General features: G+C 49.7%; 12 protein-coding genes and 1 long non-coding RNA gene across 35 annotated transcripts; 4 read left to right on the top strand and 9 right to left on the bottom strand.

Annotated features, from left to right (window-relative positions):
• Positions 1-4,286: 4,286 nt before the first annotated feature.
• Positions 4,287-14,887, bottom strand: IRF5 (interferon regulatory factor 5). Of its 5 annotated transcripts, none has more exons than XM_060156723.1 (9): positions 14,757-14,887; positions 9,887-10,092; positions 7,729-7,918; positions 7,241-7,305; positions 6,721-6,754; positions 6,301-6,543; positions 5,682-6,074; positions 5,475-5,593; positions 4,287-5,167 (listed from the first exon to the last, which is right to left on the bottom strand). In XM_060156723.1, the coding sequence occupies exons 2-9, from the start codon at positions 10,079-10,081 to the stop codon at positions 4,922-4,924; spliced, it is 1,485 nt and encodes a 494-aa protein (XP_060012706.1). In that variant the 5' UTR covers positions 10,082-10,092; positions 14,757-14,887; the 3' UTR covers positions 4,287-4,921. The 5 variants fall into 5 exon arrangements, with proteins under 5 accessions (XP_060012706.1, XP_060012707.1, XP_060012704.1 ...); XM_060156724.1 differs by lacking the exon at positions 14,757-14,887 and adding an exon at positions 14,631-14,744; XM_060156721.1 differs by lacking the exon at positions 14,757-14,887 and adding an exon at positions 12,922-14,552.
• Positions 14,652-30,785, top strand: LOC132524584 (uncharacterized). The gene is made up of 5 exons (XR_009541928.1): positions 14,652-15,063; positions 17,384-17,514; positions 19,908-20,045; positions 29,100-29,173; positions 30,363-30,785. It is a non-coding gene; the product is annotated as an uncharacterized LOC132524584 (long non-coding RNA).
• A 2,957-nt stretch (positions 30,786-33,742) lies between these two features.
• KCP (kielin cysteine rich BMP regulator) lies at positions 33,743-58,694 on the top strand. Of its 2 annotated transcripts, XM_060156716.1 has the most exons (42): positions 33,743-33,838; positions 36,144-36,310; positions 37,204-37,393; positions 37,482-37,558; positions 38,167-38,251; positions 40,607-40,674; positions 40,890-40,986; positions 41,128-41,210; positions 41,416-41,509; positions 42,318-42,406; positions 44,568-44,661; positions 44,793-44,872; positions 44,949-45,042; positions 45,389-45,474; positions 45,549-45,630; positions 45,879-46,031; positions 46,121-46,227; positions 46,305-46,398; positions 47,096-47,269; positions 47,402-47,484; positions 47,634-47,727; positions 47,818-48,006; positions 48,271-48,441; positions 49,057-49,233; positions 49,979-50,064; positions 50,319-50,409; positions 50,515-50,597; positions 50,680-50,773; positions 51,758-51,931; positions 52,158-52,240; positions 52,809-52,929; positions 54,029-54,108; positions 54,312-54,411; positions 54,917-55,005; positions 55,276-55,378; positions 55,481-55,623; positions 55,881-56,053; positions 56,135-56,246; positions 56,341-56,442; positions 57,223-57,387; positions 57,831-58,137; positions 58,276-58,694. In XM_060156716.1, exons 1-42 carry the CDS (start codon positions 33,760-33,762, stop codon positions 58,545-58,547), a joined length of 5,085 nt encoding a protein of 1,694 aa, XP_060012699.1. In that variant the 5' UTR covers positions 33,743-33,759; the 3' UTR covers positions 58,548-58,694. The 2 variants fall into 2 exon arrangements, with proteins under 2 accessions (XP_060012699.1, XP_060012698.1); XM_060156715.1 differs by lacking the exon at positions 47,096-47,269 and having other exon boundaries at positions 40,890-41,210; positions 57,831-58,694.
• A 107-nt stretch (positions 58,695-58,801) lies between these two features.
• Positions 58,802-66,665, top strand: LOC132524578 (collagen alpha-1(I) chain-like). Of its 5 annotated transcripts, none has more exons than XR_009541926.1 (7): positions 58,802-62,025; positions 62,401-62,507; positions 64,127-64,194; positions 64,495-65,697; positions 65,769-66,164; positions 66,250-66,410; positions 66,533-66,657. XR_009541926.1 is itself a non-coding variant. In XM_060156720.1 (7 exons), the coding sequence occupies exons 2-7, from the start codon at positions 62,483-62,485 to the stop codon at positions 66,350-66,352; spliced, it is 1,581 nt and encodes a 526-aa protein (XP_060012703.1). In that variant the 5' UTR covers positions 58,802-62,025; positions 62,401-62,482; the 3' UTR covers positions 66,353-66,665. The 5 variants fall into 5 exon arrangements, 4 of the variants coding, with proteins under 4 accessions (XP_060012703.1, XP_060012702.1, XP_060012701.1 ...); XM_060156720.1 differs by having other exon boundaries at positions 65,769-65,858; positions 66,073-66,164; positions 66,250-66,665; XM_060156719.1 differs by having other exon boundaries at positions 65,769-65,858; positions 66,073-66,164; positions 66,260-66,665.
• SPMIP1 (sperm microtubule inner protein 1) lies at positions 63,082-68,644 on the bottom strand. The gene is made up of 2 exons (XM_060156726.1): positions 68,224-68,644; positions 63,082-66,661 (listed from the first exon to the last, which is right to left on the bottom strand). Exons 1-2 carry the CDS (start codon positions 68,642-68,644, stop codon positions 66,552-66,554), a joined length of 531 nt encoding a protein of 176 aa, XP_060012709.1. The 3' UTR covers positions 63,082-66,551.
• A 540-nt stretch (positions 68,645-69,184) lies between these two features.
• On the bottom strand, positions 69,185-71,810 carry ATP6V1F (ATPase H+ transporting V1 subunit F). The gene is made up of 2 exons (XM_060156727.1): positions 71,559-71,810; positions 69,185-69,653 (listed from the first exon to the last, which is right to left on the bottom strand). The coding sequence occupies exons 1-2, from the start codon at positions 71,714-71,716 to the stop codon at positions 69,452-69,454; spliced, it is 360 nt and encodes a 119-aa protein (XP_060012710.1). The 5' UTR covers positions 71,717-71,810; the 3' UTR covers positions 69,185-69,451.
• Positions 71,811-75,133: 3,323 nt separating this feature from the next.
• On the bottom strand, positions 75,134-103,177 carry FLNC (filamin C). Of its 4 annotated transcripts, none has more exons than XM_060156731.1 (48): positions 102,618-103,177; positions 98,043-98,291; positions 96,365-96,462; positions 96,063-96,213; positions 95,850-95,968; positions 95,596-95,673; positions 95,222-95,384; positions 94,872-95,072; positions 93,325-93,462; positions 92,850-92,976; positions 92,560-92,696; positions 92,164-92,357; positions 91,960-92,073; positions 91,183-91,326; positions 90,831-90,954; positions 90,518-90,678; positions 90,207-90,297; positions 89,949-90,118; positions 89,605-89,722; positions 89,247-89,509; positions 87,886-88,483; positions 87,045-87,218; positions 86,771-86,933; positions 86,374-86,534; positions 85,420-85,587; positions 85,217-85,340; positions 84,512-84,668; positions 84,247-84,436; positions 84,132-84,155; positions 83,758-84,005; positions 83,223-83,303; positions 82,812-82,911; positions 82,350-82,490; positions 81,949-82,077; positions 81,697-81,870; positions 80,947-81,108; positions 80,622-80,825; positions 80,025-80,177; positions 79,816-79,938; positions 79,440-79,682; positions 78,998-79,267; positions 78,762-78,899; positions 78,371-78,486; positions 77,583-77,715; positions 77,319-77,495; positions 76,946-77,164; positions 76,120-76,329; positions 75,134-76,013 (listed from the first exon to the last, which is right to left on the bottom strand). In XM_060156731.1, the coding sequence occupies exons 1-48, from the start codon at positions 102,970-102,972 to the stop codon at positions 75,826-75,828; spliced, it is 8,163 nt and encodes a 2,720-aa protein (XP_060012714.1). In that variant the 5' UTR covers positions 102,973-103,177; the 3' UTR covers positions 75,134-75,825. The 4 variants fall into 4 exon arrangements, with proteins under 4 accessions (XP_060012714.1, XP_060012712.1, XP_060012713.1 ...); XM_060156729.1 differs by lacking the exon at positions 83,223-83,303 and adding an exon at positions 94,440-94,502; XM_060156730.1 differs by lacking the exon at positions 83,223-83,303.
• Positions 103,178-109,021: 5,844 nt separating this feature from the next.
• CCDC136 (coiled-coil domain containing 136) lies at positions 109,022-135,662 on the bottom strand. Of its 9 annotated transcripts, XM_060156733.1 has the most exons (18): positions 135,573-135,662; positions 134,682-134,789; positions 132,899-133,153; positions 132,741-132,815; positions 126,620-126,943; positions 124,284-124,395; positions 123,534-123,702; positions 123,144-123,284; positions 122,665-122,823; positions 122,215-122,385; positions 121,619-121,804; positions 119,790-119,984; positions 119,098-119,325; positions 117,103-117,603; positions 116,507-116,728; positions 115,149-115,430; positions 114,169-114,483; positions 109,022-109,363 (listed from the first exon to the last, which is right to left on the bottom strand). In XM_060156733.1, exons 1-18 carry the CDS (start codon positions 135,628-135,630, stop codon positions 109,253-109,255), a joined length of 3,612 nt encoding a protein of 1,203 aa, XP_060012716.1. In that variant the 5' UTR covers positions 135,631-135,662; the 3' UTR covers positions 109,022-109,252. The 9 variants fall into 9 exon arrangements, with proteins under 9 accessions (XP_060012716.1, XP_060012718.1, XP_060012719.1 ...); XM_060156735.1 differs by lacking the exons at positions 116,507-116,728; positions 117,103-117,603; XM_060156734.1 differs by lacking the exons at positions 109,022-109,363; positions 114,169-114,483 and having other exon boundaries at positions 115,293-115,507.
• Positions 135,663-145,467: 9,805 nt separating this feature from the next.
• Positions 145,468-148,535, top strand: OPN1SW (opsin 1, short wave sensitive). The gene is made up of 5 exons (XM_060157567.1): positions 145,468-145,819; positions 146,120-146,288; positions 146,596-146,746; positions 147,157-147,396; positions 148,383-148,535. The coding sequence occupies exons 1-5, from the start codon at positions 145,468-145,470 to the stop codon at positions 148,533-148,535; spliced, it is 1,065 nt and encodes a 354-aa protein (XP_060013550.1).
• Positions 148,536-150,165: 1,630 nt separating this feature from the next.
• CALU (calumenin) lies at positions 150,166-178,494 on the bottom strand. 3 transcript variants are annotated; one of them, XM_060156744.1, is made up of 8 exons: positions 178,384-178,432; positions 169,243-169,371; positions 168,827-169,058; positions 163,799-163,992; positions 159,972-160,138; positions 159,239-159,299; positions 154,217-154,416; positions 150,166-152,555 (listed from the first exon to the last, which is right to left on the bottom strand). In XM_060156744.1, the coding sequence occupies exons 2-8, from the start codon at positions 169,304-169,306 to the stop codon at positions 152,451-152,453; spliced, it is 1,023 nt and encodes a 340-aa protein (XP_060012727.1). In that variant the 5' UTR covers positions 169,307-169,371; positions 178,384-178,432; the 3' UTR covers positions 150,166-152,450. The 3 variants fall into 3 exon arrangements, with proteins under 3 accessions (XP_060012727.1, XP_060012726.1, XP_060012728.1); XM_060156743.1 differs by lacking the exon at positions 163,799-163,992 and adding an exon at positions 164,066-164,259 and having other exon boundaries at positions 178,384-178,429; XM_060156745.1 differs by lacking the exons at positions 163,799-163,992; positions 169,243-169,371 and adding an exon at positions 164,066-164,259 and having other exon boundaries at positions 178,384-178,494.
• An 8,217-nt stretch (positions 178,495-186,711) lies between these two features.
• On the bottom strand, positions 186,712-199,651 carry GARIN1B (golgi associated RAB2 interactor 1B). Its single transcript, XM_060157568.1, has 6 exons — positions 199,403-199,651; positions 198,114-198,298; positions 196,899-197,151; positions 192,461-192,582; positions 189,792-189,838; positions 186,712-186,878 (listed from the first exon to the last, which is right to left on the bottom strand). Exons 1-6 carry the CDS (start codon positions 199,649-199,651, stop codon positions 186,712-186,714), a joined length of 1,023 nt encoding a protein of 340 aa, XP_060013551.1.
• A 19,029-nt stretch (positions 199,652-218,680) lies between these two features.
• Positions 218,681-229,377, bottom strand: GARIN1A (golgi associated RAB2 interactor 1A). Its single transcript, XM_060157569.1, is given in 7 exon segments — positions 218,681-218,885; positions 223,325-223,366; positions 223,368-223,393; positions 223,395-223,445; positions 224,989-225,235; positions 226,189-226,373; positions 229,225-229,377. Coding segments are annotated over 7 exon segments (909 nt in total).
• A 12,767-nt stretch (positions 229,378-242,144) lies between these two features.
• Positions 242,145-244,337, bottom strand: HILPDA (hypoxia inducible lipid droplet associated). The gene is given in 3 exon segments (XM_060155974.1): positions 242,145-242,866; positions 242,869-243,084; positions 244,155-244,337. Coding segments are annotated over 2 exon segments (189 nt in total). The 5' UTR covers positions 243,017-243,084; positions 244,155-244,337; the 3' UTR covers positions 242,145-242,825.
• Positions 244,338-279,510: the final 35,173 nt, after the last annotated feature.

The raw sequence follows: 279,510 nt of genomic DNA on the forward strand, positions 1-279,510 counted from the left end.
TGGGAAGGAGGTTGGGTGACTTGGCATATTAAACAAAATGTAGCATATTCTTTTCACAGTGGGCACCCAAGTAGATTGTTTCCTAACCTACTGAGTACTTATCTGATCTTAAAAAAAACAACCCCGTAATGAAGTATCATTGACATGCAATAAGCTGTACATGTTTAAGGTTTACATGTTTAAGGTATACAGTTGATAAGCTTTGACATAGGATACACCTGTGTATGTATGTATGTAAAAAATTATTTTTTTAATTAATTAATTTTATTTATTTATTTTTGGCTGTGTTGGGTAATAGCCTTCCCTGGTGGTGCAGTGGTTAAGAATCCGCCTGCCAATACAGGGGACACGGGTTCGAGCCCTGGTCCGGGAAGATCCCACATGCCGCGGAGCAAGTAAGCCCGTGTGCCACAACTACTGAGCCTGCGCTATAGAGCCCGCGAGCCACAACTACTGAGCCCGTGTGCCACAAGTACTGAAGCCCACGCGCCTAGAGCCCATGCTCCACAACAAGAGAAAAGATAGTGAACATACCCTTTACTCCCAAAAGTTTCTTCGTGCCTCTTCCCACCCTTTCCCATGCCCAAGTAGCCACTGATCTGCCTTCCATCACTGTGAATTAGTTTGCGTTTTCTTGAGTTTTATATAAATGAGATCACACAGTATATTATAGTAATTGGGCTTTGAGCTAATAACCTTGACCACAGAGTTGCATCTAGTATTTGGAATCCATGAAACAAACCTCCCTGCATAACATCAATGGTACTCAGAGTTTGATTCTCTAAAAAGGCAATATTGGAAGGGGAGAAAAAAACTTGAATATGGAACGGTGTTTGGAGTAAGATTATCAAATTCTGGGGATCAGCACATTGCCCTCACCATCCTGCTCATTTTCTGGTTAGACAGTAAAACTTTGACGCCTAGTCCAACCGTAGGTCCTTGCAATGACCAATTGACTTTTCTCTGTTTAAGGATTTTGGCTTTTATCACCAAAAGCTGTATCTAGGACTGGAAAACATGTGGAAGGGTTAATATAACTCTCCCCAGCCACTAAAAAGTAGCCTTTGGAATACATATCCTAGTGTATGTCAAGAACATCCTCTCCACAGCTGTAGCTTTGAAATCCAGAACTCTTATTAATGGTTCTCACTGCTTACCCTTCAGTGTTAACAGATTGATTCAGACTAATTCTTACAAATAGTCTTGTTACTTTTGGGCATAGCAAGGATACCCACCTAAATTTCAATTTAACAGGGAACTGTTGGGGATCAGGTACCCTAATGTAGATATTGTGTTCCTGCTTGACATTGTCTAGTGGGAGTAGAATGAGAGTCTTACCTAAGTAAGCACCTGAACTTACCTAAGTCAGAAAGTTCCCATGGATCTGTTCCCTTATTTCCGTGATTGACTTAGCCAAGAAGTTTTAGTCATGATTATGTGAAACACAAATCACCCGTTGGGGCTATTCCCAGCAAGATTGTACTAAACTAAAGTAACTTGTAATTTTTATGTACGTGTTCTATAAAGATCAATAACTGAGAATGTAAGATAAATAAGACAGGAACTTTTGAATGGCATCAAGACCTCATGAATGCAAAGTATGTGTCCATCTTGTGTAGCCTGGGTACTAAATCGTTTTACAGGGATGAAAGCCAAAATCCAGAAAAGTTAAACATTCAAGATTATGCAACAAGGTATGCCTGATTTTTGTGAGATGTATTACTAGCAAATGAGAAAGTTGCCTGTGAGAACATTCCTCTGACAAAAAATGGGGAAAAGCTGTCAATATTTCTCTCCTACTCGACAAAGACTGAAAAGTTCTTTAGGTCAGTGAAAAGCTGAATAAGGGGAAGGAGTCTTGAATTAAAAGGGAATATTTTGTTGGGTACAAGGATGAACTTGGTGGGGATGAGGGGCCTGCAGGAAGGATGTAAGGTAAACTGCAGGGTGCTAGAGGGGTGTATTCATCCCCAGGGCCATGAGCATCAGTACTCTGTGGATTCCAACTTAAACACTAGCAGAGGCCACTACCAACCAGAACTTTAGCGTAGCTAGGGAGCAGTGCATAGCAACGCGTTGTCCTGCCTTTAAGCTCTGGAACTTACAGTATCTGTTATTTTGGGTGGGGAGGGGTAGTGTTCATCCACCACTGGCTACAACACACAGATCTACAAGAAATGATGGCCAGGTATGCTGTTTTTTTGTTTCTGCTTTCATTGTTGTTTTATTTTTAAGAAATCAAAATATAAGTAGAAGCCCAAGGAAGATTTTCAGCAGCCACTGAGCTTCCTGCAGTGTTGCAGAAGTCAGTCAGATGTTCCTGCCAAGCTTTGTAATTCATCAACTCGATATGACTGGTGAGAATGACACTTAACCTCAGTGTCTCCCTTACAAAAACCATGAGAAACACATCAGATAAATCCCAAATGAGGGACATTCTAAAATGTACCCTCAAAGCCATCTAAGTCATCAAAAACAAGGGAAGTCTGAGAAACCGTCAGACCAGTGGTGGCTAGGGAGACATAATGACTAAATGTATTGTGATCATTTGGATGGGATGCTAGAGCAGAAAAAGAGTATGCGATAAAAACTAATGAAATCTGAATAAAGAATGGAATTTAGTTAATAATGATGTATTCATTTTGTTTCATTAGTTGTGACAAATGTTCCATAGTAATGTAAGGTATAATGTAAGATGTTAACAACTGGGGAAACTGGCTGTGGGTTATATAGGCACTCTATTAGCAACTTTCCTGTAAATCTGAGACTATTCTAAATTTGTTTATTTAAAAAAAAATCACTGGGCTTCCCTGGTGGCGCAGTGGTTGAGAGTCCGCCTGCCCATGCAGGGGACACAGGTTCGTGCCCCGGTCCGGGAAGATCCCACATGCCGCAGAGCGGCTGGGCCCGTGAGCCATGGCCCCTGAGCCTGCACGTCCGGAGCCTGTGCTCCGCAACGGGAGAGGCCACAACAGTGAGAGGCCTGCGTACTGCAAAAAAAAAAAAAAAAAAAAAACACTAAAATCTGCACAGGGCACTTAACCATATAAAGATGCTAAACCTTGTTCATAATGAGAAATGGTAGAGATACTATTTCTCACCTATCAGGTTGGCAAAAATCCAAAAAGTTGACACTATAACCTGTTGAGACAGTGGGGAAACAGCCACGCTCAGAGATTTATCAGAATTCTGCCAATATCTAGCAAAGTTAGACACATATTTATCCTTTGGCCCAGAAATCCCATTTCTGTGGAGCCATCCTAAAGATATACAGGCAAAAATATGAAAATACATAAATATGCACAAGCCTATCCACTACAGCGTTATGTATAATAACTAAAGATCGGAAACAATTCCAATACCCACAAGTCAAAGGTAGTCGAAACAAAAACCTGTATCCAATTAAGCCTCTAGAATCCAGGGTCCAGATCAAAGTACCAATTTACAGGAAACACAGGAGACAAAATATGTTACAACAGATGCAGTCAGGAGCATCTAGGCAAAAACAAAATGCAGAACAAAAAATGCAATTTCTTCCACAATTAAATAGCAAGGGAATAAAATTTCTCTAGTTGTCTTAAATTTTTAAATGCTAGATATTTGATAAAAATTAATTAGGTGCGATATTACAGTTTTTTTAGGATGTGCTTGTCTTTTAGAGATATATACTGTTTATACCTGAAATATGTCTAGGATTTGCTTCAAAATAATCTCAGGGTGGGGGTGTGGTTGGGAGTTTAGATGAGAAAGACTATGAATTGATTATTGTTGGAGCTACTACATGGGAATTTCATACCATTCTCCCTACTTTCACAAACATTTAAAACATTCCCTAATAAAAAGATAAGAGCAGAATTGTTCAGATCGTAAAATTAACATCTATGAGCCAGATTCAAACAGTGAGCTACCAATTTGTATGCATTGTCCTAATATGTTTAATAGCATATGTGTATACATGAGGGTAACAGATTGTAATGGTCCCTAGTTGAAATCCAGCCCTTCCTTTTTCACCATTTCTTACGGGAATTGATTTGGACAGGATTTTAGATTCTGCACACATTTAAAAGTCCACGCCCTTGCTTCAGCCGGCTTCCTCCTGGAAAGCAAAGCCAGCCAGCTGAGTGCTTATGAAGGCCCTGCTGACTCATCAGCCTGGAAGGCAAGCCCTCCCTGTGTCGGCGGCCCCAGAGCAGGGGGGCAGGTGCTGGGGGAAAGAGGGCCAGCTGGTATGAGACATACGGTCTAGTAGAATAGCATGGGAACAACCGGTACTGGAAAATAATAGCTGAGTCTCTTTTTTAATATTTATTAATCCAAAAATACGTAAAATTCCACTTTCTACCCCAGGATCTTAGACTCTGAAGGGAGGTAGCTGCCAGCCTTAAGTATCTGGTGTAATACGTAAGTGCTCATCTCTGTCTCTGGAGGAAGAAAGATGAGGAAGTGGGGCTCAAGCTAGGGAACCCCAATATCCGCTCCATGCCCTGCAGAGGACCTGCCAGGGAGACCTGAGCCACAGCACTTGGCTCTTTTTGCCAGAAGAAATGGGGGCAACCACAAGTATGGGTCACTCTGGGGCAACTCCCTCTGTACAACTAGGCCCCCTGGAGCCAGGAGGAGTTCTTTCCCTCCTCACTGGTGCCGATGGCTCAGTTCCCCCAGTTCCCCCACCCAGCCCAGGAGAGGCATATCCAGGAAGACAGAGTCCTCAAAGCAAAATTGGCTTCCAGTTTCCGTCAGCTTCTAAGGAGAACCTGGAACTCGGGCCTCTTTTCCCTCTTCTTCGTGACCCAGATCCACTTCCAGAGAACCCAGAGATAGGACCCTGCTGCCCACCAGGTGCCCACTGAGGCCATCGCACCTCCACATCAGTCTGCACAGCCACCCTGGAAGCCTGGGCCACTCACTGTCTGCAGCCGCATTACTGCATGCCGACTGGGTGCATGGGCCAGGGCCCCTGGCCAGCACTGAGGCCTGCCACAGGAGGGGCTTGGGCCACAGGCTGCAGCTGCTGCTGGGACTGCCAGATGTGATGGAGCTCCTTGAACTGTTCTACCATGCGGTCTTTGAGGTCTGGGTTTGAGATCTGTAGCCGGATGCTATCAGCCGACCAAGAAAGCTCCCCTGAGAACATCTCCAGCAGCAGCCGAGCTGCTACAGGCACCACCTGGGGGGCAAAGAGGAGAAAGGACAGGGAGAACCTTGGCAGGGCTGTCCAACCCAGCTGTGCATGAAGGCGTCCTCCAGGGGTCAGGTGGTGGGCTGCATCCACCAGGAAGACGGGGCACCAACTTCTACTTCATAAAAAGGCTGCTTATGTGTGGGCAGCACTGATCCTTGATTAACTCTGACCACTGAGTTCACACCACCCAGAGGGCCCTGCGCCTCCACCCTGGGTGGGGCAAGGGCCTAGCCCCAGGATTCCCCAATATTCAAACCAAAGCAGAGGTGGGGGGTGGGGGGTGGGAGTATACCTGTACAGTGATGAGCTTCTTCTCTCGGGGTTTGCGATCAGGCCACTCCTCCCCAAAGCAGAAGAAGATCTCAAACGGTGGTGGGGTGTTGGTCTGGCCCTTCTGGAACAGGATGAGCTCTGCATTGAGATTGAGACCCTTAATCAGAGGCTGGCCCATGCCCCTGGATGAAAGGAGACCAAGAGGAACACGACATGGGGCCCTCACCATTGAGAAAATGCTCCAGGCTGAAGAGCTTGGTCTTGACCTCCCGCTGGATGGGGTTGGGGTGTGAGCCATGGGCTGAGGCGCAGGGCCCGCTCCAGAACACCTTGCACTGGCACAGGCGGATGGCATACAGATCCTGGCCTTGTAGCTGGAGGATGAGCCCGCGGTCCAGGACATCCAGCAGCTGGTTGGTATAAAAGCGCTGCTTGTCGCTGGGGATGTCCTCGGGGCTGGGGAAGCGCACTTGTTCTAGACTCACAGGGCCAAAGAGCTCCACCTGCTCCTGGGTGGCCTCCAGCTGGCTGTAGAAGAGCCGGCAGCCATGGGGGTTGCTGATGGTGAGGGCCCGGGGTGGCCTCCCCCGGTACTGGAACTTGATCTCCAGGTCGGTCACTGTAGGGCAGAGGGGCGGCCCCGCCCCACCCGTGAGCCCCACGCCTCCCCATTCCACAGCCCACTGACTTTCTCTGCCCTCTCTGCCCCATGGCCAGGCCATCTTCAGCTCTCCCACTTCCTTCCTCCACCCAAGCAGGGACTGGTGTGAGCGTTTTTGTTCTCCTCGTCATCCTCCACATTCCCAGCGCTGCTTTTCCCGGCCCAGCCCCCCCAGGGTCCTTACGAGGCAGCATGTGAGGGCTGATCAGCAGGTCGGGCAGGAGTTGTTCGCCTGTGGGGGGCAGGCTGGCAGCCAGGGTCCCAGGCTGTGGGTTTGGCAGGACCTCAGAAAGCAGCTCCCCATAGTCAGCAGGGTTGCCAGGGGCAGGGGGACCCAGCACCACAGGCGGCTGGAGAATGGATGGCCACTTGACATCCTCTTTGGATAAAGAATAGGGTGCCATGGGGGGACCGGGCTGCACTGCTTCTACGGAAGGTGGCGGCGGACAAAGCTTCAATGCCATTTCCAGGAGCTGCCTCCCAGGCCCACCTACTCCCAGCCCTGGGCCGCCCCCAGCCTCCCTTCAGCCCCCTCCCAGGTACCCGTGGTACCTGCAGCTCCTCCTTATACTAAACCCCCAACCACACCGCCTCCCAGCCCCACCTGTGAGGCTCAGGCTTGGTAACATCCTCTGGAGCTGAAAGGAAGACACAGGCAAAGGAGGGAGGAGGTCAGAGAGAGAGAAGGGAGGACAGGTTATTAAATTGATCTGATGCTAAAGAATGAGACCCACAAGGCAATTCCCTGGTCTTCCGCTTAGGCGAGGCCAGAACCTGCCTCCAGGCCCAGCTCGGCCATCCCAGGCACGTCAGTAGGCTCTCAGTGCCCCAGTTTCTGCCTTCTGCAGGTGGTAATAACTACTAAGCCCCAACTGCTGAGGGCAAGACCATATGTGAGCATGCTTTATACCAACAAAGTCCCAGGGAGGTTCAAGGTGGTGACTTTGTTCCTGTCTCCAGAATCCCGAGAGAAGAAACTCAGAGAAGAGCTGCAGAAACAGCAGCAGGGCTCCAGAGGAATGGAACTGCTCCATCCTACAGCAGAGTAGGACAGCAGAAACGCCCTAGCAAGGCCCACTGCTTCAGCACAGGCAGACGCTGCGAAGAGCGGCCCCGGAGCTCACCTCTTCCTCTTCCTCCTCCTCCTCCTCTCCTGTACCGAGAGTGTAATCCTCACTGGGCTGTGACTCTGCAGAGTGAGGGAGAGAAAAGAAGGAGTTCAGTGGGGGAGGAGGAGGAAGGCCACCAGGGTTCCATGTGGCAGCTCCTGCTGTGGCTTCTCCCCCTGCCCAGAGCTGCCCAAACAGAGTGAGTGAAGGGCCGCACAGCCACCAGCAATCACTAGGGATGCCCCTGACCCCACGGCACTCTGCTCCCTGGGCCACCCGACCTACATTCACTGGAGCCAAGAGCCAAGAACCAGGATGGGTTGAGGAAGACAAACCTGGGGGCCTGGTCCATGCCAAGCCATTCCTGGCCTCACAAATGATCCACTCCTGGGAGCCCTGGATGTTATGACCTAGCAGCATGCCCCGACCACTGCTCGTTGGAGGGGCCCCTGGCCCTTCCTGCATAGCCTCCCAGGTGTCCCACACAGGGCCAGACAGGATACCTGCAGGAGTGGGGCCATTGGAGCAGACCTCATAGATCTTGTAGGGCTGAGGCGGCATGTCCCGGGGCCCATCATAGATGAGGCGAAAGTCACGGCTCTTGTTAAGGGCACAGCGCAGGTTGGCCTTCCACTTGGCCGGATCGGCCTCGTCCACCCCCTCGGTGTACTTTCCTGTCTCCTTGGCCCAGGCCTAGGTCAGGAAGACAAGACAGGCGACCACAGAGAACCTCACCCCTCACAAAAGCCCCTCCTGGCCAGTGGGAGTCGCTGCTGTGCGGTGAAACCTTCAGCGACACACTGGTGGAGCCCAAGTGTCCGTTTGCAAGGTGGGAGATAGGACGCCAGTCCCTTGGGGCTCCAACAAGCGAAAGGAAATCTAGGTGCTTTGAAGGGCATTGTACTCACTGGTCCTAAGGTGGCAAATAGGTACAGTCTCTGAGGAGGATGGGGTAACATGGTGGATAAGAGCATGGGATCTGGAGCAGAACTGAATCCGGAATCTGCCACCGCCCGCTGTGTGCCAGGGCGGGTTACTTGGCCTCTCTTTGCTTTGATCTCCCCAACACAGTGCCTACCTTGCAGTGTGGCGGTGAAGACTCAGGGCTAATGCACATAAACTCTCTGAATTGTGTCTGCACTTGGGATGGACTCCGTACACTTCAGCTGTTGGTATTATTATAATTATCATAATTATTATTATTTTTTGGCCCCGCTGCACGGCTTGTGGGATCTCAGTTCCCTGACCAGGGATTGAACCCGGGCGGTGGCAGTGAAAGTACCAAATCCTAACCACTACAGACCACCAGGGAACTCCTGGTATTATTATTTTGGAGGGCAGTTTGGTTGATATCAAGATTACAAATGTTTCTGCCCTTTAACCCAGCAATTTGGCTTCTGGGAATTTATCCTACGGATGCAGAAGCATCCGCACAAAAGTTTGCACGTACGAGGTTATTCACTGCGGCTCTGTTTACAAAAGAAAAAGACCCCAAATAATCTAAATGTCCATTAATGGGAGCTGGTTAAATTATGGCCAATCCATAGAATGGAATACTGGGCAGCAAGAAAAACAAAACAAAAACAGGGAAGTTTTGATACACTAACATGTTGTAATCTTCAAGAAATGAGGTACAGAAGAGTATGTAAACATCTACCATTTTTGTCAAAAGTTGGGGAAAGCATAGGTATACATTTGCTTGTATATGCACAAAAATCTCTCAGGAAGGATAAACAAGAAACTGATAATACTAATTGCCCCAAAGGAGGGGGTTGGGTGCCTCAGGGACAGTCTCCCATAAGGGAGACATTTTGCACTTCTTAAATGTTGAATTGTATGACCGTGTTACCTATTCAAAAATAAGAAATGGATTTGAAAGGAACCTTGAAAAGGTAAATACCAAAGGCAAAGACTAAGAAATACATAGCCAAAGCTTTAAAACGAAGCATTCCCTTTGACCCAGAAACGTTTAATGAGGAACTAACCCCAAAGAAAATCATTTAAGATGTACCATGGGTAAGAGTTTAGAGGGCGTCCATGGCAATGTGGTCTTCAACACAAGAGACCCTGAAAGCCACCTGAGGCGTCCAAAGACTGGGACTGGGTGACTAAAGTGTGCTGACCCCTCCAGTGGAACATTCAGTGGTCACTAAAGGTGCTGTGGCATTTGTTGGAGAGGAAAGCTAGTCCTGATGTTGGGTGAAAAATACAGGTTATAAAATAGAATCTATGGTTTGATTCCATGTTTGCACTTCATATACACACACATGCAGAAAACTGGAAATGTAAGCAAAAAATATTCACAGTAGTTACCTCCTAGTATTAAGATTAAGGGGGAATTCTGTGGTGTTCTTTTAGCGTCTGTGTACACCAAACGTGCACCCTGGACAGGCACTCACGTGTGATGAAAATGACACAAGAACAAGGAGGAAGAGAAAGAGTTACTGAAAGGTCTCCTGGGGGGTCCCTCAGTCCTCACCTTGCTCTGGGGATCAGGTTAGAAAGATGTGCACTGTGATGATGCCTGCGGCCCCTTAGCCCAGGCCTGGGGTCACCCGCAGCAAGGCAGCTAGGAGAGTGGCCAGTCTGAGATGTAGAGGGAGTTCTCTTCTAGGGAGGGGGGCCTCAGAGGTCCAGGCGGTACGCCTGTCCAGGGCTTACCTTGAAGATGGTGTTATCTCCATCCTGGCTGGGGCCGTGCCGCGTGGCATGGCGCCAGGGGATATAGAAGCATTTCTTTTCCCCATTGACCCACTGAAGCCCCGGGTACTGGCAGCTGTTCACCTGGGCCACCAGCCAGGGCTTCAGCCGTACGCGGCGGGGCGGAGGAAGGGCAGCGGGGGCAGGCTGGTTCATGGCAAAGGCGTCTGCCAGAGAGAGCAGAGGGGGAGCACATCGGCACGTCAGCTGGCCGTTCCCTGCAGCAGGGGACGTGTGGGTGCTTGGGGGGGGGGGCCGAGGCATGGGCTGGGCCGTTAGGGCTTTCCCTTCCTCCAGCACGGGCGGCCGGAGTCACTGCCGTCCATCCAGGTGCTCAAGTCAGTTCTCCTCTCCAGCCACCAGCTTTCCTGTCACAGGGTCCCTGCATGTGGGCTTTGTGTTTGGGGGGAAGGAAGGAGGGGGTGTACAGCTCTAGTGGATGCTGTGGGTGCCCCACCGGGACGCCCCGTGCCAGGCAGGGCATCAATTCCCCTGCTGCTGTGAGGCCGGCACAGCACAGAGCCACCCTCGCTACCTCAGTCCCAGGCCGGGCCCACACCTCCACTCTGGGGGGACAGCCCGCAGCCAGTGGGTGACTGACACACGGGAACGGAAGGCTGGTGGCCTGGCTTCAGGTGGAGCAAATGTGTGCTCCAGGCTCCTCAAGGGCTCGGGCTGAAGCCAGGCTCCAGCTGAGGCCACATCCTTGCTTAGATTTCTTCCTGCCTCACCCCTGCTCCCTCCCTCTCCTCCAGAGAACCCCTCACCAAACCACCTTCTAGGAAACCCGGCTAAGACAAAGGTGGAACCTGTGAGCCAGGGTCAGAGACAGAAAGGACCAAGCCATCATAGACCCCCGTCCTGAGACTCAGAGGGGACTCTGTCTCTGGTCACGGAAGGAACAAAGAGCTGAGCCACGATGAGAAATCAGGCTGCCTCCCACCCGGGGCTCTAGTTTCTGAGCACATGTGAGTTAGATGGGTGTGCAAGCGTGTGTGTAAGAGGGCACACACTGCCCCGGCACCATGCTCCTCTCCTACTTCCTTGGTACCACTGTCCCTCGCAGAAGATGCTCCACAAGTAATGGAGAGGGAGTGGTAGCGATGAGGATGGGGTGGGCCAGGGTCTTTTCCAGAAGCCGTGCTTCCTGGAACAAGGGTGCCCACACTTGGCCTCTGGGGTGGGCCCCCCAGCACTCACATGCCCCTCTCCAGAGTGCCATGGGCGGTCCTGAACTCTTCTCCATTGAGATGAGTGGTTTGGGGCTCTTACTCAGCCTCGCACTGCCTCTTCCCCATCTCGTTCACCTTCCAGGTGGGGGGGGCAAAACCTCTTCGAGGCCAGGAGTGCCTCCTGCTCTTCTTCCTCACCACTCGCCCCCCTCCCGGACACCCGGCCATTCAGTGGACCAAAATAGGACTTAAGAAATACCAACCAGATGTTGGAAGCATCTGTCCTCCAGCTGTTTATTCCCCCCACCCCCGCCCCACAACCAGCCCTGCTCTCCCCAGGATCCTCCTCTGACTCAAGGGTGAGACCAGACCCGAGAGGAAGGCTGCAGGGGCTGTGTTGCAGGTGAGGGTCTCAGGGAGGCAGGCCTGTCAGGGAAGGAATGACTGAAGGAAATGGGATATCTGGGTAGGTGAAGTGAACACGCAGTGGGGTGGGAATGAGAGGTACCACCATGTGACAAAGAGACTAGGGTTGAAGTCAACACCCGGACAGCCTCCACTGAGACAGACTAGACCCAGGTTGAAGAACTTCCTAACAGCTAAAGCCACCCAACCACAAGCCGGACTGCTGCTGGGAGCAACGGCTTCTGGGAGTACACAAGCCCTGGCGGGCTTCCTGGCCTGCACTGGGACACACACACACACACACACACCCCCCATCCTCCCAGGCCTGCCCCAGTACCTTGTTGGGTTGTGGCAGCTAAGTGCCACCTCGACGTCGCTAAGGGGTCTCAGCTGCAGGCCTCTCCTCAGAGCAGTGCCCAGCGCTGGGCCGGGACAGGGAAGGCAGGAGAGCGTCCAGCCCTGCCCCCAGGCTTCAGAAGATGGGTGGCTCGGTTCCCTTTTCTGCACTAGCCTCCACCCAGCCCCAAGGGAAATGAAAGTGGCCAGACCGGACAACTCGGAAACCTGACTCACTGTGAGCTGGGGGAGGGAAGGGATGCGGAGAGAATCACATTTGGGTCCCCCAGACCAAATTCTCAATCTCTCACCTTGTAGCCCATCCCCCAACCCCCAAGCCCACTGGCAGTCATTGTACATTGTGTGGTTCACAGCACTGGAGAGCTTCACCCAATATGTATTTGTAGCATCCCCACCCTCCCAAAGGCCAGGGTCCTAGAATAGAAGGGTGGCAGTCACCAGTAGCAGGCCATTCTGGCTAAGAGAAGGTAGACAGAGGAAAGCTCTGTTGACACAGAGGACAAGGGAAGCTTTCCTGATGACCCACACACATGGTCAGCCCGCAGCTGTGCCATAGGTGGTGGTGCAGCTGGGAGGCCAGAAAGGTCGAGTCCTCTGCCCAGGGCAAGGAGGAAATCAGGGCGAGGAACACTGCCTGGCCTGGAACAACACTGCTTTTCAACACAAAGATGTTGAAATTATAACACTGACCTCTTGACAGTAAGGTGCAACCCCTTCAAGCAGTACAGGGAGGGGCTGTGGAGAGAGCCTCCCATGACAAGTCTGACCAGGGCCAAGAGAGGGTCTGTCCAGCATGCCACAGAAGGGTCTTCAGCCACAGGGGGTTTGCCTGCCTCCAGGTGCACCAGGACCAGGCTCAGCATCAGCTCCCCAAGGTGGCTTCCTCCCATAGGGAGACAGGCTTAGATCTGATTCAGACTATCCCAATGCCAGGAGTTCCGAATTTCGGTGCCTTTGTGCTCCATCCCTACTTTCCCTCCACATAGAAGCAGCCACCCAGATTCCCAGGGTGTCCCAGAAGCTATAGCACAGCCCTGAGAAATTCCATCCTACACCCCCTACCTGCTGCTGGGAAGAGGACTTGATTTTCCATCAGAGGGCAGGCTAGTCAGGGGGTCTGCCCTGATCCTTGACAGCTGAGCCGGTCTGCAGCCCTCAGACCTAGCCTTGTGGATTTGAGCACCGGAAGAGGGGAAAGGCGGAAGTGCATGCATCAGCTTCCATGGGAACATCAAAGGAGGTGTGGCCTGCTGAGGACCCGAGGAAGCCCCCAGAGGTGAAGGGGCAGCCCAGGAGCTCCTCCTGAGGGGGCGAGGCCCCACATCTCCTGAAGTCCCAGGAGCCAGCCACCAGAGGAGCCTGGAACATTGTGGGCACCAGGGACCCCCTAGGGGAGGAAGCTCTGCAGCCCCCAACAGTGGGCAGATCAGAAAGCCCTTGCACCTCCTGAGTTTATCTGATTCAGACGTCTCCCCACAAACTCCACACCAAGCTCCTGGAGAAGGCAAGGGGTTCCCTGCCCCGGCAAGACCTTAAGCCGCGCCCTCTCATGGTGAGTTGACCACACCCTGAGAATAGCTGAGGCTCTGGGGCAGCTGATGCGGTGAAGGAAGCTTCTCTCGGCTTCATTTGGGGCGCACGGTGGGGTAAGACCAAGGCGCAGGGGGAAAACCCCAAGATGGGGCCTTTAGGTAAAAAAGGGTGGTTTCCCATGGCTTCTCTTGACTTGCTGGAAGCCCCAGCGCCCTAGCCCGATAGCTCTGCTCTGGCCCAGCTGCCCCTCCCGAGGGGCTCTAGCTTCCTGCATCGGCCCCGCCCTCGTCCTTACTGGTCCTGGTCACTCGTCCCAGCTCTGGGCGCTCGTGGAACCCAGGCCCGGCCCTGCCCTCTGGACCGCCCCCGCAGGTGCTGCTCCCCGGGTGGCTTGCCCGCGCCTCCTGGGCCAGCCCACAGAACCACCACCCCCCTACCCCGCCCGGGGCGCTGGCTTAGGGTCTGCCTCTCGGACCGCTTCTCCGGCTGGTGGCGCCCCCGCCGTCGTCCCCGCTCTGATGTGCCCAGGGTGGCGGCGTGGGCGGGAAAGTCCCCCTCGCCCCTGATCCCGAGTGCCGGATCCGGCGGCTCTGGGGTCGCGGAGACAACCCCGGCGCAGGTGTTCACCATCTCCTATCCCGCATCACGGTCACGCTGGTCTCACTTTCCTTCCACTTTTAGACTCTTAACTGTTTCGTTTCTAAGTTCGGGGGAACTAGTCTAAGAAGTATCACGCCCGTGGTTCCTCTCTGTTAGAGGAGGGTCAGCGCCTTCTTTTCTCGGGCACGAGTCGAAGGACGGCCGGCGCCTCTGCCTGACACCATCTTACTACACACTCTCTGCCCGAATTCTTGACATTGGCCTTAAGATCCAGGGAGGATGAACCTTTTTAAACCTCATTCTCTTACTCGAAAGGATGAGAGGTGCCAGGGGAAGAGGGATTGGAGTGCACAGAAAGGGGGAATCGGGGCTTGCCCCTCCCATGGCCCAAGCCGGGAGCCCAGGCGCTGCCCATCCTTGGCGGTGGCGAGACGAAGGGAGAGAAGCAGCAGAGCTGGCGCCCCTGGCAGCAGTGCCTACTCCGCTGCCCGCGCCTCCGGGCTCCCCGGGCGCCTTCGGGACGAAGGCTGCTGGTGCGGGGCACCCCACGCTAATCAGGACGTAGGAGGCATCTTGGAGGCCGCCAGAACGGCGGGGCGCGCCCTGCCTTACGCGACTCCCCCGCGTCCCCTCCTTACCGAGCTCCGACGCCAGGAGAAGCCGGCGCTGACCCCTCCCGCGCGCCCGCCCCGCTCCGGTCCCCCTCCCGCCGCCAGCGGGTGCTCCGCGGGCGCGGAGAGGAGCGCGCGGCAGCCGGGACCTACCTGTCTGCGGTGCGCCCGCTTGGCTGCGCCCGGGAGCACGGGCCAGGCGGTGGGGCCGAGCTGCGCCCTCCCGGAGCCGCGCTTGTCTGTCCGCCCGCCCTCCCGGCACTTCCGCATCACCGCCCCCGCCCCTGGGCCGAGGCCGCCGAGCCTGGGTGCGCGGGCAGCGCCCCGCCCTGCCCCGCGAAGCCACCGTGGGGTCCCCGCGCAGACCCAGCGACCGAGGGGCCGGGCTGAGCCTCGGGCCAGGCTGGTCCCCCTGCAGCCCAGGGCCTGGGGGAGACGCCAGGCGGCGAGGTAGCCTTGAGTGAGTACTGGGCTCCTTCAGCCATCGGGAAGCGCGAAATAGTCGTTCGACACCCCTAGCCCCCCACCCCACCCTGCCGCGGTGCTCGGCTGGGCCCGGGAGCTTCCCAGCCTGTCCCTCCGGGAGCTCAAGATCGGTGCGGACATTGGCGATCAACCGAGCCACGTACCAGCGCGGTGGGGCGGACTGTTAGACAGCCCCCGGCCCTCGCCCGCCAGCCTGCGAACTCTACCGAGGGTCGCTGGCGCCCAGACTCAGACAACCCCTCCACGACGTGCCTGCAGACAGGGATTCTCAGGCTACTCTGTTCCTTTCTAATTCTCAACCTTCGCACCTGCCTTCCCCAGGTCCCCTCCCTGATCACCTTCCGGGTCTCTCAGGGTCAGCTCCTTGGTCGCATGTCCCACCCCTTCACTCACCGCTATCTTGACCACACCCGTCTGCCGTTCTGAACGCTTTTCGGTTCCACACGTGGGCCTCCTCGCTGGCCTCAACCTTCACACAACCTGTTCCCTCTTCAGGCGCATTCTTCGTTTGGGAACACCTGCTCGTCTTCAAATGTTGCCTCAGCATCACCTCCTTTGGAAAGCTTACCTTGACTTCCCTTGCTAGGTCGGGTTCCCAGCCTCTGAGACTCGTCCTCGCTGGTTTTCACTTAGGATTTTAATGTCTGATTCCCACTGGAATCAGCTTACTCAGGGACCACTCCTGTCTTTTTGTCTTCTATTTTCTATAGTAATTTTTAATTAAAATATTTTTAAACGAAGGAAATTTACATCAGTTGATTAAATTTTAGGTAGAAACTAAAATACATAAGTTCTAAAAAACACTATTTGCACTTTAAAGTTTAGAGCCTGTATTTTTTAACAAATACAGCCATATTAGTTAGTTGATGAATCAGAACTTTGACCTTCCCCTCCCCTCTCCATCTCTGCAGGAATACCGAGGTTGGTCTTTACCCCTGATCTGTAATCATGACTCTTCATGTGTTGTCTGTTTTTCTTCTCTCCTGCATCTCTCTCCCTCTCCCCCACTCTTGCATAGCCCTAATATAAAAGAGAATATAATTATATGTATTTTATTATTTGTATCTGCTGAATCTTTCACTATTTTATATTTTTAAAATTTAAAGTGTGGATGCAGAAAATGAGGATAGAGAGATTGTTTTTTATTTCTTTCTTTAAATGTGAAACTGCTATTTACTTGAAAATGGTTGCCCCCAAAATACGAACCTTTTTCATCGGAGGTCAGTTGTGCTTAATAGAAAGTATTCTATGTTGGACTAGAAAATATATCTGGAGCAATAGTCAAGAGGAGGCTTCTTTTATTGTTAGATGCACCACACACAGCTTAAGGGAGCGTGAGACTAGGATTCTGCACTCTGCCTCCCCACGATCCCATGTCCTCAGGTGAGGCCTCCCCCCCTTAGGGTCTCTGATCTTTGTCAAGAACCATTCGGGGGCTGTGTGTAGAAGAAGGGGCACTGCCCTTGAGCTTGCATCCAACTCTGCTGCATTCAAGCTCAGCGACCTTAGGCAGGTCCTGTGACTCTCCTTCCCTGTGGTACAAGGGAGGTGATGTTATCGAGATCGCAACATTGCGTGGTGCTCCAAGGATAGGGGCTATGCAGGGGCTCCACTCGGCTTGGCTCCTGCCTTCCCCAGACCAGGGGAACCTGAACCGAGAACCACTCTGGGCCATAGACATGGCATAAGGATGCAGGGGTGAGGACAGAGAGCACCACTCAGGCTCTTCCAAAATCGAAGGGTCCCCTTGCTTCTGGATGCTGTCTTATGGTGAAGTACAAGCAGAGGGGAAGTGAGACTACGCTGGTGACCCCCATGGGATCCCTCCCGGCTCCCCGCAGTGGGGCCGGGGTACACGGGGAACGAGGAGACTCGGCCTCCACAGCCCCAGGAGCCTCAGCAGAGACGTGTATCCAGGCCTCTTATTCCCAGTGGTGAGACGGCCCCTGCCCCGACTTCCCCTGGCCGGGGCATCAGACTGAGGGTGTGGTGAGAGGCCTGATTCCTGTAGAAGCCACCACGCGTGTGCATCTGTGTATGGGGATGGGGCAGCCACATCACCAAAGGGAACCGAAAGAAGCTCAGGGTGACTGGTGGGGAGAGAAGGTGGAGATCCAGCAGGCAGCTGGACAAGACCCCCTCCCAACTCTGGACCTGCCCCCCTCAGCACAGACCTGGGCAGATGACAGCTGGCTTTGCCCCCAGTACCTCCCATCCAGGAGACCCATCCCCTCAGTCTGGGCTGTCGGGCTTCCCCAGGCTGGCCTGGTCCTCAGATGTCCTTCTGTTTCTAGGAACTTGCTGGCGAGACACTGGGCTCTGGACTCCAACAGGGCTGAGTCACACCCTGGCTCTACCACTCGGGAATTGTGTGACTTTGAGCAAACCTCGGACTCTCTTGGAAACCCCATTTTCTGCCTGTAAGGTGAGAATGATAACATCACGGTCACAGTTGGACTGTGAGGCCTAAATTTAACAAATGCTCAGTGAGCACCTCCTACGTACCAGGAGAAAGCGGCAAACCAAAGTCTACTTTGTCTAAACACCCTGCCTTCCTGGAGCTCCCATTCTATGGAGTGAGCTAGACAATAAATGCTTCAGTAACAAAACTGGGGGGGGCGGGGCGCTTCGTGGGTTGTTGCACAGTCAGAGCAGAGGCGCCACACGATCTGACTTAGGGTTTTACACGGCCACTCCGGCTCCTGCCCGTAAAGCACATGATATGACACGCGAAAGTGGCAGCTTCACTGCTGCCGATGCCCAGGACACCACAGCTGGGGCTTCCTTCCCCTTTCTTACTAAATGCTGCCTCCTCAGAGCATTCTGAGGTGTGAACTGGAAGTCCCCCGCTTGGCCAGCACTGTCACGCAGACGCCTCTAGACCTCATATCCCACCCCACCCCCTTCCAAATCTGCACTCTATCTCTTCAAATGGCCTGTGTCCCAGGAAGCTACACAGCCACCCTTGTCCATCCCAGGTCCTGGCTCTGTGCTCCCTCAACCCTGTTGAGAACAAATGCTACTTCCCCTTTCCTTCGTGGTCAGCCCCTCTCCTCTCCCTAATCCTCTGCAATCTGGCTCCCACCCCCTTTCCCACGGATTCTGCTCTGGACCTTGGACCCAGAGCTCCAGCCGTCCCTGAGACCCTCAGGTACACCTCAGAAACTCCAGTCTCTGCATGTCTTCTTTACTTAAACTCTCAGATCCTGCGGTTTCACTGTTGCCTGGGTTTCTCACCATCCACTGTAAATAAATGCCCTGGGATTTCGCTCCTAGCTCATGCCTTAGCATCCTCCTGCACCCCGCGCTGCCCCGCCCCTGCCCTGCCTCTCAGTGCAGTCGTCATTGGTCCTTCTGCTGATTCTTCCCCCACTTGTATCTTCCACCACGACACCAGGATGCCTCTTGCCCAGATCGTCATCTCCCCACTCTGCCCCCGCAACTACCCTTGGTCTGATTCAGACACTCCTAAAATCTACTTAGCTCAGTGTTTTGCTCAAACCACTTCCCTCCCCAGTACTGGGCTTTATCAAGGAAGGGGCTGGGGCCAGAGCCTCCATCCTTCCTGCCTGTCTGGAGGACTCGCTTGAGAGCATGCAGCACTTGGACAAGGAGGAAAAGGAAGAGGAGGAAGTCCAACCTGGAAACCACAGTCTTCCAGGGCTCCTGCAATGGGAATGACTGAGCCCCTGCTTTGTGGGGACAGAGGCCACCCCAGTCCTGCAAGAACCAGCTGTGGACTTCAGTGTCCTCTCTTGTCCCAAACAGACTTGGTTGAAGCCCAGAGTCCATAGGTGCCCCCACCGGGGAGAGGATCCCATCCAGATGCACGAGGACCACCCGTCATTGATGTGGGATGCAGGGGGTCCCATGGCTTATCAGCCCAATTCATCTCAAGCCCCTGCAACTTAGAACCAGGGCTCGGGATCCCCCCAGGGCAGGACTGTTGTGCCTCTAAGGTGGGAAACGAGGAGAGACTCAGTTGTGTCCAGGATGGCAGGGTCAGCCCAATGGCATGGGGGGGGGGCTCTTCTCAGCTCACATCTGGACTTCAGGATGGTGGAAAGATGACAGAACCACCCTGGATGGGAGGGGACTCTGGGGATGGCTCTGGGAGTCCAGAGGAGGCACTCTCTGGCCTGGAGTGAGGTGTGAGGTTATGGGAGGGGGCAGGGGGCATGATATTCGTCCCACATGGCCTCTCAACACTTCACCATGGGAGGGGGATGTCCCAGCTGCCCCTCTCTGGCCTCCTAAGGGGTGGGCTGGCTGGGGGTTGTGGCCTGAGGACATCACGTATGTGGTAGAGGTAGGAGAAGGAGCTCTTGGGGGCCAGGAGCCAACAGAGCTGTGGGAACAGGTGTTTGGTTCTTGCCAGCCAGGTACCCCTGGGCCAGGGCTACCACCCTGTAAGAGTCAGACCTGGGGGCCCGAGATGGGGCTCCCCCAGGCTGCTCTGCTGCTTCTGTGGCCTCTGATGCTGGGCGCAGAAAGTCAAGAAAGCAGAGAGCCCTGAGGGCTGAAGGACCCCGGGGGGCTCCTAGAGTAAGACCACTCTGCTCTCTTGGGTCCTCCTAGAGAAGGAGGGTGTCAGGACTCGCTAGAGGGGAGTCCAGTGGGAGTTCTGACCAGGCCAGTGTCCTGGAATCTCTGTGTTTCACAGTTTTTCAAGTCAGGAGCCAGCTGGAGCTCTGATGCCCACCCAGGCCCCCTGTGCCAGGCCGACTGGGGCCATAAGGGTGCTGGTGGGCATGCAGGACCCAAGAGTCCCCACCGATCTGTGCCAGTCTGAGGACCAGTCTCCCCGATTTCTTTCAGACTATTCTCCTCCCTTTCTCCTGGAGCAGCACTTCCAAAGCTGCAGGGAGGCTGACGTGACCTGACAGCTTGTCCAGGGGCCATCACCGGCGGTGGAGGTTGGGGTGAGATGGGAAGAAGAAAGGGACACCTGCTCAGGTAGGAAAGAACTTATGGGGGCTTCCTCGTCACCCCCCGACTCACTTCAAAAGCTGTGCTTTGCAGTAGCAGGTCACGGGAGTGCCTGAGAGGACTGGGCAAGAGGGTGGTGAGCCCAGGGATCCTGGGTCCACCTGGAACTCGGCCGTCTAGAGAGCAAGTGTGCTCAATCCTGCGTCCTCCTGCAGTTCAGGGACCATGGGGGTCAGGAAAGAGAGTAGGCCATGGGCCTCTTGCAGAGGGACAGCCCATCCCAAGCTATGGAGAAGAGCCAGGAGAAGCACCGCCAGGCTGGTGAAGGCCCTGTTGGAACGGGGCGTGGTGTTCTGGAGAGGGCAGGCCACAGGCTGGGCTGGCTGGAGGCGCAAATACAACCAGGTGATATTGATGAGCCCCTAAGACATGCAGGATCTCGCTGAACACTTTTCATACATTATTGCATTTAACTGTCACAAGCAGCCACCGTGACGTGGGCATCATTCGTACACATCCCCGTTTACAAAGAAGCGAGCTGAGTTACTTCCTAACCTTGCAAACTTGAGTGAGTTATCATCTTACTTCTTTGTACTCTTAGCATTATCTCTGGTGCTCCTTGGCTTGAAGAAGCATCACCCTGATCTCTGTCTTCATCTTCACACATTGCTGTCCTCGTGTGCACGTCACTGTGTCCAAATTCCCTTTTTTCATAAGGACATCAGTCATACTGGATTAGGGCCCACCTAATGACCTCATCTTAACTAATTACATCTGCAAAGACCCTATTTCTAAATAAGGTCACATTCAGAGGTACTGGGGTTAGTACTTTAACACATGAATCTGGGGGAGGGGGGGACACAATTCAACCCATGACAGAATTTATCATGTAACCTACTCTCCACCAAACACCAGAGTCACATTTGATTCTCCCATCAACTGTACAAGGTAGGGATGTGTGTTATCTTCATTTTATAGATGAAAACACTGAAGTTCAGAAAGGTTGGGCAATTTACCCAAAGGCACACAGCAATTAGTAAAATAAGGCACTGGGATTTGAACCTGACCATGAGTGATATTTGATCACTTTATTTATTTATTTATTTATTTTTTATCACTTTAGAGTCAGACAGACCTGGGTTCATGTCCCAGCTGTGTGACCTTGTGTAAGGCATTCGGCCTCTCTGAGTCTCAGTATCCTTGTTTACACAAGGGGTTAACACTGTACTGTCAGCAGTGAAGAACTGCTGCTCAGCAGTGGCGGGGGTGGGGTGAGGTCTAGCCCAGTGCCTGGCACACAGTAGAAGAAGTGATTTTAATTTAAACATAGCAGTAGCCCCCACCACCACCAGAGCACATCCTGTGTTCTGGTGGTTCTGGGTGGCAGCCTCACTATGGCCAGCTGTCCTCACTGAGTCCCTGGGGCAGGTAGAGCCAGGGAAGCATGCAGATCCCACACTCTCCAGCCCAGAGCTCCCTGGGGCTATCCCCCCACCTCCAGCTTCCCACCTGACATGCTCTCCACTGGGAGAGGAGAGGGAGCTGGCTGCTAGGGGCCTTAATCTTCATGCTCAGGCCCCGGGATGTTGTCTGTATAGAAAATGTGGCCCGTGTATGAGTCAGGGAATGATCGTGGCCCCTGAGAGAGGCTGCCCGCTCCCCAGCTGTCTCCCCCTCAGGAACAGGCCCAGGAGAAAGCATAGGGTCAGAGAACAGAGCTGGGTGGGTGGATGTGGGACTGCGGGGAGGGGCTGACCACAAAGCGGCAGCATGAAGTGATGGCAAGTGTTCTGCATCTTGATTTGATTGTGGTGATAGTCACACAACTCTCTGCATTTGCCAAAATTCACAGCTGTACACTAAAAAGAGTGAATTTCATTGTATGTGAATTAAAAATAAATAAAAATTTTAAACAATAAATGCTGGAGAGGGTGTGGAGAAAAGGGAATCCTCTTGCACTGTTGGTGGGAATGTAAATTTATACAGCCACTATGGAGAACAGTATGGAGGTTCCTTAAAAAACTAAAAATAGAACTACCATACAGCCCAGCAATGCCACTCCTGGGCATATACCCTGAGAAAACCATAATTCAAAAAGAGTCATGTACCACAATGTTCATTACAGCACTATTTACAATAGCCAGGACACGGAAGCAACCTCAGTGTCCGTCGACAGATGAATGGATAAAGAAGATGTGGCACATATATACAATGGAATATTACTCAGCCATAAAAAGAAACGAAATTGAGTTATTTGTAGTGAGGTGGATGGACCTAGAGTAGAGACTGTCATACAAAGTGAAGTAAGTCAGAAAGAGAAAAACAAATACTGTATGCTAACACATATGTATGGAATCTAAAAAAAAAAGTTCTGAAGAACCTAGGGTAAGGACAGGAATAAAGACGCAGATGTAGAGAATGGACTTGAGGACATGGGGAGGGGGAAGGGTAAACTGGGACAAAGTGAGATAGTCACGTGAACATGTATACATTACCAAATGTAAAATAGCTAGTGGGAAGCAGCCGCATAGCAAAGGGAGATCAGCTCCTGCTTTGTGACCACCTAGAGGGGTGGGACAGGGAGTGTGGGAGGGAGATGCAAGAGGGAGGAGATATGGGGATATATGTATATGTATAGCTGATTCACTCTGTTATAAAGCAGAAACTAACACACCATTGTAAGCAATTATACTCCAATGAAGATGTTTAAAATAAATAAATTAAATAAATAAATTAATAAAAATTTTAAAAGCCATTCAGAAGATCCAAATTCTAAATGTCAAGACATTTTAGGAATGACTTAACAAATGTATTTAGCTTGTAGTTTCCTTTTAATGCAAGCAAAAGACCGATATAATATAAATATGCCTTAAAGATCTCTAAGTAAGTTTTAAATAAAAATTCTAAATAATTTAAAAAAGAAAAGCAAAAGAGCGGGTTCATCACAGAGAGACAGGGGTGGCACCTGGCCCCTACCCTCTCCGTTTCTCCCTCCCTCCAGCCTGGATCTTCTGGGCTCTTCCCCTGGTCGTCCTGCTATACCTCTGCTGACCTCCTCCCACTCGCAGGAGGTTGAGTATTGTCTCTGGGGTTTGATGACTTCTATCAGGCTCCCTGACTGCCCCAGGGACACAGAAAAAGGAGCTACCCTCAGTGTGGGTGGCTCTAGGTAAGAGGCGTGTGAGGCAAGGTTGTGGCAGGACACAGGTGGAGCTAATCGGAGGCAAGTTTAGAACATTTGCAGAGATGTGAACAGGATTACGAAAGCCACTGTGAAACTTCCAGGCACCCAAGGCCTAGCATCAGCAGGGAACTGTCACCACCCACAGAGTAGCTGTCCTCCAGGACCTGTGGCTGTGCAAGATTGGGGGCTCTATGGCTTCCACTCTCCCACCCTCCTATTTCTTGCCAGTGCCTCCCCTTAGCCAAATCCACCCAGAATCCAGAGATCAAGGGAGCCTGTGTCATGCAGGTCCAGCTCAGCCGCTTTGAGGCATGAAGTAGGGCAGAAAAAAGCAGAGGGTGGTGGGGACAGGGGGCAAGAGGAGAGAAAGCAGAGCCACTGGGAAGGGAGGACTCTCATGGGGAAATTGGGAGCATACCCTGGGCCCATGGTTACCTCAGGCTTCTACCCAGGGACAGCCAGGCGTCCCAGCTATTCCAGGGTGGGAGTTCCTAGATGAATGAATGAATGAATGATAAATTTGAAAATGGATGAGTGACAGAAGGAATGGGAATGGGCCTGTTCCTATTGGCACTAAGAAGGAGGTGGATCCTTTTTCCCAGGATCCCCACCCTTGCAGGCCTTTAAGGACTATTTCCAGAATACCCACTTTGGGGCCCTACACAGGACCCTGAGCAAGAGAAGCAGAGGCCATGGGCTGGGCAGGACAGGGCAAGGTGGGCCATCAGGTACTGGGGAGCCTGCAGGTCCTGTAGGATGAAAGGCTTTGCTCCTCCTCCCTCACACTGGAAACCTACTCCCGGGCTGCCTCCCGTCCTGCCCCACCCTGCTCCCCAGGCCCCGCCTTCTCCAGCTGGGCCACTCAGGGACATAGGCTGGGTTCAAAGGGCTCAGTCAGGCGTTGGTGCTGCAGGGGAGGGGAGGCACAGCCGGGTAGAAACCAAGGGACCTGTCACCCTGATTCGTACAGTGTGCGCGTCTGCAGAGCAGCAGCCAGGATCCCCAGAGCGGGCCTCCTGGTGGGAGGAGCAGAGCCTGGCCTCGGACCCGTGCGTGCTCTCAGAGTACCCTGGGAGGTAAGGCAGGTGGTAGCTGATGGGGAAAAGGAGGGTAGCCACCATTCCCACTGAGACTTGCCCCGACAACTTGTTGGTCCCTGGGGGCTGAGGGGAATTGTGGACCAGCTCCGGGGTCTACACCGAGAGGTATTCCAGGTGCAGGATGAAGCAGCAGGGGCAATTACCAGGGGAGCCTGACCACAGGACCACCAATAAGCCACGCCCAGACCTTAGAACACGCGTTTTCCTGGATCTGGACATCTGTCCTGACTCATAAAATCTGAGGTGACCCTGAGGACTGTGCAGCCCCACAAAGCTCCATCAAAGCTGCAGCCTCGGGGCTTCCCTGGTGGCGCAGTGGTTGAGAGTCCGCCTGCCGATGCAGGGGACACGGGTTCGTGCCCCGGTCCGGGAAGATCCCACATGCTGCGGAGCGGCTGGGCCCGTGAGCCATGGCCGCTGAGCCTGCGTGTCCGGAGCCCGTGCTCTGCAACGGGAGAGGCCACAACAGTGAGAGGCCCGCGTACCGCAAAAAAAAAAAAAAAAAAAAAAAGCTGCAGCCTGTCTATCACTGGGGCTGCCACCCTGTGGCTATCTCAGTGCCTCAGTCCTCCCTCCTGTGCCCCATCGTCCAAGGCCATCCTTCTTCAGGCAACTTTCCTGCCCACACGCTCTGCCCAGGACCTTTCCTGGGGACAACTTACCCGGATGGGACAGGAAGACAGTATAGTAAACTGTCCAGAGGTAAGCCCTAGAGTAGCCACTAAGAAAATAGAAAAAGAAATACAGTTTAAAAAAAAACTCATTAAAGGAATAATAAAAATGTTATACTAGAAAATATTCACTTAATGCAAAATAAAGCAGTCTAGGCAAAATAGAGGAACAAAAAGGAAATGATATATTTAGAAAGCAAGTAAAATGGCAAATGCAAATACAACTATATTAGTAACGTGAATGGATTAAAACAAAATCCAACAAGATACTGTCTATAAGAGACATACTTTAGATTTTTTAAAAAAATATTTATTTATGTATTTTTATTCGGTGGCTGCATCACGTCTTAGTTGCGGTGCGTGGGCTTCTCTCTAGTTTTGCAGTGCGGGCTTAGTTGCCCCGCGGCATGTGGGATCTCAGTTCCCTGACCAGGGATCAAACTGGCATCCCCTGCATTGCAAGACGAATGCTTAACCACTGGACCACCAGGGAAGTCCCACAGACATACTTTAGATTTACAGATACAAAAAGATTTAAACTAAAAGAATAGAAAAAAGTTTTATCATGCAAACAGCAACCATAAGAAAACTGGAGGGCTATACTGTCATCAGACAAAATAGGTTTAAAACAAAAAAAGTAACTCAAGATAAAGAGGGACATTTTATAATGATAAAAGTGCAATGCATCAGAAAGATGACAATTGTAAACATAAGTGCACCTAACAACAGATCCATACCTCATTCCGTATACAAAAGGTAACTCAAAATGGATCAAAGATCTTATATGTAAGAGCTAACACTGTAAAACTCTTATAAGAAAACACAGGGTTAAATTTTTCTAAACATAGACTAGGCAATGATTCCTTAAATATGTTGCCGAAAGTACAAGCAACAACAACAAAAAAAAACAGATTGGACTTTATCAAAACTAAAAACTTCTGTGCTGCAAAAAAAAAAACCATAAAAAATTAAAATAACCCACAGTATGGGAAAAAATATTGACTGGTCATATACCTGATAAGTGACTTGAATCTAGAATATATAAAGAACACTTACAACAAAATAATAAAAAGACAAATAACTCAATTTTTTAAATGGGCAAAGGACTTGAATAGACATTTCTCCAGAGAAGACACATAAATGACTAATAAGCTTGTGTAAAGATTTTCAACATCATGAGTCATTAGGGAAATGCAAATCAAACCACAATGAAATACCACTAGGATGGCTGTAATCAAAAAAATCAGATAATAATAAGTGTTATCAAGGAAGTAGAGAAATTGGAACCCTCATATGTTGCTGGTGGGAATGTGAAGTGGTACAGCCACTTTGGAAAACAATTTGACAGTTCTTCAAAAGGTTAAAGGTAGAATTACCATATGATGTAGCAATTCCACTTCCAGTAATATACCCGAGAGAAATTACAGCATATGTCCTCACAAAAACTTGCCCATGAATCTTCACAGCAGCATTATTCATAATAGCCAAAAAGTGGAAACAAGCCAAATTCTATCAGCTGATGAATGGATAAAGTAAGGTACATACTTTGGTACATACACATTACTTGGCAACAAGGAATGAAGCATGGATACATGGTAAAACATGGATAAACCTTGAAAACATTATGCCAAGTGAAAAGCCAGACACAAAGGATTACTTATATGAAATGTCCAGAACGGGCAAATCCATAGAGAAGAAATGTGGATGGGTGGTCGCCTAGGGCTGGGGTACGGATGGTGGTGGGAAAGAGGGGGCGAATGCTGAAGGGTATGGGGTTTATTTTTGGATGATAAAATGTTTTAAAATTGATTGCAGTGATGATTGCACAACTCTATGAATATACTAAACTATTAAATTATACTCTTTAAACAGGTGAATTTATGGTATGTGAATTATATCTCAATAAAGCTGTTACCAAAAAAAAAAAAGCCAAACATATAGGAATTTGAGGTCACTACTCTGTGCCAGGACATCCAGTGCCTCATTATGGCCCCAGCTGTGGCTTTGACCCACTGGCCTCTACTCCCTTGCCATCTGACCCCCTCTCTTCATACTACCTGGAAGGAACAGCTGCCACTTCCCCTCCCTCAGCCCCTGTCTAAGATGTTGCTTGTCTCAAAACTGTGGAGTGGGGCTATGGTGCTGAGTGAGATCAGGTCCTTGACCAGAGGCCCCATGGCAAGTCTTGGCCCAAACTCCTGCAAGACTGTCTCTTCTGTCTCTAGGGGGCCTCATTCACATCATAGCCAATGTGGCTCTATTACGAAACTTTCCCAGCCAATGGAAGGGAGCATTCTGTCTTGAGAAGCTGCACTTTTCACTAATTTGCACAAAGTTGCCTTACAGTCTGAATATGCGCTGTTCTATACAGTAGCTACTAGCTACATAGGGCTGTTTCTATTAAAGTGAATTAGAATTAAATAAAAAGTAAAAATTCAGGGGAGTTCCCTGGCAGTCCAGTGGTTAGGACTCCACGCTTTCACTGCCAAGGGCGCAGGTTCAATCCCTGGTCGGGGAACTAAGATCCTGCAAGCCGTGTGGCACGGCCAAAAAATAAAAATAAATAAAAATTCAGATCCTCAAGTGCACTAGCCGTATTACAGGGGCTCAGTAGCCTCATGGGGCCATCGTATTGGACAGTGCAGACATAGACATTTCCATCATCGCAGACAGTTCTGTTGGACTGTGCTGCTCAGAACCACTGGAAGAGGCTTTGTGGGATCTTGAGAGTAGGACCGTGAGGGATGGGAAGAAGCAAAATGGGTGGAAGAAGAGGAAATTGCAGGCAGGAAGCCACACATATCTCCTCCCCTCTTTGCCCCACCCTCTTAGCTTCTCCAAGCCCTAATGGGATCCCCAGGGAGCGGTCTTTGAGAAAAAAGATAGTCAGAAAAGAGATTGGGGAAGCCCCAGGTTCTCCAGTGGGCCCAAGGTTGATTGGCAAGCTTCCCTCCAGGCTGGAGAGCCTCGTGGCTTGGAGGTCCCTGTGTGGCGCCTGGAAACATTCTGCCAATACCCCCCTCCAGGTCCTGACTCTGCTGCGAGGTTCAGATATGCACTCTGATTGCCCTGGTCTTTCTTTGCCAAAACAGAAAAATGCACAAACCCTCCTAAGATCCCAGCAGGTTCCATCTGACAAGGAAGTACTGCGTTCCGACTGTGATATTAACCTGTGAGTGGTGTTGGTCTAGTGTGTGAGCTGACACTGGTACTTGAGTAGGCATGCTGCAGCTTGGCACAGTCCCTGGAACACAGTGAGGTGGACCCCTGAAGGCCTTTTAAGGGGCAAAGGAAGTCCTTCCTGGAAGGGGGCTGGCGGCCTAGTTATTCTGAATTGTGGGGAGAGGTGGCCAGCTGTGGGGTACAGCTGTGGAATTAGAATCTCAGATCGGGGCTTCCCTGGTGGCACAGTGGTTGAGAGTCCGCCTGCCAATGCAGGGGACGCAGGTTCATGCCCCGGTCCAGGCGGATCCCACATGCTGCGGAGCGGCTGGGCCCGTGAGCCATGGCCGCTGAGCCTGCACATCCGGAGCCTGTGCTCCACAATGGGAGGGGCCCCAGCAGTGAGAGGCCCGCGTACCGCAAAAAAAAAAAAAAAAAAAGAATATCTGATCTGTGATAAACAGCACATCCCCGCCCCCTGTCCCCCTGCTGCAGCTGCTCAGCTGGTCAGGTCAGCCGGGGTAACCTTCTCCTGGGGTGGACATGATGTTGTGAGCAGGGAGAGAGGGTCCTAGGGGAGTAGGGAGCTGGAGACAGGAGCCACTGAGGGAGGTGACTTGGGGGCAAGTTGGTGACTTGCAGGGGCAGATGGGGATGGGGGTTGGGATGCTGCACAGCCTGTTCCCACATACCACGTCCAAACAACATCATGCGGTGCACACACGCTTGCACGCGGTTGTGTGGGCCACGTGAAGGGTGTGGAAGAACAGACCTTGTTACCATTGGTTACACCGGATGTGAGTGATGGGCAAGGAAGGGCTGGAGCAGGTGTAATGATGGGCTTTGCCTTTATTCCTTTGTGGTAGCTTATTTCATTTGTTACAACTGGTGTGACTTGAAAGGTCAAAATTTAAGTACAAAATTTAATCATTTACTAACCCCTTCTCTCCCTCCCTCTTTACAGCAAACTTTTGCTTCCAGCCACCAAAGGCAGAGGGAAAACCAAGCTGCTGCTATTGACAGTACAACCTGAAGGAGGTAAGGAACAGAAAGTAACTATGTCGGGATCGTCTGTGTACCAGGTGCTGCACATGCGTCAAGCACACATCACATGCTTGTTGCCTTATTAGACTCTCCCAGCCTACGGTAGCGGTTATTACTTCCTTTTCCAGATGAAAGATTTTGGCTTAGGGAGGTAGAGTAACTTAGTAGAATATGTGGTAAGGTTAGCATATCAGCTAAGGGCCCAGGAGAAAAGAGAATTCCCCTCAAAAGGGTTTAGCTAAAGAGAACTTAAAGGAGGGACCATTTACCGATCTGTAGACACGGTATTAGAGAATCACCAGGGGGCTTCCCTGGTGGTGGTCCCCCAGTGCAGGGGACACGGGTTCGAGCCCTGGTCCGGGAAGATCCCACATGCCGTGGAGCAACTAAGCCCATGTGCCGCAACTACTGAGCCTGTGCTCTAGAGCCCGCGAGCCACACCTACTGAGCCCGCGTACCACAACTACTGAAGCCCGCGTGCCACAACTACTGAAGCCTGCGTGCCACAACTACTGAAGCCCACGCGCCTAGAGCCCGTGCTCCACAAGAGAAGCCACCGCAATGAGAAGCCCGCGCACTGCAACGAAGAGTAGCCCCCGCTCACCGCAGCTAGAGAAAAGCCTGTGCGCAGCAACAAAGACCCAACGCAGCCAAAAAAAAACCCAAAGAGCAGCAGCCAACCCACAGCTGCAGCCAGTTTAAAAAAAAAAAAGAGAGAGAGAATCACCAGGGAACTAACAATAGTAGGGAGGCATTGCCACTCCCTGGGCTGAGCGGATAAGGGGAAGGACTAGTGGTACCATGGGAGCTGTGCTGAGCAGAAGGAGGCCAAGAAGAAATACCCCAACCGCTCTCCTCCCCTGCCCTTCAGGCCCCACCTGCACCTCTCATTGGCTGACCCAACAGGAAGCCAGAGGGCACGAAAGTCTGTAGGGGGTGGAGAGGGAGAATGAATGGAAGAGGTAGAAAGGGAGATCAACCAACACAGACAGTCAGTGGTGGAGCAGGATTTGAACTCAGGACTCACTGACTCTAAACCCTGGAGCCCTTGTGCTGCCCTACGGAGCCACGCACGCTACTGTGCCCACACACCCGGCTGGGTCCCAAACACCACTCCATTCATGGGGACATCCTGTCAAATAAGGACTCAAGCCTGGGCCTGAGATATTCCTTCTTTCTCTAGCCAGAATGTTCCTGTTCTAAAGAAAGTACTGGATTTTGGTGAGGATGGTGGCATCTGGTTCCACTAGCCCAGCAGAGAAATGTGAGCCCTTTATTCCAAGCCTGACGTTTGAGTGCACCTGCGGTCGGTCGTGTGCTCATGCCCCTCCCTCTGCCAGCATCCACATTCCCCTTCCCTTGGTCTGGGCCGGGCATTCTGGCCATCGCTATTCCTGATTCATTCATCCCTGTATTCCTGTATCTGGCTCAATACCTGGCAGCAAAGAGGCTCACGGTGGAAACTCAGCTGCTCTCCAAATAACACCCTTTCCTCTGGGCTCTGGGATTTTATTTCACAGAGCGAGTTTTCCAGACGCTTCTGTACCTTCTGTTGCAGATAAAGAATGTGAATATTGCCTTTTCAGGTTGGGCCTCAGCGGGAGATGACGATGATGTCAATAAAAATAATAATATATTTTGGGTGTTTAAAATGTGCCAGACACTGTAAAAAGATTTTTATACTCATTGTCTCATTCGTCAGACACCACGTATGCAAATTCTCTCAGCTGCACCTTATTCCAGTTCTCCACAGTCTGCAAGCGGCTCTGCACAGGTGCATCCCCGTGGCGTCTTGCCTCAGGCCCTGGCTATAAATCTCTCCTGTTGGGCTTTGGAATTTCCCTGTTGCACCCTCGTAGCCCACTTGAGCACTCATTCACACCTAACTGGGAGCAGCTAATGCCCTCCGGTGCTACCCTAGACCAGCGGGGCACTGATGTCAATGGATAAGTGCTTCCACTTTCTGGCTGAGCTGCTTTCGTACAGATGGTCCTGTGGAATTGGACACACACATGCCCACAGCAGCGACCAGCTACTCCATAAGGCAGTCTTGTATTGGCTTTTCATCCTTCCCCGTCTTGCTCTCCCCACCCCTCATTTCTGCTCCCTGTAATCATATTCCAAAACTTGCATGTAAGCCTTTGTCTCGACAATCCTCATAACAATCAGGATGGAGGTACTATTATTATCCCCACTTCACAGGGGAGGAACCTGAGACTTAGCAAAGTTTAGTAACCTGCCAAAATCATACAGCGGGTAAGGGCAGGGCCACTGAAACGTTTAGGAAGGAAGGAGAGGGTGTGAAATGCTCCTCTCAGGAGAGGGAGATTGGATTTACCAGGGAATTGTAATAGAATTTCTGGCAGTCTTGTGTGTCTGTTGAGGCTTGTGGCCATGAATTTGAAGCAAATCCGGTCACCCAAGGACTGGGATGTTCTCCAGCGATACTCAGGTGCTCCGACAGAGGCACTGTGGGAGGGCAAGGGTGAGGGGTTGGGCAGAGCAGTAAGCAGCTGGGAGCCAGGGTGACCAGGGGTGTCGGGGGGCTTGGGCTCCTGGCGATGATAAGGCATGTGGGCCCTGGGACCCCAAGGACCTGGCATTGAACCCAGGCTCTGTGGTTTACTCCCAGCATGACTCTGAACAGCTCACCTGACTCTTCAGATTCCTCATCTGTAGAATGGGAATAAAGGCACCCTCGCCCGCATGGCTGGGGGGACAGTTAGAGATCCCGTAAGAGAAGTAATAAGAGCTAATGCCTACATGCCCAGCCCCGTGCTGAGTGCACTTTCCAGCGTTAAAGCGGGTGCTGTTAGAGCCACAGGTCACAGAGAAGAAAAATTAGCCACTGTAAGTTGAATGACTTGCCTGAGGCCACAGAGCAGAAAGCCTGAGACTCAGGATTTGACCTGGTAGCCCTCACCAGAGTCTGCTCTTAGCCTCTCCTCCACCCAGCCTCCCAGGAGACCTGCCTCCTAACAGGCACATCTTCCTTAACCCTGGTGGGAACAGAGCTGCCACTTCCTAGCTCCTTTTCCAGCAGCCGGCTGGCCCTGGCTTTCCTCTGCTCCTGTGAGCCTAGCTCCAGGCCAACTGAGGCCAGGTCTCAGCACTGGCTCACATTCTCCCCGTCCCCTGCTGCCAACTGCTCAGGGCCTATTAGGGGCCCACACTTCTGAGGAGAGACACTGCTTTCCCTTAAGGTACTTGGAGAGTGGGCTCGAGGGGCCTTTAGCCCTGACGTGGGCTGGGGGGTGGGAGCAGGGAGCAGGGTGGCTCTGATTTGCTGGCCTTTGTGGGGAGGGAGACTGCTCTGGCGGGCTTCACGGCTCCACCCTCCATGTCCCTTTGCCTGTGAGCTTGGGGCCCATCCCCACCTCCCCTGCTTCCAGCTGCACTGAGGAGTTTCCCAGCCTGGTGGCCCACGTGACCAGCTTCTCTCACTTCCTCCCTTTGGTCCCCTCCGCCTGCTGAGCCCAAGGCCCAGCCCTGCCCCCGGCCCAGACTCACCCCCCTACACACACACACAGGCCAAGCCTGAGCCCAAGAGCTGGAAAATGGGCTGGAGAAGAAAGGCCTTGGCATTTGGGGCCAAGCCTGGGGCTGCCGGGGTAGATAGGGATGGTGAGTAGAGTCCAGGAAAGAAATGTAGAGGTGGAGAGAGGAGACCGGAAGCGCCCTTGACTTCGGAGACCTGGAGCAGCACCTCTTTTTTGTTTGTTTGTTTTGTTTTGTGTGTTTTTTTTTAAACCCATTTATTTATTTATTTCTTGCGGTACGCGGGCCTCTGACTGTTGTGGCCTCTCCCGTTGCAGAGCACAGGCTCTGGACGCGCAGGCTCAGCGGCCATGGCTCACGGGCCCAGCCACTCCGCGGCATGTGGGATCTTCCCAGACCGGGGCACGAACCCGCGTCCCCTGCGTCGGCAGGCGGACTCTCAACCACTGCGCCACCAGGGAAGCCCTGCACCTCTTGTTTTTATTTATTTACTGAGCACTTAGTCTGTGCCGACCACTACCCTACCCTAAATTCCTTATCTATCTAGTCTCTCTTAATCCTCACTGTAAGTTTATAAAGTAGCTGTTATGATCCCCAGTTTACAAACAGGGAAACTGAGGCAACTAGAAGTTAGAGGCCCAGTGGAATTGGCCGAGCAGGGATTTGAACCCAGCTCAGTTTGCTTCTCCTGTAAACAGGTGAGGAAGGGAACCCCAGGGTGGCGAAGTAGGCCAAGGGGCTCGGAGACCAGCTGTCCCAGAGCCCAAGGGTGATGAGTTTGTGGGGCTTTTAGAGCCTGCTCTTGGATCACGTGCAGGAGAAGTCGCCCCCAACCCCTCCCAGCTTCCTGCTCTCCCGGGGGCTCCCCTGCACCTCTGAGCCAGGTCTGGGGTCAGGATGGGGCTGGGCCCCGGGGTCGGGTCGAGGTGCCCATCAGGAAGGCAGGCGCCATGGGGCGGGGTGACAGACACCAGAAGCCCTCCCTGAACAAAGGCTGGGTGGGAGGCGGCCTGGTGTTTCCACACCCCGCCTCTCCCAGCGCCTGCTGAGCCACGACCCGTAGTCAGCAAGGCGGGGCAAGCATGGCCAGGGCCGAGGCCGCTCTGCTGCCCCTCGTCCTGCAGCTCACGGGCCTGGCACTGGCCCCGGGGACCGGCAGAGGTAGGTCGGGGCGCCGAGGGCTTGGGGGCAGCCAGGCAGGACGTCACCTCTTGCTCAGCCCAGTCTGAGGGAACGGCTGGGGCCGGGGGCCGCCTCCCTGGGCCCTGCCTCGGGGTGCGTGCGCCTCCCAGGCCAGCCTGAGTCCTCCCCGTCGGTGGAGGAGCCAGCATGGTCGGGGCAGCACGGAGACTGTGGCATGGGGTCCCGGAGCAGGACGGGGCTTCCTGCTCTGGCCTCGGGAGGAATTCCTGCAGGCAGCGGTGGGGGAGAGTCCGCCCTGGAATCTGGGAGTCTGAAGTTAATTATTTGTCTTGAGAAAGGGGGAAAAAAAAGAAGGCCCGCCATGGGAGCTGACTTTGAGTCTCTGTGTCTGGCTTTCATCCAGAAGGACAGGCAGGAACAGAGAGGTCAGGGCTGGGACTGTGCAGGGGGGAAGGGAGGGGAGCAGGTCCACGGGGAGCAATCAGGCTTTGTGCAACAGGAGCTCTTTCTGCAGGTCTCTCCAGGCAAAGGACCGGCCCGATCTTCCCTGAGGGTCCCAGAGGACCCTCAGCTTCTCCCCGACCCCTTTCTTGTGCCTGCTTAAGCAGGCCTGGAGGGGGTGGCCTGAAAGGAGGAATCATGGTGGGGGGGGGGTGTCGTGCTGGGGTGGAGGGTTTAAGATACTGGGACCCCATCCTTGGCCGCCCTTCATGGGGCTGGGAAGGAAGCGAGGTACAGGGGCCATACCAAGACAGAGAGCCATTCCAAGTGACAACACCCTGCCCAAGGTAGGGGTGTGGGCGGGGGGCGGGGGGGGGTTGCTGGGTGGGCTGAAAAGATGAATGGCACTTGGGAAAGCTCACATTTGGACTTGCTGCTGGGAGCCTGCAGATGTGTGATTTAGAAAGGCTGTGAAAGGAAAAGAGGAGCACGTGGAGGCAGGGAGCCTTCAGCCTCCTGAGTGGCCACAGAGGGGAGAGGAGAGGAGCTGCGGGGGTGTTGGGGGATGACCGGCTGAGACCAGAGACTGATGGACTTTGGGAGGGGTACAAAAGAGAGAAGCTGAGCCCCAGATTTCTGGGTAGGTGGGGATGGCATTAACCAAGCCGAGGAACTCAGGACAAAGCAGGTTTGGACAAAAGAAGACAATTTAGGTCTTGGACGAGAATCTTCAACCCCCTTTGGGCGGGGGAGTGAGCAGTATTGTTCCCCTGCTTCACGGGGCTAGTGTGCACGAGAAGCCCTTTTAGCCACCCCCAGGCCCAGCCTCACTAATGAACTGCCTCGGTGGAAAGACCCTTCCTTCTCCCTCCACCCCTTCCTTGTGCTCACTCACTTCCTGCTCCAGACCCTCTGCTGCCCCGCCCACCTCTGCTGGGAGGAGGGATGATGTTTGTGGGAAGGACACCTGGAGTCAGACAATGACCCCCACCGCCTTTGTTTTCCCCACAGCAGGAGGGGGATCAGAGTCAGGTGAAAGTGGCCGTCCCCAACCCCAGGCCTGAACTCAGAGGTGCCCCCTCTTAGGACCCAGTGTCCTCTAGAACCCGGGACAACCTGTCTTCATTCTCATGGTGCCTTGAAATCTAGATGGGGGCCCTACCAGCACCCTCCCCGAACCCTTCACGAAATGCAGCCGAGTCCCGCTTTCTGGAGCCCACTCTGCCCTGGGTGGAGTTCCCAGGCCCCTCTGCCACAGGCCCGGAAAACAGTGGCAAGGCTTGGGATTGGCAGCAGAGGGAAGAGTTGCCCCTCCCTGTGCACGGAAGTGCTGCCCTTTCTGAAGGTGAAGACAAGCAGTGGGGTTTGCCCACAGACCCTGGGTACCTGAAAGCAGCCCCACCTTTCACTCTTCTGTTTCCCTCTCCTGCACTTCAGCCTGTGCTGGCTTGTGGGCCCTCCCAGCATGACACATCAGCTCCCCAGGCTGCCCCTGGCCAAGTCCATGGCCTGAGTGAGGCTGGATGACCCTGGCACAGCCCCCGTGGCTGAGGACCCCTGCAGAGTCAGGGCAGCCTACAGAGAGGCCCTGATCTAGATCCTCCCCCCAGGTTCCCAGTGAGGCGGGGTCCCTGGGGCTTATACCTGCCTGAGGCTCTTACTACTTGGGAAAGCTGGTCTAGGTCACTTCCGTGCACCCAGGGCTCTCTCCTCCTCCTCCCATGCTTTCACTCCAGCCCCTCACAGACCACCTCTCCTTCCCTAGATGGTGGGTGACAGGTGGACAAGGGTGGGCACAGGATAGACATCATTGGGAAGACAAACCCAGGAAGCCTTGCTAGCCCCTCACCGATAGGCCCTCCCTGGATCCTTGTGCTTTCAGGTGGAGCCGTCCCCAGGGAGCCTCTGGGGCTTGCTGACATCCACGACTACCAGCTGCAGGCGCCAGCCCACTCCTCAGCCCCTGCTGGGGCCCCCCAGGAGCGGTGGCGCCCCCTGGAGGAGCGACTGGGAAGGCTGGAGGCTGAGGTCACGGAGCTCAGAGAACAGGTACCACTGGAGGCAGTGGGTGTGCGTGAGGTAGGGCAGGCCTCATGTAGTGGGAGGGAAGGAGAGAAGGGGGGCCCGTGGGACGCTGAAATAGAGTTTTGTTTTAAATGCACATAGAAAGATTCTTATCTGAATGGTTCTTTTTTTAATAAATTTTATTTATTTATTTTTGGTTGCCTTGGGTCTTCGTTGCTGCGGGTGGGCTTTCTCTTGTTGCAGCGAGTGGGAGTTACTCTTCGTTGCGGTGCGAGGGCTTCTCATTGCGGTGGCTTCTCTTGTTGCGGAGCACGGGCTCTAGGCACACGGGCTTCAGTAGTTGTGGCGCACGGGCTCAGTAGTTGTGGCTCACGGGCTCTAGAGCGCAGGCTCAGTAGTTGTGGCGCACAGGCTTAGTTGCTCTGCAGCATGTGGGATCTTCCCGGACCAGGGCTCGGACCCGTGTCCCCTGCATTGGCAGGCGGATTCTTAACCACTGTGCCACCAGGGAAGCCCTGAGCAGTTCTTAACATCGGTTCTTTCATACCAGGGAAGAACCTCCGGGTATTTGTTTTGTCAGATTTTCATATTCTTTCATGTATTTGGCAAACATTATGGAGTATCATCAGGAAAGATTTCGGATAGATAAAGGTCTTTAACTGTTGGGTCACAGGGACTGAGTCCCCTTTTGTCTAAAGGAGAGGACTGGGGGCCCGTGTTCCCCTGGGAGCCTATCCAGACCCCAGGCTATGAGAACTGGGACTGTTTGAGCTGGATGCTGCCTGGAGGGGGACCCACCTTGCTCTGGAACTGTCACGTTTCCTTCTCATCCTGCCTTGGCTTTCACACCCCACAAATCTGTGGGAGTTGGTGGGGGAAGCTGAGCCAGTGCCTCTTACCCCCACCTCTCTCCCCAGAACAAAGACCTGCAGGGGAGGGTGAGGCAGCTGGAGTCCTGTGAATGCCACGCGGCTTCGCCCCAGTGCTGGGGGCTGGGTCGGGCCTGGCCCGAGGGGGCTCGCTGGGAGCCTGATGCCTGCACAGCCTGTGTCTGCCGGGACGGGGCTACACACTGTGTCCCCCAGCCTGGGCTGCCCCATTGCCATGGTGAGTGCCATCCGCCTGCCCACTGGCACCGCCTCAGGGCCCGAAAATGGCCCTGAGTGCCTGAGCGACAGCACCATCTCCTCCTCAGGCTGCAGCCACAATGGTCAGGCCTATGGCAATGGGGAGACCTTCGCCACAGATGCCTGTACCACCTGCCGCTGCCTGGTGAGCTCCTGTGACCCACCCTGGATATCCCATACCTGTTCCCCTCACCTGTCTGCCTCACCTCAGCTACCTGTCGCTGCAGCCTGGTGTGCTGAATGTTTAGAAGTGGGGTCTCCCTGCCCATCCCCCCAAGCCTTGCCACTGGCCGCCTTCAGCTGATTCCGAAGAGTTCTGCTTTCTGGAGCTCAATCCCCACGCACACAGTGGGGTTCTTGTCTTCCTATACCTGCCCCCTCGCCTGCGGACCCTCAGTGTCCCCAGTCATCCATCTGCCCCTGGCATCTACCTGCCTCTGCTCCCTCACTTGGCTTCACACCCACCTATTTCTTTCCTCACCCTTCCACTGAGGAAGCCCTTGGTTCCCTTCCTAGGATCTCTCCACGCTGGGGAATTTGCTGGTACCTGGAAGAAATGGTTTCCCGAGGGTCCAGAGTGGCAGGAGATGATGGGGGAGGGGGAAGGATGTCTCTTTTCTGCCCTTGGGCCAAGGGTAGCCCACGTAGTCTGAGCCAACTCAGCCTCTTGCGCCTCTGGTGGGTCCCAGCCTGGGGAGAGGTCTCGGTTCTGGAGGCCCTATCCTCCAGGGTTCTGATGCCTGCTTTCCACAGGAAGGAGCCGTAACCTGCACCCAGAAGCCATGCCCAAGAGGACCCTGCCCGGAGCCGGGAGCGTGCTGCCCGCACTGCGAGCCCGGTCAGCCTTCTGCCGGCCCCAGACCCACCTCCTGCACTCGTTCTGGGGCCCCAGAGCCTGGCCTGCCACCTGCCATGTGTCCAGAGGGCGTCTGCCCACTCGCTCTGGCAGTGGCTGGGGGTGTTCAGAAGCGAAGCCCAAGTCAGCAAATGCTGCTTCTGACCTGGGACTGAGCCAAAGGCTGTACGTCAGTGGTCCCCAACCTTTCTGACACCAGGGACCAGTTTCATGGAAGACAGTCTTTCCATGGACCGGGGTGGTGGTGGGGGAAGGTTTCGGGATGATTCAAGCTCATTACATTTATGGTACATTCTATTTCTATTACATTGTAATATATAATGAAATAGTTATACAACTCACCGTAATGCAGAATCAGTGGGGGCCCTGAGCTTGTTTTCCTGCAACTAGATGGTCCCTTCTGGGGGCGATGGGAGACAGTGACACCAAAAGTGTGTTGTTTATGTCCAGTTTATTCCATAAGATGCAGCTTAACTGTCACTTGTCACCCACCGATAGGGTTTTGATATGAGTCTGCAAGTCACTGATTTGTTATGGTCTCTGTGCAGTCAAACCTCTCTGCTGATGATAACCTGTATTTGCAGCCGCTCCCCAGCGCTAGCATCACCGCCTCAGCTCCACCTCAGATCATCAGGCATTAGACTCTCACAAGCAGCGCACAACCTAGATCCCTCGCATGCGCAGTTCACAGTAGGGTTCGCGCTCCTATGAGAATCTAATACCACCGCTGATCTGACAGGAGGCGGAGCTCAGGAGGTAATGCAAGCGATGGGGAGCGGCTGTAAATACAGATGAAGCTTTGCTCACTCGCCGCTGCTCACCTCCTGCTGTGCGGCCCGGTTCCTAACAGGCCACGAACCATTACCTGTCCGTGGCCTGGAGGTTGGGGACCCGTGCTCTACCTGATCTTTTTCCTTTCCTCAGGCAGCTTCTAATCTAGTGAGAAGATAAACATATATAGCTAGTATAATACAAGATTGAAGAGCCAATGAACAGATTAAGAGGAGGTGGAGAAAGGTCTTAAGTGGTCAGTCGCCAGAGGAGAGGGCAGGAAGGCAGGGGAAGCCCACCCAGACTAGGTGATCGGGGAGGGCCTTACATACAACAGGTCATCTGAGCTGGATCTTCAAGGGAAAGTGGGGTTTCACCAGAAGGAAAGGGTGTACTTGAAGGCCCTCTAGGCACACAGAGTGGGGAAAGGTGTGTTGCAGGAAATCAGACTGGGAAAGCCAGTGGGAACACACTGCTGTAAGCCTTACGGTTTGGACTTTCTTCTGTGGACAATGGGGAACCACTGAAGGCTGAAAAGCAAGAGTGTGGCATGTTCAAAGAGGCATTTTTGGAATTTTCACGTGGTATATGGGCTAGATGCAGAGAGACCAGTTAGGGGGCTATTACTGTAGTTGCCTAGGCATGGAGCCAGGGATGGCAGTGTGCTGCAGAAGGAGGGGTGTCTCCAAAGAACGTAGTTGGATCCCATGGAACAGTGGACTCTGAGCTTGGGAAACTAGTGGTGCCAGTGACATGAAGACAGCGGCTGTTACTGGTTCATAGTCAGGAAGATAATGTTGCCGGGTGCCGGGTTTAGCAACTAAACGTATAGGATACCTGGGACTTCCCTGGTGGTCCGGTGGTTAGGACTCCATGCTTTCACTGCTGAGGACCCGGGTTCAGTCCCTGGTTGGGGAACTAAGATCCTGCAAGCAGCACTGCCAAAAAACAAAAAAAAAATAGGATGTCCTGTTAAATTTGAATTTTGTATAAATAACATATTTTTAAATACAAGTATGTCCCGTGCAATATTTGGGACATACTTATACTGCAATAGTATGTGTTGTTCATCTGAAATTCACATTTAACTGGGCATCCTATGTTGTCTTTGGCAACCCTGCCCCGGGAAGAATGGCAGCTGCAAGTTTGAAAGGTGGGACAGAGGCTTAGGGACTGGTGGGTTCTGGAAATGTAGCCTGAGAGTCTTGGCCAGAGATGAGGAGTAAAGTCTTGGGAGTTGTTGGATCTCCCAACAAAGAAAAGGGACACACACACACATCGCTTGTAGGACACGTGGTGTCTCAGGGCCACTGCTAGCACATACAATGTCTTTGGTGAAAGTTTTAAAAAGGCACGCTTTCCTCAATGCTTCCATGTGTTGTAAAATAATGGGAATCTGGTGATTATTCGAGGCAGACACTATACTGCCATCTGCTGGAAAGTTGCAGTAAGTATACAATCTCTGAGAATCGCCTGAATGGTGCCCCTTTGATGTGGCGCCCTTGGCCCTGCTTTCGCCCCAGTTCTCTGGGTCTCTTACTTGCGGGCTTGGCCCTGGTTTTGCAGGCTGTACTGGAGGCCACAGGAGTGGGGAAACGTGGCAACTGGAGCCCTGTGTCATCTGTACCTGTCAGGTAAGGGAATCAGAGCCTTGTCCCATCTACCACCCACATCCCCACCGCCCGGCTTAACCCCAGGCCTGGCAGCGCCAAGCCCAATCTGGGGTCCTGGCAGGACTGCTGCCGCCACCCCGGCATTGAGGCCTGGAGCCTGCTAGGCCTGCTAGGCCAGCAGAGTAACTCGGCTTGGGCAGTAGAGGAGGAAGGAGGGCTCAGTGTCTACCCTGCAGGCAGGGACGGTGCAGTGCCAGGGGCCCTCATGCTCAGAGCTCAACTGCCTGGAGAGTTACACCCCACCTGGGGAGTGCTGCCCCATCTGCCGGCCAGGTGACCTCCCCCCCACCCTGCCCCGTCGTCCCCTCGGCCCCAGAGGGTTCCGTACCTACTTGGGGTCCTGCCTTCCCTCGGGTAATGTCCACCCACCCTGCTCTCTGCTGACCAGTCCGTCACGCTGGCAACCCTCCCCAGGCTGTGAGTATGAGGGACAGCTTTATGAGGAGGGGGCCAGCTTCCTGTCCAGCTCCAACCCTTGTCTCCAATGCTCCTGCCTGGTGAGTCCCCCGCACCTTTGCCCAGACCCTGATCTTCCGGGGACACCCCCGCCTACCCTGGGTCACACTTGCCACTCTTTCAGCCCCTCACATACTTTCCGAGGCCTGGTGCCAGAGAGATTCTCCCTCCATCCCCACTCTGTGGCCCATCCTGCTGTCTCTGGGAGCCAGACCCAGGGGCAGTACAGCTATGGGTGCATTACAGAGGAACCTGGTTCGCTGTGTGCCCATGAAGTGCCCGTCCACCCCCTGCCCTGGACCAGTCCTGAGGCCCGGGCACTGCTGCCCGACCTGCCAAGGTGAGAGCCCTGCCCCTTCCCTGGCAGAGCTCCAGGGAGGGCTGTTATTGCCACTTCCTCAACCCAAAGCCCACTCTGCTGGCCTCTGACCTGCGGCTGCCGTCAGTGGGGGGACCCAGGCCTGGCCAACCCTGCTCCGGAGCTGGAAGGCCTGGGCTCAGATTCTGCCCTTGTCAGTGGTTATGTACCTCTGAGGGAGTTACTCCGTGCCTCAGTTCCCCATTTGTAAGATGTGTGTAATGATATGTACGTCAATAAACATTGACTATTACCTGCTTTGCGCACAGAAGACACGGGGTGGGCCCTCGAGGCAGACCACTAGAGGGTGACACTAGATCCATGAGGAAGGAGACCTAATCCAGCCTGGGCACAGAAAGGAAAGCCTCCTGGAGGTGGCGTGTCTGGAGCCAACCTCAAGGTTAAAGAGCAGTTAGCAAGGCGATGGGCGGAACACGGTGGCGGGCATTCCAGGAAGAGAGGGCAGCTTGGGACTGACACTCAGTGTGAGGTGGGTGTGTGTTAGTCGGGAAGGTGCAGGCAGGCATGAATGGCCAAAGCTTACACTGGGACGTGGGGAGGGGCCAGAGACACGTGGGTGTGGCCATGCTGGCCCTGGAAGGCCTGGAAGGGCAGGCTAAGGAACTTGGGCCTTACCCTGCCTGGGGTGCTGGGAGGCTGAGGCGAGGGGTCCAGGCAGAGGTAGGATCTGGTCTGGTTTAGGCTCAGAGGAGAGCCCTCAGAGGGCACGTGAAGGAGGGGGTTCTGGCTGAAGCTCCCACCAGGCCTCCTCTCTGCCCATCGCCCCCAGCCCAAGGCTGCACAGAAGGTGGTTCTCACTGGGAGCATGGCCAAGAGTGGACCACACCTGGGGACCCCTGCCAGATCTGCCAGTGCCTGGTGAGTCCCTGTGCTGCTCCTGGGCTGCCCCCACCCCTCCCCGACCCCAGGCCCACCAGATTCATTCCTTCATTCCACTGAACACATCCCAAAAGGCACTGTGAGGGGACAGAGATGGAGGAGACCTAACCCTGAACACCATGAGGGTGGGGAAGGGGTTGCGCCCTCAGTATGTCCAGTTCTGAGCACAGTAGGTGAGCAGGATGTCTGTGAACCAAACTCGAGGAGCTTCAGGTTACAGGAGGAGTGAGGCTGGGCAGGATATGACAGGCAGCACAAGCTCCAGGGAGGGAGAAACACAACTGACCTGAGGCATCTAGAACTCTGCTGTCTCATCAGGAGCCACTATATGTGGACACTGAGCCCTTGAAACGTGGCCGTCTGGTTTGAGACGGGCTCTAAGTGTAGAATATACATTGGCTTTCAAAGACTTAGTACGAAAGAAAGGAATGTAAAATATCTCATTAACACTTCATGTTGATTACATGTTGAAATAACTTTTTGGATATTTTGGTTTGAGTGGAACATAATATTAAAATTTAGGTCCATCTGTTTCTTTTTATTTTTTGAAATTTGACAACTAGAGAATTTAAAATGACATATGTGGTTTGTGTTATATTTCTATTGGGCAGAACAGATCTAGAATATCTTCATGGGGGGGGGTGTTTATTTAGGTCTTAACGGGTGAGTAGGATTTGAGCAGGGAGAAATGGTGCTATAGACTGAATGTTTGTGTCCCGCCCCAAATTCATATGTTGAAATTCTAACCCCCAAAGTGATGGTATTAGGGGGTGGGGCCTTTGGGAGGTGATTAGGTCATGAGGGTGGAACCCTCATGAATGGGATTAGTGCCCGTATAAAAAAGACCCCAGAGAGCTCTCTCGTCCCTTCCACCATGTGGAGACACAAGCAATTAGACAGCCATCTATGAACCAGGAAGGAGACTCTCACCAGACACTGAAACTCCTGGCAACTTGACTTTGGACTCCCCAGCCTCCAAAACTGTGAGAACTAAATTTTTGTTGTTTATGAGCCACCCAGACTATGGAATTTTTTATTACAGTGGCCTGAATGGGCTAAGACACCAGGCATAAGGGAAGAGTCAGGGCAAAGTCTGGGGGAGGAAGGGGGGCACACGGAGGCCTAATGTCCAGGCAGGGTGCACGCCAAGGAGGGCTGTGGTTCGTGGGGGCTGAAGCCAGAGTCACAAAGCTTCCTGACAGCTTGCCAAGGGCTAAGGACTCCACTGTGAAGGCTGTGGGGCACCCAACCCCTTGGCAACCATATGCTTCCCCTCCCTGTTCGCACTGACACCCCGCCGCCCCACCCCCACCTGTGAGGAGAGTCACTGGCAGCCCAGACACTTATGGGGCTAAGGCAGTGAGCCCAGGTACAGGTGTGAACTCCAGCGATGGGGTCTGTCTGGGAAAGACCATGGGGAGTAGCAGCAGCTACTGCATGTTAACTGTCAGCTTCCAGAGGTGGATGCCCTACCGCACACTTATCTTATCCCCATAACAAGGCTATGAAGGCAGGTCTATTATTGTCTTTTTTTTGTTTTTTTAGATGAGTAAACTGAGGCACAGAGAACTTAAGTGGCATGCTAGGTTATACATCTATATTAGTTACTTGGGCTGCTGTAACAAAGTACCACGGCTTAAAACGGAGCGGCTTAAAACAACAGAAATCGATTATCTCATGGTTCTGGAGGCAGAAGTCCGAGACCGAGGTGTCTGCAGGGTCGGTTCCCTCTGAGGGCTGTCAGGGAGAATCTGTTCCAGGCCCCTCTCCACCTCTGGCCGTTGGCTGGAGATCCTTGGCATCCCGTGGCTTCAGTCCTCATCTTCACATGCTTCTCTCCCTGTGTGAGTGTGTGTCTGTGTCCAAATTTCCCCTGTATATAAGGACACCAGTCAATGGATCAGGGGCCACCCCACTCCAGTCTGACCTCATCCCAACTTAAGTGATTACATCTGCTACGACTCTATTTCCAAATAAGTCACATTCTGAGGGGGTTAGGACTGCAACATAAGAGTTTGAAGGGGGACACAATTTACTCATAGCAGTATCTAATAAATGGATAGCTGGGATTCGAATGCTGTTTCTGCCACTTGGATGAGCTCTGACGGCCCATTCCTCTGCCTACTCTGCCCCCTACCAGGAGGGCCACATCCGGTGTCACCAGCGAGAATGTTCCAGCCTGTGCCCATACCCTGCCCGGCCCCTCCCGGGCACCTGCTGCCCTGTGTGCGATGGTGAGTCAGCAGGCGGATCCTGGAGCGGCTCGGAAAGCTGATGGACGGCCCAGCTCGAGCCTCCCATGAAAGCCAGGACACTGAATGGCGTGGGGCCCTGAGGAGGGTCTAAGGCACCCTCTTCCCAACAGGCTGTTTCCTAAATGGGCAAGAGTACCGCAGCGGGGAGCCCGTGGGCTCTGTGGACCCCTGCTCCCACTGCCGTTGTGCCGTGAGTGTGTCTGCCCGGCAGGGAGGGGCTGGCTTCTGGGCCTGCCTCTCACCTGCTGACCAGGTCCTTTTGGCAGAATGGGAGTGTCCACTGTGAGCCTCTGCCCTGCCCACCAACGCCCTGCAGACACCCAGGCAGGATCCCTGGGAAGTGCTGCCCAGTCTGTGACAGTGAGTGGGGGGCTCGAGTCACCAGGGAGGGGTGGGCACTGCCCCAAGAGAGGCTCTGGGTCTCGGCGTGGGGTGGTTGCTTCCGGTGGACTAACAGGAAGCCCCCTTGAGCTAAAGTACAGGGGAAGTCCTTTCTAAAGCTAAGCTCTGTCACCACGGGTGAGGGATGAGTTCTCACCTCGCCTCATGGCACCCTGGGCACGTGTGGGCTGGGGGAGGCTGGCAGGGCCTCCTGGAGGACAGGGGTGGCTGTCCTTGTCAGGGTGGGGGGTGGATGCCTCAGGTGCTCTGAGGCTTCCCCATCAGCCCCAGCCCTGTGCCCCAGTCCCTCTGTCATCCTAGCCAGGCTGTGAGTACCAGGGACACCAGTATCAGAGCCAGGAGACCTTCAGACTCCAAGAGAGTGGCCGCTGTGTCCGCTGCTCCTGCCAGGTAGGCGGTGCCGCTGTCTCACGCCCCGGATCTGTCTTGTCCCTTGAGGGCCACTCACCCAGCCTCCCTCCTAGGCCGGCGAGGTCTCCTGTGAGGAGCAGGAGTGCCCGGGCGCCCCCTGCACCCTGTCTGACTCTGGCCCCCAGCTCTGCCCAGGTGTGTGTGTTGGGGGGCAACCACGAAAGGGTGCTTCTCCCAGCAGCTAGAGATGGAGGAGTGTTCCTTCACCGTAAGGGGAAGGCATTCCTAAGTCCACCAGGCATTCCAGAGTGTGTTCAGAGGCTGCTGTGGGGAGGGCTAAGCCAGGGTCTTGGGAAGGGTCCTATGGTCTGGGAAGGGCAGGGATGGGTGGATGTGTCCAGGTTGCCATGGTGACAGCCCCCCTCCCCTGCCCCTTGCTGTAGCCTGCGTGCTTGGTGGAGAGGAGTTTGCTGAGGGGGTCCAGTGGGAGCCTGATGGTCAGCCCTGCACAACCTGTTCCTGTCAAGCTGGGGTGCCCGTGTGCAGGGCTTTGCTCTGCTCCCCAGCCCCCTGCCAGCACCCCACCAAGCCCCCCGGTGAGTGCCCCGCTCCAATCTAGCTTTCTTCCCCTGCCTTGCCTGGCCCACCCTGATCGGCTGGGCTGTGATCACCCTGCTCTACCCAGGTGCCTGCTGCCCCAGCTGTGAGAGCTGCACCTACCACGGCCAAGTGTACGCCAACGGGCAGAACTTCACAGATGCAGACAGCCCTTGCCACACCTGCCACTGCGAGGTACCTCCCCAGGCTTGCTGCTGCCCTGCTGAGCCCCTCCCGGGGCCCACCCCCATTGCCTTCTCACCTGCTCCCAGGATGGGACCGTGACATGCTCCTTGGTCAACTGCCCTCCCACAACCTGTGCCAGGCCCCAGAGTGGACCCGGCCAGTGCTGCCCCAGGTGCCCAGGTATGTGCTTACTGTACCTGTCTGGCTTGGTGAACCCTTGACCCTGCCACTCCATGGCCCCGTGGGCCCAACGGATACCTTAGAAAGCAATGGCCTTCCGAATTTTTCAGTCTGACACAGCTTGGGACTCTCTGGAACTCACAGGGTATGGGTGGGAGAGAAGAGTAGACATTCGTTTGTCCCTTCATGTTACAACACCACCCTTCCCTCCTTTCCTACACTTCCTCTTCCAGTACCCCCACCACGCACATCTATTCATATATCTACCTGTATAAGCCTGGTTCATGCAACAAATGTTCAGGTTTCCTATGCAAGAGACTGGGAGCTGGGATGCTGTGTGCCCTGATCCCCGCCCACACGGAGAGTGTGCAGGGCGCGTATCACAAACACAGGCATGCACATGCATGAGCCCTTCGGCTCTTCACCCTCAGAGACACACACAGCTGCCTGCAGGTAAAGGAACTAAACACACACACACACACACACACGCACACACACACACACGCACAAGTGTGTGCTTGGGGAGATATGCTTGTCCGCATACACAGCCCCTCCTCCTCCTCCTCTCCCTCCATGGGGACAGCTTCCAAGTGGCACCTCTGCAGTGGCTCTGAACTCAAGGGTAGAGGGACTGTCAGCCTGCTCCTTGCACTGTCAGTCTTTGTCTCCACTCCTGCCCACCCGCCCCACCGCCCAGACTGCATCCTGGAGAAGCAAGTGTTTATGGATGGCGAGAGCTTCTCCCACCCCCGAGACCCCTGTCAGGAATGCCAGTGCCGGGAAGGCCATGCCCACTGCCAACCTCGGGCCTGCCCCAGGGCCTCCTGTGCCCACCCGTTGCCTGGTCCCTGTTGCCAGAACAACTGCAATGGTGAGGTGGGCGGGTTGGGGGGTGGTGCCTCGGGATGGCTTGGCCCCATCTATAGGCCTTTAGGGCTGGGAGGGCAGCATGCCCTGGGGGAAGGGGGGCCTCTCCCCGGCCCATAGCTCCCCCCTCCCCCAGGCTGTGCCTTTGCTGGGAAAGAGTACCCCAACGGAGCAGACTTCCCCCACCCCTCCGACCCCTGCCGCCTGTGTCACTGTCTGGTGAGTCTGCCACCCGGATGGGAAGGAAGAGTGGGTGGGTGGGGGGGCACATGGGGAGACCAGGAGAAGTCCGCCAAGGTGAGGGTGAGAAGGGGAGGGGTCTCCTCCACCTTCTACCACTGACTTGGCCTGGCCTCGTCCATCCGCAGAGCGGCCACGTGCAGTGCCCGGCCCGCCGCTGCCCGCCCTTGCCCTGTCCAGAGCCACTCCTGTTGCCAGAAGAGTGCTGCCCGCAGTGCCCGGGTAGGAGCCGCACCCCTCGCCGCTTTTCCGAGGAACCCCCTCAGCAGCCCCCCCACCCCCGCCTCGCTGACGCTTGCTCTCTGGCTGCAGCCACCCCCTCTGGCTGCCCTCGGCCCGGGGGCGGGGTCCCCGTCCGCCACCAGGAGCACTTCTCCCAGCCCGACGACCCCTGCCGCCGCTGCCTCTGCCTCGACGGCTCCGTGTCCTGCCAGCGGCTGCCCTGCCCACCGGCGCCCTGCGCCCACCCGCGCCAGGGGCCCTGCTGCCCCGCCTGTGACGGTAACGCCCCGGCTGCACCTGCCCGCACTCCTTCCAGCTCCACCCCGGAACCTCACCTGCTCGGTCCCCCTCTTACTCTGCGTCCCTCTTTACCTCCAGGCAGGGCGCCACCCCTTCTCCCCCTTCCTCCTGGCCCGCTCCTCCGGGGGCGGGGTTCTCACTAAGAAAGTGCGGGAACGGTGCCCACCCAGCCCGCAGGGCCCGGGAGGTAGTGCGCCTGGTGCGCCGCCTCCATGGCCCCCCAGCCCCTCGCCTGCCCCGCAGGCTGCCTGTACCAGGGGAAGGAGTTCGCCAGCGGCGAGCGCTTCCCTTCGCCCACTGCCCGGTGCCACATCTGCCTCTGCTGGGAGGGCAGCGTCAGCTGTGAGCCCAGGGCCTGTGCCCCAGCACAGTGCCCCTTCCCTGCCAGGGGTGACTGCTGCCCTACCTGTGATGGTGAGGGGACGGGAACTGTACGGGTGGGGGGACAGGAGGGCGGGGTCAAAGTCATCTTTACTGCCCTAGAGTGGGTCAAAAATATTTATTACCGTAAGACAAAAGCCCTGGACCGAATTCTGCGTGGGTTTTCCCTGTGGATTGGACAGGGAGCTTTTTTCTTTTTTGTAATATTTATTTAATTATTGGCTGTGTTGGGTCTTAGTTGCAGCACATGGGATCTTTCGTTGCGGCACATTGTGGCACACGGGCTCAGTAGTTGCAGGCGCGAGGGCTTAGTTGCCCCGCGGCATGTGGGATCTTAGTTCCCCGACCAGGGATCCAACTGGCGTCCCCTGCATTGCAAGATCGATTCTTAACCACTGGACCACAGGGAAGGCCCTGGACAGGGAGCTTCTTTGCAGGCTGAAGGGGAGAAAGTTTGCCCTTTGGCCAATCCAACTGCCACCCCCCAGACCCCTTTACCCACCGGCCAAGACTGAGCCCTTCCCTCCCCACCAGGTCTTTGAGGCCTTGGCCTCAGGCCCGGCCCAGGCTCGGAGCTCAGAGCTGGATGACTGGTCCCCTCTCCCTGATTTCTGCCCCTCCCCCCACCCTCCCTGTCCTCTCTCCGAGGCTGCGAGTACCTATGGGAGTCCTACCTGAGCAGCCAGGAGTTTCCGGATCCCCGAGAGCCCTGCAATCTGTGTACCTGTCTCCGAGGCTTCGTGAACTGTAGCCGCCGGCCCTGTGAGCCTCTGGGCTGCAGCCACCCGCTCACCCCGTCTGGGCACTGCTGCCCGACCTGCCAGGGTACACCTGCCCTCCCACTGCCCCTCTCAACTCCCGGCCTCCCTTCGGCTGCGAGTCCCCTGGTCTGGTCACTGTCACCCCTCCCCCGAGACAGCCACGCAGCAAGCCCACAGACTGGGTTTTCCTGGGGTTCCTCACCCCATACTCGCGCCCTCCTCTCCGTCCCTGCTGTCACCTTGCGCCAACTGTGAGGGGCACCACACAACCACCCCTATGCTGCCAGACCTTCCCGCTCTTCAGCTGTCTCCCTGCCTTCCCAAAATATCACGTCACCAGACTCCAAGCCATTCAGTGGCTTCCACTGCCCTTGAGTCACCCAACCACATTTGGGCAACTTCCTTCCCCCGTGGCTTCTAGAGAAGCCACCCTCCCGAGCCAGCCCACCTCTCACCTTCATTTCCGGTGTGCCCGTCGTCCCCCTCATCTTCCTCCCACGAGGGCCTGTGCTCTGTGATCCCGCCCTCAGTCCCCCCCGCCGCGCTTCACGCATGCAAGTCTCACCACCGTGGTCTGGCTGAAGTCTTTCCTCCCGCCCCTCACCTTCCCAGCCACCATCTCTCTTTCTGACTCTTAGCTAAGCTTTGGTAGAGGACCCCAGGCCCGGCTGTGTGTGTGTGTGTGTGTGTGTGTGTGTCTGTGTGTGTGTGTGTGTCTGTGTGTGTCTGTGTGTGTGTCTGTGTGTGTGCCTGTGTCGGCAGAGGGATCCGCTGATTGCGGCTCTGCCTTGTATTCCCCCCTCTGCCAGGATGCCTCTATCATGGGGTCACCGCTGCCCCCGGAGAGACCCTTCCTGACCCGCTCGACCCCACCTGCTCCATCTGCACCTGCCAGGTGAGGCGGCCCTTTGGGGGCTTGGAGCCCTTCATCCCTTGATCCTCCTCTCTGGCCAGAAAGAGGTCGTCTCCTCCTCCCAGGGTACACGCTGCCTGTGACATCCATCAGGACAGATTGGGCTCAGGCCTCCTGGGCTGAGGGAGGGGGTCTGGGCCGGGCAGGTCAGTAGGGGCACACCCCCATGAGGCCGCGTGTGGCCTGGTTGAGGGTGTGATGACATGGGAAGTGGCAGCGTGGCCTCTCTCCCCCAGGAAGGCTCCATGCGCTGCCAGAAGAAGCCGTGTGCTCCAGCTCTGTGCCCCCATCCCTCCCCAGGGCCTTGCTTCTGCCCTGTTTGCCACAGTGAGCACACATGCCCCGCCCCCCCCGCGCCGCCCCCTCCCGCTCTGCTAGACCTGATGCTGGACTGGTAGCACAGCCCCCGCCCAGGACACATGTCACCCGCAGGCTGCCTCTCTCAGGGCCGGGAGCACCAGGACGGGGAGGAGTTTGAGGGGCCCGCAGGCAGCTGTGAGCGCTGTCGCTGTCAGGTGTGGTAGGGAGGTGGCAGAGGGGGCAGGGGTGGGGTCAGCTGGCCTGGAGAGCAAGTCACTGACCAGACATCTCCTGCAGGCTGGCCAGGTCAGCTGTGAGCGGCTGCAGTGCCCACCTCTGCCCTGCCCACTCCAGGTCACAGAGCCCGGGAGCTGCTGCCCTCGCTGCAGAGGTATGCCTGGCCAGTGGGGCTGCTCCCTTGTTTCCGTCCCTCCATCGGCCCCACCTCCCCCGCCTCAGCTCTCCTCCAGACTTCCCACCTCCCTGTCCACCCGTCTGTCCCTCCCACACCTCAGCCCTTGAGCTCTCACCACATTCACCTTCAGCTCTTCCTCCCTATCCCCGCCCCTGGCCTATCCAGACCGTCTCCCCTTCTAGGTGCTTATTAGAATCTCCTCGAAGCTGCCCATTCCTAACCATGCCCCATTCATAATGATAATAATGATAATTAACATTTATTGAGCATATACCATGTGCTAAGCGCTTTACACGTACCTCATTTGAGGCACACAACGATCTCAACAAGTAAGGTATTATTATTAACTTTTCCATTTTATAGATGAGATAACTGAGGTAACATAACTTACCTGTGGTCACTTAGCCAGTAGATGGCAGAGTCAAGATTTGCATCTAGGCCGTCTGGTTCTAGAGTAGGGGCCTTTTTTAGCCTGTGTGGGCCCTCGCCCCGTACACTGCCCAGCATGGTATAGGAACTGTCAGCGTCTCCTTGCCCTGAGATGAAATCCCCATTTAACGGATGGGGAGACTGAGACTTGTAGAGATTGAGTTACCTTGGGTGCACGGTCACTGATGGAGCCTCTCATTCATCCCACGTCCATTTATTACACACTTGCTGCAGGCCAGGTCTGTTGCTGGCGCTGGGCTATAACAGACAGTGCCTACTGCCTGGCACTGGGTCTAGCAAGCAAGCAGACGAGGAATGGGATTAGAGTCCAGGTGTTCTGACCCCGACCCAGTGTCTTTCCCCTCCATCACAGGCAGGAGTTCTGTCCCAGGACACCTTTCCACTATATCCCTGCAGAAACCCCTCCTGGCACCCACATACCCTACTGAGCACCCAGGGTGAGGGGGCTGGGTCAGGGGCAGACATGCAGAACCCAGACTCAGAGCTCATCCCTGCCCACCTCGGACACAGGCTGCCTGGTTCATGGGGAGGAGCACCCTGAAGGCAGTAGCTGGGAGCCCCCCGACAGCCCCTGTTCCTCCTGCATGTGTCATGAGGGTGTCATCACCTGTGCCCGCGTCCAGTGTGTCACCTCCTGTGCCCAGCCTCACCTGGGGCCCCGTGACTGCTGCCCTCCATGCTCTGGTACTGGGAGCCTGGGGTGGGGGGGCGTGGGCAGGGAGGCAGTGCCCTGTCAGCATCTCCCTGCCATTGCCCTGGGCTGGGCGGCAGAGATGCGTCGTTCCAGGAGAAGTGGCCCCCATTCTTATGCACACCCCATTCTCTGAGGCTGGGGGGCCTGGCATTGCTGCCAGCCTGAAAGCTCCCTGATTCTGTTCTGCTCTTAACCCCCCACCCGACCCCTGCCAAGCCTGTGAGCATGAGGGTCGGAAGTATGAGCCCGGGGAGAGCTTCCAGCCTGGCGCAGACCCCTGTGAAGTGTGCACCTGTGAGGTAGGGGAGCTCAAGGCTGAGGGGCAGCCTGGACCCTGCGGGGAGCAGGCATTGTGGGGAGTCAGGAGTGTGTCCCTGTGGCCAGGGCGTGAGGGAGGGGCTTGGGGTGAAGAGAAGGCAGGGCCAGCAAGTCTGGGGGGGCAGGCAGTGGGCGGGCCCTCCTGGCTGGAGTGTGGGGTGGTGTGGGTAGAAGGTTGCGGGGAGATGCCTGGGAATTGGTTGGGGGCCATACTGGGGAACTTCTATTTGAAAGGTAAGGGTGAGCCAATGAAAGGGTTTTGAGCAGGCGACGACATCATAGATCAGGAGATTAGGCAATGGGATTGGGGAGGGGGATGGCATGGGAGTGCAGAAGGGTCAAAGGCCACATGAAGGTTCAGGCCCCAGTGACTGCAGCAGCAGGCACTGTCCTCTCTGGGGACTGGGGCATGGGGTGAGGAGATGCTCAGTCTCTCTGCACACTGTCGTCTGATCTGCCCAAGGCAGATGGAGGAGACTGGCATCCAGAGGAAAGAGGGTGGCTCTCAGCTTCCATGGCCTGGGACCCACCCCCTGCTCGCTCATTCAGCTGCAGCCTGAGGGAACTCCCAGCCTTCGCTGTCACCGGCGGCAGTGTCCCAGCCTGGTGGGCTGTCCCACCAGCCAGCTCCTGCCCCCTGGGCCCCAGCATTGCTGCCCCACCTGTGCCCGTGAGTCCCCGGACTGGGGGGGAAAGAGGGCAGAGCTGCCACCCCCAGAGTGACACTGGAAGGGCCAGCCAGCCCTCCTCCACAATCCCAGCCCCAGACCTTTCCTGAGTCCAGTGGATTGTTCTGGAAACCTGTACCCTGGAGGGTGAGACCTGTAATACCCTAAGGGGAAACGGGAAGCTAGCAGGACCCCTTGACTCTGAAGCCCCAGAGTGACACTGGAAGGGCCAGCCAGCCCTCCTCCACAATCCCAGCCCCAGACCTTTCCTGAGTCCAGTGGATTGTTCTGGAAACCTGTACCCTGGAGGGTGAGACCTGTAATACCCTAAGGGGAAACGGGAAGCTAGCAGGACCCCTTGACTCTGAAGCCTGGTGCATCTTGTCCAGCAGGTGGCGCTGCAGGGTTGCAGCTGTGCCGGCTGCTGGCTTCTTGAGGGCAGGGATATTAGGACCAGAGGGGCAGTGAGTCGCCCAGCTACAGAGGTGGGGAGAGGTGTTCTTGTCAACACTTGTTCGGATGTGCTGCTGCAGGGAAAGAGGAAAGGCACAGTATTTACTAAGCACCTACTGCATGCCACGCACTGTACTTGTACTTTTAATAAACAGCATCCCATTTAATTCTCAGAGTTACCCAGTGAGGAGGTGTTATTACTCCTTTTGTTAACAGATGAAGAAATTGAGGTTCAGAGAAGTTGATTAATTTGCCCAAAATGGCACAGGCACTGAGTGCTGGAGCCAGGATTGGAACCTGGGGTACCTGGCTCATTGTGCTTCCTTTCAGACGATAAAGTGGGAGGGCGAGCAGGGCGGGCAGCCCAGTTGTCCTTAGTGACCTCAGGCTGAGGAAGCCACGCTTTGTCCGTTTTCAGGCCCTCCATGCTAGCAGCCTAGCAAAGTTCCTTTTCAAAAGTCCAAACTTTTCTTTGCTGGAACAAAAGGAAAAGGGATCTGTCATTCTTGGAATCAAGGTGTTAGGGCCATAAGTATGCCCTGGGCCCAAAAACCCCGGGGTCGCAGTAGGGGGATAAGGGGTCAGTTAGGCTTTGTCCCCCACCCCCATCCCGGCAGCATCTCCCATACTGCGTTCTTGTCTTCACAGAGCCGCTGAGTCCCTGCACGGAGCACCTGCAGGGGTCTAAGCTGGCCTCGCCAGACCCCTGCTACACCTGCCAGTGCCAGGTGAGCCCTCCTGCCTTGGGGACTCCTCAAGCCCCCTCTTCCTCCTCCTCTGTGGGCTGTGGCTGCGACTCCTCTCCCGCAGCAGCTCTGGGCTTCCTACTCACCCCCGACATTTGCCCACTTGTCCTGAATGTCGCATCCTGCCTAGGCCCTGCTCCCTCCCTGCTGTTCTCTACCTGTCGTGTTCCTGTGCCCTTCCACAGGACCTGACTTGGCTCTGCATTCACCGGGCCTGTCCTGAGCCCAGCTGTCCCCTGTTGGAGCGCCATACCCCCCCTGGGAGCTGCTGTCCCGTGTGCCAGGGTTCATGCCCAATTTTGTTCTGCATCCTCAGAGCCGGAGCCAGGAGGGAGACAGGAGGGGTGGCATCCATGGGCCAAGTGGGCAACCTGGGGTGTGCACTCAGAATGCAGGCTTTGTTCTTTTGTAGAAAGGGAGGGCTGTTCGTTGGGGTGGAGGAGGGACCCATGAGGTAGAGGGAGGCAGGGAATGAAGCCTGGATTCTCAAGGCCTAGCCTGAGGCTTGGCTCAAGGACCCAAGGCCCACTAGCAGGGCATCACACAGCTGAGCTGGCAGCCGGCCCAGAGGAAAGTTCCAGCTTCTGGCTTTTGTGGCTTCCGGGACACTCTGGACATCCCGAGCACTGGTGCCGGGTCTGCCATCTAGTAGGCCATGGTGCTGGTTGAAGAAATCAACACCATCAGGGTGCTAATTGGATGGGGTGGGCACCGCCCTGCCCTGGCCTTCAGGGTGAGCTCATGCAGGCGGAATGACAGTGCTCTCCCATCCCCATTTCTTCCTCCTCAGAATGTGTGGTGGAAGCTGAGGGCCGGAGAGTGGCAGATGGAGAGAGCTGGCGGGACCCCAGCGACGACTGTATCACTTGCACCTGCCGTGTGAGCTGGGGGTGGGAGGGTGAGGGTGGAGGACCTGAGAGATGGATAAAGGGAGGAGCTTCTGGTCACTGGACCAGAGAATATGGGGTCTTCGAGGTAATCAGAAAAAGGCGCCCCCTCTGGGCATCCCTGTGTGAGGGCAGGTAGCTGAAGGTGCAGAGAGAGAGGGGGCTCCCGCCCCAGTCCCTGATCCAGAAGGGCTCCAAGAGTGTGAGACCAGGGACTCCAGACCCTGCCGGAAGTCCCTAGAGCCATGGCATCTGTCCTCAGCGGGGCCGAGTGGAGTGCCACCTGGAAGAGTGCCAGGCCCTCTCCTGCCCCCACGGCTGGGCGAAGGTGCGGGACGCTGGCAGGTGCTGTGAGAGATGCCAAGGTGCGGGCTAGGGAGATGGGGGGGGTCGGGGAGGGGGGAGGTGGGAGCGAGACCCAGTGTGAGGGATGGGCAACGGACCCTCGCCCCTTACTGTCCCCTCAGCCCCCGCCCAGTCGTGCGTGCACCAGGGCCGGCAGGTGGCCTCCGGGGAGCGCTGGGCCGTGGACGCCTGCACCAGCTGCTCCTGCGTAGCCGGCGCCGTGAGCTGCCAGAGCCAGCGCTGCCCGCCGCTCTCCTGCGGGCCCGTGAGTGCTGCTGTCTGAGGCGATGGGATGGGTGGCCACTTGGCACCGCCCCCCTGGGTGCCCCGGGGAAGGAGGCGGCTGGACTTGCCCGGGTCGTGCAGCTCCCGAAGTAGCCACGAGGTGGCGCTCTGACCCCCCGCCAGGAGTAAGCCCAGGAGCCCTGGAGCCTCCCCAGCGATCCTCCGTGCCCCGGGAGGCTCTGCGTGGGGCACGGCAGGGAGCGCAGCGTGTCTGACGGTGTCTGGGGCGGAGGCCAGGACGAGGCCCCCGCCCTGCGTCCCGGCAGCTGCTGCCCCCGCTGCCTGACCCGGCCCGCTTCCTGCATGGCCTTCGGAGACCCTCATTACCGCACCTTCGACGGCCGCCTGTTGCACTTCCAGGGCAGCTGCAGCTACGTGCTGGCCAAGGACTGCCGTGGAGGCGACTTTAGGTGCGCAACTCCCTCTGCCTTCTCCCTGCCCCCTTACACCCGTCCCTGCTGACCACTGCATCTGGGCCTCCCACGCCACAGCGTGCACGTGACCAACGATGACCGGGGCCGGAGCGGCGTGTCCTGGACCCACGAGGTGGCCGTGCTGCTGGGAGACGTGGCCGTGCGGCTGCTGCAGGGCGGGGCGGTCACGGTGAGTAAAGCCAAGGACCCGGGGAAAGTCGGTCCTGCGCTTTCCTCTCCGCTGTCCCGACATCGCTCCTCCTCCCGCCTCCCTTCTCCTCCAGGTGGACGGGCGCCCCGTCGCCTTGCCCTTCTTGCAGGAGCCTCTGATGTATGTGGAGCTGCGGGGACGCACGGTGATGCTACACGCCCAGCCGGGGCTCCAGGTGCGGCCGCGGCGAGTGGGGTGCAGGGGAGCCTCGGGCCTGTTCAGGTGTCTGTATCTGTAGAGGGAGTGGGGATACCAGCTACCTCCCAGGCCAAATGAGGCCACAGAGGTGAGAGAGTTCTGCTGGATTCTGAAGGGAGAAGAGGAATCAGGGTTAGAGACCTCCACGTGTGATGAAAGGAGTTCTGAGCCTGGTTTGCGATCTTGGCTCAGCCACCCACACACTGGGGCTCTTAGGCCATTACCTTAAGCCCATCCTCTCTGGGCCTCAGCTTTCCCATCAGTCAAATGGGGGAAGGGTTGGGAGGGTGGGCAATGTCAACTGCCATCTCCTGGGTGGCTTCAGAGATTTCCTCCAATTCCCATGTCAAAGAGTAGTTCACTCCCTGGCCTCCAGCAACAAGCACATTTGTAAATTCATAAAATAAGTCTTGCTACTCTTATGATACTAATTCTGCTTTGTTCTCGGTAAGGCCTGAATGCCCATGAGAGAGTGACTCTCTGGAAGAGGGTTGCATTTCATGGGGGCGCCGAGTTCATGGAGGATGAGGGGAGAAGGTGCCCTTTTGAGGGAGCTGTGGGTGGCTCTTCATGTCTTCTGTGTTTGCCCAGGGCTGACAGGGCAGGTACCTACTTGTATCCTCCCTTCCAGGAGACACCTCCACCTGTCCATTCTCCTCCCCTACAGCAGGGGGCGTGCTGACGCCACCAGGATCGGCACTGGGCTTCCTGGGGCCCCTGCCTTTCCCCACTCTCCAGTCCCAGCCTCTCTGCACAGGTGCTGTGGGATGGGCAGTCCCAGGTGGAGGTGAGAGTGCCTGGCTCCTACCGGGGTCAGATTTGTGGGCTCTGTGGCAACTTCAATGGCTTTGCCCAGGATGATCTGCAGGGCCCTGAGGGGCTGCTCCTGTCCACTGAGGCTGAGTTTGGGAATAGTTGGCAGGTGAGTCACACAGGAGCTGGGGGGCAGGGGGGAGGCACAGTTGAGCATGAATCTCAGAGCAGCCTTCTGGTATGGAAAGGGAAGTTTGCACACAAGGTGGGCTCTGGGGCTTTCAAGGAGGTTTGGGGACTTCTTGCCTGCTATGGTGCTGGGGGAGGCAGGATGGCCTGTTGAAAGCGGTCTCATCATCTGAATCCCCAAGCCCTGCGTTGCCGCTCACAAACTGTGTGACCTTGGACAAGTCACTTACCTGCTCTGCGCCTTGGTTTGTCCATCTGTAAAATGGGAACAAAGGAAAAGTAGCTGATGCTTCCTTTGCTGTTCTTATAGGGAGGTTTATGAGGCTAAAACAAAATATTTGGTGCAAAGTGCTTTGAAGAACATAGCACACAAAGGTCGGCTGCCAGTGGGTGCTGCCATATAGAGCCGCTTTCCCCACCTAGGTCCCAGAGGGGCCAGGACCTGGTCGGCCCTGTTCCAAGGGCCGTGAGGTGGATCCATGCCGGGCAGCAGGGTACCGTGCCAGGCGTGAGGCCAACGCCCGGTGCAGGGTGCTGAAGTCGTCCCCGTTCAGTCGCTGCCATACCGTGGTGCCACCAGAGCCCTTCTTTGCCGCCTGCGTGTATGACCTCTGTGCTTGTGGTCCTGGCTTCTTGGCTGACACCTGCCTCTGTGACGCCCTGGAAGCCTATGCCAGCCACTGTCGCCAAGCAGGGGTGACTCCTGCCTGGCGGGGCCCCACGCTCTGCGGTGAGGGGGCAATGCCCAGTGCGAGTTGGGGGAGGGGTGACACGGAGGGCTCAGGTCTGGACAGCGTAGGTACAGGGAGGGTCACAGGGGGTGGGCCTGGTGACTGCAAAGTGACTCTGCTTTCCACTCCACCTGCAGTGGTGGGCTGCCTCCTGGACCGTGGCTTCGTGTTTGATGAGTGTGGCCCACCCTGTCCCCGCACCTGCTTCAACCAGCATGTCCCCCTGGGGGAGCTGGCGGCCCACTGCGTAAGGCCCTGTGTTCCCGCCTGCCGGTGCCCCGCAGGCCTGGTGGAGCACGAGGCCCACTGTATCTCACCCGAGGCCTGCCCCCCAGTCCTACTCACTGGGGACCAGCCACCCAGCACTCTGCCCAACCCCAGCCAGAAGCCCCAGGGCCAGGAACCCTGAGCCAGGACGACACCGACCAGGATTCATCAGGCTAGAAGTGTCCCCTCGGAGAGAAGCTCCCACACTGCCCGGGCATCGGGAGCCTGGGTCTGGGCCCCGCAAAGACCCCAGCGTGTGGAGTCAGAAGCAGTAAACTCGGGAACTGCCCTAAGGTTTCTCTGTGTGAATGTGTGCTGCCTCTGGGCGCTGCGCTGGTGGTGTGGGGTCTTTGGAACATGGGGTCCAGAGGTCAGTGTCCCCAGACTCAGGGTGGTAGCAGCTGTGGGGTGGACCTTGCCCACTCTCTGCGCCTGCATCTCTGGGCTGCCCCTACCTGCCACACCCTGGTGCTGCCTGGGAAACCCTGCGATGGGCAGAAGGAGGACCCAGGTGTCCTGGTCCCAGCCCTGTGTTTACATGTAGCAGGCACGGCCTGTGGCCCCCGTGTGCGGCCCTCTGTGGGGCTCTCTGTGGATCCAGGTGGAATCCTGCAGGGGCTGAGGAACACTGGGAAGGGGCTCAGTGCCCACATGGCATCCCCCTTTCCTTGGGGATATTGAGCGCTCAGGCACCTCCCGGGCCACCCTAAGAGCTGGTGACACAAGGACCCCACGCCTGGGTGGGGAACAGGAGAGACAATGTTTCTGTGATGACATACAGACACATGTGATGAAATACACACACACACACCCCTCAAAAACCCAGATAAACACATGCATGTATCCCTCGTGTGTTCGCAGCTACACCCACCCCTGACGGACATGTGGGCAGGGGACACACATGTGACTTTCAAAGACATCCTTATAGGGGAAAGAACGTGGGTTTTGAAATAGGAAAAAAAAATCTCTTTCTTTGACAAGAAAAGTCTCTTTTCAAAGAGAACTGTATTTTGAGTTCTCTCTGCTACCTACCAGCTATGTGACCTTGGTTTTCTTAGGGACCTTAGCTAAAGATTGGGGTTGGGGGGACCCTGGTATTCCAACAGGGAGTGAAGGGAGGGCGTTGGGCTGAACCAACCCCCCCCCGCCCCCACCCCAGCCTGCTTCCTCAGCCTGCTTCTGCTGGGGCCCCTTTCATGGAGCGGTTACAAAGCGGCAGGCAGGCCAGGCTGCTCATGATGGCAGGGGATGCGAAGACTACAGACCATCACGTATGCCTGTTCCCTCCCCTTGTCGTTACTTCTACAAACTGTGTCCTCATCTGCTGTATCTCGTGTGTTGCGGAGAATAAACAGAGCGTGGACAGCTTGGAGCAAGCACTAGGGAAGCGCGTTACTACTCACACTCGGGACCACATTTTCCCAGAGCCTGTTTCTCGTGCTGTCTGTCCCCAGATGAGGGAGGCAGTGCCATGTGTTAGGTAGGACAGCTTACTCTCTGGGGCCCGGTTTTCTTTTCTGTGAAATGGGGATGAAAACGATACCACCTACTTCATAGAGTTGCTTCAAGGAAGGATTACGTGTACGTAGCATTTTGTGTCCTGGCATACAGTTAGTTGTTGGGAGCTGCTGCCTGTATTGGGCATATATCACATACCATATAATGCAGTTGCAAGCTTCAGATATACATTTGACATTTGAACAACACGGGTTTGAACTGCACGGGCCCACTTATGCTCAGATTTTTTTCAATGGTAAATACCACAGCACTACACCATCCCAGGTAGGTTGAATCCTCGGATATGGAGGGCAGACTATAAGTTATATGTGGATTTTTGACTGCAAGGAGGGTTGGGCCCCTAACCCCCGCGTTGCTTAAGGGCTAACCGCATGTATAAAATAGATGCTCATTTGGGACTGCAAACACATGCGCACACGTCGCTCTCTATCAGGGCCACAGTCCTCACCTCACACTGCCACCCACGTGGCCGAGAAACCTGCATCAGAGTCAGGTTTCTCTGAGACTTGGCTGAGGCCCAGGCCCTGGCTCAGATGTCAGGGCCCCACGTTACTGAGCCCAGGAGCCTTTGTCTCCTCCTTGCGCCTGTCCGCAGCTCCTCATCTTCCTCCTCTCTCCAGGAGCAGCTGGGGGAGGGGAGGGGGGTGGACGTCCTCCCTGGCCCCCTGCCCCATGGAGCAGGCAGCCACACCTGGGGGCCTAGGGCTCCCCTGTAGCCCCAAGCAGGCCTTGGCCCTGTACCAGCACCTCTTCCGGTGCCCTGCAGGCCTGGGCCAGCTCTGGGCTGCCCTGCAACAGGTGAGGGTGACAGGGCACCATCTACGAGGGGGCAGGCTCTCCGTGGGGTCTGACTCCACCTTGCCTCCCCATGTGGGAGACGGCCGGACCTGTCCCTCAGGCCTCGAACTGCCCACCGTGCTGCTGCAGATGGAGCAGAGCCGGCGGGCCCAGGAGCAGGTAGGCGGTCGTCGGCCAGGGAGGGTGGCAGAGCGCAGGGTGCGTGCCCGCTCACATCCTGGCACCCCACCTTCCTGCAGCTCCTGTGGGATTTGGAGCTGCTGACCGGGGCGAGGCTGGGCGTCTCCTGGCCCCCCTGGGCCCAGTTCTGCGGTCTGAGGGACCGGGCCCAGTGTGCGTGGAGCCAGTGCAGCAAGCCCCGTGGTAGGACGGATGGGGGCTCTGAGCGGCGGACGAGTGGGGTGAGCTGGGGTGTGGCTGAGGGCGGGGGTGTCAGTGAAACACTGGGGCACTTGTAGTGGTTGAGAAGTGGAAGGAATGTGGGCTCTGGAGACAGATGGATCTGGGTTCAAATCTCTGCTCTGACGCTCCCTGTGGACCGTAAGCCTGTTTCCTCAGCTACAAGATGGGGAAGATAATAGCTCTTTTTCAGAGCACTGCTGGGAGGATTGTGAACTCATCTGTGTAAAGGATTTAGCACCATGCCTGGCATACAGGACCATTCTGGCTTGCTACCATTCCACAGTGAACTATCTTGGTCAAATCAACAGCGTGGTGACACCTAGAAGCCTTTAGACATGGCTGCAGCAAGGGAGGAAAGCAGGCCTGGCGGTGCCCAGAGGGCAGAGGCACTGATGCCCAGGGTGGCCCAGAGATGAGACCCTGAGCAGCCCCAGCCCCAGGCCCCTCCTTCCGGGGCTGGTGGCTGGTCCCACCCTTCTAGGAAGGAGGGTGCTGTGGTGACTGGGAACTAGGATGTGCCTCGAGTCCTGGCTCAGCCACCAACTGCCTGAGGCCCTTTGGGCAGGTTAGTAGCTTGTAGCAGGAGAGGGTGTTAGTCATGACCACTAAGGAAGTATCCGGCCAACACTTTTAGCCAAGGCTGCAGTCTCATCTGAAGGCTTCAGTGGGCAGGAGGGATCCATTTCCAAGCTCCTTCACTTGGAGGGGAAGTGGGGGGGGTCACACAAGGGCACAGATGCCAGGAGGAGGGATCACTGGGGGCTGTTGTAGAGGCTGCCTGCCACATTGGGGGATGATGCCCTGTAGACTAGGGTACCCCCCCAATCCTTCCAGAATTCCAGGCTGTGCCCATCGCCCCAGGCTGAGGACTCCCTGAGCCAGGACCGTCAGCTTCTGGAGGGGTGAGTCTCCCAGGGAATTCTGTCCACTCCGTGTTGCCACACAAAGTGACCAAACACTGGACCCTTTGCCCCGTCTCCCTCCACAGCCCTGCCCAGCGACCCCTCCTCGGGCCCCCAGATCCTCCTGGGGTTCTCACTCAGTTGTACCCATGTGGTTGCCCCACAGCCTCTGGACAGGGTAACCCTGAGTTCCAGCTCCTGGAACCCAGTGGTGGGTGCAGGCGTGGGGAAGGCCTCCATGGACTGAGTTTCGATCTTGGGGTGGGAAGGCTCCGCAGCCTGCCGTGGGTGAGGAGTCTGGCAGACAGGCTGCTCCCAGCCGATCGGAGCCCAGATGCAAGAGGTGCACCTGAGGCAGCCTTTGCACTCCTGCAGGGGGCTGGCAAAGGACCCATCATCAGCCCTGGATCTGACTGAAGCCAGGTTTGATGCAGACCCAAGGTGGGAGAGCCCTGGCATGCCTGCAGAAGGGCCCACATCTGGTACGTTGACAGCAGGGGTTTACAGCCAGGAGAACAGGAGCCCCTGGGCTGGAGTGGCCAGCCTAGGTTGGGAGGAGCGGGGAAGCCCTCACCCCAAGTCCCAGGATTCCAGTCCATCCTCACCTATTCTTTGCCTCATACCTTTTTGTGGGCTGCCAGGGGCACCCAGGGACAGCAAGTAGGTTTTCTTTTATACGCCAATTCCACCTGATTGGTGACAGCTGTCTCAGGCACTGTGTCCAGGAGGATTCTGAAGCTAAGCTGGGGCTCAGAGGAGAAAGTTCTGGGAATGACTGTCTGTCCTCCCTGTCCTCCAGCGAGGAGGGAATGGAATGGCAGCTCCAAGCTGCCTAGCTGCCACCCTCATGCCAGGCACTGGGGAGATACAGGGCACAAAAGAGACTTGGCCAGTCAGTTGTCCTCATCCCTGAGGAGATCACAGCCTAGTGAGAGGGTGTGACAATAAACAGGCAATTAGAATTCAGTGGGATGGATGCTGTGAGCCCTGGGCCTGTTAATTTAATTTAAATGAAACAGGCTGTCAAATGATTTGTTAAATAATAAGCCTAGCAAAGTCATAAGCTTTTAATTGTGACATCACGCATGGGAGAGAAGAGGAAAGTGCCGATGACTATTTTCTGATTGACAGAAAAATTTTTACAAGTATATTATCTCTTGGGAATACATTGATGGGAGACATCTATCACAACATTATAACCAGTGAAATAAATGACCTAGTAAGACAACAGATCAGAATTACAGAGGGACAGGGTTGGAGGTTATTTTCACAGTTCATGGCAATAATTTCTGAAGGCTTGGGAGTCTTATCAGACCTCTTTGTTCAGAACCCTTCAAAAGACAGATTTGTTTTCACAGAGAACATTCCCATTTGGTTACTGTTATGAATGTTCACGTGTCCATATTGCATAAAGATGGCATTTCTTGTGAGAGTTCTCAATTTAAGACCTTACGAGATCAGGTTCTTCTAAGTAGTTTTATGGATGCAAAACGATGCTCCTTCCTCCACAGCTGCAAAGGAGCAGCGACATTTCATCTCTTTTTTTAGATTCCTTTCGTTAATTATGAAGACTTGCAGTTTTTAGGCTAGCCTCTGGCCTAAAATTCCACTTCTTGAATTTCATTTGGTTTTGCTGTCGGAAACCAAGAAAGAGCTAAAGAGGATTAGCCTTAATAATAGGAAAGTCAGGTGCATATTGTGGGGCTGGACAGGCACACAAGGACAAAGCGCGGGTGTCCTTATGAGGGACTGAGGAGCCTGGAAACCAGTCCCTTCCTGCTCCTGGGCCTCCCCTGGCGGTTTTGAGGAAGAGGGTGTGCAGGTTCCTCGGAGGTGGTCCTTGGCTGGGAGGATGAGGAAGATGGGGCCTGCTGCTGGCAGGCAAGCCTGAGAAGCAGGCACATAGCAGGCTGTGTAAATAAAGGTGGAATGATGAACTGCGACGGCCTTGAAGTTCCAACACCAACCCTCAGGGTACCCCACCACCACATCCCCTCACGTGCTGGGGACTCCCTAGGCTTCTTGGTTCCAGTGCTGTGGGATGTGTGTGAGGGCCTGGGACAGGAGCAGAGGGCTCTCAACATCTGTCTCTCTCCCTCAGGTTGCTCACAAGAGCTGAACCTCACCACCAGCAGTAGCTCTGGAGAACCAGGAAGCTCAGAGTTCAAGGTGAAAGGGTCGAAGCGTCCTGGGCAAGACCCCTCTCAGATTGGGGATAGCAGAGGTGGGGTGTGCCTGGGAGGAGACTGCAGGGGTGAGAAGCCCACAGCCAGGTGGAAGAAGGGGCCATCACTGAAGCCCCTTTTACACTACATAACATGGGTTTTACGAATTTAGGAATCGGGCAAGGGCCCTAATGGAAGTGAGGCCCACTGGGGTAGCCACTGGGGTCTCCAGGCTCCCCTGGGGGAAGTGGCCCTGGCACGAGGATTCCCTCACAAACCCGGGAAAGGTGCTCTTCCTTCCTAGGAGCTGGCCCAGAGGGAAGACGGGGAGCTAGTAGGGCCCATGCCCCAGGGGCCCCATCAACCACCATCCAGAAGCCTACAGGAGAAGAAGCTGGCTCAGGGAGCCCCAGGGCCCTCAGGCCTCCCCTCCCAGGGCCTGCCAGAACCCCCGGATCCCCTGGAGGGGCTGGGCTGCAGCCTGGGCCAGGAGAGAGCAGAACTAAAGAAACTGCTAAGAATTGAGATTCCTCAGAGTCAGAGAGAGGGGGCCCCTCAGGATCAGAGAGGCAAGGCCCTCCGGGGGGAGGACAAAGAAGTTCCCCCAAGTAAGAGAGAGAAGACAAACGAGGGTCAGGGTGGGGAGGCCGCTCAGGCTCTGAGGGAAGAGGTCTCGGAAGGTCAAAGGTGGGAGGCCTCCCAGGGTGAGAACGAAGAGGCACCTCGAAGTCAAAGCGGAAGTCGCCTTAAGTGCCGGAGAAAGGAGGTCCTCCCGGAGCAGAGCGAGGATTCTCCTCAGGGCCCGGAAGTGAAGACGCTTCAGTCTTCCGAGGGCAGAGGCCGTATCTCACAAGCCTGGGAGGTGGCTCGGGGAGAGGCACCTACACCGCCCCGGGAGGAAGGCGGCTCCCTGGGGATTCCGGGGGGCTTCTGCAGGCCCCTGGGAGAACGGATGCCGCAGCCTGGGGGAAGGGAGGGCCCGGACCCGCGGGGAAGAACCACGCAGCTGAGGCAGGTTAAGACCGGTGGCCCGAGAGGAGAGAGCGCAGCGGCCGTGAGAGAGCAGGGGCCCGCCCGGGAAGGGGCGCCGGCTGCCCTTACGCCCCCGGGGCCTCCGGCCCGGCCGCCGCTCCCACGCCCAGGAGCGGTGTTGCTGGCGGCCCTAGGCACTGGTGGTTCCGAGCAGCGGGAGCGCTCCGCAGCTCTCCCAGGGCATCCGGGCCTGCTGAACGATCCGCACTCGCTTCGGGGCCCGGGAGGAAGCCCTGGCCCCGCGGAGCAGGAGCTGGGCGGCTCCATGGGGCTCCCGGGCGCCCTCGGGGGGCGGAGGGAAGGTGCCGAGGCCCCCAGAGCCTCGAAGACCGCGTGGCCCGAGTCCCCGAGCAGGGACAGGCGGTCTGCGGGCGTGAGCGCGGCGCAGCAGGAGACGGCTCTGCAGCGGTTGCTGGAGCTGCACAGTGAGGCCAGGCGTCGGCGGCAACAGGACCGCGAGCAGCAGCGGCTCCGGGTGCGCGGCCGGGCCGGGAGGGCGGGGCACCAGGGGGCGGCCGATCGGCTGCTGACAGAAGCCTCCTCCAGGTCTTGGAACGCCTCCGCATCGCCAGGAACCGCCACTGCCGCGTGCACCCCTTGAGACCCCCACCGAGCCCGGCTCAGCTCCCACGACAGGCAAGACCCCTAGGAGAAGGCGGTGGGGCCGCCAAAACCCTGCCTGGGCGGGGGACGGGGCGCGACCTGGGTCCCTTTGACTTGCGCGCACCGCGCACTTGCGATGACACCTGCGGAGCGGGAGGGGCCGGCCTGCCCGGGTGCTGCCCTCTGCTGGCCGCATCGAGCCCCGGGGCTGGGAGGCGCGGGCGCTCAGCGCTCGGCGCCGCCCCAGGAGGACGCGGCCGGGCAGCGGAGCGCCCTGCGGGAGCAGCTGAAGCAAATGCAACGGGAGAGGACCGGGCGGCTGCGAGCCCTCGGGGCCAGGTGAGGGGTTCGGGCGGGGAGGCTTGTGGGGTGGTGGCGGTCCCTTTTCCCTGGCATCTGGGATGAAAGGCCACTCTTTACACAGGAACACCCAGAACTTCCAGCAACTTCTGTGGCCCCCTGGCTCTGAGGAGCCTGCGCCTGGAGAGCATCGCTCACTCTTCCCAGCCCTCTCTGGTCACTGCTGAATCCTCAAAGGGACGATTAAAGAGACGGGGATTTAAGGAAAAAGCAAGAGGGCAACCTGTAGGTCAGAGGTAGTTTCAGAAAGGCCCGGAACGCAGCCTCAGGGCCTGGGAGAGCCAGACACAGACACGCATGGCACTTTCGGCCCACCACGTGTGTTATTTCTTCTTCCCTCCCCTAAGCCCACTGCCTGGCCCAAGGTCAGAGGGCCAGGTCCCGGGGGTCAAGCAGTGCGAAGGCCCCATTCTTGCGGAAGAAAGATTCAATGCGGCACATCTTGCAGGAGACCAGTTCTTGCTTCACTGGGGGGCCTGGGAAAAGATGTCAGAGGCCAGGAATGGATTCCTGGGAAAGGAACTCGCAGAGCCCGGGAGCCCTGCCTGCATAACCCTAGGAATCTGCCTGTGTTGTATCCACTTTGTAAGTGTGAAAAAATAAAAAGAAGTGCTTCTGAGGAGTGGGGGCTATGGGGAAACAGGAGCTGGCTGGCTGCCTGGATCAGCAGTGATGGGCAAATGCCAGTCAGCTGTGTGCCAGCACTTCCCCCAGCCTCAGAATCCTCCATGGAGGCGGCTGGTGGGACTCCCAGCCGTGCTTGTTACAGACAGAGCTAGACTCCTCTGGGGCAGACAGGGCTTCTTTCTACCTCCTGCTCCCCTTTCGGGGTTCACCTCCTGCTTTCATTTGGAAATTGCTCCCTTTCCTCCCCATTTAGGGCCCTGGGGAAAGTAGGGGGATTTTTTTTAGGTAAAATTTCAACTGTGTTTATCACCAGCCATCCACCTTTTCTGTGCAGGAGCTGGAGAAAACATGTGACTGAGTAGTCTCACTTGAAATTCATGACCACAGACAGCAAAGGGACATGTCTCATCACCCAGAAAACCCACAACACTCCCTGGCATATTCTTTTCCCCACACCTGGACTCTTCATCTCCAGCTGCACCATTGCCTTCGCTCCTCTCCTGCCCAGCCGATGACCATGACTCAATCCAGATGGACAGCCTTCTGGCCAATACCATCTCTCTACCCCTCGCTGTGTCCTCTGCCTTCTCCAGTTTGATCCAGCCCTGGAGCTCCCTGGGTAAGCCCACCCAGTCTCGGGGCTTTAAAGAGCACCTATATTCTGATGACCCCCAAAACTGCATCTTTAGCTCTGACCTCCCTCCATAGGGCGACTCCCATACACAGCCGACTCACCAACACCTCCAGCGCAAAACACCCAACACTGACCTGTCTTCACACACCCCCAGCCCTGCCCCCGCCCCAGTCTCCCCTGCTGTAGCTGCTTCAGCTGAACACCTGGGCATGGCCATTGCATTCTCTTTCCTTGTCTCTTTCAAACCATCAGTAAGTTCTCTTGATTCTTCCTCCAAAACATATCTGGAATCTATTTCAGCTCTACCGCCAATCACCCTAGCCCAAGCCATCGTCATCTCTTGCCAGGATAGCTTAGCCACCTGCCAGAGCCTACTCGTGTCCCTAAAAAGGCCATTACCTACAGAATAGTCAGGGTGATATTTTTTTAAAAAGTGTATCAGTATCATTTACCTGTTTAAAACTCTCCATGGCTTCCCCTCGAATTTAGAGTAAAACCCAAACTCCTCCTCGTCATTTAGCTCACTCAGCCTTTAGGTCCCCAGAGAGGCCTTTCCTGACAGTCCAGTCTAAAGCCGCACACGTGCCCTGTCCCCCTCCCCCACCATGCCTGGCCCTCTCCTGCTCTTATGTTTATGGCCTGGACCCTCCGCTAGAATGGACGTCCCCAAAAGGAGTGTCCACGTGCCTTGTGTGTCTAGCGCCGAGAGCGCTGCCTAGCTCGTGGCAGGTGCTCTGTGTTTGTGAGTCGAATAATTTCCGGGAGGTTAGGGCTCACCCAGCTGCCAGCCATATGTGAAGTTGGTGGTGATGGGGAAGAGGTAGCGCCTCTCTGGCATGTCCAGTTTTCGGGTGTTGAGGTAGCGGTAGCGGCCCTGAAAGTCGTGGGAGATGCCTTCATACAGCAGGGCCCGGGTGGCAGGCAGGACTGGGTACATTTCTGGCTGAATAGGAGCCTCCAGGGCAGGGCTGGGGGCCTCGGAAGGAACGGCTTTGGGGGCGGGCAGGGGTGAGAGTGGGGCTTTGGGGGGCAGGGTGGGCAGCTTGAGGGGTACGTGGGCTGCAGTCTTAGCCTTCTGCTTGGCCTTCACCATCGACCCATACTTGCGGTGCCATTCACAGCGCAACACCTTCTCCCTCAGATACTGCTCCTTCCAGAAGTTCTGCCGCACCGTGTCCATGTTAAGTTGCCGAGACATGGTGGCGAAGGAAGGAGCAGGACCAGGGTGACTGCAGCTGAGGGGTGAGCGCAGCAAGCAGAGCCTTTCTGACAGCAGGTGGCTGCCCAGGGATGGTCGCTCGGCAACCGAGCCTCACCTCACACAGGGCCATGCCCTCAGCGCCTCACATGCCTCGCTTGCTGAGGCAGCCTCAGGCCGGGGCCCACTGGCTAAGAGCCTTGATCCCCAAACCTCTTGCTTGACCCAGGCTAGTATCACAGGCTTCCAGGTTTCCTGTGATTTCTGCTTCCTTCCCTTGAGGTCTGGTCCCCTCCCAGCCAATACAGACTCAAGCTGGGGTGCCAGGGGACTGGACGCGGGCCTCCTTCCCTTCCTCCCTGCCAGAGCTGGCTACCTTTAATTCAGACGGCCAACCTGGCACAATCTTCCTGGTCCAACTCCTCTATGCCTGGATCTCTGGCAAAACCTTTTCCAGCCCTGCCAGTCGAGTCCACTCCCCCACCGCCTCCCCACAACAGCCTCATCCCACACGTGTCCTTTCTAGCACCCAGCCTCAGATCGGAGAGAAGCAAGAACTACTTTAATTTAACATCAACAAGGACACTGTATAACAGCACAGGGAAGAGGTAATGGAGAGAAGACACTCAGGCTTCCTATACCCTAACCAGCCTTGATTTGAATGGCAGAGGCCCAGCAAACTGGAAGCACCTCACCTAGCCTCTCAGTGGAGTGGGAAGGGGCAGGGAATTGGAACTCAGAGGCTCGAATTTTAGAGGAGGGCTGATGGCAAGCCTGGGGAGAGGCCACATGGCTGAGGGGAGTTCCCTAGCGCAGGTCTTCGGCCGTGAACATGCCCCTGGCCCTGCGCAGGATGGAGTCCTTGGCAGCATCGTAGGGGTGCTCCTTGGATGGGATCTCCAGCACGGCCGGAATGGAGCGCTGGTGGGCATCGAGCGCGTGCCGCACCATCTCTGCGATGTACTGGTTAATGAGGATGATGCCGATGTCGTCCCGGTTTAGAAACTGCCTGTAGGGAGAGATGAGAAGGGAGTCCAAGGCAGCCCACTCTGAGTTGGTGGGCTGGGCTGCAGAGGGGAACGAGCTCGATCCAGAGAGTGCAATGGACAAGGATGCTACACTAAACTCTCTTCATTCTATTTAGAATCAATTTCAGTCCAAAGCTAAGGGCCATGGCTTCTACCTCCCCTGCTTGGAAGGCTCCCAACTGAACAGCTAATGAAGATGAGGGTGCATGCTGGTGTATTCCTTACGCTGCCTTCGGGTAAGAAAGGGAGAGGATAAGAATATATATACATCTGTCCCTTTGTATCTGCATAAAGAAAAAGAAAGATAAGGAAAAAACTAAGTGGTTACGGGGTGGAGGAAGGAGGTAATGAAGTAGAAGAGGTTGGGGTGGGAGTGTGACTTCTCAATGTATATACCTTTTAAATATTAATTTGTAAGCCACATGAACACATTAACCTTTCAAAAGAAAACAGATTAAATTTTTTAAGGTTGAGGGGGCGCTGTACAGACCACTCAAGGTCTATGCTGATGAGGGCAGGGGGTGAGTCAGAGGGGAAGTTTGGCCTGAGCCAAGAACACAACACAGGAAGAGGAAAATCGGTAACGAAGGAATCACACTTTCCACACAGAGAGAACCCGACACTGGGCTCTTACTTTCTTGTGATCAACCACCCATTCATTTATTTACTCGATAAAAACTGTTTACTGAGCAGCTTACTCTGTGCCAGACACTAGGGCAGGTTAGACTTGATGATTTCTGAGATCCCTTTTGGTTAGAAACTTGGAAAATTCTTGAAGTAAAATTTGTCCTTCTCTCATGACAACTTGGGTCACTTTACCGGACTGCTTAGAGAGCGGCAGAGATCAGCCTCCCGGGTCAGGGCCTATCACACCCCAGGCAGCAGGAACCAGCCTCAGGCGGTAGCTCGGGGCTGGGCTGTTTAGGGGGAAACAAGTGGGAGTGGTTTGTTCCTGGGACTTGGCACAGGGGCCCTAGAGAAGGGGTGTGGGAGAGAATAGGGGGCTGGCACCCTTAACTCTAGCCACCAGGACGCCTCCTGGATTAAGGGACATGCCTGCACCCACATTTTGAAGCTATTGCTCTTAACCCAGAACAGGAAGTGAAGATTTGAAGTGCATGGTCTCAGCAGAAGGTAGGACAGTCCTGATATTGTCCGCTGTGCTCAGGACAACGGGAGATTCCGAAGCCGACTGAGGAGAGCTACACAGGCAGAGTGTAGCCCTGGCTTAAGAAAGGCAGAAAGGGTGGGACTGGGCTCAAATCCCTGCTCGCTCTCGTCTGAATCACAGAGTGTGCCTTAACCTCTCTGAACTTAATTTTCTCACCAGTAAGTGGGAATAACCCCTACCTCACAAGGCGATTGTGAGCCTCTGAGGGAGATGAAAATACAGGAAAGCCCGAGCCCACTGCCCGTGTGTTCACTGAGTGTGTGGTTCCTTTAGGTGTCAACTCGCAAGAGAGTCGAGTGCTTGCAATGCCCGGAGCCTGCTCTACGGGTGAAATGTGGGAGCCCCTTAAAGGGAGCTGAGACTAGCCCCCTCCAGGCCTGGACCCTCCGGACGCTCAGCTCTGGCGGGCCAGGCTTGGCCAAGGGGCTGGCGCCCGCCCGTCACGAGCTCTGTTCCCCTTCTTTCCTGACACACGGTCATGTGACAGGGGGGAGTTTGTGGACCCGACATAGCCCCGGTCCCACCGAGACCCAAAAGGGAACTTGGGACGCGGAGGCCCCCTCTCCGGAAGGGGAGGTGGACCGACTTCCTCGACCCTCTTGGACGGGGTCTGACACTTCGGCCAAGGTCTGGAAGCCCAGGGCCGCCCCCGCCTTCTCCCCGCGCTCCCACCAGGCAGCTGAAGGTCCCGTTCAGGCCTCGCGGGCTACCGTACCGGAAAGTGTCTTCGATCTCATTGATGGTAGTATCTTTCTCCACCACCAGGAAATTAGGGTGGCGGTTCTTGTTAAGCTCCCCTATGCCGCCCAGCAGGAAGCCAGTCACCGTGTCCTCGTCTCCGATCACCGCAATTAGCTTCCCCCTCCCCGCCATCCTCACAGTCCGGCAACGATCAGCCGCAGCCTCCCGGTGTCACCAAAGCCCCGCCGCGGCAGTGCACCTCCTTTTCGGCCGCACCTCCCCCCACGCCCCGCTCTTTAGGCATGCGCAGTTCCACCACTCCGCCTCCTGGGGCATGCGCATTAAGAGCAAAAAGCGCCGGAATCCGAATACGGCTGCGCCATAAAAGGGAGGTCCGAACCGGGGAGCTACGGTTCCCAGAAGTCCACGCGGCACAGCAGTCTCTCGGAGGCGCGTTCGATCGGTAAGTTCGACAAACTTGTTGAGGCTACTGCTGTTAGGCGCCGAGACGCCAAAGAAAAGACGGTACCTGTTCTCGAGAGTAAGGTCCGAGTCTGTATCGTGTATGTATGTAACTGTGACACAGCTAGTGTTATTTATTCAGTTAATAAAAGGATGGGCAAGTTAATGATGATACTCTGTAGTGAGGTAGAGCGTTGACAAAGCACTGTGTCAATTGCTAAAACGTGAGAAGTACGTGGAAGCAAACATCAGGTGTAACTAACCCATGGGAGAGGGGGCGCGCAGAGAAGGCCGCCAGCAGGATGAAGGGCTAGAGGTGAGGACGAGAGGGTGTTCTCAGGAAGAGGAGCAGCACGTGCGAACACTTAGCGGGGACTAGAGAGAATAAGTGCCTTTAAGAAAAGATAAAGAATCTGGAAGTTATCCTGAGGACAGAGTTGTTCTGAAGCCACTGAAGGATTTTAAGCAAGAGAATGATATGGCCAGGTTTATGTTTTAGCGATAGCATTGAGATCGTGCTGTGTGTGGAGGTAAGACTAAGGTGGAGAAACCATTGTGGTAAGAGATGGTGATGGCCAGAAAGAAGCCAGGGAGTGGGGATGGGGAATGTGAGAGTCAGGTGGAGTCAAGAGATATTTAGAGACAAAAATGGACAGAACTGGGTTTGCGGTTGGTTATGTTTGGGAAGTTAGACCAGGTGACTTCCAAGTTTCTGGCCTGTGCAGCTAGGTGGACAGGAGTAACATTCCTCAGGGAGTGAACTCTGTATGAGATGAACATGTCGAAGGAGAGAGGTCCGCTCACTCCTCCACCCTTTTAACAAAAAGGCGTCCTGCATCTGGCATGTGATTTGCAAGTTTAGAGCACTTGAGACATCCAGATGGTCTGGTCTAGTGGTTATCTCTGTGATGGGCCTGGGATTTGGACATACCTGGTTTGAATCTCGACCCTGCTACTTAGAGGTATGATTTGGGACGCATCACCAAAGTTCTCAGGACCGTGATCTCTTCAGATAATACTATGCCCACCTCATAGGCCGTTAGGATTGAGGTAGAGGCACTAAATGCACAGCACCTGTGGCCATACTGCAGTTGGGGGAGAGCAGCTGAGCTGGATATCCATAAACACATCCGCTCACAGGTGGAGGGCAGCCGAAGCTGAGGAGGCCAGCAAACCTTGCAGGAAAACGCTCCCATCTTGGGGCGAGGTGGGAGGAAAGGCAGAGAGCGAGGAAGGGTGTGTGTAGAAGCACTTGGCTCAGTGCCTGGCACAGAGCTGACCCTTAATGGCCACGAATGGTTGGGTACTTGAGAAGGGATCCTGCCTTTAAAGGGTCTGTCAGGTAAAGTAGTGAGCTGAGACAGTGCCACGTTTATCACACACGCCTTCATTCAACCAGCATTTAGCAAATGTGGTCATGGAGAGGCTGAGGACACAAGATTGATAAAATACAATTTCTGTCCTCAACTCCCTCGGGACTGAGGGGAGAGTAAAAAATATCACAGGGAGGGAGGTAGACCTACAGAAGAAAGTGGGCCCTAGAAGAGTCTTGCAGGGGAAAGGTAAGAAGAAACTTAAAGAGGAGCCAGGAGGCAGACAGCCTATTGAGTGAAGAGGCGGGGGGAGGGGGTGTTTGGAGCCAGGCCACGTCTGTTGAGTTTTCTTTGGCCTACCCACCACGTGCCGAAATGTCTGGGATGAGTTAGAGTTGGGGGATCAGTTGAGTGAAATGCTGCTTTGCCCTGCTCTGGCTACTCAGTTGCTCATTTACTCATTGGTCACACTTGTCTGTATCGGACCGCCCAGGGAGCACAGTCTGGTGAGGGAGACCGACCCTCAGATACAAGGTCACGGATGAGGGTAGTAAATGCAGCCAGAGATGTGCCCCAGGTCAGTATGAGAGCTGGGGGGCAGGTCTGGGAGGACAGGAAGGGGTTTGGGAAAGCTTCGTGTTGGCCAGGAAGATGAGGAGGGTGGAGAGGCAAGGGTGTTCCTGGGCAGAGTCCCAAACTGCAGCGCGGCTGCCTGGGAAACTAGAGGTTGTGGAGAGGGTTAGAGGTGGAGGGTGCAGTGAGGAATGGGCACAGTGCCCGACTGGGGGCTGGGGGCCTTTTTTTTTTAAGATGTTGGGGGTAGGAGTTTATTAATTAATTTTTGCTGTGCTGGGTTTTCGTTTCTGTGCGAGGGCTTTCCCTAGTTGTGGCAAGCGGCGGCCACTCTTCATCACGGTGCACGGGCCTCTCACCATCGCGGCCTCTCTTGTTGCGGAGCACAGGCTCCAGACACGCAGGCTCAGTAGTTGTGGCTCATGGGCCTAGTTGCTCCGCGGCGTGTGGGATCCTCCCAGACCAGGGCTCGAACCCGTGTCCCCTGCATTAGCAGGCAGATTCTCAACCACTGCGCCACCAGGGAAGCCCCTGGGGGGCTTTTTGAATGAATGGGTAGGAAGGCTGGTGTCTGAACCTATAGGCCTTGGAGGCCTTGTTAGGACACGTAGACTAGCCTGGAGAGAAGGGAGCCACAGAAGGGCCCTGGGCCAGAGAGGGCCATAGTCCCTGTGATGTGACCCCGCCCTCTGGCTGCAGTGTGGAGGGCTAGTTGGAGGGAGCTGGCTGGTGGGCCAGGAAGGCTAGTGGAGGGGCCAGTTCAGGAGGGAGGACCTAAGCCAGGTCAGGGCTGGAGGTGGGGAGGGAGCAGGCCCAGCTTTGACCCAGGACCTGGCTGGAGTGAAAGGTTCCTGGGTTTGTGCCTGCCTGCTGGGTGAGGAGCATTCCTGCTTGAGCCAGTGCTGTTTTAAGGTCCTAAAAATTTTGAGAACATCCTTGAGATCAGGCTGAGTGGAAACTGGCCTCCTGGTGGTCCTAGGGCAGTCTTCTAGAACATAGTGTCCACCTCCCTCTCCCACCCACCAGCTCTCCAGGAATCTGAGGACCAAGCCCACATCCCTGGCATGCCCCCCCAGCCCCTTTCAAGCATTCTGTCAACATTCCAGACCTCCCCAAACAGATGGCCCAGAGGGGGCTGCTCTCTGCCCCAGGCCCTCCCCCTTGACCTGACTCAGTCCTCCAGGGGAGAGGCAGCCAGCCTCTGCCTCCCAGGGCCTGGTGGCCAGCCGTGGGGAGCACACACACAAGGAACAGCCAGGCCTCTGCGACAGGCCGCACTTTATTTGTTTTCCACCTAAACGGCTCCCAGCTGAGCCGCATGACATGTGCAAAAGCCCCCCAGAAAGCTGGGCCTCGCAGTGTGTAAAAAAAAAGCCCCCCATGGGGCAGAGCTGTGCAATCTTAAAAAAAAAAAGAGAAATCAGTCCCCCAGGAAGCCTGGCTGGGATCTCAATTGCCCGGGGCCAGGACACGCACCAAGCCTGCTGCTGCTGGGTCCATTTTCTCCTGCGATTGTGCTTTCTCTTCCAAGTCCTTAACGCTCTGGGGTTGTGGCCACCAGCGGGGCCGGATGCAGTCCTCAGTGGCAAGGAGGCCCCGCTGGCAGTGCAGTTTGAGGGCGACCTCTCTCACACATGCAGACACCCCCAGACACGTGCTCCCCCACTGGCCTCAGCCCCGCCAGAAAACTCAGGGCTTCCCTGGCCCCCCAACCTCCAGTTCGCCCTCATGTCACGTCTGAGGCAGGGACACTGCCCTGAGACGGACGAGGCCTTCCAACCCGGGGGGGCAGGGAGGGGGGCAGTGCCACTCCTTCCACCCCCAGGGCAGGTGTTTGTGGTGTCTGATTCTGCGTGCGTGCATCTGGGTGTGGCCTATTTGTGTGTGTGTGTGTGTCTGTGAGTGTGTGTGGCCAGAGGTGGGGGCCGAGGCCGGGGGAGGCACTTCTGGGATTCAGGGCACATTGACTTTGAAGGGGCTTCCAGGGACACTTTCGTCGCCCCACTTGACGATGAGGATGTAGTCCCCTTTCTCCTTGACGGTGTAGGTGACGTTGTACACCCGGTTCCCCATGTGCTTCACATACACCTCCTCACAGGGGGTCTTGGGCCCGTGCACACCCACCATCATCATGTTGGTGCCTGGAGAGAGAGGGAGCGAGGGTCAGGCTCACCCCAGGCCCTTGGGCCCACGTTCCCGCGCACCTGCCCACCCTGGGGGTCTGCCCCCTTTCCCCCCGCTGCCTGCCTGCTTTGCTGCAGTCCACGGTGAACGAGTTCTTCTGGCCCACAAAGGCCTGGGACAGCCCAGGGCCCCGTGTCACCACCTTGCTGGCATCTGAGGAGAACTTGGGGATGGAGCTATAGCTGGAACCCCGACTTGAGGACGACTTGGTCACAGTCTCCACCAGGACCGTGGATGTTTCGTGAAGGCTGTGGCCTCCAGACAGCCGGGGACCTGAGAGGCAGAGTGGGTGGCCACGAGCCTAGTCAGAGGCCTGCTCTTCCCCAGGCGGTAGGCCGTGTGCCGGCGCTGACAGCCCCGCGTCCCCTTCCTCAGATGCAGCGTGCTAGGAGTGGCAGCCCGTTCCAAACGGCTCCGGGGCAGGGTTATCTCGAGGTCTGGAGCCTCGATGGCTCCCCCCACACCCGACTTCTGGGCTTTGCCTGGGACCCCAAGTCACAGGGTAGAGTCCTGCTTTGAAAAGGAACATGTATCCAACTAATCCTTCACACAGCTTCCAAAAGGAAAGCTAGCTGAACCTTTACTGAGCTCTGTCTTCTTGGAAGCCAGAAATGTGGGAAGAGGAGGGCAGAAAGTTAAGCGAAAGCTTGGGGAGCCGCCGCAGGGAAAAGGTTAGTCAAGTGATGGACGATAAAGAGCAAGGACTTGATTTTTTTAAATGATGTACATGAGTCCACGTGGAGAATGGGGTGACGTGTAAAGCCAGGCCCACTTTATTCCTGGTAACCTGACCCCGATGTTTGGGGCATATGACCCGGATGTGAATGGCCACTGGAGCCAGCCAGTATGGAATGGGCTGGAGGGACCTTCCCCCACCCAGGACTCTCACCTGTGACTTTGGCCTTGAAGGGGCTGCCCACAATGTGCTGGGGGCCACCATACTTGATGGCAATGAGGTAGTTGCCAGGGGCCATGGGAGTGTAAGTGACCACGTGGCCCTCAGGACATTCCCGACAGTCCAGCTGCACCTTGGAGGGGCCGTCGATGGTGACAGACAAGGCCCCCGAGCCCGCATTCAGGGTGTTGACAATGAACTCCGATGACACTCCTGGGGACCAGAGAGGTAGCAAGGGTGTAGACAGGAAGGGCTTGGGGCCCAGAACTGGGATGGGCCCAGGCTCCCCGGAGCAGGTCTCATCAGCGCTGCCCCGCCTCTGGGGCAGACCAATGTCCACCCCTCCTCCCCAGCCCCAGGCACTCACCTGTAGTGCCTCCCTCGAGCCCAGGACCATAGGCTGACACCAAGCCTGGGTCCCCAGCCTGGCTCTGCTCCCCAACTCGGATCTTGAAGGGACTGCCAGGGATGTGGGCACCGTTGAACTTGACGTCAATGGAGTGGACGCCATTCTCATGGGGGATGAAACGGATGGTGTGCTTGTCTGTGGGTCAGACGTTGGTGGGTGAGCCTTTGTCCTTCCCTCCCCTTCCCAGAAAGTCCCAGCCTGGCAGGGAGAGGGCCAGCTCACCACTGTCCAGCTCGGAGACGTAGCACTCCTCCACCGCACCCGAGGGCGTGTGCACCCTGGCATCAATCACGCCCCGCGCACCGTTCAGCTGCACCGCAAAGGACGCCGGCTGGTTCACCTTGAGCCCCGTCTCCTGCAGAGGCCACAGAGGGTGCTCAGACTCCTGGCAGGGTCTGGAGGGCTCGTCTCTGCAGCCCGGCACTGATCTCACTGCACGCCCAGCCCAGCTCAGGGAGGCTCTGAACAGGGCTGTGATGGGAGGTGGAGGCAGGGTCTGTGGCCTTAGCATCCACCTGCTATGAGGTGGGGCCACCTGGCTGTGGCTGGGCATGGTGGGGACGACACATGATGTGCCCTGTCCTGGTTGAGGAGGTAAGACCCAGAAACCATAAAGCAGGCCTGTCAGCAGAGAAGCCAGTGCTAGGACGGTGCTGTGTGTGGACTGCAAACGGTAGCTGGGATGAGGAAAGAGGGGTGTGGCCTAGACTGCCCTGGGGGCACTCGATGGGGGAGGTGGGCCGATGGGGAGGCTCCCAGGGGAGGTGAAGATTGGGGCACAGAGCCCAGTTCTAGAGTAGGGGTAGGGGACAGGGGAGGAGAGGCACAAGGGCTCCTGAGGGGCAGCTGGAAGGGGGAATGGAGCCCCCTGCTGTACAGACACTGGGAGAGAGGGGACATCTGTCTGTCTGGACCTTCCAAGGTCACCGCTAAGTCCCTGGCCACATGGGCCTGCCATCCTCTACTTCTGCCCATCTCTCAGGGTGGCAAAGGGGCCCCCAGGCACACACCTGGAGGCTAGTGACAGTGAGACGGCGAGCGTCGTCTGAGAGGGAGGCCACGGGTACCACAAAAGGGCTGTCTGGGATGTGCTCATCGTTGAACTTGATGGAGACTTCATAGTCACCTGGGGAGGGAAGGCCAGTCAGCACAGGCCCCAGGACTGGGGACAGCAGGGTGGAACCCCCTCCACCCTGGCCTCATCCCAGAACAAGCTCCTGGGTCGGGGCTCAGCTCTGGAGACAGACGTGCATTCCCAGGAGTGTGGGGTGGAGGGAGACAGGGCAGAGAAAGAGCGGCAGCCCAGGTGAAGAGTTGGTTCAGTAGCCCCATCTCCTGCCTGGGCGAGCAGAAACCCAGTCTGGAAGGTCAGGCGGGCCCAGCCCCGTGGTGGACACCCACCTGGTTCCTGCACAACATAGGAGACCCCACAGGAGCCATCTTTGCGGTCCTCAAATGCGATCTCCGCCTTGCTGGGACCCTCCACAGCAATAGACAGGCCCCCAGCACCCGCTTCTCGGGTCCAGATGCTGAACTCGGCTGCAGATGGAAACGGGACAGGGGCAGCTCCTCAGCACCATGGTCCACCCTGGTGGCTGCCCTGCCCCCGCCCCCCGCCCTGGCCCCCTGCCCCTTACCTGGCACGCCGGCCACCCCTCGCTCCAGCCCTGTGCCTCCAGCTCGCACCTTATGGGCACCGCCTTCACCCAGTGGCCCCACGGTGAACTGAAAGGGGCTGCCTGGCACATGCTGGCCGCGGTACTTGACGGTGACCGTGTGGGGCCCCATCTCCTGGGGCACAAAGCGCACACTGTACGCGCTGTCCTCTCCCTCCACGATCTCTGCGGCTTCCGTCTTGCCTGACGGGCTGGTCACCTGTGCGGTCATGTCCTGAGAGCTGGCCTCACCTGCAGCAGGTGGGGAATGTCAGGGCGACACGGGGGCTGCTCCTGGCCCTGGCCCTTCCCTCCCTCCCTCCGTAAAACCCCCTCCTCCACTCAGACCAACAGCCGCCCCCTCTTGTCCCGAGGGACGGAGAGCCCAGCCTCCCTGTGAAGACCCCAGCCCCGCCCTGCTCACCCTCCTGCTGCCGGGTGATGCTGCCAAAAGAGCCCAGGCGTTCCCGGCCCAGGAAGTCCCCGAAGACGGCGGGGAAGGGGTCTCCGCCAACCTGGGTGGACTCCTCCACCCGCACCTCACGCTTGGTCTCCCCGCCCCGAGTCTTGCTGATCTCCGTGCGCTCTGTGCGGGTGTACGTGTGGCTGCTGCGCGTGAAGGTGCGCGTCAGGCGCTCCTGGGCCGACACCATCTGGAACCAGTTCCCTGTGCGACGCATGGAGCCCAAGGCGGGGAGGAAGGTAAGAAACGAGCCAGCAGGACAGAGACCGTGGGGGCGGGCCCTGGGCCTTCCCCATTGCCCTGCTCCCGCCCCCACCCCCCGGCTCCTGCCTCCCACCTGGGATCTTGAGGTTGAGGTCACAGGTGCTGCCGATGGTGGCAATGGACGGCGCCTGCCTGCGCCGGGTGATGCTTTCCTTCATGCGGCCCTCGCCTGTAACCTTCACCGTGAAGGGGCTTCCTGTAGGGGAGAAAGGGAGGGTCGGGCGTCTCAGATCACTCGTCGCTGGCCTCCTGGCCTGTCCCAGCAGCAGCTCAGCGCCTTACCAGGCACGTGCTTGTCGGCAAACTTGATGTTGATGATGTAGGTGCCGGGTTCCGTGGGGCAGTAGGTAACTTTGCATGTGCCGTCCTCCATATCCTCACAGTTGATGTCCACCTTGCTAGGGCCTTCAATACTCAGCCCCAGGCCCCCATAACCTAGCGGGGAACAAGGGACACGTCTCCCTCAGTCCCCACTGCTGTTCTGCTCTCCCCTCCCCAAACTACAGGCTCCGTCCAGAACAGGCACCCAAGGTGTATCAACCACTAACAAAAGATGCCTCAGCAGGAGGAGAAGGGGTGAGCCAGGCACTGACCCAGAGGGTCGGGGATAGGTAGTCTGGAAAATTCCTAAGGCAGGCCTCTTGGGTTCTAGTGAGCAACGGAGAGACAAACTCAGTAAAGCTGAGCTTTCTCTGAAACATGGGAGAAGTGACATGGGGACATTCACTCTCCCCAGAGGGGCCCCAGAATGTGAATCTCAGCAGAGACTGGGCCAGGAAGTTCAGGGAGGAGTGTACGGCCAAGGGGCACGGGGCAGGAAAGGACTAGTCGTCACTGGTGGCACAAGCTGAAATGAGGGGTCTCTGGGGCAAGAAGCACCTGCATTACGAGTGTCCACGATGAACTCCGCCACCTGGAACGTGTGTCCCTCGGACAGGCCCTTGCCCCAGACCCGCACCTTGCTGGCATCCCCGATCTCAGACGGTCCCACCAGGATCTTGAAGGGGCTGTTGGTGACGTGCTTGCCGCTCTTGCGCACACTCACCACATGCTCCCCAACCTCCTTGGGGGTGAAGGAGATGCCTGTTGGGAGGGAGGTCAGGCATGAATGGAGCCCTGGGCCTGGCCGTGTTCCTTTGCGGCTGCCCCCGCCTTCCTCGCTCCCCCCACCCCGCCGGGCCCCTCCCGTGGCCCCCGTGCTCACCAATGTGCCGGTTGGGCAGGCGCTTCAGCAGGCAGGGCTCCTCGTTGCCCGAGGGGGCGCGGATGCTGGCAGTCAGCAGGCTCAGGTCACTCTCGGTGATCTTCAGTGACACATCCGTGGAGGTGCCCACGTTCAGCTGTGACGTCCTCATTGAGTCATCACCTGGGGGAGAGTTGGCATGTCAGGCAGTGTGACTCCAGGCAGGCCCTGCCCTCATGGAGATCAGGAGACTTCCTGGCAGCCCCTGCTGGACTCAACAGAGTCTGGGGACCACCCAGAGGCACAGAGAGACCAGGGAGAGCGCAGTCTCCATTCACACCCAGCTCCCCTGGGGATGCCCCAGTCCTGAATGGGTTAAATCCCTAATTTACACGAATGTAAATCCTGAGTCATTGATTGCATGGAACCAAAAAACTAGACTGGGCCAGACAGCCCATACCCCTTTCCCGCTGTGTGGCTCTGATCAAGTTGCTTAGCCCCTCTGGGCCTGCTGGCTTTCTCATCTATCAAAAGGGATTATCAGTACCCTGACTTAAAAAACTCAACAAGATTTGTTTTCAAAGGGTGGCTGGATGTTTCTCACCTGCTCTAGAGGATAGAGTGTTCCTTACATTTATCCAAAAATGACCTCTTCCACCTCGAGGGGGCCCTACCCTAACGCCCCGGTGACTTACTTGAACATGCTGGGCTTGCACATCCGTTGTGTGCTGGGGTGTGTGTGGCAGGCTGTGTGCCCACACGTCCACCCACCTGTGATCTTGGCTGTGAAGGGGCTCCCCGGAATGTGCTTGTCGTCAAATCGCACGATGATGCTGTAGTCTCCAGGTGCCGTGGGGAGGTAGGACACGGTGCAGGTGCCATCCTTGTTGTCCTTGCAGGTGATCTCTGCCTTGGACGGGCCCTCCACGGCCAGGGACAGACCCCCTGTGGGTGGAGGACGGGCTGAGATCAGAGGTCCTGCCCTCACCCCTGCACTGGCTGCCCCCACCCAGCTCCCCTCACCTTCCCCAGCATCCTTGGTGACGATGGTGAAGGTGGCCGGCTTGTTGACCATGCCATGGCTCAGGCCTGGCCCATAGGCACTGACGTGGCGGCTGTTGATGGCATCCACGTAGAACTGCAGGGGGCTCCCTGGGGGTGGTCGGAGAAAGGGGGCTGGGTCAATAGTGAGGACAGGAGCTGCCTGAGCCCACCTCGGCCCCTGCACCTCCCCACAGGCTCCCTGCTGAGCCCTGCATCTCTGCCACAGGGGCCTCCCACCAGGGCACCAGACTTCCCAGGCCTCACATGGTGTCTGCACACAGCAGGTGCTCAATAAAGATTTGTTGAAAGAAGGCAGATGAGGGTGAAGTCACTATGGGCTCCTCTCAGCCCAGCCAAGCCCAGCCTGGCCCCCGACTCACCAGGGATGTGGTTGCCGTCATACTTGATCCCCATCTGGTGCAGGCCTTTCTCGGTGGGTGCGTACCTCACCGTGATGGTGCCATCCTTGTTGTCAGTGATGCTGGGCCGGGCGGTCTTCCCAGAGGGCATCCGCACCTCCCCTGCCAGGCAGAGGGTTAAGTGGGGGACCCCAGTTTCTCCTACCTCAACCCCCTTTGCTGTCCCAGGTTCCCACTCCTGTGTGGTTCTGCTTCTACCCCAGAGGTCAGGCACCAGGAGACAGCCTGGAGCATCAGGATGAACCCTGACCTGGGAGACAGAAAGCTGGAGTCTGAGTTCCAGCTCTGCCCAACTTGCTGTGTGACCCTGGGTAGCTTGCTTCCCTGCTCTGGGCCCCAGCTTTCATCTCTAAAGAAGGAGCTGGGCCTGGACGCAGGTGTCCTCCTTTTGAGCCCTCATGCCTCAGGGCCCCGGGGCAGTACCTGTGAGCTCCCCTTTCTGCACAGTGAAGGGGATGACCAGGTTGAAGGGTCTCAGCATGGACTCCATTGGCTCCACGGGCACCACTGGCTCCTCTGTGGCCTGTGGCAGGTGAGAGGGAACAGTCATTGGCTGGGGAAGGCCTGGGGAGCTTGGCCTGAGCCATGACTGAAGTCAGCAAATGAGCAAAGAAAAAGATGGTTAATGGTGAAGCCAGAGGGCAGGAGAGGCATGTCAGCTGCAAGAGAAGAGGTGCCGCGCCCAGCCTGGGGATCCGTCTGCCCAGCCTGACTCCCGCCTGCTCCCCCAAGATGACCCCAAACCATGCCCCAGTCCTGGCCCCTGAAGAAGAGAAGAAATGAAGGAAGAGGAGGAGGGGGGCGAGGTGTGGCCCGGGTGGGAGGTGGCAGTACCCAGTGTGCGGGGTAGGTACTGGGCCTGTGCAGCCGCTCAGAGTCAGAGCGCTCCTCCACGCGGGGCATGGAGTCACACGCCTGGGAAGCCAGGCGCGGGAGGGCACAGGACGCAGCAAGCCGGTACACGCCAGCTCGAGTGACCATGAGCTGACGCAGAGAATGGCCCAGGGACCTGAAGTCCCGGGCTGCCCACAGGGCAGGATGGATATCTTGGGTGCTCTACCCTCTGGAGGGCTTCATCGTCCTGCAGGGCCACCCTGGGGAGATGTAGAGGGACAGTGGGCCCGGGGGTCAGAAGGAACACGGCAAGTTCCACCAGAGAGAGCTGACCAACCACCAGAGGGGCCAGAAGCAGGGCTGTGCTCACCTCCTGGGTTGGGAGGCTGCAGGGAAAGCAAAGACTCGACTCTGGGGCACTCTGGGTCCCGGATCCATCAGACGTGGGGACAGGTTCTGGGATCCCCTGCTACCACTAAGAGGGCCCGGCCCACCTCCCCAGCCGCCCTAGTCCCACTGTGGCCGCGGAGCTTACCAGCACGTGGAAGGGACTGTTGGGGACGTGCTCGCCTCCAAAGCGGATGGTGATGACGTACTTGCCCGGCTTGGGCGCTGTGTAGTAGATGTCGAAGGTGCCGTCGTGGTTCTCAACCACATCCACGTCAAGCTCTGCCCCATCCGGCGTGGACACCGTGCACGTCACCTTCCCCTTGCCTGCTGCCTTGGCGTCCACCGTGATCACCGTCTCCTCCCCAATCTGGATGCGGGGGCCCAGGCAGGCACCTGCCACACAGGAATGTCCGGTCAGGGGTCCGCGGGCCTGTGCCCAGCCCCCCGCAGTTCCCCCGCAGTTTCCCGCTCTCCCACCACCTCAGCCCACAGCAGAAAGAGAGGAGAAGGGGCACTCACCCAGGCCGTGGCCTCCGATGGACACTGGAAATGGAGAAGAGTGTAAGCCACGCAGTGCTCAGGATGGGGGGGTGGGGGGTGGGGGGAGGGGCGGGGAGGCGGGGTGAGTGCCCACCTGTGACCAGGCACTTGCTGGCGTCCCCAGTGGGCAGGGCGTGGATGCGGAAGGGCGAGTAGGGGATCTCATCGCCGCCATACTTGATGGTGATGGTGTACCGGCCACTCATGTCCGGGAGGTAGGACACGGTGTACGTGCCATCCCCATTGTCTCGGATGTTGGCCTTCTTAGGCTTACCCTCAGGGTCCTGGGGGAGGAACAGAGGTCAAGGCCAGCCTGTGCCCAGAGCCTCAGCTGAGAGGGGGGCGGCACATGGACTCACCAGGATCTGGACAGTGAGCAAGCCCTCCCCAGCATCCCGGGCATCGATGGTGAACTCCACAGGCAGGCTGGCAGGGATGCCAGAGGCATTGAGCCCGGGGCCACTGGCCCGCACCTTGCTGGCATCGTGGGCTGGAAGCACCTTGATCTTGAAGGGGCTTGAGGGGCAGAAGGGATGGACAGTTGGCTCAAGCTCTGGGGCAAAGGGAATCCCGTCTCGTTTGGGGCCTGGAGTCCTCCCCACATTCATGAGCAGGGGAGATGACTCCTGGCAGGGAGGAGGGACCAGGTCACAGCCTGAGTCTGGGGGAGGGTCACACAGCTGTGCCCCTGACAAAGCCTGAGCATTTCTTCTCCATTCTCCAGGAAGATGCCGTGAATTGTTTAAAGAGGAGGATGCAGGAGGCTGCCCTCTCGCACCTTTTTGTAGCTACATGGTGCCTTTTCCCAAGGCACTAATTTTGTAAATTTTGTATCTACATGGGGGGACAGCCCAGCCAGAGGAGAGCCCCTGGGGCTGTGCCACCTCCAGGGTGGAGACAGGCAGGGGGCCCTGAGGAAGAGCGGGATGGGGCAGCAGAGACGGGATGAGGCGAAGACAAGTAGGAGGGGTGTTTCCAGGGCCCTGCAGTGGCCCTGCAGGTGCGGCCCTGGTGGGAGCTCCCCAGAGCTCAGCACAGCACAGGAGCCCAAAGGGGGGCCTCACCTGCGTGGCACCTCCTGGTCGGCGTACTTGACAGCGACTGTGTAGGGCCCGTCGGTGGCTGGGGTGTAGTGGACAGTATGGGTGCCATCTCCATTGTCACGCACCTCCACAGGCTCAGCCACACCTGGGCAAGGGGATCAGGGTCAGCAAAGCCTCTTGGCATCACTTCTGCCTCCCTCCACCCTGCCCCAGACATTCCATACCTGTGGGGCTCAGCACGGCCACCTGCAGGGCGGCCCGGCCAGCTTGGCTGCAGTCCACCTTGAAGGTCTGGGGTACCCGGGCCCTGACACCAGCTCCCAGCCCTGGGCCGGAGCACTTCACCTTCCCAGGGTCCACCACATCCTTCACTGGCACCCGGAATGGACTCCCTGCAAGGAGAGGGACATCAGCCCCTACCCACCTGCCCAGGAGGGTCTACCTAACACCGAGGAACGAGGAACGAGGAGGAGGAGGACGCCTTCCCTGCCTTTGAAATGCCCCAGGGAGACCAGACCAAATGTGCAAACGCTTAGGGACTTGCTAAGAAAATGTAAACAAGGAAACTAAGCTTGGCTGCTTGGCTACGGACTGCGGCTGGGCAAATCCACTTATTTAGACCACAAGCCTGGAAGAAGGCCTTCCTAAATTAATAAAATGTTAAAAGTGGAGTATCTGTAACAGAAAATGCATTTTTGCCAGCGTGAAATTAGATAAGGAAGAGAAATGTCCAATTTCAGCAGGCCCGAGTTACGTGATGATTGAAGACATAACCCCGCCCTCCCCACCCCTACCCCTGCCCTGAGCAACTCGGCCATGCAGGAGGGCAGGGGGGTTCCTTGCTTTGCAGACAGTGAGAAGGAGAGGGTGTGAGAGGCTGTCCTTGCTGAGCCAGCGACAGAGGCTTGCACTGTGTCTGAGTGACCGAACGCACGAGGTCTGGCGCTCCAGACAAAGGGCCAAGACACCAGTGCTGGACCTCTGGGAACGAACTGCACGCACCGCCCTGCCTCTTGGCCGTGACTGCAGCGCCTGCCTGCTCCACGTCCTCCCTGCCGGCTGGGCTCGGGGCTTTCCTGCTCTAGGGATGAGTCCCCACACCCGACTTCCTTCCAGTTTCTCTCTCGATGAGCAGGCCTCCTGCTGCCCTCCCTGAGTCCCACCCACTCCGTGCACACCTGGGATGGGCCGGCCCCCGAAGGTGATGTTGACGTCATAGTCTCCAGGGGTGAAAGGGATGTACTCCACGGTGCAGCTACCATCCTTGTTGTCCTTGCAGGACATCTTGGCTTCCGACGGGCCCTCGATGGCTAGGCCTAGGCCCCCAGTGCCAGCTCCCCTACAAGATGACACCCCTATATCAGCTCCGCTAGGGCCAGTGAGTGCGGATGGAGAAGCTGAATGGGGGCTGGGGGCCCAGCTGAGAAGGGCCCAGCTACAGGGGTTGGGACACTGGGGGAGCTTTGCACCCTTGACAGGGGATAGGCTGGGGATGAGGCACACACAGAAGGATGAAGGGGGAGGCCAGGTGGCTGGGATCAGGGTCAAGGTTAGGAAAGGCGGAGGGAGGAATACCTCGTTTCCACAGTGAAGCGGTTAGCCTTGTTGACCAAGCCACCCTCCAGGCCTGGCCCAAAGGCCCGGACGCGAGTGGGGTCACAGCCCTCAGTCACGCCCACTCGGAAGGGGCTCTTGGGCACAGCTACGTCATCATACAGCACCTCCACCAAATGCACTCCTGGAAGCCAGCCACACGGTGCAAGTCAGGGTGTGCGAGGCCCCTACCTCCCCAACCCCCGAAAATGCCGGCATCAGATCCCCACCGTCCCCGCTCAGCCCAGCCCCTCACCCTCTTCGTAGGCCGTGTACTGCACTCGGTAGGTGCCATCCCCGTTATCTGTCAGGTAGGTGTCCGTCTTAGCGCCCGAGGGGTTGAGCACGCGAGCCGTCACGTGGTTCCCACCCGTGGCTGTCAGGGATCTTGCGTCCACAGTGAACTCAGTGGTCACCTCACGCAGGACACCTGGCTCCCAGGAGACGAGAGCTCAGCATAGGTTGGGGGCAGCCTTCACACAGCTGCTCACCCCAGCGCGCCCTCCCTCCCCCACTCCGAGGCCTCTCCCCCTCCCCACCTGCTGCTCCCCAGCCTGAGCCCTGCCCCCCTGGGCCCTACGAGCTCCGGGCCCCGCCTCCCACTGCCCCTGCCTTTGCTTACCTCACCACATACTGACACTCTGTTCACCTGAGTCTCCCCACCAGGCTGTGCGCCCCTTGAGGGCGGGTCTGGGTCTTAGGTTCCTCTGCACACCCCGCCGTGCCTAGCCCAGGGTCTGGCCCCCAGCAGATGGTAACTCACAGGCACCGAGCTGAGCTGAACTGTCTCCTGACTCTTGTCACCCTCAACCCCAAAGCTTTCCCTCTGTACCATGGAGAGCAAGGTTCTTAGCTTTCTCAGATCAGCTGGTGAAAGTTGCGAATCTCCCCAGGAAAATGCAATTTTGCCACAAGACCAGAGGTGAAGCTCCGCGTCCTGCCTTTGGCTCAGGCGCCTTCTTCTGGGGTATCTGAGCCCTAAAGACTCAGCGCTGCCCCAAAGCCCTCCCTCCCCCCACCCCCGACAAGCCCTCAGCCCCGCTTCCCTCCCTCCCTGACTGGCGATGCGACCAGCTCCAGGCTCCTCTCTCACTCACCGTGGGGCTCCACACCGGGTCCCGAGACCTTGACTCCACTGGTGTCGACAGCGGGCTGCACATGGACGCGGGTGGGGAATTTGGGTACGGGGTGCCCGCCATACTTGATGGTAATGGTGTAGGTGCCGGGGAAGGCGGGGCTGTAGGTGATGTGGTAGGTGCCGTCGGCATTGTTGTGGATCAGCACCTCGGCCTTGACGCCGGCGTCCGACAGGATCTCGATGGTCAGCTCCGCCTCGCCCGCCTCCGAGCAGTCCACAGTGAAAGTGGCTGCCTCGCCAGCCTTGCCGCGCTCCAGGCCTGGACCACTGGCCCGCACCTTGCTTGGGTCGAACACGGGCCGGATGGTAGCCTTGAAGGGCGAGCCGGGGATGTGGGCTTCGGCAAACAGGATGTTGATGGTGTACTCGCCCGGCTCCGTGGGCAGGTAGCTGACAGCACACGAGCCATCGCCATTGTCCTGGCACTCGATCTTGGCCTCGCAGGGGCCCTCCACGGTCAGCCCCAGGCCACCCGTGCCCGCCCCCTTGGTGTCGATGGAGAAGGGCGCTGGCGTGCCTACCAGCCCGCCCTTGAGACCAGGGCCGTAAGCACAGACCTAAAAGAAGGAACAGGTGTGTGGATTACCTACACCTGACCTCGCCCACGAGGCCTTCATGGCTCTCAGATCAGCTAAGCGCTTTCAATTGTAGCAGCTACCACAGGCTGAGTCCTTATAACAATTCCAGGCGAGGAAACGCAGGTAGAGAGATAATTAAATAATTTGTCGCAGCTGGTGGACCTGGGATTGAAGCCCAGGTCGGATCCAAGGCCAGGCTTTTAATAGCTGAGCTGTCTCGATATAAGCTTTTATATGTAGGATGGATAAACAACAAGGTCCTACTGTATAGCACAGAGCACTATATTCAATAACCTGTGACAGGGACTTCCCTGTCCATCCAGTGGTTAGGACACTGTGCTTCCACTGCAGGGGGCACAGGTTTGATCCCTGGTCAGGGACCTAAGATCCCACATGCTGCTCAGTGCGGCCAAAAAAAAAAAAAAATCCTACGACCAACCCTAATGGAAAAGAATATTAAAAAAATTATGTACATATATGTATAACTGAATCACTTTGTTGTACAGCAGTAATGAACACAACATTATAAATCAACTATACTTCAATAAAAATACAAAAATCAAAACCAAACAAACACTAAGCAGTCTCAAAGGCAGGTCCTGAGGTGGGGGACTGCCTCGGCCCTGGGTCCCCGGCTATGCTCACTCCAGGACGTAAGGCCCTCTGGCCTCTGCCCCTGTGACTTACCCATCTTCGCTAGAAGCCCCGAACTCCCAGCTCCCACCAGCCCCTATTTCCTCACCTTGGAGGGGTCAGGGGGCAGGACACCCTCCACGGCGAAGGGGCTGCCAGGCACCGGGTGACCATCGTAGGTGATGTCCACCTTGTAGGGCCCCTCCTCAGGGGGCATGTAGCGCACAGCCTGGGCTTCAGCTCCACCCCCGGGCTCCAGCTTGCAGGGGATGGGTCGTCGGGAGGGTGAGGTCATCCGCACGTCCAGCTGGCCCTGACCGCCAGCCCCTCGTGTGTTCACAGAAAATGCCTGTTCTTGTCCCACAGCCACCTCTGTGTAGACGGCAAGGGACACCGTGAGCAGAGACTGCAACCCACCGCCCCCCCCCAGCTCTCCTCACTCCCAGGGCAGCTCTTGCCCCACTTACTGCTGTTGAGGCCTTGAACTTTGACTTTGCTGAGGTCCAGCGGGGGTGCCACATTCACCACAAAGGGGCTCTTGGGGACAGGGTCTCCACCATAGGTCACTGTCACTGCCATGTTGCCCTATTGGGTACAACAGGAGGTCAGAACTGGGTGGCTTGGCACAGCCTGGCGACATGCCTTTGGCCGATGTGGACCAGGGGCTCAGAGATCCACAGCGAGAGAGGATGGAAGGCAGGAAAGGGCAAGATCTGGGAGGCTGCATGCAGAGCGGGCCCTGTGAGACTGAAGGAAGGAGACCCACGACCCCATAGCCGGGACGGGTGGAGCATGGAGGGGGCGGACACACCTGCTGCACGGCCGTGTACTTGACAGTGTAGGAGTAGTCGTGGTTGTCGATGATTTCAAAGTCTCGCACAGCTTCTCCCTTGGCAGCCCCGGCAAAGTGCACGTCCAGCTTGGCCTTGCCGGCTCCCTTGGTCAGCACCGTGAAGTGAGTGGGCTTCCCAACTTCCACACCTGGGGAGTCACCCCGAGATGGTGGTGAGGGGCTGGCGGCCACCCAGCCCCACCCCCAGCCCAGCCCAGCCCCGACTCAGACACCTACCTGTGCGGTTCAGCCCAGGGCCCTCAGCCTTGACCTTGCTGGCATCATGGGATGGGTCCACCTTGATATGGAAGGGGCTGGCAGGGATCTCCTGGAGGGAGAAAAAGCTTGGTCAGGGTGGACACGAGCAGTCTCTGAAAAAGTGCCCTTTGTTTCCTCTGAGGCACGCTGCCTACACATAGGAAGTGCGCAATCAACGGCTGTAGGATTGTCCCCAAACGACTGCCTCTTAAGCTGCTGACTGAGATGTGGGCCGGGGCAGGGTGGGGTGTGCAGCCAGCCGTGACAACCAAAACCCAAGCGTAGGGTACCTGGTTGGCAAACAACACCATGATGGTGTAGCGGCCGGCCCCTGGAGGTGTGTACTTGACTGTGAAGGTGTCATTGTCATTCTTGATGATGTCAAAGTCGATGTCAGCCTCTGCAGGGCCCACCACGCCAGGGGCACACTTGATGCCAATGCTTACATCGCCTGAGGGGAGGCAGGCACGAGGCCATGAGCGGGGGGCTCAACGACCTCCTGCACTTGACCAGTCCCCCTACAGCTGGGACCAGGTGGAGGGTACCAGTGCCTCCCACCCAGACCCTGACCGGCCCCGCCCCACTCCCTGGTCCTCAGGGCACCTTGCCCCGCCTCGCTGCAGTCCACCGTGAAGTAGGTGGGCTCATTAGCCTTGAGGCCTGTCTTCTCCACGCCAGGGCCGTACACCTTCACCCGCTCGGGGTGACTGCCCTCTCCCACGTTTACCTGTGGGGAAGAGTCGATGGTCAGCACGGTGCCCCTTCCTCAAGGTCTATCCCTTTCCCCAGCACTTCTGAGCCCAGCCTTAGCAGGACCAGTTTTAGCATCTTCGCAGGGGCCTTGAGGTGGGGAGCGATGACAGGACCCAGGGACAGCCAACATCTCCTGCGTGAGGTTCCGCCCTCCCTCTGGGGCCCCTGGCAGTGGGCATGGGGCAGGGAGCAAAGGACATACCCGGAAGGGGCTCTTGGGGACGTTGACACCTCCCCAGGAGATGATGATGGTGTGTTTAATCGGCTTGGTGGGCACGTAGGAGCAGCGGAAGGTACCATCGCCGTTGGGGATGACCTTGATGTCAATGGGGCAGCCCTCTGCGTCCTGTGGGCGTCACCCAAAGCAAGGTTCTTGGAGTGCCCCGGACTCCTAGAGCACCAGCGCCCTCTGCTGGCTGTGGGCCATCCTCCTTACTCACCGCCAACCCACTCACAGGCCCCGCCCAGCCACAGACCTCAGACCGGGACAGCCTAGTGCCACAAGCTCTGGTAGCCAGGGCGCACCCTGGGAACAGCGAGGCCAGGCTCTAGACCATCTGTGTGGCCTGGTCTCCCAGCCTAGGTCTCTGAAATGTGTTGTCAGGGGAAACGCTCAGCTAAATCAATGTTCCTAAAATTGAATAAATAACCTTTTAAAGAAGAAATCATCCTCTTGGACCCAAGAACATATTCATTAACCTCTAGGGGTCAGTGGACACCACTGTGAGAAACCAATGTCTTACTCAGTCAAATCATCTTTCAATTGCAAATTATTAGTACAAAAATATACATTTGGTAAAATATGTTTTTAAGATTATCATCAATAAGAAAACACAAAACGTTAAATTTTTCATAGTTCTAATGGATCCACGAGAATCAGTCCTGTGATGCCTGGAGGCCCCTTTCTCTAACTTGCCCCCCCACCCCCCAGGGTCCCTGCTACAGCGGCGAGGGGCACAGAGATGGGGCAACACCCCACCTGGGCATAGAGCTTCAGGTCTCCCTTGCCAGCAGCACGGGCATCAATGGTGAACTCTGCTGGCTTGTCCACGATGCAGCCAGTGGGCTCCAGGCCGGGCCCAAAGGCCTTCACCTGCGCAGGGGCAAGACCAGAGGGCTGTGTTGGGGACTGGAGGAGGGCCTGTTCACCTTGTCCCAGGCCCGCAGGAGCTGGGACCCCCACCTTGTCCGGGAAGCAGTCGGGTGGAGCTGGCTGGATGTGGGCAATGAAGGGCGAGTCTCGAATGTCCTCATCGTCGCAGATGACGTGCACGGCGTACTCCCCTGGTTCTGTGGGCCAGTACCGCACGTCGCAGGAGCCATCTCCCTTGTCATCACACTCAATCTTGGCCTGTGAAGGGCCCTCAATGGAGAAGCCTAGATGAAAGATGGGGAGGGTCAGAGGGCACAAGAAGCAACTTGGATACTCAGGCAGGTCCCCGGGGCATCGCTCTCCCGGCGTCACCACCCTGATCACCCACGTCCCATCTCCCAGTCTCATCTCGACACTCGCTATCACTCCCACCTCCTGACCCCAGTCACCCCCCACTTCCCACCTGTCACCACCCCAGCCACTTACCCAGCGTCCCCACCTCCGTGCCAATGGCCTCCACCACAAAGTCGGCTGACTTGCCCACCTGGCCAGTTTCCAAGCCGGGACCCCAGGCCCGCACCTTCTGCACTCCTGCCTCTGGGCTCACCTGCACCTCAAAGGGGCTGGGCAAAGAGGGAGCTGGTGTCCACGCCGGGAGCTGCCCCCACCAGAGGTACTCGTCCCCCTCCCTTCCCTCAGAGTCCCAGGCAGCCCGCCTCCCTCTCCCACCCTCTGAGGGCCCAGACCTGGAGGCACGGGGGCCGCATGGTGCTTACCTGCGGGGAATGGCATAGCCGCCCCATGTGATGGTCACCACGTACTTGCCAGGCACCACGGGGTAGTACTCGCACTCGAACACACCGTCCCCAGCCTCCCGCACCTTCACCGGCTCCTCTGTGCCTTCTGAGGAGGTGTGGGAAGTGGGGGGTCAATGCTCTGCGAGTCCCAGCTGCTCAGTCCCCTCCGGGACCCCTGGGACCCAGGTCCAGCCCGAGGATACTGCTGCTGGTAGGCACTGTGTAACAGCCCAGGGCAGCACACCGGCGAGAGCAGCATTCCCAGCTTGCACACTGGGAGACTGAGGCAGAGGTCAGACAATGTGCCTAAGGTCCCAGGGAGCCTCCGGTCAGTGTCTCTTTGGAGCCCCCCGGGGGGGCGTGGTGCTGACCATCACTGCCCTCAGGGGCTCAGAACCACTGGCTGTATTTCCCCCCTGTGCCCCGACTCCCACCACGGCCCCCTGGCACTCACTTGGTCCCTTGACTGTGACCTTGAGCTCCCCGCTGCCAGCACCCTTGGTGAACACCTTGAAGTCAGCCACCTCTTTGACACGCACGCCCTTGGGCTGCAGGCCCCGCCCAGAGGCGCGGCAGGCGTTGGGGTTACAGGCTGGGAGAGAGAAGAGAGGTGAGGCTGGGGGCGCCGAGGGGCCCTAGACAGAGCCTCAGCCCTCACCTCTCATCCCCCACCTCGCTGTGCACAGTCCTCCTGACGCCCCCCAGGCACAGGCCATGGCCTCATGCAACCCTCCCCCGTGCTCCCTGGTGCCCCCGACACAACCATGGCTGCCGAGACCATGCTGGGCAGGGAGCTGGCCACGGTGCCCCCAGCCCCCCTCATCAGGCTGCTCACAAGAAACCCTCCCCACCAGGCTCCTTGGAGTCAGTGTCGCTTGGGACACAGGCAGGGCAGAGCCTGAGCAGAGACTGGAGCAAAGAGAGACAGGGAAGGACCTTTCACCTACCCCAAGGCCACCCACCTAGAGCCATCTGAGCCTTCTCAGAGCCACCATAGCAGCTTTAGGAACTAAGTCATGCCACAAAACACTCAGAACACCATGGAACAAGAGATATGCATATAACCGGAAGCCTGCCACAGATCCCAGGCAATGCATGAAAGTCAGCCTGCCACAGAACACTGCTAGTGGCAATGAACCCAGACTTTGCTACTGAACACAGGCCGAAGAACAGTGATCTCAGCCTGCCACGGAACCCATAAAATGGCATGGAACCCACGGCTGCCACCAAACAAGCAACAACATATAATCCAGGCCTGCCACGGAACACAGACAACGGCAGAGAATCCGGGTACTGCCACAGAACAGGCAACGGCACGGAACCCGGAGCCTGCCACGGAACACAGGCAATGGCACGGAACGGAGGTCTCATATCACGGAAATCATCAGGCAAGTGGCAAAGAAACTAGATCTGCCACAGAACATAGGCAAAGGCGCAGAACTTGGGGCCTGTCACAGAATGCCACAGAAGGGGGGGCGATTCCACACCGCTTGGGCCATGCCACACAGCACAGGTGAGGCCAGTCAGCTATGGCCATGCCCGGCCCCGCCTCCACTGGAGTGTACTAACGTGGCGCCACTCTCCTGGCCTGGTGGACGATGGGCACTGAGGGGGCGAGCGGCGGCAGGGGCTCTGAATGGCAAAGAGAGAACCAAGTGGGGGGTCACTGGGGGGGGCCTGGCGTACAGGTGCTCACGTAAATGCCCCCCACCCACGTGGCCCTGTCGCTTCCCCCTCAACCCTTCCACAGTGGTCCCTGTCTGGTATCCTTCACTGCGGCCTCCTGAGCCTCCTTGGGGGCAGGGGATGGACAGACGAGCTCTCGAGAGCCCCACCCCTTGGCTTGCTCTTCTGCCCATTTTAAGCCTTCAGATGGCTCCCCACCCGCCCCTGGAGGTAGTGCATCATTTCCCGTAAATCCTCAGCGCGGAATTCGGTGGCAACGCTCTCTGTGTCCTGGAGTCGGGGAGGGGATCATGCGGATGGGTGGAGGGCCTTTACCTTCTGCCACGTGGACAGGGAAAGGGCTGCGGGTGATGGGGGCACCGGCGAAGGCCACGTGCACCGTGTGGGGTCCCTCCATCACAGGCCTGTACGTGCAGCGGAACGTGCTGTCGCCCTTGTCCTCCAGGGCCACCTCCACTGTGTCTCGCCGGCCCTGCGGGTCCACGATCACCACGGCAACATCACCAGTGCCGGCCCCTGTTGCGACAATGGCCATCAGCCCTCATTCTGCTTGGGGCTCCCTCACCCTGAGACCACTGCCCTCTGGCTGGGACTCTGCCCCAGGCCCCCATGCATACGCCCCACGCCCAGTCAGGGGGTGTCGGGTGTAAGGGGGCCGTCCTCACCCGCGGTGTAGATGTCAAAGTAGGTGGGTTTGTTGGCCACGTTGCCCATGGGCTCCAGGCCAGGACCACGGGCTGACACCTTGTTGGCATCCCCCAGGGCCATGCCCACGTTCACCTCAAAGGGGCTGCGTTCGATGTTCTGGCCAGCAAAGAGCACGGTCACCTGGGGGTCAGAGGCCAAAGGTAAGCTTTTAGAGGAGAGCAGCTCTGAGAGGGGGTGGAGGAGCAGAGCAGAGCCAAGGAGGGTGGGAGGCGGGTGGCCGGTGCACGGGGGTGGGGCGGGGTGCGAGCTGAGACAGGGGTCCATTCAGCAGAGCCAAGGATGTGAATGGAATGGGGAAGACGGGGGCGGGGGGGGGCCTATAGGGAGATACCTTGTGCAAGCCGGCGACCTTGGGCACGTAGGAGACAGCGTAGGTGCGGTCCTTGTCGTTGTTGGGAACCACCTTTGCCTATTGGGAAGGGAAAAGATTGGCAGTTAGAGCCCCTCCTGAGCCCACAGCTCCTGCAGCCCCCATGGTGAGGCGTCCCCCATCTCCAGCATAGAGGGTAGCTCTGGCAGCCATCTCCAGGCCACTCCAGTTGTTGGCCTGTGGTCTCTGTCCAACCCCCAATGGCCTCTCCATACCTCCTCGGTGTGGCCCTCGGGGTCCTCAATGTAGACCAGCACCTCGCCCACGCCAGCATCCACTGTCTGCACGGTGAAGTGCGCGGGCTGCAGCACGGTGTTGCCCTGGGGCTCAATGCCTGAGGGGCGGAAGGCAGAGCCAGAGAGTTTAGGGAGATCCATCCTAGCCTGTGCCCAGCTGCCCGGGGAGGGCTGTTAGGGCTCAGTACATACCAGGTCCGTAGGCAATGGCCTTCTTGGGGTTCAGCTGCTTGGAGCGAACAGGGGCACCAGGTTTGAGTTTGGCCTTGGGGAACTGGGACAGGTAGGTCATGACAGAATGCTCATCCACGTTGGGGTCCACAATCTCCTCGGGAGCAATCACCTGCCATGAGGAGGAAGGATGTTAGAGGATGCCCTCCTTAGCCAGGAACCCCGGTTCTCACCCACATCCTGACCAGGTACCCTTATAGACCCAACTCCACCCTTGGCCCTCTGGCCCCTTTACTCTCCCACCGCCCCGTCTGCCAGTGTACCTGGGGCACCCCGAGCCAGTCATCCGCCTGCTGCATGGCCTCCCGGGCGTTCTCCACAGGCTGGTTAGGGTCCCAGGCCTCCCAGTCAGGACAGAGGCCTGGAGAGATGGCGGAGGGAGGCGATGACTAGGGGAAGCAGTCAGCCAGCATACAGAGCATTTGCTCATCCAACACCCTCATGGGCTGTGGGTTCACACTCCCTCCCATGCAGCCCTAGGCCCCTGATCAGCCAGGTTCCTGCTGACCCCCGATGTTATAGCCCATCAGCTGGGATGCCCATCGCTGTTTAGAGGCACGGCAGCCCTTCCAAGCACCAACAATGAGGGCTTTCTGCCCCAGCTGACGCAGCCTGGCACCAGCCCTGCCAGCCGGCCTCCTGCCTACCAGGCCCCAGCACCGACCCTTAACACCAAACCCCTGTGAGGGCATCCCTCGCAGACCTCTCCTGCCTCATCCCAGCTGCCTCCGGGTGGGCAGTCCCCGTCCCACACATGCTTCTGACCCATCGCCTCAAAGGCCTCCTCACAGCTGCCCTGAAGTCCTAAGTCTCCAGGCACTTCCCACAACAGCCTCAGAGCATAAGACTCTCTCTCCTCCCTGACTTCCCCCTTGGGGAAATGGAGGCACTGAAGGGCCTGTTTGGAGAGGATGAGTTCTTCTCTCCAGCCACCCAGAACCCAGCCCTTCTAATGGGAGGAATGCTGAGGCGGCCGCAGGTCACTCCTGGGAAGGGGTGCAGGGGTTAGGGTGTGCTTGGTCCAAGCCAGAGCTGGAGGAGGAGGGTGCTGCTCACTGGCGGGGAGGGGGCCCGCTCAAAGGCTGGAATCCATGACTGGCCAGAACAGCTGAGCTCACTGCTGGCAGCCGCACCAGCCGTGGGCAATGGCTCAGCAGCTGGGAATGCTTCCCAGGCGGCCAGTGCCCCCGCCTCCCACTCCCTGCTCCCCAGCTGACCCCAGGCTGAGGGAGGATTCGCCCAAGGGGACATGGCTCCCCAGAGGCAGAGCTGACCGATAGGGGTGGAGAAGACCTATCTTCTCAGGAGATGAGGGTCAGAAAGGAAGCCGCACGAGGGGTACGGCTCTCGCCTGTGATGCCTCAGTCTTCTCATGGGCCCTCAGCTGCCCCCACCTGAGCAGGCCAGGGCCTACATCGACAGAGGGCAGGGCTGGGTCACCTGCCACTGGGCAGTGTCACATCAGCCTCAGCCCACATCATCCTGGGCTTCAACCCCTTCTCAACGCTGTCCCAGGGGCTCACAAAGAACAGCCTTCTCTGGGTCTAAGTCCTGGCCTTCTTTGGAAAGCCAGAGTCCCACCACATTTGCTTTCTGCTGGCTGAGCAGAAATGACACCCATGTGGCAAAGTAGGAAGCAGGGAGTTGAGGCCCTGGGCTCTGGTTCAGTTCTGCCACAGATAAGCTGTGTGATCTTGGACAAGTCACTGGCCTTTTCTGAACCCCAGTGTCCTGGCCTGTAAACCCTTTTCCTGCCACTGCAGGATCTGGCAACTCATCAGGAAGGGTCTAACTCCAGCAGTGATTCTCAGCTGGGGCAGGGGGTCCTGATCCCCCAACCCTGGGACATGTGTTCTGACAAACACAAGCCTCGGCATCACCAGCTCATCCCAGCCCCCCTTCCGGGCTCAAGGATCCATGGTGTGCCGCCGGCCCACTTACCAGGGGCACAGTTGTCCACCAGGGCGCCCAGAGCTTTGCCATCCTGCCAGTCACGGTTGAAGTTGGTGATGGGCAGCTGGGGTACCTTGTTCTGGATCCAGCCGAGTAGACGCTGCTTGGGTGTCTGCTTTCGGGCATCCTCATCATCCTCATCCTCCCACATGGGCATGGAGATGGAGTAATGCAGGATCAGTGTCCAGATCAGGCCCAGGATCAGCTTCAGGTTCCCATCTACGATAGCCTTGCTGTCTGTGGAGCGGAGAGGTGATCTGGGCTCGGGAGGGCTCCACTGCTAGCACGGTGCCCTCCCCTCCCCCGCCCAGGTCCTGAGGCTGCTGCTTGAGCGCTGGGTCAGGACCTACTCCTTCTCTGACTACCAAATTTTCCATCCTGTGAGGCCCGGCCCTTGATGGACCCCTCCTCTCCCTTCAGAATGAGGCTGCCTCCCAATGTGTTCCTTCAGCGTGTAGTTTCACCTCTTGCACGGCACTTGTGCGAGCCTCCTAGCAGGCTATAGGCATCCATGCAGTTATGCAAGATTGTAAGGCTCTCGGGGGCAGACACTGTTTTGCTTCGTTTCCTTTCTTTTTCTTTTTTTAAACAGTTTTAATGAGGTACGCTTGATGTACAATAAACTACTTACTAGAAAGTACAACTGGATAAGTTTTGACACGTATATACCCACAAAGCCATCACCACAAATCAAAATAATAAACATATCCACCCCTCCTCAAAGTTTCCTTTCCTTTGTGATCCATCATTCCTGCCCCTCCTGGTCTCTCCTTCCCAGGCAACGACTGACCTGCTCTTGGTCGCTATAGATTAGTTTGCATTTTCTAGAGTTTTCTATGAATAGAATCATACAGTATATACTTCTTTTGTCTGCCTTCTTTTCCTCTAGATACTGTATCTCATGTCTACTCGGAGCCTAGAACTTAGTAGAATCTCAATAAATACTGGTTGAATGAATGAATATTTTAAAAACTGAAGTTGGAGAGGAATGGGACCAACCTGGTTCCAGCCAAATTCTACTCTGAACGCTATAAAAGGTTTTAGGAACAAAGTTCTTGGGGGAGGGGGTGGGTACAGTGCACATTCTGTTAAGGCTTGAAAATCGTGTTTTCAAATGATAGGGACCAGTAAGATTTCACAAGAGCCGGGGGGAATGTTACCCATGTGGACTCAAGTCCACATGGGGGCAGCCGAGGCTCTCGACCCATCCCCTCCTTTGAGGAATACTATGGACCAGAACTGGTACCCCAAGATTTGGGGGGCCTAGTTCCCTTTTAACAGCCAGAGAGAAATATCCAGGAGCCAGGAGTGGCCTGGAGTATAGATCATTGGAAACCAGCTTACTTGTAAAGGACGGTGCAGGCCTGAAATCAATCAGCTTCCCGGAGCACTGCTTTTAGGAGGTTGGGAGGGGGTGGGAGAATCAGCCTTGTTTACTGGTGTTGCCCAAGAGATGGGAAAGGGTGGGGCTGAAGGTGCCCCCTTACGTATCTTTTCCTGCCCCCCACCAGATCTTGGGGGATGGCCTTTGGAGGGTAAGGCCTGGGGAACCCCAGTATCCCCCCTCAACCTGCTCCCAGGAGGGGAGTCTCAGTCTCTCTGTCCCTCTGGCCTCGGGCTCTGGCCCCCTTGGCTCCACCACCCTTTCACTGATTCATCCTTCCTTCCCCAGCAGCTCCCCAGGCCCGCCCCCTCTACCCCTGGCTCCACTGCAGCACAATGGTTTGGCAGCTTGCAGATTCCATGACACGCTCACTCCCAGCCTCCTGGTGCTTTGGTGCGGTCTCTCTCAAACACACACAGGCCCACAACACTTTCACAGTCTTGACACCCAGGGCCTCACAGCCTCTCACAACCCTGACAGCCTCCAAAGCTGGTGCTCGCATGCCCAGAGTGCTACTTGCAAACTGCAGCCAGATCCCTGGGAGGGAGGCCTTGAGGCTGCTGGGGCGGGGGGCGGGGGTACGGGGAGCGGGGGGGGGGGGGGGGCGTCAATCCCATCTGCCGCAGGGAAAGGTTTCTCCCCAGCAACTGGCCCTGGGCCAGACAGCAAGTGGTCCCGGTCAGCAGGAGAGGGGTGGGCCCAGAGTCCCACTCTAGGAGCAGTGACCTTCTTCTCCCTCCTCCCCCTCAGAGGCCAGGCAGAGGAGGGGAGCTCTGCTCAGGCTGGGTTCCCTCCTTCCCACCCCAATGGGGATGCCACCAAAGGGGTGGGAGGAGCCCCAGAGCCAGTCCCTGAGGCCACCCCAGGCCTCAAGTGGAGGGGGAGAAGAGAGGGCCCAGCGAGGGAGGTGCCGGGACAGCTGCTGCCCCCTCCAGCCCCTCCCTCGGTGGTTGGCTCCAGGAGAAGGAATAGCAACTGGGGAACAGCTGCGGGACAGAGCTGCCGCATAGGCCTCTTTGTTCGGAGGGGCTGAGGGGCTGGCGGGGTAAGGAGGGCACACAGCTCCTTCCACCCCGGCTGAGTACCCCTACCTCCTTCAGGGGGACGGCTCAACCCCCAGCTCCCGCCACACTCCTAGAAAAGGGCGTGGGGAGCTGTTCTGACCTCCTCCCAGGCGCCCAGATTCAGTCCTGAGACGATGCCCAGAGACGGCCCCTGCCCCAACCCCTTCCTACCACTCAGCGGGACAGAGGAAACCAGAGGAAGCACGATGCCCGCCTGGCGGGGAACCACCCGTTACAACTTCTCCAGGTTGGGCAGCCCCTGCCGCCTGTGCCCCCTCCCATCCAGCCTCAGCCTCAGGCCCCAGCAGCTGAATTGCTGACAGCTTATCTCATCCGGCGGCAGGAGCGAGCCACTTGGCCCAAATGGGGAACAATTCCCTGCAGGAACGGGAAAGGAGGGTTCCCTCCCGCCCCCAAACCAGCTTTTGCTTCTTCCCCCTCTGTTCTGAGACGGCCTCTCCACACACAGTTGAGCCAAAGGGGCCGGAGCCAGGCACCACCATGGGGGAGGGGAGAGGTGTGCTCTCAGGAAGGACGAGGCCTGGAGAGGGGCCGAGCGCCCTGCAGCGGGGAGGGGAGGGGAAGGCTGAGCCATTTCCTACGAAGCCTTGTTGAGGCCCCAAGCTCTCCCCTCGAGACCCCACCTGGGACCGTCAGTCCAGTCGGTGAAATCCCAGCTGCCGGGGGCTGACAGGCCCAGGGCTGACTCCTCTCTGACCCTGGCCCCCGGCAACCCCACGCGCTCTCAAGCAGCCCTCACTCCCACTACACACACCGGGGCCCCTCCCCACGCCCTGTCCTCAGGCTTGTCCTTCTGGAAAGCTCAGAGACATCTGCTGTGTCACAGCGGCAGGGCTATTTCCAGGCCAGAGCGGGTGGGGTGGGGGTCAGTATTGGGGCAGGAGGGGGTAAGGCCTAGAGAGGGGACTGGCCGGGGCAAAGGGCCCCGGACTGAGCTCAGCTGCTAATTCCGGAGGCCTAGAGATGCCCCGAGGGAGAGTGGAGGTGGACAGACCTTCCATCATCTGAAGAAGTCTCTGGGGCAGCCTGGGGGGCACCGGACGCCCTGTGAAACTCCCCTCCTGCGGCCCTGGGGTGCACCCCGCCGAGGGGCCCTTTCCTGCAAATCCCATCAGGGCTCTTAGGAGCTCGCCACAGGGGTAGGGCTCTGCCCCAGGCCCCCGGCCTGCGGGGATGACCGCAGGGCGGTGAGGGGAGGACCAGCTCCTACCCTCTCAGAGCCCATCCCGGGTTCCCCAGCTCCCAAGCCTGGGGTGCCTCCCCACCCCCACCCAGCGCTGACACACCTTCCAAATCTGGTTACACTCAATGACTTCCTCCCTTTTTCAGGCCTTCCCTCCCTCCCCTCAGCCCAGGCCGTTTGAGCTGCAGCCAATCGGGGCTTAGGGGGTGGGCGGGGGCCGGGCGTGGACGGAGGGAGCCCCCTCCCCGGCCGGCTGAAGCTGGTAGAGGACAGGCAGGGGTTAAGGCTCTCGGATCTCGCTCAGAGCCTTTTTAGGTTTCCGAGGCTGGGCCCTGCCGGCCCTGGCCCCTGGGCCTGAACCCAGACGCCGAGAACATATGCCCGCGGGGGACCCGGGCCCCGCGCCCGCCCGGCCACTAGCTCTCCCCCTGCTCCCTGGGATCGGGCAGCGATTGGGACCCGCCTTCAGCCGCTCCTCCCCGGTGGAGGTGCTGGGAGGCTGGGAAGCCATTTGCTTTGTTTGGGGGAAGGTGCCCCCGGGAATCAGTAATGGGCATTGGCCCAGTCCTCTCAAGCCTGGGCTGGGGGTACGGGTGGCAGGAAAGGGGACGAAGGGGAGAGGCGGTTGGTGAGAGTGTGCGAGGGAGGCTGAAGCTGGAGGGCTCAGAAACTGTCGGGTCTGGACTCCCCCGGGGCCGCCTCGGGATGCCTGCCGACCAGAGAGGGGTGCGAAGGCAGGACCCGAGGGGGCGTGCATCGGCGGGCGGGAGAGCGGGGACAGGGTCCTCTCCCGGCGCCGGGGCTCTCTCGGCCCTCTCTCGGCTCCCCGCGCGCCCACCCAGCACCTGAGTCCTCTGTCCCCGTGGGCCAGCCCCTCCTCGGGGCACTTCCCCCTCCCCGCCCGCACTGACCGATGGACACGAGCTTGATGTGCTCGCGCTCGAGGAACTCGAGGGCCACGGACACGTTCTCCAGCTTCATCTGGCGGAAGTTGGGGCGCGGGTGGAACTTGCGGTACATGCGTTTCTGGCTGAGCACCTCGAGCAGCGCGATGAGGCGCAGCCCGTCGCTGAGGTCGCGCTGCAGGTCGGTCAGGCGCTTGCCCACGCACTTGAGGTGCTCGTTGCACCAGCGCGTGAAAGTGTTCTGCTGGATCTTCTTCCACGGCGCGTCCTCCGCCAGGTCCTTCTCCGTGGACGGCATGTCGTCCGCCTCGTCGCCCAGGCCGAGGCCGGGGGCCTCGGAGTAGCCGCTGTTGTTCATCATGCTGGCGCGGGCTGGGGCGGGGGCTGCGCTGCCGGCTGGGCTCCGGCTTGGCTGGGCTCGGGCTCGAGGCGCTGTCGGGGCGCGATCGCGGGACTCGCGGCTCTGCGCTGCGCGGCTCTCAACTTCTCTCGCGCCCCTGTCTGGCGGGACTCGGCGGGCCTCCTCGGCTCCTCCGCCGCGCTCTCTCTCTCTCTCTCTCTCTCTCTCTCTCTCTCTCTCTCTCTCTCTCTCTCTCTCTCTCTCTCTCTCTGTCTTTCTCCCTCCGGGGGCGGAGCGGTGCTCTGGAAGTGCGGGCCGGGCTGGGGCGGGGGGTTTAAGAAGCCCCCGGGCCGCGTTCCCCCCGCCGCGCCTGCGGCCCCCGGCTCCACGTCAGAGCGCCGGCCTCCCAGGAATGCCGCTCGGCCCGCGGGTGGGGGCCGAGCCGAGCCCGCCGGCCCCGCCTCCCTCCCTCCCCTCCCCCACGCGGCCCGCCGGCGGGAGGGGCGCCCTCGCCCCCGGCCCGAGTCTACTACCCCGGGGAGGCCCGGGCCCCGGAGCCGCCGCGCTGGAGAGATGACTAGCGGAGCTGGAAAATGGGGGGAGTGAGGGCTCCCAACACCCCAGAACTAAGCTTCAACGGTCAGAGATGAAATATACCCCCGCCCCCTAGGACTAAAGAGACACAAGGGGAAACTGAGGCCAGTGGTTAGGGCAAAACACACTGATCTGGTGTTGAAAGAATCTTCTGGGTTGTTTGGTGGCAGGGCTGTTCACAGGGCCTGGGAGTCCTGGCTCCTAGCCCAGGGTATTGTCCACCTGCGGACAGGGAAGGGAAGTGTGTGTGCTTGTGCGCAGACGGACTGAGAGGAAGTAACGACACTGCCCACGCCAATTAGGGAGAAGGCTTGGGGTGAGGGTGCCCCACTTTACATGTAGAAAAGTCTCATTTGAAGTCCAGACCCAGGGTCCCAGGGGAAGGACTGCGTCTACCCCTGACTCAGTGTCCCTGTCACCAGCCCTTTTGTCCTCATCCTCTCAGAATGAAAGAATGAAGCTGAGCTCAGGAAAAGACTGCCCAGTGAGTCACACTGTGCTCCCCCCCCCAAAGTCTGATTCAACCAAGGTGATGAGAGGGGAGAGAGAGCCTCTGCCCTGTAGTACCAGGGAGCCCCCTGGGCGATGTGCCCATTTGGGTCACAGGGCAGATCCTTCCAGTCAAAGGCAGGTTAGCCAGACAGAGAGAGAGTCCTGCCCAGAGTAGTCCAGGGGAAACGTGACGGGGGCTGGTGGGCAGGGAGAGCCCCAAGGAGCCAGCCAGGATGCCTGGGCAGGACTGGGCTGGGCTCAGGGTAAGCCAAGGGCAGCTGACAGCAGGGAAACTGAGGCACTCAAACAGAGGAGCTGGCCTGGGATGAGGTGAAAGAGCTGTAGAACATACTTTATATAAAAGGAATATATATTCAGCAATTCTGTAGGATACATGTATTCCACGCCTCCTGGCACCCCCTTTAGGCCAAACTTCCTCAGCTTTCCCATCCCTCTGGACCCATAAGTTTGGGCCCCAACTCAAGTTGTGTGATGAGCAAAATTTGGCAAGTTTCTGGTGAATCATTTGACCTTATTCCTCTTCCCCCACCAGGCCCGGTGAAAAGGACAGGGAAAGTGGGCATCTTTGGGGGAAGAATGAGGGCAGTCCTTGTTATAGAGCTTGGGAAGAAGTTCAGGAGCTTTGTGGGGGGCAGTGCTTATGGTGAGAGGGGTCCATGAATGATTTCTTTCCCTTCTCATTACTGAGGGAGGGGGAGGAGTAGAGAAGGGACCAGAAACAGAAAAGGGACCTGCTGTGCGTGACTTAGGAGGGGGGAGCTCTGGGGGCCCTGATAGTGACAGGCGAGATATAAATAGCTTGGGCCCTGCGGCTCATGTTCTCTCGGCTGCCTGTGATGAGGTGCTTAGGAATTCCACCCTCCTGCTGGCACCCCCTTCCCTATCTCCAGAACTCTCATTCCCCCATGCCACCTTTATACCATGGCCAAAACCAACCATCAGGCATCAGTGCCATCCGTCTACTTGAGAGGCTGAGCTCTCCTGTGCAGAGATGCCCACCTCCTGGGGACACATGACATGTAGCTGGGTTTCATAAGGGAAGTGTGTGTGTGTGTGTGTGTGTGTGTGTGTGTGTGTGTGTATGTATGTGTGTACAAAAAGGCAGACTTCTGACACCCAACCTGAGGTATAGATCCAAGAAAGGATGGATTCCTCTCCCTGAGCCTCTGGGGAAAAGAGAAAGGGGTAAAGCAGGTTTGCCTGGAGCTGACAGCCCTTCACAAACCCTAATGGCTCACACTCGTGTTTTGTGGGCGTTACCTTAGGTCCCCCAGTAACTTGAGGGCCTCGCTTAAGGTGGGGGCAGTTCAGAGGGAAGCCAGCAAGTGGACAAAGAACTCCCTTCTCCCCCTTCTCATTTCTTCTCTCCGAGAGGTGTGTGTGTGTGTGTGTGTGTGTGTGTGTGTGTGTGTGTGTGTCCCCAGGGGAGTAAGTGAATGGGCGGCAGAGGGTGCCCAGTGCCAAGGATGGTTCCTGGCACCCTTCTCACCCTGCCTGCCCCAGAAACCAGAGCCCGTTACTCTCCAGGACAAATCAGGGCCTGACTCAGGCCCCGGCCAGCCCGTCACAGTCAGCCTGCCCAGGCACAGGCTGGTGACTCAGCCCTCAATATAGCCCATGAGCCCAGGCCCCAGGCCTCGCCATGAGCGCTGGAACAGACCGTGCACAATGCTGGTCCAGGGACCTGCCAAGTGAGGGCCCCTCCCTGAGGAGGGCTGATGTGCTCCTCTCAGAGCCCGGCAGGGGCTTACAGGGGGTTTCATCAGCTGAGTTTTTGCGGCACTGCTGGCGGTGGCGGCCACAGGCTGTATATAGCCCCCTGACTCACCACCCGCTGACCTGTCTCAGGCGACCAGGTTGCCTGGCCTCTCCCCTGGCCCTGCCTCTCCCATCAAGGGGCACTGCTGGTCAGCCAACATTGGCCATATTTAACTTGAGCGGAGCAGAATCTGAGTGAGCGTGTCCAGTGGGCCATGTTTGAAAATCCTGTTTCCCGGAACCAGGGGCATTTCCATAGCCCCCGTGACGGCACCAGGCTGGCCAGGTTCCGCAGGCACTTTGTTTTAATCCGTGATACTGACTGCGGCCCTGGCCCAGGTGTGGCAGGGACAGTGTGGTAGGGTGGAAAGGTCCATAGGCTGAATTCCAGCCTCTTCACCTCTGGTTCTGTAGCCTTGGTCAGGTAATGGAACTCTTTGGGGCCTCAGTTTTTTCGTCCGCAAAATGGAGTTAATAGTACTCTCATAGGGATTTTTTTATGCATGAAGATGAAAGGAGACAACATGTAAAGTGATTAGCATGGTGCTGGGCAGCTAATAGGGGATCAGAAAAAGCCAGTTTGCTTCCTCTGCTGGTATCCTGGGGACCACATGGGTTCTGGTGAGCTAGGCCTTCCTCACAGCTGCCTCTGTCCCCTGTAGAATCCACTGCCGGCATCTCCCACTGCTCCCCTCTTCCCTTCCTTGCATCCTAACACTCCACCTGCCAGAATCAGAACCAGAGTACTTCTGATCTTTAGAGCTACCCACCATGCCCCCCAAGGGCAGCTGGCCCTTGACAGGGGTGGCAGGTGGTGTGCTCTACTGCGTAGCCTGGGAAGGGAAAGCAGAGGGGTCTGTGGTGCAGGGAGAGAGCAGAAAGGAAGCAGTTATGCAGAGGGCAGGAGAGGGGGGAGATGGAGGCCACTGGAGGTGTTCTGAGTCCTTGGTTCTATCTGTACCTGGGCCTGGGTACATGCCTGCCTCTGGCTTCTAAGAGACACCCCTGTGGACTCAAAGCTAACTCCAGGGACTGTTTCACATTCAACACAGGCACTCTGAACAGTGTATCTACAAGACCAGAAAGCACAGAGCCCAGATCTGTGAAGAGGATGGCCTTCCAAGATGAGCTGACACGGGCAAGTGACCTAAAGGGAAGAGCTCTGTATTCTAAACAAAACGGCTGAAGAAAAGGACCACTTCCCTGTCATTGCCAGCTCTGGGTTTGGGCCTGAGAAGGACCAGATGAAGTCCTGACTGGGGGCCGACTGCCTACCAGACCATGACCTCCACCTTGGCTTCAAATACGAAGTTAAAACAGTGATGCTCAGCGGAGGGTCATCTTCCAGACCTCTCCACCACACATGTTCTCCGGCCAACTGGTGGCCGGAGTGAAGTTGGTAAAAAGCAGGGTCTCACTACACTCAACAGCAAGGGGACAGTGGTAGCAGGTGGATCGTGAAGGAATTTCAATGAGGTTACAACTGAGAATACACAATCTAATACAGTGAAGGGCAGTGCTTCTCAAATTTTATCATGCGTACTCATCAACTGGGGATCTTGTTGAAACGTAGATTCTGTGTCAGTGGGCCTGAGCTGGGGCCTGAGATTCTGCCTTCCTAACAAGTTAACAATGCTCATGCTGCAGGCCTGTGGGCCACAACTTGAGCAGCAAGGAGCTAGGCCACCCTAAATGAGCCCTATCTTTAAAGAGGAGTCATTTAGAGGGAGCAAAGGGGACCCACGGCACTGCCCTCAATCTGCCTAGGTACAGCCCTGTGATAAGGGCAGGTCATGATTTCAGCCCTGGCCCTAGGTCTGCTAGGAGGACTCCCAGTCAGCCTTGTCACTCCTCTGGGCTGCACACAATTTAAAAACCTCCTAATTCTAAATGTCCTTGCTCCCACTAGGAAAACACTGGAAGAAATGAATTCATTTAGTGCTCAGCAGTGCCCACCTCAGTACACACTCTATGGGTATGTACTGCTTTGTATATTGGGGTGAATGAAACAAACTCCTTTGGTGGCAGGTAGAAAGGAGGCAGAGAGAGGGTCCCAGGAAACCGGCAGTCACGGGAGCCATTCTGCCCACTATGGCTTATGAATACACTTGGGGGCTTTCATATGGGAACATTCATGATGAGAACAACCCATCACAAAAGGTTCCGCAGGAATGAAGGTCAACAGGGACACTCATAAATTACCCTCATCGTTCTGCTCATTCCCACTTAGATCCATTCTCAATCCTCTGCCCAGCTGGCTCTGAACTCCGGGAGGCTGACCCTGAAAGACTGTCACCTGGGCATCTCTGCTCTCTGGCTCCCAGTTGGGATCAGCCAATGAGACACACCAACAGGGAACTGGAGAGTGGGAAGAGAGGGTTGGGGAGCACATCAACTTCCCACTTCCTCATGGCTCTGCTAAGGGCCACACACCCCTATGGCCACCATGTGTGTCTGGGGCCCCATGCCAGGCCTCCAGCCCCTGCTTCCTCCCTTTTCCCCTTCAGGCCTGCGACGGTAGCCAGTTCCCCCTGTTGCTGGTGCCTGGGGACTTCACTATTCCTCGGTGGTTCTCCTAACTGCCTTCTGTACATAATCTGTGCATTAACAACTCTTAGGTTAAAGCCATTTTTTTGGGCTGCACTGTGCAGCTTGTGGGACCTCAGCTCCCCAACCAGGGATTGAACCCAGGCCATGGCAATGAAAGCCCGGAATGCCAACCACCTGGCCACCAGGGAACTCCCTTCAGTTTACTGCTGGGACCCTGAGTGATTATTAAGTCATCTCCGAGAGCAAATCCCTCCACAACTCATAAGAACGAAGCCACGAAGGCCCACACGCAGATCTTCTCAGGGCACCCTTCTCACAGTAGACAGATGTGGGCACGAGACCCAAGGGCAGGTCATTTGCCCCCCCGCACACAAGTACGCAGATCATTCCATTTCTCTGTGCTTAGATAAGTTCCTTGAGATTAGGGTTAGTAGGTACAGACCAATCCAGCTGCGATTCGGCTGGCAGCACAAGGAGCCAGCATCATTTCTTTCTTTCTTTTTGTTTTTTCCTCAGCCTCATTTCTGAGGTCATGTGTAGGGTGAGAAATCATACGTAGGAGCCAGGGTCTTAAGTGAGCAACTGGTTAAAGGGGAACTGCTCTGTTCTGGTTGCGCTGTGAGGTAGTTAACAAATAAAAAGCCACAAAGTCTCATGTGATTCAGCTGATGTTTAATTACAAGGAACCCAGGTTCTTACACGAGGCAGGAGATGGGAGCCAGCAGTTCCCCACAACAAGCCTTTCCGGCCTGAGTGGCTGAGGCTAAGGAGATGGGGACACATGGAACACACGGGTGGGGTGGGGGCTCTGGCACAGTGTGTCCTGCCCAAAGCTGAGGGTAGTGGCCACTGCGGATCTGCCTCCTCGGCTGGCCCAGGCCTGCCGTCACTCCACGAGGTAGGACTCTGTCTCCTGCGGTCGCATGTTGGGTAACACATACAGAGCCACCGCTGCAAGGGCCAAGAACACCATAGGCTTCCACATCCCAAACATGTTCTGTGGGGACCAAAGACAAATGGTGAGTGCCCAGCCTTCTGAACTCCTCCCTAAGCTAGAGATCCCCTGCCTTCTGGTGCTGGAGAGATACCTCAGAAACATCATCATGGTCCAGTCTCTCTTATCTCCTGGGTAACCGCTGCAGACAAATGTGGGCTTAGTCCTGGCACCACTAGGTATCTGGAACAACACTACGTGGATGACCTGAGCTGGCTGCCTGTATTCATGCCCCGTGAGGTGAGAAGAACCAGCTCCTGCGTGTAGGAGCAAACTCAGAAGCAGATTTCAGAGAATCCAAACGGTTGCAGCAAAGGATCGGATGCCACGGCAAGAAAAAGAGGGTAAATTTGGGCCCCTGGGAAATGCAGCAGCATCATTAAATGCTTGACAGAGGAAAAGTGAACTCAAGAGGATGATAAGACTGTGGGGGAGCGAAGAAAGTGCACCAGAGTACAGCAAACATGAGGTTCTTAGGCAGCCCAGACCGTTTGTGGAGAATGATGTCCTTGAAGGAGACTGAAGGAAGTTGGTCACTGGCCCAGGGAGGCAAACACCAGGGTCATTAAAACACCTCCTTGGAGAAAACAGGAGAAGTAAAGAGCAGGCTGATGGCAGCCTGCTGTACAACCATTTGTACGTGACTGATAAGCTGGATGAGGGCCTGGAGAGGAACACTCTAGAGGCTCGCCCTCACCTGTAACCTGGGTGAAGATAAGAAGGTGGCTGGTCACCCCTGAGGATGAGGTGAAGCTGGTTGCAAAAGTGAGTACTTTGAAACCACAGGGTCAAGATTAAAAATAAATGCAAAGCTTCATAGGTGAGAACAGTGGACAATGGACTAGATCTAATAGAGATGAATGGAACATTCTGCCTTGGATCCAAAAAATCAACTGCAGGCAGAGAAAGGGGAGAGAACGCTTAGCATATGCAATGTGCAAAAGGCTTTTATAAACAATACATGAAATAAGTTAGCAATGTGATATTAGTTATCAGAGAGCTAACGTGATCTGAGGCTGCACGAAGAAGCTGCTGTATGGTGTCTTCCTACTTACTTGGGAGCAACCAATGAAGAGAGACGATAAGGGGAAACAGGATTGGAATTTTATCTGATGCTAATATTAAGTCCTTAGAATCTGATTCACAATTTACTGGCTGTATTACATAACCCCTCTATGCCTTAGTTTTATCACACGTAAAATGATAGCTACCTCAGAGGGTTATTGTGAGAATTAAATGAGTTAATACTTATCAGATGATTAAACAGTGCCTGGCATATAGTATGCATTATGTAAGAGTATGCTCTTTTTATTATTTATGTGGTGTTTTATCATTTATAAAGTACCTTCATATAAATGAACTCATCTGTTCCTCACATGAGGAAGCCAGAGGATTTATCATCCTTTCCTTACATTTGAAGAAACTAATGTTCAGGTTATGCATTTTGCCCACTGGGACTAAGCTCTAAGAAACAGAGACAGACTCACCCAAGGTGTCTGCCCGCTTGTCAGCCACACTTTCTACTCTACTCTGCTGCCTCAGTTTCTGGATGGGAGCTGCATGCTGGGCCGCAGCCAGGCTCTGGGTATAACAGGCTCCTCCAAGAGGACGCTTACCCAGGAGTTCCTTCCTCTCACTCTGGTCAGGCCCGGCTGGGTTTGAGTTGGTGAAAGGTTATGGCTGAATGCTTTGGGTCTCATCCCACACGGACCCAGAAATCTGGGAGTGTACAGGGAGGAACAGGTACAGGGAGAGACCCCTCTCACCAAAGGAGTTAAAGACTGACCGTGGTGAGTAACTGGAATGTCTAAAAGAAGAAAGGAGAAGGGTTGAAGAGAAAAAAAAAAAAAAGTGAGGAGGAAAAAAGGCAGGACAGAAAAGGAAATAGTGATAAATGCTACCCACAAATGCTCCAGCGGTCACTCTGAACCTATGCAGTGAGCCAACTACACTCCATTTACAGGGATGTGAGAAGAGAGGGTGGGGGAGTGGGAGTGGCAGGGGGAGTGTGGGAAAGGAGCCAAAACAGGCCAAGAGAGAATAGTTTATGGGTCTGGAAGGGTTCTACCTTGGGCCATGAGACTACATTCTGCCTCCTGAATTTGGTGCCCTGTTGACAGATCAGATTACGTGGACTGGTGCCCAGAATATATCAGTTTGGCTCCCTGAAAACACTACATTTCTGGTTAGTGGAAACTTCTCACCAATACCACATTCTCTCCAGAAAGCCTAGCTTGGGAAGCCAATTACAATAGAATCTGACCCCCAAAAGGGATGTGGCATTCTTGTTCTGATTTTTTGGAGACTAGAATCCCCAAACCAGAGAACTTCTCAGTAGAAAGTATATAATATGATAAGAGTTTGATGCCAAGGCTGAAGGACGAATCGAGGTTCTCCTCATACAGATGACCTTCGGGGATCACAACTCTCCAGACCTCCTCTCTCACCCAAGTGGGGAGGCAGTGATTCCTTATTCTGCCATCCTGGGTAGTGACCGTAGTGAGAGCTTGGCTCTGGGGCTAAACAAAGACAAAGAGCAGTCAGGCCAGCCTTGTAGTCAGACATCAGCTCATCAGAAGTAGTCGAGGGAGCTTTGAAAGTAGCCACAGTGCTGGGATCATTCAACTTTTTCCCAGCCAGAGTACAGAAACTCAAACTACGTCAATGGCGAGCATTCCAATTCCGTACAAGTTAGGGAGACATTCTCTGAGATGTTATGGGCTTTGCAGTAGCCCAAGGAAAAGCCAGGGCTAAAACTCAGACCTGACTATCACCTGTTGTAAAATGGCAAAAGCAAGAAGCAAGCGGCTCAGAGAAAAGGGCAAGTGGAGAGGCCAGGGCAACCTGCACCCTCCCTCTATCCCTCAGAAGGAGGGGACGCAATACCAGTACCTGCGTTAGGACGACGTCTCAGCCCACCAGCACCAGAGCAAAGCCGATATGACCACCAGGCCTACGAGAGGCAAGGAGAAGATGGGGGGATTGGGGGCAGGGGATGGCTGCAACATATCAAATGAGAAAGAGGCACGAGGAGAGACCAGAGATGAGAGATGGTATAAAAAGACATAAACACGTGAATCCAACAGATAATGAAGATGATAAAACAAAGGGAAAAGGGAAAGAGATCAAGAGGTTAAACAACAGGTAAGCGAGAGCAGCGGTATTTCTTCTCCGCTACTCGGGCCTGGTTCTTCCCGTGGGTCGCCTATGGGAGATGCAAAACTGCAAGGGTTAAGCAGCGGCGTAGGTCCAATTCGGGGCCACATTTTTGGCTTGTCATATCCCTCTTATATCTTGTCAAGCAAGGGTTATCTGCACCTAGACCCTTCTTGTAGGTCAGTAACTGGAAAAGTGAAGCTCCAGAGAGTAAAGCTGGGCCTTCCGGATGAGCAGGATGTCTACTTTGCCTGGGTCACTCTAGGAAGGGCAGCCTCCTGCCAGGCCACCTGTCCCTTTGTTAGCCGCGTGTTCTGGCTGTGTTCCACCAAGTCTCAGTGTTCTGGGACATCCCCGAGGAGTCTGATGCTGTCGTTGTGAGACAAAACGCACTAAAACAAGCTAACGATGGAGAAGGGCGAGTTCTTGACTGCAACCATCTTCCAGGGAGAAAATGAATTTGCAGGCGGTAATACATATGCCAGCAGAGCCGCCTGTAAAAGATGCAGGACCCACTGAGGCAAAGGGACACCTCCACATGCAGACACAAGGAATGTACTTGACTGTGATGTAGAAAAAACCAGCTTCGTGTTTAGAAAGCTGGCACATGAGGCAAGGAAATCTATGAGGCTCTGAACCAGCATGTGGCAGGGTATGAAGAATTCAAAGAAATAGAACACTGGGGAAGGGGCTGTGGTTACTCCTACTTTTCACACCCTAAACAATGGTTCTCTGCCATGAGGTTGACAGAGAACTGTAACTGGGTCCTTAGCCAGTGCTGCAGACTGAACTGACTGAACTGCTGAAAATTCCAGATAACTTCGAGATGACTGGGGCATCCCACCACGAGACTTATTTTCTTCCCCTGTGTTTAAAAGGACAGAAAGAACCTGTACTGCAAACTGAGGACTTATTCAGGTTCTACTCAAACCCTTCGGAAATCAGAGCCCCCAGTTAACTTCAACCAGGGCAGAGATTCAGCTAGTTATGTTCCTGTATAGATGTACCAGTTGTTAAAATACAGAAATATTTTTGTACAGTTGGTACATTACCCAGGATACTCCCACCCGACCTCTCCAGATCCGGTAACTAAGGGGTCAGACCTCTGGCTGGTCTCCCAAGACCGGCCAACGGCTCTGCTGTAGAGACGGAAACATTTTATCACTTCCGATCGGCCCCGGCCCCCACTCTCATGCCCTGTAATATTACATAGAGCCCGGCAGGCGACAGCAGCCTCTCCACACCCCTCACGGCAACAGAGGTCAGCCCTAATAGGGCACCTCGGGAAAGCAGGACTGGGTGACTTGCCCAGGCTGACAGAAATGCGTGGTGCGGTGCTAGCGGAGGGTGAAGAACCCTCCTGAAGTGAGTAACGAGGGTTATTACCACATAAATGAAAGGAGGCAGGACTCCGACCGGCACGCCCCGGTTCCCAGAGAAGGTGCTTTCTGTGAGACAGTTCCAAAGCCTTTCCCGCAGAGACTGCTCTCTCCAATCCCACCTCCACCTCCATTTTCCCCAGTGCGACGCCTCAGAGCTTGCTGGCCTCTACTCCCGTAGAAGTCCATCCAAGGGCTGGGTCACACCTGAACGCTGGGCACCTGCGCCCAAGAGCCCATTCCCCACATGATCCTGCCTTTGGCTGTGGTTACCTTTTTGCTCTCAGAAGGCTTGAGGGGGTTGCTTCCCTCTGAAGCTTCATCCTCCTCCTCCCCTTGGTCGTTGCCTTCTTCCTTACCCTCCTGGCTGTGGAACTCTTCATATCTCTCCTCCTGGTCTTCTTTGAATTTAACCTCTCTAGGACCTGATGGCTCAGAAACTAGTTCATCCCAGGACTCCTTTGTTTCGTCCTCAATTGCCTCCGTTTCGTCCTCAATTGCCTCCTTCGTTTCCTCTTCTATTTCCTCTTTCGTTTGATCGTCCAAGGCCACGTGGCTGGCCTTGTAGTACAGCACCACCTCCAGACTCTGTGGGGCGGAGGCAGTACAGGATGGGGGATGCTGTTACCTGGAAAGATGACTACCCTCATGACGATGCTTAACTACCTCAAGAACACGCTGCTTCCCACAGTTCACAGACAGCACCGTGTCCTGGGACTGAACTGATGTCCCGCGCACAGTGGGGAGGGTGGCCACACCCAGCCTCTCTGGACCCGTACCACATCTATCTGGCCATTAGCCATTTCCAACCGTTCCCAGAGCTAAAGATTCTGCACCTCAACTGCTGCTTCCTACCCTTGCCTGGTGACCCCCCATTTTATCCAGTCCTCTTCCACCTATATGTACACAACTGCTTTGAGTAAATCCCCCTCTTTCCATCCATTTGGTCCTTCTCTTGGGCATGTGACCCAAGAAGAACAACAGGGGCCCCAGAAAATTGCACTGGTCTAACTGAAACAGTCATCCAGCCTAGGGGCTCCAGGTCTGAGTGGTCTGTATTCCACTCTCCCCTTGACCTCACAGGAAAAGAGAGTACCAAACTGCTATTAAGATAGAACTACTCTAGACACATTAGAGATCCCAGAAGCTTCTCTGCAAATACCTCATCTGGTCGGAATGGTGGTGAAGGTGATTTTCCTTCCTAGGATCCCCTTTAACTTTCTGCTTATCTGGCTACCAAGGTTACTACTCACCTTTCTGGTCTCACAGCTGACCTCAGAACTCTCCAGGCTTGGCTCGGCCACCTTTTTACTTTTAACCCCATTGGCATTCTTATTCATGTTCTTATTGCCATTCGTTCCCTTGGTTTCTTTGGTAACAGAGGACCTCTTCTCTTTGAGCTGGTGAAGCTCTTCCTGGCAGCACTGCAGCTGCCCCTCCAACTGCTCCTGCACGGCCAGGAGCCGCCCCCGCTCATCCACGCTAGCCTGGTACTGTAGCTGCAGCTCCCGCAGCTTGGCCTGCAGTTCTTTGATCTGTTGGTAGTGGAGGCCCAGTTATCCACAGCTGGGCCTACGTGATCAGCCTGGCCCCTGCTTCAGAAATCTCCCTGCTAAAGCCCAGGGGGACGTAGATAATACAGAAAACATTAAACTGTTGAAAATGAGCCTCTAAAGCAGTTTTAGAGGTTCTCCCTAACTTGAGGCACTTGATGACTTACATCTAACATGATCAAAAAAGGATGACTAAAATTATGTTTTTACTGTGAAGTGTCAGGGGAATGACAAAAGGGCTAACCCGTTCTGAACCGTGGGGCTTTATTACGTAGTTGTTTTTGATGGGAACTCCTACTTTGCCCAAGCTATTTCTCTAATAGGTACAATCATTACTATAGGAACTGTGTTGTATACTCCTGAGACTGGACCTGGGCTCCTGCACCTCACCCTGGAAACGGAGGCAAGTGCCAACCCTGCTCCCTACTCCCTGGTTTTGTCTTTCCTGGCTTCTGGCAGCACATCATGGCCTCCTTGGGCAGGTCCCAATACTAAGCAACCTAGGCCCACGTGTTTCTTGCTCTCTGAGCCTCTCCCATGCGTACAGTGACCCCCACTGGACAGAGGACTACTCTTCGTCAGAGACGATGCCCTCCGTCCCATTCCTAGCGGATGCACAACACTCTGCTTGGCATTATGAGAGATCCAAAAGAAGACACAGCCCTGTCCTTGAGGTGCTTACAATCTAGTTGAAGAGAAGAGACAAGGTGGAATACACACAAACTAAAGAAAATTGGAGGTAAAAAAAATACAACTCTATAGAAGTGCTCTAGGACAAAAGAGAAGAGATGTGGCAAAGGGGAAAAAAAAAATCATTCAAGGAGTCTTGATGATCAGTAAATCCCAGCACAGCGGGCGCCTGAGAAATGTCCATCAGTGGCACAACAGCCTGCCCAGCCTCTTGGGGTTCAGCCCCTGCTCTGTCCCTCTGACCAGGAGGAGGGCAACTGTACAGAGCTGGCAATGAGCTCCTCTCTCTCAGCCTCTCTGAAAGGGCTCCGACCTCCTCTGGCTCTAGGGACTCCTACCTGAAACCCTGCCTCCCTGGTAGCAGTTACCTCGTGCTCCTCATTTTGGGAGGCAACAGTCTTCTCCAAGCGTTCCACGCGCTCCTTGAATTCCTTCTCGCAGGCATCCAGCTCTTCCTTCGGCCCTTTCTGCTTGTCTAGCAGGTTTCTCATCTGCTGCCGCAGCAGGTCGTGCTCCTCCTGGCTGAGCCGGTACATGGCCTGCACTCCCTGCAGCTTGATCAACACCTTGGCAACCGTGTCCTCAAAGCGCTGTGGAGGGCAGGGGAGCGATGACGGCACCCTGAGGAGCCCCTGCACTCCGCCCACTCTCTTCGCTAGGCCCTTTCTTGGGTACAAAACAATGGCCACAAGGATCTGAAGCTGCCCGGGGGAATCCTGTATTTCTTCCCAGAAAGAGCACCATGACTGTGTTGATGAAAAGTCCTGAATCTTAGACTTCCATCCCGATGAAGCATCTCCGTATGAGGCGGGCAGAGTACCTCATTTATTTCCTGTAAGTTAGTTACCCTGCTCAGCTCTGAGCCCATTGCCCACTTCACCTCTTGTGCCCTTCCCCGTGACTTCTCTCTTAATAAGACAAGAACCTTCTTCCCCTATCTGACCTGACATCTGGTTACTTTTACCTCCATATCTTCAGGATCGGCAAGTTCGTCGTCCATGCTGCTGCTGACGTAACTCTTGTGACAGGTGTCAGAACTCCTGCTGGTGCCGTAACTCCTCTTATAGGCAATGCTGCTGCTGCTGCTGCGGTAACTCCTCCCACAGGACTCCCCAGTACTGGTGCTCCTGTCATAGCTCTGGAGGACGCTCTCTTCGCTGGCCTGGCTGCTGTTGTACCTCTCGTGACAGCTCTCGTTGTCATCAATGTTACAATCTCTGCGACAGTTCTCGTTGCTGGTGGCCGTGGTCCCATAACTCTTCTTGTAGGACTCAAGGCTCATTTTCACAGAAGGGGACTGGACTTGGAGCATGTGCATTTCTTCCAGGCAGAGCTGCAGGTCGGCCTGCAGCCTCTTCCGCTCCTCTAGAAGCCGCTCCTGCTCCTGCTGCCGCAGCTCCTGCTCACCCTCACTGGCCTCGTACAGCTCCTGCAGAGCCTGCATCTGGGCGATGATCACCTTTGACTGCCAGGAGTGGGCGGGGAAACAGCATCGTTACCCTAGACACTGCAGTCCTTCTAGCTGCACCCCTCCTGGTGCAGACATCTGAGAGCACAGGTCAGAGCACTGCACACCTTACCCTCCCGTCTCACCACAGCCTAGATCTTTGACTTTGCCTACAGGTAACTGGCATGTGTCAATTTTTTGCTCACTGGAGAAAATCTCCCTGGGACAGATAGTCCACGATTTCTGGCCTCCCATTTCTGCTGGTTTCCATATGCTCTGGTAACTTCATATCTCACAGGAAGCAGCACTGAGTGGATCTCAAGGTCACTCGGGCTCCCTCCCCTTCCCTCTTCTCAGTCAGGTGTATCCATTATCCTGACCTCTGGGGCTCAGTCCCCTCCGCCACCCGCAATTCTAAAATCAGCCCTGGCCTTGAATACGAGCATATGAAGAACTTCTTCCTCAGAAGATGCAGACTTGGAATCAAGGTCTCACTACAAGTCCCTGTCGTAGTGAGGGACTCCTCCTGCCTCAATTCTGAATCTGGCCCCTGGGCATGTTTCCCAGGCCCTCGGGGCCTGGCTTCTTGGGAGCTCATGCCCAGGATGAGATCTGATTGGTTAAGGGAATATTTTATACCTGGTTCCTGGTGTCTGCTATCCGGGCTGAAATCTGACACCCCTGGAATCTGACCAAATCTCAGTTTGGACTTCCGCTATTCCCTACATCTATCTGCCTGTCTAGGCTAATACCTGAACAAATAGATTGAAATTGAATAAACTTCAATTTCAATGAATTGAAACTGTCTACCTGCTCTTCCTTGCCCCCACTGAGGCCTCAGACCAAATGCATCTCCCAACCCTGAACAGACTTGTCTAGAAATCTCCTTCAGTGTGACCTCAGAGGCATGACCACTTGCTGGTGCTTGAGACCCATGGATTCTCTAGTCCAACGCCTCTGACCAGGCTGTTATTGCCACAAAGTTCCAATGAAGACAGTGAGGTCAGTACCAAGAACCCCACATGCTGGGAATTCTTCCCTTGGAAATAAATGGACTCAGATGTGCCTCATGTAGAACGCCAAAAGGTTACAGATTTTGGTCCCTGGAAAGCTTCCTTCTCGATTACCACCGAGTTCATGAGGAAAAGATGGCATGTTTAGAGTCAGTCCTAAGGGATCCAAACAAACGCTAAGTTGATCTACTTCCAAATACGTCTGGAAAATGAGATGCTGAAGAGATTGAGTCAAATCATCAGGAGATCACAAGCTTCCAGGTCCTCTGGTTTCTAAGTGTTCACAGTGCTTCAACTGGGCATCCATCTGAGGGAGCAGCTAAGGCCGTACCTAAAGCCACATCTTAACGAGCCCCTGAGCGGCTGCGAGGGTGGAGCTCTAGCTTCATCCTTGCGCCTGGCAAAACAGGGCTTCGGAACTCTGACCCCTCTGTGGCGCCCCCTTTCCCTACAATGCTGTTGCCCCCAGAACTATCTCCCTGCCTCTTGCTATAGTTACCTTGTTATGACCACATTTTGAGGACTTAGGCCATTTGGAGTCCTTCGGATTCTCCAACACTTCCCGGAAATCAGACTCCTTGAAACGTTGCAGCGCTCCGTGCAGTTCTAATTGTTCTTTTAATACACTTTCTTGATTCTGTATCAGTTTTTTCTGCTTCTCCTGCATGCCTTGGTAGACCATCTGTAGTTCACCCAGGTCTTCCAACTTTGTAAGGAGCTCCTGACTCTGTGAGGCAGAGTGGAAGGAAGAGGGCTAGAACTGTGGTGGTTACACAGCAAGACCTCTGCCTCCTTCCTGCTTGGGACCCTTCCCTTAGGGGGGCTGGCTCTGCACAGCCCATCTGGGACAGGAGGGGAGTCTCTCTTTGGAGACCTGCTAGTTGAGTAGTAACGACCTCATATGTTTGGATGCATTTTGCAGTTTGCAAAGTGCTTTCAAGTGCATTTTCTCCAGACGGACTGAATATCTAAATATAAAATGCTGGACAGATTCCAGAGTATAGGATGTATTTTAAGATTTAGAGCCCTAATCAGCTATATTGAACAGTTTTGTTTGAGGAGGTTGGTGAGAAAGTAAGGAGTGGTTGGTTAAGAAGAGAAAAAGTTCCATCCCCACCCTTTTACTTCTCCCAAGTACAGTCACATCTGGGCAGCTCCTCACAGCTAGCAGCAGCCCCTGGCTGTGATTACCTTGTGGAAGAGACCAGATCTGGGGAGCGGGAACGTGAGCCTGTGCAGCTCTTCGTGCAGCTGGCCCTGCGCCTCCTGCATCCTCCTCTGCCTCTCCAGGAGCTCGCACTGCTCCATCTGCAGCTGCGCCATATCCTTCTGGCTGGCCTTGTACCTCTCCTGCAATTCTGTCAGTCTGAAGAGCAGTGCGTCACACTGTGGACGGGGCAGGGCGCGCAGGGGTGCTTACTCTGGGAGGCAGGCTCCCTGGCGTTTCTCTGCCCCGTACGGTCAGCAGAGCACTCCGTGTTCTCTTACCTCTTGTGATTCACCAGGGTCTCCCACCCTGTAGTCACCTTAGACTGATCACCCCAAGCCGCACTGCGCCCATACAGGCCTAGATGCTGAATGCGAACCCCAGCAGGCTGCTCAGGACTGAAGTTTGGCTCTGCTCTAAATTTTGCCTACTAGTTCTTTCTGAGGGCAGTTTTCGAAGGAGGTTATCAGCGCCCCTCCCTTCTCATTTCCCCACCTCCATTTCCTCTGGTAGATACTATTTTCCCACCCTGCAGGGAATTCTAGTTCCTGTTACTCTCCAGTTGTTTCTGTAACTATGCTCCTTACCAATAAGGACTTACTTTCATCCTAATTTTCCCCATTTTTGTTTTCATAATCAGCTTTAAGAATCTTTAGAGAAGTATGAGCTGTTGCTGAATTTGGGTTGAGAGGACTAAATCATCCCATGATTCCAAAAACCCAAATCTTCTAGTATCAAACTAATCTCAGTGTTCTTTTAGGAGAGGAGAAGAGGCTGGCTCTGTATGCCAGCATGCTTCTCCCTTCCCATAGTTTCTTCCACTAGGAGAGAAAGGGATGAGCAAGTTACGGACCCCCTGGACCTCTAAATGGAATGGGAGGGGCGGGGTGGGGGTGGGGAAGTGAGCCTGGCTGTAGAAAGGCAGGTGGACTATTGGGGCAGCCCATGTAACGACCCCAGTTCTGTGTCTTCTGAAGGCCTTTCCCTGGGGATATAGCCTACTGTTGGCTGTGGCAGATATAGCTACTGAGTATTCTGGCCGAAGGCGACTAGCTCCACCATCTTTTGGAATCTTGCACCTTTTTTGCATCATGCTTCATTCAACATTTTTCCATTTCCTGTCAGTGGTCAGGAGCTGAAAGTACTCAACAAGGCTAACTAATAATGACTTGCATTTTACACACTATGGAAAAAAGGGTAAGTGAAGAAGGAAGGCCTTATTTATCACTACCAGGATTTTTTTACTAAAAGAAAGTGAGATAAGAGTAGTGTTCTGTTCAACTTAAAGAGGGTAAAATTCAAGTTTAACTACTCTGAAGTCACAGAATAAATCCTGAAAAAGCCTAGGTCCTTCTAATACCCAATTAGCACTCTGGGCACAGACCATGCCTTTTGACGAGAGCACCTACTATCTGCCTCAGAAAACTGGACCTTCTCTTTCTAGTTCTAACAATCATAGTTGTGTATATGGGCCTATGTATATGTTCTTTTCCACGAATGACAAGATATCACTACAGTTCTAACAATAAGGTATAAATGTCTACACAAATGAAATCATGTGTGAAATCTTCAGGTGTTCAGACTGGATCCAGAGGTATTGATTCTACTAACCTGTGGCTTGGGCTCAAAGTCAAGGTCAAGGCAAAGTTTTAAAGTTAACAGCATGGGGCTCTGCCTGTTTTCTGCCTTTCCACATACATCTGTGATTGGACAGGAAGTCCATCAAGCCTCTTGGTTGGATGACTTCATCTTTTGCCTCTATACCTCCTCTCTCCAAGGCTCAGGAGATCTCACCTCTCTTAATTACAATTACCTTATCAGCACACTTTCCCTTGTCCTCTGGGATGGACTGGGTGGTCTTGAGCTGCTGCAGCTCCTGCCGGCAGAGCAAGAAGTCCTGCTCGAGCTGATCATACATGTGCTTTTGCCGCTCCAGCGCATCCTTGCTGGTCTGGTACAGCCGCTTCATCTCCTGCAGCTGGGCGTGCATCTCTGCATTCTGGGGCAGGGGAGGCAGACCCCGCCATCATCCCAGAAGCCCCCGCGGCTGCACTCTCTCCTCTCAGGCAGGGACTAAAGGGTCCTGTCCTTTCCAGTTCCAATTTCATCCCAGCAGGGACCACCTGAGATGGACCAATCCCTAACAGGCTCTACACAGAGACCTGGGACTTCCTCTTTTGGAAGGTGGGGAAGGGAAGCGGCCTCCTTTTTACAGCTCTTTCTGATTTAAAATCGAAGGAAGCTGAGCGCATCGTGACCCTTTGAGATCACGTTTCCATGAAGCACTTTTTTATCTCCCTCATCGACAGCTCCTCCACAGAACTCCACCACCCCACTCCTCCTGTGGACTTGTCCTCTCATGGGAGGCTCTGCCGTGCTACGTTCTCCCTCACCTGAAGCTTCTTTTACCTTCTCTCTGCTCTCTTGGAAGGAGGCCACGATGCCCTTGAGGTGCTGCACCTCTGCCTCGTGGCAGCGCAGGCTGTCTTGCAGCTGCTGCTGCACGGCCAGCAGCTCGTCCTTCTCACACATGATGCTCTGGTACTGCAGCTGCAGCTTCTGTAGCTGGCACTGTAACTCCTGCGGTGGAGGGGGCCTTGGGCAGTACCTCTGGGATCCTTAACCCACTCACGCTTCTGCTTGAGTCACTCTCAGACACAGACAGTCTGAGAATCCACTTCTCCCTGCCCTGCACTTACGGGTGTCCTCTCACCTAACAGAGGACTCGAGGGCGGCTGGAGTTCTGTACCTGTGGTGCCGCACAGGTGGCAGCTAGAGCTATTTCAGCACTCAACTCTTATCCCCCTCCCCCCAAACCTCTGGAACCTAAGTGGCCCCTCACCTTGGGGTCGTTGTTACCTTCTCACTCTGGCTTTCTACGACTGTGGGTTTCATATCTTTGAGCTGCTGGAGCTCAGCCTCAAGTTGTAGCTGTACCTTCAAGAGCTCATTCTGCTCATCCTGGCTAGCATCATACTTTTGCTGCAGGGCACAGAGTCTGGTCCTCAGCTCCTCGCCCTGCGGTGGGGAGGATGTGGGAAGAACGGTTACTCTCGGGAATCAGCAGACCCCTCTCCAGACCAGAGTGGTTCCTTTCCAGACGCAGACATCTTGAGGCACTCCCACAGGCCTATGGTTTAGTTTCTTTTCTGCGGCACACACTCGATAACGACTACCATTTCTAGAATGCAATGCTGTGTGATTTCTCCAATTGCTCTCTGGTTGCAGGGCAGGAGTCAGCAGAGCACAGCCTTCCTCTGCGTTCATCCTCCCCGGAAATGGCGACTCCATGTAGGCCCTTCTGCCCTCCCCGATGCCCTTCCCCTGTCAGTGTTTACCTGGGTGACACTGTGGGAAGTCTGAAACCGAAGCACCTCATCCTGTGCACACTTGAGCTCCCTCTGCAGCCGCCTCTGCTCCTCCTCACTGGTCCGGCGATGGTGCTGTAGCTCTTGCAACTCACAACTCAATTTCTTACACTGTGTGGGAAACGCAACAGGAAGGAGGATTTACAACAGGTACCATAGGCTCTCTGGGAACAGGCTTGGGCAGAGTATGTCATTCCTTTTACCGGAATATTCAGTAAAAGGCAAGCAAGTGAGACCCTGGAGTCCTATCTCTTGCCACAGCACCTGCCTCCTTTGTCAGCCTCGTGTCTAAGGAGATGCTGCGGCCACAGGCCAGGAGAAGGTGGGAGCGAGGCCGTAAAGGGGCCTGCCTTTCCCTACCTTGTTCTGCATGTCATGCATCTGCTCCTCAGCTCCCAGCAGCTGCTGTCGCAACAAATGCATTTCAGGATCAGGCTCCAGGAAATCCTCTTTTGAAGTCTGAGACTCTGCTGACTTCATACTCCCTAGTGCTTGGGACTCCAGGCATCTTTCTGTTGCTCTTAGTGTCCTGTAATCCAGAACCCCAGAGTCACGTTTGGGAGAGAGCTCTGCCCGGCATCACCTGCCAAGTGTGCTTGGTCCTGATGTCTTCATTTTAGGCAAAAGGAGCCTTCTATAGTGATTCACCTCTCAAACACACCTAGGAGATTATAGAAAAAGTCCCCAGCACCTCAGTCTGCAAAGGCATGTCTGGCTCTGGGAGACCCTAAGAGTACTAATCCAGTCGGGCTCGAGGCTGGGCCTGGAGTCACGCCAGCTCCAATCTGGCGGTAATATACCATCAGACTGAATCATGCCTGGGAGGACAACAAAGGAATTGCTTCTTATCTGCTCTAGGGCAGAGCAAACCAGACCTAATGCCTAGAATGGAAGAAAACTAAATTTTAGAACTCACTCAATTCTAGTCCTGAGACATCTGGGTTGGACCCCAAGACCTACTTCTTGGCAGCATCCGTATCCTTTGGATACCAGGGAAAGGACCGGCTCACCAGGACCAGAGGGAGGCTCATTAGCCTGGCATCTGCCTTCACCAGTTCTACTCAGGGAAAAGCCCAGTCCTAAAGAGCCCCGCCAGCCTCCAGGCTGTACCTCTCACTCTCCAGATCCGCAAGCTGTCCTGTGAGGCTACTGTTGTTCTCTCGGAGGACCTGGTACTCCTCGTTCAGGAAGCGGTAGCGGTCCCGCAGTTGCTGCAACTCTTCTGCAGAGGACAGGCAGAGAGGTGAGATCCCAGGGAGGAAGCAATGACGACCAGCCCACAATTTTCCTGCCTAGAAATCTGGCTGCAGAAAGCTGAAGAGTTTCTTTTTCTAAAGACAGATGAGATACCACATGCAGAGGCTTAGAAGGTAGGGCCCGGAAAGTTCCGCACCGCAGTGAGTCTTTATCCTCTTTCAGTTAGCTGCCCTTCTTTTCAACTTCCCAGAAGATTGCCCTGTGTGCCCATCTTCAAAACCCCAACCAAGGGGTTGGGTAGGGATGGCAGGGGGAAAAACACCAACCAAGACAGCCTTGAGATTTTTAGGAGCTTGCGAGGGTTTCAGTAAGTTTTTGGTTTACTGAATTTAAAGTTTCCATTCAACTGTTTACAGTTAGTTTCCTCTTACACTTTTAGTACAAAAAGCTGAGAGTGTTAACTGCCAGATGTCATACTGCCAGTGCCGGGCTTTCAGAGACAACCCAGGCATCCTTTTACTTCCTTTATTACCACACCAAATCCATCGGCCTGCACATGGCCAAGAATTCTTTCTAATGATCTTTTATCTCTGACAAAAAAGCCCACCCCGACCAAACCTACAAATCCTCCATCCGCAGGCATCAGCAGAGATCTGGTTGAAATGTCCCAGCACATGTCCCTAAGTTCCAGATACCAATACTTTTTAATGCTGTGATAATAGAAACACCCCTATCTGTTTTGTTTCTTCATGATTAAGAATTATTTCTCTCAGAATACTGCTGATATTTAGAGAACACTAGCTTGCTCGAATTAGAATACAAGGCCTATCTTACCTGCTTTGAGATTCAACACCCTGAAATTCACTTCTAATGTTCCCTCTTTAGTCCAATCAAAAGTCCTTGGCATACTCCAGATTATCATAGAAGGAAGGAAGGAAACTAATCTTTAATGAAAACCAACCACGTGCTAAGCATTAGACTTGATGAGTCCAGCCTCGGGTTCAGTTGTATGTGAGTGCCTTCAATACACTAGGCATTTCATTTAATCCCCCAAATAGTCATATAAGGTTTTCTTTCTTTCTTTCTTTTTAAATAAACTTTTAGTTTTAGAAGAGTTTTAGATTTACAGAAAAGTTGCAAAGATAGTGCAGAATTCCCCGGGAGTGTTCTCACCTAGTTTCCCCGACTGTTAACATCTTCCCATGGGTACATTTGTCATGACTAAGGAATGAACACTGGTACTTTACTGTTAACTAAATTCTATACTTCATTCAGATTTTTCTACATTTTCCCTAAGGTTCTTTTCCTGTTCCAGAATCCCATGCAGCTATAAAGTTTTATTAATCAATTTTTATAGCTATGGAAACTGAGGTCCAGGGAGATAATAACCAGGCTATTTATCCTGCTAATTAGCAGAGCTGAGATTCTAAACTTGGGTCTGTTTAACTCCAGCCCAAGCGTTCCCACTGTGCTGGCCTCCCTCTCCTAGTACACCAGCCCAAAAGCGCTTCTGAGAGGCCTGCTACAGCTGGGAAAACTTGCAGTTCTTTGATTCCTCGTTGATTGCCTCTGCTTGACCTGGCCTAGTACAGGGCCTCGCATTATACCTAGATCATAAATCTAGCCTCAGAATAAAGGCAAACGCTCTGATGTCATGAAACCTAGCAGCTAGCTGGGAGACTGAGCAGAGCTCTAAGCTTTTGAGGACTCACGTATTACTGGAAATAACCTCTGTTCCTCTCCAGCTGTCTTGTGCTCTGGTTTGCTGCCCCCTAAAGCTTCTACTTGGGGAGGACTAAAGGAGGCTAAAAATTAGCATTGTGGGCATTCTGGGACTTGGGAGCAGGACTGGGAACCCCTCACCCCAACCCACACAGAAAGTGACCCAAGCAAAGCACCATGATGCCAGGGCAGTGGGAAGCTTTCCAAGGTGACAGGCCCCTATACGCCCACCCCAGAAATGGAAACTTTTTCAGGAAGGGCTTTAGCATAGGCAAATCAACAAATGCCCAATGGCTCTCTGAGGAAGAATTCTCAGGGTACAGCTCCATGGTGCTATTTCTTACACCATTACAGACTGGTTATATGACATCAAGTTTTTCTCTCTTACAGTCTTGAATCCAACATGGAAGCTTTTTCTAGAGGCTCCCAATTCATGATCTAAGCCCACCTTCCACCATCTTCTTGCGTACTATTTCTCTCTGCTTGATTTGACTGACAGACCAGGAGGAGGGCTGGCTTTCTCATACCTTGCATCTCAGAGAAATCTGAGAGACTTAAACTATTGGATACGTCAGAGTTCTTCATTTCTATTTCTGCACGGAGGGAGGTGATCTCCATCTCATACTCTCCTCGGATGCGCTCCATGTCCTCGAGTTCATTCTGCATCCGGCAGAGATCCTCCTGCAGGGAGGCTATGTCATTCTCATGTTCAGTCGCAGAGTCCTCCGCTGCTTGCCGCAGATTCTGGATCTCAGCCTGGGCCAAATGCAACTCTTGTTCTATTTCCTGAAGTTCACTTTCTTTTTCATGCTCTAACAGGGAAATCTCCTCCCGTAGAGACCGCAGCTCACCTGCAAAGCCCAAAGACGATCTTGAGATGATCAAGAGGACAAGTGAACTAATCTACCATATTCTAGAAGCACAAAGTTAAAGGCAGACTTATTTCTTATCTGGAAACTCCCGACAACCTGCTCTCTACCCCATCAGAGAAGTATAGCTTCACTTGATATGGAATAAAGGGAATACCTAAGAAGAGAACAGAGTGAATCTATGTAGCAAGGTGCAGTAGAAAAGTAGATCTTGAGGTTTGGCATCAAAAACAAATTAGGCTCCTCCAAACGAAAAGTATTAAGTGCTTCTATGAAATCGCCTGACAGTTAAAGACCAAACCTAATTTACAGCATTTTACTGATGCCCTGAGTCTTTCCAAAAAGCCCCTTACTAAAAAAATTTACACAGACTATTCTCATCTATTCAGTCTGGGAGCTTAGAACTCACAGAGCCTCAGATCTCCCATGAACTGCCTGTGTAAGTACTGGTCCCAAAACAATGTGTATTTAGAGCTCACAGCTGAAATTCAAATATAGGTTCATCTCATGAGAAGCAAACATGGGAAAATAACCTAGATGCCAATCAATAAGGGATAGCTTAAACTGAAAAAGGTAAAATAGAATGCTGGCAGCCATTTGAAAGAAACTGGCAGATCCATAGAGAAGACATGAGAAAGTTTCCATAATATACTAACTAGGAAGAAAAATGCGCTGTAAAATACATGGTATTATCTTATTTTTGCAAAAAATATTCATATGTATAATATATAACACAAATATACAAAGACATAGAAAAAGATCTGGAAAGATATATGTCCTAAACCATACAGCACAGCTGCTTCCGAGGAATGAGACAGCATGTGAGAGGGGCTTTTACTCTCCACATCATATATATCAGTGCTGTCTGACATTTCACAACAAGCCTATATTTTATAATAGGTTTTAATTTACAAAAGAAACGTGTCAGAGCTCTCAGTATCCGTGGAGCATCTCAAGGTTTCTGGACAGACGTACCCATCCAGGATCAGGAGACTAAAAGTGGAGCGAGAGTAAAAGGCACTGCCACCAACAGAGAATTCAAAATTTGGGAGTCAGGATTCAGGAATTAGTGAGGATTGGATTGGGAGGGTCAGGACCTTCCCACAAACTCTTTGCAAGGCACACTGTCCCCATCCCTTGCCCCCAACTCCTGTTCATTCTACTCACCCTTCAGATTTCAACTTTCCCTAGCCTCACCCCCAACCTCCTCAAAAAATTAAGCAAAGCCCTCAAATGCTCTCATAGCCCCTTGTACTTTTTACAGTGTGTGTGTGTACATAAAACGTTGGTCTCCACTTGTAAGCTTCATGAAGACAGGAAACATGTCTGTTTTTCTCACCATTACAGGTTCAGGATCTGCCAGAGAACCCAGCATAATGCACTCAATAAATATTTGCTGTATTCATGCATAAATGAGGCAGGGATACATCTAGTCCACACACTTTTACTGAGGACCACGGGTACAGAATTACATGTTCGGGGTGGGAGGGAGACTCAAGAGGGAGGAGATATGGGGATATATGTATATGTATAGCTGATTCACTTTGTTATACAGCAGAAAGTAACACACCACTGTAAAGCAATTATACTCCAATAAAGATGTTAAAAAAAAAAGAATTACATGTTTGGGTATTTTTTTAAAAACTAGAACAGAACATGGAGGTTTGAGAATAAAAATTTGGACACACTGCAGACATAAATGCTGAGCGGACCAGGTGTCTCGGAGGCGAGGGTACGGGGTGGGAGTGGCACGGGGGTAGGTCTCCTGCCAACCTTACACGGGCGGCTCCAGCCATATCTTTGCCAGTCTCTCCTTCTCTACAACCATCCTAGCTGTCTCCTCTCTTCAGTCTATTTGACAAGTATTAATTGATCACCCCTGTGCCAAGTCCAAACATCTCCACTTAGATTCTCTGACTTCCTTCCTGTTTGAAGGAAACAAAGCCCTTGCTGTTTCCACTACTGAACGGACACACAAGTCAACCGGCCATTAGGATAAAGGCCTGGGTGGGTTTTCTGTTGGAGGGCTGACCAACCTCTACTTCCCCACTTTGCCCTCAATGTTCGGGTTCAAAACTCCCTTAGGTTCTCCTCTGGGGTCTAGCCCTAAAAAATGACATTCTCAGATGCACTGGGGAACGGAGAAAGGTCGCACTCTGCCTCAGAAAGCTCTTAACTAGAAACACAGAGGGGCGGAGGGGTGGGGCTTGCAGACAGGCCCCAGGGAGGGTCTTATCGGGAAGATGGACGGGGCGGGCCGAATGGGAGGTGGAAGGGCCTGACCAGGGTTCTGAAGAGCTGGCGCCGGTTGACAGTGAAGCTGGGGCCGTCAGGGCGAGGCCGAAGACCCGGGGAGGGGGACACAGTGAAGTCAGTTCTCACTCACTGGTTATGGCCTCCATCTCGCCGGAATCTCCCTCCTACCCCGCAAGTGGTCTCTATGGGGGGGCCTCCCGCCGCCAGCCGGTCCCAGCCCCCAAGGGGCTGCGGCGGCCGGAACGGCCTCTCAACACCAGCTACCTCTGAGGCCGCGCGCGCCCCCTCTTGGCGGAAACGGGCAACGCACGTGCGCAAGGACTCCGTTTGCTCCAGCGAGGTGGGGTTTGGGCGCCTTCACCAGACCCGCAGCCCCACCCCCATCCCCGCGCTCAGATGAGATCCAATGCTCTACTGGATCCTTTCCTCCATCAGATCAACATGATCTACTGTGACCCATCCCCCCAAAACCCAAACACCAGAAGCTCTCCCTTGACTTCATTTCCCTTATTTCTCTGCTTCTCTTCAAGACATGTCTGCGGGAATTATGGGTACTCACCTTCTCCATTTCACCTCCCCTTTCCTCTTCGATCCCGATACAATCAGGCTTCTATCTTCACTGAAATGTCTCAGAGCCCTCCATCTCGCCAAATCCAATGGCCATCTTACTTGACTTAGCAACTTCTGACACCACTGATCACTGTCTCCTTGAAGCACTTTCTGCTCTTGGCTTCCAGGTCATCAGATGCCTCAGTAGCTCCTCCTACCTCAGTCTCTTGTTCATTTCTCCTCCTCTATTGGACTTTTAAATTCTAGAGTAGCCCTGGGACTGGACCCTTTTCTCTCCTCTTTCTATATCTCTCGATGTGATTTCATGGTGATCTCCCTTGGATTCAAATGTCATCTATATGCCAATGACTCCCAGATTTATATCTCCAGTCCTGATTTCTTCCCTGGTTCTAGATTCATATACCCAGCTGCTTCCTTAATATATTTACTTAGATGTCAATAGCCATTCCAAACTCAACATGTAGAAAACGTGTCTTAAATGGTTCCTCTAGCCCCAAAATTTGTTCCTTGTCAAGCTGTCCTCATTCCAATAAATGACACCACCATCTATTCAGTTTCTCAAGGTAAAGTCATCTTTCATGTCTCTCTTATCCCCCAATCCAATTCAGCAAGTCCTGAGAACTCCAACTTCAAATTACATTCTCAATCATCTCCATTTCTACAGCACTGATCCCTCTAATCCAACCAATCACCATCTCTTGACTATTGCAGTTATTTGCTGACCAGATTCACTGTTTTGACTCCTTTCTCTTCATCCAATTTCCATACAGTAGCTGAAGTGCTCTTTTAAAAAAGTGAAGTGGGGACTGCCCTGGTGGCACAGCGGTTAAGAATCTGCCTGCCAAGGCAGGGGACACGGGTCCGAGCCCTGGTTCGGGAAGATCCCACATGCCGGGGAGCGACTAAGCCCGTGTGCCACAACTATTGAGGCTGCGCTCTAGAGCCTGCAAGCCACAACTACTGAAGCCCGTGTGCCACAACTACTGAAGCCCACGCACCTAGAGCCCATGCTCCGCAACAAGAGAAGTCACCGCGATGAGAAGCCCACACACCGCAACGAAGAGTAGCCCCTGCTTGCCACCAGCCCACGCGCAGTAATGAAGACCCAATGCAGCCAAAATAAATAAATAAATTTATTTTAAAAATAAATTAAAAAAAAAAATTAGCCAGCCTCCAGCCCTGGCTAATACCCTCCCATGTTTTTCCACTATACTTAGAATAAAAGTCAAACCTCTCAGCTGACCTATAAGGCCCTCTGTAATCTGAACTCTGCCTGCTTCTCAGAACTCTCTCTTACCCAAGTCCTCCACATGCATTTTGCTCCAGCCACAACAGCCTTTGTTCTGTCCCTCAAACACATGAAACTCATTCTTGCCTCTGACCTTCTGCAGTTGCTGGTTCATCTGCCTGGTGTGCACGTCCCTCAGATCTTCCTCATTATTCAGGTCTTAGCTCAAATGTCCTCTTCTCAGAGGACTTTTATGACTACCATATAAAAAATAAACTGGGCTTCCCTAGTGGCACAGTGGTTGAGAGTCCGCCTGCCGATGCAGGGGACACGGGTTCGTGCCCCGGTCCGGGAAGATCCCACATGCCGCGGAGCGGCTGGGCCCGTGAGCCAGGGCCGCTGAGCCTGCGCATCCGGAGCCTGTGCTCCGCAACGGGAGAGGCCACAACAGTGAGAGGCCCGTGTACCGCAAAAATAAAATAAAATAAACTTCCATCTTACCCCATCTCTCCATATCATATTGTTATATTTTCTTCATAGCATTTATTGCCACCTGAATTGGTGGTATTTGTCTATTTTCTGCCTCTCCCCATTAGAATGTACTCTTCATTAGGGGAGGGATCTGGTCTATCTTGTTCATAGCAGTTCCTCCAAGTATACAGACACTCAATAAATGGTTGACAAAACATTTAAATTAGCCCTATTTTACAGTTAAGGAACTGAGTCTCAGAGAGATAAAAGTGACTTGCCCAAGATCACAAAGCTTGTTATGTGGCAGAGTTGGGCTCAAGAATCTAGGTGACCTGAGATCAATGCTCACACTCTTTTCCCTGAGCAACATAGCTCCTGCAGTTTCTCTCCTTCCCCTCCCCTCCCACCTCAGCCTGTTTATTGTCTACTTTTCCTGCATCTACCTTTGCTTACATCTTCTTTCCTTTCTCTTTCCCTCCTCCTCTCCCACCTTGGCTTGCTCCTCTCCAGGCCTGCTTGCCGGCCTCCCTTTTTTTTCCATTTATACTTCTCTTTTGGCTTGATCTCAGTTCTCCCTGGAGAGTCCCTGCAGTTTTCTAGGACAGCTCCCAGGAACCTTCCAAAAGCCCACAGATGTAACAAAACCTGCCTCTTTATTTGGCGGCGCAGTGGAATGTGGGACGACTGCCTTGCTGCTTCCCAGACAAAGGCACGTGGGTGTTAGAAGAAAGGGCTTTTGGGGCCACCAGCTCGGTGTTAGGGAGCAAAAGAAGCATTCTCATCTGCCTCCCTTAAAAGATGCAGAGAGTCCCCTCCAGCCACTTCTCATTGGCTCACTGATCTTCCCATGATGCCCTTGGAGGGACAGGCAAAAGCAATCTGGTTTGGAATTCAACCTTGACTACCTACCTGTGGCACTGACCAGTAGAACAAAGAGAAAAAGGGATGCAGGTGTGAGGGGGAGAGACTGAGGAGAGAAAAAGGAGAGAGCCTCGGAGAGGGGGTGAAATGGGGGGGCAAGAAAGGGAAGGAGGGGGAACAGAAGAGCCAGTTAGAGGTGCAAAAAGAAAGGAAATTAGGTAAAGAGGAGGATGGAGAGGCAAGGAGAACAGGGCAAGAATAGTAGAAGAAAATGAGGAGAAAGTACTGCATTCGGTTCCGATGGTCTGCTATGTCTGCTATGCCTCAGCCAAACCCTCAAGAAAAAAGTACTTGGATGACCACCTGCCCTCCAGTCCAAGCGCTAGGACTTACCTTGGAGCTGCTGAATCTGCTTGGTGAACACCTCTGCCTGCTGGGCGCTGGCCAGCCGCTCATCCTCCAGGAGCCCTGCAGTGACGGGGAAGCTGGCATCAGGCCTGGGATCCAGTGCCTTTGGGCCCAGGCCCTCCGGCCCCATCACAGGCACTCACCCTGCAGCTCCAGCGAGTCGTCCTCATGCTGCCCTGCCAGTTCCCGGGTCTCCTCCAGCTCTGCCACCAGCTGCAGCACCTGAGCCCTCAGCTCCTCCAGCTCTGTCTCCGTGAGGCTCAGGCCCCGGTGCTTGCCAACCGACAGGGAGCCCACGCTGCCACCTTTCTGCACTTGATCATCCTCTTCTTCCACCTCTTCTTCCTCTTCTTCCTCCTCCTCTTCCTCCTCGTAGAGAGCTGGGAGTAACACTTCCCCTAGGAGAGACCCACCCCCCGCCACCAGCGAGTAAGAGCCAACTTCCTTTCCACAGGCCTTAGAGGGCCCTCCAACTCACTCTCCCAGGGCAGAGATGGTATAATAGTGCCACCTGGTGTCCCCCAAAGAGCCCCTGGGCAGGACGTGCATGCATGAGGAGGCTTCAAGTGTGAGAGTCAAGTTTGGAGGAAGCCCATCCCCCTCCCGGGCCCTTTCTGGACCAATGTTGCCCCTGGTGGCCTCCAAGTACCACCTTCAGGCAGACTGGGCAGCCAGGTGCTGGCTCAGCTATGTGAAGCTGGCACAAGGACACCTGCTTCTTCCATCCTCGTCTCTGGGTAGCAGGACAAGTAGTCAAGAAAGATTCAGACACTGGGTGTATCTTTAAGCCAAAGAGGGCAAGAATTATAGTTTGGGGGTTTGTACAAAGTTTACAAATGGTCCAGGTGGCTTGTGAGAAATTAGCCTTTCCATAATAAGTAAGGGTTGCCTGTCAGCAGGTAGAGAAAGAGAACATCTGAATGAAATGACTCTAAATGTTTTATTGGACAAACACTGGGGCCCTTTCAAATATATTCTATCGAATAGTCTTTTTGGAATTTTCTACCAGGTCCACTTTTCTTTTCCCTGCTGAGTGTCAGGAGATCTCCCTGCTGACCACAAGGCAGTTTTAAGGGGGAAGTCATAGGTTGTACTTGGGTGTAAAAGACAGCCTGACATTTTAACGCGTTAAGAAACTGGGGTGTGCGAGTCCTCAGCCTCTGGCTGGCGAGCACGCCCTCCTTTGCTGCAATGCAGTTCCTCTAAATAGAAAATCTTATCTGGATGGCAATAGTTTGCTTTGTTTTAAAATTTGGAATCTCTGATCTTTGTCCAATAACCACAGCCTAAGGTTCATCTGGGACCCCTTGCATCATCTGTCCCCCTTGGGGGAGCAGGATCGTCCATATTGAGTGTGCATAGGGACCCTTCACAGGAGTCCTGGAAACAGGACCAGCATCCTTCCAGGCTCCTGGTGTTGGTGGGGATACATGTGTGTTGGGAGGTTGGTTGGCCTTCTCACCAGCCCTGCTCCCAGGCTCCCTCTTTCAGGCGGTAAGATAGCCTAGAGAACCAAAGCCACAAGGCTTCCATTTGAAATTAGTGGTGGTGGCACCAGAAAGACAATTCACATGCTCACTTCCCTGCTTTTCAAAATAAGAGACAGCTTGGGATCTGGGTCTGGAGGCAGTGAGAACAAACCCCCTGCTAACAGGCTGCTTCAAAGCTCTGTCCAACAAGGCCTCTTTCTCTGTCTGGCAGCTCCCCTGGGACACACAACCTGGTTACCTGGTGATTAGGACTCCAAAGGGATGTACCCTGAACTTCCCTCAAGCCCTGAGCCCTGAGGAGGGGTGGAGGGGGCTGAGCTGAACTGGGGGGAAGGGCTGTGTCCTGGCTCAGAGTTTTGGGGGTCAGAGGGAGGAAGGAGAAGTGAAGGGAAATTGGGTGAGGGGGATGGAAAGAAAGCTTTTTGGGAAAACTCACCCTCCATAGCTTGCATCCCCCGCCGTTCCAGGGACCCCCAGCGTTGGCCTTTCTTCCTCTCACAACCCTCTGATACCTCGTAGGAGCCTGAAGTGGTCACTGTGGGTCCTGTGAGAAGGAAGAGAGGAGGGATTGTGGGATGGTAGGGGCGGCTGGGGAGCAGCTGGCGGGGGGAAGGGACACACCTTCTAGCCCTTTGGAGCCCTGGGTTTTTCATCCCGGTGGAAGTACTTGGCTCACTCTGCCAAGAGCTGCAATTCTCCTCCCCAGGCCGCCCCTCACGCTGGGTCTACGGGGACACCGCCCTGCACTGCCCAACGTCTCCTGCACCCCCGTTCCAGGCTCCTCTCCCTTGCACAGGCATAAAGGGTGTGTGTCTCTTTAGCCCAGAGGGGACAGGGGGGAGATGGGCAGGGATGGCAGAGGGCGCGACCCAGTACAGAAGAGGCTGAAAGGCTGAGGTGGAAGGGGAAGGGGTTGATGGCGGGCAGGGGTCGTGTGGGAAGGGGCTCTGCACCGGAGCCGCTCCCCTCCCCTACATTCTCTCCCTGTACTTCGTCCACCCCACCCCTGCCCCGCGCTCAGAATAGTTGGGGGTCCGAGCGGGTGCAGAGTTTGGAGCCCCCAGGGCTGGAAGCACCGTTGGTCTGGAGAGACGAGACTGAGAGGGCTCAGGGGAGAGACTGCCAGGGAGGATGCGGCCGGTGTGAGGAAGACCCAGCACGGAAAGATGGAGACCGGGCCTGGGTGGGAGGCGGGATGGAGGGAGGAAGACTTAGGACGTAAAGGTGGGGAGCAGCGGAGGGCGGAGAGGACGTGGGGGTCTGGAGGGAGGAGAGATGGAGAAGAGGAAGGAGCGGCGATGGAGTGGTGAGGGAGGGGCGCTCTGACCTGGGCCCGGGCAGCTCCAACCCGCGGCGCCCGCGCCGGCCCCGGCGCCCGCGTCCATGGCCGCTCGCGCCGCCGCCGCTGCCCAGAGCAGACGACACCGCCGCCGCTGCCGCCGCCGCGAGGCCGGAGACCGGAGCCGGATGCTCAGGGGAAGGGAGGGCGGGCCGGCCGAGGGGGCGGGGCCTGGCTGGGCCACCTGACACCTCCCCCGCCGCCGCCCGGAAGTCAGCCCACCACCGGAGCTCCCGGACCCCGTGCCGGCGGGAGGGTACCGGGAGGCCGAGCGAGCGTGTCCTCGGACACGCCCCAAGGCCCGCGCCGAGGGAGCGACCAGATGCCCTGGTTTGGCAGTGGGTCCTGCTGGCAGTTGGCTGAGCTGGGAGACCGCTCTGCGCCATGTGTCAGGGTCCCGTCCTGCTCGGTGATGGGGGAGGAAAACCACAAGGATGGACAAATCCTCCCGGCCTGTTTTCTCCAAAAGCACGGATGCTTACACTCCCCTCGCTTCCTACGGAGCAGGTCGGAGCTGCCGCCCAGCTCGGCAGTAAGCGCGGACCCCCGGCCGCCGGCCCCAGCCTCAGAGCTGCGTGAGGGCAGGAGGAGGGAAACCAAGGCCAGGATACTCGAACCTCGGGGCCCTGATCCCTCTGCTGTCCCCGCGCCTCCACCAAGCCAGAAGCAGGGACCCTCTTAAGAGGGGCCGCTCCGTGGCCCTACGCAGTCCTTAGTGTCCGAAGAGCGCTTTTCTCCACCGCCTGCCTTCCCACCTGGCTCCATGCCCGCGGGGCTGCGAGCCATGACCCTCACTTAACCTAGCCCCTGTAGCCAGCTCACAGTGGGCACTGCTGATTTTCACTCTCATGGAAGGGAGATGTGAAAGCTCAGAGGGCTTATTTCACTTACTTCATCATTCATTCAAGGAACGTCTACCGTATGCCAGATCTTGACGAAGCAATTGTTCTCACATCTATACAGGTCTCAGACAGGAAGAAAAAAAAAAGGGTACACTTGGGAACCGGGGTGCCCCAGCACATCCAGAAAAGCATTGGGAGGTTCCTAAGCCAGGGGCACACACCAATCCCTTCTCTTGTGCATCCACGCACAAGGTCATTGGGCATATATTGTCAGTGTCACCCCCCCAGGCTCCCAGGTTCACAAGACCTCTATATTCCTCAGAAGGGAGCCCTTCTTTGCCTGGACATCCCCTACTTATCCTTCAGCACTCAGTGGGGAGTCATCTCTAAGCAGCTGTTCCTGACGCCCCACTCTAACCCCATTATATGCACCTGCTGTGCTCTGCCCCGTCCTTCTTCCCTCTAGGGCAGTGCCAGTCACTCTGGGTTGTCAAGGTCAGGTTTTTAATTTTCTGTCTGCCCAGTTTCTTGAAGACTGGGAAGTTATCTTAGTCATTTTTTGTATCTCCAGCATCTGACAAAGTCCTTTACACGTAGAATAAATGAGTAAAGGTAAATCTCCCAACAGCACAGTCAATGCTCTGCTTGTTTTAACATATGATCTCACACTTAAGGAGTTCAATGTTGCCTATTAACCATAATGTTGCCTCTAAGCCTCTCTCTGTGTCTCTCTGTCTCTCTCTCCTCACCTTTCTTCTTCCCTCTCATACCCCCAGCCTCGTATGTGCTCTGAGAGATGGTGAGCACAGATCAAGATGTTTCGTTTGCTCCCCAGAGGACAGGTCTCCACTCCAGACCCTGTGGTTAAGGTGATCGAGTTGTGGGGAAAGACTGTTGAGCAAGCCCACCCAGACAGACCCTTTCCAGAGGGTCCGCTGCCGATTTCAGGCCTGTTCAGACTTGGGGAGCAGTGCAACTGTCAGGGATGATGGAAAGGGTTTGGTGTTAGGAGGGTGGAGGGCACAGGGCTCCTGGGAATGACAGAGTCTAATGCTGGAAGCAGAGTGGCTGTTTGTTCTGCCCCAGCACAGCTCCTTCTGGTCCTGACTGAACCAGCAGGGTCAGATAGCAGAACTTGACTGCTGACCTCTTGGCTAATGGAGGGAAGGACAGGGGAGGAAGTTGTCAACTGTAACATCCAGGGGTCCAAGCTCTCCTCAGGGAGCTCTCATCCAGAGTATTAGGACTAATCTCTCCCTGGCTCCAGGGGTGCAGGTCACGATTCACCCTTGATTTGAGGAGCATTCAGAGGAGATCTGAACCAGTCTATTCTCAGGACCCAAATATGAGTAAAACCCAGACCAGTACTGGGTTGAGGGTGAGAATGAAGATAGGAGGCTGGAGGAAAGGGCTTAGCAGGTATGGGGGGGAAGTGGACTGTGGGCTAGGAGTGGTGGGGATGCCAGCCAGGTGATCAGTTTAGGGGGATAATCTGAATTAATCCTTGTAATCCATGGACCCAGGATTCAGCCTCCCTCCTAATCCCATCCCAGCAGATCATCCTCTCTGAGGACTGATGCAGCCATTTATCCACCTTTACCCTTATTTCTAAATGCCTAGATTCTTTCATTAAAAAGAAAAAAAAAAGTGAATCTTCTAAAGATGCAAAAAGTACAGCATATTATACACATTCTTCTGCAAACTTTCTTTTTTCCTTAACATGTTTTTCTTTTTACATTTATTCATGCTGTTTCATATAGCTCTAGTTCATGAATTTTAACTGCTGAATTTTGTTCCATTGTTTGAATATACCACAATTGATTTATCCATGCTTCTGCTATCCATGCTTCTGAACATTTGGGAAATTTCCAATATTCCATATTGTAAACAATGCTGTGATGGACAGTGCTGTGCATGCCTCCTTGGCATATATGTAAGCACATCTCTAAAGTAGATACCTAGAAGTAGAATTTCTGGGTCATAGAATATGTGCACCTTAAACTTTACTAGGTATTGCCAAATTGCTCTATAAAGCAGCTGAACTGATTTTTACTCCACTAACAGTGGCTGTCAATGCTTTTTTATTTTATTTTTTTAATTAAAAAAATTTTTTTAAGATTTTTTTATGTGGACCATTTTTAAAGTCTTTATTGAATTTGTTACAATATTGCTTCTGTTTTGGTTTTTGGGCCGCGAGGCATATGGAATCGTAGCTCCCTGACCAGGGACCGAACCCACACCCCCTGTATTGGAAGGCGATGTCTTAACCACTGGACCGCCAGGGAAGTCCCTCAATGCTTTTTTAGATTCACAAACATATTTATAAATTTCTTTGCTCACCATTCCTTCTTGCATTTCATTCCTTCCTTCTTATTTCGGTTTCCTTCTTATGAAGTATATCCTTTGGTAGCATTTCAGTGAAAGTCTTTGAGTGGTAAACATTCTCAGTCTTTGTCTTAAAAGGTCTTTATTTCACAACACTTAAATGGAAATTTAGTGGGCATAAAATTTTAGGTTGACAATTCTTTTAGACTTTTGAAGATATTCTATTTTTTTCTGTAATCGTTTGCTGCTAATAAGAAGTCAGCTGCCAATATAATTGTCTCTCTAGGCAAACAAGTTTTTAAATTTTTTTAATTTTTTGTTGCTTTTAAGAGTTTTCTTTTTCTCTTCAGTATTCTCCAGTTTCACCACAATGTGTTTATAAGCTCAGTTCTCAATCTGAGGACTGTGTCTTTCTTTTATTTTGGAAAATTATCAATCATTATCTCTTGGAACATTATTGGGTTGGCCAAAAAGTTCAAACGAACTTTTTGGCCAACCCATACATTTCCCTCATTCTGTTTCAGGAAACAATATATATATTCAGTGTGACAGTGTAATAGGCATATTCTTTTCCTCATGTCTTTTAACTATTCTTTCATATTTTCTATCTCATTACTTTCCCCTTTCCCCCCATATTTTGAACAATTTTATCAGCTCTATCTTCCACTTCACTAATTCTCTTTCCAGCTGGGTCTAGTCTACTGTTTAATGTCTTGAGTCTTCAATGGTATGTCTTCCATTTCCTAATTTTTTTTCCCTCAATGAGCTGCTTTTTTTTTTCATAGTGCAATATTTTCATTATGGTTTACTTTTTTGTCTTTAATCTTTAACACTTTTAAGAATACTTATTACACAGTGCTTGTCATGTTGTTCTATTATGCACAGTTCTTGGAGTGTTAATTGTCCTGTTTGTTGTGTCTGCTGAGTCTTCCTTAGGTGGATTGCTTTCTTGTCTAGTTTATAAGATTTTTATTGTGAGTTCTTCTTCAGTAGGTGTTTTTTTTAAAATTAATTAATTAATTAATTAATTTTTGGCTATGTTGGGTCTTCGTTTCTGTGTGAGGGCTTTCTCTAGTTGTGGCAAGCAGGGGCCACTCTTCATCACGGTGCGCAGGCCTCTCACTATCGCGGCTTCTCTTGTTGCAGAGCACAGGCTCCAGACACGCAGGCTCAGTAGTTGTGGCTCCCGGGCTTAGTTGCTCCGCAGCATATGGGATCTTCCCAGAACAGGGCTAGAACCCATATCCCCTGCATTAGCAGGCAGATTCTCAACCACTGCACCACCAGGGAAGCCCCAGTAGGCGTTTTTGATTTGTCACTTTTTAGTGAGACTCTCATATACCTTGGGGTATGAAAACAGTCTTGGAGAGCTCTTTCTTGCTTCTGTGAGGCTGTGTGGTATTCCTAGGGATTTCAAGTTGTCCTAAACCAGGTTTATATTTAATTTCTCTGCTTAAGGATTCAGCATCATGCAAATAACATAAATCCAGATGCAACACAAGCATTTTCTCAGGTTCAGACTTCAATTTCTCAGGGTTGACTTGGATTTCTAACCCTTTTCTCTGCTTCGTTGAACTGGCGTGTGCCATTTTAGTTTTCTTTCCATGGATAAGGTAGATCTTTGATGTTCTGAGCTTTATGCAGGGGGTTCAGTCCCAGCTCTTTGTCTCTGGTGGGCTGAGGGCACATAGCCTATAACTGAAAGCATTAGAACACATCTCCATGTCCCTGGTATATGTTTGTGATCTGTGTCTGAAATGAACCATGGGCTACTGTGATAGTCCCTCCTCCTTCTCCTCCTCCTCCTTTGTTTAGTTTTATATTCTTTCTTTAATTCTGTTATCTATCTGGGAATTTCCCTTTTTTTTTTTTGCGATATGCGGGCCTCTCACTGTTGTGGCCTCTCCCGCTGCGGAGCACAGGCTCCGGACGCGTAGGCCCCGGACGCGTAGGCCCAGCGGCCATGGCTCACGGGCCCAGCCGCTCCACGGCATGTGGGATCTTCCCAGACCGGGGCACGAACCCGTGTCCCCTGCATCGGCAGGCGGACTCCCAACCACTGCGCCACCAGGGAAGCCCGGGAATTTCCCTTTTTAAACCAATTTTACAATTGTTCATATGTTAGTTTTTAAATTGTTTTATGTAGTATTTCTGTGTGTGTTTTACGGGACACTGGGTGAAGAGAAACTACATTAGTTCAGTCTGTCATGTTGTCAGAATTTCCTTTCCAGAGTCTCTTTATCTTTAGTAGTATTCCTAACAATCCCTATGTCTGTAAGGTGTGTTATAGTTTGCAAAGTGTTTTCACATACAGTTTCTGATTTCATCCTCTCAAGAAATCAATATTATTGTTCCCATTTTACCAAGAGGAAAGCTGAGACTCCGAATTGTGATTTTATGCCTAGCTTTTGGACTTTGAAGCCAATGCATTTCATAGCTTGGGTTTTACATGGAGAGTTTGCCTCTTCTTGACCTCCAGCTCAGGCCCTGATTGTTCTGACCACCCGCTCTCTATCTGAGGCTCTCTGAGAGGCTTTCTGCCTAACACGAGGGAACCCTTTGGCTCCACCTTCTCAGGTTCAGCTCCTGGAGCTATGCCAATCCCCTTCTGCTCGGCTTAGCCTCAGTGGAAATAATGGGTATATACAGGCCATGGCTAATGGGGAAACTGACTGGCAGCTTGTCTTCAGGGTCCTTTATTCACTCACCACTGGGTCATCTCTGCTTCAACTTGAGAAAGGGCAGGCAACGTATACTTGTGTGGCAGGGAAAGGGGAACAGAAAAAAAGAAAAATCCAGCAAAAGTAGGACTCATCTGGGATTTAAACCCGGGACCTCGTGCACCCTAAGTGAGAATCATAGCCCTAGACCAAAGAGCCACTGAGGGTTACTCTTTGCCAGCTGTGTCTTCTTTGCTACATCAGTAGTAGCCGCAGTTTGTGGTTCCTAGAAGGGCCTCTCTCCTCCGTCCAGGCTGGCTCCCAGCCCAGGTCGGCTGCACTCCAGCAGGCCTTGCCCCTCGGCTCTCTCCACTGCTCCCTGGCCCACTGTGGAGCCACATGGTGATTAGGCAAGGTCCCATCTTCCCCGTGACCATCCAGTTCTCCCTCAGGGCTGCCAAGCGGAGTTCGTGGGGTGCTGCTGGGGAAGGGCAGGGAGGGAGCCAGTCTCCAGCCAGCCCCCCTTGAGGGAACCCCAGGGCTGAGGGGGCCTGCCTGGCATCTCCTGCACCCATGAAGAAGCACTCTTCTTTCTTACCTCATGATCAGACCACCAGAAAAAATCCTCCAAACTCATCTGCCTCCTAGGTGGGGACTAAGAAGTCTGTCCCAGATCACCCTTGACTAGGTGATATTTGCTAAATTACTCAGTTTCTTCATCTGTCAGGTGGGGAAGTCACACCTGCCCTGTCTGCCTTACAGGGTAATTTGAGGATCAGGTGAGAAAACGTATGTGAAAGCACTCTGCAAACTGTAAAGTGCTGTACAAAGGAAAGGGGTTATTATGATGGCAACATGAGGGCAAGGAGAAAATACATGAGCGGAAAGCTGCCACTTAATGCTTACCGTGGGCTGAGCAGTGTGATCTGTGCTTTACAGATCTTACTTAACCTCATAACAGCCTTGCGAGATAGCTGTCACCCCACTGTAAGAAAAAGAAACGTGCCCAAATTCGACTTATATGAAGCACATTTATCTGAATCCAAAGCGTGTTTTAAATGCGTGTTTTAAACACTGCTATCCAGACTTTCTAGAAAACCAGAGATGGGAATACATCCTGTAAATAAATACCCACACTTCCTCCCTCACCCCAGCCTGTCCTGTTCATCCCACCCAGGAAAGCTTCAGGGAAGAGCCTGCCGATCGGCTAAGGGTGGCCTGGGTGGGGTTCTTCAGGCTGGGATTCCCCAAATGAGAGTGAGGGGAGAGGTCACACATCAGAAACTGGGGCCTTGTAGGAGACCCAGTAGGCTCTGTCTGGCTCTCTCTTTTGTGCTGCCACTGTACCACATCCATCACACCTCCAGGACCCTTGTTTGACCCCTTAGAGGGGGGTTCCCTCTAGGAGGCTGGGAGCTTCTGGGGGGACAGAGATCTGTCTTATTGATCTTTGGATCCAGCCTCGTGTCTGGCACTTGGCAATCCTGCTGACGAAACAAACAACTCCCAAGCATTTCTGTGTACCTGGCCTTAGGTAAGCACTCTACCAGATTAATCTCATTTCATCCTCACAGCACAACTGCTGTTGTAGGCATCTCTTAGCAAATGTCTGTGGAATAAATGAATGCGTGAATGAGGGAAAGAAAGCAAGCCAGGAGTGTGCACCAAAAAACCACCAGGGGCAACAGATATTCAGGGGGATCTTCATTACTTGGCTCGAGGTAAAAGCCTAAAGAAACCCTCCCACCATCCATGCAAAAGCAGGCTTCCTAATAAACCAACGCGTCTGTTGGATATGGGGAAGAATGGCCCTCGCTTTAGAGAACATATTGGCTAACATTCCTTTGTACCCAGGGGATGAAGTTTTATTATCCCCATCCAGAGTGTCTGGACCAGACGACTGGCTCCACTAACCAATCATGGCCAGAGAGAAAAGCAACAGCTCATCTATTCTCAAACCAAAGGGACTTTTTTGGGTAGCTGTTCCCCAGCTTTAAACTGGCTTATAAATAAAAGCCACTCAACGCGTCATTCCATTACCTCAGTACACATTTCCTAATTGTTTCTCTCGCTGGGTGTGCCAAGGAGTGAGGTGTCTCCCAGCAAGGGCGCCAGGGGGACTTTGCTGAGAATGTTTCAGGGCTGAGACCGGGACTGGGTCCCAGCCAGTGCTTTTCTCTGGGGGTACTATTGGAATATGAGGCAGGATCATTCTCAGTGTGGCCTGTACAGAGCAGTGTCCTGCCCACTCAATACCAGTAATCCCCTTCTTTGCCAACAGCCATAAAACACCCCCCTCCCACCCCACATACCTCCAAATGTCTCCAGGGTAACAGGGTGGGGGAGAGGAGTGCCGCCCTGGTGGAAATCCATTGCCATCTACCATGCATTGTTTTCCAGGCTAAAATTACTGTGGCCTTGATCTAGGCTGTAGGAGTTTAGGCCCTCAGTGGTTCATTTGTCTCTGTATTTCAAAGCCAGCAGATGAAATTCTCTAGGAAGAGTCATGGCTCTACCTCGGGGCGGGGTGGGTGGGGGTGGTTTCTCCTCTTTCCTCCCAGGCGTGAGGATGGCTTTCATTCAGGCAAATCCTTGGACGATTCCTCATTTTCACAAGAGCATGTAGAACTTTCTCTCATCTCACCACTTGCCTGGAGAGTCTGACTGGTCAGTATTTAACAGACAACATTGTCACAACACATTTCAAGCTCAACACATCATTTCAACCTACGCATCAAAAACACGGCAAAAAGTGAACACTGGTTGCTTCTGGAGAGGGGAACTGGGAGCCTGGGTGGGAAAGAGATGTATTTTTCACTGTATATTCTTTTGTACTTTTTGAATTTTGAGCCCCAGGCATATACAATCCACTTGAAACAGAAATCCACTTGATAAAAAACTAAGCAGGGAGAAGCAATGATTAGAGAGGTTAGGGAATAATGCCTTTCAAGCCTCTAGAGAGTCGAAATGTCCTCTGGATTAGAGTAGCCTGGCAGAGCTGGTATTTGGCCCCCAGCCGAATGGTTCTGGTTTATGTCCAGTTCTGAATCGTGCTTTGTGTGGAGCCCATATTGAGGGTAATAGTCAGCAGGAGACCTGATCCTGTGAAACTGGTTGCTGTGCTACTCAGGAATGCTGTTGAGGACATTATTATATCACACCGATGTCTCCTTTGTGAAACCCCATTCTTGCCTGTCATAATCTGAAGAACAGTTGGTTTGTGTTGACTTTCTGGACAGTGAATTACGTAATTCATTGGGCAGGTCTTGGATGAGCAGACAGGATGACTGGCAGCTTGGGCACTGCTGAGCTAAGGGCAGGGGCAGGTGTGAACATGGCATGAGAGGGACAGTGAGCAAACTAACCTCGACCTGGCTGGGGGAGGTCTGAGTAGGAAAGGTTCCCTCTCTGGGTAGACTCACCATGAAGAAACTGGCAGCCTGGGGTGCCTTAGACCTCTAGGCATTGTCGAGCTGCCCCTGAACTGTTCCATGAAGGCTGTTACTAAGGTGCTCCAGGGAACTCTCCATTCCCTGCCCCTTCCTGCAGCCTGAGGCTGCTTCCCAGGCTGGCTGTGAGCCCAAGATCCCTGGAGAGGGACACTTAGGGGGCACCTTCCACAAAGGGGCAGATGGGGTGTAAACACCTACAAGGATGTAGTAGTGCCTGAAGTCAAAGAAGAAGGGTGCCTTCCATAGGTCCACTCAAAGGGGAAAAAAAGCGATGGAGGGTCTTCATTAAACATGGGTCAGCATCTCCCAGGCCCCAATGAGCCCACTCCTATTCATTACAGCACCTGACCGTTGCATGTCCGGATCCTTTGAGCCCACTCTTATCCTCTGAAGAACATACAATCGGCTTTGGGGTCACAAAAGGTTTAGGTGGGGGCTTAGGGTCTTTAATCCCAAACTTTGTCCTTAGGAAGCTTAGGATCAGCACTGATCTTTCAGGGAGCTCCAAAGTGGCTTTGGAGGAGAGGTTCTTTGGCAGGGTCAGGGAGAAGTGGTGGTGGGAGGATGATCTATAAGGGGAATCAGAGGGGGTGGTGGACATCCCATGAGCAAGATGTCAGAGGAGGAGGAGTTTTTTCTGTTCAAGAACATCTTGGTGGGGCCGTGGGATGGGCCTCAGTACCGCCTCGCCCCTGTCTGGGCCTTCCACCTCCAGGCAGCCTTCACGGGCTTTGTCTTCGTTGTAGGGACGCCACTCGATGCCACAGTGCTGGTGGCCACACTGCGCTACAGAAAGTTGCGGCAGCCACTCAACTACATTCTGGTCAATGTATCCCTGCGGGGCTTCATCTACTGCATCTTCTCTGTCTTTGTCGTCTTCATCACCAGCTGTCATGGATACTTTGTCTTCGGCCGCCATGTTTGTGCTCTGGGGGCCTTCCTGGGCTGTACAGCAGGTATTGCAGGAGAAGGCGGCTGGGGGGAGGCAAAGGACACCGCTTCATGATTGGAACCAGGGGCCAGGCTGTTGGGTGAGAGTGGGCCCCAAAGAGGAGTCTGGGGGATAGAAGTTTGGTGCTCTTTTGCATACTGAGATATAAAGCCACCCAGACTAGAAGTCTGACCGAGTCCCAAACTCTACTTCACTAACCACTCCAACCTTCCCTCCCTGTGCTTTCTCCACCCCATCTGTATTCCACTCTGCCTGCCAGGATGAGTGGGGCTGTTTACCTTCTTACCCTCACATTTCATCACAGGTCTGGTGACAGGCTGGTCACTGGCCTTCTTGGTCTTTGAGCGCTACATCATCATCTGTAAGCCCTTCGGCAACTTCCGCTTCAGCTCCAAGCATGCACTGATGGTGTTCCTGGCCACCTGGACCATTGGTATTGGTGTCTCCATCCCACCCTTCTTTGGCTGGAGCCGGTGAGAGTGCGGGGCCGCTTTGCTGACGTAGCTAGAAGCTCAGGTTGTGAGGGCGGGAAGAGAATTGGGTATAGTCTTTGACCTCTAATTTTTAAAGAGCTGGTGGAATAAATAAGGGAAAGGGCTGTGGGAGACAAGTGCTAAAGTTTACCCCGCAGTTGCAATTGCTAAAGGCTCGCTGGTGAGGACAGAAAATACCCGCTGCCTGAAGTCATTCTGGGTTCTAAGTGGAGAACACAACCCAAGAATCTCATCTCCCTCTCGACTAATCGAGCCTCACAGTGAGTAAGTGCTTGGTCCCTTGCAGGTTTGTCCCCGAGGGTCTTCAGTGTCCCTGCACCGTGGGCACCAAATATTACAGCGAGTACTATACCTGGTTTCTCTTCATTTTCTGCTACACTGTGCCTCTCTCCCTCATCTGCTTCTCCTACTCTCAGCTGCTGGGGGTCTTCAGAGCTGTGAGTGCCTTTCGTGAGGGTCAGGGAGGAAGGGATCACAAGGCTCTAGGTGAGAGGGAAGAGCGGGTAAGTGCTCTAGAACATAAAACATTTGGAAACGTCCAGTCAGGTAGAGGGGTATCAAAAAGCAGTGAAGGAAGTGGGGACAGGGAGATGATGAAATGAAGAATAAGGCGGAGTCATTCCTGCTCAGGTATATCGAGAGACGCATGTGATCTTTTCCATCGTCACAGACCAGAGAGCTGCCTCCATCTTGCCTTCCTCAAGGAGGGGGAAACAGAGGGACTAGGCCAAAAGCTGGGACAGCAGAGAGACAATTAGAGTAGATGGCCCCCTAGGTGAAGAGTCCAGAGATCTAGGAGTTCAGGGCCAGGGATAAGAGGGTGTGATGTTTTCTGTGCTCTTTCCAGGTTGCAGCTCAGCAGCAGGAGGCAGCTACAACCCAGAAGGCTGGGCGGGAGGTGAGCCACAAGGTGGTGATGATGGTGGGATCCTTCTGTCTCTGTTACACGCCCTATGCTGCCCTGGCCATGTATATAGTCAACAACCGTAACCACGGGGTGGACTTACGGTTTGTCACCATTCCTGCCTTCTTCCCCAAGAGTGCTTGCGTCTACAATCCCATCATCTACTGCTTCATGAATAAGCAGGTAAAGCTCTCTATTTATATTCCTAAGACCTGGTTCTTCTCAACAATGACTTTTAACTCCAAGCACCTGGGACTCCACTCAAAGGGTTTCTTGGGGTCAACAGGGAAGGCATGGAAACTCTCAGCAGGCTAGAAAGCACTTGGTAAGTAAGCCCAGGGATGAAGGCGTGGTCATCCAGACAAGATCACAGAACCCAGGGAAGACAACTTGAGCCATAAAATTCGAGTTGCTCCAAAGGGCAGGATGAGAAGTGAAAAGGCTTTCCGTTTCACTGAAAAACTGATAGATCAGCAGTGCCCCTAAATTTCACGAGTTCTTAATCCTTTCCAACTTCTAGTCTGCACGACCATTTATGTGAAACACAGAGATCACAACACATGCGTACGTTTCTAAAACAGCTTATCATCTGAAGGTACCAGGTGGCTTCCTATCCCAAATCCTGAATCTAAGCTAATAACCCAAACTCAGACAAATCAAGGAGGGTTCCTGCCGTGTAGAGCTAACACTCTGCTTTGAGAATTGTTATTTTGTTTCCTCACTTCCAGAGATGGATTCAAAACGAATGCGAAACCTCCCGGACAGAAACGGAATTGGCAGTCCTTCCCCAGTTGGGAGCGCTTTCAAGTAATGGTGGGGTGGGTGGGCGGGGCTATTCTGGGGTCACTTTTGACAGTGCTCTTATGGGGCAGGGTGGTTTGTGAGGTCTCCCAACAGTGAAATTCTACACATTCTCAGAGTTAGCCAGAATGTGTAGGGATCATCACTGTAGACCCAGGAGTAGTGCATAGTCTTAGCCTGGAATATAGCTAGCTCTCAGTATTGGGAAGATATAATCAAAACCACCTGAGGAGATCCTGTGTATAAGGCGTTGTGCAAGGCTTTGAGGATACAAAGAATGAGATCTTTTTTCCCCTATGCTTCCTGATGTTATCTCCTCTGTACCGCTCTACCAAGGGGACTATCTCCAATTCTGCTCTTTCCTCCAGTTCCAAGCTTGCATCATGGAGATGGTGTGTGGAAGGCCCATGACAGATGAGTCTGACATGTCTAGCTCCCAGAAAATGGAAGTTTCTACCGTCTCTTCTAGCCAAGTTGGCCCCATACTGGCCTGTTTGCAGCAACAAGGATTTTACATTTAAGGAAATTTCTACCTTGCCTGTCAAAAACCGAACTACTACAACACAGAAAACGGGAAGGGGAGTGATAGCAATTTGAGGTCAATTTTCCATTTTCCTACTATTTCCTTCCTACCTACACAAAGCTACTGTTCCAGCTGGGTCTACTTCAGACCACCCCAAAGGCCATTTCAACAATCATCAGTTTCTACTCTTTTTTTAATTTTTTTTTATTTTTTGTGGTACACGGGCCTCTCACTGTTGTGGCCTCTCCCGTTGCGGAGCACAGGCTCTGGACGTGCAGGCTCAGCGGCCATGGCTCACGGGCCCAGCCGCTCCGCGGCATGTGGGATCTTCCCGGACCGGGGCACGAACCCATGTCCCCTGCATTGGCAGGCAGACTCCTAACCACTGCGCCACCAGGGAAGCCCAGTTTCTACTCTTAAGTGGCAGAATTTACAGCACTTGGAGAACAGATTTCTACATACACGGCAACTGTAAAGCAGTCTGGCTGATGATTTTTCAGTGTGTACACAACAATTATTTTCCTTTCTAGTAACATTTTTTCCCTACTGGGGATCTGTTCAAAGATGATACATTTTGAATTAAAACAAACTTATGGAAATACTTTAGAAATGGGAGAGACATTAAAAAAAGAACCTTTAGAGTTTCCCTGGTGGCGCAGTGGTTTAAGAATCCGCCTGCCAATGCAGGGGACATGGGTTCGAGTCCTGGTCCGGGAAGATCCCACATGCTGCAGAGCAACTAAGTTCGTGCGCCACAACTACTGAGCCTGAGCTCTAGAGCCCGCGAGCCACAACTACTGAGTGCGCAAGCCTAGAGCCCGTGCTCCACAAGAGAAGCCACCGCAGTGAGAAGCCCACGCAGCACAACAAAGAGTAGCCCCCGCTCACCGCAACTAGAGAAAGCCCAAGCAGAGCAACGAAGACCTAATGCAGCCAAAAATAAATAAACAAAACAAAACAAAACCTTAAAAAAACCCTTTAGTAGGTCCCAAATGAGTTTGAAAGAACTTTCTTATGCTGTCACTGCCAGTAATTGCTATCGCTTTGGCTGGGACAGCCATGCCCACAAACCCCTGTACCAGCATGAATATTCCAGGTGCTTCCTTTCCCCCCACACCTCCTATCTGGCTAAACCTATATATCTGTCTTAAGCTGTGTATTTACTAAAGTTAATGGTTTAATTCCCTTCATGTTCTCAAAATGAATTTGCACATCTAATACAATTTATAAACTATACAAAATGTTCAAAAAACTGTTTTACCTTATACTCCCTCTCCCCACCCCCTGAAGAAGAGACTTTTTGAAATAAAAATCAAGATAAATGTGTGTACATTCAGAAATGGCTTGTGTTTGGTATCAGGCAATTATGTAATGAGCAGCTGGGCTCCTCTCCAGTTATATGGCCTAAGGGAAGCAGAGAAGGGTTACAGCTGTAGAAGGATGCTAGAAGATTTCAGGAATAGGAAGAAAAGAGTAACCAATTTGGGAGAAGGCAGTAACTTCTCTGGGTTGGGGTGGGGGGTATGATAAACCTTCTAGGAGAGCTCTTTTTCTGTGCCATTTTATAACACCCATAATTCTAAGCAAGAGTTCCATTTCTTAAGAAAATAAAGGACATTCATAACCCAGTGAATGTAAACAGTTTTATTTAGAAACAGATAGGTACCTGTTTGCATTATAGAATATAAAACTGGGTTTACACTCTATAAAAAATAACCAATATCCAAATTCAAGAGAGCTAGCATTCACAGAACACACTATGTGGGTGTGCAGCTACTGTTCACCAGCCTCAGGCTTGATTTAAACCAAAAGAAAAAAAAAAAAATCCAGGGGGATCATTAGAGATTAGAGTACAATGCTTACTGATGAGCACCCAGCATCCAGAAGTTGCTGTCTTAGCAGATGGAGGTTTGCTTTCTAGGTGCGTGACTTTAACATAAGGCCTGGGTTCTCTGTACCTAGTGACCTATGAGGATCTCCTGCCACACAATTCATGACGTGCCCTCTCCAAGCCAGGGTTGGTGGGCATTATTAATTATCCCTGATCTTCTTAACAACAAAAATGGGGAATCTGGAAGGCAGAGAATTTCCACTCCCTTATACTGGGGTTAAAAGAATGTATCCACTCTCAAGAGCTCAATGCAAAGGCTGGGGTGGAGTTACACGGTATCCGGCTTTTTACCAGGCCAAGTAGCCCACCTCAACGTGATTGTGGAAGACCAAAGGATACACCTAGGTTCAGATTATAATAATCACCCAGCACCACCTGAATGTATTATCCAGAAAGATATATGAAATAATAACGGATATATATATATATATTTGTCTTAGTAACCTGAGGGCTAAAAACTTGGAATATAATAATTCTTCTCAAAAGAGGTCCATCTGTATGAAAGGGACCAAAAAGGACAGTTTCCTGTTACGTAAAATATAGGTAAAGTGAGTTGGGAACAGAGGTGGTTTCTTCAGCTCCTTCTACAATGTCCCTCTCTTTGATCAGGGTTGGCCATGTTGATTCATGATAAACTTTTTTTTGGCAGTGGGGAGATGGGAACGTAGGGAGTGATGGGTCGAAGGCAGGAAGGGTGAGCGATGGTCCTCAAACCAAAGAGCCCTCTCATCTTTGAGTCTTAGCTCAAGCTCTCCAGCTGACACAGAAACAGGCCTGGTAGTAAGTGGTTAGCATTCTGAGGTACGAGGATCCCTGGTAAATTCAGCAGCATGTGGTTTTTGGAAACCAGCCCACAAGATAAGAACACTGCAACCAAGCCCCTAACTAATACTGCTATTTAACCACCGTCCAAAGGAGAAAGGAAAGAAAAAAATCCCACCACACTAGGAGGTTCTAAGCTTTCATTTAAGGTGGTCCAAATAATCTTCTTTATTTTATCTTCGAGTTTCTTAAGAGAATCCTCATTCAGTGATCATTTCTCTCATTAAAGGCACTTTCAATGACATGATTGGAAAGGAGTACATTTTAACTGCAGTGCAGATTAATTCCTTGGAACACCTGGGGAAATAGGAGCTGAATAGGGGCACTTACAGTGATTCAATAGGCAAGACAGTCTTGTGCACTTCAATAGATGCATACCCAGAAAAAAGCATGTGCCCTAAAAACACTTGTATTTTTCCTTTAGTTTTCCAGCTGTTTCTATGTATAGCTCTGTAAAGAGATCACACTCAGTACTTGACTGATTTTCAAGACAGTGGCCCCAACTCTTCCCACCACAGCTGTGCTTGACAAAATTAGCAAACAGCTAGTCTTACAGGGAAGGAAAAAAAAAGAATGAATGAAATCAAGTTGAGCCAAGCTTTCTTACAGCACAGGGATCGGTCCTTGCCCAGACAATGCCAGGACCTGGACCTGGAGCAGCTGAATGAAATATTCGGCCCCTCCTACTTATTATGCAGGGTACTTTTCAATAGGCAAGTTTAAGTGTTATCTCTCTAAATATAAATTGTGGGGACTATTTCTTCCCTCTTCTCTCTCTTGAACATTTCTTATTGATCTCAGGCTTAAAATTAATTAACTCAGAATTATAAAAATTATATGATATGGGTTGAGACAGAGTGAAGGGCTAACGTTTGCCTACAAAGTGTGAGCTGAGGATCTTGATCCTTCATATCATACTCCCAACCAGAGAACAAATACAAAAATAAACACACATGTTATACATAATACAAAGTGTAAATCTACAAACACAAGTGTACTAATTAGAGTTTTTCCTCAGAAGCACAGTTTCCCTCCAGTCCCTCAGAGAGGAGGAGGAATGGGGACGGGATTTTTAAGACAGCTTTTCATGTCTTAAAAAGTTTGTAATAACAGTCTCAGTAGCGCAAACAATTTCATGTGAAACCAGAAGCTGTAAAAATAAATTACTTTTGAAGAAATGTAGGTTCCTCTGTCTGCAGCTCAGAACTCGTCATGTCGTACTAAGGCCTCACCAAAATCTGTGGCCTGGCTGCCCACAAATAAATCATACTTGTCAACAATCTCCTCCTTGGTAAGCTTGCCATCCTGAAAGTAGAGAGAACAGTGAATTGATGCAAAATATATTTCTTATTTCAAATTTAGAACACTGTTAACATACAACAGGGGTTAGTCAAGATTTACGATTCTAATTCCCACTAAATTAAATGTGAACTCAATCCTCACTGCCCACCCCCAACACACACACACATACACACACACACACACACACACACACGCAAAGAGGGAAGTAAACAGCAGTTGATACATTTTTCTTATCAAGGAAGTTAAGTGGAAGGATGGAAATAATATAGCTCAATAGCTCTATGCTAGGGATATGGGTTTGTTTTTTGAGAAGAAAACGCTCCCTTTCGAGCAAAATGTGGGACATCTCCTAGATATGGGTAAGAGATAGTCAAGAATAGCCAGGAAAAATACTTCAAAGTGAATCAAGTCTTTGTCTAACAGGAACAATGAAATATGCTAATATCAAGCACAGTCTTCAACTCCAAAATGACCTAGTCACCAATCAGATTCCAGACAGAACCCCAAATGAAGACTCAGATACTCATCTCAAGAATTATCTAGGCTAGATTCCCAAGGGATGACTACATCAGTTTCCTTTTCTCACATGCCTCAGGACACAGCACCTGGCTACTGAAGTGACTGAGCAAGAACTCAAAACAGACTGACCCTCAAAAAGCCTCAATAAGAAACTCCATTAGGAGCCTCCCTGGTGGCGCAGTGGTTAAGAATCCGCCTGCCAATGCAGGGGACACGGGTTTGAGCCCTGGTCCGGGAAGATGCCACATGCCGTGGAGCAACTAAGCCCATGCGTCACAACTACTGAGCCTTTACTCTAGAGCCTGCGCGAGCCACAACTACTGAAGCCTGTGCCTACAGCCTGTGCTCCGCAACAAGAGAAGCCACCCAAATGAGAAGCCTGCGCACGACAACGAAGAGTAGCCCCCGCTCACCACAACTAGAGAAAGCCCGCGCGCAGCAACAAAGACTCAACGCAGCCAAAAATAAATAAAATAATTTAAAAAAAAGAAAAAAGAAACTACATTAAAACCGAAGATCAGTCTAAATAAAAGAACATTTAGAATTCTAGAATCCCCCAACTTTAGACTGATTTTCAGTTTGCTCTAAGGAGAGCACTCAAATCTCTGAAAAAGGTGACAGGGCTCAGTAGTAACACCACTCTTTTAATGAACTGAATGCCTTCTCAGATAATTGATCAAGGGTAATTTTAACAGGTTTCAGAGAAAAGCTGATTTATAAGCTCCTACAAATGATTTAATTTTAAAAAGCATATTTGATTTAAGAAGGAAACAACCAGCTTTGAGTAGGCAAAATGAGCCTGTGAAAGATAAAAGAACAAAGGAAATAACAACAAAAAAGCAAAGAAGATTTCTTGGGGTTCCAAAGATAGCAGATGATGCATGCTGGGCACAGGCTATATCCAGAGGCTCTTTCTGAGGCCTAAGTTTCTCCAATGCTGGGAACATTGGGCAAAGGGATTTCTAAAATGAGATCAGAGAGCTAGCGCTGCCCTGTAAGTTTTCAATCGCCAACTTTAGATCCATAGCAGACTCAAACTAATTAAGACCTTAAATGCTCTATGTACCTTAACAGGAATTTTTTAGGCAATCCCCTAGAAACAGAATTCGATCACTGATAGATTGTTTGGGCCTGGACAGACTTACCTTGTTTTGGTCGGATTCATAGACTAGGTGCCTGGCTTCTGCCTCTGCATGATCATAGTCTGAGGGAAGGATCCAGTCTTTGGTCTCTTCCTTATCCATCTTCCCATCTCGGTTCTTATCTCGAAACTCAACAAATTGTTCTCTCTCAGTCTTTACCCATTCTGGCTCATCAGCATTTCCATCATGGCTGTACATGTCACCTGTGTGAATACACATCCATACAGAAGATGAGTTTGTCTTTTCTCAAAGACTGCCCCATGCAAATCTGACCTGACCCTTTTTCCTCATTCATCAGTTTGGAACCTAATAGCAGTTATAAGGGTATTTTAGGTCAGAGAGACCTTAAGAAGCAAGGAGTTTTCCTGATGTGTGATTATTGATCTTGCAACAAGAATATTTCCAGCTGTTGGTCTTGAATGATATGAGAGCAAAGAGGATCCTTTAAAAAAAATGCAGAAACAAAGGGAGATGACTAGCGTCAAGAAAGGTGAAGACCAGGACTTCCCCGGTGGAGCAGTAGTTAAGAATCCGCCTGCCAATGCAGGGGACATGGGTTCAATCCCTGGTCCAGGAAGATCCCACATGCTGTGGAGCAACTAAGCCCATGTGTGCCACAACTACTGAGCCCGCGTGCCACAACTACTGAAGCCCACGTGCCTAGAGCCTGTGCTCCGCAGTGAGAGAAGCCACCACAAGGAGAAGCCTGTGCACCACAACGAAGAGTAGCCCTCGCTCGTTGCAACCAGAGAAAGCAGGCGCAGCAATGAAGACCCAACACAGCCAAGAATAAATAAATAAATAAATTTCTTTTTAAAAAAATAAATAAAAAGAAAGGTAAAGACCAACTTTCATAAGATAGTTGTTCCCTACATTCCATTTCACTACTAATTAACCTGACCACTAGTTTTAGAAAGATCTGGTTTTAAATCCTAAAGAAAACTTGAGAGGTCTATAAGTCAAACTGTCCACCAACCAATTACAGAGTATACTTTTTTTTTAAGTATTTAAAAAAATTTTTTTTTTTTTTTTTTGGCCGCGTTGGGTCTTTGTTGCTGCGTGTGGGGTTTCTCTAGATGCGGCGAGCGGGGGCCACTCTTTGTTGCGGTGCACGGGCTTCTCATTGCAGTGTCTTCTCTTGTTGCAAAGCACAGGCTCTAGGCGCACGGGCTTCAGTAGCTGCAGCAAACAGGCTTAGTAGTTGTGGCTCCCGGGCTCTAGAGTGCAGGCTCAGTAGTTGTGGCGCACAGGCTTAGCTACTGTCAAAATTCTTTTGGGAATTACATGAGTGAAAGTCTGAAGACTCCTAAATTACACTATATCAAAGTAAGTGTACATGCATTTCATGTAAGGTATGGGAACACACCTAATATAAGTCTAAGTAACTTCTAAACAGTTATTTACCTGTGATAAAAGTAATCTGTATGTTGGGACCCATAAAATGGAGGCTGCCCCAGTGGCCCGGCCCATGCCACAAATCTAAACCTAAGTCAGCCCACACTGCTGAGAAAACCTAACATATATCAATCACAACCCTCCAGCTCAGCTTCAGTCAACTTACCTTACCCTTAGAAAAGATGACCTGCTATCTTTATAAGGAAATCCCTGACCTCCTAGCCAATCATGTCCTGCATCCGAGTTGCCCCTCTAATGTTTTATAAAGCCTGCTCTTGCCCAAAACCCCCTAGGAAGAATGCTCCACTGCTTGTGAGGTACTTTACTCCCCCGATCCATGGATTGTTTTCCCTTGAATAAAGGACATCAAACTTGTTACTAAATTCTACTATTTCCAGCATTTTACAGTTGGCACTGTCATTTTCCTGAACTTGAGGGTTAAGAGTAGAACTACTCCTTTCTGTCTTCAACACAAATTGGGAGTCTCAGAGCAGGTCTTGCCAATTCTTTTTTCATGCTACAGCACATTCAGAAAACACAGTATTTGTACGATCCACTGGCCAGCACCTTGCCCTAGCTGTCCTGAGGGTCAGGGAGACCTTTCACTGTATACAGATTGGGAAATTCTGAAATAGGGAATACATGTGTATTAGGAAACGCACGTTAGGAAAACGTGCGTTTAAAAGACGTATTTTTCTTTCTTTCTTTCTTTCTTTCTTTTTAATTTGGCCACACCACACGGCATTCGGGATCTTAGTTCCCCAACCAGGGGTCAAACCCGGCCCCCACAGTGAAAGTGCCGAGTCCTAACCACTGGACCACCAGGGAATTTCCTGAAAGACATGTTTTTAATAGAAGCTAGAATATACAACATAATGTAAGTGCATCTTAAAGCTAGAAGAGTAAGGATAAGAATTAATACTATTTAATTTTCTATTAAAAAATTCAACCTGGGCATCCCTGGTGGCGCAGCTGTTGAGAATCTGCCTGCCAATGCAGGGGACATGGGTTCAAGCCCTGGTCTGGGAAGATCCCACATGCCGCGGAGCAACTAGGCCCATGAGCCACAACTACTGAGCCTGTGCGTCTGAAGCTTGTGCTCCGCAACAAGAGAGGTTGCGAGAGCGAGAGGCCCGCGCACGGTGATGAAGAGTGGCCCCCGCTCGCTGCAACTAGAGAAAGCCCTCACACAGAAACGAAGACCCAACATGGCCATAAATAAACAAACAAACAAATAAATACAATTAAAAAAAATTCAACCTATATAATGATATTAAGGAATTACTAATTTTTTGAGATTTTATTTAAAAATTTTTAGAGATACATATGTATCTTAAGAGAGATATAACCAAATGTTTATAGATGAAATGAGATGCTGATGGGGATTTACTTCAAAATAATAAAGGAGGTAAGACGTGGATATGGATTTAAAAGGATTGGCCATGGGTTGATGGCTGCTGGGACTGGGCGTAAGTACAGGAGATTCATTATACTATTCTATTTAATTTTGTGTATGCTTGCAATTCTATATAATAAATTTAAATGGCTCAACAGTATAACTCTGGGGACTTATTAATGCTAAATGTAAGAGGCAAAGACCATTTGTTTCTTTTTGATCTTTCCTCTCAACAGGGCAGAAACTAGCATACCCCTAGAAACTGGAAGATACTGTTTGGGAGACTTTTTAGCTTTACAAAGCCCGGCACGCAAGATGTAAAAGCGTTTGCATTAGTTGATGATTTGCAAAACAAAGTCATACACACACAGTTGATAGTTTCAGTAGCTTCAAGAAACAATTGATCTATACGATGGGAGGGAGATAGAAGTATCTCTTTATTTGGCCCCAATGCTTGGTAAATGATGGTACTTAACTGTTATAAAACTTAATTCCTCTCAAGAGGTTTAAAATGAGTTCCTCCGTTTTAGAAATGGTGATAAAATGGCAAAAACCAAGAATTAAAAGATAAAATATTAAAAAAAAAGAAACAGTCGACTTTGAAATGGGCTCAGTAAATGCACCCAGGCATTTATTTCCACTGTGCTGATGAACTCCACTAAAAAAATCATTTTGGAAAAAAATTCCATCTTCCCACTGCTTACCCCTCTCAAAGTACGTCATGGAGTCTTAGAAGAAAAGAGTATTCAAGGAGTAATTCAACTGGAATAACTCTAGAAAATAAATAGCAGGTATAATTAGACAAAATTTGAGTAAAGGAGTGACTTGTTCAATGGACTGAAGTGACATACAGGGATAGAGGTAAGGGCTTAAGTCTCCCTTTCACACTTAAACATTCCAGGTAAAGATCAGAAGCCTAAAAACAAATTGTCTTATGAAACACAAAACCAGTGGTGCACTAGAATTAAGTTACTATGAGTAAAAATAATAATTGGAAATATAAAATTATCTAATATCTTTTAAAATGGAATAACATTTGTAACAAAGACATCTGTAGTATCTTCCATCTCTTCTCCTTTACTTATGCTAATTTCCATCACACTAATTGTGTAACTACTTGCTAAGAGGCAGCTCCTTTTTTTAAAGCAATGGGAAAATTTTGAAATTATTTTGAGGATAATAAAAATAGCTTTAGGGACTTCCCTGGCAGTCCAATGGTTAAAACTCTGCACTTCCACTGCAGGGGGCACAGGTTCGATCCCTGGTTGGAGAACTAAGATCCCACATGCTGCACGGCATGGCCAAAAAAAAAAAAAAAAGCTTTACTTGAGAGAAAGGTATAGCATCTAAAATAAACAGACAACTTGAAGGTATAGTAGTATCTAAAATAAACAGACAACTGGGAATTCCCTGGCAGGCCAGTGGTTAGGACTCCGAGCTTTCATTGCTGAGAGCAAGGGTTCGATCCTTGGTCAGGGAACTAAGATCCCACAAGCCGAGGTGTGGTCAAAAAAGGAAAAGAAAAGAAAAGAAAACCAGACAACTAAAAGGAAAAATGGCAGAAAGGAGTGATTTTTAAAAAAAAGACGAAAGGAAACAAATTAGAGAATCTAGACAGAAAACATGAATAGAATACAGCGAAAAGGAAAGACTAAGAGGAATCAACAGCTCTTAGTCACCCAACTGTCTCTTTTGTCCTATTTCCGTTTCCTAATGCCAGTCTAGGCTCCCTGCAACTCCTTACTGTCAATTCCACAGGGCATCTGGGATGTACTATTTCAGTGCTGTCCACTACAGTAGCCACTGGCCACATGGGGCTACTGAGGACTTGAAATGTGACTGGTCCAAACTGAAATGTGCTTTAGTGTAAAATAAACTTTTGAAGATTTGTAGGAAAAAAAACCCTCAATGATTTATATTGATAAAATGTTGAAATTATAGTATTTTGGAATCTTAGGCTAAATAAAATACACTATTGAAATAAATTTCATCTGTTTCTTTTTATTGTTTTTGATGTGGCTATTAGAAAAGTTAAAATTATATATGTGGCTCACATTTACATTTTGATTTGCCAGTGCTGCTACAGACACTTTATCATGACCCCCTATTCCTCACACCGGTCTGACTTAATGATGTGCTGAGAGTTGACCCATGGGGTAAATTATTTCTATTGGTGAACATATCTTCCAAAGCTTCTCAGCTTCTTCTAAGAAAAACACTAGAAACAGACTTACCAATATACTCCTCCAGATCAATGAAACCATCAGCATTCTTATCTATATCTTCCATTGTTTCCTAAACAGAAGAGAGTAATTAGACTTAGTATCTGGATGAGTTAGTTTAGGCAATTATTTGTCATTCATTAAAACACACACACACACACACACACACACACGTTTATGTAGATGTGTGGGTATGGTTAATCCATAGGAAATTGTGGTTTTTCTAGCTGAAAGAATGGTAAAATATTATCAATTTTTTATGCTTCAGCTTAAAATAACTAAGTCTTCTTGAAGGAACACTTAATAGTGAACTACCCCATCAAGCCCATGATGATCTGGTAGCCCTAGTCATGCTTACCTCTAACAGGAGATGTGACCAGTGAGTACATCTACAGCTATAGTCTATGTTTTATCAGTAACTGCCTTCTGTGAAAATTCTTTAGTATCACTGTCATTACTCAGTGCCTGATTTTTTAAAAAATAGGATTTCCCCTCATGCTTACAGTACGAAGCCACCAATGAATGGCAAAATACACAATCTGATGGTACGTATTGTCATACTAAACAGAAAGCTTAAAGCACCATCGAGATCACAGAAAAACAGAGTGACAGAGCTTGGACTCAATCTGGCCAGCACTTGTATAGCAAGTCATTCTTCTAAATACAGAGGAAAGGCTAAAGAGGAAAGTGTAAGCAACAAAAAGAGAAAGTTTCCATTGAGAATCCTTGCTCTCACCCCACCCACCTGTACTACTATATCCTTCATGTAGTCATACTCCTCAGGGTGCAGGAAAGCTGTGAATTCCTCCTTTGTGGCAATGAGGTCTCCATCCTTGTCTGCCATTTTAAACCTCCGCTCATCTCTAACCATCATCTGTTTATAGTTAAATCCATCATCAGGGTCTGGATCATCTAGAAAAGAAAAATTTAGGTCAAATCTTAAAAGACTTCCAGAAAACATGAAAATGTATGGGGAATCAATTTCCAAGAAAGATAAACCAAGTACTGAAGAATTAATTCTTGATTACTCAGGTAAAATTGCAGCAGTATAAAGACATTCAGTTTTGGTCATCAAAGACCTCAAAATCAGGTCTGAGTTGAATGCAAATGCTTGCCATTCAACATGGAACCCTGGCTCCTGGACTGTGTAATCCGTTATGTAATGCTTCACTGTCACTGCTCTTGGGGCAACCAAAGAGCTTGAGTTTTCTAGATATATCCAAGGGGCAGCGGTGGTTCTAAAGTCATACTGAGTTTGAATCCTAACTCTACCACTTCTTAGCCATGTGACCTTGGGCAAGTAACTTAACTGTACTTCAATTTACTCATCTGTAAAATGGAGATAATAACAGTGCTGGCCTCATAGGACTGTTATGAGGCTAACTAAGCAAATAAATAGAAGTTAAGTGCTAGAACAGTGCCTGGCACAGAGCTGGCTTTTAATGAATGTTAGCCATTGCTATGTCGATTAAACATTAGGTTCTCATTAAAAAGCCAGATATCAGGAATTCCCCGGCAGTCCAGAGGTTAGGACTCTGAGCTCTCGCTGCCAGGGGCCTGGGTTCAGTCCCTGGTCAGCAGAACTAAAATCCCATAAGCCGCACAATGCGGCACCCCCCTGCCCCCCACCAAAAGAAGCCAGACATCAAAGGCCTTCTATCCCATTATAGGCCATCTGGATTCAAGTACCAGAACAACACCACTTTGAATGGTCACACTTTAGTTTCTTAAGCCAACTCAGAAATATACCATGAGATACAAATACTGTTCACTACCCCTCCTCCCCAATTTTTGTAAAATTCTAGAAAATGCAAATAAATTCGAGTTACAGAAAACAGATCAGTGGTTGCCTTGAGGATTATAAAGGGACACAAGGAAACTGTTTGGGGTGATGGAAATGTTCATTTATTTCGATTGCAGTGATGAGCTCACCGATACATACATCTGTCAAAACTCATCAATGGTGCATTTTAAATACGTGCAGTGTATCGTATGTCAGTTATACTTCAATAAAGCTGTTACAAAAGATAAATATTAGATTACAACCAAATTAAATTTGGATTTATCCATCTGTTAGGATGTTGAACTGCACAAGCAGTAGTTATTTAGTCTCTCCGTAAGAATCTAGAAAAATGAAATTTTGTTTCTTTAAGTTGAAAAAATGTGGAGTTAATGGCAGAAAAGGAAAAAAAAAACCTTTTCAATCTGAGTTGCTGTATGGACCTAATAAGGTAACATGTGAAGATATTTTGAAAGGAAAAGACACCATATTAAAGGTAAGAAATGATTGTTCCTACAACATATTGGTCAAATTTTTAAAAAGATACAGCACTAGTTTTATAAAAATGACCCACAGGGTCCCTTAATAACATTACACTGCTGACTTTCGATACTGAAGTTCAATCTTTCCATACTTTAAGCACAGTTAAAAACAACAACAATAAACTACTGCTCTATTTTGAGAGATGAGCAACTTGAAGCTTCATTCTTTGTTGAGTGTCAAAATTTAGTGAGATAGTTGACTGAATCATGAGGCTCTGTGGACCCTATACGTGTATACTCAAAGCCGTAACAGGTTAGAGACAAAGAATTTAAGGAAAGTACGATCTTTCTCAGATACTAAGTCATTTCTTCTAAACAAATAAAGCTTCAGTACAAACTATGTAACATAAATAAGAAAGATAACAGAAGACAACTTATATATTAAGAGTAGATTCTTAGCTAAGAGCCCTTCTCTCCTCCTCAGTTAAACCATGGTGACTGGAATCAAGTAGCCCGATAACATGCACATATATAAGGATGAAAAAGGAAGCTTTAAAACTTTATTTTTATTTTTTTAAACTTTATTTTTAATGACTAAACTCACATGCCTATCATCACTGCTCAGAGTGCCATTGTCTGTCTTAAGCACCAGTTTACTGGGCTATCTGGCCTGGGTAGGCTCTTGGTCTAGTTCTGGTGGAGGCAGGGTGGATCGTAGTATCTCACATTTTACTTGTGGCAGAGACAGGGTTAATGCTCCTTTTGTGGAAAGCAGACTAAAAGCTAAAGTGATTTATACCCGAACTCAGCTGAACCAAGAACACGCTTTCACAAAAACTCCTCAGCACTTTTGTAAGGCACCTCATTACCCCGAGTACTGTCCAGCCACAGGCCTCCAGGGAAAGATGCCTTATAAAGACATTGTTTCTCCAGCCAGAGCTTCAGCTTATGCAGTCTCAGTCAGTAGAAATACCCATTACATTGAATCATTTGCCCTGTGAGGCAACAAAGCTCTCAACACATAATCATACAAAGAGTTTAAGATTCATTCTGGACAGTAAGTGAGTGACTAGGTCTGAGCTGAGATTATTAACACACCATTCTATTGAGATCACCAATAGCCTACCCACTGCTTTACATTTATAATTAATTCCAAATAAATCAGAGGGTGTTGGGTCTCAGCCAGAGAGCAAGAAGCATGGATGCCTCTCTATCTGCACTGACTTTTTAATACACGTGTTTTTAATTGGGTGAAGGATATGTTTGGTTCTTGGGTAAGTGTCAAGCGTAGAGAGAGACTGCCACTCTAGTCTTAGGAATGAGAACAAGCCTGATACAGAAATAAAAATCTGTTCAACAGAAACGCATGCAGTCCTGTAATTAACACGGACAGCTGGCTATCCAGCGGGGGGAAACAGACCATCGTACACTCACTGCTTGTTAGTTGGTGATGGAGAATGCCTGCTTTAACCCAGAAATTTACTTAATTTCCAGAATAAAAATGCAAGAAGTAACATTTATACATTCTTGCCTCAAACTGTAACCATGTGCAATAGAGGAATCTCACTAACAAAAACACCCTAAGTCATCAACTCAGTAAGATCGCCACCTAGCATTCAACAGCAGGCAAGTATAATAAGTAAAAGAAAATGACTAACAGGTGGCCCAAGCATACAAGCTACCAAATCAACAGAAAGCAATCAAAGTCACATTTATTTGCCTTGAAGCATTTGCAAAGCAGGCTGATAAACTCATGTGCCAGAGAAAACAAATGGGAAATAATTCATTTCTAAACTTCAGTAAGCAGACATACTGAAATAGTTAAATTTCATCAAGGAAAGCGATTATATTTGATCTTTATTTTATTAAGGAAAAACAGTAATTTTCCTTCTATTCTCACCAGTTACAAAGAAATCTAATTTGGTTTGAATTTCGGGTCCAACACTCTAATGTGACCATGTCAGGCTTTGAGACATCTCAAAGCCTCTTGCTTTGCATTGTTGGAACAATGCAGCCTTTTAAACAAGATCTACTACAAAAATGATCTCTCTGCGGGATGACAGCAAGAAAAAATGGGGAAATATATTTGAAATGCTAACGATGTTAAAAGATGTCAGACCTTAGAAAACCAAAATAAAACAAATTAAAAAAAATACACAATATACAACTTCAAAATTAATAGAAGGAGAATCAGCTCAGCATCAAACTATCTCAGATACGCATAATTTCTTCCTTTCCTTCACTGTGTGACCCATTTGTTTCTTTGACTCAAGACCATGGTCTCTGCCAGGCTGACATCTTGCCCCTTACCCAGGTAAGTGCCATAAGTCACGTTTCTGTACTCATCCCAGGAGATTAAGCCGTCTTGATTCAAATCAAACTCCTGCCATTGGTTTTCAACATTGTCATATATGTATTTCTTCTGGGCGTGCTTAATCCAGGATTTCAGCTCCCCCTCCGTCACAAACCCATCTTTATCCGCGTCTATTTTATCTACAATCACTCTACAAGACAAAACAGTTACGTTTCAAAGTGCCGGCTCCACAAAGCTTTTTCCCCCAGATAGTAGGGACCTACCTAAAACGTAGCCGTAGGTGGCATTTTTATACTCTTCCCAGGAAACGAGGCCGTCCTCATTGAGGTCATGCCCCTTCCACTGTCGCTCTACATCCTCGTAAATCCAGCGCTTTTGTGCAAATTTAATCCAGTCTTTGAGCTCATCCACAGTGACAAACCCGTCCTTGTCGCCATCTATTTTACTTACAATCTTTCTGTAGAAAATGCAGAGAAATCCAGCAAGAGGTTAAAAGGACACTAGGCTCTGGACTTAGCCAGGTGTGTGCTGTGGGCACAGGTGTTGCCCAGAGCTAAAGCATGGAAATAAAAATTGTTTCCAAAACAAAACTGCCAGACAGGCCATTGAAAATTTTTCTCTTAAGTGCCCGTTGCTGGTCTGAAATGAGCCATCCAGACAAGGCAAGCACAGTCCATGGCTGGTGTACTTGGATCCAAAATTGAATCCGGGCTATCCCTTTAGAGGTAGGTTTCAGCCGATGGTCAGAATTCAGGAGTGAATATCCATTCCTATCTGGGTTCTCCACTCTTAGCATCAAACAACACGCAAATCTTTGTATTTTTTTTATTGCTTTTACGAGAATCTCAATTTCTGGGTAAACAATCACAACCACTGGCTTGGTTTTCTAAAAATTCAAAAATTTAAACCAGACTTTAAAAAAATTCAGCTGTGTTTTCAAAAAAAAAAAAAAAAACCAAAACACTTCTGTTAAAAATACAAAGATATCAAATATAGTTCCAGGATCACTTATACCTAAAGTCAAGATTACTTTTTTTAAAACCCCAAAACAGGTACACAGAGACAGAAGCATGCTTATTTTTAAAAATGGCTAGCAGTTTATTATACACTATGTTGAACTGGATTTTTACACATAACCACAAAACCAGAGAGCTCTGAAGAAGTAATGTGGTAAGAATGTATATCCCTGATTATGAGAATGTTAATAAGCTGAGAGGGTTAGGGTGCAGATGATAAAGCAAAACTACAAAGCTAAAGAATCAATATACTTTGCCCTCCATGAGTTTCTTTCTTCTAGATCTGTTATGTTACTGACAGACATTTTTTAAATGATTTATTTAAGGATTTCAAAATATGTGCATGATATGAAAACTTCTGTTTAAAGATGCAGTCACTTACTTATAGAAGCTAAGACAGCCTATGTAAAGTCACAAGAACTTTAAATCAAAACTTCCAATGGGGGACTTCCCTGGCGGTCCAGTGGTTAAGACACCGTGCTTCCACTGCAGTGGGCACAGGTTCGATCCCTGGTGGGGAACTAAGATCCGGCATGCCGCACAGTGCGGCCAAAAAAACAAAACAAACAAAAAACCCCAACAACTTTTAATGGAATTGATATCTTGGCATACTCCTATGCTCTGTTACTTGTAGGACTGAAAAAGACTGTCGTTTGGTAGCAAATAATGTTTTTCCCCAGTTTGTATTCATCTCATGAATACAACACTGGAAAGTGATTAGAATCACAGAATACAAGCAACACAAATTCATCTTGATATTGACATGCTGTTAGCCATGATTGTCTATTACTTAAATCTTGTAATTAACAAGCATTTTCCTTCAGAGAATCTTACAGCTTTTGCTCTAAAATGTTAAAAGGTAAAGCAGTAAGAAGTCACCTCAAATATCCTCCTCTATCTACATGGACACGGGACAAAAATTTTTTGCAACTTGAACCTGTAGAATCTTAAGAATATTAATAAATTAAGTTTTAACCGCCCCCAAACTTCTGCATATTCTATAATGGGATCCAGTTTGTGTCCGTAAGGTATTGGCTACCAAGATTGCCACTGTACCATTAAGAAAAAAAGGGCAAGGTACTTATTCCCGAAAGAAAATTTTAAACTATTATAAACAGCCTAAAGAGAAGGAACACTCAGATAAAAAAGGCATCTGACTGTTTAAGATGGGCTTTTCCTAATGAAGTTGGCTAAATGCCATTCTATTCATCCCAACAGAAATATCCCAAATGGTTTAATTCAGAGGTTAGCAAACTTTTTCTGAAAAAGGACAGATAAGAAGAAATTTTCACTTTGTGGGCCACATATGGTCTGTAACATATTTTAAAAACAACAACAAAAATAACCACAAAACCATTTAAAAATAAAAAAGCCATCCCTATCTTGCTAGCTATCCAGCCTGCAGGCAGTTGTGAAAGTACATTGGAAGTGGGCATGTCCTATTTTAGGCATGAAGCTCTAAACTCGGATCTTTGAAAGCCTGTGTAAATTTATGAAGCTAATGGTGTTATATTTCTATGATACTGGAGAACCCTACAGATCCATGATGCCACTAAATAAGCACTCACTCCACGACAGACACAATGTACCTAGTGGATCTTATATTATTTCTAAGAGGTAACATATGCCTCTACATTTCAAAAGGCATCAAACAAATCCTTTGACTTTTTAAGAACCTGGGTCACTAAATGGGCTCCAGGAGGGTTCACAATATTCCAGAAATTTTCAGCAAAATTTTATATATATTCATATGTAGGCACTTGCCCTTAGCTTTCACTAGACTGCCAAAGGGACTGGGCCTGTGACCCAAAAAAGGATGATGAACTGCTCTAGTTCATTTCTACAGCAAATATATCAAGGGTGAAAACTTTATTAAGGACCACCACCTCAAAATAAATAATCATTTGAAGGACACATAAATGAAAATTAAGTATATTTAGACTTCTTGGGGGTGGGGTTGAGAATACATACACAAGAAAAAATCTTCTATTTGTCAACATTCTTCATAAGAAAAAGGAACTAAAAACTGGATATTAAAATTGTTTTTAAGTGCTTCCTAAAGTCTTTTAGGTATTATAACTAAGAATTTAAAAATAGTAGTGAATTTTTGCAACTAGAGGTATAGACAATGATCTTATCTCCTAATAGTTACTGGCCTCCTAGATAGATGGAAAAGGGGGACTCTGTTGTTCGCAACCTCTGATGTATCGTCACGTACCAAATAATGTTTAGAAATGCCACAGTAAGTTAAAAGAAAAAAAAAGTTCACCTGGAATTCTTGCTTGCAACAGTACATCACCTTATAAACTGGAAATATTTGCCATTATCTCCATTTTGGGAGAAGAAAATAGTACTTGGTTCATTCATACATTCCATGAAAAACATGATTTTAACCATCTTATTCTAATCAAATATGGGGTCGCTCATGTGTTGAACTTTTGATATTTACTGATGACAAAAAGAAACATTTTCTCTCTACTGAAGACTGTTAGCAGAGCTATTCCAGTACCTACACAGAGCCAGAACACCAAACCTAAGGGCCCTTCATTATTTAACAGTAATTCTGCACAGAGACATGTGCAGACCAAAATGTAGGCTGGACATGCACGTTATGCAAGACACGAAGACTGAGAACGCCCTCATGCATCCCTATTTTCAGCCTGGAATGTTAGCACAGTTATAAGATTAAAATTAAAAGTGAGCATGGTCCCTCAAAGTTAGAAAAACAACCTAACAGAAGACTAACTCTTTGATAAATTTCTGTTTTCTCTATCTACTTTCAAATGTTTTAGGAGTTTCTCATTCTACACAGCAAAATCTTTTTATTGTTTCTGTGAGTGTTTAAGAATAAAATATTATATCCTTCAGTTAGCAGAAAACCCGTTGAAAGAATAAATTTATTTTGAAGTACCACCCAAAGCAAATCCTATAACGTCTTCTAATCACAGCACTATCCATGGGCAAAATATTTTTGGAAATTCCTATGTGGTATAACTTTTCAGACAAATCTCTTGAATATAGTTCAGAAAGTTACACCAATGGCAGCCTTTCATTGAGGAGAAAATGTTCACTGAATTAACCTGCATTTCCTTAAAAAGCAAGGCTTTGAAAGAGCTAAAAAAGACATTCTCAGATCCTCAGAAATAATCAACTGGAATTCTACCAAATCAACTCTTTAAATAAAAAGATGCCTGCTGAGAGAGCCACAGAACCTGACTATGGCCCAGCTGTTACTGAAATAGCAACACATACTCTGACATTAAGACCACTGCTTATTACAACCTGCTAAAAGGCAAGGTTGAGGGACTTCCCTGGCGGTCCAGTGGTTAAGACATCGCCTTCCAATGCAGGGGGTGCGGGTTCGATCCCTGGTCAGGGAGCTAAGATCCCATGTGCCTCATGGCCAAAATACCAAAACATAAACCAGAAGCACTATTTTAACAAATTCAATAAAGACTTTAAAAATGGTCCACATTAAAAAAAAAAAAAAAAGGCAAGGTTGGTTTGGTTTTGTTTTTGATTAAGCAAATATCTGACAATGAAACCAAAGAGGGTGAAGAACATCCTTGGAAACCATAAACTCTACAGAAATTAGTCAGTCCAGGAGTCTAATTTGCAGTTTATTATCCACTCAAAGACTTGGCATGGTCAGTAATAAATAAGTCACAGATAGTTTTTAAAAATTAAAAGCAACAGGTTTGAGAAAACCCCCATGTAATGTTCCTTTGGGGTGAAGATGATGCAGTTTAAGCTGAGTCCTATAGTATTTGGCAATTTTATGCATAAATGACTTTGCTTTGTAGAACGAGGTAAAAACTATTATTCAATGGAGAAATGCAGGAAAGCGCTTAATTAAATTTTAGTGGTAGCAATTCTGTGGTTAGTTTTCAGAAGATGTAGTTCAATACAGCTTTACTGAGTGACTGAGCCAAAAGAGAAAAAAAGAATGAGTTGATTTATAAAGAAATGTCATTATTCTAACTAGCTCCCTGAGAGCTGGCACCTTACCCAAGTCTTTCCTTGCTCTCTTCTGGTGTCAGCTGATCAAAGGTTTTTGCTTCTTCAGCACCCAAGAAGGCATCATGGTCATAATCAAAACTCTGAGCATCATTGTGAACTTTGTCACTGAGCTGAGGCTCATGGTGTACACGGTCCTTCTTTTCCGTGGGCTTGCTCAAGGCAAAGGCTGTGCACAGGGACAGGCATGTAAGAAACTGTCGCAGGTCCATGATAATCAGATCTTAAAGAAAAAAGACAGGTAGTTCATTCAGGAAGCAGTACGCTTAATAATGAAACAAGAAATTAAAAGCTCACATCCAGTTACAATATTAATTTGATATTATCCCAAATATTAGTACTTTAATCCATAAAAAAAAGTATGGTAGGATATCAGACTTTCCAGTTTTACTCTGAGAAATATTCACCAGTTTTCTTCATCTGATTGTAGGCTGACAAGGAATTACAGGAACAAGGAATTACTAGGAACATCCACCTTGTAAGTGGTCTCACTTCAAAAACACCAAAGTAGAACTTTAATCCTTTTGCCCAAGTTCCTAAGATTTAAAAGTGAAAGGACCAAGATTTAAATCCAGACCTACTGACTCCAAATACTTTACCTTTGTACTGTATCAGTGGTCTGGTCTTCAAACCTGGCTGGTTATTAGGATCACCTAGGAAGCTTTATTAAAAAAAAAAAAAAAGTTTCCCCGACTGAATTAGAATCTCTGAGGCTGAACCCAAGCATTTGTAGTTTTAAATGGTTCCCAGGTGATTCTGATGGTTGTCAGATAAGAACCAATGATCACCTTCAAAGAGCAAACCACTGAGACGGTACAGTGATGGATAACTGCCTTATCATTCTGTATACTTGTTTCCCAAACCTACCCAGGTATAAGGACCACCTGGAATACTGTTCTAAGTACAGATTCCCCAGCTCTACACTGTACGTTCAGAATCTCTGCAGTCACAGGTGATTCTGATGAACAAGCACAAGGCTGGAACACTTTATCGAAAACAGTGACAAAAAATCGCAGAGAAGCTGCAGGATAGAAACTGTTTAGAACTCTTGACAGATAACCTACAGTACTGTCCAGAAAGGTTAAGGTTTTAGAGAAAACTGTAAAATTAAAAATCAAGGTGGGGGGTGGGGCGGGGGAGAATTCCCTGGTGGCACAGTGGTTAAGAATCTGCCTGTTAATGCAGGGGACACGGGTTCGAGCCCTGCTCAGGGAAGATCCCATATGCCATGGAGCAACTAAGCCCATGCGCCACAACTACTGAGCCCTCGTGCCACAACTACTGAAGCTCGTGCTCCTAGAGCCCGTGCTCCCCAACAAGAAAAGCCACCACAATGAGAAGCCCGCGCACCACAACGAAGAGAAGTCCCCGCTCACCACAACTAGAGAAAGCCCGTGCACAGTCACGAAGACGCAACACCGCCAAATAGAAATAAATTAATAAATAAATAAAAAACACACAAAAAAACAAATCAAGGGGGGACTTCCCTGGCGGTCCAGTGGTTAAGACTCCATGCTGCCACTTGCAGGGGGCATGGGTTCGATCCCTGGTGGGGAACTAAGATCCTGCATGCTGTGCAGTATGGCCAAAAAATAAAATAAAATAAAAAATAAAAAAATCAAGGGGAAAGAGTTTCCCAGGCTTTCATATTTTAACTAGTCCTTTATCAGTAGAACACAGATTCTGAAGGCTTCTCCCCTTGTGGTGAGTATAAACTTTTATAATTTCCTATTATCACTCACTCGTTTCCTCTTATGACCAGTGACTCCCTTACTGGATGGGTAGATGGTTACTGGGCATGAGGCCTGTTGTAGGTTGAACTGTGTCCCCACAAAAGATATGCTGAAGTCCTAATCCCTGGTGCCTGTGAATGTGACCTTATTTGGAAATAGGATCTTTGCAGATGTAATCAAGTAGGATGGGCTCTAATACAATGGCTGGTGTCTTTATAAAAGGAGGGAAATTTGGATACAGTCACAGAGAAGAGAATGCCACATTATGAAAGAGGCAAAGATTAGAGATCATCTACAAGTCAAGGAATGTCAATGATTGCTGGCAACCACCAGAAGCTAGGAAGAGGCAAGGAAGGATCCTCCCTTAGGGCCTTCAGAGAGCATGCCCCTACTAACACTCTGATTTCTAATTTCTAGCCTCTAGAACTGTAAGAGAATAAACTTCTGTCCTTTTAAGCAACGTAGTTTACGGTAATTTGTTACAGCAGCCCTAGGAAACTAATACAAGGCTACAGTACAGAGGGACACAGCATCACATGAAAGTTAAATGCATTATCTTGTCCTAATCTGCAGATTAAACTAGCCACAGGCTTCACCTTCCCCAGGATGTCACCAGTGGAACTATCTAATCTAAGGCCAATATTTTATATATAAATTTTTTTTCATTATAAAAATTCTTTCAGCATTGCTTGTAACTCAGTGATCTCAACCTAGACTGTACCCTAAAATCACCTGGGGAGTTTTTATAAGTGACCACTGAACCCCACCCTTAACCATAAATATTTTTAAAACGCAGCCAGGTTGAGAACCAGTATTCTAACCAAATTCTCAAATGGCCATAATGATATCTTAAGAAATGTGACTTGAGAGTACACTTAATACGAAGAAACTGCATGTATCTGATCCTGCCTCAAAGTTTTGGGAATTAGAAGGAAGAAAGTGAATTGTGTCAAGGGATAAAGAAATCAAATATGCCAATAAATTAGCCATATTTTAATGTATCCAACTCCTTGTAACCCCCAAATAGTAACTAAAAGAAGTTACATTGTATTTGCTTGGATTTACAAAGCATTTTGGATTTAATAAACTAAAAAATGCTTAGCACAGCTAATGGTGAGCACGTTACGTTATATAAAAATTCCTTAAAAGTGGAAGGAAAGCAAATAGAGGAATATGTTTAATGCTAACACAATTTAGCTGATTATACAAAGGCACAACCTGAGGCCTCCTTGAGTAACTTTCAGGCTGTAAAAGGGCATAAGAGGGCACTATTTGTGTTCAATAGGAAAGCAGCTAAGTGGGGAAGTCCAGAAATGGCAGAGAAGGATATATCAATAGAGAGTAGAAAGTGTTCTAGAGTAACTAGGACAACGCCAAAAAGACAAACAGAAATGTTAGCTAAGGAGATAATGGGAGGCAGTTACTTCCCCAAGAGCCCATTTCAAAAACACACAAAAAGGGTAATTTTGCTGGACAGTTGTTAAGACTCATGAAAACCCATCAGAGGAAACAATGTGGCAGCACTGCCCTAAGACCCACAGAGAAAGGGGAAGAAGGTGGTACTATTCTTAAGCTGTTCACCAATGTTAGGACTTGGCTATGCTTCTGAAAGTTTATCAATGTTCTGTTTCGTGCTATCCCATCAAAATACCCAAATTTATATACAAAGACGCTTCAATTCAGATGTTCAATGATAACAGTTTATAATGATTTAAAAAAAAGGAAAATGAACTAAACAAAAGAAGTGGTAAATACATATTAAATCTATATTGTGGAACACAACACAGTTTAAGAAAGAAGCGGACCTATTCACACTGAAACTGACAAGGCACCAAGATATGTTCAGTGAACAAAAAAAACAACAATAAGAAAGCATGTTGTAAAACAATGTCAAGACCTCATTTATATAAAAAGCAAAATCCAACAATCTCCCCAGCTTGTTTATATTTGTATAAAATATAACATATATGCACAAAAATGGTGTGGAAGGATAAACATCTATCTGTAAACAGCAATAAGCCCTACGCTGAAGGGAGAAGAGATGGGGTGGGGAGGTAAGGTTCGTGGGGAGTGAACTTCACTACTGTACTGCTGTGTTGTCTTATTTTTTGTAAATGAGCACACAGTCGTGTATTATCTTTTTATGTGTATTACTTTCTAAACAATAGCATAAAAATTCTTTGCATTTTTAGGTAGCAAAGCAAACATTTTCAAGCCATTTCTCCAGATTGGAAAAGGAGACTGAAGGAAAAACACATATTTATTCTTAAGACACAAATCCTATTTTATAAAGTAAAATAACACTGCCCTAGGAGAATAACCCTCCAGCCCACTCTCCAATAATTGAATCCAATCAATCAGATCAGTGGAACAGTAAAGAGAAAATTAGATTCAGAGGCTCTCTCAAACATCACAGTATGCCTTTATTTTAGGACAAAATTAAACTTCCATTTCAAATTACAAATAACTCTTTAGACAAATAAAATCCTTTACAGAGATAAGGAATGAGTTTTATGTTGTTATTTTGTGATATATCCAAATAATATCTATAATGTTAGAGGCTTACAGAATCAAGTAAAATCAAGAGTCACTGCAACAGAGGATTTTCCTTATGTCTATTAACAAGGGGGCTTCCCATTTAGGAAAATTTTATAAATGACTAATTACATCCCGAGAATAATACTCTAACAACTCTTGCATAATACCCTGACAACTTCTGCAAACCCCAAATGTTTTAATATGAATTAATGCTTAAGCCCACTAACACTATCAGGGCCTGGGAAGGATACTGTGTAAAGTTTTGATACTGTGTAACATAAAGAAATGTAACAGATTGACTCACTGATTCTAGAGGGAAAACTACATTTAAGATTGAGGTGTAACATCTTGATACAGTGACAAAAGAAGAATTTCAGAATAAAAGCCAAGTGATTCAGCTTTATCATTTATCCATCTCTCTATCCTTTCCCTTCTCAATTAAACTTTCAATCCTGCCCCTCTACAGGTTCCTCCATTCTGTCAATCAATACTTCTCAGGTCTTCATAATCCAAAATCAGTCTTTCTCAGACCCCGTTATTCCTTCAAGCATGCTCTTCCCTTTCCTTCACCCATACCGTCTCTAGAAACTGCTGTCTCCGCTTCCTCACCACCTACTGTCACCCTGAAATCTAGGTTTCTATCACTACTGATGAAACTGCCTAAAAAGGTCATCAAGGACCACCTGCTGGACAAAGCAATGGTCCTACCTTTCTCTCTCTGCAGTGGGCAATGAAAAATCTGCACTTTAGTAAGTTTTAAAAACTATGCACTTTGTGCCCACATATATCAACTCCTGGCTATTAGAAACTAACAAAAGGCCCCTTGTTTTATGAATACAGACACTAAAAAAAGAGACTACTAAATTTATCTAAATCCATATACACATAAAAATGTCTAAATAGAAACAAAGGATATCTCTCAAGACAAAGGATATATAATGTGGGACAATGTGAGAAGGAATATAAAACAACTTCTTACACAAGGCATCTGAAGAACTACATTAGTGCAGTTATTTCTGAAGCATCTTTCTCTTTTCAACCAAATGGAAACCAAATAATAGAAAGCTAAGATCCTTCTCTTTCTCCGTCATGACAGCTATTCATCAATGGATAACAGAACATTAGGAAAACATAATACATAAATGAAGGACTTGGTTGTATGAATTTTTACCATATGGTCTAGGTGAGTCTGGCCACAGGTTTGTCAATTTTGTTTACCCTTTCAAAGAACCAGCTCTAGGTTTTGCTGACTTTTTCTATTGTTTTTTAAATCTCTATTTCCTCTCTGATCTTTATTATTTCCTCTTTCTGCTGACTTTAGGTTTTGTTTGTTCTTCTAATTCTTTCAGGTGGTAGGGTTAGGTTATTTGAGATTTTTTTTCTTTTTTTAGGAAGGCCTGTGAACTTACCATGTGATCTAAAGGTAAATCAATGGCTGTGAAAAATGCATCTCCCCATCTCCCATTTCTCAAATGACCTATAAGTTTCTCTTCCTCAAATTCTGTCCCTCCCTCACCAAGGGTAACATTTAATATTTTTTCTTGAACAAACAGAAAACTAGACCTGCACTGTCCAGGACAAGAGCTACTAGCTACATGTGGCTACCAAGCAGTTGAAATGTGGCTAGTGTGAATTAACAAGTGGTGTGTTACACTTTATGTCAAAAGAATGGTATTTTTGTGTGTACTGGATTAAATTATTAATTTCACATGTTTAAAATATTCACCTGTAAATCTAAAGTTACATACATGGCTTGTATTATACTTCTACTGCATCACACGATGTTAGAGACACAAATAAAGGGCTAGAACAGAAAAGGTATCATGTTACTATCATACTTTTGCAGCATGTCACCAATAATGGTCTCCTGCAAAGTTATTTTCATGAATTGTTCCAGTTAATTTATAAGGAAAAAAAGGTAACAGCATAGACTTGAATTTCTTTCAAAAACAATGATAAGCCTTAAGAATTAGTTTTATCCATTCAAAAATTTGCTTGACAGCTCTAAATTCATGCCATTTCTCCCCTCCTTCCCAATCATTTTTTATAAAAATCCACTGGTCACAGAACACTTAAAAGTAAGTTTTTTCAGGGGAATTTAGATGTCTAGATTAAATTCAACTTCTCAAGAACATTAACAGCGGGTGACCCCACAGTTATTCTGGTTGAACAAAGACCCACTGCTCAATGTTAATAGTGGGAGAAATGGGTGTGGTGGTAAAATTCCAGTTCTGTGAGTTGGATATTTAGGGGGGGGGAGAAAAAAAGGCATTCCTTTATAGTGCAGCAAAAGCAGAATCTCAATGCTTAAGTGTCTACTTCAATTGGGGATTGAGGGCAAGAGCCTGACAGCAATTTAACTATACGAAGGCTCAGGTTATAAAGTCTGGGAATTAAAGGTATCTGGTTATCTATCTGACATTCTTCACTTTCAGACTTTAGTACAAGTACCACCAATGGACTATCATATTAAAGTAATAATGTCGGGCTTCCCTGGTGGCGCAGTGGTTGAGAGTCCGCCTGCCGATCCATGCAGGGGACGTGGGTTCGTGCCCCGGTCCGGGAAGATCCCACATGCCGCGGAGCGGCTGGGCCCTTGAGCCATGGCCGCTGAGCCTGCGCGTCCGGAGCCTGTGCTCCGCAACGGGAGAGGCCACAACAGTGAGGGGCCCGCGTACCGCAAAAAAAAAAAAAAAAAAAAGTAATAATGTCACCCTTCATGATTTGATAAAAGTTATGATAATGACAAACCATTTATTCAACATTTCTCTAGCGATCGATGGAACAAATTTACATTAATATATTCTAATTCATTCTAGTTCATTAATATATCCTAATTAAATTATTTGTGTAATTGAGGGCATACGTTTATAAGATAGTTGAGTATATAAAAGTGCAAACTTTGGCTGTAGAAGAAAAGCTTTGAATGACAAACTATTACTTAGGTTTCATTAGTTCTATAACCAAAGCAACCCAGTATAAACTTAAAATTTTTCTTGCTACAGAGTAAAGAAAATTTCCTTTAAGAAATAAGTTCTTAGAAACTCTGGGAGAATCAAAGTTTCCTTTTGGCAGATGAAACTTCAATACATAATTAATTACTGTAGGAATACCATGTAAAATGTAGAGACAAGAGTTTTGGTTTCTAGTTGTAATTTGCTGTGCATGTGTAACATGCATAAAAGGCTTGGGAATCCTTGCTTTAGTGCCAAATGTAAATAAATATAATTTAAAAATCCTAGATGAAAAGACGTACCTACTATGATCACTCCAGCTGGAAGTGATCTGCACACATTCCTCTCAACTTTTATAAGACTTGTTCGTACCATTCCACAATAAGGATCATAGGCTATCTTAAGTTGTCTCCTTAGCTCCTCTGTAGATGTACATTTTTGGAAGGCAGGGATCTCAGCTATATAAATTAATATAAATTAATATAAATTAATTCCCCTCTATAGTCCTTAACACAGTGTCTTGCACTTTCTGTACACCAAAACATTTTATTGGATTAGCTGGACTGTACTTGGGAGCAACAAAGTTCCTGCCAGCTGCCAGTGCTCCCCAACCCCCAATTCCCCTTACCGGATCTGGCCATCAGCCAGCAACAAGAAAAGTGTTATTTCAGCTGTCTTAACTCTAATACATAAATCACAGCATCAACAACATCCGTATTTAAGAGTTCATAAAGACAGGGAACTAGGACCTTACAACTAGGACCTACAACTAGGCCTAGCAAGCATCTCTAATGGCTATCCCTGGCTATACCATGCGTGTGCCACACACAGAGAAAATTTGTGTTAAAATCAGTGTACTGATCTCCAGTACTGGTGAAATGTACATAAAATGCCGTATCTTTTGACACATCACTGGATGAATGGAAGCAAACGATTATATTAACAGTGACGATTAAGAATTGATTTCAAAGCTGTATCTGAGTACTACTATCCACTCAGGCATACTCAATTCATCTTTGTTAGCTCATGTTTCTCCTAGTTGTGATTCTCAAAAGAATCCTATTGGAGACCGCTGAATCCCTGTAAATCTCAGATTAGGCCCAGGTAAGCTCAGATCTCTCGCCACACAAATACAATTTACAGGTTACCTCTGGACCCTCATTTGTAGTACAATACATAAATTCTTCAATGATGACCACCGTTTGGTACCCGGTTAACTAAATCTACTGAATGAGGTCAAACATGCATTTGTCTTGTGTCAAGTGCCATTCTATGGCAAAGAATAATTTATCAGAAATTCCACGGTTCTCTACCTCCAAGCTACAAAAACAAATTAGAAGCAACCTTATTCCTGACTCATTAACGTAGACTTTATGGTTCATGCCAGGCAGGAAGTGAATGTAATTCAACTCTCAAAGACACTATTCTGGGACTTTGTACACTTAGGAATTCAGATCAAAGGCCCTGAAGTTTTAGTAGGAGACCCAGGGAGGTTTTTGCCTTCATGCAAAAGCAGCTTTTTGGAACTGCAAATCACTCGACTCTTAATCAGGGCAGCTGTAGGGAATTAAGTTTACTGATGAACACACTATGCCAAAAATCAGAACTAGGGTGTGGAGCTAGAAGCAACGAAACAAGGTAAAGATACAATCCTTTAATGAAGCTTTTAAAACTACTTTCCTTCGCTGACCGAAGCATGCGGCCAAACATGGAAGCTCGAAATATTCCGTCTTTTCTTTAAAATTATAGAGAGTTAAAAAAAAAATCACATAGTGTCTTCATGCTTTCTTCCCCCTTGTTTCTACACCCTCAAAGTCAGCGAACACGACCTTCTTGGCAGATGCAGATGTCCTCTCGGGATGTGGCCCTGGGGCGGAGCTGGCGGACACAAGCAGGCCCAAGTGTGGGAAGTGGCAGGGAGCTGTAACAATACCGCTATCTGACTGCACTCCGACCTTCAGGAGGTAAACAAGAGTGACCTTTTCGGATGAGGGGCTTGGTGACTGGCGGGGCCCAGGGCCAGAAAACGTAGCAAGCCAGGCACGAAACTGTACCCCACAGGACGCAAAGCCGGGAGCCGGAGTTCGCAGGGACCCAGGCCCCTTCCCCAAGCGCAAGGGAAGGCGAGCGGCGGCCTCCGACCCAGGCTGCGCACCGAGGGTCGGGCAGTCGCTAGCAGCCTCAGGCCCCGGAACCCCGAGCTGGCAGAAACAGGGGCCCTGAGACAAGGAGGCCCTGCCGCGCCGGGAGTGAGGCCCAGAGGACAAAAAGAAAGTGAACAAGGGGGAGGCGGCGGCGAAGGGACGTGCACGGTGGTACTTACCTCTCCCCGTTGCGCCCACTGCCCAGGACGCCGCGGCTGCAACTCACCCACCGGCTCAGCTCTGGCGCGCAAGCACCGCCCAACCGGAAGCGGTTCCGCGCCCCGCCGCTGTCCTCCACGCCAGCAGCCTCCGGACCAATCACCAACAAGCCCGCCGCGGACACACAGCTTCCCCGGACAGCCATTGGCCCTACGGTCTCGTGGTCCGGATTGGCTGGAAAGCGCCACGTCCCCGCGAGCGCGCCGAGTTACGTGGACAGGATTCCCTCCCAATTCTCGTCCCTGGACTTGTGGGGTTGGCGGGCCACAGCCCCTTACTCTGGGGGGCGTGTGGGCGCGGCTGTCCGAGCGCCACGTCCTGGTTCGCAGCGCTTGACTCGGCCTCCATAGGGCTTCTTAAATTATCCTAATTATCTTCATGCCCACGAGAACCCAGGGCCGAATTAATCCGACTAATTAATTAATCTGAATTAATCAGTCGCCAACTATTGATATATTGAATAATCCCATCCCTTCCTTTCCCTTCAGCTCTGACGCCTAAATGGGGTATCGTACAGAACTTCAGTCGCTGGCTCCGGCTTCATCTCCCACCACTTCTCGGGTGTCGCGCTCGGGCCACCACCATCTCGGTGTTTCCTAACTGCCCGCCCTTTCACATCTCCACAGTCTTTCATTATCAACCAGGAGTGAGGGCGTTTTCCAGATTCTCTGCCTTGTGAATGACAATAGAAGTCCCGGTTCACAGAAATCACGGTTTAGATGTTAGCTCTAGAAGCCTTTCCTGACCTCACTAAGCATAGTAATTCCTCCCTTATTTACCTTCATAGCACTTTGCAACTTTGGTACACTTTGCCAAATTTTGCTATATAATGCTGCTTATCCATTTGTCCTCCTCCAGACTAAGCTCCAGGGGAGAGATCTGCCTTTATTCATCTTTGTACCTACAACTTTGAGCTTACTGCCCAGTTCAAAGTAAATGCCTAATAATGTTAAGTGAACTGAATGGGTGGAACCCATAGAATGTCCCTGATTGAAGAGGAACACAGGAAATTATTAACTTATTCATTCATTTTCACGTCATGAAATTAAAGTTAAATTAAATAAGGGCTACTATGTTTGCAATGTCAATGGACTATAAACCTGTGTTCTTAGCACATAAAGCCTCTATAGTTTAAAATCCAGTTGAGACACGTAGTATGCTCATGAGAGAGTTAAATACAAAGCAACTTAGTTTACTTTAAACATCAAGATGAGAGGTTGAGGGCTTCCCTGGTGTCGCAGTGGTTGGGAGTCCGCCTGCCGATGCGGGGGACGCGGGTTCGTGCCCCGGTCCGGGAGGATCCCACGTGCTGCGGAGCAGCTGGGCCCGTGGGCCACGGCCGCTGGGCCTGCGCGTCCGGAGCCTGTGCTCCGCAGCGGGAGGGGCCGCGGCAGTGAGAGGCCCGCGTACCGCAAAAAAAAAAAAAAAATATGAGAGGTTGACAACCAGTGGGAATTCAGTTGTGGCCCTGACCCTTGGTGGCAACCAGAGAGGGCTTCCTAAGAAGGTGTGACTCAGGCTAGACTAAGAAATTCCTGAATGCCCTATTCAGCAAAAGGAATAAGAGGAACAAGGGCAAGCAGGGGACAGAGTAGGAGGTAACTTCTTAGGTCAGGTAGGGGATGAGGGATGTAAAAAAAAGGGGGGGAAGGGGGGAGCCTGAGCTCTGAGGAGCCTGAGCTGAAGGCAGTGGGAATTGTGGGTCTTCTTCTGAAGGTTTCTAAGCTTGTACCTTTGTGGCAGATGGAATGAGGTTGAAAGTGTTCTTTTAGGGAGGTGCATCTCCTAATAGGGGTTAACTATAATAGAATAGGTTGCATCAGAAGATATTTAAAAAACTGTTTTGAAAATGCCTCCTTGAAGTCAGGCACTGCACTAGGTGCTGGTGAACCCACAAAGAATAGGACACGGTCCCTGCCCTCAAGGACGTGCAGCCCAGTGGGAGAGCCACCATCCTGGAAGTGACCTAGAAGAAGCTGGATAAGCTAGTGGGACTCTGCCAGAGATGGGGCCTGTCAGCCCTGATTCCCTGTAGATGAGGGCTTGGCCTAGGCAAAGCAAGAGAAATGCAAATGAACACTTCTATACAAGGGAACTTTTAAAAGTGGGAACAACAATTTCCTGGACTCAGTGACGCCTTGGAAGAAGGAAATGAAGAAGGTGCATTCAAAAATTTAAAGCTGTAGGGCTTCCCTGGTGGCGCAGTGGTTGAGAGTCCGCCTGCCGATGCAGGGGACACGGGTTCGTGCCCCGGTCCAGGAAGATCCCACATGCCACAGAGCGGCTAGGCCCGTGAGCCATGGCCGCTGAGCCTGCGCGTCCGGAGCCTGCGCTCCACAATGGGAGAGGCCCCGACAGTGAGAGGCCCGCGTACCACAAAAAAAAAAAAAAAAAAATTAAAGCTGTAATCATAGGAAACTGGAAGAATGAGCTAGATGAGTGGAAGACGGGGGAACTGCGTTGAATTCAAAACATGATGAGTTAAGGTGATGGCAGAACATCGATAAAGAAAGAACCAATAGGCTGGAGGAGATACTTAGGGTCACTGGCCAGGCAGCAGCTGGTGGAGCCATGAGAACACATGAGCTTTCTGAGGAGAGCAAAACAGATTAGGCCTCATGGGAGCCCAAGAGTTAGAAGGAAAGCAGAGGAGGAAAAGGACATGAGGGCTGACCCACTTAAGAAGTGTCACCATAGCTGTATCAAAGGCCCATCTAACTGTGGATTCTGTCTCTGAGAGAAGCACTGAAGGACTGCTTATGGCAGGTATCGTGATGTCAGCCTCAAAAGGCTGATGGTGTTCTGCAAGCATCCCAACTCTGCTCATGTGGTGCTGCTGAACATTCACTCCACAAATGAATGTATTGTTTCCTGTATGCAAGACACTGTTCTAGGCACTGGGGATACAGCAGTGAACGCAATGGAACAAACTCTCTCATGGTGCTCATATTCTGGTATGCGGCCAATAAACAAGATAAAAAAGCAAAATATATAGAATGAGAAGTGGTGATAGGTACCACGGAATAACATAAGGCAGGAAGGGAGAAAAGCGGGTATCAGGACTGTCAGCAGTGGCATTGCAGTCTTTGAGAGGGTGGCCAGGGACGGCTTATAGAGAGGATGACATGTGAGTGAACATCTGAAGGTGGTTAAGAACATCCCGGGGAAAGGGAACAGCGAGGGCAAAGGCCCTGAGCTGAAGCCTGCTGGAGTGTTTGAGCAGCAGCAGGAAGTCAGGGTGGCTGGGTACAGTAACTGAGGAGAGTGGAGGACATGAGGTCAGGGAGGTAGTAGCAGGGATGGCGGTAAAGGGGAGAGGGACACCATGCAGGGCCTTTAGGCCATTGTAAGGACTTTAGCTGCTACTATGAGTGAAGTGATGTAGAAGAGACTGGCTAATTATTTACCAAACTGTTTCTTCTTCATCCTGTGACACAGCTAGACATTTCCCAGCCCCCTTACAGCATGGCCACGTGACTGAGCTCTGGCCAAGGGAAGAGAGGCAGAAATGATGTCCACTACTTCCAGTACTGGCCATGCAAACCTGCCACATGCCATTCTCCAAGCTCTTTCTCTTTCTGTGGCAACCCTGGAAACTGTGTAGTGCAGATAGCAAGTCACAAGATAGAAGGAGCCCAGGGTCCTGTTAAAGAGCCACTCCATGAACACCCTTTTTGGACTTTTCTGTGTGTGAGAAATGAACTTCTGTTGGTTATTTTATGCCACTGATATATCGGGGTTTATCTCTTACAGAGGTAGCATTACCTTAACTAATACAGATGGGAAGCCACTGGAAGGTTTCCACTTCTCATTGGAGCAGAGAAGTGACATGACCTAAGATTTTAAAAGGGTCACATTAGATTGAGGAGGTTAAGATTAGAAACAAGCCACCCACTTCGGAGGCTTTTGCAACAATCCAGGTGATGATGGCTTGGTCCAAGGTAGTAACAGTAGAAACAGTGAGGAGGGTCAGACTGTGCATATATCTTGAAAGTATCAATAGTGTAAAAGGGTTTCCTGATGGGTTGGAAATGGGGTGGAGAGAGAGGAGTCAAGGATGACTGCAAGGTTTTGAGCAAGTAAAAAAATGGAGCTGTATTTACTAGGATAGAAAAGACCTTGTGGGGAGCAAGTCTTGAGGGATACTATTGAGAGATTAGTTTTGGACATATTGAGATGCCTATTAGATATTCAAACGGAGATGTCAAGTAGGCAGTTAGAGCTCACAGTGTCTGGACTAGAGATATAAATTTAGGAGTAACTGGTTTATGTGTGGTATAAAACCATGTGTTTTGATTAGAAGAGACCCAAGACTGAGTCCTGGAAATTTCTAGTGTTTGGAGATGGTGGTGGTGGTGGTGGGGTGTTGATGAGAATGAAGTAGCAAAGGAAACTGAGGAGAAAAGCCAGTGAAGGAGGAGGAGAGCATAGTGCTCTAGACGCCAAGTGAAGGAAGTGTTTCCAGGAGAAATCACGTATGTTATGCACTAAGAGTGAGCTGAGGAGAGATTGACCATTGGCTTTAGCAATGTGAAGATCAGGTTTGGTGGGGTAGTGGAGGGGTTAGAGAGAGAATGTGAAGCACGATGTTGGAAACCCTTTCAGGGAGTTTACTATAAAGGGGAGCAGAGTGGGCAGAGGGGCCAAGAGAGGTTTTGTTTTATTTTGTTATGTTTTCAAATGGAAGAAATAACAGTTATGTTTCGGAGAAATACCAGCACATTTGTTACTGATGGGAAGGACCTAGGAGAGAGAATCAAACTGATGATGTAGGGAGAGGGGAGAGTTGCTGGAGCAATGTCCTTGAGAAGGGGAGATGGGATGGGATCCAGTACAAAAGGGGAAAAGTTGGACTTTGCTTAGAGTGAGACAGTTCTTCTATATTAATACGGAGAGAAACTCGATCTACTGGTCCGATTCCAGATAAGTGGTAGGCATCGTGGTGGGAACTTGGAGTTCTCTTTCAGTTGCTTCTGTGTTGTCAGTGAAATGGGAAGCTGGGTCATCAGGAGGCAGTGGGGGGTTTAAAGAGGGAGAAGATGTGAAATAGCCATTCAACAGAGAGAACATATGAGGGGAACATGGTATGATCTCCAGGCAACATCGACGACCCTCTTGAGGCCTGAGATGATGACTTTAAGGTGAAAATGGTTAGTATGTCATGTGGTTTTTCTCCAGGCAAGTTTAGTGGCATGGTGCAGTTGGTGGAGAGTTGGACTTGGTCGGTGAGTAGAATAAAGTGGAAGAGACACAAAGGTGCTGAGGGTACTTGAGAGGGAGTGATAATATTCAGGATGGATTCTGGAATCTAGGCTGGAGGGGAAGGGACTGAGGATGTGAGGAGAGTGAGGGATAGTGAAAACCCAGAAGGAGCAAGAGATTGCAGGATTGGTGGGGTTGAAGGATTATTGAACTCAGGGAAATATAGGAGATGGCATAGTTGGAGAGTAGGAATAATGGGGTGGGGTGCAGTTATTAATGACAAACTCTAGGGTAAAATCAGGGGGGTCAGTGGCTGAGGAGGGTGAAGGACAGTAACAGCGACCAGGGTATGGGAAGGATCATCTATGTGGATATTGAAAGCACCAAGAATTAGGACATAACTCATCCTTGGCAAGAGTGATGGCGGTCCAGGAACTTACTTTTTAGCCCTCCAACCATTTCAGTCTGAAAAACACTTCAGTGAATGGGGGGAAGGGATAGTTAGGGAGTGTGGGATTGATAGGTACAGACTGCTGTATTTAAAATGGATAACCAACAAGGACCTACTGTATAACACAGGGAACTCTGCTCAATATTATGTAACAGCCTAAATGGGAAAAGAATTTGAAAAATAATAGATATATGTATATGTATAACTGAATCACCTGAAACTATCACAACATTGTTAATCAACTGTACTCCAATATAAAATAAAAAGTTTAAAAAAAAAGTTATTTTGTCACTGCCCCCCCCTCAAAAAAAAACCCAGTGAAGAAAAAGACCCTCCTAGGGTATCCTAAATCAAAGCAAGACATCCAAAAAAGCTTTCCAATTAGAAGGTTGGGTAGCTTTTCTGAAATACTCATAGTCTGGTTTTTATTGAATGTGAAATATTGTGCATTTTAAATAGAGGTCAGTCCATGGGCCGTCTGACAGACCCTCCTTAGTGACTCTCTTGATCTATAATTTGTGAACCACTGATTTTACCTATACTTCGAGCCTGGAACCTCTGATTTACCTGTGCTTTGAGCCTGTGTCTCTTCTCCTTGGAATCTCTAATAAGCGCTAACAAGATATGGCAACATTTCAAGGGGGTGTCATATGCAAAAGAAAGTGAGCCAGTGTTTGTAGGGCTGAGACAATAGTAAACTTTGAAAGTTTGAACACAAAAGAGAAACTCCGCCTATTTCACAGACCTTGTCTTAACAACCTCCTGCAGGAACCTTTCTGCAGCCTCAAACCCAAACCGCCATTTGGAACATCAGGGCCAGGCTAGCAAGTTCAAGTTAGGGAATGCACTAAGGAAGGTCTAAAGCTTGAATCAGAAAAGAGGGACTAACAAGAGAAACTGGCAAAAAGGGACATTTAAGGAGAAGCCTTTGGCTGGAATTCATTTCTGTCTCCTCATCCTTATCCAGAGGAATCTGAGCGGAGAAGAAAACACATATCGCTTTTGGTATATGGCCTTACTTTCAAGTTTTAAATTAGATAATAGAAGCTCGGTGAGGCCCCTCTCAGAGGTGTACTCCTCTTGTCCTCTCTTCTGTTTCTTTCTGTCACCACTTTTCTGCATCTTCCTTCTTCTCTGATTTCCACCCTCCACATTCCTCTTCACCCCCGTTTTGTTCTCTTCCACCTCTCCTCTGGTCCTGGTTCTCTTTCCTTCCTTCTCTCCATCTCTTGGTCCTGGTCCTTCTGAGAGCACGCCTTCTTGTGCTGGAACGGAGGTGAGGTGTGGTGATGTGCAGTGGTGAGGACATGAAGTTATGGACGGGAATGATGCTGGAATAATGCTTCTCATCCAGGAGCCATGCTCCCAAGTGGTTCTCCAGGGAAAGGCTATGTTGTCAGCGTGAGATTATTCTAGTTTTTCCTTAGTTACAGCTTTCTCCTCCCTTCCATCCAGATAGAGTCCCTCAGAAAGCTGAATGCTGCAGAGTGGCGTTGGCGAGGGCTGCATAGATTCTCTCCAGTGTGAAAGTGTGGCTCAAATAGAACTTCCTGTAGGAGTAGGAGCGAAAAACTTTCCATAAGATATAACACCTCAAAAGCTCTTCTGTGGGCACCTAGATACTTCTGTTAATTTTTAAAATTGTCAACTATTAATAACAGGTAACTTGTAAGAGTTAGCGGTTTATTGATAATACTTTACTCTGGAAAACATATAACCACTTCTACCTTCTTTAAGGGTGTCTCTCTGGTCAGACAGAGGCACAAAGGAAGTACTTAATGAATAACTGTTAAATGAATACATGGATGGATGAATGAGGGTTGGAGTTTGGGAAGATAAGGGCTGGGCCCCAGCTAGGGCCCCTAGCTCCTTCCCACTCTCCTCAGTGGAAGGTTGGGGCCCCCAAGGAGCTCAGGGAAGGAAAAGGAGCTCCCCCCTCCCCGCTGCAGAGGCAGACCCTCATGCTTCCCACACTGCAGGGAGAAGGCAGCTCTAGTGACGACAGCATCCTGCTAGTCTCTGTCCCTTCAGAGCCACTTGCAGGAACTCCCAGGGGCCTCTGGTGGCCCTGGAGGTGCCATACTTAGGGTTTCACTCAGGCCAGTTGGAGGTAAAGAAGAACAGGGCAGGAAGAAAGAGGGCTGAGGGCTTCCCTGGTGGTGCAGTGGTTAAGAATCCGCCTGCCAATGCAGGGGACACGGGTTCGAGCCCTGGTCCGGGAAGATCCCACATGCTGCGCAGCAACTAAGCCCGTGCGCCACAACTACTGAGGCTACGCTCTAGAGCCCGCGAGCCACAACTACTGAAGCCTGAGCGCCTAGAGCCCGTGGTCCACAACGAGAGAAGCCACCGCAATGAGAAGCCCGCGCACCACCACGAAGCGTAGCTCCCGCTCACCGCAACTAGAGAAAGCCCGCGCGCAGCAACAAAGACCCAACACAGCCAAATATAAATAAATAAATTTATTTATTAAAAAATAAAATAATAATTTAAAAAAAGAGAAAGAAAGAGGCCCCCCACTCCCACCCCACAGCCTCCTGGAATTATCCCCAGGACCCTAGGACCTGAACCCAGACCTGAGGTAGAATTCCAGGCCTGTCCCAGGAAGGCAGCTGGATTAATCCCATCACCGTACCTATGAGTGGTACCAGCTGGGGCCGGCGGAGGCTGCCAGAGTGCTGAGGAGTGAGGGGGGCTGCAGCCCAGTGGGGTTCTCTCTTTCCCACTCTCCATACGTGAACGACTCCCTCCAACTGAGGTCACGGGTGCAAGGGATGGAGCCTTCGCTGGGACGGTTTTTTTCCAGGTCAAAAAGGGAATGCATTTGTGTACTTTAATTCACAGAGCACTCTCACAGAGGCCAGCCAACATTTGCGAGGTGCTTATTACGGGCCAGGCACTGTTCCAAACAGTTACAGGCGTCAATGCTCTTTTAATACTCACAACCACCCCCGAGAGGTCAGTGCTGCCACAGTCCCCATTTGCTGCATGAGGATTCTGAGGCCCAGCAAGTTTAAGTCACTTACCTGTGGTCACAAAATGACGCGGCAAGGCCAGAATTCAAGGCCAGATAACCAGGCAACAGAGCCCGTGTTTTTACCACTACGTCATGTGAACAAGGCAGTACCAGTAAAAGGAGGCAACCAACGTGGCTTGGAGAGGTTAACCAAGTGAATTTCCCTAGGAGATTCAGCTAGCTGAACTGGCAATGGCCTTGAACCCAGATGGCCTGAAGCCAGAGCCTGTTTCTGGTCCACTTGGCTTCAGCTACTCAAAGGGTGGCTTGCAACGAAGCAGCCTCGGCATCACCTAGAGCATGTGAAAAATGCAGTCACAGGTCCACCCAGACCCACTGAATCAGAATCTGCATATTAACAAGATCCTCAGGGGATCATTTGCACATGAAAGTTTGGGAAGCACTGTGATAGGTCACACCGCCCACTGATCGGGAGTTGAAAGATTCAACTACACAGGTAAGCTTGGGGACACTGGCTTTTCCAAATGTAGCGCCCGCGCTCTCTCGCTCTCTCGCGCTCTCTCTCTCTCTCTCTCTCTCTCTCTCTCTCTCTCTCTCGTCATCCAGAAGTTCCAAGAGGCTGGGGTGTGACTGTCCTTCCAAACTGAAAGGATACACTACCTCGCCCGAAGAGAAAAGAGGGGTTCCTTCAGCTCCGAGGAAAGAGCAGGGTCCTGAGGACACCCCAAGATGATTAATTGAAATCAGCCTAGGGGCATCTTGGGAACAACAGTTCCCACGACACAGATGGCCTATGAGTCTGAAATTCTAGCTGTTCTCTCAAATCCTAGAAATAAGTTTGAAATATTCTCTATTTCTGTCTTCTTCAACTCTAATCTCATGCGGTATGTTTTGAGTGTATGTGTGTGTATGTGTGTGTGTGTGTGTCTGTGTTTGAATGTATGTGGAAAAACATTAATTAATGAATCACCATTGTATTAGCAGTCACATAATATGAGAAAGCACTTCTAGACTTGGAGAAAACATGGGCCAGCAATCAGCTCTATTTACCATATAGAACAGGGGTTGTGAACTGGCAGCCTCCGGGCTCACTTTGGTCTGTGGATACCTTTTGTTTGCCCACTAAGTGTTGGCCTGTACTGTACTTTAGTATTTTATGAAGTGGGGAGGGGGGGGTATGTGATATAAAAATTCAGATTTTTGTTTTTTCTTGAAAAATCAGAGTATCTGGCAACCCCAGGCTTGTGTTGCAGCGTGGCAACAATTAGTTGAAGCTTTAATTGAAACGTTCACTTTTTCGTGCCACTATCCCCACCATTCCCTATTGTCTCCTCAATGCTGAAACCAAGTGTCAGCCCAGCTGTTGTTTTACCAATGATAGAGTTGAGAGAAAACCCAGCCATTTCTTATATCTATGACACTTAGACTATTTACTCCTCTATACCCCCTGCAGATGTTTGAGCTGCAACCCCTGGTTTGGATAAAAGTTGGCACAGCTCCTCTGGGATCTACACATTCCTCTAAATCTCTAAATATAACATAATATTCTGAGTGCCTCCTGAGCCAATTTGGAGGAATAATTTCTTAGTGGTGTGGTGCACAAATATTTATTGAGCTCCTATTGTGTTCCCAGCCCTGTGCTTGCCACTGTAGAAATTCAGAGGCACCAGAAAAATTTAGTATTGGTTGAAGAAACAAGACTTAAGCCTATGAAACAATCAGGGATAGTATGTTGTATAAGAGAGGTTATGACCAAGGAGAGATTTGTCTGGGCAGGAAGGTGTCGTGAGTGGACCTGAAAGGTTAGGTAGGATTTAGGGTGGCATCAGGAGGAAGGGAGGAGAGGGGGATGAATAAGGCATGGGGAAGGGTAGCTGAGGTTTGACCAGAGCAGAAGATTTGGCTGGAGAACAGGAGGAGTCAGAGGGCTCCCATTTGAGGAGGGGACAGTGACCAGGTGAGATGGGTACGAGGGGAAAGTTCATGCAGAATCATCCATGCCAAAATGAGTGGATCTGGGGTAAACTAGAACCCAGAAATAAATCGGGAACAGGGCTGCTGTTTCCAGAATGGGTCATGCTGTCTCACACAGACGCTGCGTCTCTTCCTAGAAACCCCGCCTCATCCGCCTTGGCCAGCCCACTCGTACTTATCCTCTCTGACTCAGCTCAGACCCCAGGCCTTCTGGGACAGCTTCCCGGGAGGAGGGAGGGAGGCCTGTCTTTGTGCTCCTGTGGCACCCCAGGCTTGAGCTTTGAATGTTGCCTGGAAGGAGAGGTTATGTAATTTGGGGACTTACCCATCTGACTCCAAAAATTATAAACCCCTTGAAGGGGGTGCTGTGTCTTTCTTCACTGTGATTCCAAAGCCTTCAACAGTGTTAGGCACTTACCAAGTGCTCAGTGCATGCTTTTGAATGAATAAATGAATGAACGAACTAGCAGAAGATCGCTGCCGTGGTCCAGGCAAGAGATGATAAAGTGGACTAGGGTGGGATCTGTGGGAGTAGAAATGAAGTAAAGAATATAAGAAACATTTGAAAGAAAGGAATTAATAGGATTTGATGCCAAATTGACTATGGTGGCCAAAGATCCCGGAGGAACTCAACCTAAGGTACAGGAGGATGACGGCAACCCTGACAGCACCAGGAAAGTTGGGGTGGGGTACTAGAGGCAATCTTACTCCTATATCTGCAGAGCAGAAAATTCCCCGAGACAAGGGTGCCCCGTGCCCTCCGTTACCTGGACTGTCCTTTTTTTTCTCTGTCTTTCTGCTGCTCCTGGAACTCCAGCCATTTCAGGATCAAGAAAATGGAAATCAAAAGGAAAAGAATAGAGCATGAAACTCTCATTTTAAATCTTGTTTCCAGTTATATTTTTCCTGATGCAACAAAAGCTTTAGAGGCAGATATAAATGTGAAAAAGGCCAGCTGTGACTATATTGGGTGGGTGTGACGCATATTAAAGTAGCAGAAGAAAAAATAGGGAAGGGGGAGGCGGGATGGGGTGGAGTTTGGGCAGCAGAAGCCAGGCTGCTGATTTTGCTGAGGTGGAGTGGGTGTGACTCCATCTGTTTGGTCCTGCGTCTTGGCCATTTATTTTATTTGCTGTACATTGCATGTTGCTGCCAACGTGCAAAAACTGCTATAACCGCAACCAGACTAGAACCTGCCTAAATGAGGAGAAAAATCATCACTCGGGGCTTCATGCTGAAAAATTAAAGAGAAGAAACTAAATGTCTGTACAAAGCAATTATTGAGACAAGGAAGCAAAAATTCAATGTTCCCTGTTTCTCACATCCCTCTGATCCGTCTTGTACATGACAGCCCAGATTCAGTTGCCATAGCTCCCTGGCTGGTCCCTCCACACCTAGCCTCCCTCTCTTCAAATCACTGTCACTGCAACAGCCAGCATGACCTTTTTAAAATGTACATGGGATCACGCCACTTCCCTGTTTAAAATGCTGCTAAGGCTCCCATTACACTTAAAGCCTAAATCCATTCGCATGGCTTCCCAGCCCCTGCCTGGCTTGGTCCCTGCCCACTTCTACGTATGTCGTCCTACCACCATCCCCACTTCCCTACTGGCCTTCCTTCCCTTTCTCTGCACTCACCAAGCTTCTTCCTCAGGGCGAAGCCTCATTTGTTGCCTTACCCTGCACAGCTTTCTCCACCCTTTAACTGGCTTGTGCATGTTTCTCCTTCAGGTCTTTGACTCCTCTGACCTCCTGGAGATATTAAAAGCTGTCTGTGCCAGAGATTGCCAGTAGGTCCCGAGCATGCCCTTTTCCCTTCTCCCTCCGGGGCAGAACATCTAATTTTGTGTTGGACCCATGGCTATGTGGAATGGAGGCTGCATTTCCCAGCCTCCTTTGCAGCTGGGTGTGGCCATGTGACTGAATTGTGACCAGTGAGGTATAAACAGAAGCCGTCCTTCCCAGAGTAATAAAGAAAATCTGTAAGTTAACATTCTAAGACAGTCAAAATATCTCGCTATTAGATATCAAATATCTTCCTCCATTAGAGTCCAGGGCTCTCCAGCTCAGCAATGTGACATCTTACCATCTTACATCTTCCTTCATTACAGATCTCTGTATGATATACAGAGTGACAACCCCAGTATAAATTCTTTAACAGCGGGCAACTAACAAGTCTTTTTCTTGTGTTAATAGTTTTTCTACTTCCAGCTCAAGTTAGAATTAAAAATACAAGCTAATTTTTTTCTTTTTGGCCGTGCCTCGCAGCTTGCGGGATCTCAGTTCCCCGACCAGGGACTGAACCCGGGCCCTCGGCAGTGAGAGCACAGAGTCCTAACCACAGGACCGCCAGGGAATCCCCTGCAAGTTAATATTAATTGAGAGTTTATTACATCCTCCTGTAAATTTGCTGAGGATGGGCCGAGCACTTGATGCACGTGAGCTCATTTAATCCTGACACGATCTGCTTGAGGTTGGCAGTACCGCAATTTCTACTTTATAGGTGTAAAAACCGAGGCCCAGCAGAGTTAAGCAATATGTCCCCAAGGGCTCATAGTCAGAGTGGTGACTTGGGCCCAGGGTTGTGTGAGCTCTTACCCATTATGAGAGATTGCATCCTCTGAGCTCTCCTGGTTTTCAGTTTATTACTGGCATTCACAAAGAAAACTTTCTTTTTTTAAATTCTGTCTCTGAGTTGCTGGTCCCTGTTACGACAAAAATCTCCTTCTCTCTGACACCTCGTTTTTCTCTTCTGGTGACATTTACTAATTTTTTTCTGTTCTTCCTTTTCTTTGACACCACAAATCAAGTTCACTAGGACCCCGGTTCCCATTTTATCTTTGCTCTCTGGCCGTGGTGCCCTGTGGTCTAAGTGCTCTCGACCTCTGTCTCTCTCATACCAACCAGTCTTAAGACGCAACCCTTAGTCATCTGTACATGTAAGGACATTTCCTCAGGCATGGAGAAGACAGGCCTGCATGAGGGAGCTTTCCAGAAAACGTTAAAAAAAAAAAGTGACTATAGAAGCTCCATAAAGTTCAAGCAGAGGCCAGGTAAGTAGGTAACGGAACCCAGTGACAGATGATGACATTTTAAACAACGTTTTGATTACTTTTCTGTAGGACTAGAAACTAGTTTAGAAATTAGGTTTTACTTTTCCACCTGTGTTACTAATTTATTCGTAATATTGAAGAAGCTACTTTCCATTTTTTATAAAATTCCTCCTCTGGGGTCAAGCCCACGATGCTTGTGGAGAAGGAGAATTAGGCAAAGAGACCAGGAAAAGGTTGCCCTGAGTCAAGAATACAGACTGGATACTGAGGGGCAATACTTCATGCACCTCCCTGTGCCCATTAACCAAGATAACTTGGTTTCTGGATCTCCCAGCGCAGACCATCTGGAACGTCATGATGGCTGGATTTGAGGCATGTACCTGAACTGGTTGTGCTGGTGCAAGTCGGCAAAAATCTGAGAGAGGGCCTCACTCTCCCCCTTGGCCATCAGCTGCGTGAGGCTCTCGCTGGGCTGGGAGGCTTGGAGTTTCTTCCGCACTAACTAGATGGAGGAAAAAAAGCAAAACCAGGTGGTTAAGTTCTCAGCGTCTCTGCATTTTCCTAATATCATGGTCCAGACCCTAAAGATTAGAACTCAGCTGTCCTATCAGACAGAGCCATGCCAACTGCACAGAGAGGCAATTCTGAGGCCATATCTGTTTGTTTATACCCCCGTACTGTTATAAATATCCTTTGGTGTCCCAAGAATAACATTGTCCCTGAAAACTTTAAACATAATTTAGTAGATAAGCTATTCTTATTAACATACCTTAATATGTTATTGAATAGCCTATTAATATAAACTTTAATAAAGCTTATGCTACTTGGTTTTATATTTAAATGGAAGGGGATTAAATGTTTATTGTAGGAATTTAATGTTTTTCAAATTCATTTCTCTAAGAAATATCCTACGTTGAGCTACTTTTTATGCCAGAGTAAAACTGCCTTTTTTCCTGTTGCCTGTGATACCCCACAGATGCCCCAGTTGTGCACACTGCTCATAGCCATTCAATATTTATTGAATATCAACTACATGCCAGGCACTGGGGAATCGAAGTGATGAAAACAGATAAAAATCTCGGCCTTCATGGATTTTGTGTTGTAACTCAAGTCAGGCTTCTGTTCATTATACTATAAGGCCTGGGGCAAAAAGGCCCAGGTGGCTTCCCTGAATTCTATCAAATATTAAAAGAAGTAGTAACACCAATCGTCACAAACTCAGAAATAGAGGAGGGAACACTTCCCAAATTACTCAGTAAGGTGAGTATTATCCTGATACCAAAGCCAGGCTATCACAAGAAAACTACAGACCAATATCTCTAATGAACATAGATGCAAAACTCCTTAACAAAATGCTAGTGAACCAGATCCAGTAATATATAAAAAGGATCATACACACCGTAACCAAATGGAATTTATTGCAGGAACACAAGGCTGGTTTAACATCTAAAAGTGAATTAATGTAATATACTATATTAATAGAATAAAGGACAAAATATGTGATCATCTCAGCAGATGGAGAAAAAGCATCTGACAAAATTTAATACCCACTCATGATAAAAATTCTCAATAAACAAGGAATAGAAGGGAATTTCCTGAACCTTATAAAGGGCATCTACAAAAATCCCATGGTTAACATCATGCTTAATAAAAGACTGGATGTTTTTCCCCTAATACCAGGAACAAGGCAAGGATTTCTACTTTTGCTACTTCTATTAAACATTGTACTGAAGGTTCTAACTAATGCAATAAGGCAATAAACAAATAAATGGATCCAAACTGGAAATGAAGTTAAGCTGTCTTTATTCGCAGATGACATGAATGTATGCACATATGTAGAAAATCCCAAGGAATCCACAAAAAGTACTACAACTAATAAACAAGATTAATACACAAAAACCAGTTGTATTCCTGTACATTTTCAATGACTGATGCAAAAATTAAATTAAGAAAACACTTCCATTCACAATAATATCAACAGCAATCAAATACTTAGGAATATATTGAACAAAAGAAGTGTAGAACTTGTAAACTGAAAGCTACAAAACATTGCTAAGGGAAATTAGATTGACATAAATAGAAAGACATTCGGTATACATGTATTAAAAGACTCAATATTGTCAAGATGGCAATTCCCCTAAATTGATATATAAATTCCATGTCCTTATCAAAATTCCAGCAGGCGTTTTTTTTTTTTTTGTAGAAATCGACAAGTTGATTCTAAAATTTACGTGGAAATGCAAAGGATCTGGAATAGCCAAAACAATTTGAAAAAGAGCAAAATTGGAAGATTTACAACACCCAATTTCAAAACTTACTATAAAGCTACATTAATCAAGACATTGTGGGATTGGCACAAGAATAGGCAAACGAATCAATGGAACAGAACTGAGAAGCCAGAAATAGAGCCTTACATTTATGGTCAATTGATTTTTGGCAAAGATGCCAAGACAATTCAATGTGGAAAGGATAGGCTTTTCAACAAATGGTACTAGGACAGTTGTATATCCACAGGCTAAAAAAAAAAAAAAAGTACTTAAAAAAGTACCCCACCTCACATCATGCACAAATATTAATTCAAAATGGACCAGAGACCTAAATGTAAGAGCTAAGTCTTCTAGACTTCTAGAAGAAAATATAGGATAACATCTTAGTGACTTTGGGTTGAACAAAGAGTTTTTAGATACAACACCAAAAGCCTGATCCATAAAAGGAAAAATTGATAAACTGCATTTCATCAAAATTTTAAACTTTTGGGCTTCCCTGGTGGTGCAGCCGTTAAGAATCCACCTGCCAATGCAGGGGACACGGGTTCAAGCCCTGGTCCGGGAGGATCCCACACGCTGCGGAGCAACTAAGCCCGTGCGCTGAAACTACTAAAGCCTGTGCTCCTAAAGCCCATGCTCTGCAACAAGAGAAGCCACCGCAATGAGAAGCCCGCGCACTGCAACGAAGAGCAGCCCCCGCTCACCGCAACTAGAGAAAGCCTGCGTGCAGCAACAAAGACCCAATGCAGCCAAAAATAAAAATAAATAAAATAAATAAATACAAAAAAATTTTAAACTTTTGCTCCTCAAAAGACATCATTAAGAAAATGAAAAGACAACTCATGGACTAGGAGAAAATATTTACAAATCATACATCTGATAAAGGACTTGTATCCAGAATATGCAAAGAACTCTTACAACTCAATAAGAAGAAAAAAATCAATTTAAAAATAGGCAAGGGACTTCCCTGGTGGTCCAGTGGTTAAGACTCTGCGCTTCCACTGCAGGGGGCCTGGGTTTGATCCCTGGTCAGGGAACTAGATCCCACATGCATGCCACAACTAAGAGTTTGCATGCCACAGCTAAGAGTTTGCATGCCACAACTAAGGAGCAGGCGAGCTGCAACTAAGAAGCTGGCCTGCCTCAACTAAGACCTGGCACAACCAAATAAATAAATAAAATAGATACATATTTTTTAAAGTTTCAAGAAAGATTTGAATAGAAATTTCACCAAGAAGATACATAAATGACTAATAAGCCCACGTAAAGTTGCTCGACAGGAAACCCTAATTAAAAACATAACACATCCACTAGAATGACTTTAATTAAAAAGATAATACCGGGCTTCCCTGGCGGCGCAGTAGTTGAGAGTCCGCCTGCTGATGCAGGGGACACGGGTTCATGCCCCGGTCCTGGAAGATCCCACATGCCGCAGAGTGGCTGGGCCCGTGAGCCATGGCTGCTGAGCCTGCGCGCGTCTGGAGCCTGTGCTCCGAAACGGGAGAGGCCACAGCAGTGAGAGGCCCGAATACCGCAAACAAACAAACAAACAAACAAAAAGATAATACGATTGTTTTGTCTTTGTTTTTGTTTTTTTTGGCCGTGTGGCTTGTGGAATTTTAGTTCCCTGACCAGGGATTGAACCCAGGCCCTCAGCAGTGAACAGAGTCCTAACCACTGAACCGCCAGGGAATTCCCAACAATACTATTGCTGGTGGTATTCCCAACAAATACCATTTGCCGGTTTAAACATAAACTTACCATATGACCCAGCAATTCCAATTCCTTAACATAAACTTACCATATGACCCAGCAATTCCAATACCATTGCTGGTGGTATTCCCAACAAATACCATTTGCCGGTTTAAACATAAACTTACCATATGACCCAGCAATTCCAATTCCTTGGAATCTACCCATGACAAATGAAAACATACCCTAACATACATCTATACAAAAACTTGTACACAAATGTCCACAGTAGCATTATTCATAATAGCCCCAGACTGGAAACAATCCAAATGTCCATCAACTGGTGAATAGATAAAACATGGTATATCTATACAATGGAATACGATTCAGCAACTGAAAGGAATAAGTTATTGATAATCTGTGACTCTACCCTAGAGTTGGCCCCATGCTATGATATGGATGAACTTGAAAAACCTTATGCTAAGTGAAAGAAGCCAGACACGAAAGCCTATATATTATAGGATTCCATTTATATGAAATGTTTCAGAAATATGAGTAGAGATTGAAGACAGATCAGTGGCTGCCTAGGGCAGAAAGTAGGAACAGGGAATGACTGCAAATGGGCATGAGGGAATTTTTTAGGGTGACAGAAATGTTCTAAAACTGGATTGTGGTGATGGTTGCACAACTCTATACATTTACTGAAAAATTTGAACTGTACACTCAGGTGAATTTTAATCAGTAAAGCTGGTTAGAAAAGGCCTAAGGCAAGGCTTCCCAGGGTGCCCCCGTATCAGCTCACTGAAGCTCTACCGCTCAGCTCTGACCTTGGCTGGAGGAGCCGATGGTGCCCACTTACCTGTGAGTCTCCTGAGGGACTGCAGCTGTTCTTGAGTACCAGGCAGTGAGTGACGAGAATCCTAGGGTCTTTGGGGGTGATGGACAGGCCCTTCTGCAGAATTTGAACCAGTCGGATCCAGAAGTGGAAGACAGTCTGAGGATGGTCAGGGTGGAGCCTTAGGTAGTAGATCTTCTCCGTGACTGTCCTCAACCGCAGGACATGTTGAAAGCGGTCACAGACCTGGAGCTCCACAAACTTCATAGGGAGAATCCTGAAGGCGTGAGGGAAGACACATATTGCTTCTGATCCAACCCTATCTTCATTAAAATGAGGAGTGTCTCCTTCAGAACTGAGGCTTTGGTGGGTAGGAGAGAGAATGCTTAGCACAGTGGTGCTCAAACTTTGGGGAGATCAGATTCACCTGGGGAGCTTGTTTAAAATGCAGACGCCTCAAGATAACCCCAAAGTTTCAGATTCAGTAGGTCTGGGGTGAGCCCCTGGAATCTGCATTCTAACCTCTACCCATCCTGCCATGATTCTCATGCTGGTGTTCCCTGGATCCTGCTTGAGAGGGACAGCCCGGGAGTAAGGTAGCTGGGATCATAGGGCTTTTCAATTTCCTTCTTGAGAGCACAACAGGAGCTGGGTCCCACTGTCCAGCTTGTCCATTCATTGACCTCAATGCCTCCATTACTCCTCCCAAAGGAGCTAAGATTCAAGGAGCTGGCTTTGGATCTAGTATTAGTCAGCTGGGTCTGGGCTGTACTTGCCATAGGTGTACCTAGAACATAATGGAAAGGTCTATCACTGAAGCAGCATGGAGCAATGAAGGGTTTACTTGGGCTTCTGGGAATATCTAGAGATTCCTGAGATATCCTACAGAAGAGGCTCAAACATCTAAAAGGGCCGTTTCATCCCCGACAAGCGTAATGTTACAGCTCCAAGTGAGACTTCGCTCCACTCACTTTACCAGTAGGAAGACTGCAATGCAGTAAGTAACCTGTGACTCAAAAATTATTTGAGTCTAGTTAGTTGCATAAGGACTAGAACCTGCATCTCCCAGCCAGTGCTTCATCTGCCAGACTGCCTGGCTTCCTTGCCCTTGGCCCCAAGTGGAGAGATTTCCTAAGAATTCAGTGCAGTGAATGCAGCGAGAAGGAAAGCGGGCGTGTAGACTGGCCCTCACTCCTGTCCACTTTATGGCCCCCCTTTGCCCCCCTTCAGGATGCTGACCTCTTCAGGATGATCTTGGGGGCTGTAGTTGGTTGGTTCCATGTCTGGCTCTGCCCATGGTGCCATTTGACGTTGGCCATGAAGAGGATGTTGGGAAGAGGCAGGCAGGGCACAGAGGAGGTCACCCCAAGGGCCATGGTGTTGGAGGCTTTGTAGATGCCTATCCAGTTCCTGCTCTTTTTGACCTGCAAAGCAGCACCCCCAGGGCACAGTCTGAGCACTGGCAGCAGCAGCAGTATGCTTTAGGCGAGAGGCACCATTCACATTTTGGGCTGGATAATTCTTTGCTTGGGGGAGGAGCTGTCCTGTGCACGGTAAGATATTTAGCAGCGTCCATGGCCTCTGCCCAACAGATGCCAGGAGCAATCTCCACCCTCCCTCCATACAAATTGCGATAACCCCAAATGTCTTCGGACATTGCCAAATGCCCCCTGGTGGCAGGGGCAAAATCATCGCTTGTTGGGAACCACAGTTTAACCTATATTGGTTAAACAACTGTACCAGTATTTACTTTACCTACTATTAGCAATTGCCCACAAGAGTTCCTTGACGTGTGTCACACTTCTGTGAATCCTCCCCAGACTGTTTCCTGGATTTTCTTTGAAGAACCTGTCCTTTGGCCCTTTCTTGAGGGGCCCTATTATCTCCTGCACCTTTTCTGCACTGTCAGGTCCCTGTAACTTCCAAGTTCTGTTTATTCTGGGTTCCATCTGGCCTGAGGGGAGCCCAGACAAGGAAACAAAAATGCACTGAGTGCCGTTGCACTAAGGCCTTTGCCTCCTGTGTTTCATGGAACAGCCAGGTCAGTCCCACCCTTATTACAATAGAGGAAACTGGGATTCAGGGTGTGCAGGTCACCTTCCTGATGACACCTCCTGATAAGAAAGCAGTGGACCGGACTCTGAGCCCAGATCTCTCCGGGCGTCCAGCTCCTATTCTTTCACCCACCAACATTTCTGTTCTGAACCCTCAAAGGGCAGCTCATTTTACTGCCTCTTTGTTCATCTGCTTTGAGCTGACAGCCTGGAGAAGGAAGTAAATTGAGGGAGGAAGCTACCAAATCCTCCACTCAGAGCAGACAACACTTGACCTCTCTCCCCAGAGTGACTGCAGGAGAAAACCTATCCGGAGCTCTGCAAAGCCAGGGTCAGATGGGGTAGCCTTGCCTCAGGTTCCTCTCTTTGCCTCAGTTGTCACTCCACTCCAGTTCCAGGGACAGACTCTCCGTCACATTGTGGGAACAGATTTAGAGGAATCAAGGAGTGCCATTCTGAGCGGCCCAAGAGTACCTGGACAAAGTTGCTTTCAAACACCACTGATTCAGGAAACAGGTTGAATTCTGGAGAATGAACCCTCTGGCAGAGCAGTCCCTCCTCCACACCCAGGCCCACTCCAGGATTTGGTTCCCTATCCACAGGAAAGAGGCCCCTGAATTCTTCCCAGGCATTCAGGGAAGGGAAGGTTGGATAGGATCTTGTGACTTTGACTGCCTTCTTCGATTTGTTCCAAGTCTTTCTATGTGGAACTGATGACAGCATTTCCGCACATGCTCAGGGGCCTGCTGCGCATTTGTCCTGGGATCTCTCTCTTCCCTTCTGGCCTTGGGCAGCTGGCCAAGGCCTGGGACCACCAATCAGATCACAATGATGAATGGATGACATCATGAAAAACCAGGGCAGGCCTGCAGGAAAGGGAAATGCAGAGGAGCCTCCCTTTTCCTCCAGGGTGCTTTCACAGCTTGTTTAGTGCCCTGACAGGCCCCAGCCCTTCTCAGGACCTGAGCTCCCCCAGAACTTGCTAAGAAAGTACTGAACCAGGCACAAAGCAAAGAAGGAAGGCTGTTAGGAATCTCCTTCTGCTTCTAAAAGGAAAATACCCTCCCTGCCTTTCAACCCTCCCTTACTCTGAATGCGACTACCCCCAGAGTTTTCTTATTTATTTATTTTTTTTTCCCCAAAGAGTTTTAAAGGCTGTTGTCAATTTAAAACCCAGCCTTCCTGAGCTTTGTACCATGTGGGCCCCACATACCCTGGTTTATCTGCAGTAGCCTTTGCTGTTTCTGGAAGGAGTTGAGGGGCTGTAGGTGCCTGCTCTGCGTTCTCCTACAGCTGGCTGGCTACTTCTGCGGGCCTTATTTCCCTGAGGAAGTCACACTGAAGAACCGTAGAAACAAGTAGTTTCTTACCCAGAGGCTGGCTTGGTGAGGGTACCAGCTGAGAGGAATAGAATCCCAATGAGTAGCTCTGCTGAATCAACAAGCCCAGGAAGAAAGAGCCCAGATCTTGGGGTGGCTAGATCAGAGGCAAAGAACCAAGCAGCCTGACTGCTATTCAAGTCTATTTCAGGGAGAAATCACATTCTAGTTTGGACAAAATTCCAGAATCTATTAATCATCAAGGAACATTCACCATCAAGGTTAAATACAGTCAATTTAGAAAAGCAATCTGACAACCAACATATGCAAAGTACAAGCATGGAGGTTTATTTTTGTGTTTCATTAACAAGTCAGGGAGAAGGCTGAAAGGTCACGAGGCTGCCCTTATCTGATTCATTCAGCTCCCTCTCTGAGTCGTTTCCATTACGCCCCTGCTCTATCAGCTCTCTCATGGCTAAAGCAACTTCTGCACTCACGTTCCTTGTTTTCTTTTGTTTACCATGTGGGAGAAATGTCCTCTCTGGTAACATTCTCTAAGGATGGGGTCAGAGACTGCATCCTGTGGTTTGCATTTCCCTGGAAACAACATACAGTACAAAAGTGATGGCAGTCATATGCGGATATGATGCTTTTCACAGTTAAAGCTTACCTGCAACAGTAAATCTTATTGGCTTAGATACATGGTTTGGATATATTTGGCCATTGAGACATTCAAAAATTCCCTTCAATATGGAAGATGACTTTTTCTCTTTGCAAGCCTGTTGAGCCCATTTTTGTGGTGTGTAGAGGGTGGCTTTTTAGCACCCAGTCTAAATAGCTAATTGTGAGGAAGCAAGTTTTCAGCTCTAAACAAAATGCTAAACAATGATAAAATGGTGCCTTAAGTTCCTATTCCTTCCTACCCGCCCCCATCAAACCTCAAAAACTAGCACACTGAATCTTTAAAAAAACATTTGACAGATACTTAGTTGTCTGTCCCAATATCCATTCTCTCCATTCCTTTAGTAATAGAATGGTTGGTTTTTAGTTGGACACAAGCTTCTGGAATAAATATGTCATTTCCTGGCCTCCCTTATAGCTAGGTAAGCCATAGGACAAAAAAAAAAAAAAAAAAAAAAGAGGTAAACTCAAGTGTTGGGTGAAATTTCTATGAGGAATCATTATGGGAAGGGGATATGCTCTTTTCCACTCCTTGTTTTTCCCTTCTGACTGGAATACAGACTTGATGGCTGGAGCTGGAGCAGCCCTTTTGGGCCATGAAGTGGCATGCCAAGGATGGTAGCATAGCAAGATAAAAGGGCTCCAATTCATTGCGAATCATAAAATTATCATATAGTCCTGAACTCTGTACCTCCAGACTTCTTTTAAGTATGAAAGAAATAAAGGTTTTCTGTGACTTTGAGCCAGACTTAAAACAAGCTGATAGAACTATATAAAATGACTATCTACTCTTCTGGGCAAATTTTACAGGAAATTATGGTACTATTTACCAATAATTCTAAGCAATGAAGAAAATAGGGTTAATTTACAATCAAGTTGGACCTTAAGAATGACAAACATAATTTCTGGAAAAAGTTGTATAAATATATATTCCAGTAATATGAGTAATTTATTGGTTTTGTTTTTCTGTGTATACATTGATGTTGATGCTGTCACAATTGTTGACTTTTGCGCATTTACTGATGAGCACTTTGGTTAGAGTCTCCTCGACTATGTTGACTGTCCTTTGGTTTGAGGCTAAAGTCACTTGGGCAGGGTTGGGTATCATTTCAAAAGCTTTCTCAAGAATGACCAGGAAGGACTTCCCTGGTGGTCCCGTGGTTAAGACTTCACCTTCCAATGCAGGGGGTGCGGGTTCAATCCCTGGTCAGGGAGCTAAGATCCCACATGCCTCAGGGCCAAAAAACCAAAACATAAAACAGAAGCAATATTGTAACAAATTCAATAAAGACTTTGAAAATGTCCACATCAAAAAAATCTTAAAAAAAAAAAAGAATGATCAGGATATCTGGTTGTCAGTTGAGGCTGGGCCCAGGTTTTGTGGGGTTTAAAGCTTATACAATTTTGGAGACTCTTAAAAATAAAAAAGACTGGAAGGAGGGGTGAGTCAGGAGTTATTGTTTAATGGGTACAGAGTTTCAGTTTGGAAAGATGACCAGGCCTCAGAGATTAGTAGTGGTGTTGTTTGCACAACAATGTGAATGTATGTACTGCCACTGAACTGTAAACCTAAAAATGGTTAAAATAGTAAATTTTACATTGTGTGTCTTTTACCACAATTAAAAAAAATGCTGGAGCATAAAAAATGAAATTTTAAAATCCTACAAAAGTACGATACAAAATTGCTGGAGGTCCTCCTAGGGCCTTGGAATAGCCCCTGTGATTAAGGAACCCTGAAGCTTAAGCTTTATTATCTTCATGGTAAATATGTTCCATTTAAATACGTGTCACTATTTTTTAAAAAAACTGGGACTTCCCTGGTGGTGCAGTGGTTAAGAATCCGCCTGCCAATGCAGGGGACATGGGTTCGATCCCTGGTCGGGGAAGATCCCACATGCCGTGGAGCAACTAAGTCCACGCGCTGCAACTACTGAACCTGTGCTCTAGAGCCTGCGAGCCACAACTACTGAAGCCCACGTGCCCTAGAGCCTGCATACCACAACTACTGAGCCCACATGCTATAACTACTGAAGCCCGAGCGCCTAGAGCCCGTGCTCTGCAACAAGAGAAGCCACCGCAAGGAGAAGCCCTTGCACCGCAATGAAGAGTAGCCCCCGCTCACTGCAACTAGAGAAAACCCGCGTGCAGTAAAGAAAACCCAATGCAGTCAAAAATAAAAAAATTAAATTAAATTAAAAATTTTTAAAAATGGTATTACATAAGGAGTACATGTGCTTGTAGAATAATAGAAAATACAGACAAGTTTAAAAACAAATAGCATATTCTTACCTCCCAGAAAACGTCACTGTAACAGCTACACGTGTGTGTACTAAAATAAGATCATACCATAAAAATCGTTTTATAACTTTTTCATCACCTATTTTATTTAGTCAACACTCTCTACCTTTGTGTTCTGGTATTTTATCTCACCTCAGTTAATTTCCAGGCTATATTAAAATTTATTCAATTAATTCCAATTATTCTTATAGCTGGTTTATCCAAATCAGTATCCAATCCAGGACCACAATGCCCCTTAAGTTTATTTTAATCTCATCCAGTCCCTTTTTTAGAACACTTACTAGAGGAAACAATTAAGTCAGTTGTCCTACAGAATGTCCTACCTTCTGGATTTCTCTGGTTATTTCTTTGTGTTTAGCTTGCTTCTCTAGCTATTATATTTCCTATGAAATAGAAGTTATATCTCGGGACTTCCCTGGTGGTCCAGTGGTTAAGAATCCATCTTGCAATGCAGGGGACGCTGGTTCGATCCCTGGTCGGGGAACTAAGATTCCACATGGTGCAGGGCAACTAAGCCCGCGTGCCACAGCGACTAGAGAGCAGCCTGCGTACCTCAATGAAGAGCCCGCATGCCACAACCAACACCCGACACAGCCAAAAAAATAAACTAATTAATTAATTTTAAAAAAGAAGTTATATTTCAAGGGCAGATGGATTCAGGTAGTAGTCACTATTTCTTAGTAAAGAGCTACCATGGGATCTATGTAAGATATTACTATCCTCTCCTAAAGAATGTCAGTAGAAATACATATAAAGAATACATAACAGAAGAAAAATGATTTCAGAAAATAGAATAAATTCTTTGAAAAGTATCTTCTCTGCACTCTAAAGGAAACTGAATACAATATGGGACCCTATGGAACAAAAATTCAGAGATACCAAAATTAGATGAAAAGAAGACTTGAAAAGATAAGGGAAAAAACAGAAGAAAAACCCAGTAAATATCTGAAAGTCACAATAGAAGCCACAAGAAGTAGAGCTGATATGGCAGAAAACTGAGTCAGAGTGCCATGGATAACAGGTTTGAGAATATCACACAGAACACAATAAAGAAAGGTGAAGAGATGAAATGATTAGAAAGAAAACGACAGCTATTTGAGATGTTTATATTGACCCAACATACAGCTAGAGTCCTGATGAAGAGGGAACAAATGGAATTGAAAAAATAGTCAAAAGCATAAAAGAAAAGCCATTTCTGAAACAAAAAGACTCAATTTGGCAAATGAACAGGATTTCCTATATTCCAGGTAAATCGAGTAAAGAAACCACTGAGCTCAGAATAGCTCTTCTGAAGTTCCTAAATCTCAGAGATAAAAGCCTCCTACTACAAACATCCAGACGGAAGAAGCAGACAATCTACCAAGAAGAACAAAATGAGACTGACCTCAGATTTCTTTTCAGCAATTTTAGATGGCATAAGACAATGGAACAATGTAGAAAGAGTGTTGAGGAGGAAAGGATGTGACCCAACAATTCCATAAATGGCTAGAAATTAATTCAAGTGTCAAGGTAGCAAAAATAATCTTAAAACTCTAAGCTCACTAGAATAAATAAAGCCATAAGCTGGTTCTTTGAAAAAGAAAAATTAGACGAACCACTAGCTAACACCTTAAGTTTTAAAAAGGAAGACATAGGGCTTCCCTGGTGGCGCAGTGGTCAAGAATCCGCCTGCCAATGCAGGGGATGTGGGTTTGAGCCCTGGTCCAGGAAGATCCCACATGCCGCGGAGCAACTAAGCCCGTGCGCCACAACTACTGAGCCCACATGCCGCAACTAATGAAGCCCATGCACCTAGAGCCCGTGCTCCACAACAAGAGAAGCCACCACAATGAGAAGCCGGTGCACCGCAACGAAGAGTAGCCCCCACTCGCCACAACTAGAGAAACCCCATGCGCAGCAAAGACCCAACGCAGCTGAAGATAATAAATAAATAAATAAAATTTTTTAAAAAAAGGAAGGCATAAAACATAAAATTTGAAATAAGAAAACACAAATAAGTACGAGTAATAAGGAAGTACAGGCTCCTGGGTAAAGGTAGTAACATGAAGCTGTATTACTTAGCGTATAATCTAGGTAGTCAAAAGCCCCCAAAATACAGTGAGTTAAACAAAACAGAATTTTGATTCTCTCTTACATAGTGGTCCAAAGGTAAGCAGTCCATAGCTGGTAAGAGTATCTCTGCTATTCTCAACAGGTGGGTTCCAAGGTGGTTGCTCCGGCTCCTGCCATTATGTTTGCATCCTGGCCAGTGAGAAGGGGAGAGGGGAAGGGGAGTGTACACTCTTTCCTTTTAAGGGCATGGTCTGGAAATGGCATAATCACTTTTGCTCACATCCCATTGGTTGGAATTCTGTCACATGGCCACACCCAGATACAAGGGAAGCTGGGAAATGTAGCTTTTCGCTGGGTGGCCATGAGCCCATGTAGAACTGTAGAGTTCTATTATTTATTATTTAAGGATGAAGGATATTGGTGGATTATCAGCAGACTCTGCAAAGAAGCATGTCACAGAATTACTCCCTCTGACATCCACAGTAAATACATATTTTTTTTTTGACAGCAAAATTTTAACTAGTGACACTCTAACCAGGAAAGAGGTTACGTGGTGGCCAAAGGATAGGGAAAACAGAAAACCCAGGTATGGCCTGATAATAAAGAAAGCAAGTTAATATAATTGTGTGTGTTCTCACAAATTACCCACCACCCCCAAAAGGAGACAGGCAGCCAGAGTCATGAGTAATCAGCTCAGGGAAAACAACAGTAAGAAAAATCTTCAAGAGTAGAAGCCCTTATTGATCAGAGCACTGCCTCTGCAGAGGCAGAAAAGCTCAGCTGGGCTCACCGTTTTTCAGATCTCCAGGCTGAATTGACAAAGATTATTCCATGAGAACAGGATGCATCTCCAACTAGAGAAAAGGACATTTAAAGGGCCATCAGGAGAGATAGCACAGCCCAAGATCTCACCTGGACAGACAGTCCAAAAGAGATTGGAGATGAGAAGTAAGTTGGAGTGAGGGCAGAACAGGCAGGATGTAGCTGAGGGGCTGGGAAAGGGCGGGAGAGAGCCTAGGAGGGAGCGATGGCACTCATGGGATTGCACCAGGGCACGAGTGATGCTGTCAGGGACTTGCTTCCCTGAGAGCTACGGAGGTGTGGGACCAGCAGAGCAAAGGAGCAGCCCCAGGGTGAGGTGAGAGCAGGAGAAAGTGGAGACAGCAAAGAAGGCTTAAAGTTGTCTGTTCAAGTATCATCAAGTCAACCAGGAAATATCCAGGAGAAGGTCAATACTCCCATATGATGGTCCTCAACCTTGTCCGACCCAAGTCCCCTTTTCATGGCAAATATTTCGTAACACCTCTTCTGCTGTTCTGAAATAAAATACAGTGATTGTACCATATATAAATATAAATATATACACATATAGGTTTTCAAAATCGATGTGCTAGCTCAACTGTCATATAAAAGGAAAAACTATAATAAAAATATATATTCAAATATGTAAATGCTTGTGTATGACTCTTAGAAGTCAGAATGAAAGCTAATCAGAGACCTGTACTCAGAATGCAGTAGTTACAAAAAAAAAATACCCTTGAAGGTGTATTGAACTGGCTTCTGAAAAACAGTAAAAGCCCACTATAGTTTGACAAGTGAGGTCCCAAATAGTCAATCAGGCGCTGTGGCGTTATTCTGAAGTTAATAAAGTACCTGGGGTTAGCCTACTCAGCCAGGGGGCTGGGAGGTGCAGATCCAATCCACTGGGGTCCCGCCTGTAGTGTGGCGCCACCTGGCGCCAGTCATTCGCTCTGCTACATCGTTAAGAATCCGGGTCTTGGGGTTGGGCTGGGCCCCTGGTTTAGCAACTAGGCTGGGCTGAGCCTGCAACCAAAGGTCTCAGTGATGACGGCTGACAGAAATGGGCGCAAGAGGGACTGACACTTATGAGAAGAGGCCCAGAGGCCATTGGCCCTACTGCCCTCTGGACTTTGAGACTCACAAGCTGCCCAAAGTTCCTGCCAAGCTGTTCTGGGCTTTACTTTTCTCACCTGTAAGGTATAGTTCAAAATAACAGCTATCTCACACAATTGGGAAAATTACATTAGATTGTAGAAGTGGAGACAATTTGAAAAATTCAAAGCGTTTACAAATGGAATGTCCCAAGTGCGCGTGTGTGATGATCCGATACCACTAGTTGCCACATTCTTCTTGCAACTAGGCATGGCCCTTGAATGGTGGTGAGGGGAGGGATAGATATGACAGAAATTCCTTTCGTTCTTTGTGCAAGGCAGCGTGGAGACTTTAGGGGGCTATAAGACCAACTTAGAATAAATTATGACTACTTCTTTGTTTGTCATGGACACATGGTGTGTTCCCGATTATTGTTGCAACTATTAACATTCAAAAACAGGGTTTTGCTTGGGGGCATAATAAAAAAACGTATCTCTCCAATGGGGAAATGAGTTGATTTATCCTAAGTCAGGCAGGAATCAGAGACAGATTCAAAAACCTGAACAATCCTCTCTCGGTGTATTTCTAGATTGTTGTATTTCTAGATTGTTGTATTTCTGGTTGTTTCCATTCAAGTTATAGCTCCTGAAAGTGAGCTAGATAATAATTCTAGATTTAATAATTCTAGATTTTCATTATTTTTTTAAATTGCCATTGGTAACTTTTTAAATATATAAGTTTATTTATTTATTTACTTTTGGCTGCATTGGGTCTTCGTTGCTTCGCGCGGACTTTCTCTAGTGGCGAGCAGGGGCTACTCTTCATTGTGGTGCGAGGGCTTCTCATTACAGTGGCTTCTCCTGTTGCAGAGCATGCGCTCTAGGCACGCAAGCTCCAGTAGTTGTGGCACGCGGGCTCAGTAGTTGTGGCTCACCGGCTCTAGAGCACAGGCTCAGTAGTTGTGGCGTAGGTGCTCCGCGGCATGTGGGATCTTCCCAGAGCAGGGATTGAACCCGTGTCCCCTGCACTGGCAGGCGGATTTCTTAACCACTGCGCCACCAGGGAAGCCCCTAGATTTTCATTTAAAATGCTCATTTTATGAAGCTTCACCATTCTCAGTGGTTGTTTTTCTTTTGAAGCCATAGTCTTGGATTTCTCAAGATTGACCCCTTGTGGGCTTTTTTTTTTTTTTAAGCAAGATAAGGAAGACTTTATTTGGGACAAGAGGGGTGGGGGGACTAACACAACAGGTGGAGGGACCACCGCAATGGAATTTTGCAGCTGGGGAGAGAGATCGGGCTCAACTCTGAATGCAAGATGGATAGGTGGCAATTTATAGCCAAGGAGCAGGGTGAGGAGAAGTGGACGGAAAATTACTAAGAGGAAGCATCAGGGGTAAGGAGGATTCTGGCTAAACTGACCGACAGGATTCTTCCTGAAGATGAGACATGTTTTGTTTTGTTTTCTAAATCAATGGCCTGTGGTTCTGAGAGTTCATTAGTGGATCCCTTGGTGGCCCCAGGATGCAGGTCAGGACCTCTCATTTCTACATATTCACTGTCCCCAGGTTCTCTGCTTCCCCTACCTGCTGTCTCATCAATACCACTAGAGTCTTAATAGACCCGCTGTTGATTATTTCTCTTGAGACTTACGAGGGCATTTGTGAAGATTTCATCTCACTTCCATCACACATTTTAAGTGGGTCCATCTTGGTATTATTCCTTGAGGACATTTTCTCTTTTCTCTGAATTCCATTTCAGAAACTTTAAGATGCATTCTTACATTGTTTGGGGGATTGTTTTTTGCAAATGTCGTGTCCTGGTAGGCTCTAAATGACTCTGGATAACAATGTTTTATCCCTTTTCCCTTTTAAATCATGTGTTTATTGGCCATTAAAAGCTTTGCCAATCCCTTATGTTGTGTTATTTTCATCTAAGAAATAGTCTCTGGGAAGTCAATTTCACTAAGTTCATTCAGCAAAGGCTGTAGTTTCTTCCCTCGTTTGCGGGGAGGAACAACATGGGGCAGCCAGAGCTGCCTGTGGCAGAAATGGATTTACTTAACAACCTTTAACTGGGTACCAGGCAGGAACCAGGCACTGGAGGAAACACAAATGAATAAGACACCTGTGGTTGCCATGTTTACATAGCATCCACTTTTCTGGGGATAGCGGCACATCAATTAGACTTCATGGTTGTAGACACAGGAAATGACAGGCCAACCTAAGCCAAAGAGAATTCTTTGGAAGACTATTGGGAGGTCTTGACAACAGCTGAAAGTTAAGGGAACCAGACTCGGGGGATTTTGGGTTCTTGTCAGGAATCAAAAGAGGAGCAATAAGCTGGATGGATGCCCCGCCCCTGTCACATAGCCAGCAGTACCTGGTCAGGATGCTGCCCCCACTGCCACACCTTCGTTTGTGTGGATAAGTGACATCCTTGCTCAAGATATAAAATTCAGGAGGGAGCATCCAGTTAGCTAAGTCCATAATGGACCTGAAGGGTGAGGGGAGGGAATAGTAACTGGAACCAGAAAGAGATAGTTGACTGGAAGAGGCTGCCATGAGAGGAGCAGTTTCCTTCTGTTGAGGGACACACAGCCAGCCTTATGCTACTACAAGGGAGGGAATAATTGTCTTGACCCCATCCTCCCCTCTCCCTCTGATCTCCTACCTAGACTTCCCACTGGCCAAACCCACCTCGAGACCACAGGCAATGGGCCCTTTGATGTAGGCTATACAGATCAACTTGTACAACAGGCAGGAACCATAGGCGTTCTGGGGCATGGAGAGGGTGGAGAAGGGAGAGAGTGGGTTTGGAGAGAAAAGGGAAGGTAACTGGCACAGGTAGGTACAAGGCCAAAGCTAGGTTCCTGGGTCATTGAATGTTAAATGGAAAACCACAAGGACAGAAAACATGGCGGAGCCATTAAAGCCAGTGACAGTGTCCCAAACAAAGTGTACATTAAATCCAAGTCCTACATCCTTGGTGCTGCTCTGGGTCTGCATTTTCTAAGCCTGTTTCTCCAACTGTCTCTGATTCTGTGAGTCAGCCTCCAATGGCATGGGGTGGGGGGTACAAAACCCAAGCTTTTTCTGCCGAAGATAGAGTAGTTCCTATTGCTTGCAGCTAAAGGACTCTGATACCGAAATTGGTACTAGAGAGTGGATTGCAGGTTATAGGCCCCCAGGGAGTTGATTACCCTAACAAGATGGAATAGAATGCAGCAAGATTCCAGCAATATTGTGGGAGGGGAAGTTACCTGTCAATGGCCCACAGCTAATTAAATTATAAGTTGTTGATAATGAGGACCATTTGTTGGCTGAGGGCATCTGGAGAACGAGGTGGCTGCTGCCTTAGGACAGTATAAAGGGTATGAAGACTTCCAGGACACTGGGGTACAATGGGTGCTTCTGATGACACTGAATAACTCAAAGAAAGAGAAAAAAGTTTCAAAGAACTCAGAATCTGGTTCTTCGGGTTGAATTTTGAAGACTGCCGAAGTCACAGCTTCAATCCAGTCTTTTATGTAAAAGAGAGGCACAGTGAAACAGAGTGAATCTCTAACGACTGGAACAGGAATAGCTGACAAGATTTGGAAGACCCAAATCCTCAAATCCTTCTGGAAATTTCCCACTGCCTATCCCTTGTGAGAGGAAGCCTTTCCCTTCTTGCAGGAGGACGCTAAAAATTCCCCTCAGTGTTAGGAGGCTGATAACCAGAATTCGATTCCATGATGTCCAGTGGGTGTTGGGTAGATAAGTGTAGAAATAAATGTAGGGAAGAGAAAGTATTTACCCAGGAAAACATATTGTAGAAATTTGACAATTTGTATCTGTAAAGTCTGGGAATATCTATTAGAATAAAGTTTAAGGCACTCCATCAAAGAGGGAGAACATGATTTTAGATAGGACTGATTTTATTGATATGGGTGCTCTTCCCAGAGATTATGTAATGATTGTGCTATTTCTCACAGCTCTGTATGTTTCTCATAGTTTCCTGTGTTGGTTAAAGTGAGCTTGCATTCAACCCAGTTCACATTAAAGAACAATCAGAGATAACTAGTGAGAAGCTGCTGTATAAGAAAATAAAATAAAATTCAAAAATTAAAAAAATGTGTAAAATATACAAGTGATGGCAAATGTCCTTTCAGTGTAAAAATCCCCCATAAAAAAAAAAAAAAGAACAGTGAGAGGCCAGAAATTCCTTGATATGATGTAGAAAGAGGAACTCAAAGGCTCTGGGAGGCAAGAATACTGACTCATCTATCATGTACCTGTCCTCATCCAACTCTGTCCTTTGAGAAGACCCTGAATACTTGTACATCTCCAAGGTTTTGAGAAAGCATTAGAATGTTTAATAGGCTCTCTGCAAGCCAGTAAATGGGCTCCAGTGGAGATCTCAGTGGGGAAAAGAGGATTCTGGGGAGCGCTCAAGGAGCAGAAGCATAGTCAGGCTTGGTAATCAGAGCTGAGAATGGTTTGACCTTTTGAGATCTGGGTCTGTAGTTAATTAATTAAGGGTGCTTTGGGGACATTTTTCATGGCTTCTGGCTGCTGGTACTTCTATTTGGGGATTTACACTTTGTGAGTTTTACTTCACCTGGGAGGAAGCCAGACCTTACTTAGCTAGACTCTGTTTCAGCTCAGGTACATCCTGCAACCTGGGTTCTCCCAAGCAGACTCACTTGCTTGGGAGTGAGACTATAAGGAAGCCAGCACTGCACAGAGTCTCGTTTTCTGGGCCAGGTGGCAGTAGAAGTGTCTGCTTTTAGAAGACTCCTGGCCCAGGGTCCCTGGTGGGAGCTGTAGTGTATGTGCAATAGTGGGGAGTGGGGTCTTTGTTGGAACAGTCCTGCTGTGGTTGGGCCATCATTCTTTGTCCTGGCTGCATAAGCCTTCAAGCCATTTCTCTCTTACCTTTCTGGAGAGTGTGTCAGCTATTGGATAGCCTGTGCAATGTTCATTTTATGCCTGAACTAGTGAGACTTGGTTGTTGACAACTAAAAACATCAGGGCTGACTTAAGGTCTCTAGGAATAAAATTGATAGGCAGTGACTAAGGTCATTTGCATCATCAAAAGAATGATGATAGCTAGCTCTGAGGAATAGGGTTACAGAATCACGGCTGCTTACCACTTCTCAAGCCTCAGTCAATCCTCAGACCCAGAGCTCCTCAAATGAAGGGAAGGCCGGAACCCTGAACCGAGGACCCTGTTATAAACACCATAGAGCACCTACTAGGAATCTTTCTCCTGAGCATCCCCAAAAAGACTTTAGGCCACTGACAAGGATAATGTGCCCTCGTAAAAGGGAAATGCACGAACATTCAGGGACCATGGGGACTCTGAGTTAACACCAGTGAGGGGACCCAAAAGGCTACTGTGTAGTCTGTCAGTCAAAATGGAATGCCTCAGATTCAATGTTGAGTAAGAAAACTGTTTCAGAGGAACATACAGAATATAACATCATCTGTCTAAACATTTTATCCCTATCTGAAACATGCACGTGGGTAAAACCACCTACAAACCACTCAGAGATAGGTAGGTGGTAGGTAAGTAGGTAGGTAGGTAGATAGATATACAGATATAATATATAGACAGATATAGAGATACCTAATGATATATGGAGATATACATACCTATCTGTTATCTATTGCTGCATAATAGGTTACTCCCAAAACTTCATGTTTATCCCCAAAACACACATTTATTATCTCACAGCTTCTATGGGACAGGAATCCAGGCATGGCTTCGTTGGGGTCTCTGCTTCCGGATCTCTTATGAGGCTGCAATGGAGGTGTTGGCCCAGGGTCTCTCATGAGACTGTAATCAAAGTATTGGCCAGGATCACCGTCACCCTACAGTTCAAGGAGAGCAAGATCCACTCCCAAGCTCACCCCGTGATGTTGACAGGATCCAATTTTTTACCATCTGTTGGCCTGAGGGCCTCAATTGAGGGCCTCAATTCCTCGCTGGCTGCTAGTTGGAGGCCACCCTTGTTTCCTGGCCAGGTGGTCTTCCCTATTGGAGCAAGCACATGAGAACAGCCAGAGAGAGAATGCCAGCAAAATGGACATACAGACTTATAATCCAACCTTGAAAGTGACTTCTATTCATTAGAAGCAAGTCACTAAATCCAGCCTACACTCAAGGGGAGGGAGGATTAGAGGTATTACAAAAGGGCAAGGAGGCTTCTAGAAGGAGATATATATATATATAAATTTTTTTTAATTGTAAATTATAAGCAGCAAATTCAGGATAATAATCCTCACCTCTGGGGTTCAAGGAACTGAGGACCTAACTGATTAACTGAGGAGGGTGACAGAGGGACCTCAGCTGTACAGCCAATACTTCTGTTCATCAACTGCATAGCAAGATGCAAGTTTCTCCTGCATAATTTCTATTTGATCTTCATTTTTAAATTATTTTCATCAGCATTTTACATGAACATGGTATACAAAGTCAAATCAAGGCCTGTTATCAAAAACAGGGGTCACAGGACTTCCTTGGCAGTCCGGTGGTTAAGACTCCATGCTTCCACTGCAGGGGTGTGGTTTCGAACCCTGGTGGGGGAACTAAGGTCCCACATGTCACACAGCCAAAAAAAAAAAAAAAAAAAGCAGTCACTTGTCCACATACCCTCCATTGCCTCATTCATTTCTCAGAAATAAATAAACTCTTTTAGGTATTTCTTTGAATAGTTATCCTCGGATCTCTCAAAAACACACTTACATTGTTACTTCTTGATTTTTCAGTTTTGGATATTAGCTACTGATTTCCAACTATAAAAGATGAAGATGTCCTCTTTATCACCTCCCTCCTCTCCCACACCTTCCCCCCAACCTCCACACAATTGCCTTTCACCCATCCTCCAAATACAGCTCTTGCTATCTTTGATTAAATCTATATTCTATCTAAATGTACATAGTATTATGAATAGTCACAGACAAAGCATATACTTGAATTATATTTCTTTTCAGTACAATTTTTCTTCTTGGAGTTAATAATTATAGCATCGTTTCGGTTGCTTGGTTTTATATACTATTCTTAATATACCCCTAAACTCTGCCATATGTGTAAACCTCCTCTCATTACATTCAAGCACATCAGGTATTCCACCAGTGTGACCTCTGTGGAGACACATTTAGGCACATTTAGTTCCAATAAGAACCAACTGCTCTGCTGTCATTCCAGGCTCTCCCTTCATCGACATCTTGGATTTCCTTCACTTCTCTCCCACATTGAACCCAACCCTTTCCTGGGTCCATGTTTTCCTCCTTCTGAGGAATTTTAATGGAGTGCATCCTGCGGAAGTTTCCAAAGAAAGAGCTGGATGGAAAATGTTCGTAAGTTGCAGGTCCAAAGTTTGGAGATTTTTATACCTAAGGATGGAAATGATTGCACCAGAGGCACAAAAATCATTCCACTGATTGAAAACTGAGCCTGATGCTGCTATTTTGGGCTCCTCTTGCCATTAGGGGAACATGGCGATTATGTATAAAAAGGGGTTCTGGAGTTGTTTGAGAGCACTGACTCACTATCAAAGGCAAAAAGTGTTGCTTCTACACGATACGGGCAGCAAGGAGTAGGAGTGGAACCCAGATGTTCCTTGAAATGCCTCTTTACAGGACCTGCTCAGTTAACAGAAGAGCACGTGACCCTACACAGCAAGACCAGCGAGGGCTTAGGTTTTTCAGGAATTAAGTTTTTGTGGTCTCCCTACTAAGAGAAGAATCCCGACTGGCTGAGGTGCTCGTTAAAGCGAGATGTACCTGAAATGGAAGGTCATAAATACTAGCTACTGCCTGGTTACCAAGATGCAGAAACAAGAACTTCCACCTGTATTTCTTTCTTTGTGGTGAAATATATAATTTATGTTATTCCTTCTCTCATTATTATACATAGGGTGTATTTGGAGCATTTCAATTTACCATTTGATATAGAATTTTTGGAATATAAAGGCAAGATAGAAACAAACCAGGGGAAGAATAGACATTGCCCAGTGAACCCAAATTTGGAAATGGATGCAGTAATTGAGGAGGCTTTGGGTTTTCCCTATAAAGAGAGATTCCCCCACCCCACCCCAAACACAGGCATTATGTTAGTTGAAGATTATTTTTAATACTGAAAATAATTATAGAATAAGAGTGTATACGAGGGGTTTGGACAGTATCAGAGAAGAACCCAGGTCTCACAGAGGATGGCAAGGAGAAACAAAGAAATGACTCCAAAGAAAACGACTAAGGAAGCAATCAGATGGACTTACCAAAAGCTCAAAGTTGCCCAAAGTAGGCAGCAAGAATCAATAGATCGGGACTCCCTGGTGGCGCAGTGGTTAAGAATCCACCTTCTAATGCAGGGGACAAGGGTTCGATCCCTGGTCCGGGAAGATCCCACATGCTGCACAGCAACCAAGCCTGTATGCCACAATTACTGAGCCCACGTGCCACAACTCTGAAACCTGTGGCTCTAGGGCCCGCGTGCCACAATTACTGAGCCCGCGTGCTGCAACTACTGAAGCCTGCTCACCTAGAGCCCGTGCTCCACAACAAGAGAAACCACCGCAATGAGAAGCCTGTGCACCGCAACGAAGAGTAGCCCCCGCTCGCCACAACTAGAGAAAGCCCACGCACAGCAACAAAGACCCAATGCAGCCAAAAAAAAAAAAGGAGTCAATGGATCAAAGCAAGACAGTTTGTTATAACAGCACAGCAAACAGCAGGAGCATCAGCATGGCAGTGCCAGGCCCCCAATCCCCACAGGGCAACATGATGGACCCAGGTGAGGGCTATGCCTGCAGTGGATTACACTGCAGCTGAGGAACCCAGGTCTAAGGGCTCAGCAAACAGTAACTCAACAGTAACCAAACCAGTGTCCTTCCCCAAGAGCAAGTCATCGTAAGGTAGTCATGTGTTAGTCACCTTGATCTATTTAACTGCCTATGTGACTAGCTACACAAATGGCTCAAGGTCAGAGGACAGCTAGGCCTTGGAATCTGGCTTCCTCAGCAAGGATATACAGAGATGCTTGAGGCCATGGCAGAGTGCCTCTCTGAACACAAAGTCACACTGTGGTAGACATTTGTTATTATCAGCCACGAGACATCCATTCCCCTAATTGTTCTTTTCTAACAGCCCCCAATTTCCTTTGGGGAAACCACCCAGCCTGCTGCAGCATTTGATGAAATGTTCAATTAGCCATCCTTACCTGAATCCCCAGAGGTGTTCTGGTGTCAGTGCATTCCAAGACTGACTTTTCAGCTGTCCCTTTGAGGCCGTGAGCCAACTCATATTTTTCCAATAAATTCCTTTTGGTTTAAATTAGAGTCAGCTTCTCTTACTGGCAATCTGAAAACTTTAATATAAAATGGTATCTCTTCTCATAGTCCCACCAAGGAAACAGACAGGTAAGCAACTACAGTAGTGTGAGAAATGCTGTAAACTGGATACACGCAGGGCACAATGGTAGCATAGAACAACTCCCTCAGTAAGGACAAGTATCATGAGAGCAACAGGTAGAAAATGCAAGGACAGGTATTTGAATAGAGTGAAGGATGTGCCACATCCTTGCACTATCTAAACACACGGTGTATTACGGAAATCACAAGAAATCTGGCATGGTGGAAGCATGAGGTTCAAGGGCAGCAGTGGCCAGTGGAGAGGCTGGAGAGAGAGGCCTGGCCATTGTGTATCAAAGGGATACAAAAAGCAAGGGATACCCTTGCTTTTATCGAGAGTGAAGTGATGGATTTATGTTTCAGAAAGATGGCTTTTTAGAAGTATAGATGGGAAATGGATTGGGAGTAAATCGAATTCCTAAGAGTATGAACTTCAGAGTTAGACGGACTGGGTTCAGGTCCCGGTTCTGCTACTCGCTCCCTATATGACCTTAAGCAAGTTCTTGAACCTTTCTGTGGCTCGGGTTCATCATCTGTAAAATGTGATCATAGATTATCTACATCCTAATGAGTGTGTCGCTTAAGTGTTCTTTGTAAAGTCTTAGCATAGTGTTTGCATATAGTAAGTTTCTAATGAAATTAGCTATTATTGTTACAATGATGACAGATCTGGGAGACCAGTTGGGGTTACCACAATAATCTAGGTGAGAGCTGATGGAGGCTTAAACCAAGGCAATAGAAATGAGGATGGAGATCTCCTAAATGTTTGTAAACATATCATATTAGGGATACTTTTGAGAGTGGAATGCGTACACATTAATAATGATACTAGAACAACAGGCATAAATTGGGAAGGGTGGTCACCCTTCACATTAGTCTTTTCTAAGTTCTGCTTCTAGATGTCCCTCACCAGCACCAGCAATGCTCAGCTTGTTTGATTGTAACATGCTGAAAGGAAATTTGTTGTTTTAATTTTTATTGGAGGCAGGAAGAAATCAACAAACACTAGGCATCCTCTCAGCTCAGAGTCTTTTCTGACCCAGTCTAGCTAGGATTTACCACTCAGCCCAACTGAGCGTGCACGAGGGGCAGGCAGTCGTGTTCTTTCTCCTTCCATCACTGTATTACCCACGTGTGAACTACAGGGAAGCAGGTCCTCCAGCCTTGATTTGCAGACCAGGTGGCTCAAACATCATGTCAACCTAAATGGCTTTCCTGTGTCTCCAAAACAGGGCTCAGTATCTCTCCCATATGCTCCCTACAGGCAAGTATCATGTCCATCTGTCTTGTTCTCTCTAATATACCCAGCAACTGGTGGAGTGTCTGGCACCTAGCAGGAGCTGGATAAATGCCTACTGAATGCTGTGGTAGTATTCCTCAAGTCAGTATTCCCCATTTGTCCAGAGGTTGGTCAAGGGTCCTGTTCTATCCCTGATATACACAGACACTGTGTCTTCCACTTGGGTTTCATTAGGTCCTGGGTAGGAAGAGTCAATCAATTAGGACTTCCAGTGATGGGGGGGTCACCATCTTCCTTGACAGAAGCCCCATCTTCATTAGCAACCAAAGTTTGTATGGCCAGGATGACCTTTCATAGCTTTACCTTAACACAGGGAATGGGGCAGGAAGACTCACATTCTTGTTTGAGGTAAGTGGGGCAACACAAAAACATCTCCTAGTTGATCGCCATCATTCTCAGGATTCTTTCACTTTGGGCTTGTAGCAGCCCCGTCTCTGTTTCCCCCTATCCCTTTGTAATAGGAAGTTGGATTGCTCCCCAGGTCCTTTCCTCCGGACTGGCTTTCTTGGCTTTGCTTGGCTGTTTGGGAGTTTCAACTGAGCTAACAGAATGTTTTTTCCATTTATTTCCCAAGGAGCGAGCTATTGCTCCTAATTAGTCCTTCTCCAGCCCCTCCCCACCTCCACCCCCGATAGCACAACCTATAACAATTAGGGACTCACTTGGAGGTTTATTGGTGGAAGTACCGAAGCACCTTGTTATAAACACCATCTTACCTTTCCCATGGTCATCTGGGCCACAATAGGAAAAGAGCATTATAGAAGGTTGTAGCAAGTGGACTGAATGAAGCCTGGGAAGATGACCCTGTCTTGGCTAGGTGTTGGGTCCCAGGAAGTCCTCTCCTAGGGAACTGGCTACAGGAGCCTGCAGGAAGTGCTCCACTGGATTCTCTTGCTCCCGGAGACTGTGGTTCAAGGTGGCTCTCATGGGTATATTCGAATTGACAGGGGATGCCACTGGAGAGGGTGTCTTGTCAGAGCAGTTGAAATTGTCTATTTCAGTGGTGGTATCGGTGTTTCTGGAGTAGCCAAGGATATCGGGGTTATTGAAAGCAATAGAAGAAAAAGAAAGCATTGTTAAGAATCTAATTTTGGAACTTTTAAAATTATGTCTTTTCCAGCATGAGTGCCTTGAACCGAGATCTAAATATGGAAATGATGGGCAGTGACAACACGTATTTATGGCATGAGGTACCTACAAGCAACTTGAGCAGAGAAAGCCAAGCGCGAGGGAGGCTGGAGCGAAGGCATCTCTGCTGAAGTGGAACAGATACCCCTCCAAATCTTAAGCCTTGCTTTTATGTGTTGAGAATGTAACACGTTATGAGTCAAAGGCAAGACCTGAACCCACTGGGACCTGCCTGATGCCCACTATAGCCTGCCAGCTATCAGCATAAGTGCAAAGAAAACCTCAGACAGTTCTCCAAAACAATAACAACTGAAAAAATAATCACAACCACTTGTGTGTCTAGAAAAACACACACTGGGCTAAAATTTTTTTAAATTTTGATTTTAAGTGAAATACATGCTTATTTTAAATGAAAAAAAAAACCTATAAAAAAGCACCCAAAAGAAAATAAAAATCACTCACACTTACTATTCAGAAATAAGTACAGTGAGGTTTTGTTTTGTCCACTGAAATTAATTTTAGGGTTATTTAGCCAGAGACTGGCAATATGGCCTAATATCTAAAAATGTCTTTGCCACAAAACACCTAGAATCGCTGGATAAAATATAATCTACACAATTTTAAATGCATTGTTAAACTCACAAAAAATAAAGTAAAAATCCCAGGGACCAAAATTAAAGGTCAGTGAAGTATGAGCTAAAGTGGGGCTGCCTGAGGGACTGGCCAGTCTTGGTGACCCAGGCCTTGGGTTTTTATGGCCACGTGACACAGGAGATAAAGTCCTGGGCCCGAGCTAGGTAGGGTATTAACTGAGGTATTTACATAAGTCCAGGACTTTCAAAGCCACCTTCTCGGCACCAGAAAGAAATCCATCCAGTGCCACAAGCTCATCTATATCAACTTGGATTCTGGGTCAAAACAGAAGTCTCTGCTGGAAATTCTTATCTTTGGGACTGTCCCAATACTGGTTTGAGGTCTGAAACGATATATGGTACAAGAACTTCCAAGCTGAGAAACTAATATAAAAACTTTTGGGGCTTCCCTGGTGGCGCAGTGGTTGAGAGTCCGCCTGACGATGCAGGGGGCACGGGTTCGAGCGCTGGTCTGGGAAGATCCCACATGCCGCGGAGCAACTAAGCCCGTGCGCCACAACTACTGAGCCTGCGCTCTAGAGCCCACGAGCCACAACTACCGAGCCCATGTGCCACAACTACTGAAGGCCGCATGCCTAGAGCCCCTGCTCGGCAACAAGAGAAGCCACTGCAATGAGAAGCCCGCGCACTGCAGCGAAGAGTAACCCCTGCTCTCCACAACTAGAGAAACCCGTGCACAGCAACGAAGACCCAATACAGGCAAAAATAAATAAATAAATAAAACTTACGTTAAAAAAATTTTTTTTTTTCTCCTGAGCCAGTAATATCTCTGATATGGAATCAAACTTACAGTGGCTCTTTGGGGTTAACCCTTGCCCCTCCAATTTAGGCCAACATGAGTCCCACAGAAAAAGGCCTGTTTGAGAAAAGCTCAGATAAAATATTACAGCTACAGACAGCTCCAGGGCCCACAGGGTGTCAGTATCTGTGTGAGAGGAAGCAGAGAGAAGCAACAGGGCATCTGATGCGCCTGTAGACAGGAGAGCTCCTATATCTCCCGCAGCGTCTCAGTGGAAAGTGCAGCCAGCCAATTTGAGAAGAAGGAAACTGGAAGTAAGTGCAAGGGGTCCATGGTACAGTCTGAAGAGGCTGGTGAAGTATGTGCCTTAAGAACTCTCAAAACCACCAGAACACTCTCCCTTGCAGGACGCGTCCTCAAACAAGGAAAAACCACTGGAAATGGAATCCAAATTGAGTAGGACAGGAACAATAAAAGCAAAGAAAAGAGAAAGGTCAGGGAAAGATAGGAGAGAGGAACACAGCCCTGGAATCGTAAAAAATACAAGGCCATAAGCACTTCACAAAAATGACACAAGAGGGAGCTCGGGAGCCCAAACCAGAAAGCTGCCTTGACCAGCCCCTCACCCGCAAAGGTTCAGGAAAAACGTTCACATCAGAGATCATAATCCAAGGCAACACAAAATTATATAAGGAAGAAAGGGTGGGACTTCCCCAGCGGTCCAGTGGTTAAGACTCTGCCTGCCAATGCAGCAGGGTGCGGGTTCGATCCCTGGTTGGGAACTAAGATCCTGCATGCCGCCCAAGGCGGCCAAAAATTAAAAAAAAAAAAAAAGAAAAGAGGCTATGAAGCATCATAAATCCTTACAGACAATGAATGCACACTAAAAAGATGTGCCTGCAAAACAAATGAAAAGTGCAACCTAGCATTTCAAAATGAGCTAAAAGAAGTTAAGACAAGGACAGAACATATGAAAGAACAACTAAGTCAGAATTTAAAAGATTTATAGGAATTCCCTGGTGGGCCAGTGTTCAGGACTCTGTGCTCTCACTGTTGAGAGCCGGCTTCAATCCCTGGTTGGGGAACTAAGATCCCACAAGCTGCGTGGTGCAGCCTAAAAAATAAAAATACAAAATATAAATAAAAGATTTACAAATGTGGTGATAAAACTGAGGAAAGAATTAGACATTTCTAAAGAAATAAAAATTACTTCCTAAATGAAGCCTAAAGCCAGAAAGAACCCAGAAACAAACGAAGCAGATAATGCCTTAAGAGAAACAGAAGGGAAGAAGCAGGAGAGTTTCAAGAATAAAAAAGAGAAAGTGGCAGGTAATTAGATACGCAAAGATGATCCAACATACAGATAGTAAGAGTACCCAAAGAGGAAAATTTTACATTAGAATTCAAGAATACTATCTTGAAGTTGAAAAAAAAAAAAGACTGGAAAGTACATATAAAGGCGCACCATGACCTGGGAGAACTGACCCAGCATGACCACAGCTGGGACCCTGCCCCAGAGCAAGGCTATGAAAGCATTGAGAGAGAGGAGGTGTGGAGAGTCCTTTGTACAGAGCTCCTCCTTCGTTCCCCCCCCAGCTGAACCACAGAGGCTCCCTGGGAACACCCAGAGACCTTGAGCAATGGCCCCTGGGGTCTGGGAGACCCAGTAGGTGGCGGGGCACAACTCCCACCCAGGAAACAATGGAGGGTGGCAGAACCGGGAGAGCAGGTTTCTTTGATGACAGAGTGAAGAGGAGTTGCTTCTGTGTCTAGGAGGCACAGTCCTCCCTCCAGTAGCTGGTCAAAGTCTGAGAGGACATTTCCTGAGGACAAGATGTCAACTGTACCGGAGAGAAAGAGCCCGCCTCGAGCCACTGTAGACACTACCTGCAAGGACTCCCTTAAAGGTGAGGGGACTCTGACAGCTAGTGCCTGAGTGCATGGACGCCTGCAGAGCCAGGGCCTGAGCGGGGGGGGGGGGGGGGGCCTTGCATTGGGGGGAGGACTTCAAGAAACCCAAGAAAGCTCCTAAGAGAAAAAGCCAGCTTTAAAATCAGGAAACAGAAGGAGAGGAGCGAAGGTCCAGTCCCCACATGAAGGACCATCTTAATATGAGGCCAAGCTGACTGAAGGGGGGTGATGTGATCACTTTAGAGTTTTGATAATTTTCAGGCACTGGAGGTTTTAATTTCAGAACTGATGCTGCTTTTGCAGTTTAAAGGGACCAAAGAACTCTTTTATATTCTAAGAGGGAGCCCATATATGCTATGGGACCTGCTCAGAGACCAGCTTTTATCCAGGGGCAAGAAGACAACTTCTCCCGCTGAAAAAATTATAAAGGAAAGGAAAAAATTTTGCATTTTGATGATACCCTACAAGTTGTACTTCTTCAATGTATTGACTGAACAATCTTGCTTTGGTTTTCTATCTCTTGTTACAGAAAGAATCTAACGCAATGACTTAGTAGATTAGTAAAACTTTGGAGCCAGCAGTGGTCTCCCACGTGGGTTAACGTCTATTCTGTCCATTTTACAGAATAGACAAGTGAGGCAAGGAGGCCTTGGGATTGTCTTACCCAAGGGACCCTTGCGAGTTGGGACTGGAGATAGTCAATATATAACTCCATGAGCCTGCTTTATTAATTTATTCATCCCTCACTCCTTTTACTGAACACATTCCATACGAAAACACTAGGGTTTACCTAGGGACTATTAAGATCAATCAGCCACTGATCCTGTTCCCAAGGACAGGCTTATAATAAAATTAAGGGGACACATCACATGCAAAGGTCTAAAGTGAAGAGAAGGAACTGAGATGGGTGGGCAGAGGGTATCACTGACCGCCGCCCCGCCCCCGCCCCCTGCCCCCCACCCTTCCCCGCACCATGGCTCTGTGCTGCGGGAAGGGATGCCAGCGCTGCCTGGACGGAGGACCCACCTGTCTGCTGTGAGCTGGGACCTTCCTGAGAGATTCGAGAAAGTCACTGGTCTGCTCGGCTGCCAAGAGCTTTCATGGAGCTTTCACTGGACTGGCAGGATGACAGGAGGCCGCTTCCAGACTGCATGGAGAAATGTGCAGTCAGATGGCCAGGTCTGCTCCCTGACAGCCCTTGGCTTCCTCGGGCCATAACCTTGAAGGAACTCACTTGTGTCTGCCAGCCTAGTCCTGGGAACCTGCTCCTTCAACATCAAGCCCTCGAATCATGAGACCAAAAATGGGGCCCTAGCAGGATCGCCTCCTCTCCCTGATGGCTATCTGCCCAGAGCACAGGCTCTGAACCTTGTGAACCAGAGCAGCAGAGCTGACTTTCAAAGTCAGTGATAGAGTGCCTAAAGTATGCCACTTACATGAGACGAGGAAAGTGTTTCCATCCTGAAATCTGAAGGTTTAAGGTTATCCAATCTATCAAACTTTTCCTTCCTGACCTTCTACCCTAAGCAGGTACTGGGAAAGCCTTCCATGGGTCAAAAGAAAAGAAAAGAAATCCTTAAATAAACTAAAAGGGAAAAGCAAATCCTTAGGGGAAATATTTGCAAAAACTTAAAATTAAAGGCTTAAAAATCCTGATATATAAAAAGCTCTGGTTTACAAATCAATTTAGAAAAATGCAAAGCTGACAAGAGAAAAATGGCCAAAGAACACAAGAGCCGATGCAAAAAAAAAAGGTCAGTGTTCAGATTCACTGAAAAATCAGGGAATCCACTTCTTTTCAGCCTATCATACTAGGAAATTAAAATTTATACTTCTCAATTGTGATAAGGATACAGTGACACAGTCACTCCTATTATTGGAGAGAGTATAATTTGGTAGGAACTTTCTGGAAATAATCTGGCAGTATGTATCGAGAGCCTTAAAAATGTCTGTACCCTTTGAATTCTGCTTCTAAAAATCAATTCTGAGAAAACAATCAGAAATGTGGACGATACATAAATGCTTGTTGTAGCATCAGTTACAATAATGAAAAGTCAGAAACAACTCTGAATGTTAAACAACTCTGAATGAAACAACTCTGAATGAATGATATTAGGGGAATGGTGAAGTAAATTTTAACCCATTCATACAACTGAATAGCATGAAATTACCAAAATGATGTATATAAAGGGCTTCTAAAAGAAATGGGAAAATGCTTATAATCTAAATTGGAAAAAAAGCAACATTCAGAAATGTATATATATTTAATGTCCTCAAATATATAAATTAAAAATTAAGATGAAAGAATAGAAGGAAATATGCCAAAATGTTACAAGTGATTGCTTGGGGCTGGAGAGAAGTAGGGGTGATTTTTCTGTAATTTTCTGATTTTCTTCAGTGAGCATTATTCCTTTATAACACTGAAAAAAAAAAAAACCCAGCAAAAAACAGCAAACAATTTTTAAGTGAATGAAGTACTTTATAGCTCTTTTTTTGGAAAACAAAATTAATTTACTTTTTATGTCTGTAGACCTCAATTTGGTGTGTGTGTATCATTGACCCTTGAAAAAGAAGTCTGCTCATCCCCACACAACACTACACTGTAATACCCATCAATTCTCGGGAGGTGATATGTTTCCGATTCCCAGCTGACCCTACGGATCTCTTGGCGGGATCTTGGTGAAACTTACTGTTTCGGTGGAGCTGCAGGGCAACTTGGGCACCAGGCAGTGAGAGAATTGGATTCTCGGGTCTTTTGTGGTGATAGACAGACCTCTCCGCAGAATTTCCACCAAGCGGATCCAGAATTGAAACACAGCCTCTGGGTGTTTTTCGTGGAGCCTCAGGTAGAAGATCTTTTCAGTCACTGTCCTAACCCTCAGGATGCGTTGGAGCCGGTCGCAGATTCGTAGCTCCACGTACTTCAGTGGGAGAATCCTGGACACAATCAGGAAATTCCCATGGCAGAGGCATCAGTGATTTTAATCAACCAAGCTGGTGCCTTCCTAGAGCTTGGGTCAACCTCACTAGGTGCTGATCTCCGCTTGGGGGACACCCAAGGGAGAAAGCTCATGATCTGAGAGTGGGAATGATCACTAAGACCGACTCTTCTCTGATTTCCAGGGCCTTAGTTATTAAAGAATCTGCCCACATCAATAACAATGGCTGAGAGTCGATGTATAATATCTCGTTTAGTCCTCACAACAACCCTTTGATGAAGGAAAGATAAGTAGTAGTAATTCCATTTTACAGAATTTGAAACTGTGGCTCAGAGAAGCTAAGTGATTTACCCAAGTTTAGATCTTCTTAAGTAGGAAATGGAACTAAGGTTTTCTGGCTCTATTTTCAGGTCTCCTCCTCCCTAGATCCTGATTAACTGTGCTGAAAGATTAAGAAAATGGACAGAGGTCTCCTATACATCCAGTATTTTTTTTTCAATCTCAACACCTCATAATCCTATTTGACTATCATATCACTCACCTTTCTTTTTGAAAACCTCTAAGTCAATATTGACAAAAAAAAAATAAGCAAAAGGAAGCTAAGATTCTCAAAAACTAGGCCGAGACAGGGATTGGCGCTCTACCACAGCACCAAACACAGTGCTTGGTACACATAGATACTAAGTAAATACTTGTCAAATGAATGAATGAAGTCTATATAGTTCATCAGCTAAAGAACACTGTTCTTTCTTCTCAGCTAAAGTCCAGCAAAAACTAACACAACATTGTAAAGCAATTTTACTCCAATTAAAAAAAGAAAATTATGTTGCTAAAACAAACAAACAAACACAAAGGCCACAAAATAAAAAAATAAATAAGTAAAGTCCAGCTGCAAAACAACGCAGTCATTCATCCTGCCCCTTCCGGCCCCTCCCTCAAGCCCTTCTTTACCTGCTGAGGGTGATGACTGGGGCACTATCAGGTGTGCTACAGGTGGAAAACTGACCCTGGGGCCAGGTGACACTGGCCATCAGGAGGACGTTGGGGAGTGGCAAGGAGGGCACCGAGGAGGTCACCCCGAGGATCACAGTGGTAGACCCGTCACAGACATCCATCCAGTTCCCGGCTTTAGTGACCTAGAAATCAGCCCCAGGCACATGGGTCAGAGAGAAGCAGAAGACAGGGGTGGAAGGTTACAGATGCTAGAAAACGGCTCTTCAACTTGGCGACAGGCTTAGAGCACCTGTGCTTCTTGCAGGTGTGTGGCACACTGGACTGGGTCATGACCTGAATCTATCCTTCCTGTGGGTCTCCCCAGAGAGACTTAAGTTCATGGGCGACAGGAACGCTGTGCTGCCCTTCTTAGAGTCCTTTGCATTACTAATTTTAAAAGGATGCACTAGTAAGAAGCCAGCACAGGTTCCTTCCTTCCTTCCTTCCTTTTTCTTTCTCTTTTGTTTTTTCTTTCTTTCTTCCTTCCTTCCTTCCTTCCTTTCTCTCTCTCTTTCTTCATTCATTCATTTATTGGCTGTGTTGTGTCCCTGTTGCTGCATGTGGGCTTTGTCTAGTTGCGGCGAGGCAAGTGGGGCCTACTCTTCATTGTGGTGTGCGGGCTTCTCACTGCGGTGGCTTCTCTTGTTGCGGAGCACGGGCTCTAGGCGTGCGGGCTCCAGGAGTTGTGGCACAAGGGCTCAGTAGTTGTGGCTCACGGGCTCTAGGCGCACGGGCTTCAGTAGTTGTGGCGTATGGGCTCCAGAGCACAGGCTCGGCAGTTGTGGAGCATGGACCCAGTTGCTCCGCGGCATGGAGGATCTCTCCGGAGCAGGGATCGGACCCGTGTTCCCTGCACTGGCAGGCAGACTCCTATCCACTGCGCCACCAGGGAAGCTCCAGCACAGGTTTCTAATGGTCTGGAAGGGACATTGTGAGAAGAAAGTTCCAGAAGGGGAGGAGAGTGAGGAAAGAGCTGTTGAACGGAGAAGACCCAGGCAGCCCAACTTGAGGGAGGTTTGGGGAGCTTCTCCCAAGATGAGGGAGTGCCGGGCTTGTTGCTGGGTCTTGAGTGTAATAAGGACCTGTTCTCTTGCAGCACTCGGGGCTGTGGCAGGACAGGGAGATGGATGCCTGGCACTGGGGCACAGTGTCTCAGCTAAGACACCCCTACCTCACTCTCCAGGGCGGGCGGAGAAGCACCAGGTCTGTAGCCTCTAAGGAACCACAGGGACCAGGGTAAGAAACATCTGAGGAGTGACCCCTGCGTTCCCAAGACCAGAGGGCCTTCTCCCAATATCCTAGGCCATTCAAAGCCCGTGGTGGAACTGGGGACCAGGCGAAAGCCCCAGGAATGACTGAAATGTTAGTTCCCACAAGCCTGAGTAGGTGGTGCCCCAAGAAAAGTGAATTTTGATTTTTGAAAAAAAAAAAAAGGAACATTTCTTGGAGCCCATGTTGTGGAATGAAATTCATATGCGCTACAAAACACAGAGAGCCACACACACTGAGAGTAATAAGTAAATGTTTGCAGGTGAGGTTTCTTGGCGGTGACGTTAGTGACGGTGATGCTGAGGGGAGGGAAGGGAGGGAACAGCATAAGTTCAAGGCCGCTTTTAGCTCTGCCGAGGGCCAGCTTCACAGGCAGTCTTTCCCCCTCCCTGGCACAGTCTGAGTCTCTTGCTGCCTGAGTCACCTAGCGTCCATCCAGAGAATCTAAACAGTTTTAATACTAGGCCAAAGAGAACATATTAGGAGAATAAACCTGCCGCCATAATCTCACACCCAAGGACATGACTAGAATTTGATATCTTGAGTCTGGATTTCCCACGATACTGCTAACTCTCCTCTGAGTGTGTGTTAGGCATGAGCACGCCCCCCCCCCCCATGCCCCCCATGCTGCCAGCTGATCGCCCAGCTCTGCAGCTCCCTGGGGCGGTGCAGGGACCAGAGGGCACCTGGAGCCATGAACCCTTGGGGGACCTCGTCAGAGAGTAGCTCGCTGCTCTGTGAATTCAACTCCACCGCATGGATTCCTGACTGCAGACCCTCCCGTGCATTCCAGCCTCCTGCCTTCACCCAGGAACTTGAAGTCCCTCTCGCCTGGAAGGTCCTCCCCCTGCTCTTCTACCGAAGTCTCAGCAAGACCTGAAAGAACGGCTTACGACCCCGCCTTCTGGGAAACCTTCCACAACTGCCCAGGTTGAAGGAGTGCTCTGCGCATGCTCTGGGGTTCGGCTAGTCCAAACCCTCTGACGCCGAGCTTTCTTAACAGCTACCATTTTATGCTATGTCCTTTAAACCTACCAATTCACAAGCTTCTTGTCCAGGGACACTATCTGATCTCTCTTTGCATCTCCTGCCTCTCACACAGCTTGCTGACTGGTTATGCCATACCTGCAACGGAGCACAGGTGGTCACCAGCCAGACCACTGGAGGGAAGCGGGTAGCACCTTGGTGAGATGTCACACGGATTGAAATGACCGCCCTGCACTCCTGGTGTCTCCATGCTTCCCAGGCCACAAACACTCACTTCCATAGGTCATATTACTACTCTTCTGGGGGATGGTGGAATCTGGGCAAGGCTAATTTATCCAGGGACCTTGGTCTCATGCAAGCGTATTTGTATAATAATATCCCAGAAAGAAGGTTGGGTTTCAGAGCACGGATTCCTACAGCTGCTTTCATCCCCTCTAATCAGCCAGCGTGGACTAGCGGCCCCGGGAGGGTGCCTATGAACCTGCCTGGAGAGTGGGTTCTGCTGTCTCCTTCTGCAGGTGTAACTCTATTTCCCGAAAGCATTTGACCTGCAGGGAGTCCCGTGATGCTGTGGGCACAAACTGAGGTGAACTTGGGACCCAGACCCTCTCGTTTCTCTGGCTTTCCTGGCTTCTTCCTCCTCCCCAGGGCTTTCAAAGGCCTTGGCATCTTTGGACCAATCCCCGGGAACAGGTTTGGAAAGGGAAGGAGAGCTGGCCCTGAGCTGCACAAGGGTACCTGGATAAAGTTGCTTTCAAACACCACCGAGTCAGAGAACAAGTTGAATTCTGGAGAATGAATCAGTTGACAGAGGAGGCCGTCTTCCACCCCAAGTTCCACTCCAGGGCCTGGTTCCATGACCTCAGGTGGGAGGCTCCTAATTTTACTCATTGGTTCTTGGGAAGGATGGGCTGGGGAACATCCCTGGGGCTCCACTCAGACCCAGCCCAGCTCCACGGTGTTGGTGTGACCACCACTCCCCCACCTCCACATCTCCACCTCCCCTCCTGACTTACTGGCTGTCCCCCAGGCTGGCAAGGGCCTGTCGGCTCACAATGGCAGGAATGACATCAGGGAATGTGACGGGTAACAACAGGAAAGGGGAAAAAAAAGAAGAGGCAAGGAAGGACTGGGGAGTGAGCAGGGTGTTTTTCTCCCCTTTCCTACTCACTACAAACTAGCAATAATGTAGCCTGCTCCATTTTGTTTTTGTTTTTTTTTGCGGTACACGGGCCTCTCACTGTTGTGGCCTCTCCCGTTGCAAAGCACAGGCTCCGGACGCGCAGGCTCAGCGGCCATGGCTCACGGGCCTAGCTGCTCCACGGCATGTGGGGTCTTCCCAGACCAGGGCACGAACCCATATCCCCTGCATAAGCAGGTGGACTCTCAACCACTGCGCCACCAGGGAAGTCCAGCCTGCTCCAATTTTCAGTCAATCTCCCCACACACAAGGAAAACAATTCTCCCAAGATTATGGCCAGACTGCGAGCTGCACAGCAGCAAGGGAGGCTATCGGGAAACCCACAGCCTTCAATCCTCCCCACTCAGGGCGAAGCCTCTCACAAAAATTTTCTCTGTAAATGTGACCTGTTCGCCTGATGTCAGGCCCTCACTGGGCCAGGAGAGCTCAGGATGGGGCCCGCAGTTCAGCCCAATCTTCCCTCCCCCATCTCATGGGATAATTTTCTTTTTTGTTTTTTTTTTCTTTTTTTTTAACACCAGGCTATTAACAAACCAAAGAGGTTTATTTATTTGGAAACTGTGAGCAAATGAGGAAGTGTGATACAGTGTATGCTGGAGCATCACAAAAAAGACCATGAGAACCAACTGTTAAATCTTCAGGAATTTTAATGAGCCAGTTGTTAAACACAGCCATTGTTAAAAATTTAATAATGTAGGGCTTCCCTGGTGGCGCAGTGGTTGAGAGTCCGCCTGCCGATGCAGGGGACGCGGGTTTGTGCCCCGGTCCGGGAAGATCCCGCATGCCGCGGAGCGGCTGGGCCCGTGAGCCATGGCCGCTGAGCCTGCGCGTCCGGAGCCTGTGCTCCGCAACGGGAGAGGCCACAGCAGTGTACCGCAAAAAAAAAAAAAAAAGAAAAAAGTTAATAATATAAACTTACAATTAAATAAGTTATATAAAAAACAAGGTAATAAATGCCCAAACTCATCACTTCTTAATTATTTTACTATATTTCATGTCTCTCTATTCCCTTGAGGTTATCTGCATCTATCACATCTACACGGTAGAAATGATACATAATGTTGTGCTACCACTGCCTCTCTCTTCTCAGTGTGTACAGAAAATTCATGGTGGTCACTGTCTTGAGACCAGCCATGCTGGGAGTTACTTACACCATGGAAATCAGCCAAAGCTACAAATATGGCCTTGATTTATTGTTGTTTTGATTGTCTAAGGTGATAGAGAAAATGCCAATGATGCCGATTAAAAGTGTGTCTGTAGCTGTTATATTGTGGGCACCCCCCCAAAAAAAAAAGACATCTGAGGAAATGATCTTCCAGTATTTGAAAGGTATTATCTAAATTAGTAAAGAAGTTGCTTGTCTTTAACATTAACAGATCAATTCCAACATGCAACTGTATTTCACATTCCCCTTATTCATTAATGTAAGTGGAAAAATCAGCCAACATTCATGTCAGAACTACACTGGCTTGTCAGTTACATAGGTTGTCTAGGAATACAAAGTTTGACAAAAATCCATGAAAGCTTTCTATGAAAATCAATTGACTATCTGAAAATTACAATAAAGAGTATTGTATATTCTATTGTTAGTTGTAAATTGTGTGCTATGTATAAAGTAAATTTTATTAAGTAAAATTTTATAAAGTAAAATTTACTAAGAAAAAATACATGTATACTGGACTTCCCTGGTGGTGCAGTGGTTGAGAATCCACCTGCCAATGCAGGGGACACGGGTTCAAGCCCTGGTCCGGGAGGATCCCACACGCTGCGGAGCAACTAAGCCCGTGTGCCACAACTACTGAGCCCATGTGCCACAACTACTGAAGCCCGCGTGCCTAGAGCCCATGCTCCGCAACAAGAGAACCCACCGCAATGAGAAGCCCATGCACTGCAATGAAGAGTAGCCCCTGCTCGCCATAACTAGAGAAAGCCTGCACCCAGCAACAAGAACCCAGTGCAGCCAAAAAATAAACAAAGACATTTATTAATAAACAAAACAAAACATGTATACTTAGACGTATTATACATATATTTTTTCCCTCGGAAAGCTGGTTGTTAAACATTTACTATCACACCATTGTGGTGGCACCAACTCCTCCCCTCCCACTGCAGTCTCCTGTCCCTAGTATCAGGACAAGAAACTTTCACTTAAAGACTTCTTCAGGTAGCATGAAGTCGAGGAGGGATGAGCCATCAGTTATCCCTCTCAGACTTCAGCTGTACAGCTACAGGCTCTCTCACTTTGGCGCTTATTCAAGGAAAAAGCCAAGGGGTTAAGTTAGTTCTCTTGTCTTTTAGACTCTTAAGACACACACTGCTGTAGTCCACACATGACCGGGGTTAAATCTCCTGGTGTTTCTCTTATCATCAGGAGGGAAACCTGCTTCTCATTGTTTTCCCAAAGCTGTTGCATCAGAAGCAGGAGCTTATATCTCATTAGCTCATTTCTTCTTAAGACTTGCTCATTAGAAGAGAAAACTTTTCCTTTTTATTGATGCAAAGTCTATAATATCAGGCATCTAAACATTCCAACACACTTAAGGTTATTACTTTTGCTTTCTTAATTACAGTGCTCTCTGTGCTTGACATTTTTTCTCCTTTCCTTGTAACAAAAAATAGGAAATTTCTCTTACAATGTTTGTAGCATAAACCAAAAATTTAAATGACACAGAGAACATCAGTATGACCACATGTGCTAGAGTACCTCACTTACTTGTGTAGAAAGTTCTAGTGTGAAATAAGTAGAAGAATATTCACTGCAACATTGTTTGCAGTAACAAAAATCCATCAACAGGGCACCAGTTAAATTATGATACAAACCCTAACCTTAACCCTAACCATAACCCATATGATGTAATTTTTTTTAAATTTATTTTTGGCTGTGTTGGGTCTTCATTACTGCATGCGGGCTTTCTCTAGTTGTGGCTCGCGGGCTCTAGAGCGCAGGCTCAGTAGTTGTGGCGCTCCAGCTCAGTTGCTCTGCAGCATGTGGGATCTTCCCGGAACTGGGATAGAACCCGTGTCCCCTGCATTGGCAGGCAGATTCCTAACTACTGCGCCACCAGGGAAGTCCTGATGTAACGTTTTGCAGCCAATGAAAGAATAAGGTAGCTTTATACATACTGATATGGAATGATTACCAAGACCTATTAAGTTAAAACAAGATGCAGAACAGTATATCTAGTATGCTATCACTTGGGGAAAAAGAATTTTAAAAGAATATATATCCATATATTCTTTGAACATGCTTGAACATGCCCAGAAATTTCTGGGAGGATAAAAATGTGGTTGCCTTGGGAGGGGTAGGGCATTGGTAACTGTGGTGAAAAAAAGGACTTATTTTTCACAGTACACATATTTTTGTTGGTTTGAATTATTTACTATGAGCCTGTATTTCCTCTTTAAATAAATAAATTTTAAAATAAAAAGCGTTAAAGAAATATCCTGTGTATGGCTCTACAAATATTTACTGAGAAGCTACTATGTACAAGGTATGCCACATACTGGAAGAATCACTACAACACTAAATGTAGTCTGATCAGAGTTGTGGACATGGTCAGTGCTGTCTTAACTACATATTTGAAGAAATAAGGGTGGGAACCTTTCCAAATATAATAAAAAATGTAGACCTATATCTATACAAAGAATAAGAACATTATAAATTGTAAATATGTAAGTAAAATTTTAAAATATATATTGCATATAATTTTTAAAGTTCTTTAAATAACAATTGTTTAAAAATTACAACAATGTAATATGTAATATCAAATTTGGAACACATGTAGAAGTAACATACATGACAAGAATGGCACAGAGGATGAGAAGGAAGAAATAAAAGTGTACCGTTGCATGGCTCTGACATTATACATGAAGTAGTATAATACTACTTGAAGGTAGACTATAATAAGTTAAAGATGTCTATTGTAAACCCTAGAATACAGGAACCATTAAAAAAAATTAAACAGAGACGTATAGCTGACAAATCAATAGTGGAGGTAAAACAGAACACTGAAGAATTCTGTTAATCCAAAAGAAGAAAGAAAAGAAGAAAAAATGAAACAAAGAACAGAAGAAACTTAGAAAAAAGAATAATAAGATGATAGATTTAAACTCAACTTTATTGATAATTATAATAAATGTAGATAGCCTAAATACTCCAATTAAAAATCATATATTGGGACTTCCCTGGTGGTGCAATGGATAAGACTCTGTGCTCCCAATGCAGAGGGCCTGGGTTCAATCCCTGGTCAGGGAACTAGATCCCACATGCACACGGCAACGAAGAGTTCGCATGCCACAACTAAGGAGCCCGCCTGCCACAACTAAGACCTGGTGCAACCAAATAAATACATAAATATTTTTTAAAAATCACATATTGTCTGTATAAAAAACACAGCTATGTACAAGAAATCCACTTAAAATATAAAGAAATAAGTGTAAAAGTCAAAGGCTAGAGTAAGATAAACTACACAGCCACTAATCATATGTCAGCTGGAGTGGCTATTTTAATAACATACAAAGAGGACTTCATGACAAGGAATAATACAAGTAATAAAGGACATTTTTAAAAGATAAAGAGTTTAATTTATTAAGACAAAACAAACCTAAATGTATATACATCCAATAACACAGTTTCAAAGGCATGAAAACAAAAACTGATAGAACTAAAAGGAGAAATAGACGAATCCATAATTAGGGTTGGATATCTCATCATTCCTTTCTCAGAAATTCACAGAACAAGTAGACAGAAAAATCAATAAGAATACAGAACACTTGAATAACTATTAACTAACTTTATTTAATTGATAGTTAGAGAACACTTCACTCAACAATAGCAGAATCCACATTCTTTACAAGTGCACATTAAACATTCACCAAGGGACTTCCCTGGTGGCACAGTGGTTAAGAATCCACCTGCCAATGCAGGGGACATGGGTTCGAGCCCTGGTCCAGGAAGACCCCACATGCCACAGAGCAACTAAGCCCGTGCACCACAACTACTGAGCCTGCGCTCTAGATCCCGTGAGTCACAACTACTGAGCCCACATGCCACAACTACTGAAGCCTGCGTGCCTAGAGCCTGTTCTCTGCAACAAGAGAAGCCACCACAATGAGAAGCCCGTGAACCACAATGAAGAGTAGCCCCCGCTCGCCACAACTAGAGAAAGCCCGCATGCAACAACAAAGACCCAATGCAGCCAAAAATAAAATAAAATAAAAATAAAAAAATTTATTTTTAAAAATTCACCAAGGTATAACATATGCTGAGCCATAAAACAAGTCTTGATAAATTTTAAATAATTAAAATTACAGGGGGTATGTTTTCTTATAATGGAATTAAATTGGAAATCAATAAAAGAAAAATATTTGGAAAATGTCAAGTTATTTGCGAATTAAACAACATATTTCTAAATAACCCATCACTGAAGAGAAAATCACAAGGAAATTATAAAATATTTTTTAGAAAATGAAAACACAATATATCAAAAATTTTGAGATGCAACTAAAGCAGTGCTTAGAGGGAAAATTATAGCTTTATATGCTCATAGCAGAAGTCCAAAAATTGATTATCTAAGCTCCATCTAAAAAAGCTAGAAAAAAGAAAAAATTAAATTAAATAGAATGAAGTAAATAATAAAGAGAAGAAATTGATGAAATAGAAAATGGACAGAGAAAAATCAATGAAACCAAAAGTTAATTTTTTTTTGTTTTTTTTGTTTGTTTTTGTTTTTGTTTTTGTGGTACGCGGGCCTCCCACTGCTGTGGCCTCTCCCGCCGCGGAGCACAGGCTCCCGACGCGCAGGCCCAGTGGCCATGGCTCACGGGCCCAGCCGCTCCGCGGCACGTGGGATCTTCCCGGACAGGGGCACGAACCCATGTCCCCTGCATTGGCAGGTGGACTCTCAACCACTGCACCACCAGGGAAGCCCAAAAGTTAATATTTTTTTAAAGAGCAATAAAATTTATAAAAATTGAGAAACCTGTAGCTAGCAGGATCTAAAATAAAGAGAGAAAACACAAATTGCCAATCCAGAAAAGAGGAGATATCACTACAGGGCTTGGGGATTTTAAAAGTATAATAAGGAAATAGTTTTAACAACTTAATGCCAATAAATTTGGCAACTTAGGGCTTCCCTGGTGGCGCAGTGGTTGAGAGTCCACCTGCTTATGCAGGGGACACAGGTTCGTGCCCCGGTCCGGGAAGATCCCACATGCAGCAGAGTGGCTGGGCCCGTGAGCCATGGCCGCTGAGCCTGCGCGTCCGGAGCCTGTGCTCCGCAACGGGAGAGGCCACAACAGTGAGAGGCCCGTGTACCGCAAAAAAAAAAAAAAAAAATTTGGCAACTTAGATGTGCTATACAAATGGCATCACGTAGAAATTACTAAAACTGACTTAGAAAAAACTTTGACTTTTTTTTTTTTTTTTTTTTTTTTTTTGCGGTACGCGGGCCTCTCACTGTTGCGGCCTCTCCCTTTGCGGAGCACAGGCTCCGGATGCGCAGGCTCAGCGGCCATGGTTCATGGGCCCAGCTGCTCCGCTGCATGTGGGATCTTCCCGGACCGGGGCACGAACCTGTGTCCCCTGCATCGGCAGGCGGACTCTCAACCACTGTGCCACCAGGGAAGCCCAAAACTTTGACTTTTATTTATTTATTATATATTTTTAATTTATTTTAATTTATTTATTATTTTTTGGCTGTGTTGGGTCTTTGTTGCTGCACACAGGCTTTCTCTAGTTGTGGCGAGCAGGGGCTACTCTTCGTTGCAGTGCATGGGCTTCTCATTGCAGTGGCTTCTCTTGTTGTGGAGCGTGGGCTCCAGAGTGCGTGGGCTTCAGTAGATGTGGTGCGTGGGCTCAGTAGTTGTGACTCATGGGCTCTGGAGCGCAGGCTCAGTAGTTGTGGCGCATGGGCTTAGTTGCTCCACGGCATGTGGGATCTTCCCGGACCAGGGCTCGAACCCATGTCTCCTGCATTGGCAGGGCGGATTCTTAACCACTGCGCCACCAGGGAAGCTCCTTTGACTGACTTTTAAAAAACTGATTTAGGAAAAATCAAATATATGCATCCATCAAAGATACTGAATTTGTTATCGCACCACAAATAAAACTCTAGGCCCACAGAGTTTCACTGGAGGAGCCTATCAAACATTTAAGGAATAATGTCAATGTAATACAAACTCAAGAAACAGAGTAGGAAATAGTTCTCAACTTGTTTTATGAATCCAGCATTACGAAAACCAGATAAAGACAATGCAAGAAAAGAAAGCAACAGACCTCAGACCAGCATTACTTGTGAACATAGACACAAAATTCCTTATCAACACCACAGAAGGAGAGATATATCATATTCATGAACTAGAAGATTCAATATTAAGATGACAATTCACCCCAAATTGATCTGTAGATTCAATAAAATCCCAATCGAAATTCCAGAAGGCCGGGACTTCCCTGGTGGCGCAGTGCTTAAGAATCCGCCTGCCAATGCAGGGGTCAGGGGTTCGATCCCTCGTCCGGGAAGATCTCACATGCCGCAGAGCAACTAAGCCCGTGTGCCACAACTACTGAGCCTGCATTCTAGAGCCCACAAGCCACAACCACCGAGCCCGCGTGCCACAACTACTGAAGCCCACGCGCCTAGAGCCCATGCTCCGCAAAAAGAGAAGCCACAGCAGTAAGAAGCACGTGCACCACAACGAAGAGTAGCCCCCGCTCACTGCAACTAGAGAAAGTCCACGTGCAGCAACGAAGACCCAACGCAGCCAAAAATAAAATGAATAAATAAATAAATTTATTTTAAAAAAGTCCAGAAGTCTTTTAAAAATAGACATTATAAAAGGAAAAGATTGATTATAGGCATTTTTAAAAATAAAATTTTGAACAAGTAACACATTCACACATACAAACATCAAAAAGTATCAAAAGGGAGACGAAGAATCTCCTTCCCACCCCTGTCATTGGCTCAGTTCCCATCTTTCTCCCACAATGAAGCCATTGCTGTCATCTCTCGTTTATCATTTTAGACAATGTTTCTACATATTTATGCCAATATAGTGCATTTAACTTTTCCTACCCCTTCTTACATAAATATTCTAATTCTAATAAGTCTTATGAATATAACGTTCTCCAATTTAGAATTCCTCAGATTACATAAAACGACCTGCTTTTATCAATTATTTAATTCTGCATTTCATATTAAGCAAAAGGGGAAAAGGAGTCCAAATTGACCTCATACTTTTACAATATAGATATGCCTGACGTGTATGGACAAGGTCTAGGAGAAAAAGGTAATAAAAAAAAAAACAGTAATAAAGACAGCACTCAAGTGATGAATTATGAGTTAAGTTGGCATGTTTGCCATGTTAAGCAAATCAAGTTTGTTGGCATTACTGATATTCTATGAGCAAAGCAGCATGTAAAATAAACATCGTAAGTTATAGCCATTTTATAATTTTAATTTTGTTACAGGAAGTTTGCTTAGAAACAAAATCTCACACGTGCCCACATAAGAATTACCTCAGGGGTGAAAAAGCTCACTATTGACCTATTTTGCTGTACTGAATTTTGAGGAATCCTTGAAAAAGAAAAAAAAATCGTGCTGTAGACAAAAGAGCTGCATACTGGAAATATGGACCACCAATTAATTCAGTGATATTGTCTAAGTCATTTAGTTTCCTTCTGTTTCCTCCGTAGTAAAATGAAAAGACGCCGTCCAATACACTAGCCACTAGCCACATGTGCTTACTGAGCACTTGAAATGTGGCTAATCGAAATGCAGAAGTGTTGTAAGTATAAAATACTCACCAGTACAAATACACAGTACAAAAATAAAAGAATGTAAGACATCTCATTAATAACTTTTTATGTTGATTACATATTGAAATATTTTTAATATATTGGGTTAACTAAAATTTGTTTAAAATACCTTTTCCTATTTTTCTTTTCAATGTGACGACCACTAGACAATTTTAAATAATATATGCGGCTTGCGTTATATCTTTACTGGACAGTGCTAAACTAAATCATATCTTCCAGTCCTTAATCTTCTGATACCTACCTTAAGCTTTAGCAGGGCAGCCCTTCAAACCCAGAAAGCATCACACAGCATACACTTGAAGTATTTCCTTCCTTTCCTTCCATTCCACGAGATAGCACTAGAGTTAAGGTTTCAAGCTAATAATTAATATATATTTTAAAATATTTAAATACATGCAGTTTTCTAAATATGTTGTGCTTAGTTTCATCTCCATGCCCTTCCTCACACTGTTTGCTCTACTGGGAATCTTTTTCCTAACTTGATAGCCTATTCATTTTTAAAAATTCAGATCCTCTGGGAATTCCCTGGCAGTCCAGTGGTTGGGACTCGGCGCTTTCACTGCCGTGGGCCAGATTCAGTCCCTGGTCAGGGAACTAAAATCCTGCAAGCCACATGGTTTGGCCAAAATAAAAAGATTAAAAATTAAATAAAATAAAATTCAGATCCTCTAAGAAGATTTTCCTTAACATCCATCTCCTGCCGTAAATAACTTTACATAGCCACTGTCCTATACACATTATTCTATAATAAAACCATGAAATATTATTTGTTTATATGCATCCCCCCTTTCATCTTGTGTATGTTATCTGAGGTAGGTAGTGATGAGATCTTAGTCAATGCCTGGCACCCAGTAGGGGCTGTAAGCAATGTATCAGTCAGGATAGGCAAAGTTCGCAAAAAACCCTACGTCACAGTAGCTTAAGACAACAAAGGTTTTTTTCTCATGTACACTACATGTTCATCAGGAACCAGTTGAGAGCTCTACTCCATGGCATCCTCACTCCAGGACCTACACTAATGAACAGTTCCGTTTGGAGCATTGCTGGTCACTGTGGCAGAAGGAAAAAGAGGGCTTTGGAGGTTTTTGAACCTGTGCTTAAACGCTCCAACCTAGAACTGACACAAGTCACTTCTACTCACAGCTCATTGGCTGGAACTAATTACATGGCCCCATCCAACCACAAGGATGTCAGGAAGTACGATTCTATCATGTGCTTGGAAGACAAGGGCAGAAATATTGGGGGAACATTAATGAGGACTACTAATGACCCTGCTAGTCAGTATCATCTCCCAGCTCACTATTCCTCGGCAGGTGGAATATATTCACTATACGTTCCCCCCCCACCAAAGGAAACAACCCAAGAGTTCCCTACAGTCACAACGTCAAGTTCAAATTAAAGAATCTGAGTGACGCACAGTAGTTCCTATACCAGTTTCAGATGTGGCGTGAGCTAGAGAACTATAAACTAAAAAGACAAGCCATGTGCTACACATCTAATATACATTGGTGGAACAGGGACAGGATAAATGCAGTAAGGAGAGAGGGGACAAGTGGGAGACACAGCAGCCTAGTGATTGTGATGTTCCCCTCTGCAGATGTGATGAAAGCCCCTTACCCTGAGGGAAGGGAATATTTCTTGACTAGCCCCCAGGTAGGCCATCCTTAGGCAATTGTTCTGTTTGAAGCTGCGAAGATTTCAGGGTTGTTGTTGCAGCATAACCTAATTTGTCCTGATGATACGGAGATTGGAATCTAGAGGGGGGTGTTGCATACTACAAAAAAAACAAAAACAAAAACCCTAATATGTATGACAATAACAGGTGGAGGGCAGCAGAGAAATCTTATTGGAGGCTGGAAGGATGGCAACCCATGTCATATAGTAGCAAAGTATTTGGTATAACTGTTGCCTGCAGTAACTTAGAAGTCATACTTTAATAATCTACCTAATAAACTAGAAGAAAGCATCAGAAAACAGAATTTTAGCAGCAGGAATTGTATACAATTGGTTGCATTGACAAAGCACTGCAGGATGAGTTTAGAAGAGAACTGGCCAGCTTACAAGTAGCCATAGGGATCCAGAGAGACTACGGAAATCATACTGGTTCACAGAAGCAACTGCTTCTCATCCCTAAGTGGGAATAGATAAAATGGAGAAATGTTTGGAGTGACAAAAGTCACTCCTATGACAATTCAAACTCTAGTGACAATTCAAACTCAGCTTTGTAGGGAGGGTGACCAACCGTCCGGGTTTGCCCAGAACTGTCCGAGTTTTAACACTGAAAGTCCTGCAACCCTGCCAGGCACAGGGACAGTTGCTTACCCTACTCATAAGAAAGATCAAAACAACGGTATGGCCATCATATCTTTTTTAAAACCTCTGAGCAGTTTAAATTGTTTTAGAGCCAAGACCTCATTAAGGCTGTGGCACCCAGTAAACCATTTCAATTAAGCTAAACTGCTTGGGGAAGAGACTTCAGGTGCAGCTCTCCAACTGAAAAGATCAAAATGCCCCAAAGTAATTGGGGAGGCACGAGAATGAGAAAAGACATCAAATTTAAGAAATATGTCTAGAAAAGGGCAGCTACTGTCACATGACACTGCCTGAAATCAGAGATAAAAAGCCAACTATATTTTTGAGAGTACTCTGTTACAACACAAGGCACATAAGCCCAGCCAACCACAAAAGACCAGGGAGTACAATCTTATCATGTGCCCAGAATGTGGGAAGCTGGAAATATTTGTAAACAGCTCTAATGACTACCATAGTGCAATAAATGATGCCCAAACCACTGGTTTCTAGGGTAGTGGCACTTAAGCTTAAGAACACTCAGGAAGTAAAACTGACTTAGCAGAGGACACCATGCACCATTCTTACCCTTTGGCAAAAGTAAATGAAACTCACCGTAAACAAAATGATGTGTACACCAACACGAGTGTGTAAATTACCACAGGCAGAGGAGGGAATGTGCTTCAACATGGGGTGGGGATGGAGGAGGGGTGAATTGAAGGAAAAAAAAAAAGACCTCTATTTTTATGGAAAGGCCAAGTTGCTAGGTCTGGGAGAGCAGAAACAATCATCTGTGAGGTCCACACATTTTACCAGCTGACCTGGAGAACAATCGGAACTGAGTAGTCAGTCTGGTGGATAAGAACGTAGACAAAAAAGCCATGGCCTGCTGGACTGGTAGTCTTCTTTTCTCCAGAGACTGAAGGTGAGGGGCTGGAAGAAATGATCATTTTTCTTTTTCTTTAGATATGGACAGAGTCAAGAGAACTATAATGGCCTTGGCCTAGGCTCAGAAAACTGGTTAATACAGGGCAGACCCAAGCACGCTGGCCTCCAAGTTCAGAGGTTTATTTACCTTGTATTTTTTTGGTTTGGTTTGGTTTTTTGGTTTTTTTGGCCACACCATGCGGCATGTGGGACCTTAGTTCCCCGACCAGGGATCGAACCCACGATCCCTGCACTGGGAGTACAGAGCCTTAACCACTGGACCACCAGGGAAATCCCAACTTTATATTTTAAACAAAGCGTTTTATGTACTTTCCTGCTCCAAAGTTTTAAGATGTGAAACCTCAGATCTGCGAATTAAGACCCTTCCCTACCACTAATTTCAAGGGCAGAAGTCAACAAGACACATTGTAGAAATATACATTCAACTTTATTTCATTAGAAAAATTTATTTAAGCCACACGGTGGCCAAAATGCCCACATCCTGAGCAGGCGCTGTCATCCCACTGCCCTCTTCAGACCAGTACACACATACATATACGCTATGTTGGAGGAATGACTTAAAAATGTAAAACAATGAGAACGGGACATAGAATACTCCCTCTTCCCCCTTCCTATAGCCAACCCACACACCTCTTCAACTGTTATCCACACAGAGAGGAGCTCTCATGGAAGAGAAACTGAACACCAAATAAACTGACCATAAGACACCCAAGCCCAAAGGAACTCTTAGCAGATGCTTAGAAAGTAGGGTTGAAAATAACACGATCTCCCAACAGCTGAAGTTGCAGCACAAGTCCCCATCGAAGAGAAGACAGAGCCATGCTGCCAAGGACAGCAAAGCATATGGCGGACTGGGGAGAAGAGTGAGATCACTCCATTCCACAGCCACAGGCGACCCACTCACATCTGTGTATTAAATAGGCTTTATCCAGAGCAACGAGTATGCAGGTGGAGAGGCCCTTCAAGGGCCTAGTAAGAGTTAGTTCCCTGATAACACTGATGCTGAGCTTGCCCACCCAGGAACTGGTACAGCTGGACCTATTTAGGCCAGTGTTCCAAGGTTACAGCTGGTGGAGGGAGGTCTTATCACACCCCTCTGGATGGATGGTCTGGAAGGCTGCTGGGGACTCTGTGTTGGCTAGTTGACCTCTGGTGGTCCAGGAGCTCCCAGGAGATGGGCTCTCCAGTAAGACCCCCAGGGACTCCATCAGTCTAACGAAGATGGAGAGCAGGGTCAGCACCACACCTAGGAGATAGAGGTTCAACATATGCTTCATGGCTCAAACGATCCCACTCCTCTGTAGAGCAGTAGAGCTGCCTTCTGCTTCTGGAAGGCCTCTGGATCCTGAGGAAAGAGAGCGAGGTTAATCTCCAGCCTTTTGGGATATGCGTGCCTCTGACCTTGACCCTGGAGCTAAGCAGGAGGCTCAGCCAGCCAGGGGGACAAGGGCCACAGCAGAATCTCCAAGTATATTTACACCGTAAACTCCATGGCTGGGGAACTAGTCTAGCCTCTTGGACTAATTCAAGAGCGTTCCTTAAGACTTTTACTTCCCTTAAAGTAAAAAACTTTTACTTTTCCTGTCGGGTATGCACAATCCCTGTTCCACAGTCCACGGACCAGAAACCTTCCTGAAGCAAGGTTTTGGTGAGAGTGGGCGGAGGTGGGAATATAAGACGCCCTTGAGAAAGCAAAAGCAACCTGCCTTGAAGTCTCCCTCACACCTCAGTCAGGTTCGAGTTAACCATAAACTTTTTTTTTTTTTTTTGCGGTAGCGGGCCTCTCACTGTTGTGGCTTCTCCCGTTGCGGAGCACAGGCTCCGGACGCGCAGGCTCAGCGGCCATGGCTCACGGGCCCAGCCGCTCGGCATTATGTGGGATCCTCCCGGACCGGGGCACGAACCCGTGTCCCCTGCATCAGCAGGCAGACTCTCAACCACTGCGCCACCAGGGAAGCCCAACCATAAACTTTTTGAAAGTCAGAATAATTCTAAGGGAGTCAGATCTATCAAGTTCACCTACTTAACAAGTACACCTTGAATACTCACAACGTGTGAGGCACCTTGGAAGGTACTAAGGCCACCGGAGGAGGCCCTGAAGACACGAACCCGGCCCTCACGCGCCTTACAGTCCAGGGGCGACAGGCAAGAAAACAGGCAGTTACTACAACAACCCGCCAAGGGCTGTGACAGTGAGGAGATGCTAAGGGTGCTCTGGGAGGGCACGGCATGGGGGCCTAACCCAACGCTAGCGAGAAAGCAGGGCTGGGCGGCTGAGTGGGGCCCTGGGTGGCGGCGAAGCGATGGGGGACGCTCCCGGCAGCGTAGTCCCAGGCGGGGATTGCCAGCAGGCGCGCGGCGCAAGCAGCCTAGGGGATGGGGGCGGGCAGCCGGGAAGCCCACAGGGCTGCTCACCTCCAGGAGGAAGGGCCGTGAGTGGCCCGCTCGCTGTAATATCTGGTAGTGCGGAGTCGGAAGGAAAGTCGGCCAACCAGCAGCGCAAGATGACAACCCAAAAGCCTCTCCGAAGACAAAAGCTCAGCCCGCAGCAAAGCGCGGAACAGGATGCACACCACGCACTTATAGCCGCCGTGCGGCCCAAAGCCCGCGCACGCGCACTGGAGCCCTGACTCACGCAAGACCGTCGCCCCGCCCCACGCAAGACCGTCGCCCCGCCCCACGGCGAGGGCGGTCTGGGGTCCGGGGCGGTTCTTTGCGCTTGTGGTCTGGGCTGTTTCGAGAAACGTACGTCCTGCGGCTCTGAGTCATTGAGGTGGGCAATGGGACAAGGCGTGTGAGTTAACTTCGACTGCCTTTTCGTGCTGCAGGAAACTTTTGAAGGAATCAGAAAGCTCATTTTTCCCTCATACCAAGTCGGTGGAAAATACACCTGAGACGCCCCAATCCAAGGGCCCGCATATTGCATGGGATGAAGTCCGGGCGGCGGGGGGATGGGTTCTTCAGAGATTTCAACAAAGCACAGATTGTCAGAGGGCCTCAGACCCCCACCCTACCCTCTGCTCCCAGTTTTCTCCATTCCAGGGACTGAAAAGCTGACTTTGTTTCATTTCCTAGAGGTACCAGGATTCCAGACGCCACCCCCTCAGCCTCCAAGTCCTGAGGTTTAATTTGCCATTGATATCTCTGGAATGGTGAGAACTTTTTACAACATAAATTCCGTTTTCTATGAGTTTGTCACATTAAGAAAATGTGAAACACTCACCTGGTCCTGGTGTCTGCGCTTAATTGCGTGTGGCTGAGTGAGTCCCTTTGCACGCAGAATCTCAGTTTCCTCGTCTAAAATGTGGCCACTAAATGAAGTTTGAGGATGCTTTGCGATTGAACCAAAGAGCTAGGAGGTCACAGTCCAACTTTATGCCCATTTGGGTGCTGGGAAGTCATATTAAGCACCACCCTCCCAGCCCAAGAAATGTCGATGTTCTGTCGTGAGAGCACCCAATGGCGGATCTCGGGAAATAGAGTGCTGGGGACACGCTGGGAGTGGGGAGGCCCCTGGGGAGGAACGTCCACGCGGAAGGCTGTCGGTGGTTTCATTGCCTTCCTCCTGGGGAGGAGGAGGGGAGAGGGCCAAAGCTCGGGGGCTGGTGACTCTAGCAGGTCCACTGAGTGCTAGGACTGTCGGTTCCGCGTGCCTGGACTGGACGAGTGACAATCCAGGAGCTCCCTCGTCTCTGCGGGCTCCGCGTGCTCTGCGGAAAAGGGGCTAAACGAGTCAGGAAGAGCCAAATCCCAGCTGCGACCTTTAACCTACTTTCCTGGCTCAGTCCGCTGTCAGAGGAGGGGCTGGAAAGGCTGCCAGGAAGGGAGAACGTTGCAGATGGAGACGTGCAGGCAGGCAGGCACTTCGAAATTAACTTTTCTACTCAGCCCAAAGGAATTTTTGGCTCTTCATTGTACTAGAGTTTCGTCTCCTTTTTTCGCTGGACTCAGTGGCTCTCCTCTTGCACTGTTATTTAGGAGAGGCTCCAGCTCTGAAATAACATTACCCGGTGTCCCCCACCCTTGCTAGTTAGAGGCCTTGGGCGAAACCTTTAACCTTTAGGTACTTTAGTTTCTTCAGTTGTTATATGGGATAATAACCGTCCTCACCTGGAAATTAAATGAATTAATCGACATAAAGCACTGAGAATGGTGCCTGGCACATAGAAAACATTGTGTATGTGTTAAAATTATCTGTATCCTCTACTGCGAAACTCCCAGTGAGGGACTTTGCTCACAGTAGACTATGTTCAGTGAGTGAAAACAGGAATTCCACAATAACCCTTTGGGCTCTACTTATTGGGAGCTCTAAAATTTTATTTTCACATAACTCAAAGGAAGAGATGGGCACCTCTCCAGCAATTCCCTACCCCATATTCACTGCCATGGTCTAAACATCACGCCAGATGGAAACAACCAGAGTTTGGATGAATATAGCCCAGTGCTTTCTCATCTATGAACTACAAATGCTACTGACCATCATCTCTGGGTAGGTACCTATATCAAGATTCTTGTCCTGTCTCCACCACCTTGGCCAAGTTAATTAATCCCTTTGAGCCTTAGTCTCCTAATCTGTAAAATGGGGGAAATAATATATAAAACAGAGTTGTTGTGAGGATTTGAAATAATGCATGTAAAGTATGTGTCACATAGTAGATGATTAATAAATATTAGCTCTTGCTTTACTAAAATGTATAAAGGCGGGTTCTTATCCTAAAATACGCTTGTCACCTGGTTGGGTAAACAAGACCTAAGAAAGATAACGAGCAACCCAAGTCATGGTAGGGTAGTGGTTAGAAATTAGTCAGACTTGAGTTTGAACCCTGCTCTGCAATTTGCTAAGTATTGTCCTTGGGCTCTTCTTGCCTCGGTTTCTTCATTTATAAAATGGGAGTAGTAATAGTTCTTACCTACTAAGATTGTTATGAAGATTAGCTTAAATAATGGATGTAAAGTACTTAGTGTAGATTAGGACAAGATAAGTGGTAGTTATTAATCTCATTAGCTTCTAAGGTGGACTGTTATAGATGTACTGCAGTGCTTGGGAGCCCAAAAATGGAGGAAGAGAGAGAACTGGCTGGTTGAGAAAAATGAAGTAAGAACATAGTTAGGGTGGCAGTGCTTTGCTTGGGGATCTGGAATTTTACTATTCCTCATGACTGAATGGAACAGTGGAAACAAAATAAACATTCTCCTAGTAACAGACATGCTAAGCATTTTGCTAAATACAGCACATAAATTATTTAAGTTAATTTTCATAACAACCCTATGAGGTGGGTATTATTACCTCCTTTCTTTATGTGTTAACTATGCTTTTTCCACCAAAAGAAAAAGAGACTTCCCTCTAGCTAGTCTCTTATTCATCCTTCATATCTCAATTCAAACATGTTTCCTCTGGGAACACTTTGCTGACCCTCAGACCCTTGCTACAGGCTCAAGTAGCATGATATACATTTCACTCACTGTTTGTTACCTTACTCTTAGTTGTGTTAATGTCTGCTACCCTTCAAGAACCTGAGTCACTGCAAGGAGTATCTGGTCTGATTTTGTTTTCATTCCATCCTAGCACCTAGCACCATGTTGGAGACTTTCAATAAATATTTGTTGATAAAAGGAATAAATGAACAAATGATTATCTTGCCCAGCATCTTCAGGGAGTCCCCACTGTTCCACCAAAGAAGGGTGGATAGAGCTCCAAGGCAAACCCGCTTCAGGGTCTACCTCCTCCTTGGAAACTGCTAACCAAGGAAAGCTCCATGTGAGGTGTATCCTTATCCCCAAGCCCCTCAAAAGAAGTGATTCAATAGTTGGCTAACACAGGAGTACATACTAAGAATACATTAGCTTCAGAAATTTGATCTTATGCTCCTGGGTCCATTTAAAGAACATGTGTCCACATTGCTGATGAGTATAAGTTGGTACACTCTCTATGGAAATCAATTTCGCAATACCTACAAAAATAAAAGAATGCACAATCCCCTTTAATCTAGAATTCCACTTCTAGGAATGATCATTACAGGCAACTCCTGCATGTGAAGAATAGAATATGAGGCAGCCATTGCAGAACTTTCTGTAATAACAAAAGATTGGGGGAAAAAAATAGAACAGCGAGCTTATCAGTAGGGGACTGGTTAAGTCTATGACCAGTAGCAGAATTGCATATTCATACAATGGGTTACCATGAAGCCAGCAAAAAAGAATAAGTAGTTTTGCACATATGAAAATGATTTCCACAAAATTCAATGGATAAAGCAAGTGTATATGCTACAGTTTGTGTTAAAACAAACTCACAAGGTAGGATGTACAAAATGAGATACCACCTCCTACCCACTAGGATGGCAGAAAATAAAATTACAAGTGTTGATGAGGATGTGGAGAAAATGGGACGCTTATACGTTGCTCTTGGGAATGTAAAATGGTGCAGCGGCTGCTGAAAACAATTTGACGGATCCTCAAAAAGTTAAACATAGAGTTACCGTATGAGCCATCAATTCCACTGCTAAGTATATACCCAAGAGAATTGAAGACATGGGTTTACACAAAAACCTGTACACAAGTGTCCATAGCAGCATTATTCATAATAGTTAAAAAATGGAAGTAACCCAAATGTACATCAACTGATGAATGGGTAAATAAAATGGGGTACAATGGAATATTACTTAGCCATAAAAAATGAAGTATTAATACATGCTACAATATGGAGGAACCTTGAAAATGTTATGCTACGTGAAGAAGTCAGACACAAAAGGGCACGTATTGCATGATTCCATATACAGGAAATGTCCAGAATAGGCAAATCCATAGAAACAGAAAGTAGGTTAGTGGTTGCCAGGGACTGGAGGGAGAGGGGAATGGGGAGTGACAGCTTTTTGGGGATGATGAAAATGTTCTAAAATTAGACAGTGGTGATGGTTGCACAACTCTGTAAACCACTGAATTGGACACTTTAAAATGGTGAATTTTGGCATGTGAATTATATCTGAATAATAGGTGTTATTCTTTAAAAAGAAGGACAAATTAAAGACATCTTCACAGACTCAGATACAGAGAACAAACTAGTGGTTACCAGTGGTGGGGGTGTGTGTGCAGTATAGGGGTGGGGGAGTGGGAGGTACAAACTGCTGGGTGTTAGACAGGCTCAAGGACGTATTGTACAATACGGGGAATATAGTCAATATTTTGCAATAACTGTAAATGGAAAGTACCTTTTTTTTTAGCTTTTTATTTTATATTGGAGTATAGCCTATTAACAATGTTGTGATAGTTTCAGGTGCACAGGCAAAGGGACTCAGCCATACATATGCATGTATCTATTCTCAGAAAGTAACTTTTAAATTGTATAAAATTATTTAAAAAGATATCTTCAGCGCTTCCCTGGTGGCGCAGTGATTGAGAGTCCGCCTGTCGATGCAGGGGACGCGGGTTCCTGCCCCGGTCCGGGAAGATCCCACATGCCGCGGAGTGGCTGGGCCCGTGAGCCATGGCCGCTAAGCCTGCGCGTCCGGAGCCTGTGCTCCGCAACGGGAGAGGACACAACAGTAAGAGGCCCGCACCCCCCAAAAAAAAAAAAAGATATCTTCAGATGACAAACAAAAACAGAATTAACCATTATAGAGCCTTTAAATTTTATTTATTTATTTATTTATTTAGGGCACGCCACACATCTTGTGGAATCTTAGTTCGTGCCTTCACAGGGAAACGCAGAGTCCTAACCACTGGACCACCAGGGAATTTGCTATAGACCCTTATTAGGGAAACTTTTGAAGCATGTATGTAAGAAGAAAACTGAACATTAGAAGGAAATAGATGCAAGAAAATGTGAGTAGTCATTTAGAAAACATATGAATAAATCTAAACAAATAATGACTATTTAAAACCTTTTTTTTTTGCGGTACGCGGGCCTCTCACTGTTGTGGCCTCTCCCGTTGCAGAGCACAGGCTCTGGACACACAGGCTCAGCGGCCATGGCTCACGGGCCTAGACGCTCCGCGGCTTGTGGGATCCTCCCGGACCGGGGCACGAACCCGCATCCCCTGCATCGGCAGGTGGACTCTCAACCACTGTGCCACCAGGGAAGCCCCCTAAAACCATTTTTAATGATAATGATTACTTTGGCAAAATAAAACCAGCAAGATGAACTAACAAAAAAAAATGGTAAAGGTTTAAGATAGAACTGGTGAGCAGAGAAAGTTGAGCATGTCTTCTGTAAGAGGAAGGTAGATACTGATTAATTTTAGACCTTTGAAGTCTGTATTAAAATGTTAAGTGTGGCTTTTCTTCAACCTTCCCTTCCTGAACAATTCAGTCTTCAAGCCATTGGGTAGAATAGAGCAGGTGTCTTGCAGTAAAGAGAAGGACCATGGCCCAGGGTGGAAAGTCTGTCTTATTTTCTGCTGTATACTCAGTGTCTAAAACATCATTTGATGTATATCTGTTGAATGCATGGACTCACTCTCTCCCTCCCTTCTGGACCCCGTCAAATGTCATTTCTCAGAGAGGGCTTCCTAATCACCCTACACAAAACAACACTCCTCACCCTCTCCATCTCCCTGACTCTGCTTCATTTATTCTTCATAGTACTCAACACCACCAAACCTATTTTATATTTCCTAGTTAATTGTCTATCTTCCCTCACTAGAAGGTAGCTCCTTGAGGACAAGGACTTGGACTATTTTGTCAGTTAATATATACCTAAACCCAGAGCAGTGTCTGGCATATAGTAGGTGTTCAATAAATATTGAATGAATGAATGAATAATAATTTTTGTATATCAGATATTTGACATTTTAAAAAAAAGAACAGCTGCTCAATGATTGGTTCTATTTATTTGTATTTATTGTGCAACAACATGTTAACAATGATCATTTCTGGGTGATATGGTTACGGGCTTCTTATTTCTTTTTTTCCTCAAATTTTCTCCCATATGCAACTGTTATTTACACCATTAGAAGAAAAATTTTAACTTACTAACATTTTGTAAATTAATTGCTTATGCAGCATTGTGACAATGACACATACGCAATGAGGGGAAAACAGCCGAGTGAGTTTGGATGGGGAAATCAGGGCAAGAGCCCCGGGAGCTGTGGGAAGTGGGAGGACATGGGAGGGCTATGGCAGTGCAGAGCACCAGAGCAGGGTGCCCATGGAGGGGAGAGGCAGCCCTAAAGCATGGGCAGAGGGCACCCGAGGCAAACAGTGGCTTCTTCACCCCTATCTAGGCCAGGGATCTCAATTCGGAGTCAGCTTCTGGCACTAACTACCCACTGACCTGGGGCAAGTCACTTCACCAGGCCTCAGTTTCCTCTTCTGTGAAATTCAGGACTAAGGGAAATGAGCTATCTCTACGTCTTTCTGCCTCACAGGTTTGTGGTTCTAGAACCTGCACTCAGAGGCTGCAGCCTGCATAGTGTGTGTGTATGTGAGAGAGAGAGAGAGAGAGAGAGGGAGGGAGGGAGGGAGGGAGGGAGGGAGGGAGAGAGGGAGGGAGAGAGAGACAGACAGAGAGACAGAGAGAGACAGAGAGAGACTACAGGACTTCCCTGGTGGCGCAGCGGTTAAGAATCCACCTGTCAATGCAGGGGATGCGAGTTCAAGCCCTGGTCTGGGAAGATCCCACATGCCACGGAGCAACTAAGCCCAAGCGCACAACTACTGAGCCTGCACTCTGAAGCCCATGAGCTGCAACTACTGAGCCCGTGAGCCACAACTACTGAAGCCCGCATGCCTAGAGCCTGTGCTCCGCAACAAGAGAAGCCACCACAGTGAGAAGCCTGCGCACTACAACGAAGAGTAGCCCCCACTTGCCACAACTAGAGAAAGCCTGCGCACAGCAATGAAGACCCAATGCAGCCAAAAATAAATAAATAAATAATAAATAGAATTTATTAAATAAATAAATGAATAAAACTATAGGACTTCCCTGGTGGTGCAGTGGTTAAGAATCCACCTGGCAATGCAGGGATGCTGGTTCAATCCCTGGTGTGGCAAGATCGCACATACCGCGGAGCAGCTAAGCCTGTGCGCCACAACTACTGAGCCCACGTGCCACAACTACTTAAGCCTGTGCACCTAGAGCCCATGCTTTGCAACAAGAGAAGCCACTGCAGTGAGAAGCCTGCACACTGCAAGGTAGAGTAGCCCCTGCTTGCCCCAACTAGAGAAAGCCTGCACAGAACAATGAAGACCCAACGCTGCCCAAAAAATAAATAAATAAACAAACAAATAAGTAAAACTATATGGGCCATATAAGTTAACAGTGAAAAATTTATATATATTGAGAGACTGATAGGATATACTCTTAAATATTAACACTAACAGTATTTTTCACTAAGCAGGGCCTTGTATCCATTAGTCACAACAGGCACAGTGCCTGCGGCCTATAGACTTTACAACAACTCTCAAAAATATTTGATGTGAAAATTGGTTCAAGATGGTGGAGTAGAAGGACATGAGCGCACTCCCTCTTGTGAGAGCACCAGAATCACAACTAACTGCTGAACAATCATTGACAGGAAGACACTGGAACTCACCAAAAAAGATACCCCACATCCAAAGACAAAGGAGAAGCCACGATGAGACAGTAGGAGGGGTGCAATCACAATAAAATCAAATGCCATAACCACTGGATGGGTGACTCACAAACTGGAGAACAATTATACCACAGAAGTCCACACACTGGAGTGAAGGTTCTGAGCCCCACATCAGGCTTCCCAACCTGGGGGTCCGGCAACAGGAGGAGGAATTCCCAGAGAATCAGACTTTGAAGGCTAGTGGGATTTGATTGCAAGATTTTGACAGGGCTAGGGGAAACAGAGACTCCATTCTTGGAGGGCACACACAAAGTGGAGTGTGCATCGGGACCCGGGGGAAGGAGCAGTGACCCCATTGGAGACTGAACCAGACCTACAAACTAGTGTTGGAGGGCCTCCTGCAGAGGCCGGGGGGTGGCTGTGGCTCACTGTGGGGCAAGGACACTGGCAGCAGAACCTCACAGAAGTACTCCTTGGCGTGAGCCCTCCCGGAGTCTGCCATTAGCCCCACCAAAGAGTCTGTAGCCTCCAGTGTCAGATCGCCTCAAGCCAAACAACAAATAGGGAGGGAACTCAGCCCCACCCATCAGCAGACAAGCAGATTAAAGTTTTACTGAACTCTGCCCACCAGAGCAACACCCAGCTCTACCCACCACCAGTCCCTCCCTTCCTTGTGCAAGGAAGCTTGCACAAGCTCTTAGATAGCCTCATCTACCAGGGGGCAGACAGCAGAAGCAAGAAGAGCTACAGTCCTGCAGCCTGTGGAACGAAAACCACATTCACAGAAAGATAGACAAAATGAAAAGGCAGAGAACTATTTACCAGATGAAGGAACATGATAAAACCCCAGAAAAACAACTAAATGAAGTGGAGATAGGCAACCTTCCAGAAAAAGAATTCAGAATAATAATAGTGAAGATGATCCAGGACCTCAGAAAAAGAATGGAGGCAAAGATCGAGAAGATGCAAGAAATGTTTAAAAAAGAACTAGAAGAATTAAAGAACAAACAAACAGAGATGAACAATACAATAACTGAAATGAAAAATACACTAGAAAGAATCAACAGCAGAATAACTGAGGCAGAAGAATGGATAAGTGACCTGGAAGACAGAATGGTGGAATTCACTGCTGCGGAACAGAATAAAGAAAAAAGAATGAAAAGAAATGAAGACAGCCTAAGAGACTTCTGGGACAACACTAACGCAAAAACATTCGCATTATAGGGGTCCCAGAAGCAGAAGAGAGAGAAAGGACCTGAGAAAATATTTGAAGAGATTATAGTCGAAAACTTCCCTAACATGGGAAAGGAAATAGCCACTCAAGTCCAGGAAGCGCCGAGAGTCCCAGGCAGGATAAAACCGAGGAGAAATATGCCGAGATACATAGTAATCAAGTTGACAAAAATTAAAGACAAAGAAAAATTATTAAAAGCAACAAGGGAAAAACGACAAATAACATACAAGGGAACTCCCATAAGCTTAACAGCTGATTTCTCAGCAGAAACTCTTCAAGCCAGAAGGGAGTGGCACGATATATTTAAGGTGATGAAAGGGAAGAACCTACAACCAAGATTACTCTACCTGGCAAGGGTCTCATTCAGATTTTTTTTTTTTTTTTTTTTAGCGGTACGCAGGCCTCTCACTGTTGTGGCCTCTCCTGTTGCGGAGCACAGGCTCCAGATGTGCAGGCCCAGCGGCCATGGCTTACAGGCCCAGCTGCTCTGCGGCATGTGGGATCTTCCCGGACTGGGGCACGAACCCGTGTCCCCTGCATCGGCAGGCAGACTCTCAACCACTGCGCCACCAGGGAAGCCCCTCATTCAGATTTGATGGAGAAATCAAAAGCTTTACAGATAAGTGAAAGCTAAGAGAATTCAGCACCACCAAACCAGCTCTACAACAAATGCTAAAGGAACTTCTCTAAGTGGGAAACACAAGAGAAGAAAAGGACCTAAAAATACAAACCCAAAACAATTAAGAAAATGGTAATAGGAACATACGTATCAATAATTACCTTAAATGTGAATGGATTAAATGCTCCAACCAAAAGACACAGGCTTGCTGAATGAATACAAAAACAAGACCAATATATATGCTGTCTACAAGAGACCCACTTCATACCTAGGGACACATACAGACTGAAAGTGAGGGGATGGAAAAAGATATTCCATGCAAATGAAAATCAAAGGAAAGCTGGAGTAGCAATATTCATATCAGATAAAATAGACTTTAGGGACTTCCCTGGTGGCACAGTGGTTAAGAATCCGCCTGCCGATGCAGGGGACATGGGTTCGATCCCTGGTCCAGGAAGATCCCACATGCCACAGAGCAGCTAAGCCTGTGCACCACAACTACTGAGCCTGTGCTCTAGAGCCTGTGCTCCACAGCAAAGAGAAACCACCGTAATGAGAAGCCTGCACACCGCAACAAGGAGTAGCCCACGCTTGCCACAACTAGAGAAAGCCCGCACACAGCAACGAAGATCCAATGCAGCCAATAAATAAATAAATAAATAAATAAATAACTGAAAAGAGGGAGAGGGCTCAAATCAACAAAATTAGAAATGAAAACGGAGAAGGTACAATGGACACTGCAGAAATACAAAGCATCATAAGAGACTACTACAAGCAACTCTATGCCGATAAAATGGACAACTTGGAAGAAATGGACAAATTCTTAGAAAGGTATAACCTTCCAAGACTGAACCAGGAAGAAATAGAAAATATGAACAGACCAATCACAAGTAATGAAATTGAAACTGTGATTAAAAATCTTCCAACAAACAAAAGTCCAGGACCAGATGGCTTCACAGGTGAATTCTATCAAACATTTAGAGAAGAGCTAACACCCATCCTTCTTAAACTCTTCCAAAAAATTGCAGAGGAGAGAACACTCCCAAACTCATTCTACGAGGCCACCATCACCCTGATACCAAAACCAGACAAAGATACTACAAAAAAAGAAAATTACAGACCAATATCACTGATGAACATAGATGCAAAAATCCTCAACAAAATACTAGCAAACAGAATCCAACAGCACATTAAAAGGGTCATACACCACGATCAAGTGGGATTTACCCCAGGGATGCAAGGATTCTTCAATATACGCAAATCAATCAATGTGATACACCATATTAACAAAATGAAGAATAAAAACCATATGATCATCTCAATAGATGCAGAAAAAGCCTTTGACAAAATTCAACGCCCATTTATGATAAAAACTCTCCAGAGGGGCTTCCCTGGTGGCGCAGTGGTTGAGAGTCCGCCTGCCGATGCAGGGGACGCGGGTTCATGCCCCAGTCCGGGAAGATCCCACGTGCCGCGGAGCGGCTGGGCCCGTGAGCCATGGCCGCTGGGCCTACGCGTCCGGAGCCTGTGCCCCACAATGGGAGAGGCCACAGCGGTGAGAGGCCCACGTACCAAAAAAAAAAAATTAAATTAAAAAAAGGCAAAATTAGGGCTTCCCTGGTGGCGCAGTGGTTGAGAGTCCGCCTGCCGATGCAGGGGACGCGGGTTCGTGCCCCGGTCTGGGAGGATCCCGCGTGCCACGGAGCGGCTGCGCCCGTGAGCCATGGCCACTGAGCCTGTGCGTCCGGAGCCTGGGCTCCGCGGCGGGAGAGGCCACAGCAGTGAGAGGCCCGAGTACTGCAAAAAAAAAAAAAAAAAAAAAAAAAAAGGCAAAATTAAAATGAAAAAACATTTAATCAAAAGTCTCCAAAATATGACATTATCACAACTAGACAATTTCAACTCATCTCGATAACCATCAGTGTGGGATGTGGGTGTATTTTAATGTGATGGGGGCATCATATGATAGGCATGTTGAGGGCCTGTGGAAGTTCTTAAAGTGGGTGGATGGTAGATTATGGATTCATTTCATAGTTTCCTATAGTTTCCAATTTTCTACTATAAGCATATATTGTATAATAATAAGAAAAAAATCAATGAATGTTTTGAAAAAATGTTAATGAAAAAGCTTAGGAAGGATTTGGGGTGAAGAAACCCTGTTTCCTCATCTCAGTAAAAGCTTGTGGACGGTCTAGTCTTCTCTTCTGTAGGTAGTAAGCATCAAAGGGGAAACTCACTCAAAACATGTATTTAAAAGTGTTTTCTCTTTCTGTGCTATCTACCAAATTATGTCCATCCAAGAGTTTGGGATAAATCTGTGTGTTGACACTCTGCTCTCTCCTTCCTTCATGGAATCCTAAAATTATTAAGCGTTAAGACGAAGTCTTTCCCCCTCCTGTCCTCTTGTCTTGCGATCAAGGTGGGCTCTCTGAGAGCAGGGGAGCCCCGGCCAGCTGTGACCAAGCCAGGCATGGAGTGAGCTTCATGCCACCTGGCAAGTGGCAGCGGGAGCCACAGGGGGTGGCAGGTGTCCTGCCATCTTATCAGGGAGCTGGCCGTTGGGATAGAGAACTTGGGAGGCAATGGGGTTCTCCTGATTTCTGTGCTGTTTTCATTCATAGTTACAATAACACTTCCCCCTCTCTGGGTGTGGCTGCACACACATGCCCTGTATTGACATATATGTGCACACATGGGCGCATTCTTCCTCTTCCTGGCTGGCTGGCACCTTTCCCCCAGACACAGATGCCCAGCCATTTCTGCTGCCAGCTGACTAACTCCTTGGCTCTGTTCCAAGTCGGCTAGTGAAGATGCAGGCTGCCCTGCTGCCTCTTATCCCAGCCAAGAAGGGCAGAAGCTGCCGTGGGGAAACACTGTCCAGCCAGAATCTGCCCCTCCATTCCCCTCAACCAGGATGGCCCGGTCCCTCCTGAGCCTGCCCCCACCAACCTACTGGCCTGACGGATCCGGAAAGGCAACTAAAACTACTCAGTATCTTAGGCTCCCAGCTCTCTTCTTTGGCCCTGGAAACCTCCCCAGACCACCACCAGTGGTTCTTTTGCATATTCAAGTATTGCTTCCTGATGTCGTAGCATTCACTGTTTATGCCTCTCAATTGATAAGCATGTTCTGTCTAGAGAACCTCTTGTACTGTTCCTAAAAATTATCACAAACATTTTGCTTATTCACTTCTCTCCACTGTTAGATTGTAATCACTTTGAGAGGAAGAGTTATTTTAAGACTTAAAGATGTATTATCTCCTTAGTCTACGCCTTGTGCAAACCAGATGCTCAGTGGTTATCAGTTGATCAGTCTCCTATCACGTGCAAGCACTGAAGATCAGTAAGCCCCCTGAGCTCACCAAACCCTTTAGCTAGACTGAACCTGTACCCTCTCTGCCCGTCCCACGCACACACGTCACCAAACTCAGGCTCAGCCCTTCCCAGCCCAGAGCAATGGGCCAGTCTCTTTCTCCTTTCAGCCTCAGGGTCCTCACCAGTAAAACAAATGGACCGAGCTCTGTAATGTTCCTTCCAGCTGATTAGATTCTATAACTCAGTGCTTTTATGAGGTCCTGGCAGCCTCCCATTCTCAGCCTTCTGGAATGAATTCATAGCTGTCCCCTGCCTCTTCTCTCTCTGCTAAACAGGGAGAAGTCAAGAAGAAAGAAGAGCAGAGGGTTGTGGAGAATCTCCTTTCACAGCAAAAGAACCAAGCAGCTTTGGCACTTCCTCAAAATGGGGGCTACCCAAAAGAATGAGCTTGGTGTGTAGCGGGATGTAGAGCTCAGGGGCCTCTGAGTGTGCACGCCAAGATGGGTGTGTGTGCTTCAGGGCAAGCGTGTGCACACTAGGAACCTTTGCACTGTCAGTGGCTCCAAGCCTGTGGATGTTCTCATTGTCAGTGTGACTCCTGATGCCCGGAGCGCCTGGGCATGTAGCTTTCACAGCCTCCTTGTGCAGGTCACTTAGTCAAGGGACATGTGACTATTGGTGATATGTGTACCTGAAACTATGTGCTGGGCTCATCACTGCAGGAAGTTGAGGTTCTTTAGTTGGATTAGTGAATCACCTGGTAAATAGTGGACATGGGCTGCCTGAAGCTCCCTTACTTCTTCCAAGCCAGGAAAGGAGGGAAGTCCCCCAGGCTCCAGAGGCCAGCACACCTGAACAGCCCCTTTCCCACAAAGAGTGTGCACTGTGAAAGTCACCCTTATCTCCTGGGGATGAGTTCTCAGTTATGAGACCCCTAATGGGAAGGGCATGAAGTCAAAGTCATTCCAGGATCTGGGGACAAGACTAGGGCCTGGAAGCAAGCCCAGTAACCAGTCCTGCACTTGCTAAGCCCCTGAGTCACATCGCTTCACCTGGTTTCTCACAAGGAAAAGACATTTTCACATGCCAGACATGTTGCTACTATCATCAGAGCCCAGGTTCCGACTCACCCTGCTCCTCCCAATGCTGGGCTCCTGTGACCTGTCAGGGCAGGACAGAGCTGGCCCTGCCCCTCCCCAAGCACTCTCCCAAAGACTGCTGTCCACCTGCTAGAGTTGAATTTCGTCCCCAGAGGGTGAGCTCACCCTCCAACCTCTTCCCAGTAAAGCCACATTCCTGCTTCCAAATATCTCTGATTTTTCTGGCTGCTTTCTCCAACTTGGGACATCTGATCACCCAGTCAGTCCCCAGAACAACCCCTCTCCTGCTCTCTCTGGCTTGTCTGAAAGAGGTCTAACCCAGCTCCCCTGCTAAACTCCATGCATTTTCTGATTACTTCCCTCTTCTCACATTCCTGAAGTCCGCTTGTCGTCATATGGTCCCCAATGCTCTCTTGCAAAATTAAGGTGCTGACTTCCAGGAGAGGCATCTCTCCGGTAGCTCCAAGCCAACCATTCGTTCATTCTTCATTTATTTGGTGTTTTCATTTTTCTATTAAAGATTTCATATTTTTTGTATCAGTTTTCCAAGTTCTTGATATATTTGAGCCCTTCTTCATATATTGAGCCCTTTCTTATTGTATTTATGAAAATATTTCCCCATCTATTTGCTTTTAATTTTGTTTATGATTATTTCCTCCTTTTTACACACATTTATTCAACAACTATTTATTAAATGTCACTACGAATAAGCATTGGGTGAAGCATTTTGGAGACTAAACTGCTTGCCTTTAGGACTCTACCTCCCTCCTACCCCAGTTATTCAACTTATAGATCTAGAAGTTTAATAGTATAGGCATACTTTTAGTTGATAAGGCTCTGATTTTCTTTAAGGTTTATCACTTAAATTTATATATAGCTCACTTATATCATTAATAAAATTTTGGAACATTAACTTAAAATATAAAGTTAGTTATTATAACTCAATATTAGTAAAACTCACATGAAATTGACATTAAAATACTTATTGATTGATTTCCATTTATTAAATCACAGTGAGGAGTGCTTTCTTTCCTCTGTACAAAAGTCCATTTGGGGATCCAAAACATGACAGATGGTAGCTCGGGGCAGTAGAATCAGAGCTGGGGGAGCTGGTGGGGCATCTCGGAGGTGAGTACCGCCAAGCTCCACCAGCCTGCTGTCCTCACTGTGCCTCCACGAAGAGATACAACAGGACTGGATTTCTCATGTGGGTGTTTCAGGGTTAAGAGCAGTGGCCTCCAGGAAAACTGGACGTGAGTTGAAACTCAGCTCCACTACTCAGTGACTAGGTGACGTTGGACAAGCTCCTTAATCGTTCTGAGGCTCAGTTTTCTCTCAGTGGGATTAATGCTGCCTACTCCAATAAGACTGTTTTTTTTTTGTTTTTCTTTTTTTTTAGGCTGCACCATGTGGCATGTGGGAACTTAGTTCCCCACCCAGGGATTGAACCTGTGCCCCCTGTGTTGGGAGTACGGAGTCTTAAGCACTGGACCGCCAGGGAAGTCCCACGTTTTGAAGAATAAATGAAATTTATGCAGACAAAGCATTTGGTACAGTGTTTGGCACTGATGTGCTCAACTGATGTTAGTTATATTTTGTTATTATTATCCTTATGTTATGTGCCTGAGACTGTACTGGGTGCTGGGGACGCAGCAATGAACAAGACAGGGTGCCTGCCCCATTCTACCCCCAGGGATCTAATACCCTGATTCAACTCCCACTGCCACACTTGATCAAATGAGATTTGAGTTTTCCACACTAAACTCAGATAGCCTCAATTATACACGTGGCCTCGTATCCCTTCCTGCACTGCCTTGTTGAGAAAAGTAACTTTAAATCAAGTAAAAGCTTGAATTATAAGTTCTTTGAGGGCAGAAATTTAAATTACTTGTTCCACTGAAGAGCACAATACATGTTTGGAAAATTAATGAATTGTAATCATCCCTTACATATGTAGAGGACTGTTAGTTGTCAAAGCACTTTCTTTTCTCTTTTTTTTAAATTAAAAAAAAATTTATTTTATTTATTTATTTATTTTTGGCTGCTTTGGGTCTTTGTTGCTGCACGCGGGCTTTCTCTAGTTGTGACCAGCGGGGGCTACTTTTCGTTGCGATGTGTGGGCTTCTCATTGTGGTGGCTTCTCTTGTTGCAGAGCACGGGCTCTAGGCGTGTGGGCTTCAGTAGTTGTGGCACACAGGCTCAGTAGTTGTGGCACGCAGGCTCAGTAGTTGTGGCTTGCAGGCTCTAGAGCGCAGGCTCAGTAGTTGTGGCACATAGGCTTAGTTGCTCCATGGCATGTGGGATCTTCCCGGACCAGGGATCAAACACGTGTCACCTGCATTGGCAGGCGGATTCTTAACCACTGTGCCACCAGGGAAGTCCTATATCAGGGTTTTTGAAATATTAAAATTAGCCCTGGGGAAATTTTTAGTGTGGATAAGGCTGATTTCCTAATTCTAAAGGGTGAACAGAGAGCAAATTTTTTTTCTAACCTTGTGACCCCTACACAAAGATCACAGACCCTATAATACAAATAAAATAAAAAGCAAGATTTATGCCACTTCTCATAGACCTTCAGACCCAGAGGCAATAACAAAACAAAACAAAACAAAACAAAATAAAAAAGAGGATAGCAAGTGTTGACAAGGATTTGGAGAAATAGGAACCTTCATAAACTGCTGGTGGGAATGTAAGTGATGTTGCTTCTTTGGAAAAAAGTTTGCTAGTTCCTCAAGAAATTAAACACAGTTGCTGTACATCTGAAACTAAGACAACATTTTTAACTATACTCCAATACGAAATAAAAAATTTAAAAAAAGAGTTACTATATGACCCAGCAAATGTATACTTTAAAAGGGTGAATTTAATTGTATGTTGTTGTACCTCAATAATAAAAACAAGGTTTCCAACCCATCTCTATGCTCTATCCATGAATCTTCCATCTCCAAAGGCAACCACTTTCAACAGTCTCTTGTGCAACCTTCCCCCAAAACCTAGATATCTATGGATATATAGATATCTATAGATATAGATGTATAGGTACATAGATTTGCAAAGGTGTAATTTAAAAATTCTATTCAAAGGAATATTATTCTGGATATTTCATATGAATGAATCCTGCAGTTGGTGATCTTTTGTGTCTGGCTTCTTTTATTTAGCATAATGTCTTCAAGGTTCATCCATGCTATAGCATGTATCAGAATTTCATATCATTTTTAACTGAAGTATAGTTGATGTACAATATTATATAAGTTACCGGTGTACAATATAGTGATTCACAATTTTTAAAAATTAGAATTTCATTTCTTTTAATGTCCAAATAATATTCCATTTTATGGATATACAACATTTTGCTCATTCATTCATCAGTTGATAGACATTTGGGTTATTTCCACTCTTTGGCTGTTATGAATGATGCTGATATGAATATTGTGTACAGGCTTTTATATGGACATATGTTTTCAATTCTCTTGAGTGTATAACTAGGAGTGGTAACTCTATATTTACTATTTCCTGGAACTGCCAAACTGTTTTCCAAAGTGGCTGCATCATTTTACAACCCCACTAGCAATGTATAAGGGTTTCTCCATATTCTTGTCAACAGTTTTTTGTTTTTGTTTTTTTTTTTGCTGTACACGGACCTCTCACTGTTGTGGCCTCTCCCATTGCGGAGCACAGGCTCCGGACGCGCAGGCTCAGCGGCCATGGCTCATGGGCCCAGCCTCTCCGCGGCATGTGGGATCTTCCCGGACCGGGGCACGAACCCGTGTCCCCTGCATCGGCAGGCGGATTCTCAACCACTGCGCCACCAGGGAAGCCTTCTTGGCCTCTTTTTATTCCATTTTCTCCTTATAGAATGCCAATTCAATGAATATTAGTCCTACTCATTCTGATCATCATGTCCCTTAATTTTTCCTTATTTTCCATATTTCTGTCTCTCTCTACTACATTCTGTGTAATTTTTTAGTTTTTTTTTTTTTTAGTTCACCAATTTTGTCTTCCATTCTATCTAAATCTTCTGTTTAACTTGCCCATTTAGTTTTTAATTGTGACTATTATGGCTTTCATTTTTAGATGTTCCATTTGATTTGTTCTTCAAACCTTCATCTTTTTTTGGTAGCATATGGTCCTTTTCTCATGTTTTCAGTTTCTTCTTAGTTTTCTTAAACATTAAAAAAAAGTTTTGTTTTTTTTTTTACTCTGTACCTAATAATTCTATTATCAGAGCTGGAAAGCCTCTTATGCAGCTATTTATTGGGTCTGCTGACATTTGTTCATAGAGATTTTTTCTATGTTTTTTTAGATTTTTTTTGTTTTTCTTTTGGCTGCGCCTTGCAGCTTGTGCGGGATCTTAGTTCCCCAACCAGGGATTGAACCCTGAGCTCGTAGTCCTAACCACTGGACCTCCAGGGAATGCCCTAGCTTTTTTTTTTTTTTTTTTTTTTTTTTTAATTTGAGCTCTACTTGTCCAAACTTTTTGTGTGGGAATCCTATGTAGCCTGGGGTGAGGGGGAACTCCTCCAGAGAAGCTTTATACAAAGCTCCTTCAAAGAACCACCAATCCATTTCCAATTTTTGTTAATGTTCCCTCTTGTGTCTTCCCAGACCACGTGTAGTATACATTTTACTCTCAAATTCACCGGAAGCGCAAAGTCTCACTGGAAACTGTTTATTCAAGTCAAGAATGCAGGTAGAGACAAACACCTATCACTGACCCCTCCCTTTGCTGGTGGCCAGATTTCTCCTGGCCCACCCTTCCTGGAAAGCATAGCCTTGAGGGCCCTGCTGTACTCCAGATTTCGGTTATCAGGATTGGTCAGCACGCTCAGGACAGCCACAGCTTCACTGACAACACCTACAACAGCACATGTTTTGTTCTTTGCTTTGTATGTTTGTTTGTCTTTTGCCCCTATAGATCCCCCCCCCCACTTTTTTTTTTCTTCAAGCTCTGCTATGCATGTAAAAGAATCTTTGCTATGTTTTAGGTGTTTTGTATTGGGAAGATTGTCCTATTATCTAATTCTTATGTTTTCTGACATAGAACTCCTAGGGAAAAATGCACAAATTGACAAACACGTGATTTCCAGTGTTCACAGCCCCACCAAAGCCCTTTATGGATCCATTTGCTCCAGAAAATGAGTTATTCAGATAGTGGTCTTCTCACTGCTATTAAATATCTAATGTATGACCTCTCTAGGTAGCCTAGAACTTTGACCCACCAGAATGCATCACCTTAAGAAGGGTTTGAAGAAGTGAAATCAGTCTAAATCTTTCAAGCAGTTAGGAGGAGAAAGATTGGAGACAAAGGTTGATCTTTCTGAGACTCTTAAATCAACTCTTAAATCAATCACCCTCCACCTAATTCTCCTGTGTTGGGCTCTAGGGGAAGGCATGTGAAACATGATGCCTGGCACATAATAAGTGCTCAATAAATACTTGCTGTCAGAATGTTGAATGTATAACTGAGTCATTGTGTCACAAGACAGCTCCTTGATTTCCTGTAGTAAACTTCCTTCTCTATTGATGTGACCAAGTCCCCAGGATAGTGTTAGAGAATGAGTTTGTTAAAATGTTGATATCCAGAAATGAAGTGCATTTGGGTAGTATGCAACAGATAGGCATTTCAGATTAATCAAAGAGTTTCTTGTATAGGGTGTACTTGGGTTGAATGGTGAAAGAAAAAGATGGGCTGCTCCAAAGCTTACATATGAATTGGGAATAGTAGCATCTAACATTTATGAAACACCTACTATGCACCATCACTGTTCTAAGTTCTCTCCATGTATCAACTTATTTAATCATCCCAACAACAACAGGAGCTGGGTATTATTACTATGATTCTATTTTATAGATGAGGCACAAAGAACTTAAGTAACTTGCTAATAAGTAATAGAGCTGGAATTCAAACCCAGGCAGTATAGCCCATGAGTTCATGTGCTACGCTCTCATGCCATAGTGCCTCAGCCGGGACCTAGATTCCTTTACACAGAGCCACATATTATTCCACAGAACATGTCCTGGGAAGCCTCTGAGCCTTCCTGTGCTCGTCTCAATACTTGAAATGACCTATTCTTACTTTATCTGATGAACTCTTATTTATCTTTTCAGACTCAGCTGAGATTTTTCGTGCCTCCAGAAAGCAACTCTAGATTAGACAATGGTAAGTTACAAGGACAAATGGGAGGGGAAGAATCTATACTCTATGATTAAAAAACCAAATATCAAGTTCTCTGTTGGCCTAGTGGTTAGGATTCCAGGCTTTCACTGCCATGGCCCGGCTTCAGTCCCTGGCTGGGGAACTCAGATCCCGCAAGCGGCGTGGCAACATAAAACAAATAACAGACTGATTGTAGGAAGCCAACATGGAGACATCTACGTTGCCTCTTGGCTTGTGGCTCTGGGGGACTGGGCTGAGACCTTGTGTGGGGAGGAGGACGGGGGGGGGGTAGGGGTGGGGAGTGGCAGATGGGAGGATTGGTCGTTTTAGGAGTTTTAGGAAGCACTCTAGCTTCCTAGTTCCTAGATGCCTTTAATTAGGACTGTTTTTGTAACCGAACCATACTTAGGTTCGCTTGCCCACGTGCAGTAAAGCCAATCTACTGACCCTGGTTGGTGGTGTAGGAAAGTGCAGCGTTTATTGCAGGGCACCAAGCAAGGAATCCAGGGCCGCTCGCTAGTGCTTAAAAGACCTGAAGTCCCCGAAGGTTTTCAGGGAAAGGTTTTTAAAGACAGTGTGAGGGAGGAGGATTGTGGTGTGTGTGATCAGCTCATGGACAGTCCTCTGATGGGTTGGTGGGAGTGGATATCTTCAACCTTCTGGTTCCAGCCGGTCTGGGGTCTATGTTCTTGTGGGTGGCATACAGTTAACTTCTTCCACAAAGAAGTTTCAGTATCTGCAAAACAGCTCAAAGGACCTGGCTCAGAATATTACCTATTGCCCTTGAGCAGGAGCTAAAGGTCCTTGACTTTCTTTGTCTTGCTTGACAGTTTTTCTTTCTTTCTGCATTTTCTCACCTCTCTGATTAAATTTATTCTTTGACTAGTTTTTCTACAGACGAAAGGCAGGCAGAGGACGTGGGGGGAAAGAGGGGGAGTCCTGTTCTGGGAAGGCCCCATAGGGTCCTGCTCACTTACATTTTATCCAGGAGGGAAACTGAAGTGGCTGGTGGGAAACATGCCGTCGTCTACTCTGTGATTTGGGCGGCCATACAAAACCCACCTGCTCAAATATATTTTCCTTTTGTGTGAAATCCCCACTCTTTGGGATGAAGTGCTGTCCAATAAAAGGCACATTTTACAACCACGTACTGAGTTGGTACTATGTGCCAGGCACCGTGTTAAGCATGTTCCACGTTTGTCTCCTTTAATCCTCACAGCAATCCTAGAGGAACAGGTGCAATAAGAATTATTATACATTTTGCGGGTGAAAAAACTGGCCTCTGAGAAACAACAGAAACTCACCTTGGGTGACACGGCTCAAAAAATGGCAAAGCCAGGACTCAAACCCAGGTCAGGAATCTAGAAGCCATACTCTTAACTGTCCCTTACGCTCCCTTTCATACTTAAGCCTCAGGTGTCTAGATATCTTTTCCTCGTGCTTCTTGAGAGTGGAAGGGGCCATCAGCGGCAACAACTTCTTCCTTTTAGCAACAATAGTTACTTTACTAGGAGAGTCCTGATCGGGGAAATATCACTCGTTAACGCAAGCGCCTGGAGGATACTAAGTTTGTCCCAGGTGGGAAGGGAAATCTAAGCAGGGCCCTGACTTGCTGGCGTCAAGGAGTCCCTTCTCTGGCTGGACAGCGCTGGCTTCCGGCAATCCGAGGGGCCCAGGACCCCGCACTCGCCCACCTGCTCCCGGCTCCCCTCTAGCAGGCTGGTGCTCGGGGCTCCCCCGCGGCCGTCTGTCCGTCCGCCCATCCACCGGCCAGGGGCCCAGGGGCGAGCCAGGGGCCGCCCAGAGCCGGAAGAGGGGAGTGGGCAAATTCCTGCTGGCGAGCCGAGCCCTGAGCTCGCCTGAGCCGCTCTCCCCGCGAAACTGACTCAGCCGGAAACTGCTCTGGGCTGCCCTAAGGGGAAGGAGCCTGTCCTCACCTTTATCCTGAACAGAGACGTCGAGGCGGGGAGAGTCCCGCCCTCACCGACCTACCGCAGGAACCAGTATTCCTGCTTGCTGGGCGGGGCAGGGTAGGAGGGCTCGGAGGTGGCTTGGGGGCACCAGTCTGCCCTCTTCTGGGGCTTAGCAGAGGGGTCTGTCTGTGAGACCCCTCTGGGTCCATACTGTCCTTCTCGTGGAGGGGCCTCCAGCAGGCAATGGTCCCAGAGCCCAGTGAGGCAGCTGCTCCACCTTCCTGAAGATGGCCACACAGCTACCCGTGCCCTAGGGAGCCCCCCAAACCTGGGTGGGCCAGAATCATAAATCCCTGTAGGGTGGCAGAGTCCTGTCAAACTCCTGTCCCCTGTCCAGCACACCATCCTCCCCTCCCCCTCTCCAACACACATCAGAGGAGTCAGGCTGTGTGTGACAGGTGTCTGCCTGCACTCTGTAGGGACCTGGCTGCAGCAGGGAAATGAGTGGGCAGGAAGGAGGTGAAAGGTCCTCCTAAGCCTCCACCTGCACCCATGAGGTCAGCAAAGCTGGGCTAGGCAGGCAAGGCCAGAGTGACTCTTTCCAAAAGCTGGGAAGGGCATAGGTCTTTCCTGGCTACAAGTAGGTCAAGGACTGAGCAGCCAGGCCTGAAGCCTTCAGTGGCTTCTCAGAAGCACTGTCTCCTTGGGGACCATTTCTATCCTGACTGATTTTGCTTATAATTTTTTTTTTTAAAGATGGTGAGTTTGGTGTTTTACAAAAGTGGTGAGGTGTGTGTTTTAGGTGCTTGGAGTCAAGGATGGGGTGGACATCCGGACTGGCCCAGGACATCATGCCAGGAGCTTCCACGTGGACATGAGTTAGCAAGCATGTTGAGATTGGCTGTTCTGACAACACCCAACCTTCTGCCTTGCACAACCTGGGAACGTCAAAGGTTTAAATAGAATAAGCCACGTCCTTTCCTCAGCTGTGGTCAGAATGCTGGCATCCGACCCTCTGCTACTTTTGTAAATATCACCTTTGCCACCTTTCCCTGTGTTTAAGTTTCTGATAGGAGCAATGAGATGTCTCCAGGCCTCTCAAGCTCAGAATGGGTGCAGTGCCACCTTGCTTTGTCCCCTCACTTCTTCTTCTTTTTTTTTTTTTTGCGGTACGTGACGCGCAGGCTCAGCGGCCATGGCTCACGGGCCCAGCCGCTCTGCGGCATGTGGGATCTTCCCGGACTGGGGCACGAACCCATGTCCCCTGCATCGGCAGGTGGACTCTCAACCACTGCGCCACCAGGGAAGCCTTGTCCCCTCACTTCTGACCCACTGCCTCTGGAAGCTGAGGGGTGAATAAAACAAGCCCTGCCTGAGGCTGGAACTCTCTCATCAGGGCTGCCAGAATGCAAAGCATGTCCATAGCTAGGACACATAAGAACCAAGGCTCAAACCAGGCCTGCCATCAACGTAGGATGCCAGCCTGGGATCATGAGAGTCTTAAGGAGGTGGTGTCCAGACGTGGCAAGATAGGGAAGGTTAATGTGGGGCTCCTACTGTCGTGGTGTGTAGGTTTCCTCACATACACACACCCTCCCCACATCAGCGGAGACTCTTTGCACGTGGTGGGAGTTCAGTAAATAGTTGTTACATGAAAATTTTGCCTGGGTTTGGACTTGAAAAGACTCAAAAGCAGGTCATAACCATGTCCCAACCCTTTGTACAATTGTAGGCACCTAATTCCCATTATGCTTTTCTATCCCTGGACCTTATCCTGTGTACTCCTGCTTTCTATACCTGGAATGCTCCCCGCCTTTTTCACTTGGCTAACTCCTTTTCATCCTTTAAGTTTCAGTCTAGATCTCACTTCTTCCAGGAAGTCTTTGCTGATTCTCTAAGTCTGGATTCTGTCCCTCTTATGTGCCCCCATATGCCTATACTTCCTTCCTGTATTAACGTATATCACATGGGATTTGTAATTACCTGTTTCCTAGTGTGTGTCCTTTAGACCATAAGCCTTGAGGGCAGTGACTGCACTTTGTTCACGCCCATGCCCCTGTGCCTACCACATAGTAGATGCTCACTAGATGTGTATGAGATGAATGTGTTTGGGACACTGATTCTTCTTTCACTTCCTCCCCAGAAGCTGACCTGAAGTTTAACCACCTGCCAGGTAAGACATAAGATTTACAGAGAGAGTTCTATTTTATAAAAAGCCTTCAAGCCCAAAGAAATAATATCTAAAGGTGAAAGCTCAGGTACCTTGGCTGGTTGTAGGGTTTTCCTCCTGTGAGTAACATGTTGGGAAGGTGGTCATCTGTTCGGGGGCTGACGCTGCTAAGAACCAATGGCGGGCGAGTGTGTGTGTTGAGATGAAATGGAAGATGTTTTTAGGTCCTGAGCAGCCCTTTGGTCCAGCGTCATGTACGGTGATATACTGGGCAACTGGAGAGGCAGAGTGGCATGGATCTAACTGAGTCTGCATGATACCGTGGGGCTGGCAGAGGATCTCTCCATAGCAGTAGCTATTCATGGAGGCCATGTGGAGAAAGGGGAGTGAGTTCAAGAACTTTATTTGCTTCATTGTTCTGTCAGTTTATTTTGTGCTGATTTAATCGCCAAGGTGCTGTGATTATAGGTATATATGTGTGTATATACAATGTGCTTGAGGTTGACGATTGGGCACAGGCAGATGGTTAGATTACATGTGTGTGTTTCACACCTCTGTGGACACTGGTGTGTCCCTCTGCCTCCAGGTCTGTCATGGAAGTGAGGAGGGAAGAAAGGGAAAGAACATTTATTGAGTACCAGTTCTATACCAGATGCTTTATGATTTTTATCTTGTTTAATCCTCACAACAACTGTAGTGTAGATGTTGCTATCCCCATTTTACAGATGAGGAAACTGAGGCTCAGGACATTCTGTAACTTGCCAAAGGACATGGTAATAATTTGTGGACCTGATAGTAATGTTCAATTTATGTCTGTTCTACCATTTCCAGGCTGACTCCTAACTCAGTGTTTAAGGTTTGGCATCTAGGACAGGACACAAAAGTAAAGCACTGACTGAGCCCAGTTAAGAGGAGAGGTTATGGACTTCCCTGGTGGCGCAGTGGTTAAGGCTCCACGCTCCCAATGCAGGGGGCCTGGGTTCAATCCCTGGTCAAAGGAACTAGATCCCACATGCATGCCGCAACTAAGAGTTAGCATGCAACAACTAAGGAGCCCACATGCCACAACTAAGACTCGGAGAAACCAAATAAATAAATAAGTAAATATTTTTTTAAAAAAGAGGAGAGGTTAAGTGTTCAGGCTCTGGGTCAGTTCAGACTGACCAAATTCAAATCCTCCCTCTGCGTCTTCACTGTGTGACTTTGACATTAGACTGGATGCCCTTGGTGTGTCAGTGCCTTTTTTCCCAAATGCCACAAATTTCCCTTTATTAAGTAGTCAGGTCCGAACAACTTAATAAATATTTTTATCCTAACAGCATAGCCATTTGAAAAAAATGACACAAAAGTTGAAAGAGAAAATATTTTAATTCATTCTTAAATTACCACAGTTACTAATGGGATATCTATGACTCTTGGGCATTGCCTTGCTTCTCTAACTTTGGAATCAGAGTGAACACCACCAGACTCATTTCCTGTTTCACACTGATTTCATGTTGAAAAATCTAGTTTTGCAAAAAAAGTGACGTCATTGGAAGGCATGTAGCGCCATCTACTGTAGAAGCGGTGAGTTGCCTTCAGCTAAGTAGTGCGCATGATGCCTGACAGATGACGAGTAATTTATCCCTGAAATTTTTCAAATAACTTGTGGAACCTCACTGTGACAACTTGGAGCACCGTGACACACAGTTTGGGAATTGTGGTAATAGGGAATATCCAAGGTGAGTTGGGCAATTGACTTATCCTTTCTGTGCCTTGGTTTCCTCACCTGTAACGTGGGTAACAATACCTAGCTGATGGGATTGTAATGAGGTTTAACTGAGGTGTTTATAAAGTACCTACACAATGGCGCCTGACACTCGACATTGGAGTCACCTGGGAGAGTTAATGAAACTCATGGATGCCTGGAACCCTACCCACAGAGTCTGATGTATTTGGTTTAAATTCCCAGGCATGGGAATTACTTTTTAAAGTAGCCCAGGGGATTTTAATGTTCAGCCGAAGCTGAGAATCACTGACCTGTCACATCGTAAATAGGCTATTTAAAAAAATAAAAGTCATATTTTTATTATGGTTAGGCAGAAAGAACACAAGCCTAGGTAACCAAAGTCCTGGATTCTAGAACTTTTTCCCATTTAGGGGTAGTGTGGTCTTAGGCAAATCACTTGCTGTCTCTTAACCTCTGTTCTTCTATGTAAAATGACAAAAACTTTTGTTATGACGTGTGAAGTAAAGTGCGTGAAACTGCTCTTTAAACTGTACAGCACTATACCAATGTATCGTGGGGAAGTAGAAAATGTGATCGCTTTCTTCAACGAGTAACAAAACCCCAGGAAACTTGAGGGCCACTGTGTCTGCTGTTCTGTGTAGCATGGAGAGACCTTTAGACCCACAGCTGAAATGATGGAAACACATGGGCCCCTTCTCAGCTGGGGTGAAAGGCCCACAGCCTGCCTCTTTAAGGAATCATTACAGTATTGGAAAATTCCAGAAGGGGGCAGCCTTGTCTCAGCCCCAGACGGGTTTGAGTATAACCATCAGACAGACCCATTTTGTTCTGAAAAAGTTGAAGTGAATGTTCACAGATTTTATTTATTTTTATTAGCCACTATACCATAATACATAAAGTTTGAATAATTACAAACTCGAAAATTAAAACCTGAACAGCAATGTAAAAACTGTAGAAGACATGAAAGCTAATTTTTACTTGCTTAAGGCTCTTTGGCAGTAGATCTTAGAAAAAGTTTCTCTAGATTTCTTTTTAATCACCATTTGGACTTTTGCTAATTACATCTCTGTTCATACTGGGCTTATATATCAGCCATGCAAATTAGGTGTGCACATGTAATGAAAACAATAACAGTGAAATAGTTATTTCAATAGTTAGGAGACAAAGCACTAGTTTTAACCAATTAACAATAATACTCCATCCTTTCACTCTAAGCATACCCCAAGGTCAAGGGAAATCAAGTCCCAGGCCGCTAGAACTCACTCACAGCAGAGTCTGACTGAAAATGCACAGAGCTTCTATTTAGCTCTAAGTATCATGGTGATAATAGCTACCTTTGTTAAGCAAATGCTATGTGCCAGATGCTTCATTTACAAACTATTCCTCATAGCAAGTTAACAGAGGTCATGATCTTCCTCATTTTCCAGATGAAGAAACAACTCAGAGAATTTCTGCTCATGGGCACACAGCTGATGTGGGGGGAATGAGGGAGGCCTTCTGTCTGCCCAGCTCACTGTAATTCACGTGAGCTGTTCCAGTACTCATACTCAGCTGTTCTAATCCCGGTAGCTTTGGCTTGGAGACTGTCTGAGGTCTAGTCCAAGGACTTAGGCAGGACCATGTAGAGGAGGTATCCTTCCCCACAGCTCCCTGCTCTAGCCCACCTGAGCTGCCCTATAGCTTTATGACCCTGAGGCTCAGAGGGTACCTGGCAGCTACTCTCAGAATGAAGGTCCTTGCCCATAGTCACAAATCAAGGGGAGTTAGGGAGTGGCTGGAATAACAATATGAATCTGAGAAACAAAGTAAGGGGCCGAAGGGTTGGATTTTCAGTCCATTGCTTGGCCTTAATGGAAACTCTGTTTATAAGCCATGTGGGCTCTTCCTGAATCCAGGGAAAATATTAGCAGGAGGGCCTGCCTGTGTAGTGGCAGGGCCTCTGCACCCAGCCAAGGCTCTCTGAGGCAACTGTGGAAAGCATGTTGAAAATCTTGGATAAGACTAACCTTTAGAATAATGCGATGCTTTATATGAACCCCTTTTCATTTAGCATTACCTTGCATCTTCTGAATGATCAACAATTATCTACAATACATATAGTAGGTATTAACGCTGTTCACCAGATTTTTCCTCTTCTCTGCCTTCTGACCACATGCCAGGATGGCATTGCCTGGTCCCTGGTCCCTGGTGATTGGGGGTGGCCATAGACTAGGTATGGCCAATCTGGTGTAAGTGGAAGTGATGGTATCACTTCCAGGCTGAAGCATTTAATCGTCTCTGTGAGCCCTTCCGAGCTCTCTTCCCCTCTGCAGAGCAAGTGGTAGAGCTCCAGCTAGTGGCTGCTCCATCAGCCTGAGTTCACAGTAAGGAGGGCGTGGAGTAGAGGTCCCATCTGACCCACAGAGGATATGCAGAATGAATGAGAAAGAAACCTTTGTTATTTGAAGTCACTGGGGTTTGGGTTTTGTTGTTATTCTTACTGCAGTGTGACCTAGGCTCTTCTGACTGGCAGAGTGGGTTTACCAGCTACTTGCTCTGAGTCAAGGTACAGGAACTGGATTATTTAAGGAGCAATATGTGTAGAGGAAGGGGAATGGATTTTGGAGACAGATAGATTACAATTAAATATCAGCTCTGCCACTCACTATACGTATGATTTTAAGCAAATTTTAAAACCCTCTTCATACATACTTATTACAATGGCAAAATAAGCAAGCAAGCAAAAACCCCTGACCATACCAAATATTGGCAAGGATACAGAGCAACTAGAACTGGGGGTGCAAAATGCTATGGCTACTTTGGAAAATAGTTTAGCAGTTTCTTAGAAAATTAAACAACACTCGCTGTGTATCCCACTCCTATTTGCCCAAGAGATATGAAGCCTTATGTTTACATAAAAACCTGTAACCTCGTCCCTCAGTATCCTCAGGGGATTGGTTCCAGGACCCTCAGCAGATACCAAAATCCACAGATGCTCAAATCCCTTATGTAAAATAACATAGTATTTACATGTAACCTAAAGCACATCCTCCCATATACTTTAAATCATCTCTAGATTACTTATGTTACGGAATACAATGTAAATAGTTATAAATACAATGTAAATGCCATGTAAATAGACTCCACATGGCAAATTCAAGTTTTGCTTTTGGGAACTTTCTGGAGGTTTTTTTTTTTTTCCAACCAAGCTATCTACCTTTGGTTGAATACTGTGGATACAGAAGGCCGACTGCCTGTGAATGTTTTTAGAGGTTTTATTCATAACTGCCAAACGTCCTTCAGATGATAAGTGGATTAACAACCTGTGGTTGAAGCAACTACTGATATAGGCAACAGTCTGGATGAATCTCAACTGCATCATGCTAAGTGAAAAAGGTCAGACTTGAAGGGCTACATATCGTATGACTCCACTTGTAGGACACTCTGGGAAAAGCAAAGTTATAGAAACAGAAAACAGATTAGGGGCTGCCAGGGACCAGGGGTGGCAGGGGTACAGCTGGCTACAAAGGGGCAGCATAAAGTAATGCGGGGGCTTCCCTGGTGGTGCAGTGGTTTAGAATCTGCCTGCCAATGCAGGCGACAAGGGTTCAATCCCTGGTCCGGGAAGACCCCACATGCCACAGAGCAACTAAGCCCGTGCGCCACAACTAATGAAGCCTGAGCACCTAGAGCCCGTGTTCCGCAACAAGAGAAGCCACCACAATGAGAAGCCTGCGCACCGCAGCGAAGAGTAGTCCCCGCTCACCACAACTAGAGAAAAGCCCGCACGCAGCAATGAAGACCCAAAGCAGCCAAAAATAAATAAATAAAATAAATAAATTTATTAAAAAAAACCCTTCCTCAGACAGTTTCCTCATCTATAAAATGAATATTTCTACCTGATAGTTTGTCGTGTAGAATGATTTAATATAAGTATAGCATAGCGTTGGACGCTCAGTGGACAGTTAGCTCCTGCCAGGATACTAGATCTGGCTGAACCCCTCCATGTGGTCTTGGGGAGACCACTTCACTGGGCCTCACGTTTTTCATCTGCAAAATGAGAGAGTTGGATCACATGAACTCTCAGATCCCTCCGAGTCTGGCAAGGACTCACGACACTCCTTGATGGTTGGAAGCGCTAAGAATAATAACGTGTATGTGCAGCTCTTGACATTTGTCAAACCCCTTTCAAGTAACTTACTTCATTAGTTACCTCACCTTTTGTTTAATATCTTCCGTCACCATGACAATCAAGCTTCAGAAAAACAAATGATGAATTACCGGAAGCAGAAGCCAAGGTGTGATGGGCCGGGGAGTGGACACACACGTGCAGAGAGGCCCCGGTTCAGCGTGGCCGCAGCGGCTCCCACCTGCTCGCGATGTTAGGGACACACTGCCCAGGGCTGGGGCCAGGTGCCAGGAACTCACTCCCCGTGCCAGCCCCATGCCAGGGTGGCAGTGGCAGAACTGCCAGTGAGCTCGGTGGTCTTGTCACAGACACCCCGCTCCAGGGTCCCTCCCCCAGCTGGCTCAGGTTTCTAGGCTGCAGGTCAGTGGTGATGTAAGCTTTCCGAACCACTTCCTAAATATGCTCTCAGTCTTGGGAGGGTTCTTTTGTTAGCTGGAAGCTAAACAAGGCAGTATCTCCCAGCATTTTAGCACTGCAGATATAACGCCCTTTTTCCTTTCTTCAGTGTACGGAGGGAGAAGGAGCCTAGGGCATCCCAGCACGCTCTCACCCTGGCCTGGGGTCCTCAGGCCCACCTCTGTACCTTTGAGGGGGAGAACTGTTGCCTCCCCACCTCACCCCCAAGCTGCCCTTCCGGGTACTCTCCGGGTACCCTCCCCAGCGGCTCTGGGCTGAGGTCCAGCTGCACCTAAGGGAGGGGAAGCCAGTGCTGTGGGTACAGGGCCTGCCTGCAGGTAACCAAGTGGGGCTGAAGCCTGCAAGGGGCCCTGGGGATTCGCCAAGAGGCCCAAGTCTCCAGCAGGGAGCCTGGGCAGCCCTCACCCTGAGGACGGAGTTGGGGTCAGAGCTGGAGGACTTGGGGGCAGGGGTGGAAACAGGAGAGCAGATGATTCCTCTCCAAGCATCCCCTCATAGTGTCACAGAGTGGGTGGGTGGGGCAGGAGGGAGGACAGCCTGTGGGAGCCAGCAGGGTCTCAAGGCCTGGGAGCAGGGTGGGGAGGTGACACTCCCAGTGGTACCCGTGGACGGATTAGGCAAGTGGGAGGCTATGCCTGGGGGTGGAGGGAGGCTTGGGGAGGTGAGGTGGGCCTGGGGCTACCACTCCTGTGACTGGGCCCTCCCCCTTGTCTCCCCGCCTCCCAACATCCAGGCCTTCAGTCCAAGGAGGAGGTGGAGGCCCCATTCACCTCTCTCCACTGCCCTCTGTCCCACTGCCCACTGTGACCTGGCAGGAGGCAAGAGGCAGGGGCTGGCAGGCAGGGAGGGAGGGGGGCTCTTTCCAAACTTGGGAAAGTTGATCCCCAATGACCCTCCCTCCCTGGATGGGCACATCATCCCCTTCCCGCCTTCAGTTCCCTCGGAGCACCCTGGGGGCTGAGAAGCACTCACAGTAGCCACTCCCCAGGCCACAGCATGCAGTGACCAGGGTAGGGGGCCCGCCCTGACACCCTGGGCCCAAACTGGCCCCACCAGTGCCCTGCGTCCCTCTGCTCAAGCCCCGGGCAAGAGGCAGGAGTGGGCTGGGGTGAAGGCCGGGGTTTGTTGTGGCTGTGATAATGTCAGGGCCTGCCTTCGCCCAGGCAGGAGAAGAGTGCAGTCTGCACATTGCTTACATTTTTCTTATGCAGCCAGGCTGGGAAATGGTTGGAACTAAAAGCGTGGGAGGGTGGACAGACTGTTCTCAAAGACAGGATTTTGGTGCCACCTGTGCCCCTGGGGGTGAGGGGAAGGGCATCTCTGTGGGGATCCAGTGCAGAGGATGCTGTGGGCGTGGGCACAAGGAGTTGCTGTGGTCTTGGCATAGATGTTTCCTGGACCAGTGATCTCCACCCACCACCCCAATCCACGCTCCACGCTCACCCATGCACCAACCCTGCATGACCAGAACCTCATCCTCACTGGAGATGCAAAAGCAATCAATAACTGGGTGACACATGGCAAAGCTATCAATCTATTTAAGCCCTGGAGGCCAGAGCTGGGATAAGGAGGGGTGAGGGAGAAGAGTCATGATGCCGGCACCAGGGTCCCGCTTCCTCCCATGGACCCCATCCTTGGATGTGGATGGCCGGCAGGCGTGGGAGTGAGACCCAGGTTTGGGGCTCTGCCTCCCGCAGGACCTCTCATCTAATCTCCAGCGTGCTCCTTCTCCTCTGACCTCACCCCCCTCCTCCTCAATGTTTAGGGCACAGGTGAATGATTCCTTGACTCTGTGAAGCCTGTAGCTGCCCCTGGCAATCCACTTGGTGCTTTCCCCAAGTCCCAGGCCCCGCATCATCTCAACTAGCCTAGAACAGCCGCCCTTTGTTCTCCTTTTCACCCTTTTCTGACCCTGTTCCCAGATGCTTTGCCTCTGGGTCTTTTCTTCCCTAAATGTACACTGGAGAGGAAAGACTCCAGGTGGTCAGAACAGACTCAGGAAGGGGGCTTTGTGATGGTTCCCCAGGACCCTGGACCCTCCCTCCTCAGATCAGCGTCGGCCTTTGTCCTCACAGCACCTTGGTCTAGTCTCCTCGGAGTGTCTGAGTGGGAAACTCCTGGTTCTCCCTTTCCCTCCACCAGGTGAGATTTTCTCCCCATTTCATCTGCTCTGAAGACCTACCTAAGACCTACCTGTCCCCGCTCCTTGCCCCCCGCTTCCCCGCCCCCCCTCTCCCGGGCACGGTGACCATGTGACAGCACCACAGCCAGCCAGAAGCTGCTCTGTTTCTATTGAGCACCTGGCTGTTCTTCCCCCAGCTAGTCTGTTGACTGACTATTAATTTTGAGTTTGTGTTCTTTAGAACGTGATTCCATTTTCTACCAGCCTTTCTGTCCATTTCTGGCTTTAGAAGTGTGTGAGTGTGTGTGTGTTTAGATTTCTACAGGGTGTCCTTTCAAATAAAGAAATAGTGATCTTCCAGAGTAGGACAGCTGGATTCAGGACAGAAGGAAGCTTTTGTTTGGGTGATGCGTCTCATGGCAGATACCGGTCCAGGGTGGGACCGTGGCTCAGGTGAGGGGGACTACGGTGGAGAAAGCCCAGGGCCTGGGCAACAGGAGGACTGGCTTCTTCTCCAGCTCAGAGACCATCACAGGATCTGCTCTCAAGCTTTCTGTGCTTTGGTTTCCTCATCTGTCACCTGGAGATGTGACACCGCCAGACTGACCCAACCCCCAGACTGTGGAGTGGAGGTAATGCTCCATCCAGGATGGCCTGCTCACTGTTCCCAAAACCTCCTAGTTCACCTCACCCTCAGCACTTTCGCCCATGCGATATTCCCTCCTCAGAATGTCCCCTCTAGGCCCCCTCCCTTCCTAAATCCTGACTCCTTCAGAGACCCAGGCAAGTCCCTTTTCCTCTGTGAAATCGTCCCTGATTCCTCCAGCTATAGCGTTGGGTCTCTCCTTGCAACTTCTCTAAACATAGTTGGCATTACCAGCGAGAATGTAATTGCTTTATATTGGGGATTCTCGACCTCAGTGCTATTGACATTTTGAGCTGGATAACTCTTTGTTGTAAGGGGTTAGCCTGTGCATTTTAGGATTTCGGCAGCATCCCTGGTCCCTACTCACTAGATGCCCATAGCACCCCTCTGGCTGTGACAACCAAAAAAACCAATTGCATACGTATTATTCCAGAACATGCAGGAGCATCCCTAACCAAAACATGTCTTCAGACATCTCAAAATGAACCCTGGGGACAAAACTGTCCCCAGCTGGGAACCATTACTTTATATTGTTATTTAGCTTTTAATATTTCATTTTCCAGGCTAGATTCCTTTGTGTGCCCTAATGTGCCTAGCACACTATTATACACCTCAAGTGCTCCATAATTATCTGTTGAACAAATCAATGCACACTTTACAAATGTTAAAAGTGCAAGTAGAAGTTACTATGATAGCTACCTTTTGGCCTAAGTTACGCTTTTATGGGTTGGAGATATTCATATTTGCTTCTAAAAGGTCAGTCCACTTTCTTCCCACCATCAGATCTTGAGGAACAATTGTTGGCAAGGAACTTTGCTCTATCAACTGCAGAAACTTTGTTATAATAAATGGAACCCACAATAAAAATATTTCCACGCTAAACTCCACTTATTTCAAGTGATACTTAGATCAAAATCTGAATCATAAAATAATCTGAACTATCTTTTGAAGTCCCCTGCAATGGGCTATATACCTTGTATTAGATTCTCCGCTGATGGTGTCAGGTTCTGTACGAGGGAAGAGAAGATGAGAGTTACTAGGAAGATATTTAAAGCCTCAGGTGTTGGAGGAAACAGGCCCAGGTCCTTTCCTGGGTCCCACCCATCATTGCTCTCTGCCTGTGGACAAGCTGCTTACCCTGCCTGAGCCTCAGTTTCCCTGCCTGAAAAATAATAAATAATGGGAAGTAGGATTAATGAGAAAAGTATGCCAAGTGTCTATCCTAGTGTCTGATGCATATATACTCAATTAATTTTGGTCTTTGATTTGGTCTTATAGTTATCCTTGCTTTTTCCCTCCTCCTACATTGTAGGTAACTCTAGGGCAAGAGCTGTATCTAATTCCTCTTTGCACCCCTCTAACACCCAAGCACAGCACCTTGCCCATAGGTGTTCCATACATTTTTTATTTTTTGGCTGCACCGCACTGGCATGCGGGATCTTAGTTCCCTGACCAGGGATTGAACCGAACTCATGCCCCTTGTAGTGGAAGCACAGGGTCTTACCACTGGACTGCCAGGGAAGTCACATTCCATACATTTTTTTAAAAGATTTTTTTTTTATGTGGACCATTTTTAAAGTCTTTATTGAATTTGTTACAATATTGCTTCTGTTTATGTTTTAGTTTTTTGGCCGTGAGGCATGTGGGATCGAC

The sequence above is a fragment of the Lagenorhynchus albirostris genome, chromosome 8 (genome assembly GCF_949774975.1).
Source record: "Lagenorhynchus albirostris chromosome 8, mLagAlb1.1, whole genome shotgun sequence".
Classification (NCBI taxonomy): Eukaryota; Metazoa; Chordata; class Mammalia; order Artiodactyla; family Delphinidae; genus Lagenorhynchus; species Lagenorhynchus albirostris.

Coding starts and splice junctions, on each gene's coding strand:
- IRF5 (XM_060156721.1), bottom strand. CDS start 12,952: ATGGAAAATCAAGTCCTCTTCCCAGCAGCAG. Junction 7,919..9,886: donor GAGATAACACCATCTTCAAG/GTAAGCCCTGGA, acceptor TTCCTGACCTAG/GCCTGGGCCAAGGAGACAGG. Junction 6,755..7,240: donor AGGAGGAGGAAGAGGAAGAG/GTGAGCTCCGGG, acceptor TCTTCCTTTCAG/CTCCAGAGGATGTTACCAAG.
- KCP (XM_060156715.1), top strand. CDS start 33,760: ATGGCCAGGGCCGAGGCCGCTCTGCTGCCCCTCGTCCTGCAGCTCACG. Junction 37,559..38,166: donor GTACCACCTGCCGCTGCCTG/GTGAGCTCCTGT, acceptor TGCTTTCCACAG/GAAGGAGCCGTAACCTGCAC. Junction 45,631..45,878: donor TGGCCCCCAGCTCTGCCCAG/GTGTGTGTGTTG, acceptor CCCTTGCTGTAG/CCTGCGTGCTTGGTGGAGAG.
- LOC132524578 (XM_060156717.1), top strand. CDS start 62,483: ATGCCTGCAGAAGGGCCCACATCTG. Junction 62,508..64,126: donor TGCAGAAGGGCCCACATCTG/GTACGTTGACAG, acceptor TCTCTCCCTCAG/GTTGCTCACAAGAGCTGAAC. Junction 64,195..64,494: donor CAGGAAGCTCAGAGTTCAAG/GTGAAAGGGTCG, acceptor CTTCCTTCCTAG/GAGCTGGCCCAGAGGGAAGA.
- SPMIP1 (XM_060156726.1), bottom strand. CDS start 68,644: ATGTCTCGGCAACTTAACATGGACACGGTGCGGCAGAACTTCTGGAAG. Junction 66,662..68,223: donor CACATATGGCTGGCAGCTGG/GTGAGCCCTAAC, acceptor ATCTTTTCCCAG/GCCCCCCAGTGAAGCAAGAA.
- ATP6V1F (XM_060156727.1), bottom strand. CDS start 71,716: ATGGCGGGGAGGGGGAAGCTAATTGCGGTGATCGGAGACGAGGACACG. Junction 69,654..71,558: donor GAGATCGAAGACACTTTCCG/GTACGGTAGCCC, acceptor CTCTCCCTACAG/GCAGTTTCTAAACCGGGACG.
- FLNC (XM_060156728.1), bottom strand. CDS start 102,972: ATGATGAACAACAGCGGCTACTCCGAGGCCCCCGGCCTCGGCCTGGGC. Junction 84,006..84,131: donor CATCGGAGGCCACGGCCTGG/GTGAGTGCCCCT, acceptor CCTGTGTGGCAG/GTGCCTGCCTGGGCCCCCGC. Junction 78,487..78,761: donor CTATGTTGTGCAGGAACCAG/GTGGGTGTCCAC, acceptor TTCCCTCCCCAG/GTGACTATGAAGTCTCCATC.
- CCDC136 (XM_060156733.1), bottom strand. CDS start 135,630: ATGGACGCGGGCGCCGGGGCCGGCGCGGGCGCCGCGGGTTGGAGCTGC. Junction 133,154..134,681: donor GGGGATGCAAGCTATGGAGG/GTGAGTTTTCCC, acceptor GGTCTCTCCTAG/GGGAAGTGTTACTCCCAGCT. Junction 132,816..132,898: donor CGACTCGCTGGAGCTGCAGG/GTGAGTGCCTGT, acceptor CCGTCACTGCAG/GGCTCCTGGAGGATGAGCGG.
- OPN1SW (XM_060157567.1), top strand. CDS start 145,468: ATGAGCAAGATGTCAGAGGAGGAGGAGTTTTTTCTGTTCAAGAACATC. Junction 145,820..146,119: donor CTTCCTGGGCTGTACAGCAG/GTATTGCAGGAG, acceptor ATTTCATCACAG/GTCTGGTGACAGGCTGGTCA. Junction 146,289..146,595: donor CCCTTCTTTGGCTGGAGCCG/GTGAGAGTGCGG, acceptor GGTCCCTTGCAG/GTTTGTCCCCGAGGGTCTTC.
- CALU (XM_060156744.1), bottom strand. CDS start 169,306: ATGTTCCTAGTAATTCCTTGTTCCTGTAATTCCTTGTCAGCCTACAAT. Junction 160,139..163,798: donor GACTTATGGCACTTACCTGG/GTAAGGGGCAAG, acceptor TTTCTTTTCTAG/ATGATCCAGACCCTGATGAT. Junction 159,300..159,971: donor TGAAGGATATAGTAGTACAG/GTGGGTGGGGTG, acceptor TCTTCTGTTTAG/GAAACAATGGAAGATATAGA.
- GARIN1B (XM_060157568.1), bottom strand. CDS start 199,651: ATGCTGTCATCAGTTCCACATAGAAAGACTTGGAACAAATCGAAGAAG. Junction 198,299..199,402: donor TTGAAAGCAACTTTGTCCAG/GTACTCTTGGGC, acceptor GCTGCTTTGCAG/GTCAAAAAGAGCAGGAACTG. Junction 192,583..196,898: donor GTCCCTCAGGAGACTCACAG/GTAAGTGGGCAC, acceptor TCCTCCATCTAG/TTAGTGCGGAAGAAACTCCA.